Source organism: Bos taurus, chromosome 15 (assembly GCF_002263795.3).
Source record: "Bos taurus isolate L1 Dominette 01449 registration number 42190680 breed Hereford chromosome 15, ARS-UCD2.0, whole genome shotgun sequence".
Lineage (NCBI taxonomy): Eukaryota > Metazoa > Chordata > Mammalia > Artiodactyla > Bovidae > Bos > Bos taurus.
Genome location: NC_037342.1, coordinates 39208347 through 39496704, shown reverse-complemented (window position 1 = coordinate 39496704; position 288358 = coordinate 39208347). Strand labels below are relative to the sequence as shown.

Sequence of the window (288358 nt, the reverse complement as noted above, 5' to 3'; positions counted from 1 at the left end):
CCCATATGCATGCCTGACTCCAAATTTTCCCTTTTTATGAGGACACCAGTCATCTTAAATTAAGGCCTACATTAATGATCTCATTTTAAACTGGATTACCTCTGTAAAGACGCCATCCCCAAATAAGGTCACATTCTGAGGTTATGATGGGGGATACAATTCACCCCATAACGTGGTGTATCACTACACCATTATAATCCTGGCTAACATGAAACACCATAAGAGCCCTTGATTTAAAAAAAAAAGCACCCCATAAAGGTATAAGATGTTATGTAGTTTAAACAAAATAATACACATTAAGATTTGCTATTTAATAAGTTCTTAACACATCTTAATTCCCTTCCCTTCCTACCCTTCCACGTCATCAGCCAGGTCTTTCTCAGAGAAGATGTGTTAAAGGATCATTTTCTTTTAAAAAATAAAATAATGACTCTCATACAAACAGAAACTGAACACATATTAGGATGCAAGAGTTGGACTATAAAGAAAGCTGATTGCTAAAGAATTGATGCTTTTGAACTGTGGTGTTGGAGAAGACTCTTGAGAGTCCCTTGGACTGCAAGGAGATCCAACCAGTCCATCCTAAAGCAGATCAGTCCTGGGTGCTCATTGGAAGGACTGATGTTGAAGCTGAAACTCCAATATTTTGGCCACCTGATGCGAAGAGCTGACTCATTTGGAAAGACACTCATGCTGGGAAAGATTGAGGGCAGGAGGAGAAGGGGACAACAGAGGATGAGATGGTTGGATGGCATCACCAACTCAATGGACATGAGTTTGAGTAAACTCCAGGAGTTGGTGATGGACAGGGAGGCCCGGCGTGCTGCAATTCATGGGGTCACAAAGAGTCGGACACAGCTGAGCGACTGAACTGAACTGAAAAGTTTAATTTAACTCATTAATTAATGAGGGAATGAATAAGATGTTACCAGGGCTCAAAGGAGAATCCAAAGAATCACATGTATATAGGCAATAAGGAATATTGCTGAAATAAATTTACAAAGAGGTCCAAAATGATCTAGACAACTCCTTTGCATTTTAGAGATAGGAATCATTTACATTAGTTTTTCTACAACTTAGAGATTTGTAAATTGGTTCAAATACAATGAAAGGAAAAGATGCACTAGGCAGGACACACAGCAATCTTTTTTTTTTTTTCCAAAACATACAATTTTCCTTGACAGAAGTAAATCCTAAAAAAGTAGAACTTCTTGCTTTCTTATACTTTTCAAACAAAGAAATTGCCAATAAAACTAAACTTGTAAAGTTCCCATTTACGAACATGTTAAAAATAAATATTTTAAAATTGGACCGTCTCAACTTGAAAGAACAAAAGTAAAAGTCTTTCAGTCGTGTCCGACTCTTTGCGATCCCATGGACTATACAGTCCATGGAATTCTCCAGGCCAGAAAACTGGAGTGGGTAGCCTTTCCCTTCTCCAGGGAATCTTCCCAACCCAGGGATCGAACTCAGGACTCCCACATTGCAGGCGGATTCTTTATCAGCTGAGCCACAAGGGAAGCCCTTGTTTTGTTTTGAAGCAACAAAAACAGTCATTAAAAAGGTAGCAACATACGAGAAAAAATTCTCTATAGACACCTGCTATTGTCGGAGTCTATGCTGGTAATAACCTTCCCCAAGGAATGTGACTGAAAAACAGCAAAAAGTCAGCCTATTTCTCATTGTCTTTATAAATCTTTCCTGTTCCTTTGCTCATGAAGCAGAAAGAGCTCTAGGAAAGAGAATCCTAGTATTTTTCCCCTTCAGGATTCCTGCTAGCCTCACTCCTCCCACACTATAAATTGGAGTTTGTGTCTGTTTCCCTCCCGGAGATATGAGTTCTGGGAGGACAGAGGCCCTTATACTCACTTTTTGTATCCTTTGCACCTGGCACAGTGCCCAGTAAATAGCAAAGTTGGGTTTATTGAATCAAGTTGGGTTGAATTGAATTGAGTTGAACTGAATTCCTCTCTTAGGTCCCAGCCTAGAATCAGCAGCACTGCGGTGTGGAACAGCCTTAACCTCATCACAAACTCAGCCTTCTTTCAGTGGCTGCTGCTAAGTCGCTTCAGTCATGTCTGACTCTGTGTGACCCCATAGACGGCAGCCCCCCAGGCTCCCCTGTCCCTGGGATTCTCCAGGCAAGAACACTGGAGTGGGTTCCCATTTCCTTCTCCAACGCATGAAAGTGAAAAGTGGAAGTGAAGTCACTCAGTCGTGTCCGACTCTTCGAGACGCCATGGACTACAGCCTACGAGGTTCCTCTGTCCATGGGATTTTCCAGGCAGGAGTACTGGAGTGGGTTGCCATTGCCTTCTCCACTTTCAGTGTCTAACTACCATTTAACAGGCAACTGTACAACACACCTCACAAAAGAAGGTCAATTGTTTCCCCTTTGTCTGCACTGAAGCATTTGAAGTTTGGAAAGCCACGGAGGTACCATTTAGTGGAACAAAGACTTGCACAATTAATCTTATTTTCAACTAATTACATATTAGTGCTAAATAATAATCTCCCTTTCTTCTTGGGGAGAACTGGGTATTGGATCTTGTGTGTGTGCTAAGTCACTCAGTCTTGTCCAACTCTTTGCGGCCGCATGGACTGTGGCCTACCAGGCTCCTCTGCCCATGAAATTTTCCAGGCAAAAATACTGGAATGGGATGTCATTTCCAGGGGATCTTCCCAACCCAGATATCGAACCTGCATCACCTGCTTCTCCTGAATTGGCAGTGTATTCTTTACAACTAACACCCCCTGGGAAGCCTTTATGGCCTCAGTAAGTGCCACCTTTCCCACTGTGGAGGTTGAAAACTTTCTGGGAAAGGAGTCACACAAATGGATGAGTTAGAGTCCTTCACCTAATAATGTTAATAATTACCACCAACTGCAAAGTACTTTATGATTTGCAAAGTACTATTCACGCACATTATTGTATAATTTCTGCAATCATCCTGTGAAGTGGGGCATCATTCCCATTTTAAATACGAGGATACTGCAGGTCATTGAGAGGAAGCCGAATGGGCAGAGGCAGGGCTTAGACTGAACTCATCTGACTTCAGAACAAATTCAATCCCCTACCTCATTCTATCTGGGGAGAATAAAGCCAGGGGTTGTTCACAGAATCATGGACACTCAAGACAGAAATGAACCTGGTTAGTTCTTTACTTGGTTTACCGTTTTTCTTTTAAATTAATTTATTTATTCGTCAGTTTTGGTCACGCTGAGTCTTCATTGCTGCTCGAGATTTCAGTGGCTGTGGGGAGCAGTCGCCTCTTTGTTGCAGTGCACAGGCTTCTCACTGTGGAGGCTTCTCTTGTTTCAGAGCACAGGTTCTAGGTGCATGGGCTTCAGTAGTTGCTGAAGTGACCTAGCTAAGTAACGAGCAAATGATCACAGGTCCCCTTTCAATCTTAAAGCATTGACTCCATATCACCTAGACCTAACCCTCGGGTGTGCAAATGGCATAGAGGGCTGGAGAGGAAACAAGAGCTAAAGATGAACCTCCTATAAAGCTTAATATTTGCCAAGACTTATTCTGAGCACTTTACAAGTATTAACTAATTTAATTCTTATAATAACCCTCTTTTACATAGAAAGGTGGAGAAGGAAGAAAATAAAGATTAGGGTGTCAGCAAGTTATGATCAGAGAACTAAATTGGTTCACTGCCTGTTTTTTTTTTTTTTTTCACTTTTTCAATTAAAGTACAGTTGCTATACAATATTATATGTTACAGGTGTACAATATACCGATTCATAATTTTTAAGGATTATACTCCATTCATAATTATTATAAAATATTGGCTATATTCCTCATGTTGTACAATATATCCTTGAAGCTTGCTTTATACCAAATAGTTCATGCCTCTTCATTGCCTTTTTCCGAAATGAAAGTTTTATTGGAGTAGGCCACATCCATTCATTTATGTACGTCTGTGGTTGCTTTTGGGCTTTCCTGGTGGCTCAGATGGTAAAGAATCCCCCTGTAATGTGGGAGACATGGACTCTATTCCTGGGTTGGGAAGATCCCCAGAGAAGGGTATGGCAACCTACTCTAGTATTCTTGCTTGGGCAATTCCACAGACAGAGAAGCCTGGCAGTCTACAGTCCGTGGGGTCGCAAAGAGTTGGACATGACTGAGTGACTAAGAAACAGAAGAATGGGGCCTTTTATGTTAGAATGGCAGAATTGAATAGTTGTAACAACACCATTTGAACCATGAAGTCCAAAATATCAATATTTACTATCCGGTCCTTTAGAAAGTTTGCCGACTCCTGGTTTAGAGGGATGCCATTATTTAGCATATACCAAATAAGGACATTTTGTTTATGTGTTTGATCCTCCTATGAGGGTAATGCAAAGAATGCATCTTACTAATCTTTGCAACTCAGAACCTCACTGAGGGGTTCCATACAGTGGGCCCAATTAAAAAAAAAGTTTGTTAAAATAAACTGTCTGGCCATAGAAAATGGACTTGTAGACACAGAGGGTAAGGAGATGAGGAGATGACTTGAAAGAGTAGTATTGACATATTTATACTCTACCATGTATAAAATAGATAGTTAATGGGCAGCTTCTGTATAGCACAAGGAGCTCAGTTTAGTGCTCTGATGTGATGACTTAGACGGGTGAAATGGGAAGGGTGGGAGGGAGGCTCAAAAGGGAGGGGATATATACATATGGCTGATTCACAATGTCGTAAAGCAGACAGGAACACAGCACTGTGATGCAGTTATATTCCAATAAGGAAATAAAACTAGATAAAGTCTATGGTAAAAATAAATAAATAAATAAATTATTCAGAACTGATTCAGTTCAGTTCAGCCACTCAGTCATGTCTGACTCTTTGTGACCCCATGAATCGCAGCACGCCAGGCCTCCCTGTCCATCACCAACTCCCGGAGTCCACCAAAACCCATGTCCGTTGAGTCAGTGATGCCACTCAACCATCTTATCTGCTGTCATTCCCTTCTCCTCCTGCCCTCAATCATTCCCAGCATCAGGGTCTTTTCAAATGAGTCAGCTCTTCACATCAGGTGGCCCAAGTATTGGAGTTTCAGTTTCAGCATCAGTCCTTCCAATGAACACTCAGGACTGATCTGCTTTAGGATGGACTGATTGGATCTCCTTGCAGTCCAAGGGACTCTCAAGAGTCTTCTCCAACACCACAGTTCAAAAGCATCAATTCTTCGGCACTCAGCTTTCTTCACAGTCCAACTCTCACATTCATACATGACCACTGGAAAAACCATAGCCTTGACTAGACGGACCTTTGTTGACAAAGTAATGTCTCTGCTTTTGAATATGCTATGTAGGTTGGTCATAACTTTCCTTCCAAGGAGTAAGCATTTTTTAATTTCATGACTACAATCACCATCTGCAGTGATTTTGGAGCCCAGAAAAATAAAGTCAGCCACTGTTTCTACTGTTTCCCCATCTATTTGCCATGAAGTGATGGGACCAGATGCCATGATTTTCGTTTTCTGAATGTTGAGCTTTAAGCCAACTTTTTCACTCTCCTCTTTCACTTTCATCAAGAGGCTCTTTAGTTCTTCTTCACTTTCTGGCATAGGGGTGATGTCATTTGCATATCTGAGGTTATTGATATTTTTCCCAGCAATCTTGATTCCCTCTTGTGCTTCTTCCAGCCCAGCATTTCTCATGATGTACTCTGCATAGAAGTTAAATAAGCAGAGTGACAATATATAGCCTTGATGTACTCCTTTTCCTATTTGGAACCAGTCTGTTGTTCCATGTCCAGTTCTAACTGTTGCTTCCTGACCTGCATACACGTTTCTCAAGAGGCAGGTCAGGTGGTCTGGTATTCCCATCTCTTTCAGAATTTTCCACAGTTGATTGTGATCCACACAGTCAAAGGCTTTGGCATAGTCAGTAAAGCAGAAATAGATGTTTTTCTAGAACTCTCTTGCTTTTTCCATGATCCAGCAGATGTTGGCAATTTGATCTCTGGTTCCTCTGCCTTTTCTAAAACCAGCTTGAACATCCTGAAGTTCACAGTTCACGTATTGCTGAAGCCTGGCATGGAGAATTTTGAGCATTACTTTACTAGTGTGTGAGATGAGTGCAATTGTGCAGTAGTTTGAGCATTCTTTGGCATTGCCTTTCTTTAGGATTGGAATGAAAACTGACATTTTCTAGTCCTGTGGCCACTGCTGAGTTTTCCAAATATGCTGGCATACTGAGTGCAGCACTTTCACAGCATCATCTTTCAGGATTTGAAATAGCTCAACTGGAATTCCATCACCTCCATTAGCTTTATTCGTAGTGATGCTTCCTAAGGCCCACTTGACTTCACATTCCAAGATGTCTGGCTCTAGGCAAGTGATCACACCATCGTGATTATCTGGGTCATGAAGATCTTTTTTGTACAGTTCTTCTGTGTATTCTTGCCACCTCTTAATATCTTCTGCTTCTTATAGGTCCCTACCATTTCTGTCCTTTATTGAGCCCATCTTTGCATGAAATGTTCCCTTGGTATCTCTAATTTTCTGGAAGAGATCTCTAGTCTTTCCCATTCTGTTGTTTCCCTCTATTTCTTTGCATTGATCGATGAGGAAGGCTTTCTTATCTCTCCTTGCTAGTCTTTGGAACTCTGCATTCAGATGCTTATATCTTTCCTTTTCTCCTATGCTTTTTGCTTCCCTTCTTTTCACAGCTATTTGTAAGGCCTCCCCAGACAGCCATTTTGCTTTTTTGCATTTCTTTTTCTTGGGAATGGTCTTGATTCCTGTCCCCTGTACAATGTCACGAACCTCCATCCATAGTTCATCAGGCACTCTGTCTATCAGATCTAGACAGAACTGACTACGTGGTTAATATTCTAGATTTAAGGAAAATCAGCAAATTGGCTGCCTCACATTTACCCAAAACAATGGCTAAAGGAAATCCCCTCAACAGAAAGGAAACAATAATAAAAGGAATCTTAGAACATCAGGAAGGACAAAAGAATAAAAAATTCTATGTATCTGGGGTAAATACAGGAGCAAAATATGGGCAAATACAATAAGCTTTCCATCACCTCTTTGGTTTTCTAACTTATGTTTGATTTGAAGCAAAATTATGGCACCATCTGATATGGTCCTGAATGTATCAGAGGAAATAATTAAAGGAATTATGAACTAGAGACAGTAAAGGCATATAAAAAGAAGCAAGTTTTCTATATTTTGCTCAAACTTGTAAAATAATAACATAGACTGTTTTAAGTTATATATGTATAATGTACTACCTAAGTAGCCACTAAAAGCTATCAAAGAGGTACTCTCAAAAAACAGTATAGATCAATCAAAGTGGAATTCTAAGAAGTGTTCAAGTAACCCACAAGAAGGCAAGAAAAGAGAAAGTAGAAAAACAGAGGGAACAAACAGTAAACAAAAAATAAAAAGGCAGACGTAAGCCCTAACATATCAATAATGACTTTAAATATAGTCTAAATACAACAATTAAAAGACAACCTTTCAGGGTGAATTAAAGATCATGAATCAACTGTATAATTTTCAATCACTCCAAAAAAGGCATAGGTGTAAATCTAAGAAAATATGCACAGAACTGTATGCTGCAAACTAAACACCACTGATGAAAGAAATGTTTAAAATCTAATTAGAGAGACATACTCTGTTCATAGCTAGAAAACTCAACATAGTAAAGATTTCAATTCTCCCCAAACTGATATACAGGTTTAATGTAATTCCTGTCAAAAATCTCAATAAGATGTTTTGTAGACAAGATTAATTTAAAATGTATGTGGAAAGGTAAATGAACTCAAAGAGCTGAAACAATTTTGATAAAGAATAATGTGAGAGGAATCAGTCTACTCAATTTGAAGACATTTTATAGCTACATTAATTAAGACTGTGTGGTGCGTACTAGCAGGATAGATAAAAACATCAGCGGAACAGAATAGTGAATCTAGAAATAGAATCACGCAAATATGCCCAAGTGATTTTTAACAGAGATGCAAAAGCAATTCAGTGGAGGAAAGAGGTTTTTCACCAAACGGTACTGGAGAAATGGGACAGTGTGGGCAATAACAACAATCAAATAAACCTTGACTTAAGTCTCAATCTTATGCAAAAAGTAATTTAAAATGGATCATAGTCTTAAATATAAAACTGTGACACTTTTAGAAAAAGCATCAGAGAACGTATTTAGGGTTAAGCAAATAATTCTTATATGTGACATTAAAAGCATGATCCAAAAAGGAATAACTAGTACATTTAACTTCATTTAAATAACAAATTGTCATTCGATGAAAGGATGAAAAGACAAGTTACAGACTGAGGGAAAATATTTGCAAACCTCATATCTGACAGAGGGCTAGTATCTAGAATATGCAGAACTCTCAAATTCAACAGGTTTGGTTTTTTTTTAATCCATTTAGAAAATGAGGGAAAGACATGAACAGAAATTTTACTAAACAGGATATACAGATGGAAAATAAGCACATGAAAAGATATTCAACATCATTAGCTATTAGGAAATTCGGATGAAAGCCACAAAAGAGATCATTACAGTATTGGTCTGCTAGGGCTGATGTAACCAAATACCACAGACTTGGTGACTTAGACAATAGAAATTTATCTTCTAACAGTTCTGGAGGCTTCAAGTTCAGGATCAAGGTGCTGTCACGGTTGGTTTCTGGTGAGACTTCTCTTCCCAGCTCGCGGACCCCTGCCTTCTTGCTGTGCCCTCACATGACCTCATCTCTGTGCTCATTCCTCAGAGAATGAGCTCTCTGGTGGCTCTTCATCTCTTTACAAGGACCCCAGTCCTATATGATTATGGCCCCATTCCTATGTCCTCATTTAAACTTAATTACCTCCCTAAAGGCCCTAATTCTTGGGCTCCAAAATCACTGTGGATGGTGCCTGAAGCCATGAAATTAAAAGACACTTGCTCCTTGGAAGGAAAGCTATGACAAACCTAGACAGCGTATTAAAAAGCAGAAAGATCACTTTGCCAACAAAGGTCTATATAGTCAAAGCTGTGGTTTTTCCAGTAATGACGTATGGATGTGAGAGTCGAACCATAAAGAGGCTGAGCGCTGAAGAATTGTTGCTCTCGACTGTGGTGCTAGAGAAGATTTTTGAGAGTCCCTTGGACTACAAGGAGATTGAGAGGGTAACAGGCAGGAAAGGCCATTGGTCCCCAAGTGGCAGACATTTTTTTCCTTCTCTACACAAAATTAAGAGGCTTCTTTTAATGCCTTGAGGTAACCGATGTGTTTTCTTATGGAAATGTTTTTCTTAAGCTATGTTAATAACACAATGTATTTGCTTTGGAATTTGCCTTTCTTCAAAATGGTTCCACCTAAAACTAACTTTTTTCTTTTCTCAAACCTTGGGTTGATAATGGCTCAACAAACCAGTATTCCTGTCAATTGTTTTATGGCTGGGGGATGATACACCTCATGCCATCCTATCTCAAAAGTGCATATTGTGGGAGAGGGGCCTGGTGAAACTCCCACAGCCTTGAGGTGTCTCTCTTATCTGATTAACAGCTTTCTAACAAACATAAAAAACCTTGCTAAAAACTAGCAAGGGGGCACTCTTTCTGTCCCCTTCTGGTGTCTATGTCAGAAGCTTTCCCTATCTCTAGCTTTCCCTATCCCTATCTCGACTTGGGTTTGATCCCTGGATTGGGAAGATCCCCTAGAGAAGGGAATTGCTTCCCACTCCAGTATTCTTGCCTGAAGAATCCCACAGACAGAAGAGCCTGGGGTCACAGAGTCAGACACAACTGAGCAGCTAACACTTTCACTTCACTTCAGGCATACAGCAAAATGATTCAGTTTTATATATATATATGTAATGTGTCTGACTCTTTGCAACTCCATGGACTATAGCCTAACAGGCTCTTCTGTCCATGGGATTCTCCAGGCAAGAATAATACTGGAGTGGGTTGCTGTGCTATCTTCCAGGGGATCTTCCCAACCCAGGGATTGAACCCTGGTCTCCCACTGCAGGCAGATTCTTTATTGCCTGAGCCACCACAGTATAGCTGAATCACCTTGCTGTATGCCTGAAACTAACAAAGTATTAACAATAGTTGATAATTAAACAACTATACTTCAATTTTTTTTGTAAAAGAGGGCCAATGAAGGGTTGTGTGTCTAACCCAAAGTCATACAGTCAGTCACCATGGGGCTGGCAGGGGACATGGAGTCTTCTGGTTTTACGGTCTTTCCATTTTACCTAGAGCAAAGAAAATGGTGAAAGCAAAGGCTCTAGAATGAGTCCCACAGGCTCAGTGCCACCATTTTTCAGCTGTGACCTTGATGAGACCTTCAATCCCACTCAGTTTCTTCCTCTGTAAAATAGGGATGGTAGTTCCTATCTTGTAGGATTTTGTAAGATTTCGATTAGTTAACACATGCAGTGCACCCACAATGCCTAACACATGGTAATATCCCACTACATGTCAGTTGACATTAGATTCTGCCCTTATATGTGATAGAAATTACAATAATACAGTAATTATTGTTCATACAAATATATGACCTTTCTTCCACAAATCTCCCAAGTGTCCATCTTGTATTGGCCACAGAAGGAAGCTGTGGTATCTGTTTATCATTTGTATCTTGTAATCCTCTCCCTTCTTTCCAACTAGTGACCATATGTCAAAGTGTGCATGTGTTTTAATGCAGCCAGATGGGTGTGGCATCAAGACAGTCATCAGTTCCCTCTCTTGACAATGGCCCCATTTTTTCACCTCTTCGGTAATCATGGAATTATGAGTCTTGTCTCCCCAACAGGTGGTACCTGTGATCACTTGACCATATCAGATCTACCTCCAAAAACAGACAGATAAACAGTCTATCCAGTGTTTCTACTATAAATGTCCATCACCTGGGTGTGCAAGGAGATAGGACAGGTGTGGTCTTTACCAGATGCGCTTTGACTTGGTACTTCAGTGTCTGGTATCTGTTGACAGAGTTGATGAGGCAGGTCTAAGCAGCCCTGTAATGGAATGTCAATTTAAATTAGATCATGCCAAGCCTGACATTCAATGATTTGCCTAAACATCTCCAAATGGGACATAGACATGCTTCCATTTCTCCCCATTACCTTTCTGGAGGCACTTGGCACTCACCAAATAGCTTAGTTTCATTAGTGGCTTATGTTAGAGATTTTTAAGATGGTTCCAATTTCAAGCATTCTCATGGTCAGTCTTACAAAATATCAAAGCCATTGAAACATCTGCTTTTCAGCCTGCCTCTTATACCTCAAACTGGCATAAAAGTCCTTTTGCAAACCGTGTGTTTTGAAGGAATGTGTGTGTGTGTTTAGTTGCTCAGTCATGTCCGACCCTTTGTGACCCCATGGATTGCAGCCTTCCAGGCTCCTTTGTCCATGGGGATTCTCCAGGCAAGAATACTGAAACAGGTTGCCATGCCCTTCTCCAGGGGATCTTCCCAACACAGGGATCGAACCCAGGTCTCCCACATTGCTGGCTGATTCTTTACTGTCTGAGCCACTACTGGAAGCTCAAATAGTTGAAGCTAAATGTAGAGAGAAAGCAAATTATTTCTTAGCCATGACACTACCAAAAAGACACATAGAATGCTTTATGCCAAGGAAAACCACATGTCCAGTGGCCTCACATAGGAGCTAAAGCAGTGACAAGTTTCATGGAGAACCACTTTTATTTGCGGTATTGATAAACTCTGAACATTCAGAGTTGAGTATTTGGCAGGTATTTTCTTCAGGATGAATGAGGTATGCCTGTCACTTTAAGGAAAACAATGGACTTTTTAAAAATCATTATCAAAATGTGAGCCATCAAATTAAAATTAGAATTTTGGAAAACTCGTATCTGCAGCTATGCAACTTAGATGTGAGAAATGAGCATTGAGACCTGTGAATTTAATGAGATCCCCCAGGAGATAGAAAAGAAGAGGATGAGAAATATCTTCTCAGTGAGAAGAGAGAAAAGATGCAGAGAATAAAGGGGAGGAAAAGATGAGGAGTAAGAAATGGGAGAAAAGCAGAGAAAGCCACTGAGGTACTTCATTGATAATCGTTGCCTTACTATGGGGCATGCCTAACAATCTGTAGAAACTCAGTTCTTCCAAGCTTCTATTTTTTTTTTTTTTTTGCCTTTAGATCTTCTTTGCCATTGAAAACAACATACTGTGCTACCTCCTTGCATGGAATAGTATGATGATTTAAATTATCAAAATACCAAATGAATAAGCAAGTCTGGTTATCCAATTCATATCTTCTAAAAGTTGATCAAAATGGCTTCTAATCTTACAGAAACATCAAGACATCACCTTTATAATCTTACATTGTCTCAACTGTTTATAAGCTTTTGAGTTACAGTTGATGAAATAACTTAAAACACCGCAGGCTATGACGTGGTCCTTTCTCACAAGGTTCCTGTGCAGCTTACCCACACTCTGTTCAACAAGACAAGTTTGCTTGAATATTGCAGCCACATCAGATTTCTGTACATGCTTGCTCTCGATTTTTGCAATTAGATTATCACAGGCAGATAAACAGTTCATAGCCCAGCATGGGTAGTGCTGGTTTAGACATCAAAACTTTCTTAAAATCCTCTTTAATCATTTCTGTTGATCTTTCCAAGGCTCAGCTCCCTCATCTTCTTTATTTCACAACCTACCTCACTGATACTTTTTCTCTCTGAGTAACTCCAGCTACCTTCTTAGTAAACTACTCCTCCTGCCTGCAGCCATTCCTGTCTTCTACTTTCCCCCAGCTCAGCAAAGTAAAAATGCCTTCCTCTAAACTTGCTGCTCTGGTTGGGTAGACGAGGAGAGAGTCAGTGTATGTGTATATGGAGGGGATGGGTTACTTGGCCTGAGGGGAATAGAACTGTAAATATGAGTACTTACAATCTGGCATTTCAGTCCCTTTAACAGCATTATTTATTATAGAACAAAAATGAAAACAAACTGATGGTTAAAACATAGGTAAATGAGAATATAACTTGATCAAACAGTATTTAACCATGAAAAGGGTGTTAGTCACTCAGTCATGTCTGACTCTTTGGGATCCCATGGACTGTAGCCCATCAGGCTCCTCCATCCATGGGATTTCCCAGGCAAGAATACTGGGGTGGGTTGCCATTCCCTTCTCCAGGGGAATCTTCCTAGCCCAAGAATTGAGCCCAGGGCTCCCACATCACAGGTGGATTCTTTACCACCTGAGCCACCAGGGAAGCCTAGGTGGCTTTAACCATGAAAAAGTGCCTAGCAAAACTACAATCTTTGCCTTTGGGAGTGATCTTTCTACTTTGCTTACCTGTTCAATACTTTTAAAAATAATGAGTATATATATTCTTTATATTTAAAAAATATATTTTAAAATATAAAATAATTTTGGGACTTCCCTGGTAGGCCAGTGGCTAAGATTCCACACTCCTAATGCAGGGGGCCCAGGTTGGGTCCTTGGTCAGGGAACTAGACCCCACACGCCACAACTAAAGGCCCTGCACGCCGCATCAGATTGAAGATCTCAAGTGCCGCAACTAAGACCCAAAGCAGCCAAATAAACAGTTTTTAAAACATATATATATATAATAGAAGAGCACAATTTAGTAAACATTTCTGAGTGCCAATTGTGTGCTATGTTATATGCTAGGAAAATTACAGACTGATAGAACTGGGTCACTCATATTTTCCAAGGATATCAATGATTTACAATGAATTCTTTGCAGAAGAAAAAAAAATGATCAGAACTCAAACAGAAGAATGGCCAAAGATATGATCAGACCATTCATAAAAGATGAAACAAAAATGTTCAGATCCACAAGGGGAAAGATGTTCATTGTCGGTAACAAAAGCAATAAGAGTTTGAAGCAATTTGAGGCACCATTTTTTCCTCTCTAAATTATTGAGGATGCCAAGCGGTAGTATCACTTAATGTTATGGAGACTGGATGAAGCTGGCTCCCCCAGAGACTGAGGGTGGCAGTGAAAACTGGAACAAACGTTTACCCTTCAGAACCTCGTCAGATTTTCATAAATATTTATTAAATGCCCATTTGTTCTTTCACTATGGAATGGAATTCACACCCCAATCCCGATCATTACCTAAGTGTAATCTGATCTCCAGTCAGCTGTAGGCTGACTTCGTATTCTATAATGCTTCTAGTCACGAACTTTGTGCCATTTTGACATGATGCAATTTGAAATGATGTCAAGAAAGCTTGGCACCTTTTATTTCCTCTATGTATCATTAAATCTATGACAGGCATAAATATGGCCAGAGAAATCTGTCAGAAACCCTCAACCATAATCTGGGGACCAGCCATACACATCATGGTGATGAACGTTGTGGGTTAAATATTGCCCAACATCCTCCTTTGGAATTCTTGCAAAACAGGAAAGCCCCAGTTTCTGTGATGAAATTAAAGGTAGCGATAGAAGCATCTTTCAGCCAAAGTATTTAAGAAAGTCATTTCTGGAATTCTGGCTTTCATCTTAGATGATGACTTGAAAGACTGTATTTCATAAATAATTTTGTGAAGTCTGCCCTCTACTGTTATTTGTAGGAAATGTAGCCTGTATCCGCAAATTTATTTTATGATTGAAATGAGATCCTGAATATTTAATCTACTGTTTAAGAACAATTTCAAATGTGCCAGGCAATGAATAGATGCTTTATACGTTTGGCCCATTTAATCCTATAGCCCCATGGCTATTATTCCTACTTCACATTGGAGAAGGTAAGTAACCTTGCTAAGGACACCGGGCCGATAAGTCAAAGTTCCTATATTGTAACCCCTGCCTGTCTAATGCTAAAGCTCACAGTTTTTCTTGTATGTCACATTACCTCTAACTTGCATATAATATGACAATTTATTACACAAATACATCTTTGTATTTTTTTATATTCACTATCATTTCAGAGGACTTCCCAGGTGGCGCCAGTAGTAAAGAATCTACCTGCCAAAGCAGGAGACACAAGAGACATGGGTTCGATCCCCAGGTCCGGAAGATCCCCTGGAGTAGGGAATGGCACCCCACTCCAGTATTCTTATCTGGAGAGTCACATGGACAGAGGAGCCTGGCGGGCTACAGTCCATGGGGTCACAAAAGATGGGATACAACGTAGTGACTGAACAATAACATTTCAAATGCACGTTTAAACACAAAATTGATCACCACATATTCTAAAGACAACCTTTCAAAGGAAGCATTTAGACTTTAATCATGCTTTCTAGTCATGCATAATTCACCCTGTCAAGTGGGCAATCGGGCTACAGAATCTGAGTGCTCCCAATGAGATGTATCCTAGAGCTAATGCCATTTCTGAAGATGACCTGGTTCCACAGGGCATGAAAGTTTAATTACAGTTGTCCCCCAATACCCTTAAGGAGCTGGTTCCAGGACCCCTATGGATACCTAAATATGTCAGTGCTCAAGTCCCTTGTATAAAATGGCACAGTATTTGCATGTAACCTTGCATATCCTCTGTATGCTATAGATCATCCCTGGATTACTTATTTATAATACCTAGTACAATGTAAATGTTATGTAAATAGTGGCTAGTATGTGGCAAACTCAGGTTTTGCTTTTTGGAAATTTCAGGAATTTTTTCTAAATATTTTCAGTTCAGATTTGGTTGAATCTGTGGATGTGGAACTTGCAGATGTAGAGGGCCACCTTACTGGGGGCAGGCATTCCTGGAGGAATTTTGAAGAGCCGCAGAAGGCTGAAACCAGGCAATCTCACCTGCAGGCAATGTGTCTCCAGCCCCCCTGCTAGATCATCAGAGGAGAACCAAGGAGGCTGACAGAATAACTTCCAGGGTGCCAGTCTACACAGAGAGCTAATCATTTGACTGATGCCTCCGGGAGCCCAGTGGTTCCCCAAACACTTCACTTCCACCTGGCTGGGGTGCCAAACAGGGCAGGTGAGAGGTCTCCTGGGAAGGGAGTGAGAGGGAGAAGGGTAAGGGCAGCTTTTGTTTGATTTAGGAATTTTGAGGATCCTGCTCTGCTTTGGTGTAAATGACAGGAGTGTGTTTTGTCTTCACCTAGTAAATGAGGTCATTTTATTGTCTTGGGTACTCAATTTGCAAATATTTGAAGCATGTCACCAGAGAAACCTCACAGCCTAGTCAACCATACAATTTGTTTGTCATTGAATGTTATTGTTCATTTAATGTATCAGAAAACGAAGATCATGGCATCTGGTCCCATCACTTCATGGGAAATAGATGGGGAAACAGTGGAAACAGTGTCAGACTTTATTTTTGGGGGCTCCAAAATCACCACAGACGGTGACTGCAGCCATGAAATTAAAAGACGCTTACTCCTTGGAAGGAAAGTTATGACCAACCTACATAGCATATTCAAAAGCAGAGACATTACTTTGCCAACAAAGGTTCGTCTAGTCAAGGCTATGGTTTTTCCAGTGGTCATGTATGGATGTGAGAGTTGGACTGTGAAGAAGGCTGAGTGCCAAAGAATTGATGCCTTTGAACTGTGGTGTTGGAGAAGACTCTTGAGAGTCCCTTGGACTGCAAGGAGATCCAACCAGTCCATTCTGAAGGAGATCAGCCCTGGGATTTCTTTGGAAGAAATGATGCTAAAGCTGAAACTCCAATACTTTGGCCACCTCATGTGAAGAGTTGACTCATCGGAAAAGACTCTGATGCTGGGAGGGATTGGGGGCAGGAGGAGAAGGGGACGATAGAGGATGAGATGGCTGGATGGCATCACTGACCCGATGGACGTGAGTCTGAGTGAACTCCAGGAGTTGGTGATGGACAAGGAGGCCTGGCGTGCTGCGATTCATGGGGTCGCAAAGAGTCGGACACGACTGAGCGACTGAAGTGAACTGAAAATATCACACTGTGTGACAGTGTGATATGCAAAAAGTTTCTGGAGAAAACCCGCTCAGGATTCCAACCCCAACTATAGGGCTCCCATCCACAGTCTTTAATGTGGTGGAACCAGGGGATCTTGTGTTGTCTGTCTCCCATGTCTGCCCAGCAGGGACACCGGAGTCTCTCCCAGCTCCAAGCTGCTGCTCAGTGTTGGCGGGGGCTGCCGAAGGAGCAGGAAGGGAGGAGGGGGACCTGCTGGGAATGGGGGCTGGACACCCACTGAGCTGCTGTGGACCAGCGCTTTCAGCAATGTTGTCCCCAGGAGGGCAAATTCTGTGTCCTGAGCTGGTATCTGACCCTCCCTTTCTTTTCTTCCTCCAGTTCTCAATCTAGTCCAATTCCAGAGTCCAGCCAAATCTAACGAGCAAGGAGGCTGTGAGTTGGATGGTTCAGCATCCCAGCAGAGAGCTAACGTTACCCTCCACCAAACAGGTAAGTAAAGAGAATTTAAGGAAGGTATTATATCAAAGGGCTAAGGGAAACTACAAGCATGGTGAAGTACCCTAGGGTAAGAAGAGAAAGCTGAAGGGACGGGGAGGGGAGAGGGAACCCAGAAGGAAAAGCTGCAGGAAAGGGACATTGGAGCAGACTGTGCTGTCAGCCAAGGGACACAGCCAGTCCATGAGTGGCGAAAATGAATAGCACACCTTCTCTTTTCCTGCTCTCCGGCTTTCTGCGTATGCTTCCCATTGGCCAAATCTAGCTGCAACTCAGAAGGCAAAAGAACCTCTGGATGGAGTCCACAAAGGTCAGCCTCAAAGAGCAGGGGCTCCCCTCGTGGTCCAGTGGTTAAGGGTTCACCTTCCAATGCAGGGGATGTGGGTTCGATCCCTGGTTGGAAACTAAGATCCCACATGCCACGGAGCAACTAAGCTGGCACACTCTAGAGCCTGCCAGTGCTCCACAATGAGAGAAGCCCACACACCACAACAAAGACCCAGGGCAACAACAACAAAGAGCACAAAGCAGAGTGGAGATGGATTTAAAGTAGGTCTGCACTTGGGCGCGTGAAAAAGTTAAAGTATGGGCCGTTCTCCACCTGTAGCAATAACTTGGGAGGTGGAATGGTAGTGGCTAAAGACAAAGGGTTTATTCTTAAAACGACCAGTCCAATTACTGGCTCCATAGCCATTTACATTTATGGTTTTGAACAAATCACTTAACCCCCTCTAAGCCTTGGTTTCCTCATCTATATAATGGGAATATGACTCCCTACTGTCCAAACTCCTGTCCCCCAAGTATTTGTGTAGGGTTTTTCTTTTTTTAAGCCACAAGCACCCTTCAGCCTGTTAAGAAGCACATCCTGTTTTAAAAGGGCCTGCCAGTGTCCTGGGAGTGTCCACATGGGACCCTTCAGATGCAGGTCAGCAAGGTTGCAGCATTCTCTTGGTCATTCTAAATGTGACATTCAAGAAGGTCCTTGCTTGGCTGCACGGAGGGCCTCTACCATGGCTTCATTGCACAGTTGATGGTATAAGGTTATGTCAATGATGAGAGACAGGGGGATCTCTGGAGGCATTGGCTTGGCTTCTACCCAGCACTCTTATGGGAGATCCAAGCTTGACCATTTTTCACTGAAGAAGCCACAGCTTCCTGTGTGGTTCTAAGGCTAATCCTGGAAGTGCCCCTAGCCCATCTTTTCCAAGGACACTCTGTTTGCTGGTCCCTGGCCACAGGTGTGAACGTGTTCAGGGAGGGGTAGTTTTTCTCTCCCCTGTTATTTTTCCAAATTATTGTTTTGGAACAAACGGACTTGCGAGGTCTTCTCATCTCCATCTGTAAGTAGGGACAGGTGGTTGTTGTGAGGTATGATCTAAGTTGTTACGCAGTGTTTCCCTGTTGATATACATAGATCACTAGCACCCTTCTGGGCTTCCCTGGTGGCTCAGCGGTAAAGAAACTGCCTGCCAGTGCAGGAGATGCAGGAGACACAGTTTCGATCCCAGGGCCGGGAAGATCCCCTGGAGGAAATGACAATCCACTCCAGTATTCTTGCCTGGGAAATCCCATGAACAGAGGAGCCTGGTAGGCTACAGTCCATGGGGTCACAAAGAATCAGAGCAACTTAGCAATTAGCACCCTTCTGGGAATAGCTTTTCATTAACAAGCAGAGGAATGAACTGTGTGTCTAACATACAGGAGGCCACAGTCCTCCCCTGACACTTCCAGGGCCCCTTAATGCTGCTCCCCAGCTCAGCCTCCTCACTTTGAGGCTGGAACCCTGAGCCAGCCACTTTTATTCCTTCTTCCCCAGACAACCACCAACTGAAGGCTTATGTGTATATGAGTGTCTTTTACTAAAGAAGGGGAAATAGCAAAGAGTAACTAACTGCAGCCCAGGCAGAAAATGGAATGTCAAGAGTCATTATCCCTCACAATTCCTCACAGATTTGGGGAATGCCCAAATAGCACTTCTTCTCCTGGTCTAAGTTCAAAACCACTTGAGAATTAGATTCAGTAGTCAGACTGAAGGAAATCAGTCCATATCCTTTTGTTTGGTTGGCTTTTTGCTTTGTTTTGTTTTATTAATAAAGGTAGGTGGGCAAACCTTTGTTATATCAGCTAAAAGGGCCTCCTAACATTTCATCTGTGAAATGGACTTATCCACCCAGACCGTGCTGGAAACCCATAGGCCTCCTTTGCAGAGGGAGGTGGGGGAGTCCTGTGAAACCAGGACACAGAGAGGCAAGTAGAGTGAGTGTTTGTCGTCGTTGTTGTTGTTTTAGTAAGCCATATTCCAAAAGGAAAGGGGAGGGAGGTATGGAAACTTGCTGGGTTGTGCATGACCTGTCCTTCTCTCTAATTCAAGAAGCTAAAATTTATCTAGAAATGCCAAAGACCAAGATGAATCAGTATACCTTAAGAGAAACAACATACGATGACTTGCACTCTCCAATTACAATATTTTTTTTTTATAAAACTGCAGCATTTAATGTAGAATTGGTGCAAGACTCGGGGCAAGTATATGCAAATAGATCCGTGGAGCAGAATTAAGACAAACCCACACATACGTGGACAGTTGAATTACAACAGTGCATAGTGGAGAAAAGATGAATTGTGTTATTATTTGAATCTTAATATGGAAAAGCAGATAAATTGATCCCTACCACATGCCATATACAAAAAATCAAAACAAGGTAGGTTTTAAATCTAAATGAAATTAATGTAAGCAATACAGTTTTAAGACAATGACATAGGAGAATATCTTTGTGACCTTGAAGTAGACAAATATATTTTAGTAATTAATTATTTTGTGTTCTTAAATGGACCACAGAAAGCAGTAATCATAAAGAAAGAGACTGACAAATTAGACTAGCTTAAAATTAAGAACTTTTGTTTATTAAAAGACCCTATTAGATGACCATATGACCCCGCAATCCCACTACTGGGCATATACCCAGAAAAAGCCTTAATTCAAAAAGATATGTGCACCACAGTGTTCACTGCAGCACTATTTACAATAGTCAGGCCGTGGGTGTAGCCTAAATGTCCATCAACAGGTGGATGGATAAAGAAGATGTGGTACACGTTTACAATGGAATATTACTCAGCCATAAAAAGAACAAAATTATGCCATTCCAGAGATGTGGATGAACCGAGAGAGAGACTGTTCATACAGAATGAAGTAAGTCAGACACAGAAAAACAAGTATTGTATATCAACATATATACATGGCATAGAGAAAAATGGAATAGATGAATTGTTTGCAAACCAGAAATAGACACAGATGTAGACAACAAGCACATAGGTACCAAGCGGGTAAGGGGGAATGGGATGGACTGGGAGACGGGGGTTGACGTGCACACCCTAATGTGCATGAAACAGGTAACCAGTGAGAACCTGGGGTACAGCGCGCGCTCCAGTCTGTGCTCTGCGGCGACCTTACAGGGAAGGAGATCCCAGGAAGAGGGGGTATATTTATACATGTGACTGATTCACTTTGCTGCACAGCAGAAGCACAACATTGTAAAGTAACCATATTTAAATTTTTAAAAAAGAAGGCAGTAGCATTCTGCAAAGTACAATTAACCAAAAAAAAAAAAAAAGAAAGTTTTTTAAGACCCTATTAGGTGAGAGAAAAGGCAAACCAGAGTTGGAGGGAAAAAAACATACATACATATATATGTATTTCAGGTATATGTATATCAGAAAAGGCTTTCTGTCTAGAATCTGTAAAAAAAAAAAAAAAAAGCTGTGGTAAATTGTTGAATGGTCACAAATTCCCTCTATTCCAATCAGCCAGCCTTCAACCTGAATATAGTAACATGAGTAAGCTCAGGTGAAACTAGCAGAGGAAATACCAGTCGGTTCATAAACCACACACAAAAAAGTGATAAATTATTGTTTTATCCAATTTTGTCACTATCAGAAATCAATGATAAATCATTGCTATTAATACCAAAGATTTGGAGGTGTTCTGTTACCTGGCATTAGAGAACTAAAACAGAACTTCTACAATGAGAAAAAATTAGGCAAAATACTTGAAAAGGCATTTCACAAAAGAAGTGTCCCAAAGGCAAAAACATGTGAAACATGAATATGTTTTTAATTTCATTAGTCCTCAAAGGAATGCATAAGAAAACCACAACACAATACTAGTAAACATTACTAGAAAAGTTGAAATGAAAAAGACACAAGTGTTGGCAAGGATATAGCAACAAAGCTCTCATACGCTGTGAATCAGATGATAAATTGGTACAACCACTTTGAAAAACTGTTTTACAAGATTGTAGCTGAGCATACAACCTCACTGCGTCCCAGTGATTCCATTCTATGTATACACCCAAAGAAATGCGTACATATATTCACTAAAAGTCACAAACAAGAATATTCAGGGAAAAAAATGGATCAAATTTCAAAATATAAGAACTAAAATGATAAACTTTCAGAAGAAAACTAAAGCATAATCTTTGTAAACAATAGATTTTGGGGGTTGGACAGATTTTTAGATATGACACCTAAAGCACAAAAACAAAAGAGAAAAAAAGATAAATTGTACGTCGTCAACATTTAAAACTTTAGTACTTCAAACGATTACCTCAAGAAAGTGAAAAGACAGTCTACAAGATGGGAGAAACTATTTGTGAATCATATATCTGATAAGGAATTCCTATCTAGAATGTAGAAAGAACTCTTGCAACTCAATAATAAAAACAAATAAGACAACGTATCTGAATAGACATTTCTCCAAAGAAGATATACAAATGGCCAATAATCACACGGAAAAATGCTCAGTATCATTGACATCAGGAAAATGCAAATAAAAACAGGATGAGATACCATTTCATACTTACTATAATGGCTATCATCAAAAGATGACAATTACAAGCATTAGTGAGTATGTAAAGCAATTAGGACCTTCACATTACTGGTAGTACCATGACCGATTTGAGCCCACTTTGGAAAACAGTCAGGAAGTTCCTGAAAATGTTAAATGTAGAGTTACCATATGACCCAGAAATTCCACTCCTTGGTATGTATACCCAAGAGAAATGAAAACATAAGTTCAGAGAAACAGCTGTACACAAATGTTTATAGCAACACTATTCATCAGCCAAAAACTGGAAACAATTCAAATGTCCATCAGCTGTTGAATGGGAGAAATAAAATGTTTATACTCACACAATGGAATGTGATTCAGTGATAAAGAGAAATGAAATACTGGTGCAGGCTATATAACATGTTTAAAAATGTTATGCCAAGTGAAAGAGCCTGTCACAAAGACCTTTTCTGATTCTATCTACATGAAATGTCCAGAATGGGGACATTTATATACCTGCAGATAAAGAAAGTTGATTAGTGGTTGCCTAGGGCTGGCTGGTGAGAGTAGGGTGACTGTTAATGGGTATGGCATTTCTGATTGGGGTGATAAAAATTCTAAAACTGATTGTAACAATGGTTGCATAATTCTGTGAGTATCCTAAAAACCATTGACTTTTATACTTTAAATAGATGAATTGTATGGTACGTGAATCAAATCTCAATAAAGTTGTTATTTTAAAAAAAGTCTTGCAAGTAGATAGCAGATAGTGAATTAACGCAGCCAAATTATACACTTAAAAATGGTTAAAATTTTGTTAAAGATATTTACCATAATTTTAAACGTTTTAAAAGAATACAAATAATACCAAATACCAATAATAAAAATAAGGAAAACACTAAAAGCAAGACTAATATACATTAGTGGTGGACAAAAATACAGAGATATATCCTTATACATTTTTGCTATAGTTATGCTATGCATGAATGAAAAGGACCAAATTCCTGCTACTTGTATCAACAAAGCTGAATCTCACAAAATAATGTTTAAAAGAGAAGCTCAACAAAAAAGTATACATACTACTTCATTTTTATAAAATTCAGGCACAGGCAAAACTAATCCATGGCATAAGAAGTCAGGCTGCTTCTACCTAAGCTGCTACCTAGGTGGAGCAGGGGAAGGGCAGGAAGAGGACCTCTGGATGCTGGTGATATTTCCTTCATGTGAGTGATGACTGCACAAGTGTGCTTACTTGTGAAAACCCACCAGGTGTACACATATGATGTGTGTAATTTTCTGTAAGCAAGCTAGAATTTCTTTTTTTTCCAATTTTTAAAAAATTCATTAAAGTCACAGTCCCCCATGTAATTGTAATGCACAGAGTTAGACTATATCTCTTTTTCCAAGTCACCAGTACCTTCTTAAGAACCCAGCAGAAGACAGCTCTAGAATTATCCAAGACTTACCTTTTCACTCTGTCATAGAGAGCAATACCCCTTTCCCCTGCCCCTCACTGATTTTGTTTGTTTGTTTGTTTGCTTAACTTATTCCTGTTTGATTCTGTTCAGAGATGTTCCTACTTTTATAGCCAACAAGTCTATTGAGATGTATCCCTAACAAAAACACAGGATTTTTTTTTAACCCCTTAATAGATTTCTGCCACCTTTCTAAATTCAAACTGCAACAATTCTTTCTTTCCATTACATATATAAAATTCTTAACACAATGACTAGCATTATCAATAAGCACCAGCAAACAAGGAACGAAGACTGAGACCAGAAAACTGGAAAAATGGGATTCACAGACTGGCTCTGTGAAATGATGTGTGTGTGTGTGTGTGTGTGCGCGCGCGCGCGCGCGTGCGCTCCGTCACTCAATTGTGTCTGACACTTTGCGACCCCTCTGGACTGTAACCCGTTCGGCTCTTCCGTCAATGGAATTCTCCAGGCAAGAATACTGAAGTAGGTTGTCATTTCCTCCTCCAGGGGATCTTCCCAGGAATCGAACCCTCGTCTCTTGTATTTCCTGTTTGGCAGGCAGATTCTTTACAGCTGAGCCACCTAGAAAGCCCCTCCAAGTAACTAATCAGGCATGAAACCATGGGGGCTAGGTGAGACAAGAGTGGAAATCATTCCAGAGGTGCCAGCTAGACTTCCTGCCCTAGAAAGTCCACTCGTGGGAATTTATCCCAAGGAGGTTAATCAGCAGAAGAAAAAGATGTGCACTGGAGCATTAAGCATACTGACAAAATAATTTGAATCTGCCTAAATATTCAAACATGGGGGAAATGTTAGTAAATAATGATCAATTCACTCAACTAAATATTATGAAGTAATTGAACATGACAATTAGGACATCTACATGATAAGATGGAACTTTTATTAAAGTACTATTAAATACAAAAAAGCAAATCATAGAATTGTGTTTTCACAATGGTTAGCATTATGAAATTTTACATAATGTAAAATTATGTATTTATGTAAATTTTATGTAAAAATTATGTATCTTTACATAATGTAAAATTACATATGCATGTAGGTAAGAGAAGCGGCATTGAAAGAATCAAAACAAGTTGACTCGTCAAGATGCTTAAAATACGGGGGTTTTTTTTCTTTTACTCTGATGACTGGTAATGCATTTATAATACTCTTCATGCATAAAATTAAATTAAGCTTTTTTCCTGAAATGGTATTAGTTATGAGTTAGATGATGTGATTATCAAATCAAAGTAATTTATGGGGCATTCAGCTCCCAGTAGGTATTTGTGTTTTTAAAAGATGTTTCAAATGGATAGAGAACGTGGCTTATCTTTGTGCAGGGAAACCTTTCTTTTCTGTCTTTATTTCCCCGGAAAAAAAAAAAAAAGAAGAGTTTTGGGTCATTGGGGCAGAGATAAGACATGAAAATTATTAATTTGCCTGGACTACTTCAGTAAAGATTCAATAATGCAGGAAGAAAACTAGCCAAAAATGCAGCCAATAAGATGTTTCAAGCCAGGCACCTTCTATGGGTCAGGAAAACAGAAGTAACCATTCTAGGTATTTTCAGCAGAAGAGGATTTAGACCAGGGAATTCAATGCTTGCTGAACAGTTGGAAGGGGCTGAGGAATGGAAGTGAGGGGAAGTCACGTCTGGCTCTGAGGGTCACTTCCAGGACTCAGAAGCAGGAAGTCGCAGCAGCCAGAGGAAACTAGAAGTGATCACTGCTGGCTGCAGCCCCAGCACTGGCGACTTGCAGAGGAGTGCCTCTGAAGCACCTCACATCTGCTAGAGCCACATGTCTATTCATCGCTGCCCGAGGAGCAATACAATGTCTGCACCAATTTTTCACATCCCAAATCCTATGCAGGCACCTAGAGTAGAACAATCTAGCCCAGAACCATGGCAAGGAACTGGGAATACCCTAGTACTCAGGCTTCCATTCACCACAGTACAGGGCAGAGTAGATAAGATGGGGAGTAGTGCTGAGCTGCCAATACGCAATACAGCATTACTACCCTGACAGTAGGGAGAACTCAGCTCCACTTTGTCCAGTCCAAGAGTAGTTCAAAGAAAGCTTGCTTGGCACGCAAGACCTTAAAACAAAAGCCCTTTCCTTAGATCCAGCTCAAGGGCAAGAGATGTAGCATACCTTCCCGTTCTCTTCTCTTCCCGTTCTCTTCCCCTCCTGGTTGTTCAAGGACAAACTTATGATTAGGACTCCTGAGACTGTGAGGTTTTCTCATGCAGAAAAGAGTGGATGTGAAGGCTGATATTCTTCTCTGGATCTGTCCTGGCTGACTAGTCACAGTGGGGTCACTTACGTAAGTGACTCAGGACTTGAATGGAAAAGCAGGGTTCCATCGGAACCATTATCTCTCGGGCAGGTGGAAAGTGCCAACCACAGTGCCCCCACTTCTGGCTTAATTAGAGCAATCGGCTGTTCCTTGGAACCTGCACTTTTTATATCAGTGATGAGGCTGAGAGCATGTCAGGTTAGTACAGGCCAGGCTGTGCTCAGTGATGAAAGTCACTGCCCTAAATTGTCAGCTTAGCTTTGATCCTGTCTTAGAAGCACTCAGATGATTTATCAATAAAAAAAAAATAGAACAATACCGTCATAGCTCATATTCCTGAGCACTTACCTGTATCAGAGGCAGTGCTAAGAATTTTATATATGTGCATCACGTTAATTTTGGAAACAATCTCAAGATAAATACTACTGACCTATTTGAGAAAACGGAGATTTTAGTAATTTGCCCAAGATTCTGCAGCAGGTAGTGGAAGAACCAGTTTGAAATGTCATTGATCTTCTTCTATTTGTGCAATAGGACTTCTGGCCCTCCTCTTTTCACTTCCCCACACACATTTGCCAGACAGGGGTGCATTTCAAAGCATGATACAATAGGAGCTAAGCGTTTCTAGTGATATACTCAGGACAAAGTTAATAATAGGTTAGCAGCGGTGAAATGCATTTCTGTGTGTTGTGAGGGAATATTAGTTACTCAGCTATGTTTCACTCTTTGTGACCCCCTAGACTGTAGACTGCCAGGCTCCTCTGTCCATGGAATTCTCCAGGCAAGAATACTTCCCCGGGGAATCTTCCAAACCCAGGGATCGAACCCAAGTCTCCTGCATTGCAGGCAGATTCTTTACGATCTGAGCTACCAGGGAAGCCCATTGTGAGGGAAGGGTGATCCCTAAGTTCACTATGTCTTATTCTAGACTAGGAGCTCTGGAAAGTAGACAAGAACCTAGCCTCCATTCAGCCAAAGTTAAGTTCAAGAATGACTGTGTTAAACTTCATGCCCTTGGGTCCATCTCATCTCAACATAATTTGAGAGGGATCCCCAGTGAGCTAGAAATGGAGGTGTTGGATCTTGGAGTCTGATCAGCACAGTCCTTATGTCCCCAAAGCCCTCCATTGCCCATTTGGCACCGTCAGGAGGGTGTGTGTGGTGCTGCTGTGTTCCCATCCTCCTACCTCATTCCACCCAGATACACACACACTTGTAGCGCCCAGCCTTGAAGGGGGCAGCCCCAGAGCTTGTAGTGGAGAGCCTTGCACTATGCAACTCCAGGAGGTGGCAGCCCCACGAGGCGTGCAGTCCACAGCTGCTGGGATGGATTGGTTCAGGCAGGCACCCAGCTGGCCAGCCAGACCGGCAGCCACACACACTGACCTATGCCTCTCAGCTGTCTGAGACAGTTCACTGTCTGCAATAATCCTTCTTGGAATTGCACCCACAGAGCAGGCAATGCCATTCCAAGAAAGAGCCCTGGGTTAGCAAGGAGCACTCTGGAGGAATCGCTGGCTGATTCATGTCCCAGGAGAAATGCTCAAAGGCAACTTGCTATTCTCCCAGTAATGGAAGGGGAAGAACAAAAAATTCATGTCCTCACCGTCAGGCACAGCTGGGACCCCATGGAGGCCACATGTGTAGGTCGGCTTGCGTCTTTTCCTCCAAGGTCAATGACACATCAGCGTTTGCTCTGCCTCACTTGAGACCGCGAGGCAGTTCATGTATCAGGTCTAGGAGCTGAGCCGTGTCCCCAGGACACAGCCTGGAAAGGTAATCAGGGCTGTTCACGATGGCAACAACTGCATCTGGCTGCCCTGAGGTGAGATTCATATTCTGGATTCTGAGCCTACTAAGGGTTGCACCAAAGACCAGACCAAGCGGAGTTATTTATCTAGAGGCAGTAGAACATCTCTGCAAGAAAAGCAAAAGATGAGGGTGTGTCGGGTGTGGCAGAGGAAGGTAAATCATGAGGTAAAGGAGACAGGGAATTAGGGGCCGGGTAGGGAGCAGAGACAGGGTCGACAGGAGTCGCGGGTCTGAAGCTGTGAGCACTGTGAGAAGGGGAGTGGATGGTGTGAGCTCCACGGTGTGGGGCCAGGCTGCTGGAGAGGCATCTGGGGTGGACACCCGCCTCCTTGCCCCATTCCCCACCCCTGCCTGCACCCAGCCTGCGCACACCGGGCTTTCTCCCGTCCTCCTCTCTACCTCAGTGCCTTGGCCCCTGTCTGTCTGCTCAGCTGGTCCCAGCGCTGTGAAGTGCTTGCTGACCCTCCTCTCCCACGGCTCCAGCCCAGTTAAGCGCTTCCTGCCCTGTGTCCCCACTAGTACCATCCACCGACTTCATTATTGCGGCTATCACATTGCTGTAATTATTATAAATGCCTCTCTCCCCTGCTAATCTGTGAGCTCCCTGGGGCAAGGGCCACCTTCTATTCATCTGTTCACCCCTTGGATGGGGCCTAACATACCATAGGCGTTGGAAAACTCAAGTGAATGAGTTTTTTTTTAATTTTCTTGGATTCAGCTGAGAAGGCAATTGCAGTCATTTGAATTGTGCAATTTCTATTGTCGTCTTTGAAAAACAGTTTTTCACTTTTCCTCCTACTACAGATGACTCATTGCTGGGGCAGATAATGCATTTCTGAGGTTCAGAATTTCACTACAGCCGATCTTTTGAAAATCTAAGTATTCTTGTCTAAAGACAAAAACATGACTAGCTTTCTTAATCCCTCAACTCAGTGTTGAGTGATGGAATACTAGAGAGGTCTTGGAACCCTTTTGATTACTGCAAAACATCCAAAGACGAACGGGAGGGTGAATAATGAAAGTGACTGTGCAAATATTGGCCTCACGTACTGAGTGCCTAGTAGATGGCAGTGAGTTTTGGGCATCTCGCTAAGTGATTTGCATCCCTTATCTCACTCGGTTCACAGACAGAACCTTAAGAGGTGAGCATGTTTGTCTCCATTCAGATGAAGAAAACTGAGAATCAGAAAATGTAGGTGACTTGCAGGAAAGTGGCAGGCATAGGATTTGAACTCAGTCTATCTGATTCTGGAGTGGTGTCATTTACAATGATACCCTGTTTCTTCTAGACCAAGTAAAGAAGGCATACACCAAAGATGGATTCTGGGTTTTGACAAGACAGCGTGAAGGTAAGGCATTCTTGGGCAGTGATTTTAAGTAGACAGAGGTGAAAACAGACATCTGTCCCACATGAAACTCACATGATACCCAGCCATTCCACCCAGCTGTCCCTGTCCAATCGCATATAAGGGCATAAAGACCCTTTTCTGCGAGGAGCAAAGATTCTAGCTCACTGCTTAATTACAACTTACTGCTCCTTGTTCCAGCACTACCATGGCAACAAGTAGCACTGGCACAGGAATCAAAAGGGAGAAGTGTTGCCTAGCAACAGAGTAGTAGAAAGAGCTTTAGGATTCTGGATGCTGAGTTCCAGTTCTGGTTCTGACTACCTGGAGCACTGTGGATAAACCCAGCTGCTCTGAGCTCCAGTGTCTTGTCATCTGTAAAATGTGGATATACCAACACCCTTAGAGTGTGTTGCCATGACTACATATGAAGCAATTTCATTCCATGCATGTAGCATTACCGTCAGGATCATTATTTTAGGGAGAAAAACATTATGCACATGGATTACATCATAAAGGGAAAATTTCAAAGGTCTCATCACTAGCTCATTTGACTTATTTTAGCTGCTCTGTCATAAGGAATGTAAATTGATAGAAACTTTCTGGAAGGTCTTTAAGACCTATCAGTCAAAATTTAAATATGGATACCCTTTGATTCAGCAACTTCCCTTCTAGGAAATCCCTGCACATGTTCACAAAGATAGACATACAAGGCGAAAAACCGGATACCACCTAAATTGTGCACTAAAGACGGACTGTGAGAGATCAACACGATGGAACATTGTGCGTAACTAAAAAGAACAGGGCAGGTCTTAATTCATCAACACAGAGAGATTTCTAAAATGTAACGTTTAGCAAAGTGAATCTAAGTCACAGATGCACATCCATTCACACATATACTCATGAACACGCAGCTTGAAAACCTGAAAGACCCTGTAGTAAACTGTTAACAGAAGTTACCGACTTCTTGCCGTTCCCAGAGTAGGCTATGAATGTTTGGGCTACTTTGGCATATGCCATTCTGTCTGCCTAAAATGATAATCCTCCTTTCTTCCTGTGAGCTCCTGCTGGTCCCCAGAGTGTAGGGAAATATCACCTCCTCTCTGAAGCCCTCTGGATCACGCTGGTAGACTTCATATGTCCCTCCAGGTCTCTATTGCTTATATCATGACACTGGCATTGTAACTATTTGCTTGCACGTCTGATTGCTAATCTCCTGCACTGTGAGATCCTGGGGGGAAGAATCACATCTCATTGTCTTGGTTACTCCAGGGCCTACTCAGGAGAGCTCATTGAATTGAAACAAGTAGCTAAAACATTAACAGAAGTAAGAATGGCAGGTGGAGGCTTTGAGCCGTAGTTTTCCCAAACGCGCCCTCCCAAGCCATGCCTTTGTGTCCATTTATAGTTCAGGAGGTGTGCTGTAGCAGAAAAGGAGAAGAAAGTTGTGAATAGGGAATGAGCTAGGTAGAAATTGCTTGAAATAAAAATCCCGAGGCACTGGCGTTCGCAAGCCATTCCCCAATATGAACAGCAGGTGGCGTAAGTGGTCTAGATTTCTCTGACCAACACCAAAGGAAGCCATAAAGCAAGGTTTTGGAAAAACTGGGACCATGGGAGCAAGATCATGAGCCCCTCTTCCTTGCCCTATTGTGGCACAAGACATGAAGCAAATTCATTGTTCTCCCCTAGGATTTCAGCTCCTAGACATCCGGCTTTCCCACCTCTGTTCTCCACCGTCTTCAATCCACCTTCACTCAGTTTTGTTCTTTGAAAATGCATAGACTCTGTTGGGGAAATGAGCATTTCCATGTTCACCAGCGGCTGTAATAGCAAAACCCATTTGAAGGGCATTTCAACGATGCCTATGAAAAGGAGAATATTTAGCTTGCTGCTGCTACTGCTGCTAAGTCGCTTCAGTCGTGTCTGACTCTGTGCGACCCCATAGACAGCAGCCCACCAGGCTTCCCCGTCCCTGGGAGTCTCCTGGCAAGAACACTGGAGTGGGTTGCCATTTCCTTCTCCAATGCATGAAAGTGAAAAGTGAAAGTGACGTCGCTCAGTCGTGTCCGACTTTCCAGACCCCATGGACTGCAGCCTACCAGGCTCCTCTGTCCATGGGATTTTCCAGGCAAGAGTACTGGAGTGGGGTGCCATTGCCTTCTCCGAACATTTAGCTTAACAGGGGACAAACAAGGACTCAAGGTTTACTTAAATATTGCACTGCATTTATGGATGGGATATTTGTCACTTTGAATTTCTTCTTCTGGGAGCAATTGATTAGTCAATTCGGAGAAGGCAATGGCACCCCACTCCAGTACTCTTGCCTGGAAAATCCCAGGGACTGGGGAGCCTGGTGGGCTGCCGTCTCTCGGGTCGCACAGAGTCAGACACGACTGAAGTGACTTAGCAACAGCAGCAGCAGCAGATTAGTCAATTATTTAAATGGAAGATAAGCAAACAAGTTTCTGCTGACTGTAATTAATGTTCAATTTTATGTATTAATTAGGGTAAGGTAGATATTTTAGTAAATTTTGTACTTATTGTTATAACTGTATGTAATGGACTTATTTATGGCAAATGCAGGCATGCAAGTACATAATAGCTAGATGGGCTAATTAAATACCACACTGTTGCTGGGGAGGGTTGTTGTTTATGTTTTGTGAAAAATACATTTATTATTTCAATAAATATTTATTAAACACTTGCTATTTATGCAAAAACTACTTATGGAGTGACTGCCACAGCTAGGCATTATTTTAGGTGCTAGGAATAAAATGCATTGTGGTAAACAAATTCTCTGTCCTTGTGGAAGTTTCAATCTAGCGAAGGAGATAATCAAATAAACAAGTACATATATGGCAAGTGATTATAACTATGATGAAAAAGGATAAAGCTACCCAAAATAAGAGTGATGGAAGCTGTTATTTTAACTTGGGTGTTCAAGTTCTGTATTTTGCGCTGGAGATTCAATGTTGATCAAAATCGAATATGATTCCTACCCCACATGGAACTCTAATGTAAGGGGAGAGAAAGCCGTTACTCAAATAATGACGCACATGATTGTCTATTGCTATTAGTGCCGTGAAGAAGTACATGCATGGTGTTATGAAACCTCGTTAAAGGGAAAGTTGACCTCTTTGGGGAGGTCAGGACAGATCTCTCTGAGAAAGTAAGGCTCACACTGTAGAAAATGCTTACACTGTTCGATGTGAAGCATAAGTAGAAGTTAACTAAGCCAGGGGTACGGAGACTGTTCCAGGCAGAGGAAATAACCATTCAAAATCCCTGGGGCAAGAGGGAATGGGGAAGGGAAAGAAAACTGGAGAGGGGAGAATAGGATGAAGGGATAGATAAAAAGCCTGTAGGCCATGATAAGGGTTTTGTAATTGTTCTAAAAAGATGAAAATTCATCTGTGTTATAAGCATAGGGCAGCATTAGTTGACTACTTCAAACAGACGCCTACAGATGTTCTTGTAGGGCCTAGACTGGAAGGACTCAGATTATATGTGGCAGAGCCTAAACCATAGCAACTGTCCTTGCAATCAATAATGTTGACTTGGACTAGGGCAGTAAGCTGGAGATCAAGAGCAGTAGATGGATTTGAGAAACTTTTAGGAGGGAAAAGAAATACTCCTTGGCAATGAATTGGAGATAAGATGTGTAAGATGAAGAGCTACCAAAAATACCTCTGAGGTTTCTGGCTTGTGTGACGAGATGAAGAGTGGTGCTATCCGCAAAGATAGAAAACACTGAAAGAGGACCACGTGTGGCATTGGGTGGGGAGGAGGGTGATCAGGGTTTGGGGCCTGTTGATTTGCCTTTGAGACTTCCACTTGGAAATACCAAGTCAAAGTTGAGGCTACGGGCCTGGAACTCAGAAGAAGAGGTGAAGTCTGGAAGAAGAGGTGAAGTCGGAAGATATATATTTCCGTGTTCTCTACGGAAAACTGAAGCTGTGGGTGAGGATGTGCTCACCTAGAAAGAGGAACATGAGTATTTGATGGTGAGAATGAGAAGCACAGACCTGCAAAATACACAGGGCAACTAGGGAAGAAACTAGGAGAATATTTTGTCTTTAAAGCCAAGGGGAGAGCGTCCAGAAGGAAGAAATGGTCTGCAGTGCCAGCTGCTGCTGAGAGGGCAGGCAGGATGGGGTGAGCAAACAACGCTTGGACTTGATGACAAGGAGGTCATCGGTGACCTAAATGGGAGCTGCTGTGGTGGTATATGCAGTACCAGCATCTTGCTTGGAGTGGCTGAAGGAGGAATAGCGGAGTAAGGACAATGGAGACAGTAAGTAGAGAGAATTCTTTGGAGGAGTTTAACTGGGAAGGAAAAGGATGAAATGAATGGGGCCTTGGAGTTGGACGAGCTAACCCATGCAGATTTGAGGTCAGTCAGGTAGAAATCAGCAATGGGAATGTAAAGGAAGATGATAAACCAGGGACTCAAGTCTTCAGGGATGAAAACTTGTGATGGTGGGCTGGATGGTGAATGCAACAGGAAAGGGTGAGAGCTATGGGCATGAACAGCGTGGATCTCAAGGGTAGAAAAATAATACTATGGAAGCAGTGTTTGGGAACAAAGACAGCAGCAAACCTTCCAACCTAAAACTGGTGCAGACTGGAGAGGGGCATGGGGTGTGTGGTGTCCTTGGGGTGGGCTGGCCTTCATTACTCAGAAGGAGTGGGAAGGAACACATAGGGGAGAAGTTGAAGAGCTCCGGTGGTTTGGTGGTTGTGGAACAGGCAATTCCTGAGGGCTCAGTCACTGGAGTTTGGGAGGTCAGGGGCTCAGTCAAAGGCAAGGAGGTCGGGGGCATTCTGGAAAGGACAGAATGAACATTAGCAAAGTGATGGCTAAATAACTTATTCTGATGTTGATGACTGATTCAAACAGGGATGGCCAATAGGGAGGATTTTGTATCAGCTCTCCCTTTGGTGGGGTGCATCAGGTCACTGAGCTGCAGTCGGGATGGGCTGTTATTCCCTGAAGCTCTAAAACAGATGGGCTGGTAACAGCTACAGGATTGGTGACCATGCACTGTCCAGCTTGGGATGGAAGACCCAGGAAAATGGTCTATAAGATAACATACTGCTTGGTGCATTAGAGAGAAAACACCCTAAAACCTCACCAGGTCTCAAATCAGAGCTTTTTTGTTTCTCAGCTTGTCTTCCTTCCAGATTTGCATTGACTCTTTATGTAGTTTCAAGTGTTGCCTTTTTTCCCTCTCAACATAGCATCAAGTATTTTCCACACTCTTCCATCTTTATCACAGTTAACCTTCAATATGGTAAAAGATAATTGTTCTGATCCAGGAGCATTTTGTTGATCATGAATATATAAACCAACTCCCTCCCCCCACACACACACTAATGATAAATTCTCCATGCAGACACGCATCCCTGCCTTCGTTGTGGATTATCCACGGCCCACTTATGCATCTCAAGATCTGTTGATCCCTTCTTAATCTTTTTTCTTTAATACTCGGAACAATGATCAGCAAGCTAGCTGTGGCCCCACCCCTTTCTCGCCTACTCAGAAAAACATGCAAGTGAGTGAAAATGACATTATTATAAGAATAACCTTGAATCCACTCCAATTTATAACAAAAGCAGCTCATTCGAAAACTTGGGTGTTTTTACTATCAGCAGTGCAAATCGCTTACTACCCAGTTCAGACCCAAGTGTAACATGCGAGTGAATCCTGCCGCTGTTGCTGAGCGCTGCTGGCCTACTGGGGAAGGCAGACACTAACTCAGGGAGACAGGAGCAAGGTTGGCACCCCACAGCGGGTCAGGAGAGTGCCGTCTTCTCTGAGCAAGGGGTATTTGAATTGCCTCTTGAAAGAAGTTGCCAGTTAGAACAGGAGGGAGGGCTGTTTCAGGTAGAAGTATAAAGTCTTAGAGCCCCAAGTACGTGCTGCCCAGTGAAGACTGGTGCACACTCTGCAGTGGCTTTAACCTGTTGAACCGAGGGACCATTGAGATGAGAAGGACATGCATGGTTCACTGAGGGATTTTAGCCTTTTCCCATAGGTTTTCAGGCCCTGGAAGTTTTTTTGTTTGTTTCAGCTCTGTTGAGGTATTGTTTTTGTTCAGTCACTCAGTCGTGTCCGACTCTTTGTGACCCCACGGACTGCAGCACACCAGGCTTCGCTGTCCTTCACCAACTCCCAGAGTTTGCTCAAACTCATGTCCATTGAATCAGTGATGCCATCCAACCATCTCATCCTGTGTCACCTCCTTCTCCTCCTGCCCTCAATCTTCCCCAGCATCAAGGTCTTTTCCACTGAGTCGGCTTTTCACATCAGGGGGCCAAAGTATTGGAGCTTCAGCTTCAGCATCAGTCCTTCCAGTGAGTATTCAGAGCTGATTTCCTTTAGGACTGACTGGTTGGATCTCCTTGCAGTCCAAGGGACTCTCAAGAGTCTTCTCCAACACCACAACTTGAAAGCATCAGTTCTTCAGAACTCAGCCTTCTTTATGGTTCAACTGCCACATCCAAACTTTGACTACATGGACCTTTGTCAGCAAAATTATGTCCCTGCTTTTTAATATTGAGGTATAATTCACAAATAAAAATTGTGTATACTTAAGGCATACAGTACAGGGTTTTGATATCATGTCCCTTGTGAAATGATCACCACAGTCGAGTTAGATAACATAGCTGTCACCACATAGAGTTACCTTTTTAACAATTAACATCTACCTCTTAGCGAATGTCAAGTACAATCAATAGGTTAACCATAGTCGCCATACTGTGCATTAGATCTCAAGAACTTATTCATCCTATTGAGCTAAGTTTTATACCCTTTAGCCAATGTTTTCCCACTTTTCCCACCTCCACCCCTCCACTCCCATCAAACCACTGGCAACCCCATTCTACCCTGAGAGTTCAACTAGTTCAGATCCCACATGTAAGTGAGATCATTCATTTTTTGTCTTTCTGTGTCTGGTTTATTCACTTTGCCTACCATCCTCCAGGTTCATCCATGTTGTTGCAAATGGCAGGATTTCCTTCTTTCTTAAGACTGAATAATATTTCTTTATATAAATATACTGGAGAAGAGAATGGTGACCCACTCCAGTATTCTTGCCTGGAAAATCCCACGGACAGAGGAGCCTGGTGAGCTACCTACCGGCCATGGGGGTCACAAAGAGTCAGAAATGACTTAGTGACTGAGCACATGAGCACATATAAATATACATCCCATTTCTTCATCCATTCATCCATCAGTGGACGCCGAGGTTTTTCCATGTCTCAGCTATTGTGAATAATGTTGTAATAAATATGGGAGAGCAGATATCTTTTCAAGATCCTGGTTTCATTTTTTTTGGATATCTACCCAGCATTAGATTGCTGATAGTTTTTAAACAGAAGATGATATTGTGTGAATGCACCTGGTTTAGAAAAGTACAGGGGAAAGGAAAGTAGGAAAAGAGCAGAGAACCAATGTTATCTGGGAGCCAGAGCTGGAGAGTGAGGTGGGACAGTGGAATGTCGGGGAGCAGGTGGACGGACAGATTTGGCAAGTGATGATCCTCTGAGCTCAAAGAATTGAACAACAGGCAATTGTCTGAGCTCTGTGTTATCCAGCTGGTGTGTAGTCTGGTCAAGTGGATGACTGACACCATGTCTGTAGCTTGCAACACTGCATCATCACATTGTCAAAAATCATGCCGTGACTGAGGACATGGTCATTCAGTCAACAAGGTTTCCCACAGTAAAGATCTGTGGAGGAAATCTTTTCTGTTGCCAAAAAATAAACAAAAACACTGTAAGGAATAGCAGTTCCCCCAGATAACACTCCTGCTGTGCTGGTTAATAGAATTAACAAGTGTCAAGGAATCAGATGGACTCCAATTTGAATCCCTGCTCTGCCCCTCACCAGCTTTGTGACCTTGAGCAAATGACATGTAATTTGCTCAATTTCTTCATCTAGATGGACAAAAATCCCTACCTTGAAGGACCATGGTGAAGATTCAACAGGATAATTATATAAAGGGCTCCTGGCCTATAACTTCAATGCAGATTCCTTCCCTCCCCCGTCCTCATCCAGTACACTGTGCAAGGGTTAATAGGCTGAATGACTACCAACCAGGAGCTGAAAAACAAAGGGTTTGGAGGGAGAGGCTAGTGGATGTACTTCCAGGCAGAAAGGGAAGTAGGGTGAGATGCTACCCATTAAAGCTGACTAATTCCACTGGAATTATGTGCAGGACAAAGGAGATTAACTGAGTGAAATCTCTGGAGTGCTTCAAAGAGCCCTGTGTGTGTGCAGGAGTCCCCTTCCAGGGCTGGCCTGCTTCCTCTGGCCGGGCTGGGATGTCTGTGGGTGTGACAGGGGGCCTCTTAACAATGCCCTGAATTCTAAGCAAGACAAGCTGCTTCCCCACCAGGCACCAGGGAAGGGAAGCTGGCGGCAACCTGGCAGGGCAGGCTTCCCCGGACTCCAGCTGCAGGCGGCCGTGCTGGGCTTGGGAAGCCTCAGGAGGCTCCATGGCCCAGCTGGATCGAGTGACAGCCCACGGCTGACTCACAGCCCAAGAGGAGAGGCTGGCAGCTAGCTAGCGGCAGACCAGCCGGCGGCCCGAGGGTGAGCTCATTAACCACAGGGACGGTGAGCAATGCCATGTCACCAAGGCCCTCTCCATCTGGGGCGCAGAGAGACCCCATCCCAGATCTTCTTAAAGACCCCTGGCTCTGGATGTGCAAGGACCCCTTGTCCCTGCATCCCTGCTGTCCCTGGCATCCTGCCGTTTTACCTTCTATAAAGGCAATTCATTACGTGGCGAGTGGAGGATGATGTCATTTTTATACCTTGGTGGGAAGGTCACATGACCACACTCATAAAGCAGAATTCAGTGCTCCACCAGATGCTGTGCCCCTCTTTGGGGTTTGGAAAATACGGTTACTGTTAATGTGCTAAACTGAGGCCTTCCTGTCTGTGGTAGAAAAATCCACCAGGCTTTGCCTGGATAACCTAAGAAAATTACCTCCTGCCTAGCCTGCAGAAATTGCATCCCTTCCTGAGGCGGACAGCAAGAGAGAAATACAGAACACATGTACTCACATGGTATCTATAAAACCAGAAAACATCCTCCTGAAGAAAAGGAAACCATTTCAGTCTTCATTCATCTTGACGGTCGAATTAGGTCACAGAATAATAGAGATTAATGGTATCTCTTAAGAACAACCAAACCCTGAGAAGCATTTCAGAAAAGGTACCTCTTGAGTATGGGTGACTTTTAAGTAACAAGTACTCATTATAATTTGCTATTCCAAGGAAGTGTGTCAAGACTGGTGAGTTAAATCCATTGCTGGCTTATATACCTGGGCTCTAAGAAGCTCTTACTACTCCCAAGAATTTCCCTACCAGTTTGTGATGTCCTGGAATTTTCTTTGATTTAAAGGTTTTACTTCCAGAGTCCTCTTTCACAATATTTACATGATGGAATGTTTATTACATTACAAACATTGATTAAGTTTGAGAGGTAGCCAATCACTATAGCCTGTTGGATGTCTTTTCCTCTATTTCCTTCTTTTTTTCCTTTTTCCTCCCTCTATCCTTCCCTCCCTTCACTCTTTCCCTCCTCCATTTTATTCATTTATTTGTCCCTTAAATATCTACTGAGCACATACTATGCTGGAAGGAAGTGTAGACCAACATCTAAGAGTCTGGGGCCATGGAGCCAAGCCCTTTGCTTTCATCCTCAATGACTCAGACATGGCTTAAGATTCAGTTTTCTTATCAGCCAGAAGAGAACAATAACAGACCTCCCTCCTAGGATTGTTGAGGGATTGTATCACCTATTACACATAAAATATTTTGCTCTGCCCCTGGCCCTTCCCAAATGTTCCCCCAAATGTTATCACTGTTATTAAAATAATGCAGGATGTAGGCTCTGTAGCTAAACAGTTCAGTTCAGTTCATTTCAGTTCAGTCGCTCAGTCATGTCCGACTCTTTGCGACCCCATGAATTGCAGCACGCCAGGCCTCCCTGTCCATCACCAACTCCCGGAGTTCACTCAGACACACGTCCATCAAGTCAGTGATGCCATCCAGCCATCTCATCCTCTGTCGTCCCCTTCTCCTCCTGCCCCCAATCCCTCCCAGCATCAGAGTCTTTTCCAATGAGTCAACTCTTCACATGGGGTGACCAAAGTACTGGAGGTTCAGCTTTAGCATCATTCCTTCCAAAGAAATCCCAGGGCTGATCTCCTTCAGAATGGACTGATTGGATCTCCTTGCAGTCCAAGGGACTCTCAAGAGTCTTCTCCAACACCACAGTTCAAAAGCATCAATTCTTTGGTGTTCAGCTTTCTTCACAGTCCAACTCTCACATTCATACATGACCACTGGAAAAACCATAGCCTTGACTAGACAGACCTTTGTTGGCAAAGTAATGTCTCTGCTTTTCAATATGCTGTCTAGGTTGGTCATAACTTTTCTTCCAAGAAGTAAGCGTCTTTTAATTTCATGGCTGCAGTCACCATCTAAACAGCTCAGATTCAAATCCTGGCTTCTACTTACCAGCAATGTGACCCTGGGCAAGTAAATTCTCTGTGCCTCAGTCTCTTCATCTGTAAAATGGGGTTAATAACAGGTATTTGTTTTATAGGATTTTGCTGAAAGGATTTCAACAACAGGTATTTGTTGAAAGGATTTATTAATATATAATTAAGTATTTGTAAGGCACATAAAGCAGTGCCTGGCACATGGTAAGCTCTCAATAAATCAAGATATTATAATTGCAAAGAGTCGGACATGACTGAGCGACTGAACTGAACTGAACTGATTATTATTGGTGGCTCCAGAATTATGAAAATGGGAAATAAGAAAGACACTCTAGTAGGGAAGCCAGGCATGTACGTGAATAATGACATGTGAGTGAGTAGAAAAGCAGAAGTAGATACAAAGCACAGGAGGAAGTCTTAGCTTTTGGAAAGAAGGACAAAGAAGCTTCAGCAAAGAGGTGTCCAAACAAGACGTTAATAGGATATATGTAAAACATCATTAGGGCTTCCCTGGTGGCAGTTGGTAAAGAATCTGCCTGCCAAGCAGGAGTTGCAGGTTTGATTCCTGGGCTGGGAAGCTCTCCTGGAGAAGGAAATGGCAACCTACTCCATCATTCTTGCCTGGGAAATCCTGTGGACAGAGGAGCCTGGCAGGCTACAGTCCTTGGGGTCACAAGAGTCAGATATGACTTAGTGACTAAACCACCACCACCAAAACCTCATTGGGAAACACTTTATTTTCTTCATCTTTCCAAATCTATTCTTGAGTCTCAAGTCCAAATACTTCTGGCCAGTTCTCTAAGTTGTCTGTAATCTGGCCCAACTCGATTTTCAAGCACACTCACGTACGTCAGCCTGCCTTGCAGCTAAACTTCTCCATCATCATCCCTCAGCCTCGCCTTCTGACCGTTGGCCCTGCAGGTCCCATGTGCTAGGATGCCCTCCCTGTCATGGCCACCTGTGTACTACGTGGTCTTCAAAGCCCAGCAAAGCTTCACCTGCTCTTTGCAAACCAAATTCCACGTGGCTGTGCCCTCTTCTGTCTACTTTGCGTTTTTTCAGGATCCTGCAATTGATGCTGTCCCGTGGTCCACTGGGACTTGTCCTTTTCAACCCAGCTCCTTATTTGCCTTCCGTAACTGATTCTCTATTCACCTGGCCCCCATTTCTGACATTTTACAAGCTCTCCTCCCCCATCCCCGCTCCTCATTTCCAATCAACCTCCTCCATAGTTATGGTCACAGTAGCTCCCTCAGCTCCCCACTCCTCGCAGCCTCCCAGGCTCTTAACACTGGCCTTTGAGCTGAGCATCTGCATCCTGTCTCCTATTCCCAATCCCTCCCACATACTGTTGTCTCCACAGAGATTAGTTGGGGCAAGAAAAGGTTAAAAAAAAAGACTTTTCATTGTCTGCTCTTGGGAATCTTTCCAGTTTTGCATCATGTGCATGGAAATGCTGCTGCTGCTAAGTCGCTTCAGTCGTGTCCAACTCTGTGCGACCCCATAGATGGCAGCCCATCAGGCTTCCCCGTCCATGGGATTCTCCAGGCAAGAACACTGGAGTGGGTTGCCATTTCCTTCTCCAATGCGTGAAAGTGAAGTCGCTCAGCTGTGTCCGACTCTTCGTGACCCCATGGACTATAGCCTACCAGGCTCCTCCGTCCATGAGATTTTCTAGGCAAAAGTGTGTGCTCATAAAAAATGAAAGAAAGTTGGAAACAAATGAATAAATTGAAACACAACCTATATGCCTTATCCATTTTGTCCCATCTGAGTTGGCGCCTCTCAGGAATCTCCCCAGCAGAGGATGCAGAGCCTCCTGACTCTGCCACATCACATTTTCCTTCTCATGGGACACAGACAGGATGGCTTCTTCACCATCATGAGCGGGTCTAGCCCTCTCCCCAGAGAAGGGCTTCAGATGTGCTTTGAGAGAAGAGAACCAGCAATGACAGCAAATACTCTGTTTGAAGTCCAGTTTTGTTTAGACATTTTATTTGCTGAACTATCAAATTTTTGAGAAACTGAAAGAAATTTGTTTATCGCTAATCAGATAAGGCAAGAGAAAGTTGTGTCCCTAGAGCTGGTGTCTCTATAAACTGGTCCCTATCAACTCTCTATTAAAGGAGACTGGGGTCAGGCTGGGGTCCAAGTCAGGAGCAGGAAGCAGTGGAGAGAAGGCTGGGCAGTAGTTGGTATTGATCTTGAGAGTGAGACCCTTTAACTATGTGCTCCTTGATGTTCACAGTTTCTGTTTCTTTATGATCCAAAGGCCCCTAAGAGTAAGGAGGCAGCCACAGATTTCACCGATCTTAACATAACTGATAAAGAAAAAGCATAACTGCCAGACTTTTAGAAAACCTGCACAGTAGTAGCACAGACTGAGTAGGCAGCAGTGCCTCTGGGTTAGCACTGCCGAGTGCTGAAATGGTCAGTGGCTTCCCACAGGCATTGCCCTGCTGCTGGCGTGGTGATAAGGGACCCCTTGCTGCTGCAAGCTGAGGTCCAGCTCTTCTAGGCCCCACTTTCCCACCTCCAGCCACAGCAGAGCCCAGGTACACTCCTGCCAAACCACAGCCAAGAGGCAAAGGAGGGCACTGCATCCAGTAATTGGAGACGACAGAAACAGGTCAGAGGTGGAATGCCAGTCTAGGAAAAGATCATAAAATCCACAAGTGAGCTCTCTGAGCTGCAGTCAGCGGAAGAATGTTCTTGCAACCACCCTCCCCACTTCCCCCCAGTCCTTTGCCTTTGCCAGTTTATCTCCAATCTTCTCCCTGAGTTGCCAACTGACGTTTGTCAATCCAATTCCAGGCCACAGAATTCAGCCAGTTACAAGCAGTTACCCCTGTGTGGAGGGAAGCTTTGATCCAATTAACAGGTTATTTAAAAGGACTCTTCAGCTTCTAAACAGAGCTTTCTTTTTCCCACTGCTAAATGCTGAAAATAAATTTTTTAAACAAATCAAAGTAGTAGTTTGGTGGAAGACACTGGTTGACTTGAAGAGAGTGGGCGGGGAGGCAGTGAGGGGTTGTGTGTATCCGTGGGGGGAATGCCCTCTGTCTTGAGACCTCAGATCTCATCACACATCCCAGAACTCAGGGGTCAAAAGTCAGGAGCAGGGCTCAAGGCATCTACTTTTCATTTCTTTCCTAAAGCAAAACATTCCAAATCAGAGTTTATTTTCTTTCACAAATCAAGGGCTTTGCATTTTCAATGAAGTGCCTTCTACCAAGAGGAATTTTATAATCCAATTCAAGGGGATTTCAGCTCATGAAAGAGGATTAGGAGCCATTGGGTAGATGACAAAGTTCTAAGGTATTTCCTAACAAGAGCCTCTTAAGGTGCTTTTCCCTGTCTGGGAGTTGTGTTCTCTTTACCATGAGAAGCTCAGGAGACACATATTAGAGACTCGGGTAGTTTTCTCTCCCAAGGTGCCCCCACCTCCTCCTCTTGCTCTTTGCTGTATGTCGTTTTTAAAGTCCGTGTTGCCTTTTTAAATTCTGAGGCAAAACAAAAAATGCCTAGAAAATGAAAACCAAAATTGTAACCAATCCTCGGGCCCCTGGGCACAGGTAGTAAAATGAACAAGAGCTGAATTTAATCTGTTGTGATTGCTATGTCTCCACCGGGCCAGCCGCCTCATCCCGGAAAGGGCAAGCCGAGAACATTCTTTCTCTCTAAAGAGGAGCTGTGTTCCAGGCTGGCTTTCTCCAGCAGGAGCTATCAAACAAGGTCCAAAGAGTTCCCACCACCAGGACTCAGGCATCTGGAACCCAGCTCCCTAGCAGCCGCCTGCCAGGCCTGGCTGTGCACCAGGGCTCCGGCTCCTGTGGCCTTCTCCTGAGAGATGCGTAAGCAGGGAGGAAGGTTGAGAGCACAGCCCTTTCCAACCTCCCTCTGACTCACAGGACAAAGAGCGTTAATTGTTTTTCTCTTGAATGAGCACGTAGGCATTAAAAAATGCTGCCTTACTTTGAGGGGAAAAAAAAAATGCTGCCTTGTGAATGGGAGACCTTGAACTTGGAGTCAGCCATGTCTGGGTCCAAGTTTTTGTTCTGCAACTTTCTAGCCTGTGCATACATCTCTAAGCCTCCCATCCATAATCCTTCACCTGTGAAAGGGCAAAGGAAGAATACCACTTTAACAGGGCATTGTCAGGATTAAAGGGAATATGCTACAGAACAGGGCCGGTCTTCATAAATGGCTACTAAATTGGAACCATCAGTATGTTCGACAGGCAGATTCTGAAACAACAAGCCTAATCTGCACAATTCAGAGCTGCTCTTATTTATTTTTATGGTTTCTAACTCCTTTGTTAGAAGGAGATGGAAACTTCCTCCTAGATTTCTTCACCTTCTAAATAAGGCTGCTGTTAAACTCACAAGGAGAAAGGCCATTGTCTAAGCAATATCCTCTTGGCACCCCCGAGAGGGCCACCGGTTCTGTGTGATCAGTCTGTCCTCGCAACTCATCTTCAGGCTCCTGAGAGCCTGGGTGATCATTTCCGATCGCCCAAATTCTGCATTTACGTGACATCTTGGTGCTTAGGCCCCTGACCCCATCAGGGCTTTCTCCATCAGCACTACCCCCACTCCAGGTGGCCTCTGGGCTTCCAGTGATGCTCAGAACAAGTGCATTTTCCCTCCCTCCCTCCTAGTGCCTGGCCTGAGGCTTGGCTGCAGCCAGGATCCCAGAATCTCCCTCTTGTGCAGAAATCCTGAAGCAATCCTCTCCCTCTGCCTGCAGCTCAGGTGGAAAACGTCCCAATGTTACCAGTAGGATGATTACATTTTTACTCACACGGCTTCCTCCCTTGGGTATCTCCACCAACGCTTTTTTGAAAGGAACATTTTTTGAAAATGCTCCTCTGCTGTAATTCCCTTGCTTCTGTGTAACTTCTCGCCTCTCCCCAGCTTTGTTGTTTGAGTTTGGTTATTCACATATTGGAATAATCTGGAGAAGGGAATGACAATCCATTCCAGTATCCTTGCCTGGAAAATCCCATGGACAGAGGAGCCTTGTGGGCTATAGTCTAGGGGATTGCAAAGAGTCGGACAGGACTGAGTGCACACACACACACACACACACACACACATGTGTTGGAATAATACCCCTAGTTATCAGTAAAAGTGTAAATGGGGCATGCTTCCTTAACCTAAAGAGTTAAAGAAGCAGCTGTTTGTCACTCCCTCATTCCGGCATGTTTCCTGGGCAGTGCCTGTTTTCAGGTTACTTTGCTCAGGAAATGAAGGGAATAACACAGCCAGGCTGCTCTAAGGAGCTCAGAGGTTTGGGCAGGGACTGACCTCAGGCTTCATGGGTATGATTCAGAGGGCCCACCACCCTCTGAAATGATAGGCATAGCTTATGTATATGCACCCGGTGAATTTTTCAGGGAAAAAAATCTGTTACTCTTAATCAGATTCTCAAAGGCATCCAGAACTTAAGAAAAGTGGGGTTGGGGAGGGGTGGTCTAGAGCCCTGATCTAGAAGGAGAGACTGACATGCAAACAAACGGCAAAGATGCAGTGTCTTGCAGTCAGCTTTGAAGGACTGCTCCTCTCTCTGCTGTGCTCAATCTGTCAGGAAGCCCTCCTGGCTCCTCCCTGAAAATACAGCACAAATCCGTCCTCTCCGCATCCCTGCCACCACCACCGCCCAGGTCCAGCCCTCAGTCCTGCCTGGAGAACTGCTTCCACCTTCGTCCCTACAGTGTATTTTTACCACAGAAGCCAGGCTAACGCTTTTAAAGAACAAAGCAGATTATATCATTCCTCTGCTTAAAATGCATCAGACGCTTCCCCGTTCCTACAGAATAACTTCCAAGTCCTTCTTCTGTTCTGGAAGGGCCGACATGCCCTCACCTCTGTTGCTTCTCTGACCTTGACTCTAGCGTGTGCTCTCTCACTCACTCCTCTCCAGCCCCATTCACTCCCAGGTGGACCTCGTACATCCCTGGTAAAGGCAGCAGGGCGTTTGCACGCCCTTTCCTCTCCCGCACCTCTCCTCCCCCAGGCACCCAGGCATCAGCTTGGCTTCCTCCTCTACGTGATTCAAAATCCCTGCTCAAAGATCACTTGACCAAAAATGTCTATTATGACCAACCTAGCTAGAGCAGCACCCCACTTTCTCTCAACCTTTGTTTTCACCTTCATATAACATTAAATGATGTATTTGTTGATTTGCACATTGTACACCACACACACAAGAATGTAAGTTCCTTAAAAGCAGGGACTTCAGCTGTTAGTTTCAGCACTCTATTTCCAGTCCCTAGAACAATGCCTGGTTTATAGATCTTCTCATTAAACATTTGCTGAGTGAATGAATGAACAAACTGCACATAACAGCAAGTGCAGTGAGGTGAGTAATAATAGCTTTCAATAGCCCCATAGCCTGTAAGCCCTGTGAATGCAGGAGCCATGTGTCTCATGTTTCTGGTTATAGACCAGTAGTCTCCATACTACCGGTTGCCTCCTCCACATTCCTAGATGAGTTCTAAGCCCAAAATTGAAGCCTTGAACCTCTCAACACACAACTGTAGGTGTGTTCCCAACAGCCTGTCTCCCCACGAGGCACCCTGGGGTCCCTCCTGTCCCAGCCTGAATTGAGGTAGAATGAAGATGGAGAGTGGGTATTTGGGGAGGGTCTCAAACAGCTTCTGAGTCTCCAGACTTGAGGGAGCTGACACTCACGGCTGCCTCTGACATCCCAAGGGGAATGAGAGCTTATTGGAAGCTGTTAGGTCTCTCAGATATTAATTCCATAAACTGGATTGATCCTTCATTCTTCGGCTGAGCAGAATTCAGGGAGTCTAAAGTATGAAGCAGAGTTTGGATTCCAGTTGGTTCCTTGGGTGATGTGTATTTCTTAAGTTGGCCTTTCCAGACCTGAGTTGATAGCATCTTCCATTGTATTCTTCCCAAGTGTATGCCTAAGGGTGCCTATTGAGAGGATAGACGACTAAGAACACAGTTTCTAGAATCTACAAAGAACATTCTTCACTGATTCCTGTAGGAGGCCTTTCTCTAAGAAAGGCTTGTGGGGGGGGGCGGCAGGGAAGACCTTAGGGCACCTAGGGATACCAGCACCCTGTGCCTCGGGCACTCATTTTTGTAGAAAATAGCCACAGAAGAGGATGCTGTTTTGGGCTGGGGAGACTATTTGGGGAGAGTAGAAGGGTACATAGGGACGATGACACAGAAAACAAAAAGGAACTGGCTGGGAGCTTAGGAGTCACTGTAATTAAAGGGGGTCTTCAGACTCTTGAGAGTCCCTTGGACTACAAGGAGAACCAACCAGTCAATCCTAAAGGAAATCAGTCCTGAATATTCATTGGAAGGACTGATGCTGAAGCTGAAACTCCAATGCTTTGGCCACCTGATGAGAAGAACTGACTAACTGGAAAAGACCCTGATGCTGAGAAAGATTGAAGACAGGAGGAGAAGGAGACGACAGAGGATGAGATGGTTGGATGGCATCACTGACTCAATGGACATGAGTTTTAGTAAGCTCCGGGAGCTGGTGATGGACAGGGAAGCCTGGCTTGCTACAGTCCATGGGGTTGCAAAGAGTTGGACACGACTGAGCGACTGAACTGAACTGAACTCAGACTCTAGCTGCTGTTCACCTTTTGTATGGCTATCTTGGGTGAGACATCGATTCAACAAATATGGTAATGAACACAGTGAACCTACATTGTGCTATGCACTGTGCCAGGTGTTAACAAGAGGCAGCAGCCGCATCCGTGGCTAGAGATGACTAAATACTGGCTGAGAACTGGGCTTCCTGCTCTGCTTCAAGAGCATGGGTGTTGCAGTCTGACAAGAGTTCAAATCACAGCTCTGCCACTTACTGGCTATGTCATTTTGAACCAATTAGCAAGACCCAGTTTCTAATTTATAAAATGGAGATATTATTACTGATCTCAAAATGTTGCTGAGGCAACACAGGAGCCCTCCTGCAAATGCATGCTTTGATTTTTCATTTAATAAATACTTACTGCTATTATTCTGGCCCACATGCTGCCCTCTGAGCTCCATCACCTTTTGTTTCCATTATTTCAACATCTCTGAAGACAGGAAGAGACAGAGGAACTTCAGCCAATGTAGAATAAGAGCTTTTACTGACTTGTCTAAATAGGCATTTTACCTGCCAAATAGTTTGGATTCCCACCCCCCGCCTCAACCCAAAGGATAAAATCTCTCTCATTAAATCAGTGGGCAGAATGCCTTCTTCCTCAAGCGGCAGCTGATGTTGCTGGCAGCACTTCTGTGTGAACGTCTGGCAGGTGACCACTGACAGCGGCCACAGGGGTGGTTACTGCGGCCCTGTGAATGGCCAGGCAGGTCTGGCAGGCACCACCTGCTTGGAACGCTCTGCTGCGCTGACAGAGGTGGCCAGATAAGAGCACACATCCAGACAAGTCTCAGGTTTGTCCCATCGTCATCCAAAGCCCAGAGAGCCTGACTCCAGTGAGAAAGAACGTTCAGGGCAACGTAGGATATTCTGCAGGTTTGCACACACTTGCACACACACATAGACACACAGAATCAGAGCCAGGATGGTGTTTCTAAGCCAAGTCATTCTGTAATGAACTTACAGTGGATCCTGGCTAAAAAATAAATAAGCTATAAAAGACATTCCAGGCATTATTGGAAATTTGAGTCTAGGTAGAATGTTAGAAATGATGTTATAAATTAAGGCCAGTTTACTTAAGTGTGAGAAGGGTGTTGTGCATGGGGGAGATTGGCCTGCTTGGGAAATGTGTATTGAAGGACTTAGGGGCAGGGACTTCCCTGGTGGTCCAGTGGCTAAGACTCCATGCTCCCAATGCAGGGGGCCTGGTTTCGATTCCTGGTCAGGGAAATAGATCTCACATGCCACAATTAAGAGTTCGCATGCTTAACTCTTAGGGGCAAAGTGTCATGGTGTCTAGAAAATAATTTCAAATAGTATAGCAAAGAAAGAAAGAAAGGGAAAGTGAAGTCTCTCAGTCATGTCCGACTCTTTGTGACCCCATGGACTGTAGCCTACCAGGCTCCTCTGTCCATGGGCAAAATAGAGATATAAATAGGCCAAGAGATAATACAAGTATGGCAAAAGGTTTACAGTTGTTGAATCCAAGTCAAGGGCTTATTGGGTTATTATTTCAACTTAAAAAAAAAATATTTATTTATTATTTGGACATGAGTCTCAGTGAACTCCGGGAGTTGGTGATGGACAGGGAGGCCTGGCGTGCTGCGATTCATGGAGTCGCAAAGAGTCAGACACGACTGAGCGACTGATCTGATCTGATCTGATTTATGGCTATACTGGGTCTTCATTGCTTTTGTGCGGGTTTTCTCTAGTTGCGGTGAGCGGGGCTACTCTTCGTTGCTGGCTTCTCACTGCTGTGGCATTTCTTGTTGCAGAGCATGGGCTCTAGGCACTCAGGCCTCAGGAGTTGCAGGGCACAGACTTAGTGGTTGTAGAGCACGGGCTTAGTTGCTCTGCAGCAAGTAGAATATTCCTGGACCAGGGATCAAACTCATGTCCCCTGCATTGGCAGGCAGATTCCTATCCACTGCACCACCAGGGAAGTCCTCTTTCAACTTTTATTTATGTTTGAAGTTTCTCATAATAAAAATAGGGATGGAGAGAATTATAAAGTAAGAATTAGACACAAAAATACCAAAAAGCTGAAGTTTTTCATGATCATCCTGATTCACCTGAGTTATACATGGGATATTCATGTGAATAAGGATGAGAAGAGTGTAGAGGATACTTAGGGGGGCTTCCTGCAGACAATAGGGGAAGGGGCAGAGCCACATAGAACAATATGATGGACATCTCTAAAGACCTTTGTCTTCTTCAGCTCCTTCTCTTACGTATTCTCACTCGGGTTTTACAAACGACCCAATATATTAAGCTCCGGTTTTTGTAAATATGGGAATTGTACCTCAGAGAGGCTGAAGTCAGTTACCTACAGTCATGTGACTGAGTCAGGACTAAGCCCAGGTCTTCTACACTAAGTCATGTGCTCTTTTTTTCTGAAGGTCATGTATCTTACTGTGGGTTCTCCCAGAAGCAGAACTAGAGACAGGAACTCAGGTGTATTGGGGAGGTTCTGGGGCCTCTAGTGGGGAGTGGGAAAGTTGAAAGTGCATATTGAGCCAGTTACCACAGTCAGCCATTGGGGTTGAATCCCACACGGAAAATATAAAACACATGCCTCGTAATGGTCACACCCAGGGATGAAGAAGCTGGGATATTTATTCCCCAGTTACCAAGAATCCTTGCTTGAGGGCTTCTCCTAAGAGTGTTAATTCCCCAGCACTTCCAGCCTGCTGAAGTTCTGGGGGAAAACGTCCTTGGGCATGGAGACACAGATAGAAACAAGGTTGACCCATGCACCCCAGCCCACTCAGATTCAAGGGATGTAAAGACTATACTGACAGTCTGGCTTCAAGGAAGCCTGAGCTCCGCTGCTGCCTTCCTCTCCTCACCAGCCACGCACAAGAAGTAGAGACCACCTCAGACTCCAACACCAGCCTAGGAAATCCAGCCCCTGTGCAGGACAAAGTAAGGTTTAAGGCTCCCCACTCATCCAGGTGGAGCCACACCCGGGAATCACAGCCTAAAAGCATCGGCAGCAGCTCTTAATCTGAGGGTGTGGCCATGCAGACACACGCATATGCAGCATTGCTGGTTTTGAAGATATTTCAATCCACATAAGCCTAAGGATGAACCACTCAGAGGGAGCAGTTCATCAGCTGTGTACCAGAGTGTAAGAGCAAATGAATGGGGCTCATCACACATTCGGACACTGCAAGTCCCTCGTTACAGCTCAGAGATGGGTTACAAGCTGGAATGAACATGGGACCCAGTGGCCTGCTCCAGCCTCCTCTTCACATCTCATTATTCATGCTGCATGCAGTGCTCTGAACAGTCAGACGCATCCAGCTGAAAATCGCTTACAAATAGGAAAATACCAGGCAACAATGATTTATTTTAAAACTGTTTTTAAAATTTTATAGCCACTATAGCATGGGCTTCCTTCATAGCTCAGATAGTAAAGAATCTGCCTGAAATGCTGGAGACCTGGGTTCAATCCCTGGGCTGGGAAGATCCCCTGGAGAAGGGAACAGCTACCCACTCCAGTATTCTGGCCTGGAGAATTCCATGGACTGTACAGTCCATGGGGTCGCAGAGAGTCAGACACGACTGAGCGACTTTCACTTTCACATAGCCCCAGCAACAGAACTCCAAATATTTCACTCACAGTTTTGTAACTACCAATAGATCAGTCTGCTGTTTTTTCTCTTTTCTTACGTATCCTTCCAGAGAAATGCAAGTCTCTCAAGGAAGTAAACTGTAGAGACAACGCATGTTAGAATGGAGCAGAAAGAGGCAGGCCATCCCAAGGAGTTGTCATGTTCACGTGCTTGGAAAGGAGCCAGTCAATCTTGGAAGTGCTGACAAAGGACAGTGACCAAAGCAAGCCCCAGACACTCTGCCCCACACCCTCTTGGGAAATACAGAGCTTTAGTCAATGGGTTTTGAGTGTTTTCAATGTTGCTGGCAGATCAATCCCTATGATAAAATCAGACTGTCTTAGCTGGGAACTATTAGATACACAATTTCTCTATCTCCTTTCTTCTGGTTCCTTGTTTATCAAGTAACCTTATGACTCCCTGTAGATCTGCTGCACAAAGATAGTACTCCAGTTCCACTGACTTTGTATTTCTGATCCTCATTGTATTGATCTCACACGAAAAACTAAGAAAGTTACTTTTTTTGGCTAGCAATTATATAGGACACTGTGTGCCCAGGATTGTTCCAGCACTAAGTGTTTATGTAGAGAGCTTCCCTGATGGTTCTGCTGCTGCTGCTGCTGCTAAGTCGCTTCAGTCGTGTCCGACTCTGTGCAACCCCATAGACGGCCGCCCACCAGGCTGCCCCATCCCTGGGATTCTCCAGGCAAGAACACTGAAGTGGGTTGCCATTTCCTTCTCCAATGCATGAAAGTGGAAAGTGAAAGTGAAGTCGTTCAGTCGTTTCTGACTCTTAGCGACCCCATGGTCTGCAGCCTACCAGGCTCCTCCGTCCATGGGATTTTCCAGGCAAGAGTACTGGAGTGGGGTGCCATTGCCTTCTCCGTCCCTGATGGTTCAGTGGTAAAGAATCCCCCTGCAATGCAGGAGATGCAGCAGACTCAAGTTCAATCCCTGGGTTGGGAAGATCCCCTGGAGGAGGAAATGGCAACCCACTCCCAGTATTCTTGCCTGGGGAATCCCATGGACAGAGGAGAGTGGCTCGCTACAGTCCGTGGGGTTGCAAAGAGTCGGACGTGACTGAGCAACTAAGCATGCACACACTTTATATAGACCTACTCACTTTAATCCTCATGACAACTCTGGGAGGTGGATATTATTATGGTCCCCATTTGGCAAATGAATAATGAAAAATGTAAGTAATTTGTCCAATGACACATAGCTAGTAAAAAGGTAGAACCAGACCATGAATCCGGACAGCCTGGCATCAGAACCCATGCTATTAAACACCATGCTACATGATCTCTCATTAAATCTGGGGGATTTTTTTCATGATAAAATATACATAGTATATAACTTTAAGTTTTAACCCCTTGTAAGTGTACGATTCAGTGGCATTAAGTACATTCACAGTGTTGTGCCGCCATCTCTACCGTCTGTTTCCAGAAGTTTACCAGCATCCCAGACAGAAAGTCCATATCTGTAAAACAGCAAGTCCTTTCCCATCCCCTCCCCCACCCAGCCCCTGGTAACTTCCAGTTTACTTTCTGTCTCTAAGAATTTGCCTCTTCCAGATGCCTCATATACTTGGAATCCTACAGTATTTGTGCTTTGGTCTGTTTTGCTTCACTTTGCATAAAAGGTTCATCCGTGTTGGGGCAGTCATCAGAATTCTATTCCTTTTGAGCACTGGGTAGTAGTCTATCTCATGTATACACCACATTTTGTCGAGCTATTTTTCCATCGATGGACATTTGGGTTACTTCTCTCATTAGGGTTTGTTGCTCCCTGTAATTTCATCCCACATTGCGGCTTCGCCTTCTGCTTTGACTTCCTCTGCTCCTTGCCTCTGGGCAGAGAAAGCATCATAGTCTGGGACAGATGTCTCTGTTCTACAAATATTTCTATTTCTCTCAGTAACTGTCACCTTAGTATCTACCCCAGGTTTTCATTAATTTCATTTAAAGTAAAGATAGAATCTAAGTTTTGACACCTCTGGGCACTGACATAACTGAGTCTCGTGGTCTTGAAACTGGAAAGCCACAAAGTCTATCCTGAGACAAAAAAGATATTCAGTTCCAGATGCAGGAATTCTCCAAGACTGACAGGTAGTTATATGCTTTTGGAGGAAACTTTTTATTAGCTCACACTAATTTCCATAAATGCACTATATACTTTGTATACACACCTGCTATTTATTCATATCTTATAATGTATCAGACATCATGCTGGGTACTCTTCAAATATTATCTCAATCCTGATGACAAGCCTACAATAACAAATATTATTACCCCCATTTAATAGATTGCTGTTGTTGTTCAGTCACCAAGTCGTGTCCAACTCTTTGCAACCCCATGGACTGCAGTACACAAAACTTCCCTGACCTTCATTATCTCCCAGAGTTAGTTCAAACTCAAGTTCATTAGAATCAGTGATGCTATCCAACCATCTCATCCTCTGTTGCCCCCTTCTCCTCCTGCCCTCAATCTTTCCCAGCATCAGGGTCTTTTCCATTTAACAGATAAGAAAGGTTAAATAATTTGCCCAAGGTTACATAGCTAGTGAGTATCAGATGGCTATCTGCTACTCTGGCAGGTAGCTGTATCATAATCTACTTAACTGTGACTATTTTCATTGAGTAAAAGTTTTTTACTTTTAGTACGTCTGTAAAGAATGTCTTTTTTATCTTTTCAAAATATTTTTTTATTTATTCGACTGCACTGCGTGTTAGTTGCAGCATGTGGTTTCTGGTTCCCCAGCCAGGGATTGAACCCAGGCTCCCTGCGTTGCGAGCATGGAGTCTTAGCCACTGGACCACCAGGGAAGTCCCTGTAAGGAACATCTTTATGCACATAGCTTTATCGTTCCTTGAAGTTAGGATGTATTTCCAGAAGTACTATTACTGAATCAAATAGTGGAAATATTTTTGTGGCTCTTTAACTGCTAAGATATTTTCCAAAAGGTCAACAATGATGGTCACGCTACGATTTCAGGCCAAAGGTCCAAAATTGGCAAAACGGCAATTCAGGGAGGAAAAGGGTGAAGGCTTTGCATCTCTGCTGTCTGTTTTGTGTGTGTGTGTGTGTGTGTGTGTGTGTGTGTGTGTGTGTGTGGAGGAAGAGGTGGTGTTGTTTTTCTTTTATTTGATCCAATATCCTTAGTCTGATCCTACAACTGTGAGTTAGTGGAATGACACCAAGTCCCACCTTTCTCTAGTGATGTTTTTACACCCCTAAGATATTCTTCCTTCTGTCCCCTCTTCTCCCAAACACCCAACCACCCTCACCCCAACAAGCCTCCTTTTTTTTTGATCAGAGCTCATAACTGTTATTAAAAAAAAAAAAAGGAGCCTCTGAACAAGTTCACAGCGATCTATTAAATAGTGATTACAACACCCAGTGGTAATTTGTCATTCGTTTTTAAGATAGGGTGCCTGGGGAATTTAAGAAGTAATAAGACAGGTGCTCAGAGTGGAGTAAATGAGGATGTTCCTGGAGGTGTTAATGACAACAGCAGCTGGTTAGACAACCTAAATGTCCAACCACACTGGATTGTTAAATAAATTGTGATAAGCCATTCATCTGAAGACCACGGAGCTATTAAAAATGATGATGTAAATGTATACTATTGACTTGAAATGGTAGTATTAAATGGGGGGGCAAATTATAAAACATTTAATATAATCACAATTGGTAAAGGAAATAAATACAAATATATATATACACACACACGTATATCTATGTGTATATATATTATATCACATATGTAACATTGTATACATATTATATCAGTATACATCTAATTAATAACAAAAATAACTAGAAGGATAGACATCAAAATGTTTTCTTTTAAAAAGTGAGAATAAGGATGATTTTTCCCCTTTAAACCTATTTTCTAATTAGCATGTATTACTTATGTCATCCTTTTAAAAACCTTTTCTGGGAATGGTTGCTTAGAGTTGGCACTGTCTTGGAGAGAATGAGCATGCAAGGGCATATTTCAAACGATGTGGCAGGTGGGTGGGAGAGACATGGGGGCTGGGAACCTGTCAGAGGGTAGGGGCTGGGGGCTTGGGACCCTCCAACCCACAGCACTGATACTGGCCGCTCCAGCCCAGCTCCTCAGCCTGGCCTCTCCTTCCGTACCCTGAAGGAGAAAAGGGCTTGCACTCATTTGCCCCTTTCCAGAGGGCTATAAAAAGCAAGTTGATTTAGGATTCCATGAATCCCTACCTACTCTAACATATGTTGAACATTTCTGTTGTGTGCTTTTGTTAAAAATGCTTTTTAAATGAGCTGGTGCCCATATGCCCCAGGAACCTAAAATGTGGCTAGGTAGGCTGGCACAAGCCATGTTTCTTTAATTCACTTCCGTGGGTTTCTAATGAGCTCAGTCCCAACCATGCTGCAAACCGGAGAAGGAGGCTCTTCCCCAGGGCAAAAAACAGGAGGAAAGGTGGAGATTCTTACAGTGCCTATCCATTTACTAAGCACTGATTTTAAACATTGCTTTGTTTTGTGGTTTTGCTTTTCGGGATTTGTTTGCTTTAGCATATTCAGGAACTTGGTTCAGGGAGTGTTGAGCTTGGCATTGAGAACATGGGCCCCCAGTTAGTCCAAGGTGGATTTGAATCCCAGTCCTGACACTAACTGGGTGATCTTGAACAATTTATTGAATCTAGTCTATCCTGTTTCTTCCCCTGTAAAATGGAAAACCTTACTTCATAGGGTCATAATAGAGACTGAATAAGATACCATGAAAAACACCCAGTATGGACCCTGGCACACAGTAAGAGTTCAATAAAAATTATTGTTCTTGCCCTAGTTACCGGTGTATCTATAAGGAATGACCTCACAGTGAGATGAGAGAGTGACGGGGGAAAGCCAGGGTCTTGTTGAGAAGACACACCAGGGGCACTTCCCACAGATGTGGGGAGGGTGGGAGCACTTGGTGAAAAGGTGACCTCAGAGTTGGGACCTGAAGAGTGTGTAGGAGAAGTCTGGTGGGAGGGACGGGGCCTGGGGAGGAGAAAGTGTAAAGGTCACCGAACTGTAAACGTTCAGACAGCAAGAACTGCCTGTTCCTGCACTTACGTCATCCTTGCAATAACCCTGTAAAGCAGACGTCATCACTACCTCCATTTTACCACGGATAATACAGGCTCAGAGAGGTTAATTCATCTTTCCTTTATCACACAACTGGTGTCTGTCTTGGTATGAAGAGACCCTCCAGTACTTCTTTATACTAAGTGTGTAGATTCTTATAGCCTGCCAAGAGCAGTGGCCCTTGCTCAGGAGTGTTCTTCAATTTAAAGGCATGGACTGGGTTAGCCTCCAAGGACATAAAGTTAAGGCTACTATGCTCTGGGATCCCACAGCCTGACAAAGGAAAAAAAGATTTTGATCAATCATAATGTGGGACAGACTCAGAAAGGTTATAAGCTGAAAATAAGGAAAGTGTTCCTAGGTCTTCATGGAGACCAAGTCTCCATGACTTCAAGTGTAAACCTACACAAGGTAGAAGGAAGATTCTGAGAGTTGAGGAGTGGATCTGAAGGTGCAGTCTAAGGAGAATGAAACAGTTAGTACAAAGGTGTGGAGGTGGATATACACATGGTATATATGGACATGATGATCATACCTACATGGCTGGAGCTTGGGAAGAGACAGACAGAGTAAAACTAGAAAGACTGTGAGGCCAAGTCACAGAGAACCCCGAATGCCAGGCTAAGGCAGTGGGACTTGCAAAGCTGATGAGGAGTCATTAAATGTTGCTGAGGACGCAAGGGACCTGATCTGTCCTGGATCAGGAAGGTCTAAAGACAGAGGGCTCAAGCTAATGAATGTAATGTGGAGGGCAGGGAGACAAGAAATCACTCAGGTCATTGGTTAGGACCAGTGGGACTGAGTGGAGAAGGGAGAGAAGGGCTAAGGGACTCCAAGCCCTTACTCTCTCTGCCTTCATAGTGTGGCGCCTGACCTCCATCTGAGTTCCAGGGTGGATGCTCAACAGGCCTTGGAATACTCTGCTCTGGATGTTAGGCAAGAAGGGTGAGGCCGGGAGCCAACAGGAAAAGAAACGCAGTCCTCTCCCAGCCACCCACCTAATCCCCTGTGCCCAGGTCCTGTCGTCACAGCATCTTTGCGCTCATCGCTCTGCTTAGTGTTTTTGGAGCAGTGAGCAGACTGAAAGTGATTCATAATTACTGCTGTCTGCCCCCAGGAGTATTCCTCCTTTTGTACTCCAAGCACACGGCAACTTTCCAATAAATTCTTTTTAATGGCTTGATTGATTGGGTTATTGCTTGATGAAAGGGACCAACAATTTAGACTGCTCGTATGAATTTCTGAGGTTCCAGAATACTAACCTACTTAATGTTCCTGCCTTTAAAACTGGTTTCCCTTTTTATCCTTATAATAGCATAAAAACACTCCCACGTTGTGCTGAAGTTCCCAGGCCAAGACCACCAGGTAGAGAGCTTTTGATGACTTGCCCAAGACTATAAAGTGAATTTGTGGACAAATTTGGGATAAAAGCTCAAACCTACCACATTTTATCCTATATCCAGGTTAATGAGCTGCACCCCACACCCTATTCATTCTCCAAACTGCTGTCGTATGATCTGAAATTCCCACTATATGATCTTAATTCTCGTAAAGATAAGTCATTAACGATGACCCCTTTCCTAGAAAGCCTAGAAAAACATCCTTTAAACAGAAAATTTCCCTCTATATTTCAGGTAACTTCTTAGATCACTCAGTGTTCCTCCATTTCCATTTTATTTAACAGATGCCCAGATAAGTTTTTAAAACGTCCACTTCTTGATTAAATTTAACAATAGCCATCAGTTCAATTCTAGAAATGATCATTTTTGGAGGCAGAGAGAAATATGTGCCCACCATCTTCTGGAGTCTTTATGTCATATCTTTGGGCAGAGATACAGAGCAGCGCATCTGAAACTGCAGTCTGCCCAGGAGTCTCAGCAGAAAGCAAATTCTAATTCATAGGTCTGGGTTGGGGCCTGAGACCCTGCATTTCTGACAAGATCTCAATGCTGCTGGTCCACAGACCACACTTTGAGATGCAGGAATAAGAAGACACAGAGCAAATCACAAATTAATTCTAATTCTCCTTAAAGCTTTCTGGGGAACTAAGGCAGCTCAGTGTAAGGTGGCAGAGATTCAGGGTTGAATCTCAGTTTCTCCATTCACTAGCTTCTCTGAGTCTCGATTTCATTTTTTTCTTTTGGAGTTAAATGAGACAGTGCACACAGAGTATGTAGCACACTGCCTGACACAGAGACATGGCTGCATCAACGATAGTTAGCAGTCCTACTTTTGAAAATAGCAGGAAGATAAGTTGTTCTTTTCCCATTTACTCCACTGCAGAATTTTGAGGAAAGGAGCGCTTGTGGCCACAGTGTGCCGCTAGTGTTTACTGAGCACCTCCTCGATGCATCCTGAAACTCCCACTCCTCCAACCTCACTGCCCTGACAATGCCTCGCCCCATGGCTTGCTGCTCAGTGTGTGTGTGTGTGTGTGTGTGTGTGTGTGTGTGTGTGTATGCGCATGCTTAGTCACTTAGTCATGTCTGACTTTTTGCAACTCCATGGACTGTTGCCCGCCAGGCTCCTCTGTCCATGGGATTCTCCAGGCAAGAATACTGCAGTGGGTAGCCATTCCCTTCTCCAGGGGATCTTCCTGACCCAGGGATGGAACCCGGGTCTCCTGCATTGTAGGCAGATTCTTTATTGTCTGAGCCACCAGGGATGCCAATAGCCCACTTTATCTCTACTTGCGCTAGAGGAACAATAGTGTGTGTTAGTCGCTCAGTAGTGTCTGACTCTTTGTGACCCCATGGACAGTAGCCCACCACTCTCCTCTGTCCTTGGGATTTCCCAGGCAAGAATACTGGAGTGGGTTGCCACCCTTCTCCAGATCTTCCCAACCCAGGAATCGAACCCAGGTCTCCTGCATTTCAGGCAGATTCTTTACCATCTGAACCCTGAGCAATCTAAATGTGGCAGGGGAGAGAACAGAGAGTTGGTTGGAACTGTCACAGCTCAATGCAACATCACTCTTTTCAAACTTTTGTCAAAGGCCTACCCTGAACATGTCTCATTCTGGTGCGATCTGGGAATGAACAGAAACCACGCTCTCAGCCATCCTTGTATGCTGCCTGTTCTTCCATCTCATCCTATCCAGAGAAGGTGAACTTTTCATCACGTCCCAGAATGTATTGTTTGTCCACTAGAGTATAAGTTCCTTGAAGGCAGGAATTGCTGCTTGTTTTTTTCCACTGCTGTGTCACCAGATACTTGCAGGGTGCTTGGCATCTGGTAAGGTGCTCTGTAAATAGTTTACTCTGCTGAAGAAGCTATGATAAAATGGTAGAAAGAGAAAATATAAAATCAAAGTGGTTTGTCCCACACTCATCACCCTCAACTAGTATGATTTTCATGTGTGTGTATGTGTGACTTTAACAAGTAGCTCATCTCATTCAGCCTCAGTTTCCCCTTATATAGACCAAAAACAATGCATATGCATCCCACAGTTAAATACAATATTGCATAAAAAGTGCCTGGCACGTGGCATGTGATCAGTTGCTGGAAGCTGAATATTCAGTCCTCCCCTGTACCATTTGATATTACCATACTTTTAAATTGCACAAACATTTAAAAATAGATGAAATGCAAAGATCTTTTGGAATATCTCCAAGCTAGAAAAATAGCCTTTGTTCGCCTGCCATTTAAATTATGCCTGTATATGTATAGAGACCTAAGAACGCATACGAATCTGACACTGACAAATGCAGAGCATGTGGAAATGCCAACCACTCCGTAATAAATCTGCTCTGGAGGAGGAGAGCGACGTTGCCTGGAGATTTTTATCCATTTGAAAATGTTACCATTCACCCAGGGAAAGCCAGGAGACCAGCAGTGGGACAGTTGGATCCAAGCGCTCTGACATTTCATCACCGACTGATACCATCAATGAATTTAGAAGCTGGAAGAGATAGCCACATTGCTTCACACGGTGTTGAAGTAAAAAATGGCATATTACAAAGACAGCGAGAGAGCTGTCAAAGCCTAGGTTTCTGAGAGTTTCCTTTTGTCACAGACTGTTCCAGTATAAAGGTTAAGTATGGAAATGTCAGCAGCTGGGAACTTTAGCCGAGAAGAACCCAAGAGCCCACTTTATAATAACAATGTAATACCCACTGAGTACTTTTCATCTGCCAATTGGGCTAAACAACTGTACTCAGAACATTTTATTGAATTCCCATGAAATTCCTATGAAATATACCATTCTCCACTTCAAAGATGAGCAAAAGGAGTTGTGGGGGAAGTGAATTGCCCAGATTACACAGCTAAGACTCCTTTCCAGGTCCAAGTGATGGCAGAGCCCATCTTGGCATCATTGGAAGGTGGAGAGGCAGGGCTGAGTGCAAGGAGGAGGATGGAAGACTCTACTTGCCTTGGGCACTCTATATAGTTTAGAGCCTCACAGTCAGAAAACAAGTGGTTTCTGCCACCTAGTAGCTCCATGCTTTGTGTTACTAAGCATTCCTCATCTGAAACATGAAGGATTTAATAATAATAGTAACAACTGACTTTATATTGTATATCAGGCACTCACTGTTCAAATATTTGACACAGGCTGTTGCTGTTGTTGTTCAGTTACTAAGACAAGTCTGACTCTTCACAACCTCATGGACTGTAGCACACTAGGCTCCTCTGTCCTCCAGTGTCTCCCAGAGTTTGCTCAGACTCATGTCCATTGTGTCAGTGATGTTATCTAACCATCTTATCCTCTACTACCTCTTTCTCCTTTTGCTTTCAATCTTTTCCAACATCAGATTCTTTTCCAATGAGTCGGCTCTTCACATCAGGTGGCCAAAGTATTGGAGCTTCAGTTTCATCAACAGTCCTTCCAATGAATATTCCGGGTTGATTTCCTTTAGGGTTGACCAGTTTGATCTCCTCACAGTCCAAGGGGCTCTCAATAGTCTTCTCTAGCACCAAAAGCATCGGTTCTTTGGTGCTCAGCCTCAGTTGGACCTCACGTCCGTACATGACTTCTGGAGAAAGCATTCTTTGACTATACAGACCTTTGTTGGCAAACTTAAATCTCTGCTAGACAGGTTTGTTGTATCTTTTCTTCCAAGGAGAGAGCCTCTTTTAGTTGCATGGTTGCAGTCACCATCCACAGTGATTTTGGAGCCCAAGAAAATAAACAGTGCCACTGTTTCCACTTTTTCCCTTCTATTTGCCATGAAGTGATGGGACCAAATGCCATGATCTTAGTTTTTTGAATGTTCAGTTTTAAGCCAGCTTTTTCACTGTCCTTTTTCACCCTCATCAAGAGGCTTTTTAGTTCTTCTTCACTTTCTGCCATTAGAGTGGTATCATCTGCTTGTCTGAGGTTGCTGATATTTTTCCTAGCAATCTTGATTTCAGCTTGTGATTCATCCAGCCCAGTATTTTGCATGATGTACTCTGCATAGTAGTTAAATAAGTGTGTGTGTATTAGTCGCTCAGTTGTGTCCGACTCTATGCAACCCCATGGATTATAGCCTGCCAGACTCCTCTGTCTATGGGATATTCCAAGCAGGAATACTGGAGTGGGTTGCCATTTCCTTCTCCAGACGTTAAATAAGTAGGGTGACAATATATAGCCTTGTTGTACTATTTTCCCAATTTTGAACCAGTTTGTTGTTCTATGTAAGATTCTAGCTGTTGCTTCTTGACCTGCTTACAAGTTTCTCGGGAGACAGGTAAGGTGTTCTGGTACTCCTAGCTCTTTAAGAATTGTCCAGTTTGTTGTGATCCACACAATCAAAGGCTTTAGTGGAGAAAGTGAAGCAGAAGTAGATATTTCTCTGGAACTCCCTTGTTTTTTCTATGATCCAATGGAGGTTGGCAATTTGATCTCTAGCTCCTCTGCCTTTTTGAAACCTACCTTGTACATCTGGAAGTTCTTGGTTCATGTACTGCTAAAGCTTGAAAGAGCATAACCTTGCTAGCATGTGAAATGAGTGCAATTGTGCAGTAGTTTGAACATTCTTTGGCATTGCCCTTCTTTAGGATTGGAATGAAAACTAACCTTTTCCAGTCCTGTGGCCACTGCTGAGTTTTCCAAATTTGCTGACATGTTGCGTGCAGCACTTTAACAGCATCATCTTTTAGGATTTTAAATAGCTTAGTATCTGTGTAGTTGAGAGTTTTCTTGTATAGTTCTTCTGTGCATTCTTGCCACCTCTTTTTAATCTCTTCTGCTTCTGTTAGGTCCTTACCATTTCTTTCCTTTATCATGCCTATCCTTGCATGAAATGTTTCCTTGATATCTCTAATTTTCTTGAAGAGATCTCTTGTTTTTTCCATTCTATTATTTTCCTATGTTTCTTTGCACTGTTCATTTAAGAAGGCCTTCTTATCTCTCCTTGCTGTTCTCTGGAACTCTGCATTCAGTTGGGTATATCTTTCCCTTTCTCCCTTGCTTTTGCTTCCCTTCTTTCCTCAGCTATTTGCAAAGCAATCTCAGACAACCACTTTGCCTTCGTGCATTTCTTTTTCTTTGGGATGGTTTTGGTCACTGCCTCCTGTACACTGTTACAAACCTCCATCCATAGTTCTTTAGGCCCTTGTCTCCCATTCTAGAACTGGCAGTACTTTGACACATAGCATCACACAAAGTACTCACAACAACTCTTATAAAAGAAGTATAATTATTACTCCCATTTTTCAGAGGCAGAATATAATAATGATGAGGCACAGAGCCTAGCATACAAGAAGTACTCAACAAATGATGCTGTTACCAGGGTGTTGCACTGCCTTCATGCTCACTTTTTGCCAGTCTCCTCCATCAGAACCACACCTCCATGCCCAGCTTTTTCCTGAACCCCCATCTCCTCTTTCTCTTCCTTTTAAGCCCTCCCCCACTGCAGAAATTCCCTGCTCCAAAATGTCTGAGATACAATTTTCCAATCCTCCCTCTAGTGATGGGCCAAGTGTAAAAATTTACTGAGTGTCAAATAAAGACAATCATAAGAATTGGTTTGGGGACCACTGCTTATAATAGGGAACAATTACTGAGAGCTTGCAATGTGCCAGATACTACCCTTAGTTTGACTTTTTAATTACCATACTTGATCTTGAATTAGACAGTTACCATCCCCACTCTACAGGTATGGAAACTGAGACAGAGAATGTATGCAATTTGCTCAAGGTCATGGTGTCAGAGGCTGGCAGAACCAAAACTGTAACAGCCCTCCGACTCCAGAACCCCGGTTCCCAGCTTTTGTGCTTGAAGAATACTGACTCAAGCAAGACATGTGGGTCCATGTCCATTTTCACCATGCTGGACTTACATTCCTCAACTGTAAAATAAGAGGGTGCAATGAATGATGAAGCAGGTGCTCTTACTTAATCCTCTTTACCTATGAGTTTGAGATTATGCCTTTCAGTTCTACAGACATGGATGCAGAGATGCAATTCCCCAAAGTAGAAGGTAAACTGTTTTCTCTGACCCCACACTCATGACCTTTCCTCTGAACTGGCTGCTTCTCCAAGTTCAGGATCCAGTCATTAATTTTACCTAATCCATCCATTTCTAGAATCAATTTGAATTATGGATGGAATATGGTTTCCATTCTAGAATCACTTTTATGATTTCAGCCATTCTTCTTTTTCAGACTCATCCATTTATCTTTTTATTTCTGAACTAGATATATTAATGAAAACTGAAAGCAAATTTTCTACATTTTTTTCTGAAATAGAATTTTATTCATTAGTTTCTGATTCTAGAAATCCACAGGCATCTTTGGGTCAGCTTTCAGTATAGCTCATAGGCCAAAGAAAAGAAATACATTTTATAAAATATATATTAAATATATTACAACATATGAGCCATGGTCCTAACATCACATTGTCCAAAATACATATTATTATTCAATATATGAATGAATGATTTTTTAAGTAAGTCAACTCTTTAACAACATTAACAAAAGCAAACAAAAAAGATCAGTTATCTAAAATTCCAAATTCTCTATCAGGAGAATACCAAAGTGTGGGTAAACCCATATGATAAGTAGTATGGGAAATTTATTAGGGTATAAAGCTTTTAAAACATGGAAAATGGAATCTCCAAATACTTGTGTATTATATGAAATATTCCTTCTTTGTCCTTTTTATTTTTAGAAAATTCTCTTAATAGAAATAAATGTTGAATGTCTAAATGAAAAAAAATTTTTTGACAAAGAAATCAATTTTAAATCCCAGTTTGCTAATGCAACTATTTGAATGTTTGCACATTCTTGTTCGTCCATGGTTTGCAATAGACACATTTTAAATATCTACTAAACTAATAGTTAATATTATTAAATTTTTTATTTAAGAAAGAATAAACATGTAATATATTTTTATGGATTTTAGTTATTACTATTGGTAACGACTTTATATAACTCCAGAGGCTAATATGCATTAATTTTCTAAACCATTCTCCTCACTTTTTGGTATCATGGTCCATTTACATCTGATCAGCTTACACCTGCCAACCCCAAATTCCCAGTCCATCCTTCTCCCTCCCCCAACCCTTGGCAACCACAAATCTGTTCTCTATGTCTGTAAGACTGTTTCTGTTTTGTACGTAGATTTATTTGTGCCATATTTTAATTCTATATGTACGTGATATCATATAACACGTGTCTTTCTTTCTGACTTCACTTAGTATGATAATCTGGTTGTGTCCATGATGTGGCCAATGACAGTATTCCATTCTTTTTCATGGCTGAGGAGTATTCCATTGTATAGATGTACCACATCTTCCTTATCCATTCAACTGTTGATGGACATTTAGGTTGTTTCCATAATGAAACATGTGTTTTTATGGCTACTGCTACCTATTGCTATGTTGCTTTTCAAAAGAGTTGTACCAGTTTATAAAGAAACCAGCCCTGATTCTCTCAAGAACTTTACTGGCACCGAATATTTTAAAAAGTAAAAGTACTTTTAAGTATTTTTATTTTTGTTAATTTGCTAAGTGTAACCTGGATGTAAGAACCAAAGTGTCTGGGTTTAAACCTCAGTTATACCCTAACTAGTTATCTGATTGGAGCAAGTAACTGAACATCACTTGGCCTCAGTTTCTGCATCTATGAAATGGAAATAGCACTATCTCCTAAGAAGTTTTTGAGATTAAGAAAATTTATATATATTAAGCACTTAGTAAATGTTAAGAACTATAAAATATGTTATTATGATGATCAAAATTATTTAATCTGTAATTCTTTGATTATTATTCAGGAAAAATTGTTTCTCAGGATAAGTGTTTAACATTTGTATTCTGTGCTCTGTAAACTTTTTCATCATGTCTTTAGGTCACTGACCTATTGCTGCTGCTGCTGCTGGGTTTTATTTTTCTTTTCAAATTTGAATTGCTCCTTCATATGCATGTATGGGGCTTTCCTGGTGGCTCAGTGAGACTCCCCAGTGCAGGAGACATGGGTTCAATCCCAGGATTGGGAAGATCCCCTGGAGAAGAAAATGGCAACCTACTCAACTATTCTTGCCTGGAAAACCCCATGGACAGAGGAGCCTGGTGGGCTATAGTCCCCAGGATCACAAATGAGTCAGACATGACTTAAGGACCAAGCAGCAACAACAATATGCATGCATCATGTAGTTGAAGGTTCAGCCATTTTTGGTTGAATTATTTTCTCAGTTTGTTGTTTACATGCTCATTTCATGTCATTGTTTTGTTTTGAATGCTTCACACTCAATATAGTTTATCATCTTTTTAAATGTAATTCTTCCTTGACCTCAAAGCTATGAAAGCTGTTTTTGTTGTTCAGTTGCCAAGTCATGTCTGACTCTGTGATCCCATGGACTGCAGCTGGCCAAGCCTCCCTGTCTCTCTCCATCTCTTGGATGAAAGTTATCCCTCAGCAAATGATACCTATGTCTTCTGTTTCTGTTGGATCCTCTATGATTTAGAGCTGGTTAGTTTATTTAGCAGAGGCTGGATTTTGCTAAACATTTAGACCTTGACATGCAGAGGATAAAACAGAAACTCTTCCATTTGGGCGCCTGGAGAAATGAGGTGCCTTCCCAGGCATGTTACAGTGACTTCATTTGAAACAGTGGGGCTCTATGAAGACAGACTTGTTCACTTCTATAAGCAAATTGAATGAATCTGGTCTAAGTCCTTGCTGAATGCAAAAGCTCCTAGAGGTAAAACCAGGTAGTCCTGGGTTCAAATCCTCACTACTTATTAGCTTTGTGGTTGAAGACAATCACTTCACCATCTGGGAGCCTCATTTTGTTTTACTGGAGATTAAATGCATATGAAAAGACTTAGCGTATAACAGCCAAAAATTAAACCCAACTTTTAAATTATTTATTTTAATGCAATATTCAAGATTATCTCATTTTCTTAGTGAGTCAGAAAAGGGAGTGGTTCTATATTAAATTTTTCCTTGTTAATCACATTTGGCTAGATGTACCAGAAAGTAGCTACTCCACCAAAGATGACTAGAATATGCTTGCTGTCTGTTTAAGACAAAGTGGTAACTTTCATCCTGTTCCACTCCGTATGCTGCTGCTGCTGTTAAGTCACTTCAGTCGTCTCCGACTCTGTGTGACCCCATAGACAGCAGCCCACCAGGCTCCCCCGTCCCTGGGATTCTCCAGGCAAGAACACTGGAGTGGGTTGCCATTTCCTTCTCCAATGCGTGAAAGTGAAAAGTGAAAGTGAAGTCGCTCAGTAGTATCCAACTCTTAGCGGCCCCATGGACTGTAGCCGACCAGGCTCCTCCGTCCATGGGATTTTTCCAGGCAAGGCCTTAAGCCTACGAGGTAAACAGAACGTGAACTCTTCTCTTCCCTACTTTTGGAAAAGAAAACTGGAGCTGAGGAATGTTCTGTGACTTGCCCAGTGTCACACAGAAGTGCCTTCAACAGAACAAAAATGATCTCCTGGTCCCATGTACTTTCCAACTATGAGTTTCTCCCTCTAGATTTACAGTCAATTGAACTGGATAATCTCTGATCCCTCCCAAACCAGTTATCATAGTTATTAAGTTTTCTGGCTCTGGATTCCAAGAGACCTGGTAGAGTACAGACTTTAGCTCTACTACTTTCAAGCTGTGTGACCCTGTACGGGTCAATTAGGCTTTCTCAACCTCAGTTTTCTTAGTAGTAGTGCATGCATGCATGCTCAGTCACGTCCAACTCTTTATGATGCTATGGACTGTAGCCCTCCAAGCTCTTCTGTCCATGGAATTTTCCAGGCAAGAATACTGGAGTGGGTTGCCATTTCCTCCTCCACAGGGTCTTCCTGACCCAGGGATCAAACCCACATCTCCTGCATTGCAGACAGATTCTTTACTGCTGAGCCATCAGGGAAGCTCTAATCTGTAGCAGAGAGCTAATAATTTTACCAAACTTAAGTTTCAGGGAGGATGAAAAGAAAGGATTCAAGTAAAGCACTTAGCACAGCATCTGGCAGGTAGTAAGTACCTAAAGTTAGATATCTGGAAGTGAAAAAACTAAACCATGTCTAGGAATAGTTGGGTCTGAACTTAAATTTGAGTTAGGGCATCCAAGTGCTTGACCCATTAACTAGTCTACACTATCATGGAGGCTTCTGGAGGTTTTCCAGTGCTGTGTCTTTTGGTCCCATCTGGCGTTTCAGGCACACAGAGCCATCACATCAAGTCTTTGGGCGGGTGCCATGTTCCTTACCTGCCCCAGCTGGAAACCGCCTGATCAGATACAACGTGAGGGATGTTCCCAGAGATGCCCAGTGATTCATGTTAGTTTCTCTACTGCCAGCACTCCTGAAGGGCATTCACAAGATACTCGAACTTGACCCTATTGTACTGTTTCACTCTACATTTAGCAATGGCAAGATCTTCATCCTCTGCAGCTGCAACCAAGGCTGCCTTTGCCTCTCTGGCCTCTGTGAACCCAATGTGCCTTTCTCATTGAACCTCTCATTGGGGTTGACACTATCTGTAGCCCAGATGTGGCTAGCCTCCTGGGGACGTCACTACTCTCACCAACCACCTGGAGCCCAGACTTCACATTCCTCCCCCATGTTGTTCAGTCATGTCTGACTCTTTGTGACCCCATGAACTGCAGCACACCAGGCTTACCTGTCCTTCCCTATTTCCCTGAGTTTATGCAAACTCACGTCCATTGAGTTGGTGATGCCATCCAACCATCTCGTTCTCTGTCATCCCATTCTTTTCTTGCCCTCAATCTTTCTCAGCATCAGGGTCTGTTCAAATGAGTCAGCTCTTCACATCTGGTGGCCAAAGTATTGGAGCTTTAGCTTTAGCATCAGTCCTTCTAATGAATATCCAGTGTTAATTTCCTTGAGGATTGACTGGTTTGATCTCCTTGCAGTCCTAGGGACTCTCAAGAGTCTTCTCCAGCACCACAGTTTGAAGGCATCAATTCTTCAGTGCTCAACTTTTTTATTCACCAGCTCTCATGTCCATACATGACTGGAAAAATCATAGCTTTGGCTACATGGACCATTGTCAGCAAAGTAATATCTCTGCTTTTTAATACCTATCTAGGTTTGTCATAGCTTTTCTTCCAAAGAGTAAGCATCTTTTAATTTCATGGTTGTTGTCACCGTCCACAGTGATTTTGGAACCCAAGAAAATAAAATTTATCACTGTTTCCATTGTTTCCCCATCTATTTGTCATGCAGTGATGGGACCAGGTGCCATGATCTTCATTTTTTGAATGTTGAGTTTTAAGGCAACTTTTCCACTCTCCCCTTTCATCTTCATCAAGAGGCTCTTTAGTTCCTCTTTGCTTTCTGCCATTAGGGTGATATCTTCTGCATATCTGAGGTTATTGATATTACTCAGGGAAATCTTGATTCCAGCTTGTGCTTCATCCAGCCTGACACTTCACATGATGGACTCTGCACATAAGTTCCAACAGCAATGAGAGTGAAGGGAACTCCACTGAGGACCTCTTAGGAAGGTCAAAGAGAGTGCTGTATCACACACTATACAGAAAAGTAGATCAGAAGTTCAGCTTTGAAAACTCACTTTCCTTGCCAAAGCCCTCCACCCGGATACTGATAGGCTGACCTCCTCTCTTTCCCACAGACCCATCCCTTTTTGTGTTTCCAGTAATGCGGATCTAGCCATAACCTTGAATATCCTACAAAGACTTGAGAGCTAGCTAATCCTAGAACATTTCCACCACCACACCTACTGCCCAATCATGCCTCTGGTATCAAAGCCACATCCTTGAGCATCTCATCAAAAACTTTACCCAACAAATCTAAAGTCTTCCTGTGGATGTCTGTGCACATTCCACCAAGACCATAGTATTATTTCAATAATGATGCTCTTGATTGTCCCGTGACCAAGTTTGCTTGATAGTGAGCTCTGTAATAATAGCTGAACTTTGTCCCATGCTCATCATGCCAGCCACTAGGCCAAGTGCTCCACAAGGACTTTTTCATTCAATCTCATGACAAACCTTTATATTTAGGGATCATCGCTGCCCTAGTTTTACAGATAAAACCCCAAGGTATGGAAAGTTAAGTCGCTTGCCTCCAATCACGCAGAAAGTCTCAGGCCTGGCATTACAGCCTGTTTGGCTCCAAAGCCCACAGTCTAAAGCAATAGGCGACAAGGGCAAAGACTGGGTGGTTATCAGGGCCCAGTTCCTACCCCCTTGTACAGAGAAGCCCCCATAATAGAGAGGTATTGACTGTTTGCTGAGGAGTCAGATTTGGTCGGTCTTATTTCCTGTCTTCTATTTTAGAATACCTGTTCCCCTCCCTTCCGTTTCATCATTTAATTCAACTCAAAAAAAAAAAAAAAAAAACCACGTCACATATGGAGTTGTCTATCATGTGCTGGGCACTGTGCCTGGCAGTGGAGAAACAAGGAACTAGAAGGCAGAGTCCGCGTCCTTATGTGTGAAGGTCGCTGCAGGTAAGAAAGACACAGTATCCAGTAAAGTAGAACACAACGTTAAAAATGCCACATGAGAGGCGTTAGAGTACAGAGGTGACCCTGCAGGTGAGGGCACTCCGTCTGGCGGGAGAGGCAGAGAAAGGTGCTAGGAAGAACTGGTAACTGGTCTGGACTTTAAGGAAATGGGGATGGAAAAGAAAATAACTCTCAGCTAGAGAGTCCCAGCACTGTGTCCCAGTTTCATCCCGCTGTGTAATAAAGATGGGAAGGAGGAAGCAGAGCAGTCAGAGGAGGAGTTCACGGGAGGCCAGCTTGGAGCAGCCTGAACCCCAGGAGGGAGACTGGGAGTCAGAGAGGCACCTGAACAGAGAGGTGCCGGGGTTCTCTCTGTCTTCAGAGAGCACTCTGAGGACACCATGGAGAAGGGACGGCAAGGTGTCTGCACCAAAGCTACAGACCTGTGAGGAGGCTTGTGGAATGGCCCGCAAGAGGAGGAGACGATGGTCTGGATTTGGGAGGAAACGGAAGTGTTTGAGGAGTTCTTAATGAGATGTGGAAGCTTTAATATTGTAGATTTCACTCTTTAAATTTGGTGATAGCATGATTGTTTAACTACATCCATATAGTTTTTCTTGGGTAATTCTCTAAATTTTCATGACTTGAGATAAGATTCCCTGATTTATCAAACTGAGAAATCCACTTTATTCTCTGGGTATATTCACTCAACTGTAGTTAGGAGTAAGAAGCCTGCACTGCCCACCAGCTATTTGTTTTCATCTATCTTTTTCTGACCTCTTTCTCAGAAAGAGTTCAGGATATCTCATCTCAGATTTACAATTTCTTGCTGAGATTTTAGAAAACTGGGAGTTTGAAAGAGTGTGGCACAGAGCAGTAATTTTCCAGCTAGGGCTGTTTTCACTGGGCCATGTTCTCTGTCCAGCTAATTATCTTCCAAAAAGGCCCACCTGACCCAAGGGTAGCCTCAGTGATGTGTGGGCCCTGGGAGGGGATGCCATTACTGTTTCTTCAAATTCTGATCTAAGAAACCAGATCGGAGAGTGGACAATTGTGTCTCCAAACCCTCACAACCCAGGTATTGGCTGACATGCAATAAATGCTTGCCTGATGAATGAATGAGCAAACAAATAAATTGGTGAATGAACAAGTGAATTGAATGAATGAAATGGAGAGCAGGAGTGAGACAATTTGCACGTGACCAAATAAATCTCAACTTGTTTAAACTGTATACCTTCAACCTTAGAAAAACTAAAGAAGCTCAGACAGTTCATTATCCAGTCTTCTCAGAGGGGTCCAAATGGTGGAACCACAGGCGATAGCCCAGGATCTGGTTCCTGGTAATGAGAATGTAAAGCCCTGAAACTGAAGCTATTAAAATCCAACATGAATAGCTCAAGACCAGCAAAGCAACCTCCTGAGTGGAGTCTTCTTTCTGCCTCTAGTCTATCTCTATAACATCTATTGGAATTACTGTTCTAAGAGAGAAATCAGATGAAATCTCTGTGGTGGGAAACAACTACCCCCTGCCACCTATCCAAAAAAGGGGGGTTAATATTGATGAGAGCCTACAATATGCTGTGACTCTGCCAGGAATTTATACTTCATTTTGTTTCATCCTATCAACAGCCCTCTGAGGTGGGTATTATTTTCTCATCTTATAAACATGGATGCTGATACTCAGGGAGGTAGACTAACTTGTCCTTAGTCATAGAGACAACAAGTAATGGAGCTCAGAGTCAGTTCACGCCAAACCCCAGGACGTTTCTACTCACACTGCCAGAAATCCTTTCCACTGTGCCACGCTCCCCAGAAGCCTACTGCGGCCCTTTATGAGGTGCTTTCAGCCCACATTTCCAACCTCATCGGCCTCACTCCACAGCCTTCTCTTCCTGAGCTCCTGCCACAACCAGCCATGGAATATATTAGGAATGGCCATGAGTTCCCAGGTCACAAACCTTTGGCAGTGCTGTCATTCTCTGCTCTGTATACCTTCCCCCCTTCTCCACCTGACAAACTCCTATTTATCCCTCAAGACCCAACTCAAATAGCCCCTCCCTGTGAAGGATCACTCTGATCATTCTCCCCTACCTAGGCAGTTGATGGTCTCCTGCCCAGGGCTCCCATTGCCCTTGGTACCTACCTCCATCACGGCAAGCAGCTCTCAGTCTCATCCTGTTTGACATCCCACTAGCCACAATTCTATGTTTCAGAATCCACTGCAGGCAGATTCAGTGTGCTGCCAGCCCTCCAGCTAGGCAGATGCCACCCTCGCTCTGTGGGAAACACTCACACAGCATTCCCTACAATGAAATCAGGCAATTGTTTTAAAACAAAATCCTTTCCCGGTGGAATTAACCATCAGGTGAGCTGTAGTTTTATTCACAGTGCTGTATGTGAGTATGTGGTGACTTTTCCCATTTTGCATAAGGCGCTGCATTCCTGTTTTTTTTTTTTTTATGACTGTGAAATGTATGGGCTATGAAACCTTGACATTAAATTAGCCTCACACTGTCCCCACTCCTCCCACTCCTGTGCTATGAATAGTAGGCTGTGCTGAGAGCAGGACAAATGAATCAATCGTGACACCGCTTTACCGCGGAGGCTGAAGCTCAGGATTATGGAATAGCTGGCGGAGGGTTTGTGATCCGCACACAAGCCACTACATCATTCATTTTCTGCTGATCTCGTTCTTTTGTCTAGAATACTGTGCTGCCTTCTGCACACCTGGTTGAGCAGGTCACAAGGATAATAACTATGATTTCTAATATAATCATAAATAGCTATCGTTGATTGCTTAATATGTTCCAGGAAATTTTGTATGTTTCGCCATGCTCCCTTCACAACAAGCTTGCAAATGTAATGGCTTTGTGGTTAAAAACAGGTTCTGAAGTCAGACAAATGTCGATTTAAATCCTGACACCACTTCCTGGCTGTGTGGCCCTGGGCATGTCACTCAAGCTCTCTAAGCCACAAAATCCTCGTGTGTATAAAATAAGAGCAATAACTATATCTGTCCTTGAGTTGCAGTTAGAACTACATTCATCACTCTTTGAAAGAACCAGTAAGTATTTGTCACCTTACTATCCCTGTTCTGCAGGATGAAGAAACTGGCTCAGAGAGGTGAAGTAGCAGGCCAACCGTTACACTGCTGCTGCTGCGTAGTCGCTTCAGTCGTGTCCGACTCTGTGCGACCCCAGAGACGGCAGCCCACCAGGCTCCCCCGTCCCTGGGATTCTCCAGGCAAGGACACTGGAGTGGGTTGCCATTTCCTTCTCCAATGCAGGAAAGTGAAAAGTGAAAGTGAAGTCGCTCAGTCATGTCTGACTCTTAGCGACCCCATGGACTGCAGCCCACCAGGCTCCTCTGCCCGTGGGATTTTCCAGGCAAGAGTACTGGAGTGGGGTGCCATTTCCGGTAAAGTTGGGATTGAGCCCAGATCTGTCTCTTTCCAATGCAACATAGCAATAGTATACAGTGTTTAACACCTGCTGCTCGCTAAGCTTGGTGATCTTAAGCAAGTCACTTACCCTTTTCTCTGTGCCTCAGTCTCTCCATTTATAAAATAGGCACAATGGGTTTGTTATAACAAATAAATGTGTTGGTATATGTACAACTCTTAGAAGAGTGCCTGAGATACAGTAAACAGTATGTAAGTGTTTGTGATTACAATATTTTTTCTGATTTTCCAAATTTTCCAGCATTGGGTCTGGTTGGACTCTCATTACAATAGTTAGGGTCAGTGATGGTGGAAATTCAGACAGTTGGTCTGGACAGTTCAGCGCTTCCCACTTCTCTAAGTTATTTCCCAGGTCTCTAAATCGTCTCCAGGATAAACATTCCTACTTTCTTCAACTGCTCCTAATGACACTGCTGTAAAGACTGTCACCACCACTAACCATGCCCTGGTCGCCTCACCCTCTAGAGCAGGGTTTCTCAGGCTTGACAGTATTGATACTTTGTTGATAATCTGGAATTTGTTGTGAGAGGCAGGGGCAGAGGCAGGAGCAGTCCTGTGCTGTGTAGGATGTTTAACAACCCTGGATTCTACCCACTAGATGTCAGTAGCATTTCCTCCCTGTGTGACAACCAAAAATCTCCCCAGACTTTGCCAAATGTCCCCTTTTGACCAAATGCAAGTCAAAATCACCCCCAGTTGTGAAGTGCTAGGTGTAGAGCTTGGCCTCCAAATAGACAAATTCTCAGGCTAGAGTCTGGAGCTGGATCTGCAACACTTCTAAGTTACTGCACCTTTTAAGGCACTTACCTTAGTTTCTTAGACTGTGAAGCAGCTCTGTTCTGTCATTGAACTTGATGACAGCTAAGACCCCCAAGTCTTTTTCACGGTGCTACTCCCTGTGCAGATGGATTTTTGACCTACGGTGCTTCTCTTCCTCTGAAATGTGTTAGGGACTGCTTAATGGTCCAGCCTGTATGTAATGCTCTTTCAAAACCACCTTCCCCCGGTCCTGGGAGTGGCCACACTCTTCTCTTCTTCTATCCCCAGTAGTCTGTAAGCCTTGTTCCAAACACCGTGGCCTTAGAAATTACCTTGGATCTTTCATGAAAACTCTTCTGAGAGACTTCCCTCATGGTCCAGTGATTAAGAATCTGCCTTTCAATGCAGGAGACGCTGGTTCAATCCCTGGTTGGGGAATTAAGATCCCACGTGTCATAGAGCAATTAAGCCTGTGCACCTCAATTACTCAGTACACCCATTCTGGAGCCCATGTGCTACAACTAGACAGCCCACGTGCCTCAACCCCTGGGCCTGTGAGCCCGAACTACTGAGCCCATGTACCACAGTTAGAGTCCATGCATCACAACAAAAGATCCTGCGTGCTGCAACTGAGACCTGATGCAGCCAAATAAATAAATAAACATGAAAAACAACAACAGTAAACTCTTCTTTTCCAACTTGGTCTCCATTGTGTTTTGTTTGTATCCGATGGACTGTTTGTCCCAGAGGATTGTCAGCTGTTTGAGAGGTACCAGGGCAGGCAGGGAGAAATCCTACAGTTCCATTCATCTGCTTAGTGCTAAATCTGTCCCCATGAATGTTCTTTTAATCAGGTTATGTCCTGACCAGTTCATAAACCCTTCAACCTCTCCTTGTGTTCTAGCACATCGACACTCAACAATTCTCCCTGGCACTGAACGCCCTCCACACATTGTATCCACTTACCCATCTAACCCATCTCCAGATCCATCCACCAATTTAGTCAGCTCACTGCTTCTGCCCAGGAACAAGTCTGCCTTACAGTCCACAAATAGCTGCTTTCCTAACCTGAAACACCTACCTCATCCTTAAATCCTAGTCATCTTCTCAGGCATAGCTTAGCTCATATTTAGCAGCTATAGATTCATTTTGGAATGAGACAGGAAATAAAATGCAAACCCTATTTTCACAGCTAAGTCTCTCCTTTGTTCTCTAAGGCGGGATGGTGGGGTGATTGCTGTAGGCTGGCCAATCAGAGAGGCATGGGTTCAAATTACAAGTCTGTAGATTTTATAACACTGTGACTGCAAGGAAATTACTTCACCTCCCTACCTCAGTTTCCTTATTTGTAGATGAGGCATTTACTTATATGTTGGTGCCTATAGGACAGGGTAGATAAGAACAGTAACGTAATGCATGTAAAGAATTCAACCCGGAGCCCAGCATAGAATAAGTGCTCCAGAACTATCAGCTGGTATCAGGTCTTCCCTGAGCAGTCCACTTCTTACTCATCTTCCTTCTGAATTCCTATGGGCCATAGACTATATGCCACCTGATATTGTTGTTGTTCAGTTCCTCAGTCGTGTGTGACTCTTTGCGACCCCATGGACTGCAGCACACCAGGCTTCCCTATCCTTCACTGTCTCCTGGAGCTTGCTCAAACTCATGTCCACTGAGTTGGTAAGGCCATCCAATCATCTCATCCTCTGTCGTCCCCTTCTCCTGCCTTCAATCTTTCCCAGCATCAGGGTCTTTTCCAACACATCAACTCTTCGCATCAGGTGGCAAAAGTATTAGAATTTCAGCTTCAGCATCAGTCCTTCCAATGAATATTCAGGCTTGATTTCCTTTAGGATGGACTGGTTTGATCTCCTTGTGGTCCAAGGAACTCTCAAGAGCCTTCTCTAGCACCACAATTCAAAAGCATCAATTCTTTGGTGTTCAGTCTTCTTTATGGTCCAACTCTCACATCCATACCTAACTACTGGAAAAATCATAGCTTTTACTATATGGACCTTTGTCAGCAAACTGATATCTCTGCTTTTTAATATGCTCTCTAGGTTTGCCAAAGCTTTTCTTCCGAAGAGCAAACGTCTTTTAATTTCATAGCTGTAGTCACCATCTGCAGTGATTTTGGAGCCCAAGAAAATAAAGTCTGTCACTGTTTCCATCGTTTCCCCATCTATACGACATGAAGCAATGGGACTGGATGCCATAATCTTAGTTTTCTGAATGCTAAGTTTCAGGCCAGCATTTTCACTCTCCTCTTTCACCTTCATCAAGAGGCTCTTTAGTTCCTCTTTGCTTTCTACCATAAGGGTGGTGTCACCTGCATATCTGAGGTTATTGATATTTCACCTGGCAATCTTGATTCCAGCTTGTGCTTCATCCAGCCTGGCATTTCACATAATGTACTCTGCATATAAGTTAAATAAGCAAGGTGACAATATATAGCCTTTCCCAATTTGGAACCAGTCTGTTGTTTTATCCCTCCTTTATATACTGTCTTTTATTATTCACTTGTATGGATTTAAGGCTTGGTTGTGTCTCTCCAAATAGACTGTTTAAATACCCTGGTGCCAGGAACTCATTCACTGGACAAATATCTGTAGTGTACTCACTATGAGCCCTGGGCAAGGCCTTGTAGATGGTATGTGCACAGATATATCAAGTTTGGACCCTGACCTCTAGAAATTTACGATTTAGGAAGATAAGATGTGTACAATAAAGAGTCATAACAACGTAGAGAATGACTAGGGTCATTGGAAAGATGTAAGAGTCCAAAGGCAGGAAGAATCCTGTTGCCTGGGAGGATTGGGAGAGAATCTGGAATCAGGATCAGGAAATCTGGAACTTACAGAGACAGAGGATGGTGAAAGAATACTTCATGGGAAGATGGGATGGGTTAGGCAAAAACTTGGAGGTGGAAAGGCAAGAAGCTTACATGGGAAGCTGAGTAGTTCTATGTGACTTTAGCATGGAATCTGTGAAAGGCGGCAGTGGGTGATAAGTTTGGGAGACAAGAGGGGTCTTGAATATGAGATTAAAGAAGTTGTACTTCATATATGTGGGGCGGGGAACACTGAAGGCCTGAAAACCAGGGAAAGGCATGCTCTGGGAGGATGGGAAGATCATTTATGAGACCACAACAGCAATTCACATTGAGATGGAGGGGGTTAAGTTAGGTCAGTGGCTATGAAGATGGGAGAGAGGGATAGATGTGGGCAAGACCCTGTGATGTGGCAAGGACATGGATTCCTCTGTGGTCTTCACTTTACCCCCTGTAATTGATTCTTCTCACGACAGCCAGAGGGACCCTATGGTGTTTGTATACCAGAACACATCACTTTCCTGATCAAAACCTTCTAAAGGCTCTCATTACACTTAGAACTAAACCCAGCCCCCATTCCAGCACAGTCTGTATGTACCGCTTCTCTGACCTCGTCTCTCTACTTTCAGCCTGTCACTTGATGCTTTCCAGCCTCTGAGCTGGAATATGCTCAGAGGCATATGCTGGAATATGCTCCCTCTCTGGACCATTTCAAGGGCTGTTCCCTCTGCCTGATACATTCTTTCCCCAATACCCACATGGTTCGGTCCTTCACCCCATTCTGGCCTTTGCTCAAATCTACTTCCTCAAAGACTCCTTCTATAATGAAAACAAGCAGCATCTCCACCCCTCACTTATCTGCTTTATGTTTATTGATAGCACTTATCATTTACTAACTGACATTATAACACATGTTGATGTGTTTACCATTGGGCATCCCACTAGGATGCTAGTTCCTTCAGTTTGAGTCCCTGCTATATCCTCAGCATCAGCGTACAAGTAAATAAAGGGGGAAGTCAAGGAGACACCAGTATTTCCAGTCTGGGTTAATAGTAGGAGCACCACTGACCAAGATAGGAAATACAGGAGAAGGAAGGAGTCTGAAAAGAAAAATGAATTCAGTTTCCAAAATTTAACCTGCAGTATCAGAAAGAGACCCCAGTATATAATCTAAGATTATGTGGGAAAAGGACTGGGATTCAGGAGGATATTAGGATTCAGGAATTAACCACAGAGAAGTCATTACTCAGCTATGAGTCTGAATGTGCCAAGAGCAGAGCACCAAAGACACATCTGTGAGGCACACCCAAAATGAGGAAACAGGCAGAGGAAGAGAGGTTTTCATTAGCTGTCCCTTGTTCTTGGGAGTAAATCCCAAACCCTCTTCATGTCCTGCAAGACCTTGCTCAATATGTCCCTCTCTTTACAGCTCCTACCTCATCTCCCCACCACCTTCAGCCACACTGACCTGCTTTCAGTTTCTTGAATTTGCCAAGCCCCTTCTCACCAAACCTTCACAGCTTTCCGTCTTTTTCCTGGAAGCTACCCCTCCAAGTTCTCCACTCCTCACCCAGCTAACACTTATTCATCCTGCAGATCTCAGCTTAAATATCACTTCCTCAAACTGTCCTTCCTTGGCTTCCCTTCTCTGTCTTCCTCCCTGTTATTCTTTTGTAAGACTCTGGCAAGTAGTCTTCCACACACACACAGAGACACAACAGGTAACTGATACAAAGAAAATAGATGATTGTCTGATGTCTGTGCTCTTAGACCATACATTTTCAGGGGCCAGCGGGCTAGTGATGATGCCTGTCACCACCGTGTCCCCATCACCTAGCACAGTTGTGGTTCATAATAAATCCTCAATTGAAACACGCTGAATGAATGAACTGAAAGAGGAGCAAGAGAGATAGGAGGAGAATCAAAATTGTACAGTGCAGTCAGGGCAGATCTCTCCAGCAGAACAGGGTGCTGGCACTGTCCAGTGCTGCAGCTGAGCATGGCAGACTGAAGATAAAGGAAAACCAAGAATCCAAGGGCCTAGATTGTCATGGCTTTAGGAACCCAATTTAAGTACAGTGATGAGGGAGACAGACAAGGTGGTGAGGCCTGACAGCAAGGGGTGAAGGAGCACATGGGGAGGAGAGAAACAGAATCAGCTAGTGTAGACTACTCTCCGGGGAGACAATGGAGACTGGAATTCTTAGCAGAGTCATAAGAAGGAATCTGGGGGTAAAGCAACTTCATGTTTTTGTCTCAGTAGAAAATAGTCAAAGGGAAAGATAAAATATCAGAAAACAAGTAGGAGATAACTGAAGGGACAAAGCACCCAAAGAGAAAAGGAACAGGACTGGGGACTCAGTCCTGAAGGTGGGAGTTGGGGGAGAAGACTCAGAAAATCTAGGCAGGTGTCACACGCTGCACGTGCCCCCATCCATTCAGGGCTTTCTGTAAGTCCCTTTGAAGCAGATACTATCAGGCTCACCTGGGGTGAGGAAAGAAAGAATTCATTAAATAGACTATTCCAGGACACAAAACTACTTGATACCTGAGCTAGAATTCAAGTCCAAGGTGGTCAGTTTTCAATGCCCATATTTTCCCATTTTTCTCCATAAGCACCCCAAAGGGTGAAGGGGAAGAGAAAGATTTTCCCCTCTAAGATGAAGAAGGGAACATGGAGGAGGAGAGGGGAGTGGACAGAGCTCCAGCAAGATGGCCTGTCCTCCACAGTCAAGAAGGAGACACAGGCAAATTTGGAAAGTGGAGCTCAGCTCTAGGAGTTGGAAAGGTTTAGAAGATTTGCTAGCAAGGGAAGGAGGAAGCGAGTTGCAGGTGATGAGAGGCTGGCCAAGCAGCAGAGAGGGTCCTTCTGAAGTTGCACCAAAGGAATTTGGAGTGGATCCAAACAGCCTGCTTTCCTGAACTTTCTCAGCAACGAGGAGAAGTAGATGCAATGGGAAGTGTTTGTCCAGGCCTAGAAGTTGGCACGGAGAAGGCAATGAAGTCGTGAAGAGTCGGGCACGACTGAGCGGCTTTACTTTCACTTTTCACTTTCATGCATTGGAGAAGGAAATGGCAACCCACTCCAGTGTTCTTGCCTGGAGAATCCCAGGGACGGTGGAGCCTGGTGGGCTGCCGTCTATGGGGTCGCACAGAGTTGGACACAACTGACGCAACTTAGCAGCAGCAGCAGCAGCAGCAATAAAGATGCAGACAGAGAAAACAGACTTGTGGACACAGTGGGGGATAGAGAGGGTGGGACAAATTGAGAGAGTAGCATTGAAATATACATTACCATATGTAAGATAGATAGCTAGTGGGAATTTTCTATATGACACAGGGAACTCAAACCCAGTGCTCTGTGACAACCTAGAGGAGTAGGATAGGGTTAGAGGTGAGAGGGAGGTTCAAGAAGGAGGGGACATATGTATACCTGTTGCTGATTCATGTTGATGTATGGCAGAAACCAACACAATATTGTAAATCCATTATTCTCCAATTAAAAATAAATAAATTTTAAAAAGAAAGACATAAATTATGTTGAAAATGGTTAAGATGGCAAATTTTATGTTGTGTGTTTTTTACCACAGTTTTTAAAAAAGCCATTACAAATGAGTAAAAAGTGAAATTGAACACTTTAATGGGAAAATGAATAATGGATGTAAATAATCACTTACAGACAAAGGACATGAATGGTCATTAAGTATGAAAACCTATTCAATTTCAACAACAATCAAAGGCAGAAAAGTTCTGACCAATTAGATAACAAAGACGAAACACTGATAACAACCAGTCATGGCTGTGAAGATTCAGACATTCTTACCAGCCATGGTGGGAGGGTAACTGGGCATTGCTTTTTAAGAAGACAATCAGACAGTCTATCAAAGTACAAACTGGGATGCCATTTGGTACAATAACAGAGAAAGAGCCACTCAAATGTATAAAGGGATTTATCTCAGTATTGCTTGTAATTTAGAAAAACTAGGAGCTTCCTAAGGAGAAGGCAATGGCACCCCACTCCAGTACTCTTGCCTGGAAAGTCCCATGGACAGAGGAGCCTGGTGGGCTGCAATCCATGGGGTCGCTAAGAGTCGGACAAGACTGAGTAACTTCACTTTCACTTTTCAGTTTCATGCACTGGAGAAGGAAATGGCAACCCACTCCAGTGTTCTTGCCTGGAGAATCCCAGGGATGGTGGAGCCTGATGGGCTGCCGTTTATGGGGTCACACAGAGTCGGACACGACTGAAGCAACTTAGCAGCAGCAGCAGCAGCAGGAGCTTCCTAAACAGCCATCAAGAAACTGATGTTTTAAATGATGGTACAAGCATATAATGGACCACTAACCAGCCATAGAAAGATCAAGGTTGTTCTCTTCCAACATGAAAAGAAAAATGAGCGTAATTGAAAAGTGTCACTCCCTAGCATTATTGTATGATCCATTTTTTACTTTCCTTTCTCTATTTAAATGAAAAGATGTTGATGTATTGTTGTAAATGAAGAGAAAAGAACTCAGTGGTACCAATGGCAGTCTGGGAATGGGAAGGGAGGATTTTGCTTTGGACTTCATACACCTCTGGAACGCTTGCTTGAGTTTTCTAGGAGCATTTTCTAATTTTGCAGTGAAAGAAACAAATATGGGAAAATGTGGAAGAAATCAAAGTATTTTAGGAGCCCAGACACAGGAGTGACTAACAGCTTGGGGAAAGTGTCACAACGGAGATGGTGGCTGACAAGGTGCTGTGAGGTGAACAGGACCGTGTTAAAAGGAGAAGGTGAAGAAAGACACTCCCAGGATGAGGAAGTGAACCCCTGGGAGACTAGGGGGAGTAGGCCAGGGAGCTGGCCAGGCAAGAAAAGGCACTGGATTGATTAAAGCAACTACCCTAAATTACAAGTGGAATGTTGACTTAAAAGACTACAGTTGGCCCTTCGTATCTGAGAGTTCCGCATCCTCGGATTCAGCCGACCACGGATTGTGTGCTGTGTTTATTTTCCTTGTTTGGTTGAATCTCAGATGCAGAACCAGGGATGAACAAGGCGACTATAGGACTTGAGCATCCGTGGCTTTGGGTATCCAGAGTGGTATTCCCCATAGATGCTGAGGGTTGACTGTACCTTCATTCACCCAAAAGTATTTATTGAGCGCCTACCAAGTGTTCTGGATACAATAATAAATAAAACCCATATGAACCCTCTCTTTCAAGCTGCTCTCAGTCTAATGGGAGAAGACATCAAACACATTTAAATAAAATAATAAAATAAAAATAGTTTGCAAGGGCTTTGAAGAAAATGTCAACAGTACTAAAATGGTGACCATGAGGAGGCTGGGTCTAGGCAGACCCTTCAGAGGCAGGTGCGTTTAATCTGAATCCTGAAGGAGGAGAGCACTCACTTAATAAAGGGGCTACGAGGGGAGGGGCCGAGGCCTTTTAGGCAAGAACAGCATGTACAACACTAAGCAGAGAAAAGGCTTATTTGAAAATGGAAGATAAGTCAGTGTGACTATTTTTTCAAAATAACACTGTGAACTGAGCTCACTGAACACCTGGAAATATCTGTGAACTTATTAGCTTTTCGTATTAAGTGGCACTTAAAATCCTTATTAATGCTGAGTTTTGTACTATAAGCTTCCCCCCCATTTAATTAAATTAATTAATTTATTTTTGGCTGCACTGGGTCTCCATTGCTGCACTCAGGCTTTCTCGAGTTGTGGTGAGCAAGGGCTTCTGCTCCTTGTGGTGCTCGGGCTTCTCATTGGAATGGCTTCTCTTGTTGCAGAGTACGGGTTCTAGGCATTCGGGCACAGTAGTTGTGGCACACAGGCTTAGTTACCCCGTGACATGTGGGATCTTCCCAGACCAGGAATCGACACCATGTCCCCTGCATTGGCAGGCAGATTCTTAACCACTGGACCACCGGGGAAGTCCCTGTAACCTTTATTCACATATCAATAGGAATTTCTATATTTGTGGTATGTGTGTGAGACAAAGACAGACGGAGAGAGAGAGAGTGAGAAGTTTGGAATATAAGTATGCTATCTGTCTCTATTTTAAACAATTAAACACAGAAATCAGTGCTCTCTGAAACCATTACTCTTTGAAATTGATTACTATAAGTTTCATTATGCAAGCCAATTGTTACTGAAAGTCAGATTGAAATTGCAAAAAGCTTCAAGGAAGGAGAGCATGGAGCTGGGGTATAGCATTTTTAAACTTCTGGCTATTATCTGAATAGCAAAGAGTACAATAATTGATATGCAAAACTCTCATTCAATTAAACATTGTTGATTTTTAAGAGTCTCAGAGCAAACACAGTGCCTGTCCTCAGGGAGCTCACAGACAAGTGGGAAAGACTGACCCACAGGACAATCTCATGCAGATAGTAACTGTTAGAAGAGAGCCTGTCTGTGGTGCAATGGAAACACACATCAGGGGGCAAAGCACTCAGTGAAGGGTAGGACTAGGAGCCTCCAGCAATAAGAGGTGATGTTGGGGGCTGGGCAGAAGTAGGGGAATCTCATTCCACATAGAAGGAGCAGCGTGAATAAAGAAAGCAGAGCTGAGAGTACACAGTATTTTCAGGAAATAACTAGCAGGCAGTTGTGGTGAGAAGGTCAGGGAGTGGCTGGTGATGAAGCTGAAAGTTAGGCAGAGAATCAAGGAATGAAGGGCCTTGAATGGCCTACGAAGAGCTTTAGAATTTCTCCTGTAGGTGGAGGGACAGGGTGGAAGACCTCAACGATTTTGAGGAGGAGAGAAATGATCAGAGCAGTGTTTAGATATCACTCTGACTGTGTGGAGGACAGACACCCCACCCTCACCCCAGCCTGACCTCTGTACACCCATGGTTTTAACAGGGGATGGAGAAAAGCATCGGCCAGTCCTAGCTCTTCCTCCCTGGTCGGGTGGACCATGTAGCCCCACCCAGCCATTTTCCCTGGGGATGGCAGGAAACAAGCAGGTGGGGCAGCATCCTCGGGAGGCTCGGGAGGCTCAGAGCACACCGCTGCACCCCTGCAGAGGAGAGGCCTGCAGGCCCTTGACAGGCTCAGACAGAGCTGAGGCCTGGCTTCGGACTGCTTCCTAGAGGGAGCGGAGAGGAAGCTCATCCTTTATGTGCCCAAGAGACGGTCCAGCATGATGCTGGTTATTTCCTAAGCGGAGCTTTCGCGATGACTCTATATTTCAATTTGGGAAAGCCTTTGTCATTTAGGAGTTATTTTTCTGGCTGCAGATCAACAATGGCAAATACGGACACTGGGAACAGGCCCAGAGTCCCAAAATGATTAATGTCTTGTGCTGTGAGATGTCAAAACGCACTGATAGCCAAAGCCTTTGGAGAGCCAGCAGTGCAGCGCGGTGGCAGTCAGCCCCTGGAGTCATGTAGGGGGAAAGATGCTATAATTCCATGATACTGAGTCAATGAAATTGAAAAAAGGATCCAAAAGCAAACCTCTGGGTGGATGTTCATTTTCAGGAAATGCTCTGAGTTGGTTCGCCGAGGTCTGGTTGTCCACAGATTCTCCAGGGAAGCTCAGGCATCCTAGGCTGACTGTCCTCTTGCTCTGGACTCTCACTTGCTTTGGTCAGTTGCAGTCCTGCCCCTCCAGACTGTCACATATCAATTGCTCTGTTTATCTTATTGTCGGCCTGTTTTGGAAACGCTCTCCTAGACTCCTGTGTGACTCATAGGTTAAGGAGCATGAGTAATTCTTCTGGAACTCACTTGGAACAGGAGGGAACCCTTCCCATTTGATTTCCGGTCCTAAAAAAAGACAAGATAATTCACATAGGATGCTAATTACTTTTCCTCTTCAACAATTAGTGTGGCCTACCCCTGCTTGGAAAACCGCCTTTTATTCCGTAGGGTTTAGAAATGTGAACACCTCCAGGCTTTTACTGGAATTATAAATGACACCAGAATATCATTTTGTTGTGATTAATTTTCCTGCTGAAGTTATAGTTGTTGTTACAAAGGAAACCTAAATGATCTCTCTTAATGAGACGTGAAAATGTGGAGAAGTAAACAACTCGATTTCACCTCTGAATTCTTCTTGTTGGGTTTTGGTGTAGGGAATCGCTCATTGTCCTCCTCTGCTGTTTTTGGCCTGTCCTTCTAAGCAGTGATGTAAACTCGCTGAAGTTCTTTCACCCCAAATGGGTGTGGTTCCTTCTGGAACCAGAACAGTTTGGCGTCCACTTCCTGCAGCAGAGATGGTAAGAAAGTGGATCTATGTCCCTTGGTTTCTAAACCAGCTTGAGAGAGAAAGAGCCACTTCCGAAGACCTGGGGTTTATATTGGAGAGCTTCTCAGCATTGCCAACATAAAGGATTAGCACTGCTGGGGCAAAACCTTGGTGATAGACCCACCTCATACCTTAGAGGCTGGATTATAGGGAACCCTAACTTTGTATTCGGAGAAGGCAATGGCACCCCACTCCAGTACTCTTGCTTGGAAAATCCCATGGACAGAGGAGCCTGGAAGGCTGCAGTCCATGGGGTCTCGAAGAATCAGACATGTCTGAGCAACTTCACTTTCACTTTTCACTTTCATGCATTGGAGGAGGAACTGGCAACCCACTCCAGTGTTCTTGCCTGGAGAATTCCAGGGACGGGGGAGCCTGGTGGGCTGCCATCCATGGGGTCACACAGAGTCGGACACGACCGAAGCGACTACGCAGCAGCAGCAACTTTGTATTTTGATAGTTTTGTACAATTTGAATTTTCTACAGTGAGTGTGGAAAACAGCAAGAAACAAACAAAGACTGACCATGTTTATTTGGAAATGGTCTCTTTATTCTTTTTTGCCTTGGCAGCTGTGTGACTTTGGGAAAATTAATTAACCTCTCTGTCCTTATCTGTGAAATGAAGATAATCATATACTCCTTATAGCATTAAACATTAAAACATGTGTGTAAATATTCATATCACAGGCACATGGTAACATTCAGTAAGCTTTTCTATTATTGTTGCTGATGTGGCCTATTATCAATGCCCAAGAACCTCTCTCTCTGAAACATAACTATTGAGTGGTGCAGAACGTAACTCTCATCCTTTTGATGGAAGGGAGAGTATCAGTCCTAATTAGAATGGCATTCTATTCGGAAGACAGTGAAAAATAAAAGTCAGTTCCCAGGTTTCTGTATTTCTCCAACTCTTTCCTCCAGAGAGCAGCTCAAAAGACTGCAACCCATTCCACACTTCCTCTAAGTGTAAGTTAGATTAGGCCACTTGGCTTGTGAATCTCTCTGAAGGCTCCCTTTGAATGAAGTCATACTCCTTCTTATTCTCTTGCTCCCCCATGACCTGCCCCCACCCACTGTCCTGGCTCCTCCACTCTCCCGCCAGTTCATTAAGCTCTGGCTCCCAACAGGGCCTTGCATCAGCAGTGGCCTTACCCAGCCTCCCTGTTCACTGTTCCTCAAGGTCTCAGCTTAAACGAAAGAGACTCTTCCTGGACACTCTTCCCCCTGTTCTCTACCTAGCCTCCTGTGTATTTATTTCATTGTACATATCACAAACTACAGTGTTTATTTTCTTGCTTGTTGGTTTTTTCTCTTTTCTGGAATGTAGGCTTCAGAAAGGCAAAGACAACGCTTGGGTTAGCACATTGTAAGTACTTGATAGATATTTGTGGAAAGAGGTATAGGAGAGAAAGGGGAGGAGGGAAGAAAGGGAGAAGAAGGAAGGAAGAGAGATGGAGAAGAAACCATAATGGAAGGGAAAGGCTAAGAACTCAAATGGGTAGGTTTTAAAAGCCTGATGACTGGGAGAAGGTGGTGCCTATGGCAAAAACAGTAATAATTCGGGAGAGAGATTAAAGTTGGAGGATAAATTGACAAGTTCAGGGTTAGGGTCAAATATGGTGCATTTAAACTGAAGGCAGGATACCTAAGTGAAACATCCAGCAGGTAGATGGATGTTATAGTGAGACTCGGGGCCCTGGCTGGAGTTGCCAGTTGGAGAGTCATGAAAATATCAGCAAATCTCACAGAATGGAAGAAACCTTTGAAGGGTAGAGAAGGAAGAAAACAAGAGACACCACTTCTGGGAACCCAAATCTTTAGGTTCCAGGGGTAATGTGATTGCAAAACTGAAATGTAAAGGAATTCATGAAAAGCAGCATCAGGAGTGGCGCCAGAAGCCTAATTTGACCCAGCCTGGGAAATCTCAGCCAGCCCAGATGTGGACAGATCAGCAAATTGATGTCTCCAGGGTGTGACATCAGGGCCAAGGGTGAGAAGGCTTCTGAAGAAGAGACCAACTACAGTATAACGTGTCTAAGAACACACTGCTGATAGGGAAAGACTCTGCTTAGCTCTGTGGCTTGAACAATGTGGAGGTGACAGTGATGATGACCAGCAATATTGTGGTTAATGAAGTTTGTCTTTCCCTTCGGGGCTTTCTGTTTCCATTTGTCCCCTCACGGGTTGCTAGTGGTCATTAGAGGTGCCACAGAGAGAACACAAGGGTAAGGTCTCTGGAACAAGAGGACCCTGGGTTTGTGTCACCACCAGCATCTGTGACTCTGGGAACAGTTCCTCTCTGAGCCACAGCTTTCTCATCTTTTGGGTGAGGACGACACCTGCCTCCCAGGGTTGTTGTGAGGATATTAGAGAACAGCTGAAAAAGTCCCTCCCTGGGCAGATGTGAATTCTCTTTCCTTCCCAAGGCCTCTCATTTTCTGCCCTTGCTCATTCTCACCAGACGTTGAGATTGTGGTACAATTAAGTTAGCTCTTCTAAGGACATTGGGAGTTGTGGGATTCATTTTTAAATTATTCATCCATTTTTTCCACAAACATTTATTGAATATCTACTATGGTTTCAGCGCTGGCCTGGGTGATGGATGTACAGGGGTGAACAAAACAGAGGCACCACACTTCAGAGTTTGTTAGGGAAATCAGCTTTACTGTGCTAAAGTACACACAGAGGGGAAGACATATAAAACTGCAGCACCTATGAGAATCACCTGGAGGGCTCATTAAACCACTGATGGCAGGAGAGCTTGGGGGAGAATGGATATAAGGGTTTGGATGGCTGAGTCGCTGCTGTGCATCTGAAACAATCTAAACATTGTTAAGACTTCCCTGGTGGCTCAGATGGTAAAGCGTCTGTCTACAATGCGGGAGACCTGGGTTCGATCCCTGGGTTGGGAAGATCCCCTGGAGAAGGAAATGGCAATCCACTCCAGGACTACTGCCTGGAAAATCCCATAGACAGAGGAGCCTGGTAGGCTACAGTCCATGGGGTCGCAAAGAGTCGGACACGACTGAGCAACTTCACTATATCACTATAAACATTATTAATCGGCTATACTCCAATATAAAATAAAAAGTTAAAAAAAGAAAAGCCCTGTTGGGCTCCACTTGCAGAGGTTCTGATTCCATAAACCTGGAGTGGAGTCTAGGAATTTACATTTCAATCAAGTTCCCAGGTGATGCTGCTGCTGCTGGTGGCATAACAAGCCTCTTTGAGAACCACTGGAATAAGATATTAGAGAGGAAGGAAAACAGAGGATTAATAGAGCATTAAGCCAGAAGAACTGGATACCTCTTATCCCTAAGATATGTTGTTCTCCTTGATGAACAAGCTGGCTAGTATTCCAGGTAAGTGCACACATTCCAGAAGAATCTGAAAGCATGGAAAACACAGCTCCCAGCTTTTGGAGCCAAGCTGCCTTGGACCCCAGTCCACCTCTTCTCTGCCCACAAACCTCTCCGTGTCCTTCAAATCGATCTTCAAATCAAGGCTGTTTTCTGACAGCTTTCTCATTTCCCCAGGCAGATTTTGGCCATTCCTCACTCTCATAGCACTTAATCCATCTCTCTATTATGGTAACTGTCTTATAGGACTATGAATTTTTTATTGACCCATATTCCCTACAAGACCATAAATTCCTAGATAGGTGGGACTGTGTCTTGTTTTGGTATCTCACTTAACACTTAAATATTTATTGTCTGCCAGACCAACTGGATAAATGGATGTGTTTAAAAGAGTTATTAAAATGAATGTGGTGCCAGGAAAAAAACTATCACAATTAATATTGTGTGTAGATACTGAGAACTGGGAGCAGGTACTCTCATGTCTCACAAAGATGGGCTCAGATCTTTGCTCCATCATTAGCCACATCATCTGGGATAAATCGATCATTCCGAGTCTCTGTTTTAACACTGGTAAAATAAAGGCAATAATGTTAGCATGTGAGGATTAAGTGAAATAATATGCATAAAATGTTTAGCATGGTGTTTGCACATAGAAAATATTAAATAAAATAAAATTCAGTATTTGATAAAATAAAGCAAAAAGAACAATTGAAAAATCAAACTTGATTGATCTGGGTAAAACTACCACTGTCAATTAAAGTCATTTACAATATTTGCTTAAAATCTCTATTTATTTCCAATTACTAAGCAGCAAAATACTGTTTTACTTATCACTTAATATATGTCAAATTAACTGTGATAATTATTTTTCTAACATTAAACTCTGTCCATTTGTGTTACTCTCAAGTCCAGGAGACTGAAGACTAAGGAAAAACCATTTGACAAGTCCAGTTAGGAGATGCAGCGTCGATCCCTGGGTTGGGAAAATCCCCTAGAGAAGAAAATGGCTACCCACTCCAGTATTCTTGCCTGGAAAATTCCATGGACAGAGGAGCCTGGCAGGCTATAGTGTGCATAGGGTCGACAAAGAGTCGGACATGGCTAAGCATGCACACATGATATATCTACCAAATTCAAAATGATTTTAACACAAAATACCAGGAATTCTTAAATTTAAAGTCCTACAATTTTTTCCTCTACGTTCTGTGAAGCAAATGTTCAAATATACACATAACGCATTTTAGTATTTCCTTCCAAGGACATTTCCTTTACCAATGGATTCCCAAGCCTATTCTTTCAAACAAGTTGTTGCTGCTTTAAAGGATAAATATTTAAAAATGGGCTGCACCTTGTGAGAAGAAGAATACTGTTCAATAAATCAGGTTCTGCATACCAAGGCAGGAGAGAGCAAGCAGCAGGACTCATTGGCTGAGCCGGTCTCAAAAACAATAATACACAGGAAACAGATGACAGCAAATTTCAAAGCACAGCAAAAGCCTAATAAATGCTGAACATGGAAGTCACACTTCAGCTTAAAATTTGCTGAAATAGAAATAAAAACATACATTAGGCCCTTTGGGTCTTCATATTTACAAGAAAATATAAATGATGGGGGTTCTATGACAGTCAGTTTTGACTCCTTTTTTCCAGGGAGCTTTTATCTTAAGATTCAGGCAAGCTCATCTACTGTACTCCCCTCAGTGTGTTTGAATGTGCACCAAGGACTTTTTTGCAAATAGGAACTTGGAGAGGGAAGCTTAAAAAGAGAGAACTTTTTGCTTTGCAGTTAATGGCCTCTTATTGCTTGCTTTGCAGAGAATAAGCAATCTAGAAGCATAATAGTAACTAATCAAGAAAAAAAAGTACTACTTATATATTTTTTGTTTTTCTATTCATTGTTTTGTTTTAGAGAAAATGTATTTTTCTTGTGCAACCAACTTGATAGACCCTTTGTAGATTAAGAAACAAAATGGAATGTTTGTCTAACTTTTCAAAAGACTGCGTGTGGCACCTAATGTTTTAGAATTTTATTTCCTAATCTCAATCCATAATTTTCAGATGTAATGAATTCAGGTAGTCAATTATAAGGTGAGCTTTTGGAAGTCTGAAATTACTTTCTAATAGGGAAAAAGTTCTTTACAATGGCTAGATTTTCACCCTAGTCCACACAAATCTAGTTAAGCCAGATATACTTAAAAGGACAGTAGGAATAAAAAGCACTGTGAAAGTGAAGTGTTATTCACTCAGTTGTGTCCAACTCTTTGTGACCCTATGGACTATAGCCCACCAGCCTCCTCTGTCCACAGAATTCTCCAGGCAAGAATACTGGAGTGGGCTGCTGTGCCCTTCTCCAGGAGATCTTCCCTGACCCAGGGATCAAACCCAGGTCTCCTATATTGTAGGCAGATTCTTTAGTGTCTGAGCCAGCAGGAAAGCCCAAAAGGTACTGCTGCTGCTAAGCTGCTTCAGTCGTGTCCAACTCTGTGACCCCATAGACAGCAGCCCACCAGGCTCCCCCGTCCCTGGGATTCCCCAGGCAAGAACACTGGAGTGGGTTGCCAGTTCCTTCTCCAATGCATGAAAGTGAAAAGTGAAAATGAAGTTGCTCAGTCGTGTCTGACTCTTCATGACCCCATGGACTGCAGCCTAGGTAGTGCAATTCAAGGGATGGAAAGAACACAGACATTGGAACCAAAGAGGCTTGAGCCCAGGTTGAATCCTAGGTCAGCTGCTTACCAGTTTTGCAATGTTGGGCAAGTAACTTCACCCATCCTGGCCTCAGTGGCCTCACCCATAAAATGAGGATAATGCTCAGATTCCTGGGTTGCTGCTGTGAGGACAGCACATGGATTGGGAGCAGAGATTCTCAAGCCAAATACCAGTTTTGTGTTCTGGCTCCACTATTGACCTGCAGGAAACCTAGGACTTAACTCTCCATGCATCAATTTCCTGATTTTATAAAATGAGAAAAAGGGACTTCCCTGGTGGCCCAGTGGTGAGGAATTTGCAATGCAAGGGATGTGGGTTCCTATCCCTGGTTGGGAAGTAAAATTCCACATGCCTACATGCTGAGCCCGGGTGCCACAACTAGAGAGCCCATGTGCAGCAAATAGAGAATCCCTGCCCACAAGGAAAAATCCTGCGTGATGCAATGAAGATCTGACACAGCCAAATAAATAAAATTGTTTAAAATGTCACCTCTAGAGTTGTTTTGTGGAATGTGTTGGGTTGAGTCACTATACAGAAAGTGTTTAGAATAACACTTGGCATATGATACCCACTATGGAAGTGTTATTATTATTATGTGTGCTTTCTGCTTCTTAAATAATCAAAACAAATCATCTCAAGCTAAGGAAAAAAAGCTATAGGTAGATAATAGGGTTACTTTCCTAAGAAACTAATTTGGCTTATGGTAATTTATCACTATGTATGGAAAGAAAATTTAATCCCCCAGAATGTGCAAATGGAGAAACGGAGAAAAGAGGATTGTGTCTAGCCAAAAACCACAATTTCGCTTGGTTTAGAAAGAATGTCGTGTTACCTATTCTTCACCAGAAGAGAAACAAGCAACAAGTCTCTGCAGTCAGACCTGGAAAGTATTGTTTTGAGAAAATGGAAAGGAGATCTCAGACATGCTTGGGCAAGATTATCATTCCACTGCCTTTTAATTACAATTATTATACTAAAAATAGTTGCATTGTATTTCATTCATTCATCATTGTTCAATAGCCCCATTTGTGGAATATGAAAATATGTCATGCCTTGCAAATGAAGACAGCTGGATGCCCAAAACCTGGTCTGAAGTATTAAGTAGACTGAAAGTCTTAACATATTCTTTTTTTCTAGTATAGCAAAATTGTTGTTTATTAGATATATCCTTAGTTCCTAGGACTAGGCAGGGATGCTGGTGGGAATGTGATTTTAAAAGGTAGGTTGCCTCTTTACCCCATGGGGGCCTGGTATGCAATGGCTGCAGACAGTATGTAGTGTGTATGCAATAGTGTAATGCAAGCAGCCTATTGCTTGTATGAGTTGCCCTAAGGAACCTTGGAGACAGCCCTTTCCAGTGGATATTCATGTCTGGCATGCTGTCCCTAGTCTAGGCTCCAGACAGATATGCGCAGTACATTTGGAAAGCCCCAGGGCACAGTGGCCAGGGTCCACATTGGCAGAGTCGTAATGTCCATTGGCACCAAGTTGCAGAACAAGGAGCAGGTGACTGAGGCCCTGTGCAGGCCAAGTTCAAGTTCCCTGGCTGCCAGAAATCCACATTTCCAAGAAGTGTGGTTTTACTAAGTTTAACGTGGATGAATTTGAAAACTTGGGGGCAGAAAAGTAGCTTATGCCAGATGGAGAGCTGTAGGGTCAAATACATCCCCAGTTGTGCCCTGCATTCATAAAAGCCTTAATGCCATCCCCTGCTTACTCCCATCCACCAATAAATACTACTTTCCTGTCTACAATAAAATGAAAGTCTACTTTTTCTTACATTAAAGCTTTATTGGGAGGAAGACTTTGAAGTTTTTATTTTAACACTGAATTTCCATTTGGTAGGTGGAAAGAAAAAAAAGGGGGAGGTTGCCAACTATTTAAGCCTCACCTACTTGGAAAGGTTAACTCATAAACACTGTAATGAACCAGGATTTGAGGCCAACCATCCAAGGTGCCAATATGGCATTCTGTGACGGGAGAAAAGGATAGAGGAGTAAAAGAGGCAGGGATCATATGAGAACACCTAGCAATCTAGTCACCTAATCACCTTCATTTTCTCAAACCTGCTGTTCCCAAGAAGCAGGAAGTCAGTGAGAAAAAAATATACTTCCCTCATCTGGGTCCATACTGGGACCCCCAGTTAAGGCAGTGACATGGTGTGGGATACGGGGTTCTGTTATTACACTGTGGTGGTTCCTTAGCTCCGAATGTTCTTGGGCAGCAAAGTGTCTTCCCCAGAAGCAGGGCTTTAAGTTGGAGAATATCTGAAAATAAAAACAGCACTAAGCACTACTAGTACACTGTTTAAGTTGTTTTGAATTCATCTTGGAACTAGAAATTCACAACGCGGCTCTTGGTATTTCTCAGCTAATTTATGTTGAGACAAAAAGGGGTTTCAAGGCCAAGGAGCAGAGCACCTTGGAATTTTCCAGGGATCCCAGCCCAGTACGGCAAGTTATCTCAAAGGCTGTCCAATTTGAAGGTGGATAACTGGTGACTTTAACTAAGGAGACAAAACCAGAATAACATGAAGTGGTGCCAGAGAACACATAAAGTGTTCTGGGGCATTTGGCTCTCCTAGTTTCATATTAAAATTATTTTGATTATTATAAACAACTTTGCAGAAAATTTACCCATAGCCTCTGCAATAAAATTAGATTTATCTCTATGAATATTTACAACTTTGTCCATATGTATACATAACTTTACTAACTTTTATTCACTCTATATGATGGGGTTTTATTTTGGATGTGGCATTATTTTATATTTTTCTTTGACTTTTTCTGTATAGTTCTGCTCTAATATTTTATTTAACATATTAAAGGATGACATAATATCATAACCAGTTGATAAAACAAATTATTTTTCTCAAAGGTGAATCAAACTTCTTACTCCTTATTGTCAGACTCTCTGACCATAAAACTCCAAAGCAAACCCCTCCCCTAAAAAAACCTGTTTCTACTATAGCTTTTGGAAAAGCTTGTTGTTTGTTTCTATTTATATCCAATGAAATACTTTATGAGAACATATTGTCAACTCACTCTTAGGTAATAAACCATAAAAATTTGATAGTGGCACATCTGAAAATGACAAATAATAGGAACAACGCAAATGATTAAAGGGAAAATTAAAGATAATTTATTTGTTTATAATGCAGTGGATTTTGCTGAAGTCTGATATAACCACGCTAAAAGCAAAACGGCCCGATTGCTCTGCTCTCTGGAATCTCATTCATTCATTCACTCATTCAACTGATATTTATACACCTACTATATGCTAGAGTTTCTTTTAAGTGTGGGAGCCACAGCAGTAAAAATACCCCTTCTCTCACATATCATTGAGGTAGCATGCAATATATAAATGAATACATAACAAAACGTCAGATAGTAAAAAGTATTTGAAGAAAAGCCAAGAAGGGAAGAGGCCTGGAAAGTGATGAGATTGGGAGAAATGAGGAGGGTGGTCTGGGGAGTTTTTGGATGAGGGAGGAATTGAAGGGAACAATTGAATCCCACGTGTTTCTGTGGGAGGAGGTGTTGTATACCCGTGGAGGAAGAGCAGTACTCTTTCACGTCTCTTCATTGTTTTTTATTTACTCATCCAAACAATATTTAATTTTGTGAAGGTACTATTTTGATAACTGTGGGAGATAGGAGAGAACCACAGAGGTGTGGTATCTGCCTCACAGAGTTTATGGGAAGACAAGACATCACAAGTGCACTAATGTTTTGAGAGAGGAAGCACAGGGGGTGCTTTTTATTCCTTGGAGGTCAGAGAAGGCTTTCCCGAGGAAGTGACCTTCAAACTGGAGCAGCAGGCATGAGCCAGCTTAGCATGAACAGAGGCACCGAGAGTGAGGGAAATTTACAAGCAGAGAAGTCAGTGTACAACCTTGTTTTGCCAATCTCTCAAAGTCTAAGAAATAACATCATTTTTATTTCCATATTTCCTTGCCTCCCTCTGGCAGATGTACAAATGCACAAAGAAACGATTTGGCAGCAGATAAAGAAAAAGACTCAGCATGGGGGCAAAAATAATAATACAACTGAAACTAAATGACTCTATTGATATTCAAGATTTGAATATCTTTATTTACAGTATGTTTTATTGTCAATCAATCCTTTTGATAGCTGGAGTGCCCTTTGAAACATAGGATTGGGGTAATAAATTTTCCAAAGACTTCTTATCAAGCTATCATCATTTCCTGTTTTGTTTTAATTGGACTGTATATAAATTTTCTTGTATCTTTAACATAAGACTTATGACAGAGAGAGAAATAGTCACAGGAGGGGAAAAAAAAAACCCAAAACCTGACAAGAAAATATATGTGGTGCTCATTGTCTATACCAACTGATTCTTTGAACCCCGTGGGGTAATGATGTAGGGTAGGGAAGCTGTGGGCCCATTCCATAAACCTATACTCTACAAAAACTATTAATAATAGAAGAAATTGGGGACAATGTGACGGTTTTGCCTGTTGGTGTATGGTGACTCCATACCATGAAATAGCCCGTAGCCATTAGGTGTCATGTTGTAGAATAAGGCTTAATGACATGGCTGAATGTTCACAATAGGTTCCTTTTATTTTTTAATGTTTTTGGCCGCACCATGAGGCTTGTGGGATCTTAGTTCCCTGACCAGGGATGGAACCAGCGCCCCCTACATTGGAAGTGCGAGTCTTAACCACTGGACTGCCAGGGAAGTCCCACAACAGGTTAATTTTAAAAAGAAGGATACCAAACAAAATTTCAGTGTGATAAAAGTTAGATTATAACATAACATAGTTATAAAGAAAACTCAACAAGGAAAATACATCAATATTTTAATGGGGGTTATATATGCTTAGTGAGATTATACATTTTTTTCTTCTTAATGTTTATTAATTTTTTTGTCACAAAAACGTATTAGTTTTATAATCAGGGGGAGAAAAGCAATGGATATTCTTTTTCTTTGTTCTTGTTTCTTTCTTTGTTTTTTAATTGTAAAGAGAAAGGAAAGATTTGAGTGGCAATCATTCATTTAATGCACACACATCTGTGTGCAAAATCAAACTTTTCCTTAGGCAGGTTTAGAATCAGTAGCTTTCCTATGAATGGAGTAAAGGACCCAAAGTTACTGCATAGAATCCAAATAGGCTTTGTTGCCTGGGATAGTGCTTGGTGATTATTTTTTTTCCCACATTTTTTTCATTGAAGTATAGTTGATTTACAACGTTGAGCCAATCTCCACTGTATAGCAAAGTGATTCAGTTATACACATACACACATTCTAAGGAGATTACTGACTTTTAAAGAAACAAAAAGAGAGGGTGAGCCAAAAAAAATGACAGCTTTATAAGCAATAATGCTTTAAAAAGAGTATTTTTTCTATTACAAATGACAGGTTTAAATAATACCCCCAGAAGTATCACTTACGACTCACTGTCCTAACTTCTGACCTTTTAACTGGAATATGTACGGTGCACTATTTATTTATTTGCTGTTGGCCACGCTGAGTCTTGTTGCTTTGTGCGGGCTCTCTGTAGTTCCCAGCAATCAGGGGCTGCTTTCTAGTTGTGGTGTATGGGCTTCTCATCGCTGTGGCTGCTCTTGCTGTGGAACACAGGCTCTAGGCACTTGGGCTTCAGTGATTTCGGCACACAGACTCAGTAGATGTAACCCGTGGGCTCTAAAATGTAGGCTCAGTAGTTGTGGTGCATGGGCTTAGTTGCTCCTCAGCATGTGGAAGCTTCCCAGGCCGGGGATCGAACCCATGTCGCCTGCATTGGCAGATTCTTATCCACCATGCCACCAGGGAAATCCTGATGTATTCTTAATAGTGTGTTCTTGGCTTGTTTGCTGGTTGTCCCATTTCTTTTGCCCATGATGTATGTGGGTGTGTATGGGGGTCTACAGGTGTGCACATACATTTATATAATCAGCCTTTATTTTTATGGTCTCTGAATTTTGTGTAAAGCTTAGAAAGGCCTTTCAAGTTTAAAAATTTTACTCACATTTTCTTCTAATGTTTTTTAATAGATTTCACTTCTTACATTCAAATCCTAAATAATGGTTGGTTATATTTTGTTGTAAAGATTAGGGTAGAGAACAAGCTTTATGTGTTTCAACATGGCTAGCTAGTTGTTTTAATAGCATTTATTGAAAAATCCATCTTTTTTTCCTGATAATTTAAAAGTCACCTTTAAATTATACTCAGTTTTCACGTCCATTGGGTCTACTTCTGGATGCCTTTTCATTCACTTCTTGGTTTGTTTCTAAACCAATTCCAGGTTACTCTAATCGGCACACTTTGCAGTGTGCTTTGATAATGTGTTAAGTCAAATTCCTCCCAATCTATCCCCTCTTTTCTTTCTCAAAAGCATATTGTAATCTCGTTTAAGTTAATGTACTACTTAAAAGGCTTGACTTAACACTTCACGTTGCTTTACTAACTAGAAACTTTCTTTTTCTTTTTTTTAATTTGGAGCACTAATTTTAGTGATGCTCACTTTAGCAAAGCAGGGCAAAACCTATGCCAGTTTTATAAAGACAGTGTCTATTTGTTCTTCAGGGCTTCTGTTGGAGAAGCAGTATGGTTACTGGTGCTTTAGCTCCCTCTAGCAAACACCCCTCAGCCAAATGGAAAAGCCCCTTGACATCTGATCACCAACATCTCTGAAATCTTGGCCATGTCTGCAAACAAGATCTAATCTAAAGCCTAATTACACAGTCTAGGACACATTCCAAATAAGGTATTACTGCTTTCCCATTCTGAGCTGCTAGGGCTATCTTATTCAAAAAAGAGTCAAGGAAGGTCATTAAAGAAAATTAGCTGAAATTATTATAAACACTGGTTAACTCATCAATGCCTGATCGTTTCAAGTTCCCATTTTTGTACACCCAGATATGTCCACCTTGGTTTAAAAAAATCAAAGTGCACCTACACGTATCATCATAAACCACTCTCAACTGGATCAGCTGCTGTGATAGATGATTCTTTTCCTAATTTCCCCTTAAATGACAAATGTCTTCAAAAAGTGATCTGTACTCACTGGTGACATGTTGTCTTCACTGATTTTTTCTATGCTCGATTTTCCCAATATCCTACATTGATCTGGCTCTAGAAGCAGTTTCAGGAAAACAGCTTTTTTTACAGTCAAATTTCTTTGTTGTTGTAACAAAACCTTTTGCTCAAGTATAAATTCCCCTTATCTTGTTTCTACACCTGTTGAGATTTTCTTCCAGTTTTTCAAATCCAGCTTTTCACTTTCTTGCTTCTCCTTCTTTTTCTGTTATTACTCTGTATTTTCTCCTGTTCTGATTCTTCTCTCACTTCAGTAGGCATCTTTGGGGACTGTTGCTCAGCCCATGCCCCACTTTGACAATCTCTCCTATTTCTTTCTCTCTCTCTCTCAGGGGTTGAGAGCATCCATGAAGGACCATGTACAAATGGGGTGCAGTAAAGAGCTACAGAAAAAGAGAATCATCAGGCAGATAGAGCAAAAGACCAGTCCAGGGGCCACATGACCCCAGAGGAGAAAAGGGGAACTGCTTCACGCCTAACTGCTACATCCTAGTTCTAATCCTCTATAAGGATATGCTGTGCTTCTTACTCTAGGATTTTATGAGCTACCATTTTCTCCTCCAGAGAAATCTCCCTCTTTGGACTAAGTTAACTGAGAGGCTTCTGTTTCTTGCATTCCCTAAGTCTGAGATGACATCCCCATCTCTAAGGCATACTCCTGTGCATTCTCCTTTCTTCTACATGAAACCCTAATCATTTGGAAATTAAAAAAAAATGCTCACCGCCTTTGAATTGGTGACTCTTGAACTTATGTCTCTAAAGTATGAAGTTTCTTTGTTTTCCAAAGGAATCATCAAAAGGAAGAGGTAATTTACTGAAGTACTTAAGAGTGTGAGCTCTGGAGTCAGACTGTCTAAATAGCCTGATATCTTCAGTTTCCCCATCTGTAAAATGGGAATAATAGAAGTAAGTGCCTTATAGGAATTTGTGAAAATTGAGGTAATGCAATAAGGCTCTTAGAAGAGTACTGGACTCACTGCAAACCTGCAGTAAATATTGTTGTCATGCTACCATTTATAGCAACACATTTCTGCTGGGCTTTCCACAAGAATTTTAACATGTCCATCTCAGGATTTCTCAACTTCTTTCCAAAGACAGCAGACTGCATAACTTCCTGGTCCTGTCATTAGCGTCTCCATTCAATCCAACAGTACTGGAATTTGACCTCAGGTCTGTTTGACTTCAGAGCCTGTGCTTACTCCATTAAATCAGTCATTCCCAAATTTGACTACATCTCCAATCCCAAAGATATTTAACAGAATCTTCTAGATTGGGGCTTGAGATTTTGTATTAAAAAAAAAAAACAACTTCAGTTAATTCTAGTGGATCTGATCATTGAATCAGAGTTTGGGGGATTATTTTGGATTGTGCTACTTTGTTTTCACCATCTATAAAATGGATGCAGTAAATATCTATTTCATAGAATTTTAATTTAATACACATTGACTCTTTACTGCGTTCCAGGCATTGAGCCAGGGGCTTTCTGTCCATTATCTCACTTATCTCTCACAATGATCTTGTGAAGTAGATATGGGGCTTCTCTGCTGGTTTAGATGATAAAGAATACCTGCTATGTGGGAGACCTGGGTTTAATCCCTGGGTTGGGAAGATCCGCTGGAGAAGGGAATGGCTACCCACTCCAGTATTCTTGCCTGGAAAATTCCATGGACAGAGGAGCCTGGTGGGCTGTAGTCCATGGGGTCACAAAGAGTTGGACACAACTGAGTGACTAATATTTCTACTATTCCTATATGGGATACAAAAGAGGTTTAAGTTACTGGATAGAAGTTGTCTACCTAGCAAGTGTGGAGAGCTAGCATATTAATCGCTGGGGCCAATGTGATATGAAGATTATATTAAATAATGTGTGGATCCAGTTCTTACTTGGACACTTTCTGTGACAAGAAACTCAACTTATTGGGGCAGAAGAAGCTCTAGTTGTTAGAAAATTGAGTCATTCTAGAATTTCCACCCATAGGTCCCCCTTTGACCTTGTGGGGTCCTTAAAATTAAGTCCAATTTCTCTTCCATTTGACAGCTCTTCAAATGTGTGAAGACAGTTATCTTGTATCCCTGGGGCAAAACCTTCTGCTTCCTTTAATCCTTCCTCCTATGACAGAGTTCCCAGCCTTGTTACATCCTGGTCCCTCTCCTGGGCATGTAGAGGGTTTTTATTTGCCAGGCCTTCGTTGGAGATGATACTCTACATGTATAATGACCACCCCTGGGCAGCACTGTAACCCCATCTTGCTTTAAATGTCAGGCTTCTATGGATCCACCTACTGTATGACCTTGGGTCAGCTGGTTAAACTCTGAGTTTCAGTTTCCTCATTAGTAAAGTGGGATTGTCCGGATTAAGAGGGAGGATACAGGGAAAGTGCTTAGCATACAGTAGATGCTGCACAAATGTCTATACCTCCGCTCTTCCTTCAGGCAGACAGGGGTTCATTAATCAGCATCTTTAGGTAACGGTTACTTAACAAGTTTCTTATCCAACTAATTACATTAGAATCTAGATTTATAGTTCCTCATCTTGTCCACAATATCTTGTTAAGTACGTTGCTAAAATCCCACTTACATAGTGTGGTCACCTCATGAAATCAGGGCAGAGACAAAGTAAACAGCAATCAAATTCCACGTGCAGGTAAACTTCAGAATAGTAAGCTAGTGATGAAATTGGTTAACCTTGCAAATGGTCACCATTCAGGCCACAAGCATGTACTGGACAACCACTATGTACCTGGTAGTGAACTGAGGACAGGCTACCGTTTTACAATATTTAAAATGCAGTTTCTGTGTTCAATGAACAAGGCTAGAAATCTAGTGTCTTGGAGAGTAGTCTGGGTCACAAGATTGAGCTAAGTGATTAGATCAATTTGTTCCCATATCCAGTCAACAAACATGCTAGGAATCAGGCACTGCCCCTATCCCTCCATCTCACTCCCAGCTAGGTGCTAAAGGTGAGGGGGTGAGTATAACAACAAAAAAGACGAGGTCCTTTCATTTAGGGAGTTTAACATCTAAAAGGGTAGGGAGCTCTTTGTGTTAAAGGCCCTCTGTTAAGTGCTTGAGATGCAAAAATAAGATTCTTCCTCCTCTCAGTACTCAAGTTGTATCTTGTTATGAAACGTTTATTTTCTGCAAGTATTTGTTTCCTTCCGTCTCACTCCTTGGACAGCTTTTCTACGGTAGAAACAGAGCCACTGGGAAGTTGTATGCCACACAGTAGTGCGGCCACTGAAAGGAAAAGCACTGGAATCGCTCCAGGCTAGAGTTTTCTCTTTTGAACAGGAAAGACAGCTCCAATCGGATGCTTGGAGGTCAGGACGAACGAAAAGAACGTAAGAACACTTGAATTGAAAAACCTTCTAGAAATACCAAGTATTTCTTCTCTCGTTTGGACTTTGGCAAACCAGGATGTTTTGGGAAGGATCTGGCACTCTGTGTTCCTAAAACTGGTTTCCTAGATGGAGTTGGAGGTAGGGGAACGAGGAAATGTTTCTTTAGTCAGGATACCCCGAGTGAAAAAAGGGTAAGGAGGAGGAGTGAGAGCCGTGACCCAGAAGCAAGTCAGGAACCTAGAGAAGGACATCTCAAGCGACTGCAAAGAGTGCGGCGTCTGGACCCGCAGTGGCCAAGGCTAACGGGAGACCAGGCGAAAGAGAGAGGACAGGGGCGAGGAAATCCAGGGAAAACGCATCGATTGGTCCTCTCCTTGGGGCGTGTGCTTCTGTGCGCCAAGCGATTGGTGGCGGGAAAGTAGCAGGTAAACCGGCCCTCGCCGCCTCGCCATTGGTCAGCGGCCTCTCTTGCTGCCACACAACTGGCTATCAGGCCGCCAAGCCGCGCGGGGATTGGCCGGGGGCGGTCGCCGAGACCGGCTCTCTTCGGGCTCTAGGATTGGCTGGAGGGAAGAGGCAGGTATCCGGGCTCCGCGACTCCTCCATTGGTGGGCGGGGAAGGGGGGTTGGGCACAGCGATTGGTGGGCGGGGGGCCGGGCCTGGGCCGGCGGGGAGCGGATTGGTCGGAAAGTAGGTTAGTGGTGCGACATTTAGGGAAGGCAGAAAGTAGGTCAGGGACGGAGGTGCCTGTTTACCCGCGCCGGACTCACCGCCGCCGCCGCCGCGGGATCCGAGTGGGGGCGCGGGCGCGGGCGCTCCCGGCGAGCCACGGTGAGTGTCGGGCTGGCCGCAGCCAGCGGTGCGGCCGCGGGCACCCCGTCGGGGCCGTTAGCACCCTGGCAGGCTCAAAGCCCCCGCCGCCGCCCGGGGCGCAGCCCGGCCGCCGGGGAGCCCTGCCCGACGTGCCCGCTGCCGGCCTTAAAGGGCCCGTGCCCGCTCCCTGCCCCCACCCGGGCCGCGGGGAGGCTGCGCCCCTTAAAGGCGCCGCACTCGTCCGCCCCCATCCTCCCTCGCGGGGGCTGGCGCTGAGGACTAGAACGGACAGAGGTGCCGCAGGCACCCTTAAAGGGACCGGGAAAGAGTCCGCGGAAATACCCATCTCCCCTCCGCGGGCATAGCTACCTGAAGTCGGGGTGGGGGGGCGGTGGTGGTGGTGGTGGCAGGAGCAGCCAGCTGCCTCTTAAAGGGACAGCTCCACCCTTTGGGATCAGTGACCCGACTAAGGGCTAGTCCTAGGATGTATCCCCGGAAGGTTCAGGGACCCCCGAGGGGACCATCCTTGACGGCTGCACTCCAAGGGCGTTGGGTTAGAGATGAGGCTTCTGCCCTTCCTCCCTCTCCCCTCTACTTTCCTTTCGGGAGCCTGCAGGGCTGGATAGAGGCGGGGAGGGCGTCTCCGCCGGGCTTGGGGAGTCCGAGCCACCCCCTACCCCTTTGGCCCTTTCGCGGGTGCTGGGGCTGCACCTGGGTATTCCCGGCCCGGGGATGCGGCCGACCCCAGCATGCGAACTTCGGTCCGGCCTGCGCCGTCTGGGTCCTGGGCAGCCCGGGGAGGATCCCCGTGGGTCTGCGAGCAGGTGCTCCACGACAGGGGGAATGTCACCCGGCGCCCAGGTGTGGGCCCGCCGGCCGCCCTGGAGTCCTGGAGACCCGCGGAGGGCGCAGCGAGGCTGGCTTTAGCACCGGATTTGACAGATGTCAAAGAAAAAGCTTCCCGCTCGAGATTGTCGGGCGTTGAAAGCCTAGAGAGCTCTCGTTTGCTCGGAGGAATAAGTGGAAGAATAGAAATTAATGCCGATCTTGTGGGGCTCGAGTCAGTCACCCCGAGGGGTCGTGGGACCCGGCTGCAGAGCCGAGGGCAGACGCGGGGAAAGGGAAGGCTCTACTGGCCATAGGCGTCTGTTGTTAAGTTGGTGCTGGCCGGTGGAGTACCAGGCTGTGCCCCTCACCTCACGTTTCTCAATCCCCTGTTCCCTCCCCTGCTTTGGCCCATTCCGATCACCTAGCTCTGTTTTGTCTCTTTTCGCGGTTGTGGTCTCCTCTCCCTGCTTGCGTAGCTACTCCTCGGCAAGGAATTATTAGCCAAGTTTTATCACTTAGCTTCCAGAAACAAGATTCAAAGAAGCATTTCTTGACTGTACGTGTATTTCCAGGATCTTCGTTTTATTAAAAAAAAAAAAAAATCTATAAAAGCTGCCCATTAGCTGCATCTAGTTTCCCACAACGCTTGCTTGTCATTTGTCCTTGTGACATTCGCCGCTGTTCCCTCTTTTAATCTATTTTTATGTGACAACTATTATTTTAATTCTTCTTGTCCCATTGATATCAGGATCTGTCGATTTGGGTTGGTAGAGTTTTTAATTAATGTGCTGGTTGAATCATGAGCTTAAAATAATCTTTGCTGCTCCAGAGCAGTTTTGAATAATCTCATGCTCTCCGTGCTTGCAAGACTTAAAAAAAGAAAAAAAAAATCACTGCTGTTAATTTCGATTTCCATATCAATGAAACTCCAAAATGTTTTCTTAATGCAAAGTTCAGCCTTTCACTCCATGATCTATTACTGAGTTCACTTTATTGCTAAGTCTTTAAAACATTTTGTTGAACATACCTGGAAGGCTTTAAAATTTCCCGGGCAGGATTTGAAATTGCCTGTATATCTAAAGCTGAATCTGTAGATGTATTTTTTGTTTTGATTGTAGATGTAGCTGGTGAATAATATAAATAGGTTAAAACTATAGTTAAATGTATACCTTATTCCAACCCCTAAGGTTTAGAAAGAGGGAGAGAGAAAAGAACAGGGGTGGTGGAAGTGTGCTAGCCTGAGAGTTAGAATCACCTGGTTCCAGCCCAGACTTGGGTTTTCATGGCTGTGCCACTTGGGGCAAGTCACAGAACCCTTCTGGGTTCTACTTGCCTCAGATGGAAAGTAAGGCAGGAGAACGAGGTGATCTCAACAGTTCCTTCTGCTCTAAAGTTCTGTGCTTCTCTAAATATTTAATATGGCTGAATTTCAGGTTGGTATTTACCTGCTGGAACCTCCAGAATATCTGAGCTGACATCCTATTTTCATAGGAAACTTAAACAGATCAACAGATGGTGTTTTAAAGAATCCATTTCAAATGATTTATAAAATGATGACTATTCAGGAGTTTGTCAGCTATTTGCAGAAGAGGTTTGCCTACCAAAGAGAGGAAAAGGAAGTGGCCCTACTTTCAGATTTATCACTTCATACCAATGATCTATATGCCATTTATATATACTAAACAAGGGACACGCACTGTAGAAAGACTCGTTAACAAAATGCATATGAATATGTAAAAGCTAAATATTCAGTATCTCTCTTTGGTATAAGGGCTGCCTTCCTTTTGTGGGCTTTCTTCTATTTGTGATTCTATCGTCGACTCTCATGGTGGTTGGAGAAAGTCAAATATTAAGGGAACATTTTCTGTCCCAAATGATATTACAATCACAGGCAGTGATTTGAATTAACATCATGGTAGCAAATGAAGGGAAGTAATTGTTTACTTCCTTTTTAAACCTTGAGGTTTAATCGAAAGCCTGGAAATGCAGGCATGTCACTCTTCTCCAGTCTTTTCTCTCCTCATTACCGCTTCATCATAACACTCAGATTTACTCCTAACATCCACCCTGGCTTTCCTCCTCCTCTCTCTAAACAAGACCTGCTCTGACTTAAGCTCCCTCAGCTTCTCTTCCTTTCTGCTCAAAATGTCTTGTCTCTTTCCCTCATCTTTCCTCCTCACCTCTTAGTTTGGCAAAAGCAAGTGAATTTCTTTCCTGTTCCCTCTTGGAGCCTCTGGCAGGACCTAGGACTTGGGTTGGGTGGTGTGTCTTGGACAAGTGCTGGATTCCTCTGACCGCAGGCTCCGCCTCGGTGGTGTAGTGACGGTGCCTGCCCCTTGGAGTCCCTAGATCAGGGGAGATGATAACGTGTAAGATGCCAGGGACGCAGGAAGCCCTCCCTCAGTGCCTGCTGCACTCCCTTCCCAGCACTGCCAGGGTGCTGTCACTAGAATTTCCTTCGTGCTTCTTTCTCTCAGCCTCCTCACCAACCCCAGAAAAGCCCTTGTCTTGACTGATGAGGGAAGGATGGAAGAGGAAGAAACAGGCCTACTGTGGGCCGCTGTGCAGCAGGCAGCTTTCACAGGTGTGCATTTGTGCTCCTGGGTCCCTCTGTCTCTCTCTCCCCTCCCTGCCCAGCAGCTGCTCCCAGGGCTGTGAACATTGACCCCCTCAACTTTCTCATCTGCTCCATCCTCAGCTCCTGCCCTCTGGCTTCTTTCTCTACTATCCTTCTTATTTATTCTCAAATATCTCCAAAAACTTTTAAGTCTGGAATCCAGGCGCCCATTCTTAGTCCTCAGTTGTTGATCTTGGCCCTTTTGCAGCTTTTACCCACATGTCTTTTCTTCCTTCCTGAAATCCCCTTCTCAGCCTCTGGGTTTTCTTCTTACACACCCTAAAGGTAGGTGTCTGTCCAGGTCTCTGCTCTTCACACTGTCTTTGTTGGCTTGGGTCCTGTTTCTTGTCCTGATGTGTCTCTCCTGCTTCAGCTGCTAGCAGGTCCATCGTGGATATTAATTGCAGCCTGTTGCCAGCATTGGTGGCCTTGGCATAACAGGTTGCAAACAACTTGCAAACATGGTCTCATTCATCCTCAGGATAGCTGTACTCCTTCACCATCAGGCTGTCCTGAAAGGGACTTTGGTTGGGTGGCTAAAAGTGCAGACTTTGGAGCCAGATTTTATATCCTTTCTGGTTTTATGACTTGTGGTCAAGTTGCTTTGCTCTCTGTTTTGGTGTCCTCATCAGTAAGATGGGAATTACTGTAGTCCTTGGGCTTCCCTGGTGGCTCAGCTGATAGAGAGTCTGCCTGCAGTGCTGAAGACCCAGGTCCAATCCCTGGGTCAGGAAGATCCCCTCCTGAAGGAAATGGTCACCCATTCCAGTATTCCTGCCTGGAAAATCCCATGGACAGAGGAGCCTGGCAGTCCATGGGGTCGCAAAGAGTCGGACACTACTGAGACTTCACTTTCACTTTCTAGTCCTTACCTCAGAGTGCAGTATGGATTCAATGAGTTAAAGAATGAAAAATACATAAAGCACTTCCTGAATCATAGTGAGCATTCATGGATATTAGCTATCAGTTTTGCTGCTCCTTCTTCCCTTTCCATACCCAGCCCACCTGGCCGTGAGCACGGGACTGTCAGCTCCCTGGACCAGCCTTTGGCCTGTTCTGTGCCTCAACCTTCCTTCATCCAAATCCTCCTCCTTTTTAAGCTCCAGCTCAGATGCTTAGTCCTCCTGGAGCTATGCTTCATTTTGTTTTTCCTCCTCTCTTGCTGGGCAGCAGTGTCTCCCCAGCCCTTGACCTAGCTAGCACTAATTATTTTAGGTACTGCTGCATCCCATATCGTGTTGGGCTGCCTCTGGGAATATCTTACCTGCAGGTTCCAGGCCAGTCACTTTTGGGGCACTAATCTTGGTTTCCCCAAATTAGAGGCACAGGGAGCTTCAGGACATATTTGTCCAATCCCAGTGAATGATCTTGAGGAGGAGGAGGAGATGGGGTGGGGTAGGCACTCCGGGACTACGCACAGGAGGGAAGGAGGTCCACCTGTGGAGAGGTGGGCTGTGAGATGAGGGAGTGAAACGGGCACGAGTAGACGTGGCCATGAGTAATTAAGTCCAAGTGGAAGGAAGGATTGAGTTGGGGACCTACAGTTGTGGAGATGAAATTGAATAAGCTTTAGTCATCTTTGCTTCAGGAGAACGTGGAGTGCTGGCATATGATGGGAAATGATTTTTACATTAGTACATGCTGTCCTTTTAAATAGGATAAACTCATGTTTAGCCAGCCTGGTTAAAGAAGGGGATGGATGGTCTGTCTAATTTAATATTCTGGTTAATACTCTACCCATTAGATTTTGTACATATGCTAAGTAAAACATTTACAAGTGTTTATGTGTTCAACTGCTGTTTGAAATGTGTGACCTGGGCAAATTAGTTAGCTTCTTTGAGTCTGATTTACCTCATTTGCAAAATAGAAATAATAATAAGGATGATAACGGCAGCTAATGTTTATTGAACATTCTCTGAGTGCCAGCAGATATGTTAGTCACCTTATGTTTATTAACTTGTTCAATCCTCGTAATAACCCCATGAGGTAGGTAGAGCAATTATCCTTATTTTACAAGTGAGGTGGTTTTGTGCACTGCCCAGCTGGGATGGGGCCGGGCTGGATTTGTGGCAGGGGGAGGGGGAGGGACAGTCTGCTCTCTAAACGCGGTGGTGGATGCCTTCTGGGACGAACCTTAGGATTTGATCAGTGTCAAGCCAAGCAGGCCCTCGATGATTGGTAACCGGTCTTATTGTTGATGGTCTTTCTTGGTGGCTCACATGGTAAAGAATCTGCTGGCAAGGTAGGAGACCTGGGTTTGATCCCTGGGTCGGGAAGATCCCCTAGAGGAGAGTATGGCAACCCACTCCAGTATTCTTGCCTGGGAAATCCCATGGACAGAAGAGCCCAGCAGGCTACAGTCTGTGGGACTGTAAAGAGTCAAACATGACAGAGCAACTAACACTTTCACTTTTCACTTTCACTTCTTGTTGACAAACGTGGCACGTGCCTCCTTTTAAACAGGACTGGAGTCCTCTGAGGTAGGGCACAAGGGGTGCACATTTGGATATTACCCGAGGGGCACTTACAGGGGCTTGTGGGCGTGCTCCTTACGTTCTGTTGTGCATTTCTGTGTCTCCTGCTTCCCCCCTGCCTCTCTGTGGCATTGCCCTGACATGGGCCTTACGTGGTTCAGTCAGCCCCTCCTCAGGCAGCTTGTGAGAGATGAACAGAACTCATTACCCACTGCCCCCTGACGTGGCCATCACTGGGAGGAGAACTTTTGTAAAGTCTCTCACCTTCCCCTCCTCTTCCCAGCGCCTTACCCCAAAGACAGATGTCCACAGCCTTAATGTGTACGTATATATAGATAGATTTCTTTAATGCCAGTTGTTCCCCGAATACATTTAGATAGTAAGGAAAATGTTGTTTTATGTCAAGAACCTGTTACATAAAAATGTGTTATATAATGTTCAAATATATACTGCACAGTGAAGTTATATACTACTTTTTTCCCCAAAGAATAAAAAGACAGTAAACACAGGCTTACTGAAGGTAATTAATCTCAGATGTGAAAGGCATGGAAAGACATGCCCTGCCCTCAGAGTTATCATTTTGAACCTCTGTTCCCCTTCTTGAATGCTCCAAGTATAGACAGGACGTTTGGGAACTTGACCCAAATCTGCCATGGAATGCTACTGGGAAATACTCTGGAAGTTGTCTGTTTTTTTTTTTTTTTTTTTAAACTGGGGGAGTGCTCCTTGCTCACTTGCATCTCTCTGATGTCTAAGCAGAGGGGAGGGGTTCTTTTTGTCCCCCTCCTGTTCAGACCATCAAGGTCATCCTCTAACCAATTTTCTGCTCTACTCTCTGCTTCCTTCAGTTCCTCCCACATGATGTATCCAACTTTGCCTCCCAAGAGCAGCCCTGCTGCCAGTGGCCTGTGGTCGACACCCCTGTGTCCGGTTCTCCAGGCTCTGCAGAGTCTGCCCGTGCTCCCCCTCACCAGCCCCGCCCCTCATCCTCCACCTCCACTCCCGCCCGAGCAGGTTGCCAATTCAGTTCTGCTTGTCCCTGCCCAGGCCACCCTGTGCCCTACTCTCTCCTGCTGTCTGTCTTCTCTTGGATTCTCCCTTGACTAGAGAGGCCTCTCTTCTCTACCCCAGCTTGCCTTGACTCTCTCTTCTTTGTGAAGCCTCCTCTGATGATATTTGTCGCATTTGCTCTTTCTTTCTTTTTTACTTTTGATTGCCAGCCATTCATTCAGAAGCATTAGTACTACATAATTAGCATATTGATCATATCACTTTCAATCAGGATGGCCAGTGCTCTCATTTTTTAGTTGTTTCATGAATAATCATCTTGTCCTTACTTCCCCACCCTGCACCTATACTCACTCATGCAGTGAAGTTTCTTGGATGCCTACCATGTGCATAGCAATGTTTCAGGCATAGAAGATAAAGCAGTGAACAAAACAGAATCCTAGGGGGAGGAGACAGATCGAAAATACCTAAGCATGTTACCTCCTTGTAGTGATAGATGCTGGGTAAGCAACCACAGAGGGTAAAACAGCAGTGATGATGAAGAAGCTTGCTGTAGCTGGGTCCTTGGGTGAAGAGGTGACGTTAGAGCTCAGCTGAAGGAAGATATGGGTAAAGTATCTCAAGAAGAGGGAACAACCAGTACCAAGGCCCTGAGATTAGAAGCAGCTTGATTGTTTTTGAGGAAAGTACAGGCCAGTGAGACTGGATGATGAATTCCTTGAGGATAGATGTTTTGTCCTCCCTCTAATCCTCAGCCCAGGCTTCCCTGGTGGTTCAGTGGTAAAGAATCCGTCTGCCAATGCAGGAGGTGCAGGTTCGATCCCTGGGTTGGAAAGATCCCCTGGAGAAGAAAATGGCAGCCCGCTCCAGTATTTTTGCCTGGAGAATTCCATAGACAGAAGAGCCTGGTGGGCTGCAACCCATGGGGTAGCAAAGAGCTGGACACGACTTATTAACTAAACAACAACCACAGCAGTCCTTAGCCCAGTGCTAAAAGGCCCTGTAAATACTTGCATTCACAATGGGAGCATTTGCCCTTGGTTATACATTGTATAAATAGCAGTTGACCGTATTCTGTTCAGAGGCTTTTAATAAAACATTATATTGCATGCATGTAAACAAATTAAGGGTTTGATGAATTTTCTCATAAATATACTCTTAGCATTTATCACTGTTAACTGTTTTAATTACATCTAGTGCAGAGCTTCAGACTTCAGAACTCTGTTTTACATGCATAGCCATCTTAAAAACAGGTTTTATTCCAAAAGTTCATTTATAAGGCAGTTGATGGAAACTTGGGATAAATTTTTCTGTGGAAAAAAGTGAACTAAATGGTGGTTTAGTTCCCAAGCAAGCCCATAAAAGCCTTTTAATGCTGATTCTATAATAACTGAAACCATACTATTTAGTGCTAAAGCATTATCAGCATTAATTAAGCCTTCCAAAGCCAGACCCCCATTTATATAGCATTAAAGGTCATTTACTCTTAGCATTCATGCGACTCATTGAACTCAGTCACTTCTCCTACAATTTTTCTAGTCTGAAAAGCTTTATAAAAGGGCTTTTTTTGTGTTTTTTTTTTTTGTTTGTTTTTTTACTTTTGTGCCTTTAGGATTTCATTTCTTGTGTTATAAATGAGACAGTGGTGTGAGAAATGGGAAACTGTGGGCTGGAAGTTGGGAGAGACCTGGGCTCCAGTCTCGGCCCAACAACTGGCTTCCTGAGTGAAGTTGCCCTCAGTGAACTTTGATTTCTCAGGTCTTGGCTATAAAATCCTGTTTTCTCAATGTAACAGGAAAACATACATACACTGCATTGTTCACACCTGCCCTCGAATAGCGACCTCCAGTTTCTTATTGAAGAATCAAGTGGAATACAAAATAATGAGGAACTCAATAAGTTCCCATGCGTAGTGCTCAACAGTTATTGCCTTCAGTATGAACCTTGACTTTGATCTGCTCTCTCTCCTGACCAGTTGAAAGAAATTCTGTCCTAGAACTTTCAGTCCAGATAAGATTCCTGTGTTCCTGGTCGACTTATCTTCCCTATAATTATGTAAATCGTTTTTTCTTTTTAACTCTTAGGGATAAAAATGGTGACTCTGGTTTGTTGCTTTTGAAATAGACTTACAAGTGCCCTTAGGGAATGGAACGAGTTTGCAGGAGAGAGCAGAGCTGAAGGAGTGTGGGATCAAAAACAATTTTAAATGTTAAATGCAAAGCTATTTTCAGTATCTTGCTGGAAGAAAAAAAATTTTTTTCAAGGCTTCGGATGATAGAAGAGGTTTCTGCTCTGAAGGAGAAGAGCCTCAGGTTTTACCATGGTGAAAACTACCCAGTTCTTTACCTGCCACCCCTCCCTTCCTCCTCTCCCACCTCTAAGTCTTGTTTTTGGCCTCAAGAGCGGTATTTGCTATTTGAGAGGTTTGATATTTAAGCATATGCTAGTGTGAGGGCTCATCTGGGACCTAGGGTATAAGAGGCTTAGAGTTCAGCTATCTTAGGGTGCAGAGGGCTATATGATGAGCTTCCCCAGTAGATTCTGGAACGAGGGGAGCCTCATTGGCAGTGACAGTGCACTTTGAGCACTGCGTCTGCTTGGTTACTTATGAATGGTATGTTCCATTTTTTTCTTTTTCCCTTGCTTGAAGGCATAGCAAGAGGAGTTGGTGCAAGAAGTTATTGCTCTGTGTGGATTTCACTTAGGAGCTAGAGGGTAGTGTTATACCCAGCCTTCCTCCTTGAATCCTGGAATACTGGCAGGAATTTTGTCTGTTTTGTTCTCTGCTGTATCCCCAAGCCTCTAAGAAAGTGTCTGCATAGAGTAACCACTCGATAAATAGCTGCTGTTTGAGTGAGTTCAGCTTGGGAAAACCTCAACTTTCCCACCTTGTCTGATAGTATAGGCTTATGTGCTTGGTCTTGCCAGGTACTTTGGATTTTAGATTTCCCTTTCCTTTTGCCATCTGTATTTTTCTTATTCTTCAGGGTGGCCAGATATCAGTATCTTTTATTGATGATCAGGACTTACCTGGCCGTGGTTGTCCCTGCCCTGCTGATGTTCATCTTTATGTTATCTTTAATTGGCTCCAAAGTACAGAAAATCAATAGCTGAGCCACATCAACTAAAGAAAACTTCCTGTGTATTTCTTTGGGTGTAGTACTATACATTTCTTTATTCAATTGAGAGATATCTGAAGGGCCATATACCAGGCACAATGCTAGACCCAGAGGAAGAACAGAAATAGTTATGGCCAAGGAGCCTGCAGTTTTATCTGCATATAGAGGATAATCCAAGGCCACATACAATGCCAATATAGATGATCTGTAATTGCTACAGGATTTCAGAGACTAGAAAGCTCTTTTTGAGTTACTGTGGTAGGGAGGAAGCTTTGTGGAAGTGATCAAATCCAGACTTTTAAGGATGTGTAGAATTGAGATTCACAGAAAAGCGTAGCACAGGTGTTTCCAGGGACTAGGTAGGTGGGAACATAGCATATCAAAAGCACCGAGGTGGGGATGACCAGTTTGTATTCACGGACACAGACTTGCGTGGAATGGAGGGTTTTTCATTTCAGACGACAATAATTACTAACACATCGAGAGTACTTATGATGTCCTTCATACTTCATATATATTATCTGATCTAATGCCTACAAGAGCCCATGAAGGAGATACTATTATTAGCATCATTTCAGAGATGAGGAAAGTGAGGCACAGAGTGATCTAGTAACCGTCCTAAGGTCACATAGCTAAGAAGCAGCGGATCCAGGATTAAAAACTAGACCATAGAGACGTGTGACCAGTGGAAGCCTCTGTCTCCCATTGTCCTCCAGATGCAGGATTTGGGTTTGGTTGGGAGTTTTAGAGTCACGAGCTGTAAGTGGACAAGACTGTAGTCTACTCCTTCATTTTGTAGAAGAAACTCAGCAACCTTAAATGGCAAGTCACCATTTACCTAGTGAGGTAGAGACTGGTAGAGAACCAGTGAGGTGGTTTCATTATGATTAGGGTTTTTAGTGATGTGAAATTATTCTTCTCAGGTGGCGCTATGGTAAAAAGCCCACCTGCCAACGCAGGAGATGTAAGAGATGTGGGTTCGATCCCTGGGTCGGGAAGATCCCCTGGAGGAGGAGATGGCAACCCACTCCAGTATTCTTGCCTGGAGGATACCACGGACAGAAGCACCTGGTGGGCTACAGTCCATAGGGTCACAAAGCATCGGACACGACTGAAGCAACGTACGCATAAACATGAATCCAGTGTGAGTGTTCCAGTTGGATTGGAGCAGAGGGACTGACTGCAGCAGAGACGGGATGGGAGGCTACTAGCTGAATCCAGACAGAGATTCAGCTGAGTGGAGCCAGAACTGGGAATTAATTGTCAATTATGTTAATCGGCATGGCTGTTTTCAGCCGCCCTTTAGAATTTAGAGTGTGGGGAACATCTGCCTGTGTGAGTGGCTTTCAAGTATGTGAATCTGCAGTGTATTGTGACCGTGACACCTTGGTTAATGACTTCTCGAGAAGCAAAGCACCATTATGGAAGTCAGATGTTTAAAAACAAATACCCACATTTGCCAGGAAGGTTCCCTGATTAGAAATGGGATAACCTGCATTCTAGGCTGCTTCCAACACCTAAGCATCAGATTGTTGTTATTTAGTCACTAAGTCGTGTCCGACTCTTTTGCAACCCCATGGACTATATCTCTCCAGGCTCCTCTATGGGATTTCCCAGGCAAGAATACTGCAGAGAGTTGTCATTTCCTTCTCCAGGGGATCTTTCTGACTCAGGTATCAAACCTGCATCTCCTGCATTGGCAGGCGGGTTCTTTACCCCTGAGCCACCAGGGAAGCACCGGATAGCCTAAGCCAGAAACTTAACGTCTCTAGCTGTGACTAATTCCTTATCTGTGGAACAGGTATAAATTCATATCCAGCCCCTTACAGTGTGGTTCTAATGCTGGAGTAAGATAAGAGCTGTAAACTTGCTCCCTGGTTGTAGGGAGCAGAAGTTGTGGTTTTAACAGTGAAGGTGTACCAGCCTTTCAGGCAGAGCCTGAAGGGCACAGAAGTTCTCCTGCCTCCAGGGTGTGTTTAGGGATGCGGCGCTGTCCACCAGATGGGTGCTGACTAGCCTCACTTTGCTGGGTAGGGCCATATTTCAAAGATAATGGTATATTTCACCCTTAGAAACAGGGGAACTAGCCTGGGCGTGGATAGAAAAGTTAGGCCAGACATGCTAGTTAATCTGTACTCCTCTGTGCACACCACTCAGGTTAGTGATGGGCTGCTGTGAACTGGAAAAACCAGTGTCAGGATCCAGCCAGCTGGCCAGTTGGGCATTCTTAGATATTTCACCTGTCCTGGGTCAATAGGCAGAAATCCAGAAGAACCTTGATTACTTTGGAAACTTAATGAGTGAGCCAGCATGCTGCCCTGATGATACTTGGTTACAAAGCTTGTGGCAGTCTTGACATGAAGGATTGGAGATTTGCCGAATCTTAATTTTTGTTAGTATTGCATGATGTATTTATTATTCATAATAATAATTATAGCATACTTAACCTCTGAGTATTTACCCTCTGCCGAGAACTACGCTAAGGGCTCACGTGACTTTTCTCATTGAATACTCACAATAGCCCTGTCAGGTGGATTCCCGCTTTCTAGTTAGGGAGACTGAGATCCAGTGCCTCTGATGGTCCAGTGAGTGGAAAAGCCAAGATTCAAACTCAGAACAATCTCCCTCTTACCTGCTGCAGTCTTCTTCCTCTCTTTTCCTGGGACCCTAAAATGCTTCCTAAATCTGGTTTTGAGGTTTCTGACAGCACAGTGGGTCTTTGGAAGGCATTTTTGGTTGATAGTGACTCTGGCTCACCACGGCTCTCCCTCCTTCACAGCCCATGGCTGGCATCTGGCAGCTCTTGCCGACTGCCCTGTGGCTCGTGAGCAAAGGATGCCAAAGATGAATGCGTCGGATTGACTAACTATTGCTGGCTAGTGCAAGTGGTGGTGGTGGGGGCGGGGGGTTTGGGGGAAGAGAAGAATGATGAAACAATTGCTCTGGGTCAGTTTCTCAGAAAGTGACAGGGTGGTTGGTAGCCTGCTGCATTTTCATGTTGATGCCCATCAAGATCTCCTTATGAAAGCCTGTCTTGAAGTCATGGTCCTGATAACAATGCCATGCACCTCTCATGTGTGATTTACAAAGCAGTTTTTACCTCTGTTGTCTTGTCTAGTCTTAACCACAACCTTACAAGGAGAGGTGTTACAAAGTCTCGTTTTGCATACTGGAAATATATAAAGAACTTAAACTACTGTCCAGGGTCCCGAAGTTAGTCAATGGCAGAGTCAGGCTTAAACACCACTTTTCTGACAACTTCTACTCTCTTCCCAAGTTCCTCTTCACTTACTCTGTTGGAGACATTCTTAAATGTTCTGATTTACTATATTCAGAGGCCAGCAGGAATTATTAGGGTGAAGTATGTTGTGTTGCGGAGAAGGCAATGGCACCTCACTCCAGTACTCTTGCCTGGAAAATCCCATGGATGGAGGAGCCTGGAAGGCTGCAGTCCGTGGGGTTGCTGAGGGTCAGACATGACTGAGCGACTTGACTTTCACTTTTCACTTTCATACATTGGAGAAGAAAATGGCAACCCACTCCAGTGTTCTGGCCTGGAGAATCCCAGGGATGGGGGAGCCTGATGGGCTGCCGTCTATGGGGTCACACAGAGTCAGACACGACTGAAGTGACTTAGCATAGCATAGCATGTTGTGTTGCACACTATGCTGTTACTGAATCCAAATAAGTAGATAGTCATGTGATTGGTTGTTGTGTTTGGTTTAATTGATTTGCACCTACTTTCAGTGGTACGGAACACACATAGATCTTCTGTGGTGTATCTTCTGTGGTGTATTACTGGACCATCAGCTCTTCTAGCTTTAGAAGTCCCAAGGCTTTAAGAGATGATAAAATGTGGAGTTTACATAATTTCTTTACAAAGTTGACCAGTGAGTTCTTGGTTGGGAACACACGCTCTCATTATCACATTGTTTCCATGGAGAAATGAGTCTTGATTCACGTGATTCCAGCTCTCTGTGCCTTTTCTAGGAATGGAGTGAACTGCTTTAGGAGAGAGGACTGGTTGTGTTATCACTTAGAGATCTCTCCCCTCCTGTTACTACAGGAGGCAGGTTTGTTTTTCTGGGCCCTCTCGATTTTCCTGTGACCTGAACATAAGTCATCTTTGAGATAATTTCATTTGAAGTAATTTCCTTTTTGAAAGGTTTTCCATGAAATAAACCTGAATGCAATACTTACCACACAGTTTTGAACATCCCCTTTAAGGTATTTCATCAGAGACAAAGGGCTTTGCCAAGAGAATGTAGAACTGATTTCACTTAAGCTTTTTGTGTCGATTGGGACACAGAGCACATTCCTGTCTTAGGGAGATCCACAGGCACGTTGGCTGAATTTGGGTGGAAGCTGGCTTCTTTTCACATACGCCAGTTTAGAGTAGATAGTGATCCAGTCCCACTGCCTTCAGTGCGTGCCTTCCACTTGGTCGCTGACGGTGGAAGCCTTGCTTTGTACCATCTCCCAGGGGAAGAGGATCAAGGAGTCATACATGCAGTCATCTTAAGGGCAAGACCTGGAAGTCGCTTATTCTTTTATCCCAGTGGCCAGAACTTAGTCATATGGCTACATTTACCTGCAAAGGAAGCTGAGGAAGCTCTCAGGAATACAGCAAAATCTACTTTTCGGGTGGAAAGGAGACTGAACAATGGAGGAGGCTAGCAGTGTGCTACAGGGTGGGAAGGAGTGAATGGGGTCTGCAGCTCGTACCAGGAAAGCTGGAAAGGTACCCGAGTCCAGAGTCAGAATATAAGAAGACCCCCAGAAACCAGGATACACACAGCCATTTAGTGATCAGGGGAACACATTGCTCAGAAACTGGGCAGCCAGGTAGAACCCAGGTGCTGCAGGGAATATGAATAATTTAGAAGACTTCAGTTGACAGTAAAGAAATTCACCAGCAGAAAGAGCCCTGGATGAGGAGTCAGAAACCCTGGATTTGAGTCTAGCTCTTCCGTGTCATAACCTGGGATAAAATAATCCAGTGAATGTTCAGTTTATCCGTCTAGAATATGGGAACAGTGGTGGTGACCTTTCTATCTCCCAGGCTTAGGGTGAGGATGATGGACGCGGAAGTGCTCTGCAAACTGCAGCTCCATGGCAGTGAGCACAGCATCTGTGTTATTCACCTTTGTGTCCCTAGCATCCAGCCCAGTGCCTGGCATGGACACATTTGTTCAATGAGGTGTGAACTAGTATGAGAGGTGGAAAAAAATACGTTGTGCTACAGAGCTCCTGAGCTTGGACGGTCTTCTCTGCTAGGTGGAACAGTTCTTCTACTCTCCACTGGCCAAGACCTTGGACCTACATGTAAAACCAGGAACCTCACCAGGATGCAGGCAGACAGTAGGACAGCTCCCAACCGGGAGGCGTATGACACATAATATGTCCTTTGCAGGGTGATTTGTTTACTCTACAGTTTAGGTCACAGAATACGGCAAAACTGGAGATAAGACTTTCATTTGATGTCACGGTCCATGAATGTGCACTGATCATTTTTAAATGGTTTAGTTCATCTGCAGATTGGAAGATAAAACTTTACCAACACCACTAAAACTTGATTTTTTGCTTCATAATAATAAGATCCAGTTATAAAATTCTTCTGTTGATTTGAAAAAATGTGCGGCTTTAAAAAAATATTTCTTGAAAATATGGTATAGGTAAGAGGATATAAAGATGAATTTAATGTTTCTGTCTTATGGGCCATTGTTAAAATCACGATCTTAACAATCGTGATTATTTTTTTTCCTTTGCTAGTAAGGAAATGGGGACTCAATGAAATAATCAGTTTTGCTTTTTTTTTTTAACTTCACAAATGAATAACTTTTATTCATTGTGTTATTTAATTTGTATATTCACTAAGGGTGGACTTCTTTCTTGGAACCCAATGAAGTGTTTTTAATGAACTTTACTGGCAAAAGTCAGGAATTGAAATTGTATTCACAGTATGCCCTCAACTGTGTTAAAATTTCATTCATAGAAGAAGGGAAATACACCAGAGTGTTAACAGTGGCTCTCATCTTGTGGAATTATAGGTAATTTTTATTCTCATCATCTTCTCTGCAGTTTCCTATTTTTCAACAATGAGCATGTATTACTTTTATAGTCATAAAGGGCCAGTTAAAAATTAGTCCCACAAATTAATACTCTCCAGCCAAATCAAATTAACGCAGACCTATCCAGCTTATTTTCTGACTGAGGCATTTAGGAACTTGTTATAAAGAGGATGTTTTGCTTCTGGAAATTAACATACAAAGTTAAGTGTTTATAATATGTTAGGCAAGATGTCCTGAGTAAAGTGGTCATGATTCCAGCTTGTAACTCATCCAGCCCGGCATTTTTCATGATGTGCCTTGAATTAGCTGGCCTTTATTATGGTCATCAAAGGAGATGAATTTTGCAGGTTTCCCACTCGCTGTGTGTTTTGTTTTTTTTTCCTGTCCTATACTCCTGTGTGCCTCAGGTACCTCTGAGGCTATTGCTCTGGGATTGAGCAGCCCTGTCCTGTGTTCTCTCAGGACCCTTCCGTTTCTAGTGTCCCCTCCATCTGCTCGTGACTTTGTAGATTTGGTTGTGGCTTCTTTCCACCACCATTTTTAAAGAGTGATTGTTATCCTTTTCCCTGTAGCAGCTTCCTCTTTCTCCTCGTGGCTCAGGTGCATGGTCTGAGCCATGCTCCTGGAGTGCAGTGGGGAGGATGAGTCAGGACGGCCAGGGCGGAGTAGGGGCCCTGAGCTAGCTGAGAGCTTTGGGGGAGGCACTAAGTGGTCCATCCAGCACTTAGCTCACTCCTGGCAGGACAGGTTCAGCCTCAGCTCTTCGAGATGAGTGCTTGGTGTTTGAAGCCAGGCAGTCCCCAAGCCGTGTATTCAGCTACGGTCCTGCAGTGTGGTAGCCACTGCTGTAGATGCTGGCTGGGGGCACAGTGATGAGCAAGGCATTCCTGGCCTCTGGTCCCTGAAGCTTTCATTCGGGTGGGAGAAACAGTTCACAGAGAAATAAGTGATAAAGATAATTACAGATTGTAAGTACAGCCCCAGAGGTGCCCCCATTTGTAGTAGAGCAGGAAGGTCCGGTGTTGGGATGCTTCCAAGGCCTGCCTCTTTCTGCATCCTCAGTTCTTACTGGTGCAGAAGGAGGAGATGACAGAGACCTCTGAGCTGCTTCTCCCATTCTGTCAGCCTGGGCCAGCCAGCGTCCACAGGTGGAGGAAGCAAAAGTTGAAGGCGTGAACTAGGGGCTGGCTCTTTTGCCCCTCCCCTTTCCATTGTCTGGATTACCCAAGTGCATGTCCATCCTTTCTGAACAGTGATGAGCCAGTTTGCACACAGGAGTCTAGATTTATGCATGCCCGAACTTTTGTCTAAAGACAGGCTTACATTTTCTCCATAACTCTCAACTTGGAATGAGGACCAGCTTCTCGTTGTCCCTTCAGTGGGACATTGGGCTATTACCTTCAGGAAACTGGTTTCAATTAACTTCACTGGGTTTCCCCATCATCCAGCCACCCCCAGTCCTTTTGCTAACAGCTGAGTCTGACCTTTGCATGCATTTGGAAGAATTCACTGAGCCGTTGTTACCCTTTCTGAAACTCTTGATGACCAGCTCTCGCAGGACCTTTCCGCCTCACTACACGCTTGGTCTTAGGCTGCCCAGAAATGCTTGGAGGTGGGCAAGTGAAAACAGTTTTCCTGAACATCCTTGTTGAGTCGTCTTTTGTATTTGATTTCTCTGTCAGGGTAGGACTCAGCCATTCGTCCTGCTCTTTGTGTCCCCTCCTTTTGAAAACTGGGACACACAGGTCCCTCACCCCCGTGGAGACTCAGCCTCGTTCCTCCACAGACGTTAGGACTGCTTTTCTGACCCTACTTCTCCCATCTTCCTGCACAAAGAACAAAGCCTTTGAAGCTTTTCTCATGCCTGTTTGATGCAGTACAGAAAACCAGGAGGTTATCTGCCTTCTGAAGGGGTCTGGGGACTCACTTGGCTTCCAGTGCACCCCCCACCCTCTCCCACCCACAGTGGTGCCGTTTAACCAGAGAAACAAGTCATTCATGCAGTGCTCAGCTAACACTCCTACCAGGGCCTCCTTGGGAGGCTCTTGGTTGCTAAATTCAGTTTTCCTGGGTGGGTGGGTGGGTGGGGGAGAGCTTGTTACTATTCTCATTCTTTTGGTGTTGTTACCATTCCTTTAAAAATAGACCCACATACATGCATGTGTGTATGTTTATGTATCTCCTTCTACTCATCACAAAGGGCTTTGCAGTGAGTTGAGCCTCAGGAGGCCTGGCTGGCTCACATTTTGTAAAGTTTTGTTTAAGCCTTAGCTTCATAATTTTCCCTAGTTTCTGAGATAGCGCTGGATCCACTGTATTAGGCCTCCAGGAAAGAATACAGTCATTGGCTCCACCCCTTGAGTTCACAGTCTTGGGGAGGAAAGCCTTTCACTACCTGCCTAGTGCCTGCGGTTCTGTCCTGCTCACACAGCTCTTAGACATCATCCACACGGAGAATGTTGTCCAGAGCGCTGGGGACTCAGGGACAAGGCACCTCTTATAGTCTTTCCAGCCCGGGCATATCTGCAGACCTCTTTCTCCTTGGCCACAGTGTGGTAAAGTGCCTCCAGTTTGCTCTGAAGTAAGCAATATTATTTTAAAAAGTTGAATCTCAAAGCTGCCCCCAGGTGGTCCGAATGGCTGCCATCTCCTCTTGCATTTTGATGGATTAATAGGGTCTCACTGGCCACACCTGCTGAAGAGGGAGGAGGAAGGGGTCCTCCACCTTCCAGGGCCAGGCCTGGATGAGGCTGCAGGGATGAGGGAGTCATCCCTTCATTCGACATCAACTGAGGGTCTACTGGTCGCCTGGCACAATGGGAAGCCGCTGGAGTGCTGAGAGCAAGAAACTAGTATCTAATCTCTGTTGTTCAAGGACTCTTCTGATTGTCTGTAGACTGAGGTAGGGATGACAGGCGTGGAGAGGGAGATGGGTTGGGAGGTGGTGGTTCTGGTTTGGGCAACGGTGCTGGCTTGGACACTGCTGGTAGGCAGCCGTGTGGGAGTGGCCAGGGCACAGACAGGCCTCACTAGCTGCCCTGGCTATTTGCCCCCATGTGCCAGCCCTGCCTCAACCTTCCCCAGACCATGAGCCTGTCCTTCCCCAAGTATGCCAGCCCTGCCAGTCTCCTGTTCCATGGCTGATGCTATTCACTCCCCCTGGAATGTTCTCATCCCCCACTTCCCACTCCTGGCCAGTCTGCCACTGCCCAGGCCAGAACCTTGGGCTAGTGACCAGATCTCTCTGGAGCCTAATCTCTTCATCTGTGAAAGAGTGAGCATTGCACCGGCCTCACGGGATTGTGAGGATGTGAGATACATAATTGAGTGTGTTTATTACAAGTAGCCTCCCAAGCAGTCTCCTGCTTCCAGCCTGCCTCCTGACTGTACTCTTGGCCCATGATCCCAAGAAGAGGAGATCAGCTCAGGTCATGCCTCAGGCTCAGAACCCTCTTGACAGCGGCTTCCTATCTCACTCAGAGGAAAAGCCTTCTCCTGGCCCACAGGGCTTCCTAGTACTTCTCTCACCTCATCTCCCACCCCAGGGCCCGGTGAGGATTTGAGCAGACTGGGTTCTGCATGACGCACTGTGGTGCATGTGTGTTGCGCCTTCTTGAGTCGTGCAGTGCACAACATGTGTAGCTGTCCACCTCGATCCTGCCTGCCCCTCTCTCGCTTCTCTCCAGCCATTCTGGAGCCCTTGCTATTCTTCAGACACACCAAACATGCTTCCTGTCCAAGCTCTTGCCAGTGAGCACCCCTGTGACCCAAATGCTCTTCCCTAGATACCCCTTTGGCTGTTCATTCAGCTTCTCCAGGTCTTTTCTCTAATGACACCCTGTGTAAAGTTGTACCACCCAGCATACTGCCCCACCCCCATGTTTCCCTTTTCCCTTTTTTGCTTTCTTTTTCCTCTTAGCTCTTATCACCATCTAACATATAATACATTTTACTTATCTGGTTTATTGTCTGTCTTTTTTCAACAGGATCTAGGTTCTGAGGGCTGCAAATTGTGTTTATTTTGTATTTATCTGGAGTGCCTAAATTAGAGCCTGACAGGTAGTCCGGTCCTAAATGAACGAGTGAGTTTGCGACAGAGCAAGTGAAGTGTCTGGCGCAGCGCTCAGCTTACAGTCAGCACCCAGTACGTGGGGACGGCTGTTGTGTTTCTTGTTGATTACCCCTCAGGGACCAGCTCACGTTCGGCTCTCTGTGAGCCCTTCCCCACCCCTTTCTCGGCTGAACTGAATCTTGCTGCCTCTCTTCCTTGCTTTTCTTCCCTCTGTGCCTTCTCTCTCTGGGTGGCATTTGTCATGCTGCATTAGTGAGGCTTATCTCACTCCTTTCCTTGTTTGACTTTGAATTCCTGCAACGCTAGTGTGTCTGAATTTGTGTCTTTGTGCCCTTTGCCTGCCATTTGGCACAGAATAGGAGCTCAGGAAGTGCTTACTGCAAGTGGGATGCTCTTGAATATGCCAAGATCCTTACCAGCTGTCCTGGCTCCAGCATCACTGCCTAACGATCTGTTCCCAAGGAGAGAGGTCAAGGGAGAATTTGACAATTGCTTAAATGACGGACTCTCTGATGGTGTGTTGCAAGTAGATTTGGGGAGAGAAGGCCCTCCTGTGCATAGCCCTTTGGATAACAGTGTCAGGATGAGCTGCTTGTTCCATATTTGAGATCCTGGCTCTTTGGCTACTTAGACCCCAAAGGGTTGGGTTCTTTCAGTGGAGATCAGTGTATTTGGAAGAAAAAAATGAGAAAAAGCTTCAGCTGGTGCTTAAGGGCATTTGGGTGGTGAGGGGAGCATGCCTTCTGAAGGTGGCGTAAGGAACGAGCCCCTGCTTAACCTGGGGAAGGGAGTGGGTGCCTTAGGAGCCCTGGTCAGGTAGGTGGTTTGGGCTCCACGAGGGAGACCTTACATGCTAGGCAGGGAGTTTGGTCTCTTGTATTGGCAGGAGATGTTCAGATTGGGGATTCTAGTGGAGGTAGGGGTAGGAGTCAAGGGGGATGGGAGCTGTGGAGAGGAGCTCTGGAGTCTTTCTCGTGTCCAGAGATGGTCCTGTGGGACCCACAAGGTGGCACAGCAGTGCTGGAGGTCATGGCTTCAGGGACCAGCAGTGATACCCACAGGGCAGTGAGCTTCAGCTGAACCAACAAAGTGCAGGAGGCTGAGAGGTTAGAGGCAGGGGTTTGGCATGGGCTGGGGTACAGGAGGGGGCAAAGTAAGAAAATCTCAATTAACAGGGCCAGAGGGGCTGGTGGTAGGAAGATGAGAAGCCTGGGCACGGGGCAGGGGCCTGCTGAGGAGTAGAGAATGGAAGATGGGAAAGGCACCCCAAAGCCAAGGTGTCACTTCAGGAATTCCATCCCAAAGCGGGCAAGGGGAATCGAACCCTTCCATTGCAGAATGAATCAATCCCTGCCTGAGAGAACAACTTTGAAACCCCTGAAGCCTTGGCCTTTCCACAGTGTGGCCCCTGAGGGCCTCTTCATATCCCTCTTTGGGGGCTGTTGTTGGTGTCCTGGGGCCTTCCTGCCCTGATCTGGTTGGCTCACCTGGTCATAGTCCATTGCTTCTTTGTCATCGTGCAGGGCCAGTTGGTCTGACTTGTCAGTTGTCTGGCACCAAGTTGCTCTGCGGAAGAGCTATAAACCCAGAGACAGGCAGGCTTAGATTCAAGTGTCAGCTCAGCCCCTAACTCTCTGTGTGGCCTTGGCTAAGATACTTGTTCTCAGGGGGCTCAATTTCTTTATCTGCCAGGCTATCAGCAAACAAGCTAAATCCCTGGGTTCTAGGCTAGAGCCCCTTAAATCCCTCCTGCCTTGGGGCAGGATTAGCCTCAGAGGATTGGAAAGGGCTGAGCCTTCTGGTGGGAGCCCCGTGGAAAGGCCAAGGCTTGACTTTAAGCATCTTAGGGCTTTGAAACTTGTTCTCTCACCCAGGGATTGATTCATTCTGCAATGGAGGGGTTCCCGTTCCCATTCCCCTCGTGTGCTTTGGGATGGAATCCTGAAATAACTTTGGCTTTGGGGCACCTTTCCCCTCGTCTGTTCTCTACTCCTTAGCAGGGATCCTGCCCCATGCACAAGCTTCTCATCTTCTTACCACCAGCCCCACTGGCCCTGTTAACTGAGATTTTCTCTTAGCCTTCCCTTAACTTTCCTTGCTTCTGACTTCAAACTCTGGGCCTTGTCTGCCCAGCTGGGGCAACCTTAGTGGCAAGAACACACATCCTACACTTAGCATCCCATTTCCTCTTAAGACAATACTTTCAGCCTTTTTCCACATGGCTCCCTCATTCCAACATGCTTCTTTAAGATGGCTGTGTAATATTCTATTAAGGGAATGCCTTCATTAAGCCATGAGTTTGTTATGGGGCATTTTGATTACTTCTAATTTTTGCTCTTTCCGCTAATGCTGCATTAAGCCATCTTTGTATATTACAGAATCGTTTCATTAGGTTGGCATTTATCTAGCTAATGGCGATGGCCCAAGATTAGATAAAGAATCAGATTTTTTTTTTCCAAGAAGAATATCCTGAGAATATATTCAAATTTTACTTTAAATGCTAGGAAGGTCTTTGTCGTGTTTTCCATGATTGAAGAAGCAGGGTAACGGTAATGTGAGATTGGACGTAAGGAAAAGGCTGTGTATTTACAAGTAATACATGGCTTGTTTGTTCTTATGGAGGTGAGCCCCATATATCCTCTTAAGGAGTAATCTGCCTGTAGAAAATTGAGGAATTATGTGTCCGTGTATCTTTGGCATTTTGTTTAAAACAATAACAAAATAAACAATGATCTCTTCTTGAGGATGTTTTAGAGAAATAGCCTAAAACAAGAAAAAGTGAATAGGATTTTTGAGGGAGAAACCATGTCTGCCTAAGACAGAGTGAGCCTGTCTTCTTTGCAGTGGAAGCAGATTGCCAACTTCCTGAAAAGGTTTTGGCTTTTTGTTGGCCACTCTTGCCTGGAAAATCCCATGGATGGAGGAGCCTGGTAGGCTGTAGTCCATGGAGTCGCTAAGAGTTGGACACGGCTGAGCGACTTCACTTTCACTTTTCACTTTCATGCATTGGAGAAGGAAATGGCAACCCACTCCAGTGTTCCTGCCTGGAGAATCCCAGGGATGGTGGAGCCTGGTGGGCTTCCCTCTGTGGGGTCGCACAGAGTCGGACACGACTCAAGCGACTTAGCAGCAGCAGCAGTAAATGGCTAGAATGAAACAGAGAAACAGATGTCACTCACTTGGTCCCTCGTATTCTTTGTAACTTGACATCTGTATTGGGGTGATGGGGAAGGCTTCCTCCGTCCTGCTGATCTGTTGTTGATTTGGTCTCTGTTGATTGTTATATAGACCCAGGCTCCAGACTTTGCATTTCAACATAATCCAGCAAATGTTGACTGAGTCTTTACAGTGAATAAAGTTACAGGGGATAAAAACTTGGGAAGAAAAAAACCCAATGCACCCCTGTTTCTGAGGAGCTTATGAACTGGGAGTGGGATGGTAAGACAAGTCTAAAATTAATGACTGCTCAGACTTCCCTGGTGGTTCAAGTGTTAAGAATCCACCTGCTGATGCAGGAGACACAGGTTCGATCCCTGGCTGGGGAAGATTCCACATGCCTCAGGGCAACTAAGCCCGTGTGCCACAACTACCCACCCTGTGCTCTAGGGCCCATGCTTTGCAACAGGAAAAGCCACTGCAATGAGAAGCCTGCTCACCGCAACTGGAGAGTAGTAGCCCCTGGTTGCCACAACTAGAGAAAACCCACGTGCCAGCAAGAGACCCATCTCAGCCAGAAATAAATAAAAATTTTAAAAAACTAAAATAAAATTAATGATTACTCAAGAGAGATTAAGAAGAGGGCTCTGGGAGAAGTCAGCCCGACCCTGTTAGAGAAAGGAGGTATTCCATCTCATTGGAAAGCTGGGGTGGGGGGTTACAGAAAGGTGTTTAAGAGTGGTTACTCCTGCCAGCACCCTAAGGACTGGCTGAAATAGTGCCTGGACATATCCAGCGAAGATAAAAGGCCTGAGTAGAGGAAACTGAGGCAGAAGGACAGGGTATATGTTTGGGGTTTGGCTTAAACAGTGGCTCGTGTAATAGCAGTCATTGCCAGCACATTATGGAGTGTATCAGGTGTGAGGCATTGTTCTAAGAACTTTATCTCTCTATTAGCTCATTTAATCCCTGCAGTGACCCAAATGAGGTCTTTTATAATCATCTCCATTTTACAGATGAATGGATAGACATAAAACAGTTTATTAACTTCCTAAGACCATAGTGTTATACAACTGAGACCAGACCCAGTTGGTCTGGCTCCAGAATATCTGCTTCTAACCAGAAGGCTGTCCTGCCTCCCATATAGAGGAAGAACATACATGAATTAGACAGGTGGGTAGACACCATATTTTAGAGGCTTGGGGTACCAATGTTTAGAGATGCAGACGTGGGAGAGGGGCCAGAGATGGACATGAAAGGGATCATGGTGGTGGGTTCGGGGGAGTTTGGTGAGAGCTGTGGACGGAGCCTCAGGAAGAAGGAGCTTCAAGGAGGGGTTTGTCAACAAGGCAGAGAGTTCCAGGAGGTGAGATCTGAGGGCATGTCTGAGCCAACCAGAAAGCCTAGAGGGCCTGTGTGGAGGGGTCGGCCAGGCTGCAGACACAGGAGTGTCAGCCCGGGCTCTCCTGACACAGTGCTGTTCGCTCCAAGGAGGCTCTGTATTCTGAAGATGGCGAAGCAAGTGCAGGCACTGGGTATCATTGCCTGTATCTTCTTATTGGTAGAGAGAGGCAGTCATGACAGAGAGGGCAGGTGAGAGCTGGCACGGCTAATTTGGCAAACCCAGTGGCTTTTCTGCAGCCTAATGATTTCTGAAAGCTATTTGCTATGCTCACGCATAAGTGTGACTGCCTCATCTGAATGCTGCAGCAATCGCTGTTTTTCCTGGAAAATTGGGCCCATGTGGGCTCTGTGTGTGGTTTATTTGAGTTCCATTTTTATAGCCTTATTACCTTGTCCTCATGATGCAAGAGGCCTCTCTCTTCTCAAGCTTTGCTGTGAAAATTGTTTCTTAAAAGGCACAGAGTGATCTCTCATCACTGGGGTAGTGCTCTCTCCAGAGCAATGCTTTTCTGCAGACTCGACACACATTTTTCATCACCCCTGACACCAGTTGTCATGTTTTTCTGATCGTTTGCAGTTTACTGAGAACTTTCAGGCAGCTCTTGAATCTCACTACCTAGGTGTTTGCCACAATTTCTTCTAGAAGACTTTGTGCATGTAAATATCTGTTCAGTTCCTTCCTCTCAGGGCCTGACACCCAGTCTTGTCCTCTGGCCTTGAGTTGACAATGTTGGTAATTAGCATTTATGGAGCCTGAGCTATTTCTAGGCACTGCACTAAAAGATTTATATTCATGATCTTAATTATTTCCAGTCTCTATAAAGAAAGTACTGTTACTTCCTCCCATTTTACAGATGAAGAAAATGAGTCTTGCAGAGGGAGAGTAACTTGCCCCAGGTCACACAGTAAATGGCAGAGCAGGCCTCCACCCAGGTCTTTCTGACCTTGGAGCCCATGTAGTCCCATTCATTCATTTATTCATTCATTCAACCACACAGGATTGTTGTTACAACTTGCCAAGCACTATTCTAGACCCAGGGAATACAACAAGGGGAAAAGAAAAGCAAAAATTCCTGCCTTTAGCTTACATTCGTATTTGGAGAGATAGGGGAACAAAAAACAAAATATACAGTATGTTGTATGGTAATAAGGACTCTGGGGAAAAACAAAGTAAGGTGGTCAGCTAAGAAGCGTTGGGAGGATTTTAAATAGAGTAATCGAAGGCCTCATTGAGAAGGAGACAGTTAGTTCAGATAGCAAACAGACATCCCGAATCTCAGTGTGTCAACTCAAGAAAACTTTTATTTCTCATAGAGAAAAGTTCCAGTGGGGCTGCTCCTGGTTAGCAGGCATCCTTCCTGATGGTTGTTGAGGGACCCATACTCCTTCTATCTTGTGTCTCTGTCAAGGCCCTCAGATTCCTTTCCATTCAGCTGAAAAAGAGAGAGGACTTTGGGGACGTTTTTACAGGCCAGTGTGGAAGACGCCTTGCATCCCTCATACTCAGAACTCAGTCACATGTGTACTCCTGACTGCAAGGGAAGCTGGGAAATGTAGTCCAGCCATGTGCTTACAAGTAAAAGGAAATGGATTTTGGTGAACTCATAGAATGTGGGCTTCTCTGATGGCTCAGCAGGTAAAGAATCCACCTGTAATGCAGGAGACACAGAAGATGTGGGTTTGATCCCTGGCTTGGGAAGATCCCTGGAGGAGGAAAATGGCAACCCACTCCAATATTCTTTCCTGAAAAATCCCATGAACAGAGAAGCCTAGAGGGCTGAAAAATCTTGTGAACAGAGGAGTCTGACAGGCTCGCAAAGATGGATAAGCTCCTAGTATAGTGTATAGTGAATGGGGTGAAGAAGTTGGTCATGGGTTTAGCTGGGGAAGACAGTCAGGCTTGGGAACAGCGGGTAAAGGTGGACAGAGTGGCTGGGGTGGAGTGAGGAGAAGGTGAAGACGTGGTGGAAAGTGAGGGCAGAGAAGTAAGGGGGCCAGGCCACCAAGGTCATTGTCAGGACCTGGTTGCTTTGTGAGTGACAGGGACTTCAGCGTTTTGAAAGAGGAATGGCATGATCTGAGTCATATCTTGAAAGGCTCACTGTGCTGTGTTGAAGGAGGACTCAGGGAGAGAAGTTGAGTCTGTTGGCATTATCCAGTGAGTGATGAGAGCAGCTAGGTCCCGAGTGGAGGAGGTGGTGGTGGAGATGCTGGGAAGTGGTTGGATTTGAGCTCTGTTCTGAAGGTAGAACAGGTTTTGCTGTAGAATGGGTGGTGGGGTGGGACCGAAAGAGAGGACTCAGGATGGTTCTGAGATTGTGGCTTTTGCTTTATGACTATTAGACTCAACTTTCAACCCTTAGAAGTAAAAAGAGGGGAAGAGTTTTTGGAAAAAGGTATCCAGACACCCTCTGGGCCTGACCTATCTCTCATAGCCTCTTCTCCTCCACAGTACTTCCTTCAGCACAGATAGGCAGTTCTTTTTCACAATGAGCTTTTAGACAGCGCGACTGGGGGAACATCTGTGGTTCCTCTCAGCACAGAGTCCGGAGGGGACAGCACTGTCAGGGGTCTCATGTCATTACCGGGGGTCTTCAGGCTGAGCCTCAGGGCCCCTCCCTCAGGCTGATGTGGAAGGCGCCCAATTTCCCTCTGCGTGATAGAGAGGAGCCTGCAGAGGCCATTTCCAATCCATGCTGTGTAATGTAAGAATATAACTGTTTTGGAGTGGGAGCAGAAACAGCTTCCCTGGTTCTTGGCAATCATGACCTGCCAAGGCAGAAATGAGAGAGGGAATTTTTTAGTGGACGATGCTCCCACTAGGAGCATAAAGGGAAAGAAAGTCTATCTTAAACAGAGCAGAGTATGAGCTGTGGCAACAAATATTGCCTGTCTTCTAGGTGCTGGGCACTGGCTCAGTATTTTGGTTTCATTGGAGAGGGAAACAAATATATACTGTTCCTGCCCTCCCGGCAGAGTAGACTAGAATGATTTGCTGCAAGAAATTATATTTACACCCAAGTATTCCTTTCTTTTTTTTTTTTAGTGATTGTAAATGATACTATATTTTTAATTTCAGTGTGCACATGTTCATTGCTAGTATACAGGAAAACAGTTGAATTTTTGTTTTTATTTTGTATCCTTCATCGTTGCTAAACTCACTCATTGGTCGTAGGCATTTTTTTTTTTTTTTTTTTTTCTTTTTGGTTATATTCCTCAGGATTTTCTATCTGGACAGTCATATCATCTTCAAATAGAGATGACAGTTTTATTTCTTCCTTTCCGGTCTGTTTTATTTGCTTTTGTGGCCTCTGGTGCTGGCTGGGACTTGGAGCACTTGGTTGAGTGAGAGTGCTAAGAGTGGGCAGCATCGTCTGTTCCTGATCTTGGGGGCAGCATTCAGTCTTTTCACCAGTAAGCGCGTGGTTAGCTGTAAATGTTTTTTTCAGATGTCATTTGCCCTTCGTTGTATGGGCATGGGTGGGACCATGGGCTATTCTGTGGTGTTGGCTGATATAGCGCAGTTATTATCTAAAAGTTGTCTGTCTTGCTGCAGGCAGCAAGCTTTCGTTGGAGCCTTTTTGGTCTGTGCTTGTTGGCATCTCCAGGCTCTTCCATTCCAACTGCCACTGCCACAGTGTCCTTCCTCCGGGCCTGAGGCCCCTCGCTGGACTGCCTTCTTCACTCTGCCTTCAGAGTCTTCTCGCATTCGCTTTGTGTGTCCCGTGCAGGAGTTTTCGTTGTACACAGAAGGATGGGGAAAGTGTGTCTTCTTCATCCTCCTGAAGTGGAAGTGGTTGGAGAAACTAGAGGATTGGGTGGAAGCCAGTATGTGAAGGGCCTTTACATCAGGGTTTTGACTCTGTAGGTGGTAGAAGGGCTCTTGGAAGTTCATCTCTGCCACAGTGTGGAGGGATAGGGAAGGGGAGGGGCAGAGAGACCAGGAGGCTGGTACCTGAGCTCAGGGAGGAGAGGATGAGGTTCTGGACTGTGACAGCAGACATGGGGCAGAAAGAAGAAGGGGGAGTCCACGTGGGCCTTGAGGAAGTCTGAGAAGACCAGGTGAGTCTGAGATTTCTAGCTTGGGCAACTAGCTAGGAGATTGGGAAGGCAGGGGAGGGGTGTGAGTGTAACCCAGTGGGTATATGCTAGGTCTTTTAGAGCATGTCAGTAAGACTGGACTTGCCGTGCTTGCCTTCAGGGCTGACTTCACAGAGGAAGCCTGGCTGCTGTGTAAAAACCCAGGGAGCTCACGTTCTGGGCAGAGGAACCAATGTGGAGAAAGGCACAGATAGAGGAAACATCCTAGGGGGCCTGTTGGGACTCTAGCTCGTAGAGGCATGAGTGGGTAGTTACTGGTTCCATAACTGGGAAGGATGCTGGATGCTGTAGGAGTTCACAAAAGCAGGAGGTTCTGGAATAGGAGCTGACACTGCTGGTGATCCATCTGGCGCCTCCGGTTCATTGTGCGTTAGCATCAGCCTTTCCTACTGCAGACAGGCCTCCCTCCCTGGGGAGGCACCGCTGCTGATAGCCTCAGTATAGCAATTCCAGTGAAGGGAGAACTCCTTTCTCTGCGTTCATATATCAGTTCTAGAGAACGGCTCTGGATGGCCCAGCTTGGGTGATGTGCTTGGCCTTTGGGAGCGCTACAGCACAACTGGCTGTTGGGGGGCGAAGCCTGCTCTAATCTGAGCTGGATAGATCACCCTGCCCGCCCCCCGCCCCCACTGGGTCAAGCAAGACCTTTTTAAGAAGAAAGCAGAATAAAAGTATCTAGGGAAGATAAAAAAAAGAGTATTTACTATGGTTTGTTGTAATATATTTTGAAGAATTTATCACATGGCAATGTAGGAACTCTGTGTGTGTGCTTAGACGTTCAGTCATGTCCTACTCTTGGTGACCCCGTGGACTGTAACTCCTCTGTCCATGGGATTCTTCTAGCAAGAATACTGGAGTGGGTTGCCATTTCCTCCTCCAGGGGTTCTTTCCAACCCAGGGATTGAACCCGTGGCTCCTATGTCTCCTGCATTGGCAAGTGAATTCTTTACCACTAGTGTTACCTGGGAAGCCCAGGAGCTCTTTGGAAAGTTATAAAGCAGGGGATTTGATCAAATTTAGGTTTTCTTAAAATTATCACTATATGAGGTTGTGGTTGAAAATCAGCCAGTGGGGTCCCCAAAGAGCTGGACCCGACTTGTGGCTAAACCATCAATGGGTAGATCTGGGGAGACTGGTTGAGAGGCTGCTGCTGTTGTTCTGAGGAGAACAGATAGGACCTGAGCTACTTCCAGTCCTTCAATTCTTATTTCATTTGGACTTCACCTCCAGCCACAGCATCAGGTACGCCAAGGAGAGAGAGAGAGTCTGGAGGAGACAATCAGGCAGACAGGGCATGGTGAGTGAAGGGGGCTTCAGGAGGACTCACCACCAGCACCGAGCGGGTAACAGCTGTTCTCCAGAAGGCTAACTTTCTCTTTGGAAACGAGTTATGAATTGGTGACAGACTCAACATGTCTTTCTTATGAATTCTTAAGAAATGTGAATGTTAATGGCTTCTTGTGGTATCCTAACTGGGAAAGTAAGTTGATTAATTATATTTTTCTCCTTTTAAGAAGTATCTTTTCTTTAAGGACTCAGATAATAGGAGATATATCAGGACTGCCAGTCATGAAATAGATGGTCGGGAGGGGACACTGGCTGGAAGACGCCCCCCTTGCCCATCAGCCTACCCCGGGGCCTGCCAGTCTACTTTGGAAACACTTGTCCCTTGGGCATTGTCCTTGCTGGGAAAGCTTATAAGACTTTTAACCAAAGAAGTGACATAATCTGTCTTACATCATAACAGACTCTCTCCTGTATTGAGACTAGGCTATGGGTGGAGGTGGCAGTGACACCAAACGCAGAAGCAGAGAGCAGGAGTACCAGTTAGAGGCTCTGGCAATAACCTAGGGTGGTGATGGTGGAGGAAGTGAGGAATGGCCACATTCTGAATATATTGAGTTGGCAAAAAAGTTCATTTGGGTTTTAACTAAGATGTTATGGAAAAACCCGAGCGAAGTTTTTGACCAACCCATTATTTTGAAGGTAAAAACCAGTTTTGGTGAGGATTGGAGAGAGAGAGAGAGATGAGAATGACTCCAAACCTCTGACCCTGGCAACTAGAAGATCAGGAGACCATGCCCTTACACTGAGATTGGTAAGATTCTGGGAAGAGCAGGTCTGGGGGAAGGTCAGGGGTCTATGTGAGGCGTGTCAAGTTTGATACATCAAACATCTCACAGAGACCTCCTCTCCACTTGACATCTTCCCTAAAGCAGGCAGTAGAATACACTAGCCAGGAGTCCAAACGAGAGACCTGCGCTTGGAGAGAAATCTGGGCATCCTTGATGTATAGGTGATAGGAGACTAGGTGAGATCACCCAGGGGGCGATTGAAGGAATACAGAAAGGAGAACTATGATTCGAGCCCTGGGGCTTTCTGACATTAAGACGTGGAGAGATGAGGAAGAATCAGCAAAGGGAACGAGCAGCCAGCGAGTGAGGTGGGTGGAAAGCCTAGAACGCTAGCCTGGAAGCCAAGTGAAGAGAGATGTCAACAAGAGGGAGTGATTCACTGACTGCAAGAGCTATATGGGGAAGACATAGACTTGCCCGTCAGATCTAATAACACGGAGGACAAGCTAAATGCATGCTTCTGGACCCAAGTGCAGCCTTGCCAATAAGTAGTAGTTCCCGCCTTGAAGGAGAATACAAGTGTGCAAAAAGGGTCATTTAAGATTGGGGGAAATAGGTCTGAGAAAGATGTGAAGATAGTACCATGGGAGTCCAGCAGAAAGAGACAGTACTTCTGGCTTTTGTAGGGAGGATTGAGGTCAGATTTATTCAAGTCTTCATTCATTCATTCCACAGAAACGTTTTGGGTGCCATGGACAGGGAGGAAAGGAGAAAATAGAGCTGTTATTGCAGTTTTGTGGACAATAAAAAAGAGTCTGGAAGCTGGATGGTAGTGTTTGCATAACAGTGTGAATGTATGTAATGCCACCAAGCTGCACACTTATTCATGGTTAAGCTTGTAAATTTTGTTATGTGTTTTTTACCACCACCACCACCACACACACACACACACAATTCTAAAGGAGAAAAAAAAAAACGCCTTCTTGGGCCCCACCATGACCTTGGTCTGGAACAAGATGTTGAAATGGAGGTCACTGTAGTATAGAAGGAGATAATGTGGCAAGAAGGGGAGGAAGAATGCTCAGAGAAGGGACTGGCCACCAGTCCTTCCTGTCTGGAGTGAGGGGTCCACTGGGGGAGACCACACGAGCTGAGGCTGCAGACTCAGGCTGGGCCAGTTGTTGTAGGCCTGGCAGCCTGCCTGTGGAGTCCGGCTTGCCTTCTTAGGTTCTGGGAACCTCTGAAGGTTTCTGCTCAGGGAAATGGCATTCCAAAGGTGTGCATTTAGAAGATTAATCTCATTAATCCTGCCTGTTAAACCATTGCCTATTAAAAGCAGTGGGATTGAAGCATGCATTTCTAGGATGACAACTGTGGCCCAGCAGAATTTTAGATACCTGGGCATGTCTTTATGAATTGAGTGGGTTAACTTTTCCACCCATTTTACAAATATTTATTGAGAACTATCTAAATGCCCATAGTATTCTACGCAGTGGGGATAAGGGATGGGGTGAATTTATCAGATCTCTCCTCTTGACAAGTGTACAGTCTAAGGAGAACCCTATTCCCAAATAAGAAGTTATGCTACATTGTACCCCGTGTTACCATAAATGTCTCACCAGAGTTCCACCGGGAGCTGACAGGAGGGGTGCTTGGCCTGTCTGGGACACTGGGGTGGCTTCCAGGGAGAGATTGTCCAGTGGATTTGAAGGATAAGCAGTATTTTCTAGGCAGAGAAGGCCAGCCTGGGAGGACAGTGAATCAAAACTCACTGGGAGTTGTAAATTTAAAGAAAATGTAGAAATGTTCTCTTTTAAAGCTAAACTCTTATTTCATTGGCTTTTAGGTGGTGCTGTCTAACGTGCATGTTTTTGGACCCAAGCTTAACTTTTCAAATGTGGAATGCTAGGCCTTCATTGGTAAGTTTGTTTGATGCCTTCTTACTGAATTATGCTATCAAGGATTGGTATTTGGAATGAAGGGCAAGGTTGTTATCACTGGTACTGCTCTGTGAAGGGTACTGCACCTGTACTCTGGAGAAGCCCACAGCGTAGGTGGAAAAGATCTGCAGGAGAAGGGGATCTCAATTTATGTTTCTGTGGTAGATTCAGAGAGAGAGGCCAGAGGGGAAGTACCCCAGGGGCAGGGGATGGATAAAGCTGGCCTCACAGAGAGGCAGAGCTTGACTGTGTTCTGAAGGATCGACAAGTCCAGTTGGGGGATGAAATATGCTTTTCTGGCTTGAGAAGGTGGGTATAAGATGTAAAGAAAGTGGACTCAGCAAAAGACCCATGAGAACAAAAATTTCATCCAAAGGAGTGGTGAGTAAGAAGTTTGGCAGGATCTGCTGGTGGCTGATTATTCTAAACCAGGGTCAGCAAACTTTTTCTGTAAAGGATCAGATGGTAAATATTTTCGGCTTCCTAGGCCATATGGTCTCTATCATGGCTCCTCAACTCTGCCATTGTAGCGGGAAAGCAGCCATAGATAATATGTAATGGTGTGGCTGTGTTCCAATTATACTTTATTTACAGAAACAGATAGTGGACCGAATTTGGCCTGTGGGCTATAGTTTGCCCACCCCTTTTTAGACCCTGAATGCTAGGCTGAGGCACTTGGAGACAGCAAGAAGCCAGTGAAGGTATTTGGAGCAAAGAAGTAAAATGGCTGAAGTAACATGTTAGGGGCATTCAGGACAAGAAGCGTAGACTCTGTTCCAAGGCAGCAGCAGCAGTCCAGGCATGAAGTCACATGGCTAGCGGCGGTTAAGATGGAGCAAAGGACCAAAAGAAGAGATAGTGCAAAGGGAGAAACGTAGGGTTTGTGGTATTCTTAGACTTTAAAGACAGGAGCCAAAGAAGATGAATCTTTAAACTTGATAGTTCATAACCATTGACCAAAATGTGGCAGTTCGGGGTGGAGAAGGATAGTTGGTGCATCCAGTTTTAGATATACTGAATTCGAGGTGGCAGTGGTTCATCCACAGGACATGTCTAATAGATGATTGGAAATGCATGGCCAGCACCTGGGCTGGGAAGGGTAGGCCTGGAGATGTAGAACAGAAGCATAGGATTAATAAGTTCTCTCCATGATGTGCTGAGGGCTGAGCCTTAGTGAGTGAGCATAACTCTGGGATGGGAAAAACAGAAGCTGGAAGAGAACCAGAAGCCAAAGGGGAGAGAGTCTTAGGAAGCAGAGAGGATGGGGCAGCAGAGACCAGGGAGAAAGGGACCTGAGGGAAGGCTGCTGTATTAGCGATAAGGTGGTTACAGCTGGCCTTGAGAACATGCTGCGGGGAGGCAGAAGGGGGAAGGCAGCGAGGTTGCACAGGGTCCATCATAAACGAGGGATTAAAAATCAGAGACATTAGTAAAAAGAGACCAGTTATGGAGAGTTTGAGTGGTAAAAGAAAGGAGATACAAAGATTTCAGCATCTGAATGCCAAAATAAGCTTTTTAGCTTTGAGGCAAGCAAAGCATGCTGTGACCGGTCTCCTGTCCTTCTCTGGAGCCAAGTGTGTTTGAGAGTTTGTGTGTACCTTGGGCTTGCGATTGTGTTCTTACGCTTTGTTTGAGGTGTGGTGTTCCGAGCTCTGCTACAACTTGCACCAGTGGAATCCAGTCCGTGTCTGGACCCCTGCCATGAGACAAGATGTGATCTGTTGGGGAAATAGTTGCATTTGCCTGAATTGGAGGAGAAAATAGGATAGAGCAAGAAATGGAAATGAAACTCCTTACTGCAGAGTCTGCCCAAGTATGGGAATTTGAGACAATTCCTCAAGTCACTCAACTAGATAGCAATTTATGTTTCAAACACTTTCAGTGTATGGCCTTGGGTTTGAATTCTGAGTAGTTTTTGGCTCACTTTTCACAAATATATCAGTTAGAGATGGAGTCATTAAAGCAACAGGTGGAACAGGTTTGCAGCCTCCGTTTCGTGAAATCTCACTGAGTTCCAGGCACAGTGCTGAGTGCTCTGTAGGTATCATTTTAATTTCATCTTTGCAACAACCTACGACAGAGGCATTAGTGTTTCCACTTCAGCAATAGGAAATCAAATCACAAGAGAGTGAGTAACCTGCCCGAGGTTAGAAGGGATTTGAACCCAGAGTATCTGACCCCTGGTTTGCACTGCTTTCTGAATGTTTCCCACCTAATTCCCACCTAAATCCGGAATTGCTCCTCTGTCTTACGTAGAAGGATTGGAGCCAGCATGAGCTCTTAAGGTTAAATACTTAGAGCCTACAACGGGTGTTCCTGCTTCTTAGGAGTCTATTAAAAGGGTGGCAGGAGTGTGGGACCCCTGGAAGAGACTAAGGCCAAACTTCAAACACTTACTTGACTGTTTCCCCAGCTGAAATGTCCCTTTAGTTGGAGAAGGCAGCACCCTTGGGCTTGGAAAGGAAATCTCACTAGAAGGCGTGACAGATTCCAGTGCTAGCTCTGCGGCAGTGATAATCTGCTTTTTGTTGAAATACTTGAGTTTCTCTCTGCTCACCTCCAACTTCAGGTTCCAAGGGCAGGGTCCTGTTTTGTCTTGCTCCCCACCAGCATCCAGCCTGGTATCGGGTGTGTGGCATATGCCCACTGGATTTTGTTGTTTTTAGCGAACCAGGCAGCCTGGGACAAGGTGCGTAACCTCCGTGTGTCAGGCACTGGGCTCGGCACTGTGGTCATAGAGGAGACACCGGACAAGTTCTGTCCTCATGAGGCAGATGCATGAGCAGGACAGACAGAGTAGAGGGGGTGAGATCTAGGGTCAGACAGGCAGGATAAGGCTCTGAAGAAAGCCGTAATAATGCTCTTTGGGACGGCTGCGAATACCTCCACACTGTTCTCTGCTAGGCTTGGTGCGGTTGCTGATACCAGCTACCTGCTCCCCTCCGCGAGAGCGCCCCCTGGGTGTCAGAGGGGCCTCCTGCCTCTGGCGGGGCTGAGCGCGCCCCTCTCGCGCCCCTCCTCTGCTTACTGTCTGCCCTGCCACCCCCCGGTTCTCTGCAGTTCTGTAGACTTGGCCTCCGCAGCCTGCTGTGCCGGTTCTCTTTTTTTCAGTCTTTAGCTTAATAAGGTTTTGCTTGATCCCGTTCGGGTCAGCCCCAGTATTCCTCCCCGCTGAGCTCATCACTGCTCACCTGTATCCTGAAGTTGCCGGAAAAGGCCCAGAGCCTCTCCCAGCCACCCTCCGAGCTATCGTCCCGCGGGGACTTCCGGTCAGCCCTCTCCTGGTACCCAGTGCGTCTGTCTTCCTGTGGTGCCTGCCTTGGGTGGAACTTAAACCCCCTCAGGCGTGTCAGCTGCAGGAGTCATCCTTGGCTTTGTCCTTTCCCTCCACTGTCATCGTCCACCCGTTACCTCATCTGGAAAAGCCCATCTGCTCCTTCATCCCTCCGTCCTTCCTTCTCCCTCCCCAGCTCTTCACTTAGGACTCTTCCTTTGGGTTGTTTTAATAGCCTCTTCATTGGCCTTCCTGGGGCCACTTTTGTCTTCCTAATTGCACCCCCATCTCCTCGCAGCATGAAGTTTCTCACTCACACTTCTATCGAGGCTTTCTTCTGCTGAAAGCTCTCTTTAGGGGCAAGACCTCCCTGGTGTTCCGGTGGTTAAGGCTCCAGGCTTCCAGTGCAAAGGGTTCAAACCCCTGATTAGGGAACTAAGATCCCACATTCCTCACCGCATGGCCAAAAAACCCCCAAACTCTCCAGGGGCTCCTCATTGCTTGTAGAATAGAACCACAGCCCCCTCTGCAGGTCTGCAGTCTTTTTCGTAACTGGCCTTCAGCCACCTTCCTCGTTTCACTCTTTCCATAGCCCATATTTCTAACCTCAGCCTATCTTCTCAACGGCCGTCACCCCTTGGTGCCTTGGCCAGAGCTGGGCTCTTTCCCTGGAATGACCCTTCCCCTGCTCCCCATTTCAGTAACTCAGCTCAGGTTTCTGCTCTTCTGGACACCTTCTCCCCACCCTGCACTTCTCTATGCCCTGGACATGACCTTCGTCCTGGCTCCCAGAACACCCTGCATTGCTCTCTCTCCCAAAGCACTTATTGATGTAACTGTTGATTTACTATCTGTTAAGCTCAGAAAACTGAGCTCCTTAAGGGTGGAGACCACACACACACACACACACGCACACACACGCACGCACACACGCACACACCCACAAAATCTCTGGGTTCTTGGTGCCAGCACAGAACACCTGGCTCAGGAAGTCTTTGTTGAAAGAGTGAGGATAGCAGAGTCTGTTTGTGCAGCCAAACAGCACATTTATAACATGATCAAATGTATTTGAAATTGGAGTTCCATTGGTTATTGAGTTGGGTGGGCCCCCCTGCTTCTCAGTTTTGATGGCAGGATAGGTTGGTGTGGGCTGGGGTTTGTGGTTGCCTATTGCATCTCCCCACCTGTGGAGGCTTTGGGAACATAACTTCTCTATATTTTTTGCCCCTGACTTTTGTATTTTTAACTCCTGTTGTTGATGGGCTAGGAAAGCAATTCAAAATGAAAAATAGTCCATCACGGAATGCTGAAGAATGAGGTCCACCCAGCTTTCTGGACAGATCCCAAATTTCCTAAATTAGCCAAAGTAATGACTCTTGCTAACCACTGACAGCTTTTCCCTTGTGCAGTCCAGCGGAGAGTGCTTTTCTGGCTGGGGGATGAGGAAAGCTAGTGGTCCTTTCTAGAGGGGCCCAATGGCATCTTTATCTTCATTTGGAACCTTGTAAAGTCCTCAGTGAATACTGTGTGTGCGCGCACGTGCACACCCAGTCACTTAGCCGTGTCCAGCTCTTTGCAACCCCATGGACTGTAGCCTACCAGGCTCCTCTGTCCATTGGATTTCCCAGGCAAGAACACTGGAGGGGGTTGCCATTTCCTTTTCCAGGGGATCTTGCCAACCCAGGGATTGAACTCGCGGCTCCTGCTGCATCTCCTGCATTGCAGGTGAATTCTTTACCACTGAGCCACCAGGGACCTTTCCCAGTGAATACTGAGGAGTAGCAAAGGAAACAGCCATGAGCCCAGGGATGCCAGGTCCACGTCTGTGTCCCCCCACCCTGGGAGCTCCTGCAGTACACCTCAGTGCTAGCTGCTACCTTCTCATGTTCTCCTTTGGGGCTTTCAACTTCATGCTCTTGCCTCTCCTTCACTTCTAGTTCTGCCACAGAACCAGGAAATTATGCTGAGAATGCAGTTTCTCTTTGGGAACATAAAGTAATCTGGGAAGGCTTCCTTGAAGAAGCAGTCTTCCTCCACCCAGAGGTGTCCTGCTGACCAGAGTGCTCCAGCAGGCGCTTGGGCTGCTTTCCTCTCCTGGAAACGCTGATGCTGCTGCTGCTTTCCCTTTCAGGGACTTCCCAGAAGCTGTTCCCTCAGCATGGAATGCATTTTCCTTCTGCCTTGCCTGGTTCATGCCCATTTACCCGTCTTATATCAGCTGATTCATTTCTTCTTAGGAAACCTTCCCTGCCATCCTCGATAAGGAACCTGGGTCTTATCATCACCATTACTGTGATCCCTTTATGCTGCTCGTTGATTGCTCACCACAGGGCAGGCACTATCAAAGTGCCAAGAGGGTAACCACTTAATATTAGAGCCTCAGTAGTGTGTGCTGAGGTCAGGGTTAGCATTATTATTGCAGATACCTTTCAGAGGACCAGAGGTCCAGATCAGTTGGAGGCATGAGAGCAGGGTTTGCACCCAGGAGCCTGACTGGGTCTTCGCTCCCGCCCGTTCTTCTCCAAGCGTTCGGCAGCCCATCCTCCTACTCATTCTCAGCCCTCATCCCAGAGACCATTTCACATGTATGTGTTTGGTTATAGATGAATAAAAGTTGTGTTCACTCACTGGGCAGCCTGTTAAGCCCCGACTTCCAGGCAGGAGCTCAGCACAGAGTTGACCAACAGCCTGCCTGCCCAGGTAGCCACTCACCTGCTGGATCTCCTTGCCCCTTGCATCCCAGGAGTCTGGGCTGTGAGCGTGAACTCCCTGGGGTCCTACAGTTTAGCCCACACTGTCCCTCCTGTTTCCATGTCCTAGTCAGTGGTGCTAAGGAGGCATCTGTTCCTGGCAGGGTCTGTCCCTTCATCTTTCTTCCACCTTGTGAACCCACCTTCATCCTTGTATAAGAAAGTGGACCCTCTTCTACCCCTAGGACAGAACCCTCGCCCTTCCTTTGCTCCTCTGGACCTACCTGCACACACTTGGGATGGCGCTGACCGCCATGGGCCATCCTGACCTGTGCGCCTGCCTCCTCGCCCTTCTGCAGCCACTTGGGACCATCCCTGGTGCGGCCTCTGTGGCAGGTAGCATCTTGTACAGTCAGGACGGAGGGGGCCACAGAGGGGATAAGAGGACAAGAGTTACTGCCCTACAAGCAGCTGCTCCGTGATTCCAAGTGTGTGTGGGTGCCTATGCTGGTGACTATGTGTGTGTGTGTGTGTTTCTTGCTTGATGCTTTTGCTTGTATAATTTATCTTTGTGCACATTAGAGACCATGCCTCACTGTCTCAGGGGTCTGATGTGGGGCTCTGAATAACAGATACAACAGAGCTTTTGGCTAAATAGATTTTCTCCTCCTCCCTCTAGCCAAAGTCACCTCCCCTTTCCCTCATGGGGTTGTTATGACTATCAGGACCCCCTTCCCAGACCCCACTCAGGTGACAGGGATGTGAAAGCCCCACCTAGACCCCAGCAGGCTAGCAAGGCACCAGGCATTGGCTGGCAGCAGGGAAGGCTGGTCTCCCAGGGCACCTCACCAGGCCTCCAGGGCTCTCCAGGAGCAGGCTGGCTGAGCTCCTTGTGTCTCATGCTGGTTTTGAGTGGGAGACATAAAAATTAAAAATGGCTTCTGACCAAGTTGGGAAAGTGGGCATGGGTAGGGTGGGGATGGACCCCACAGGAGGACTTGGCTGAGGCTTCCAGATGTACTGGCAACAAACAGAAGTCAGCTCACAGGGAAATGGCCTCTGGGGCACTCAGCATGCTGGTGTGAGGCAGACGTGCCTCACAGTGTTGACTCTGTGCCTGTTAGTGGTGGGGACCCGTGCTCTTTAAACCTCAGTTTTCTCACCTGTAAAATGGGACAATGACCATACTAATCACCTCTGTGAGGTTCTTGTGAGGGTGAGATGAAAACATGCTTAGCACGGTACACGGTATGTAGAAAATGCTGAGTATCTGTTATCATTTTACTGTTGTTTTAAAAAAGTAACTTTGGACAACATACGGAGTCTAAAATGCACCATTAAAGGTTGTGAGGAGTAAATGAAGTGGTAGTGTAGGAAAAGCACTTTGTGAATTGCAAACTGTGTGCAGATATTATTATTAGCATGTTATTATTATTACTGGATGTTATTATTAACACAAATATCTCTTTTATCATTTTGACTTTGGAAAAAAATGGCTGAGCACAGTTTTATGATGTTGACTCTAAGTTCTTTGTTGTTTTTGGTTTTTTTGTTTTGTTTTGGAGGGAGATTTGTCAGACAGGCTTTCACTGGAATCTTGCCCAGAGGCTGTGTGACCTACATTGGTGATGCCAGGTGCCAAATGTCTGAATAGCACCTGGCACAGAGGAGTGATTCTGTGGTTGCTCATCTGATTTTAAATCTTTATGGTAAGCATTTAATATGTAGTGGTACAGTTAAGTTTTTGTAAAATTCATTGACAGTAAATTGTGGGCATTTGCTTAGGACAAATTCCTGAGAAGTTGCTTGAGAAATACGCACTCATTGAGCTTTGTACCTAATATAGCTGAAGAAATGGAAGCAATTTATTCAGCATTAGGTGTAGAAAGCTACCATTGTTTTCTCAAGTGTGTTAGGAATATTTTCTTAACAGGTTTGCCTCTCTGGTGTTTATCTCCATCCCATACCATTTCACTGCCTCCACTCATCCTTCCAAAAATAAAATTGATCAAAAATTAAACATGTAGACAGAGGTTGAAAATTTTCTACTCACTGGCTGCTTTTGGCCTGCAGATGTATTTTGTTAAGTGCTCACAATGTTTTAAAACCTTTATATTAGTGAGTAACATTTAAAAATTGAGAGGTGTTATCTAGAAATCTGGATTTCTAGATCTTCGTGAAAATCCGAAGATCTAGCAGCACTGGGTCCATCTACCCTCATGGCATTGATGAAGAAGGCCGTCCCTCTTACAAGGACCTGTTTCTCCAGCTGCCCAGCCCCGCCCAGCCCCTGCTCCTATACATGGCCTGTAGGTAACTGAATCTGTAGTCTGCGCTAAATGTAACCAACACCTCTTAGACATGGTGCATCAACTGAGAATTATTTTCACCAGCAACTTTGACCATAGAGAGGAAGATTGTTTCACTTGCTAAGCTGTCATTTTTGTGATAAGCCAAGTAGCTTCAGTGTTTTATTTAGACTCTTTTGGGTTTAGTACAGTCACCTCTCTCCTCCTGTGGATTTCCATCCTTAATAATTTTTAAGAAGTCTTTAGCAAGACTTATAAGTCAATGTAAAATGTTGGCTAAGGCCGGATATAAATTTTGATTGCTTCTATTTAAGGGAGGTTGAACACAAGTTACCTGCTTTAATTCAGTAACTTATGATGTTGCAAATTTGAACAATTAAAGATACTTAGTCCTTTTTATTGGTCATCTCATTGTTGTTGTTCATTTGCTCAGTCATATCCAACTCTTTGCAATCCCATGGATGGCAGCATGCCAGGTTTCTCTGTCCTTCACCATTTCCTGGAGTTTTCTCAAACTCATGTCCATTGAGTTGGTGATGCCATCCAAATCTCATCCTCTGTCGTCCCCTTCTCCTGCCTTCAGTCTTTCCCAGCATCAGGGTCTTTTCCAATGAGTCAGCTCTTTGCCTCAAGTGGCCAAAGTATTGGATCTTCAGCTTCAGCCTTTCCAATGAATATTCAGGGTTGATTTCTCTTAGGATGGACTGATTTGATCTCCTTGCACTTCAAGGGACTCTCAAGAGTCTTCTCCAACACCACAGTTTGAAGGCATCAATTCTTCATCACTCAGCTTTCTTTATGGTCCAATTCTCACATTTGTACACAACTACTGGAAAAACCATAGCTTTGATTATATGGACCTTTGTTGGCAAAGTGATGTCTCTGCTTTTTAATATGTGGCCTAGGTTTATCATAACTTTTCTTCCAAGGAGCAAGCATTTTTTAATTTCATGGCTGCAGTCACTGTCTGCAGTGATTTTGGAGCCCAAGAAAATAAAGTCTGTCACTGTTTCCATCGCTTCCTCATCTATTTGCCATGAAGTGATGGGACCAGATGCCATGGTCTTTGTTTTTTGAATGTTAAGTTCATCTCATTGAAATAGTTGTAATTTAGCAGAATCCTTATTGAAAGATGTGAGAAGCTGGAGATTCTTAGTTGTGGAGATCATCCTTATCCGTCAGTTTTTCTCAGGTAGGCCCTCACCCTCTTCCAGCTAGTGAGCGCGCACAGATCTGGGGGCCACATGCAGGAGGGGGGTGCTGGACCCCAGAGTGTTTACTTAATGGGAGTCCTTGCAAGCAATTTTAAAGTTATTATTATTCTATGAGCATCAACATTCTTTGGTTTTTGTTATCATGAGAAAGCATACATTTATAAGAAATTTGGACAACCCTGAAGTGTATAACATACAGGACATAAGTCTTCCGCGACACCTGCCCTCCCCACCTTCCCTCAGGATTGGCACTCTTGAGGCTTTGTTGGATATAGTCCTGGACTTCTTCATTTGCTTGTATCCCCTTAACCCTTTTATATCCCCTTAACCCCTTTGTATCCCCTTGTATTCCCTTTGCCCTCATGCCCAATATACATGTTTTTACTTTCATAGAAATGGACTCTGTCTATGCCTACAGTTTTCCTTTTTTTTTTTTTTTTAGCCAACTGTCAGTTATTATGGTTTTCTTTTCAAGTTGACATGTACAGATAAATGTACCTTACTGTGTATAATAGTTGTAATCCATGATATGGGTACCTTTGAAACTTTTTCAATCACCCTTGTATGGGTAGACACTCAGTTTGCTGCTGATTTTTTACCATTACAATCACTGCTGATGTGGAAATTGTTACGCCCACCTGTGAACTTCTGCGTGAGATTCTCCTGCACATAGACACCTGAAAGTAGGACATTTGGCTTAAGTAGTTTGCCATTTACAAACTGAATCAGTAGTGTCTAATTGCCCTCCAAAAAAGCTGTACTAAGTCACAGTCCTTTCAAGAGTATCCAATTTTGGCTCCAGTAATCCAGTTTTTGCTTCACCATGCCTGAGCAAAGTAAACTTTAAAAACTCACAAATATGCCATCAAAATTACACATTTGTCTTAGAAAAGCATTCAAAATATACATCTATAGATTTAATGAAATGATTTACATGCCTTGATTTTGGTCACAGTTATCATCCTACAAGATGACAAAAATGTCCCCCAACTGTTGTTATCAGTTTAATTATTAAATACTTGCATGAGGATTTTAGTTGTCCCAGGGAGCCTTTGGGAGAAAAGTCGCGGCCTCCTTTTCTGCTGCTCCACTAGGCCTGCCTTGTCTTTTCTATTAGGGTCTGAGCCCTCAGGGCAAAGGTCATGTCAGCATTTAAACAGGAGTGCCAGGCCTTGGCATGGGGAGATGGCAGGTGATGTCTTGAGGTATCCAAGGTGTTCCAGCCACCCTCTCCTGAAATATAGCGCCATTTCACATGGATAGGTCCTTCCCGCCTGTTTTTTCTCATGGTGTCCACATGACCTCCCTGCGAAGCAGACACTCCCCTCACCCCTCATTTACATCTGGAGACACTTAGCCTCAGAGGTTTGGCTTAGTGAGTGTCACACAGCCACTGAGGGTCAATACCTTGGACCAGGTCTTCTGACTCCAACTATGGTTGGAGCCTGTGAGGCTGATAGGCAGCTTTTTGCCTGTAGGACACCATGGAAGTTTCCTTTACTGAGCTGGGGGTGGAGACAAGAAAGGGAAGTGACATTCCCCAACTTCCTGTGGTCACTTTTGGGCATGTGAAATTTTAAATTCCATCTTCTCCAGAGGCCTCCTCTCTGCCTGTCTGACCTGTTGTCTGGCTCTTGCTAACAGGTTACCCTGTATTGGCCAAAGTTCCTTAGCCCTAACCTCAGTTGTGAACCTGAAGGTAAATTTGATGAAAGTATTTGATGAAAGTTGCTCAGTCATGTCCAACCCTTTGTGACCCCATGAACTGTAGTGACCCTGTGGACTGTAGCATGCCAGGCTTATCTGTCCATGGAATTCTCCAGGCAAGAATACTGGTGTGGGTTGCCATTTCCTCCTACAGGGTATCTTCCTAACCTAGGGATCAAACCCTCCAGATTCTTTACCATCTGAACCACCAGGGAAGCCCCCACCCTGCATATCCTTCCAGGATGCTGTCAGACGCATGAAATCCATGCCAGGTCATCTGGTCTAGTGGAAACAGGGATCTGGAGTTGGTTCAAATCCTGGCCCCATTACGTTTATTACTAGCAGTGAGAACCTTTGACTGCTGATCTTACCTCTCTGAGCCTCAGTATCCTCTTCTACAAGATACGGAAAATGATTCTCATAAGGACATTTTGAGAAATACATGAATTAAGATTTGAAATGTACCTCTAAGATGTTCAACACTTTATAAATGTGAGTCCTCTATCAAATTTTCCTGCTATAGAAAGAAGGTTCTTCTCAGGAGATTCTCCGTACTGGTAGCTGCTAGCTGGGGATCCTGGGGCCAGGACAAGGCCACCACATGAGCCCCAAGATGAATCATGAAGAGTGTATACCCTCAGAAGCTCACTATTTGGTAGGGGAGCCCAGTGAGCAGAGATGGTGTAATTTGTGCAGTGATAAGAATCAATTAACAGAGGAAAGAGTAATTAAACTCCAGGTGGAAGTGGGTAGAAGGGGGTCAAAGAAGTCATCAAGCAACTGGGGTACTGAAGGTTTTATAGGAGTTTGAAAGAACATACAAAATTAATAGGCAGTTTTATTCATTAGTAATAAAGTTGCATTTTTAAATGTATATATGTTAACTTCTTTTGACTCTTACTAATACACTGAAATATTCAAATTCATCCACTCTCTTTTCCATTTCTTTCCTTTCTCCTCCCATTCTGCCTCTTCTTCCTACCATATGTTAAGGTCCTCAGTTCAGTTCAGTCCCTCGGTCGTGTCCGGCTCTTTGTGACCCCATGAATCGCAGCACGCCAGGCCTCCATGTCCATCACCAACTCCCAGAGTTCACTCACACTCATGTCCATCGAGTCGGTGATGCCATCCAGCCATCTCATCCTCTGTCGTCCCCTTCTCCTCCAGCCCCCAATCCCTCCCAGCATCAGAGTCTTTTCCAATGAGTCAACTCTTCTCATGAGGTGGCCAAAGTACTGGAGTTTCAGCTTTAGCATCATTCCTTCCAAAGAACACCCAGGACTGATCTCCTTTAGGATGGATTAGTTGGATCTCCTTGCAGTCCAAGGGACTCTCAAGAGTCTTCTCCAACACCACAGCTCCGGACAATTAAGGCCCTCAGCTGCTAACAATTTCTTAACAAGTTTTTGTATGCTTTAGTAGATCCTCAGAGATGCCATTTAGTAGATGCCATTTCACTCTGCTAAGTTTTTTTTCCCTGTTAAGTTTTTATAAGAGCTTTGGTATAGTTTTTTTTTCCATTTTTTCTATACTATAAGCAGATTCTTTTGCTTTCTCAGCAGTGAACAAACTACCAGTTATTCGATATGTTCTGCATCACACCTGTACACAGGGGCTTGTGCCATCCCATCTAGTAGCCAGAACGACGTAGTGGAACAAGGACTGTTGGATCTTTTTCGTAGATGAGGAAGCCGAGGCTTAGAGAGGTTAATATACTGACATCTCGCAAGTATGAAGCCATATTTCTGCTCTGGAGTCTTTCCCATCATTCTCTGCTGCCTGGCCCAGGGTCTTGCCCTGATTTTGTGCTGCTGGTTTTGTAACCCACTTGGTGTGGTGCCAAGTCTCCTCACACAGCTTCCTACCTACTACCGGACTCTCAGAATCACGCAACAGCAGTAATTGACGAAAACCACAATTTCCCACTTCTCTCGCTTTTATTTCTGAGCTGCTTATAAGAAGCTAGGTTTGGCTTAAACTTTCTTTCTTGCTCTGTCTCTTCCGGTTAAGGAATGATAACAGGGTGCATGCACAGTGCTCCCAGGGCCCGGCCTGCATGTCTGAGGATGAGGCTCCAGCTTCGTCCTGCTGGGGACTCCCTGGTAACCATGGGTACCCCTCATCCTCTCTCTACAGCTGTATTTCCCCAGCGTGATCCAGGGCTCAGGTGCTCCCCAGCTATCCTGCCCACTGCCATAGGAGCTCCTGTTATGCAGTGGGCCTGTGTAATGTGCCAGAAGGGACCCAGGTCTCGGTTTCAGGAAGGGAGTGTGAATCTGCCCAGCTGTGTGACCTTAGGCCCACCCACTAACCCCTCTGACTCTCAGTTGTCTGCATCTGTAAAGGAATGCAAGTAGAACCCACTTCCAGGCTCACTGTCTGGATGATGGGAGTCCATGGGAAAGGGGGCAGTTTCCTTCCCTCTGGCTCCGCCTCCCAAGTGCTTTGGGGACTTGGCAGTGTTTCTGCAGCGGAAACCCAAAACACCTTCCCTAGGTGCAGTGCTTATCGCACCTCCAGCACCCTGAGATTCTCACCTCCCGGATTTCTTGAAGCTCATTTGTGTGGCTGAGAAACTCCTCAAAGGAAGGGAACAGCCCATTGAGCTCTGCTGCTGTTTCCGTGGCGGCGCCTTCCTTTCTTGCCCGTCTGCCCTGCAGACAGCAGCTGCAGCGTGAGTCAGTTGCCTGTATGTATTATCATTTCTTTTGCATCTCTCTGCAGAGAGGAGGATGCCATTCATTTAGCCAGTGTTCGCTGTGCCCAGGCTTCAGATGAGGGGTGGGACATGGAGAGGGACCGACTCACAGATGCTGCCCTTGAGCTCCCAGGGGAAAGGTGCAGAGAGTATGACACACGAGCTGTGCTGTCACCTAGGCATGTCCTAGGGTGCTGTGGGAGAAGAGGACCCAGTGGCCTCTCCTGGGCACCCAGCAGACAAGAGCAGATCTTTAGAAGTGAGGGGGAGTCCACGCTGCACAAGTCCAGACAGAGCCCTGGGGGAGGCGACACTGGGTGTCTGTCTGGAGCCAGGGCCAAGGGGTGCAGGACCTGAGTGGCCACGTCCTGCGAGTCATCTGCACGCTGACAACCTTTCGGGACCTTTCCCCCAAGCCCAAAACCCACACACTCACTGCCCACGCAGCATCCACCCTTTGACGTGTGATGGGCACCCCAGAAGCAATAGAACTAAACAGAAGTCTTATGCAGAAACCTAACCCAGCTCCTCCCCAGTCTTCCCCATGTTATGTGGCCCCACCATTTACCTGGTTACTTGGGCCCCACACGTGGGTGTCATCTTTGACTCTGCTCCTTCCCTCACCCCTCACTTTGTCTGCAGAATTGCCAGCTGTTCCATCACAGTATATCTTGAAAACCACCACACCTCCCTACCCAAGTCCAGAGGGCTCCCATCTCCCAGCTGGTCTCCCAGCTGGTCTCCCAGCTTCTACTCTGTCCCTACTGCCACCAGCCTTCCACACAATCAGGCAGAATGACCTTTTAAAAAGTAAATAATATTGTATCACTTCCTTGCTCAAAACACTCTGTGGCTTCTTAGCATCTTGAAATAGAATCTGAACTCCCTGCCCTGTCCTGCCTGCCCCTCCTACTTCCCTGGTTTCATCTCTTAGCACTCTCAGCCTTGCTCACTTCATTCCAGCCCCTATCTCCTTTCTGTCATCCTTTCTTGCCTCAAGGCCCTTGCACAGCTCTTCTCTGCCTGGATTACCCCCAGCGTTGCATGGTCTTTCCTCTGTTTAAAAGGCCCTGTCCTGTCCTACCCTTTACACCGTCATTTTTTTCCTCTTACTCTGCTTTCTTTTTCTTCAGTAGCACTGGCTTTACATTATATATTTTTCTGTCTTCTTTATCATTTGTCTTATACCTTTGGGCTTCCCAGGTGGCACAGTGGTTAAAAAAAAAAAAATCCACCTGCCAATGTAGGAGATGCAGGTTCGATCCCTAGGTTGGGAAGATCCCTTGGAGTAGGAAATGGCAACCCACTCCAGTATTCTTGCCTGGAGAATTCCATGGACAGAGGAGCCTGACAGGTTACAGTCCATGGGGTCGCAAAGAGTCGAACCTGACTGAGCATGCGTGCGCACACACACACACACACACACACACACACAGAAATGTACATCCATGAGGATGAGCCCTTGTCTTATTTCTCTCATTCACCACCCTATCTCCAGGCTCTCAAACAGAGCCTGGCACACAGTAGGTGATCATCACACATTAGGTCGGTAATCCAAAAAAATGAATGAATGAACAAATGCAAGTTAAGACTTTGGCGTTTATTCCGTGGGCAGTGTGAATCTAGTAGACGTCTTTCAGGAGGTGAGTGACGTGGTCAGCGCTTTTATTTAGAAAGCCAGCTGGTGGCAGTGTGGAGGCTGGACTGGAGGAGGAGGCAGCAGAACTAGTGAGAGGCAGTTAAAATGGTCCAGGAAATTGATGCTGAGGCCTACGGAGTGCTCTGGAGAGGGAAAGAGGGGACCGAGGACAGGTGGTGAAGACCTTTGAGTATCTTTGGTTCTTACCAGAATAACTTGGTATAGCAATCCTTTTAAAAGACAAATGGGAGGGCACGAGCTGGCCTGGGCGGGAGGCTGGTGACACTCCATAAAGTTTTCCTCCCTAGGTAGATGTCAGTCCCCGGGTGCATGTCCCCTGCCGTGCAGTTATCTCTCGGAGGAGAGACTCTGCTGCTCCAAACTCCCTGTTGAGTCTTTCACTAAGAAAGTTGTCAGTAAGTCAGTGACGGTGTCAGTAAGTCTAATACTTCTTTCTGCTGATGGGTTGATGTTACACATTACAAGCCACAATAAGTGGTTGATTCTTTCTTGCAATGGGTACATTTCTTTATATTTAACTCCAAAGGAGGCTCACACTAACAAATTCTCTTTTTCATTAAGAATGCCTAGGCTCTGCTCAAGTTCCAGGTGGGGGTTACTGATAACTTAGGGGCTCAGCATCTCCCTTATGACAAACACGCCCAGGAACTCTTGTCCTCTCTTGGGTGTCCAGGTTATCAGGGAGTCAGATAAACAGTGGACCCACATTCCTAGACCAGGCAGAGCCGTCCTCTCTGGCACTGTCTTTTGAGACTGTCTTTTTAAGCTTGAATTATTTCTTTCTCCCCAAATCCCCAGTCCACCGCAAGTTTCAATGCAAAGCCTTTCATCTCTGAGTGCACAGATCCTTACCCATCTTGCTGAGGTGTCCCCTCTCTGTCCCTAAGGGGGACTAGGTCATCCCAGGCTCTTAACCTTTGGTCCAGAGTTCCTAATCCTGTGAAGTGAAATGCTGTCCCATCTGTGTGGCCAGATGCCACCTCCCACGTCTTCTCCTCTCTTCCAAAGGTCCGGGAATGACTTTAATAGCTGCACTATAGAGCTTCCTGCATGCCAGGTACTGTGTTAAGCCTTTCACGTGCATTCTGTCTAATCTTTATCCTGCAGTGAAGTGTTAGTTGCTCAGTTGTGTCCAACTCTTTGTGACCCCATGGACTGTAGCCCGCCAGGCTCCTCTGTCCATGGAATTCTCCAGACAAGAATACTGGAGTGGGTAGCCATTCCCTTCTCCAAGGGATCTTCCCAACCCAGGGATCAAACCTGGGTCTCCTGCATTGCAGCAGATTCTTACCTTGCAGGGGTGAGTATTATTGTACTTTTCACAGATGTGGAAGCTGAGGCTTGGCTGTGCAGTGAAGTTTAGTTGTTAAGAGTCTGGGCTGAGAGTCAAATAGACCCGGGTTTGAATCCCACTTAGCTGTGGACCTTCGGAATGCTACTTAATCTTTTTAACCTTCTTTTTCCCAAATCTAGAAACACATTCTTAGCCATCTTGCTGAGGTGTCCCTACTCTGTCCCTTAAGGGGGAGTAAATCATTCCAGGCTCTTAAGCCTTGGTCCAAAGTTCCTAATCCTGTTTGCTGTCCCTGTGAAGTGAAGGTAATATGGAAATTGTTCACAGTGTTGCTAAGATTACATATATTATTTCAGAAGATATAAGTACTTGCTTACTAAATGCTGGACTTTGTGCTGTCAGTAAATAACAGCTCATTGTAGATACTGCTTTCAGCATCAGTACCATCGTTGCCTTCATCCCCATCCCAAAGCTACAGGACTAGTATGTAGATGGAGCCAGGATTTGAACCTAACCCTGCCTGGCTCTAGAGCCCACGTTCTTCCCCATGTCACACACTCTCAAGTTCATTTTGCCTGAGACTCTCTGGTCTGTAAGTTTGCTCTCTTGGTCTTCTTGATTGTCCCATTTGTTCCCATCTGGACAGTAGGCTCCGGAGAAGGCAATGGCAACCCACTCCAGTACTCTTGCCTGGAAAATCCCATGGACGGAGGAGCCTGGTAGGCTGCAGTCCTTGGGGTTGCAAAGAGTCGGACATGACTGAAGCGACTTAGCAGCAGCAGCAGCAGGACAGTAGGCTCAACCCAGGGCTCAGCAGACCCTCAGTCTCTTCCAGCCAGTGACCTCTTTTCAGTCATTGACTGGGCATCCCCAGTGGCTGTACTGTTCAGCAAAGAGCTTAGATGGTTTTCCTTGACCGTCAGTGTCGTGTTGTCTGCTGTGAAAGCTGGGAAGTTGAGGGGGGTTCTTGTGTGGTTGTTTATATCAGTAGGACTATCCAGAGAAAACAGGTGTGGCAGCAGAAAAGGCTGGTGGGTGTCCTTATCTTTTGGGGTCACTGATTACTTTGTGAATCTGGTGACATTTATGAAGCCTCTCTCCAGAAAAAATGCCATGATAAGGCCAACATTTTCCCCACAGCCCACCCAGGGATCCTGGCTGAGAAATTCAGACTCAGAAGGTTAATGCACATACTCGTAGGCTGTTCTGTGTCTCTAGGCTATTTGTACTCAAAGGCTGTTGGGCCATCCTGGTAGCACTTGGAAATACCTGTTTTACTGATATGGTTTGCCATTTTCACTTCTTTCCCATATTTGAGAAATGTATCCACGCCTTAGAACTGACCTAGTCATTTTGGTGAGACTGACCTGCTGGTTTGCGCATAAATTCAAGCCATAACCTGCACCTAGCAGACCAACTGGAGAGGTTTTTTTTGGCCCCCAAAATCAGACTAATGGGCTTCCCAGGTGGTGCTAGCGGTAAAGAACCTGCTTGCCAATGCAGGAGACGTGGGTTCAATTCCTGGGTCGGCAAGATTACCTGGAGAAGAGAATGGCAACCCACTCCAGTATTCTTGCCTGAAGAATTCCATGGACAGAGGAGCCTGTGAGCTACAATCTGTGGAGTCGCAGAGTCGGACACAACTGAAGGGACTTAGCACATGCACACATCAGACTAATAGGAATTTAATGGTAATTTTGTTGTTGTTTAGTTGCTAAGTCATGTCCAACTCTTTTGCGACCCCGAGGTCTGTAGCCCACCAGGCTCCTCTGTCCATGGGATTTCCCAGGCAAGAATACTGAAGCGGGTTGCTGTTTCCTTCTCCATTTATCATGATATATAGATGATAATGGTGCATAAGCCTAGCTTCAGTAGGGGTTAGTGGTCTAGATTCAGGTAAATGTAAATCTCTACTTTTAAACTTCATTTTTAAAATTTCAGTCTTAAAAAGTATGCTTCTTCCCCTTTCTTCATTCCAGTTTTCAAGGTGGGGGTCTGATTTACCTTACCAAGCACCTTAAATCTTCAGTCTTTTGACTTGCTTGTCGGCCTGTCCTTGGAGCCTTTCCAGAGAAGCGTGGAACAGGCCTGCCATTTCTAGCAGTAGTGGAGACTGTAGGTGTGGCTCCTGGTGGCTGCTCCCCTCCCTGATCATTCTTCGGGTCCTCCGGAAAAACAGGAACAAACCTTCCTTAATGGAAGCCCCAGAATCTTTCCTCCTGCTCAGGCCACAACGCCAGTGCCCTCTGCAGTTAGAAGTGGGACTTGGATTTCGGGCGCAGGAACTGAATTCATCATATATTAGATCATTTGCCAGAAAGCTTTTTCTGATGCGTAGTTTTTTTCTTTAAAGTATTTCTTCTTTGCTTCTTTTAAATTATAAAAGCAACAGATGCTCACTTCAAAGCCAGGATTAGAACTCTTCACGCCTGGCTTGGAATTCCAGCTCCATCAGCTCATTAGATGCGCAGGCCTGGGAAAATGCACACGCTCTCTGCAGCCTTGGTTTTCTCCTGGTGCCGGAGAAAGAAGAGTTCCACCTCCTAACACTGCGGCAAGAATTCAGGGAGATCGGTCCATAGGATGCTTTGCAGAGGTTTGGCGTGGATTCTTTGACTCAGTGACTGTTTTATTCAGCACCCGCTCCAAACCAGTCAGCATTCTAGTTGCTCTGGAAACACTTAATAACGAGACAGAGGGGGCCTCAGCTCCAGTGAAGCACACATTCTAATCAGAGGCGACACAAAGACTCAAGGCCATTTCAGAAATTAAGAAGCTAGAACCCCCCACCCCGGGTGATTTGCGAGCCCTAGGAAGGATGCCTGGGGCCATCTCTGGAGGAGAGGCTCAGTGCTTTGACCCACGGGCCCCAAGTTTTCCAGGACACCCAGTGTGAACAGTTCTGCCCTCTACGGGTAGGTCCTGATTTTAAGTTTGGAAGATCTGACCAGTGATCACATGCAGGTTCTCCTTTACCTGGCTCCCCATTCCTGAGCTTGGGGCTCTGTTGCAGGGCCTTTAGAAGGCCTTTTGGCGAGCTTGAGAAGTGCCGCTCTCCACTCACCCAGCGGAGCTGACACTGAATGAAGAGCCTCTGCTGTGTTGGGAGGGAGGGTGATCTGTTTCTAGCTAGAGCCCACTTTGTTCCAGTGCTGCTGGTTGCAGATTCTCTCTCTGGGAGGCTCTCATGCTGCAGTCTCCCGATTCTCTGCATGCAGTTTTTAAATGGCTTGTGGAGGCCATGTGAAAGCTGGGCCACCCCAACTTGTATGTTGGACCACAGGGCCATCAGCCCAACCTCCTATGCCCACCGCATCGCCCCTCTCGCGTATAGTATGCCTTTTTAAAAAACATTACTGATTTTTAAAAATATATTTAATTTACTTTTTGGCTTCACTGCATAGTATGTGGAATCTTAGTTCCCTGACCAGAGGCTGAACCCACTCCCCCTGTGGTGGAAGCACAGAGTCCCAGCCTCTGGAGCACCAGGGAAGTGCTGTAGTATGCATTTTTAAATGACTGTTCAGCCTCTATCTTGGGCAACAGTGACCCAAACTGTCGAGGGAAGCTGTTGAGCAGAAGGGCAGGCTGCCTCTGACTCACCTGTCACATTCATTGCTAACCTACTTTTGTTTGACCTTGATTTGCTCAGTACAATTAAAGACACCGTTGTAAACACACTTCTGCTGATGATTTAAGTCTAACATGTGATAGCCCAGGATCTTAACCACATGCAGGACCCAGGCAGATGGATGGACGGATGGGTAGTTAGTTTTTCCCTTACCTCTGAATGGTAATTCGATCACAAGGAAAAGGTTTAATTTCAAGAACACTGAGCAATTCTTTGCGACCAGATATGATGCCAAGGCAGCAGGCCTTGATGCCTTGCTCCTGGGCAGCTTAATCAGGAAATGGCCTAGATGGCCGCCTTTCAAGTGGGTCCTTGCAGTAGCCTGGCAACTGGCACAGGGTCATAATTGGAAGAATTTGGCTCCGCGTGTCTGTGGGTGTTTACAGTGCACTATAGGGCAGGGCTTCGTTTATTTATAGAGTATTGTGAGCAACAAGCAGCAGACGGCTCAAAAGCCACTAAATCTCAATTTATTTTTAACAAATTCCATTTTTCCCCTCATCCCAGAAGGAGAACTGAGTTATTAAAAAACAGTAAAAAAATACATCATCGCAGAGTATGCCATATCTAATTATGGGGTTGCCAGCATCGGCCTGCAGCCACATTTTAAGGGCTTTGTAAATCAACCATCCATTCAATCTGTGAACTTATATGACTCCTATTCTTCATTTAGATGTAGAGGGAAGTTATTGGCAAGTGAGTGCTGATCAGAAGTTCTACGCTGTCTAAATTAGGAGATGGAGGATATAAATATAGGATAGTGTACTTATGTTCTCAAAGGGAAATAAAAATCAGTCTTCATTGTCCATCATACTTAGCCATCCAAGCCTGTACTCCACCACACTAAATATCCACGGTAGGGCTGTTCACTCATTGTGATGGTGGATCCATGCTCAGAGGAGCTATATCATGGTATCTCGCTGAGGCTGACCCTGAGTAATTATTACCCATGTATGTCATGAAACGATGTGACTCCAGTGCTTTTTGGCCTCCTGGAGCATCAGAACTGGATGAGACTTCAGAGACCCTCTAGTTCAAGTACATCTTATTGTAGTTGGGGAAGCTGAGGCTCAGACAGCAGTGACTTGGGCCCCATGGCGAGTCTCAGCAGAACTGCCCTGAGGCCACAGTCTCTACCCTTTTCTCTGACGGTCTCTGCTCTACTGAGCTTGAAGCTAATGAGTTAAACAGATCTGATTTCTGCCCTTCAGGGTTCACAGTCTCAGACAGACAGACAATTTGGTCGAATAATCATCATATGCGTGAGTGAACCAAGTTATATGTACAATAAACCAGCTAGTGAGTGGAGGAGATGATGGTTAAGAATGGGGTAGTTTTGGAATCTGTGTGTTTGGATACCAAGGCGAAGGTAAAATCAGTTGCTCTCTGACCTACTTGGGCAGAGCTTTATAGATGCTATGAAGTTTCTGATGCAAAAAGGTGCAGCACACTTGCTGTGTGTTGCAGGAGGGGAAGTTTGGTGCATCCGTGGGTGCTAGTGAGGGGATATAAATATTGCAGTTTTGGAGTGCCTGGGAGTGGATCACTGGAGAGATTTCAAGGGAACTCCAAAGGGAATGGTCTGAGTTCTGTGGGATGCTCTGCCCTATCCTGGGACAGTGGAGGGAAGGGGTGTGAGTGCTGCTGTTCTCAGCCCTCCAACCTCTAGGTTGAAGGGTGACAGCAGATCATGGTGGTCTTTTTCTCTGACCCTCAGGATCCTTCTTTGTGTAGCCCTCTGGGCGGCCGGTATCTATGGACGAGGGCTGGCATGGGAGCTGGAACATGTGTCTCTTTCTTGCCCTGGACCGATGCCCGGGGCATGCCTGGGCTGAGTGGGCTCTGGGTGTTAGTTCTTTCTGAGGCTGGGAGGGGAAAGAGGAAGGCTTTCTGAGGAAGGAGGGGCTGTGGAAGCTTCTGGGGTAGACTCCTCTTGCAGCGCTGCAGGGCAGTGATTTTCAGTTGAGGTTGTAGCGGGCAGCACAGAGAGGAGTGAGTGGGAGGGAAGAGATCACAGGCCAGAAGAAGCAGTGGGAGTTACTTACAGACAGACAAAAAGCCAAATGGAGAGGGAAGGACAGTGACGTGCTGGGACTGAGGAGTCCATGGTGGGAAGGGAGGAGTTGGGGCCACTGCAGGCCAGGCCCCGAGTTACTCAGGCTGGGCCTTCGGGTTACTGAGCACACTCTTCTCTAAGCAGAGAGTCTGTCTTCCTGCCCAGTGAGTGCCTTGCCACTCTGGACAGTGGTTCTCAAACATGTTGCCAGGTGTTTCCATGTGGCAAAGAATAAAGTCAGTACATGGAATATCCTTGGTGTCACCTCCATAATTTGTTGGGTTTTTTTGTTATTCTTTTGATACCTACAGCCACTCACATGCTTTTGAGTTAAGAATGTATAAATTAGCAGTTTCCACTGCCTGGAACATAGCTGATAAGCTTTTGTTGTTGTTGTTTAGTTGCTAAGTCATGTCCGACTCTTTGTGACCCCATGGACTGCAGCACGCCACTCTCCCCTGTCCTTCACTACCTCCCTGAGTTTGCCGAAGCTCATATCCATTGTCGATGATGCCATCCAACTGTCTCATCCTCTGTCACCCCGTTCTCCTCCAGCCCTCAATCTTTCCCAGTGTCAGAGTCTTTTCCAATGAGTCAGTTCTTTGCATCAGGTGCCAAAGTATTGGAGCTTCAGCTTCAGCGTTAGTCCTTCCAATGGACATTCGGGATTGATTTCCTTTAGGATTGACTGTTTTGATCTCCTTGCTGTCCAAGGAATTCTCAAGAGTCTTCTCCAGCACCACTGTTCGAAAGCATCAATTCTTCAAAACTTAGCCTTCTTTATGGTCCAACTCTCACATCAGTACATGACTGACTACTGGAAAAACCATAGTTTTGATTGTATGGACCTTTGTCGGCAAAGTGATGTCTCTGCTTTTTAATATGCTGTCTAGGTTTTTCTTCCAAGGGGCAAGCATTTTAGTTTGAGAAGTTCATGCTTTTTCTCAAATGCGTGTTGTAGTTTTAATGCAACCTAGCAATATTTTGGTTGATAAAATAAAAATTTTCATTTTTATAGTTTATAAAGGTAACACGATTTCAATGTGGTAGATTCCTCCTGTGTGTCCCACCTCTGAACCAATCTTCAAGGAGCAAATTCTCCTCTTTCTGTCTTGCGTCCTGCTCCTGGCATTTAACTGTGTCCCAGCATCTTTCTCTGTGTGCAGCTCAACCCAGGAGACCAAGGAAACCCGGGTCAAGGGCTGTGTCAGTAAAAGGTTCCGGGATAAAGAACCCTGAAACCTTCGCCTGAGAAGAGGTTGGGAAGTTGCCTGTGGCCTTCCTGTCCCAGTCCCAGCCCATGGAGTTATTAGCAGGCCTGGTTGCTTCATATTATGTGTCCCTATGTAGCAATAGCATTCATAGTTGATGCCAGCTTTAAATTCTCCAAAGTAAGGCAGTGTTCATGGTTCATGGCCACAGCTCTGTCATTTCACTTTCTCTGAATCACTGTGCCAGCCACCCAGCTGGCATTCAAGAAACACTTTTGGTTCATTGAGCCACTGCTGGTCAGAGCCCCTGCTGCCTCTGCCACCACCACCTGGAGTACTGAGAGCTTCAAGTGAAAGTCCTGAGGGTTGTGAATGTTCAGACCTGTCCAAAGTCCAGCCTCCATCCCTCAGGCTGGATAAGCCACACCCTGGCTATCAGCACAGACTTGCTCCTTATCAGAGTAACAGAATGGCCCAGGGGAAGGGCGTCCAGGGGTCACTCCCTGTGGCCACCCTCCCGTGTAGGAAGACCCCATCTGTGCTGATCAGGACAGTCAGGCCCTGGGCCCCTCGGGGGCGCACACGCCCAGCCTCCTGCTCCCCCTGTTATGGGCATATTCCTCTGTTAGGAAATCCTTCTTTATTCTAATCCAGATCTGCCTCTTGGCACTGTTTTCCTCGTTGACCTAGTTCTGCCCTTTGTACCAACACAGAACAAAGGTCCATAGGCGGGCCTTGGTAGAGTTTGGAATTCGTGCTCACAGGCCCCCTTCCTTTCTCCTCCCAGCCTCCCATCTCCCTCCCCAGTGTCTGTGTTCTCCAGCGCCTTCCGCTGCCCTTGTGCAACATGGCAGTCCATATTAATAGTAACAATTGGCAACATTCATTGAGTGCTTTTCACAGGCCAGGGGCTGTCCTAAGCTCCTTACGTGAATTTTCTTACCGTTTACAATCAGCTGTGAGGTGGGTACTGTCAATAGCTGCATTTTGCCAATGAGGACCTGAGGAGCAGAGGTCAAATGTTGTCCAGAATCACACAAGGAAGTGGTAGGGTGAAGACTGGAGCTGGGTGGTCTGGCTCTAGTGCCCATGCCCTTAGCTGTGGGCGAAACTATCTTACAGCCATAGGGCTGTACTACCTTATAGCCACAGCACTGGAAGTAAGCCCATGGTGCATTAGATTGGGGCTGGCCCCTACTTTGACTGATTTTGCAAGGAATCATTTGGAGGGAGCCTGAGTTGAACCATTTCCTATGAAACATCCTCAGAATTTGTTTTGACAGAACAACTGCAGTCCAGAGGCCTTTGCCTTGTCACCAACAAATGGGTTCATCCAAACTTTGCCAGGCCCTGCAGGGTTCATTGTGCGGTGGATTTTGATCAGGGTGACAAACGTGGGCTCTTAGTATTTTCTTTTCCTGCACATGAAGTCCAGTGCAATAGGTTTCGTGTTCAGAATGCTTCATCATGATTTTGGTGGCCATAAAGCAGAGAGGGAAAAGTGCCTAAGACTTCTAAGACTGGACCATAGCTTCAAGTTCCTAATTCAGTATTCAGTCTCCCAGAACAGCCCCAGCGGTTGTGGAAGGGAGAGATGCAATACCGCCTACCCTCCAAAGCTGGGATGGCAGGTGCCAAATATACATTTTCCTGAAATGAAGGGTTTTGGAAGCACAGGTGAGGGAGATGAGAAAGGGCGTGTCAAGGCCAGTCCGAACTGGACTTGGGTGCTGTGTCCCCGAGCTGTGCGACTAGGTACAGGTCACTTGTGGTCTCTGTTTCCTCTTCTGTAAGATAGAAGTAACAGTGTCTTTTCCTAAGGATGCTTCTTTTAGGGTTAAATGAGCAAAGGCAGATGTGCGTGAAGCTGCAGTGGTTGTTTCAGACCGTTTCCCACACCTGATAGCTCAAGGTTTGGTGACCAAGCTCTCGTTCACTGTCTGCCCTTCCTACTTGGGTAGCATGGGCCCAGCCCTTCAGCTGCCTACTGCCTTGAGGCATGGAGTGGGATTGTGGGGGTGTGGGGTCTTCTGGGGCAGTAGCCATCCCCAAGACCCAGCCTGCAGCCACATCAGTCACCCTGCCCTGACCCCAACGCTCAGGCCAGGTTGCCCCAAGAGTCCAGGAAAAGGTGATTCATCAAGAGTCTGCTTCCTGTGCTCACGCGTCCCTGGGCTTTCCTGCTCCAGGCGGTGGTCACACACGGGCTGAGCCAGAAGTGCTGGGAAACGGGGTTTGAACCATCTTTCTCTTCATCAGTTGTTTTTTTAGATTGCATGCATCCTGGTTACTATGTTTTAGAGGTAAGCAGCCAAGTGAGGGACCTGATTTCTGAGGTCTGGACCCAGAAATCTGGAAGGAGAGCAGCTTGGAGCAATATAAATAGGACTCGATAAAATATGGTTCTGTAATTACCAAAAACGGGGCCCTGACCAGTGGCCTAGCTTCCCTGAAACGTAGTGTCTCTGTCAGAAAACTGGGGGCAATAATAGAACTGACCCCACAGGGTGGGAGGAGGATCAGATGAGATCCTCGATGGCGTAACATTATAACAATCCCCTTTCTTCTCCACCATCTACTCTGCTGTTGATTTCTTATATGGCTTTGAGTAACTATCTTACCCCGCCTCTTTGACCCTTTGCAGAAGAGTTGAAACATACTGGTTCTGAATGGGTGCGTAGTGCCCCCTATAGGACATCTTGGGAATGTGTGGGGTGGTTGGGCTGTCACTGTGGGGGTCAGGGCTTTTTCCGGGTGGGGCAGGGCAGCAGAGATTCTGGATTAATACATGGAGAACAAAGAACTGTCCAGCATCCTACCCAGTTTCCTAAAGTTCAGAGGGAACTCGTATAGGTGAAACTGTGTATGTAATGACCTGGGCCTGGAATCTGACTTCATTTTACATATAAACAAAAACGAATTTTGCATGTTTTTAATATATACTGAATTTTCCAGAAACACAAGCACTGAAGTATATGAGGTTTACCTATTTGTTACAAATAGCTACAGGCATCTCATTAAATCTTTCACTATGTCTGCAGAGTAGCTGTGCCCAACCTCTGCATATTGATGGATGTATTATTTTATTTTAACTAACTTTATTTTCTTTCTTCTTTCTATTACAGCCATGTTGATTGTCTTGAAATTGTAAGTGTTGGCAGGTTATATGATTTACAAATTTTATTTCAAGTGAATGAAAAGAATATTAAAAATATCTGTATTGAGTCTTTGAAAGTATGAGAGAGAGGGGGAGGGAGAGTTTGTGTGTGTTAGCTTATAAATCAGCTGGAGAAACCTTAGGATAGACTTGAAATAAAAAGAAATGGTTTCACTTAGAAATGTCCTTTTACGTGAGGATATGTAATAGAAGTCAGAATTTAACTGCATCCCTTGTCAGAGAAATAAAGTGTTTTGATGTCTCCCCTGGCCCTTTTAGAAAATATATAATCTTAAGAGTCTAAAACACAGTTTTTATCATCATCTTTTTTCAACTTGGCCATCTCTGTTTTTTTCATCCCTCCCATCTGTGTGTGTGTGTGTGTATTACCATCTATGTGTAGATTTTTCAGAAAGGAAAACCAGGCAGGCCTCCTTGCTTTTTACTAAGTTTGTTTTTGTGACCTCTGCCTGAACAAATGGACTGTACAAATTTTGCAAATTACCTATTCCCGTGCTTTATTTTTCCACTGAGGTGATTGCCTTTTCATGGATTTACAGCAGGTTTTATTTTTGTTTTGTTTCACTTAATTCAGAAAGGGTAATATTTCTTTACCTGCCACAGAGCTCTGGAGTCAGATGACCCTGAGTTTGAATCCCGGCTTTCCCGCTCGTGTGCTAAGCAGTGACAGGCAGTTTACTTGACCTCTTTGAGAATTCGTTACTTCTAATTGAGAACTAGATGAAAAAACACTGCATGGTACAGAATAAAAGCCCAGTGCGTGGTTTCTGCTGCTAGTTTTTGTGTCATTTTTGTTGTGATTCTTGCACTGAATATTTTTCTCAGAAAAAGTATCTTGAGCTCTACAACTCACGTTGTTTGAGATTCTTAGACATGTAACTCTCACTTGCTGTTACTAAGGCTCAGAAAAATGAAACTGAAATCACTGAAATTTTGTTTATTCCTTGAGTAGGAAAGAGACCAATGAAAGAAAACAAGCAGATTCCATTTTAGTTAAAGGAGGAACTTGCAGGGTTATTCCTGGGGTCAGGAAACACTCAGATGAACATCTGAGATCTGGGGCACTGGCAGGAGGCCTTGGCACTCATCATACAATTAAATCGTCACCCTCAAACCGTGTTTGCCAGGGCAGGCAAGTGGACAAGTACATTTCAGAAAGGTTCCCAGGCATTCCAAACTGGAACAGGGAGGACCATCTGATTTACTGTTTAACCAGTTAAACGCACGAGCCATGCGCCTCCAGCACTGTGGTAGATTGACAACCTTGTGACCCGTTTGGGCATCCTTGAACCGGAGGCGGGAGGCGGGTGGGTGAGAGCCAGCCCTGCCCTCTTCCTCCTATGTGGGACATCACTTTAGCTTTTCTTTGCTGAGTCTCTGCTGCAACCAAGCGTATGCAGAGTTCCAGCTCTGGGAGTTGGGCACATCGGGGTTCTGTCTTTGATCCCTCATTCTGGCTGTGTGATTTTGGACAAGTTGCTACACCTCTCTGAGCCTCAGTGCCATCTTTTTACATGATGGTGATCATAATACCTTCCCTAAAACGTCGTGGTGAGGACCAAATGAGCTGGGTAAGGGCTAGCACCATCCTCAGCATGTGTCAATAGGAGGTGGGCGCTGCTCCAGGAAGGCAGGCGGCAGCTGCTCCAGGAAGGCAGGCGGCAGCTGCTCCAGGAAGGCAGGCGGCAGCTGCTCCAGGAAGGCAGGCGGCAGGTACATGGATCACAGTGGAGTCTGTGATGCAGACCTCCCACTCAACATGTCCCCGACCGTCTGCTCTGCCCTGCTAGGTGGACCACAGGAAGGCTGCTCTTCCTCCAGCCATCACACGGGGCATGCTGCCCAGCAGGGGGAGTTCAGGGGGGATCTTCTCTCCCACTGGCCCCCTGGGCTGGGGGCCTTTGTTCTGTTCATGGAAAGGGCTACAGCCCTCCCGCCAGAAAACATGTGGAATCCCACCGGCTGTTCCCTCACAGTATATTCAACACTCAGCAGCTTCTCACCACCCCACCGTGGCCACCCAGCCCCAGCTCCTCTTAGACCTCACATCCCATTCATCTGCACAGCCTGCCTGAAAATATACCTCGAGTTCTTTCAGTCACTCCTCAAACTGGGCCTGAGTTGTGTCATCTTTTCCTGACTGTTCACGGGTCTAGATGTTTCCTCACTGGCCTTCACTGGTGATGCTGCTACCTTTATCACACACACACCACCTGCCATATACACTCACAGATGCACACACACACACAGCTCCTCCATCACTGTGCATGGCTTTATGCACAGCACCTCCCCCACAGGGTCCCCCATCCCCACCTCGCTTCTCAGTACTGCAGCCAGACTTAAATCCCAAGTGGGTCATGCCATCCCATTTCACTCAGAGTCAAAGCCAAGGTCCTTACAGGGGTCTGCCCAGCACCCTGTGGCCTCCACCACAGCCCTCTGCACCGGTTCCTCTCTCGCCTGGAACACTCCTCGCTTCTCCTCCAGCTCCCCACATCTCCTCCTTCCTCCCCAGTGCTCCTCCTGCCCCGTGGCTGACTTTCCTCCCCAGCACTTCCCACCTCCCAGCATTGTTTACTTCTTTATCCCTCTGCTGGCCTCGGTCACCAGAATGTATATGAGAGGAGGACAAGGGTCTGTGTCCCCTGCCCCAGCCCTGCCGTGGAGAGCAGTGCCTGGCACCTGGATGCTTTCAGTGAATATCTGTTGAAAGATTCACGGAGGATTGTGGGACCGCACACGCATAGTGTCTTCATCATTACAGAACTGTCCCGAATTGAAATTTGACTGCCACGGGCAATCTGTGGTGGAAATTTACTCCAATTACCAGTTCTTTCACTGTAGAAGTTACCTGGCCTACAGGGGTGCCTAGTAAGTTCTGTTGGATGCATTACTTTGGGGCTTTGGGGCCGTGGTAGCCATCTGAGGCCTCCTTCCCCATCAGCCCAACCCTGCAGTGGGTGGGACGGTGTCCCCTGACCCCTCTGAGCCAGGTGTCCCCCTGCTTCCCCACCATGCATCCTGGTTCTGGCAGCACTGTCAGCTGCTGGCCCCCCTTCCCCTGTATCTCCATCTCTGCAGGGAGGTCATCGTCCTTTGCTTTCACCGTCTCGTCTTCCTAGGAACTCTGCTGCTGCTGCTGCTAAGTCACTTCAGTCGTGTCCGACTCTGTGCGACCCCATAGACGGCAGCCCACCAGGCTCCCCCGTCCCTGGGATTCTGCGGGCAAGAACACTGGAGTGGGTTGTCATTTCCTTCTCCAGTGCGTGAAAGTGAAAAGTGAAAGTGAAGTCGCTCAGTCGTGTCCGACTCTTAGCGACCCCATTGACTACAGCGCACCAGGCTCCTCTGTCCATGGGATTTTCCAGGCAAGAGTACTGGAGTGGGTTGCCGTTGCCTTCTCTGGTAACTCTACAGTTTTGTTATTATTACCTGTTGATCTGGCTTTCTCGTTATTGTCTTCCCAGCTTCCCATGGCAGTTATTTCTCTGATTTTAGTTTAATTGGCGGTAGGACAAAAGGGGCGGACTCTCAAAGCAGCATCCTCGGTTTCAGATTTAGAGGCACTCTCCACGCTGCCCACTGTAGCACACGGGCCTCCGGAGTGTTCTCCAGCCCCACTCCCAGGTCCCTCTTCAGGCCTTTCCCCATCACCCTCATCCTCTCCCTCCTACTCCCAGAGCTTATCCACTGGCCAGGCCCTCCCCTCTCCCCCAGCGGCTTCTCCTCCCACTGTTTCTGCGCCCCTTCACCCCAGATTTGTAGCCCAAGCTTGCTTTCTGTGACCTCCATACTTATGCCCAGCCCCCGGCCTTCTGCTCCTGGTCTCACCTCGCAGCTCAGCACTTTGGTAACCACAGTTAACCCAAGAGGCATCCTAAGTGCTTTTTGTGCATTGGCCTCATTCAGTCTGGGAAGAGAAATCCTCCTCTTACAGGCGAGACCGCAGCTCCCAGAGGTCATGGAACTGGCCCAGGACACAGCTAGTCACCAGCAGGACTGGGATTTGAACCCAGGCTGTCTGGCTTCAGAGGACTGACCACTGCCCCGTCCTCTCTTCCTGTCCCCATCATGCCCTCCCCTGTTTGTCCACCCCCCTGCCTGATGCTCGGCAGGAGGGGAACCCTCGCTCTTCCTTGGTTCCAGCTTGGGGAGTCGGGGTAGGCCACAGGCCTGGTTGACCATCTCTGGATAAACGCGCACCGCATGGCCTTGCCCACCAGGGAGCTCTGCGGCTCCTCAGGTCCTTCCCCACTTTGCAGTTGGCCTTGCTCTCTGCCAAGGCACAAAGTGAAGGCTGTTCCATATAATATTGCTCAGTGCCCCATCTTTGCTTCTGCTTCCCCTCAACACCAGCATCCTTCTCTTTGTGTGTGTGCTAAGTCACTTCAGTCGTGTCCGACTCTTTGTGACCCCACGGACTGTAGCCTACCAGGCTCCTCTGTCCATGGGATTCTCCAGCAAGAATACTGGAGTGGGTTGCCATGACCTCCTCCAGGAGATCTTCCCAACCCAGGGATCAAACCCCCACCTCCTGCATTGGGAGGGGAGAGTTCTTTACCACTAGCGCCCCCTGAGAAACCCCTCCTCGTTATCACCAAATAACAGCAGTACATCCTTTTGTTTCCTTTAGAACAAGAGGCAGATGTTTTCCACAATTTTTTTTTCAACATCAGGTAGCAGGCTCTTTGGTGGAAAGAGGGTTCATTCCCTGAGTCTTTAGGGCCAAGCTCTATTCTCTTAGTCTGTAGCATGTTTTTTAAAAAAGGTGGGGGAGAATAGAAAGAAAAGAAACAGCAACAACATGAAGCCACGCTGATGTGTCTTTGGTTAATGATCCTTCTTGGTGCGCGGCAGGAGGGGTCATCCCTGTGTCATCATTAAATGCAGGGGTGTGTCAGGGTTAAAGGTCAGGAGGAGAGCTTTGCCCTCAGGAGGCTGCCTCCCAGAGCTGACAGGACAGAGCAGCCAGGATGTACAGACCCAGAGCATGCCCTGCCTCCCCAGACATCGAGCATCTCCCCCAGGCCCTACACTGGGCATCTGGGTGCAGAGGAGAACGAGGCCTGGATCTTTCTGAGGCAGGCAGCCCCCCTTCCCCTGCCCCCAGCAACTTCAGATTCCATTGCCATCCTCCAGGGAGTGCGGAGAAATCCTGGGTCTCAGCCGGCGGGTGGGCTGAATGCACGTGAATGCAAGAGGCAGAGGGTGCAACGGAGAAGAGGGTGTGCCCTGGGTGGAGGAGGCATCCAGGGACAGGTGGGACAGAGACCTCAGACATCGGGCTTTTCTCAGAGGATCCGAGAAGCTTACAAAGCCATGCCAAGCACCTTCTGGCATGGAAGTGGGCAGGGAAGGAGGGGAAAGCAGGATTGCTGCATCCTGAGTGATCCTGCAGAGCAAGTGTCCCTTTAGCGTGCCCCACCCAAGTTCTGTCCACTAGATGTTGGGTGCAGGAAAGCGTGGGGACCAGTCCCTGTGAGCAGATGGAGACCCTGCTGCTCCCCGACCGTCGCCCTCTGCAGGGCCCTGTTTAAGGTTCCTAGAAGCCCTGCAGAGGAGAAACACAGCCTTTAACCAGAATTCCCCACACTTCTTTGACCATGGGTTCCCCGCCCCCATGTCTTTGCATTTAAGTCTCATAGAGTCGGTGTTCTGTGACAGCTCTTTGGGAAGTGCTGCTGTGGAGAATTTTTCAATCTCTGCATACTCTGGAATGTGCCCACTTCTTATTTTGCATGGAGGCCATGCTACATAGAGGAAAGACTATGGGCTTTAGATAGGACTGACCTGGGTTTACATCTACCTTCCTGTGAAATCTCTGACTTTGCTCAGGTTACCTAACCACCTCTCTGAAACTTAGCTTCCTCATTTTTAAAATAGGAGAACATTAGCCACCTAACAGGGCTGCTGTGATGGTTAAATGAAAAAATAATGATAGTTTTCCACGTGGAGGGCTCGTCATGTGTCAGATACAATGGAATCTGAAGCCACCAGGGGACTCACATGTGCTGCCTCCCCCAGAAAGATCCAGGCCTCGTTCTCCTCTGCACCCAAGTGCCCAGGGTAGGGCCTGGGGGAGATGCTCGATGTCTGGGGAGGCAAGGCTCGCTCTGGGTCCGCACATCTGACTAAGCATGTTTTGCCTCTCTTTTCATCTTCGCCACAGCTCTGAGGCAGGATATATTGTCATCCCTATCTCCCAGGTCAGGAGGCCATGACACACCAAGTTAAGGGTTGTGCGTATGTTGGAACTGAGATTTGCACCCCAGGCACTAATGCCTGGTAGGGTCAGGCTTTGGAGCCTCACCGTCACCCCCAGCAGAGAGCATGCTCCAAACCACCATGTCATAAAGGGCCTGGTGCACTGAAGGCACTAAGGAATATCCGTTCCCTTTTCAGGAGATTCATGGGTATTTACTGGGAGATTGGTCATTCCTGGACTCCAAGTCACTCTGCAGTCTTTCTTATTAAACCTGTTAAAGGAGTAATCTGGATCTGCCTGTCTATTCATTGTTTTCTGCACATAAAAATTCTCCTTCAACCAGTTTCCAAAAACGTTATGACTCTTCTCTTACGACCTGATCCACCTCAGTTTGGTCAGCGGCTCGACTGTCTACCCGTATTGGGCCAGTCTCCAAACTGGTCCCGCCGGTGGTCTGTGCATCCCCATCCAGGACCAAGGGTCCTTCCAGAAAGCACTGTGGATCTGTAGCTTGTTCCTCTGGCTTTTCTCCTTCCTATACTTCAGTGATAGACTTGGCAAAGGTCTAAGAAGGCATCCCTTTCTCACTCATTCAGCAAACATGTACTTAGCACCATTGCTAGGCTAGGAGTATGCCCTGTATTGTGCCTCTTAATTAGATCGCAGAATCTCACAGCCCTCAGTAGGCCTCCAAGACTGGAATGCTGTAGACTCTCCTCTGTCCATGGTGTTGGGGATCTTTTCTGCATCGACCAGCCTTGTTCACAATCTAATCCAGAATTCACAGTCCCTGCCCCTTGTGCTACCCTCTCAACAGGCCCTTCAAGTCCTGTAGTTCCAAGTGCAAGCTCCTTGATTTTTGTTTGATTTCAGGATTCCCAAGCATCTAAAGCTTCCAGCAGGACTGGGTACACAAGCGCCACAAGCGGGATTCTCCGCAGGCCCCTGACAGCCGCTGCACGTACACTGTCCTCTGCGCAGAACATCATTCCAACTATCCAACCTGCCAGGCAAGCATCTACAACACCTGGTTCAAGACTCACCTCTTCCCTGGTCCCTCCTCCTTCCATTTCCCTGCACACACCATCAAATAAGCTAATCATTTTCTCCTCTGTTCTGCTCCTATACTTCAGCTACGTTGCGGCCCACAGCTAGAAAAAAAGGCACTCCTTCCTCAAGACACTTGACCACCACCTGCTGGAAATTTAGGGTAAATGCTCTACAAATCTCTGCCACTTACAGAAGTGAAGGTGCATACTGGCATTGGGTAGGGTGCTGCTCGCATGACTGCAGGCAGGGCGCTGCCTTTTGCAGTGATCACGATTGAGGGGATTTAAACATTCCCCTCTGTGTCCTGGGTGCCCTGGCTTCCACTTGGGCTGAAGAAATGCTTGCTTAATGATACTGGGGCAAGCCCTTGTTACCTTAGACTTGAGGCACCTGGTTTTGTGGGTGAATGATCGCTAAATCCATCTGTTTTAAAGGAAGGCAACCAAACTCCCCACAAGCTGTCAGAATAACCAGAGGGTCTCAGGGGGATTTGCAGTGGGGCCAGCGACCCTTCAGTCTGTTATCTCTGCTCAAAGGCCACCACCATAGGAACAGACCAGAGCAACTCCACATTCCTCCCCATAGTAAACCTCAAGTTGAGAATATGATGGAGAATTGGAGCAGGTGCTGTGTCTAGGGCCAGCTCCTTGTATGTTGTGGGGAGGCAGAGGTGGCCACACAGGGGTCCTTACAGGGAGCTGGGGGTTTTGTGGGAAGTCCATCAGTGAGCACGCAGCTGACTAGACAGGGTAAGCAAGGATGTTGATTCACTATCATCCATATTTTCCTAAGCCATGCCCTTTTATTAAGCCACATCACCAAAAACCAGTACCCCAGTGACATCTGGGACTTCATAAAGTGGTCTCAATAGAGCTCCATCTAGCTGTTACACTTGCAGGTGGGGGCAGGAAGGGGGACATGCTTTTACTAGGGTCCTTATTTTCCCAGAGCCATCTGGCATAGCGTTGTTCATGTCCCACAGTCTCCCAAACAGGTACCCCTCTTTGGTAACCTTAATGAAGGAAGAGGGCTGATCCTTTCCCTCTCTGCCCTGGCTGCCAGGAAGCCCAGAGACAGTTTCTGTAGCTTTCCTGAACCAGGATTGCTTCTTATCGCTTCCCTGATTCCTTCTCCAGGAGTGCTTGTTTTGGGCTGTTTGTCTTTTCCACTGTGGGGATGGCTTTGGGGGCTGGATGGGCAGTGATGTGGCAGAAGAAAGAAGAACCACCAGTGAGCCAGACACACATGGGTTTCAGTCCCCACCTGTTAACCGTGTCATCTTAAGCAAGATTTCTTTACTTCTTCAATGCTGAGTTCCTTACCTGGAAAACTGGGGTAATGACCACGAGGAACAGATAGGTTACTGTGAAGATTAGACTCTGCCAGTGTGACCTGCACTGTTCCCTCTCCCTCCTCCCAGGTCAGGCTTGGCCTGTGGCTCCAGGATCGGAGTTGGTTTTTCCTTCTTTCTGCCTCTGTCAGTCGGCTTAGGATGAGTGATACAGCAGAGAAAAGCAGGGGACCTGCCCTCCTGGTTTGTCTGGGACAAAGGGGTTTCCTGGCATGCAGGATTTCCAGTGCTCAAACAGGAAGGTCAGAGGCAAAGAGAAGAGCTGGTCACCCTAGTAGAAACCTCAGCATCTCAGGAGCTTACAGTGGCCTAGGTTTGCTTCTTGCTGGTACTACCATCCATCCGAGACCTTGGCTAAAGGGGGAGTCTCTGTCTGGCAGTCGCTGGTCTCTTGGTAAGGGGGTAGTTGGTCAGGGCCAGTTCAAAGGCTGCTGCTGTCCCCTCCACTCATGTTCATCTGTCTGGGAGAGTCACTTGGCTGGGCCTGACATGGGGCAGCCTGCCGACTCCCCACACAGAGGGGCATCTATAGGTTTGAACCTTAGTATAATCCGCACACTTCGCTTTCTCTTCTTGTCATTCTAGGGTGCTGGGGCAAGGAGAGGGAAAGCTGAGAGATGCCTGGTCTGTGATTGGAGGGCTCCCTGTGGCCATCTTCCTGTGGACGGTGTGTGTGTGGGCTTCTTAAGGGGCAGTTAGCCTCGCCCTGCTGTGCTTGAAGGAGCAGTGGTCTCCTTTGGGTGTCTAACAGTGGCTAAAATGCCCACCTCTTCCAGCCCCCTTGTTCCTTTGTGTGGAGCCACAGAGAATCTTCTTCCTGGGCTCTGAGGAGGGACTGGGTGGGACGGGGGGCCCCCAAGCTCTTCCAAGGCATAATTCCCAGGCCCCTTCATGCCTTACTTTCTCTGGCCACCCAGAGAGCCTCCCTCCCACCCTCAGAAATCTCCAGCTCAGAAGTGGGCTCACATGTGATACCCACTCTAGGACCAGGGCTGGGCTGTCCCCAGAGCATCCTCACTATGTGTCACTTGGATGGCAGCACCAGGGCTGGCCCAACCCCCGCTCAGCTGGGGTCCCCCCTCCCAGGTACCTTTGGTCTCTTGGGGCCCCCTTCCTTCCTTGGCTCAAACTCTATTAAGAGGTAATTAGCACTTTCATGCATTGGAGAAGGAAATGGCAACCCACTCCAGTGTTCTTGCCTGGAGAATCCCAGGGACGGGGGAGCCTGGTGGGCTGCCGTCTATGGGGTCGCACAGAGTCAGACACGACTGAAGTGACTTAGCAGCAGCAGCAGCAGCAGCACAGAAAAGGTTTTTGTCTCTTCTGTTGTTTCATTTATTGTCTTGTATCTAAGAACACCTTCCTGGAGAGAAAACAGTTTTCCAAAAAATATTTGTCACAACTGATTCAGCTTTCTTGTCCAAGCATACAAGAAATACAGCTTAGATTTTGCAAAATAGAGTGCTAAAATGTTTGTTAGCATTTATGATTTCTATAAAGGAAATCTGAGCATTGGAAAAAAATGATCAAAATGAGAATTCGTGGGGCGTTTGGTCCTGAGGACCTCTATCTAAATTTCAGGGATGTGGGGAAAAGAGAAAACGAGAGGCATGGTATTGGGAGATGAGGAACCCTGAGATTCAGGTGCAGGGGGCGGGGCGGACGGCGGGGGCGGGGCGGGGAGGGGCGGGGCTGGCGGGACGGCGGGGGCGGGGCCGCAGCGGCTAACGGGAAGGGTCGGCAGCTGGGGAGAGCCGAAGGCTTCCCTGAGGAGACACGTGAGGGCAGTTGAAAGGCACGCAGGAGTTCACCAGGTGACCGAGTGGGCAAAGGAGCCACGCCTACTCCCTGCAAAACGAAGTGGACGCAGCTGAGGCCTCGTGCTCTTGGGAACTGAAGTACTTCAGTGGCCTGGCGCCTCAGGCAGCGGATGCGCACTCCTGGGCTGGGGAATGAGCAAGCCCACTGTGGAGGCCTGGTGTTGCCTGCTAGGTGTTTGGGGTATTTTTGGAGGGCCTAGGCGAGCAGCGAAGCCGTTGAAATGTTTTAAGCAAGGGGGCGTCCTGCCTCTGAGCACAGTGAGGAGAGGGCAAGACTAGCAGGGAAGTGGCTGGACCCTCCTATCCAAGGGCCAGGCAGCGGCTCTGGGGTGTTGGAAGAAGAGGGGCTTATGCCCAGGGTGGATCCTGAGTTGCCCGTTTGGGGTTGGGAGGATAGTATGGGACCTGGATGCTGGTCTGATTTAGGTGGGGTTCTGTGTGGTAAGCACCCCCCGCCCCCAGCAGCCTTACCCTGGGGACTTTGCATCCTTGTGCCGCTACTGTATCCATAAGGCTTAGAGACTGAAGCCCGGAATTCCTGGACACATCTTTGTAGGGGCTGGGACGGGGTTACCAGCATCAGACAGGAAGGGGTTCTGAACCAGACTGCAAAGAAGAGTAAATGGGAAGGACACGGTCTTTTCTATTCCCTGGATACTCATTTGAAGACCTTTGTAATGATCTAGGCAAGTTAGGTTATCCAAGAGGCCAGAATTAGCCCGCGGAATATGAAGCGCCAAAATTTGTGCTTCAGAAAGGTCAGGAAAACCCCATTTAAAGCCCCTGTCTTTTCATCTCAAGACGGAGCAGGGAAGAAGTAAGGGGGCTTCTTAAGAGCCTGTTCCCCTTTCAGGGTTCACAGGGACAGGGAGGAGACCCTGTATCCTGCCAGCAGCAGGTGGGCAGGGCAGCACCACCCGCCCCCCTTTGACGTCAGCAGCTTTTCAGAACTGATTTCTCTACCAGACGTACTTAAATTCAGGGACATTTTCTTTAAACATCTTAGCTCATTCCCAGCCATTTCAGGCATTGGCCCTGCTGGCATTTCGTCTTGGCTTAATGTTTCCTGAAGACTTGCTTTCTATTGTTCCACGTTGTGTGCGTTTAGATAACTCACTTGGCTGGAGCAAGTTAAGTGGTGTCCTCAGGGGCAGGTGTAGCTCCCGGAGCCCCACTGCTCTCCCCCGCTGAGTGACCTTGGCTGGTTTCTTCACCTCTCTCTGCTTCAGTCTTCTCCTTGGTCAAATGTGGAAACAGTAGTATTAATACTTACCTCAGAGTTATCGTCGGGTCTAAGTGAGTTAATCTACATGGTGCAGTAAGAACAGCGCCCGATGCCAAGTACACACTCAGTCAGCGTTCACTGTTGTTACTGCTTGACCCAGTGGGAGAAATGAAAAATATAATTATCTTCTTCCTCTTAAGGCCGTGTCCAAGAATCTACGTTTAATAATTTTAAAGGCATTGTTTTTCACAGAAAATATCTCCCGGCATATTTCCTCATGTGTTTGCAGTTGAGTTGAACAGGCAGCTGAAGGATGGGATGGTGAGCTCAGCATTGCTCCCTGTAATTGGGAGTCATGATTGAGCTCCTCATCTCCTTCAGCCGCTGTGAGACTTTCAACTGTGTCTACTTCAAAGTGACCTGTCTGGGTTTTTTTTTCCTGTGGGCCCCACTGCAGGTTTCTGGAAGAACTTGACTGCTTGAAAGGAAGCGACAAAACATGAAAATCGCTTTGAGGTGACCAACAAGTCCAGCGGCCCCTTGCTTCTCCCAAGGTGGATCTGAGGTTTAAGAACCGTAACTTCAGGTAACAATCTTGTCCTACCCACCCCCACCTAAATACACTATCATTGCAGCCCCGACGGTCGTTCTTCGTTTAGGAAGTGTGGTTTCTCCCAAAATCCCTGAAACCTGGAATACTCCACCTCATGCAAATGTCTGGCTGTTCAGAAAGAGCGGTGGGGGCAGAGGTAGCATCCCAGGTCTGACATGTGGCCCAGATGGTCACCGGGACCCTAAGTGTAGGGCTCTGCTCACAGCTGACCTGGTTTCTCTTAATGTCAGTAGTACTGGTAATAATAACAGCAGCAGCAGCCACAGCAGGGCCTTTAGTGTGATTAAATGATTATAAAGTACTCTTTGAAGAATACATCAGACTAGCCCGGAAATTTCTGAAAACAGAAAGTACAAAGAGGGAAAGGAATTGTTCTATCAGATATTAAAATGTATTTTACAGCCATAGTCATCAACAGTGTGGTGCCAGACTGGAAAAAAACCGGTCAAGGGAACAGAATAGAAAGTTCAGACTGAAAAATGAGTCAAGAAAAGTGGCATTTCTAGTGACTGGTAACAGGATATGTAGACCTAGTAAGTGTTGGAATAACTGTATTTTTTGGAGGGAAATTAGAAATTCTCAACCTTAAGTACTGCACCAAAAATAATTTCCAAGTGGATTAAAACTGAATTTTTAAAGTTACAAAAATTGTTAGCAAAGAAGAGGATATTTTAATTTTTATTTTTTTATAAAATTATTTTGGGGATGAGAAAAGAGTTTTTAAAACCTGCCACTTTTAGTATCATGTGCAAACACCATAAGCAAAGATAAAAGACAAAAAGGGGAGAAAATTATTTACAGCATCTATGATCAGCAAAGATTAATATTCCTAACATACAAGTTTATTTATTTTTCAATATGTATTTATTGAGTGCTTACTATGTGCTGAAATGTGATCTGGGCACTAAGGGTACAGACAGTAAACCAAAGTCTGTGCTCTTCTGATGCTTATGATCTAATGGAGAGGACAGCCGGTAAATTAAGTAGGTTATTGCTGGCCAGATGTGGATAAAGGCAGTGGAAAAAAAATTAAGCAGGACTGATGGAAATGGCAACCCACTCCAGTGTTCTTGCCTGGAGAATCCCAGGGACGGCGGAGCCTGCTGGGCTGCCGTCTATGGGGTCGCACAGAGTCGGACACAACTGAAGCGACTTAGCAGCAGCAGCAGAGGTGGTTAGAAAGAGTTGTGGGGGTGTGTATTATATGGTTATCCTGGCAAACTTCACTGATAAAGGGACATTTGAACAGAAATATGAAGGAAAAAGGGGAGAAGTGGTTGAATTTTGGATTTTTTTTTGACTGTTTAGCTAATAGGATTTATTGATGGATTAGATACAGGCCATGGAAGAAAAGGAGTCAGGGGTGACTTCTAGGTTTGGGGCCTAAGCAGCAAGCAGGATTGAAGTACCACTTACTGACCTGGGCATGACCAAGAGGCTGGACTTGCGGGCAACCAGGGATTGGTTATGGATGTTTCATGTTTCTATTGTATGTTCAAGGGGAGATGTCAAGTTGATGCTTTGGAACTCAGGAAGGGGTCTGGGCTGGAGATGTAAATATGAGAGTTGTCATAGTATAGGTAGTTATTTAAAACAGTGAAACTAGGCAGATCTCCCAGGGAGGGAGTGTAGGCAGAGAGGGGGGCTAGGAACATCCATGGATCGGTCACCTAGAGGTGAGGGAGACGAGAGGAAACAGCTGTAGAGACAAAAGAGGAGTGACCACTGAAGTAGGAGAACCATGAAGCTGAGAGCCGGGAGGGAGAGATCAGCTCTATCAGATGTGTTGATGCCAAGCAGGGAGGGGATGGAGAACTGGCCGTTGGATTTAGCAATGAGGAGGTCATTAATGAACCCAGCAGGGGCTGATATATTGGAATGATGGGGACAAAAGCCTGATTTGAGTTGATTTGTCTTGAGGAAGAGAAAAGCAATTGAAAACAAAGAAATGGGGCAGTAACTGGAAGGAAATAGAGTTCAAAAGAGTTTATTCCCTGCCCAGCCCCCGCAAGATGAGTGTTGTTGCAATGTGTTCTTGTCCTTGTAGAAGCGATGCAAGATAATGCGGAATGTGGATGATGCAGGGTTGGGGTGGATGGTCCACACTCATGAGAGAGGAGGGTGCATCATGCTTTGGTGTGGGGTCCTAGCCAGTAGTGTCTAGGTTGCTGGTAGAAGTGGTCACTGGCTGCTTTTCTCAGTGGCGTAGAAAGCTGACTTATCGGCTAAGGGTGAAAATCAAGGTGTTGGAGGTTGGAGGAGGAAAGCGCAAATGTGGTCTCAGAGCAGGGGAGTCAGGGATTGCTATGTGCTTTTCTCCCCAGGCTCAGGTGCCCAGGTGAGCATGAGTTAGGAGGCCCATCGATGCTAAAGGTAGTATGGTAAGAAAACAGGACACAAGTGGGCACCAGGAGTAATCAAGAAATACCTATAGGGACTTCCCTGGTGGTCCAGTGGTTAAGTCATTGCTTTCCGATGCAGGTTCAATCCCTGGCTGGGGGGCTAAGATCATACATGCCTCATGGCCAAAATACCAGAACATAAACAGCAGAAGCAGTATTGTAACAAATTCAACAAAGACTTAAAAAAAATAAATGGTCCACATCAAAGAAAGAAAGACATGCCTATAAACAGAAACACCATTCATAATCATTTTAAGATACAAGTAAAAATAGTGAGGTTTTGTATTTTCCTTCAGATTGACAAGAGCTTTCATTGGGGATGAAAGTTACTGTGCTCTTCTGGAGCACAGTGTTTCTGTATTTAGCAAAACATACAATGTGTGTCCCCTTTAGACCTGTCAGTCCTCCTAGAAGTTTATACTAAGAGATAATAGCTCAAATGCACAGAGCTATGTGCACAGTCAGTGTTCACTCTAGCAACGACAGTGAGAGTGACCAGGAGGGCTCCGGTGACTAATCTGTGGATACAGTGGAAACAAAAGCTCACCCTCACCTTTCACTTTGCAGATGAGGAAACTCAGGCCCAGAGAGAGGGAGTGACAGCCCCTGTCACGTTGCCTGGAGCTCAGACCCCAACAGTTGGCAGTGCACAGCCCCCTTCACCTGGGTTTGGAGTTGGAGTCTCTTGCAAGGTACTTGCCAGTCTCTCTTTTGAGCTGACTTGCTTTGCACTTTTAAGATATGAATTCTCAAAATACTTTGCAAAGGTTTGCAGTGCTTTCACTTCATTGTGCAAGGTTTTCCTTGCAATGGAATCACAAGTGCAGAAGGACAGGCAGAGAAGACTAGACAGACTTTGCCTGGGCCAGTGACGGGGAGGGACTGCTTTTTTGACTCCCAAGTGGGACTTACAGGCTGAGAAAGGATATTTTATGCTTTCCTACAACTTTGATAAAAGCTATAATAAAAATACAGAGATAACAAGCAGATCATATTTATTTCATCGATTAGATTTGATTGAAAGAAAATTAAGTTAGGATTGTGAGAACATCTGGGACACTAGGTTACCTCCATGGCTGGAACATGGGGCTGTACCTACTAGAGCCTTGGGTTCTGGTTTAGTTCTTCATGCCCTGGTGCAGGGACCTAAGAGAAGCCACCTAGTTTCTCTGAGCTTTGTATCTTTGTCAGAAAAAACAAGCAGATGAGCCTAAATTACCTATAATAACTCCTAGAGTGAATATGATGCTCCTTCTGGCAGTGCCTGTCCTCGTCCCAGCTGGCTGGGGGAGATGTCGGCACTGTCATGAAGTCCCTGTCCTCCCACAGTGCCACCCTAGTCCTCCACCACCTTAGAAAAGCTTGTGGAAATAATTGCACCTCTGTCCCCTTGTACCTATTTCAGACCTCCAATGGCCGACCAGAGAATGGACATTTCTTCAACAATCAGTGACTTCATGTCCCCAGGTGCCACCGACCTCCTCTCCAGCCCTCTGGGCACCGGTGGCGTGGATTGCAACCGGAAACGCAAGGGCAGCTCCACAGACTACCAGTAAGGCCTTTGGGCTTGTCTTCCTCTGGCTAAACTTGGTGTCAGCTTACGGGCATGAACGTCCAGGGGCCCTACTGTTCCTTCTGGAAGAAGGGATCTTGTCTATGAAAAGGGATGGGGATGAAAGATCTGACTTGACTTTTCCCTTTATCTTCCCTTGGATTGCAAGCAGGAGGGAGCCTCCAGTGCAGCTGAGCCATTTACTCTCCTTTTGTGCACCCCGCTCAGGTTCCCAGATTTTCGAGGGAAAAAGAATAGCCTTAAAGCCAAGTTCCACCTCTTACCACTTTCTTCATTTTCCTTTGCTCCTTTGAGCAACATGGCTAAGTCCATGGATATAACCTCAGTGGTTCCAAAGAGAGCTTTGCCTAAGGACCTGTCTAGAGGAAGACATCAATGGCTTACTTAATGTTTGTAGAATGAGAAAGTAGAGGTCATCTCTGGAAATGGTATAGGAGCAGTGACATTGTCCTTAACACATTATTTGAATTAGTGTTCCTCTTACATTAAATAGCACCTTTTTTTTTTTTTTTTTTAAAGACTTGTTGGCTTTTCTTTGGAGTAAGTACATTTTCACACTTACAGTCAACTCTTTTGTATCTATACAGACATCTCGGGAATATGTCAGCATAGAACATTCAAAAGGCACATTTTGTTTTGTAGAGGCAACTGCATGGAATCTTGCCCAAATGTCCATTGAAGAGTTTTCTTCTGCTTAATGAGAGAAAATCTCCAAGGAGAGGTGTGCCCCCTTACAGCAGAAGTCCCTTCTGCTGAAGTTCACGGGTCAGATTTGGGGAGCATAGTGGCTGGAGGTCAGATGCCCACTAGGAGATGCTATGAATAATATGTAAGTGATCCCAGATGATTAAGAGAGCGGCCACCCAGGGGCTGGAGAATGGATGTGAGGACCGAGAGGGTGTTTTTCCAGGGCACTAACTCCACAACAGGGAAACAGACGCTCTCTGTGGACCTTTTGTCTGGTGGAGCCCTTGACATGTTCTGAGACCTCCGCTGTCTAGATCTGTGGTTTCCACCCTGGTCACCACTCTGGACTTCCAGGTTTCCCACATGGACCCCAGTCTGCAAGTCTTCTGTGATTCATGGACACCCTATGAATTAAGCACCTGTCATCCCTTAACAGCTTAATATACCAAACTCCTACCTTAGGGCAGAGCTTCTTTCCACCTGCGATGATCACCTGCCTCAGTGAGCAGACATGAGTCTAGACAGAGGGGGAGGAGGACTTTTCATTTTCCCCTGTGGCCTGTAGAATTTCTTCTGAACTTCAGATCAGGTAGAGAAAGTCTCCGCCTATGAGGAGATGGCGGGCTCCTGGTTGGGAACCACTGTTCTGAGTGCCTGCAGCATACCTCAGTGCTCCTGAGAAAGTTGCTTTTTCTCTTAATGGTGGTGATGTTTGTAGGGCCATGATTGGAGAAGGGAGACAGGCCCAGAGGGTAGTCTGTCCTCCTGAGTGATTTAGGGATTGGAGGAAGGTATGAGCTCACCTGGAGGATTTAGAACTCCTTCCTCAGAGGATTTCAGTCTGTTTTCTACTGAACCCATAATGTGCTGTGAAAACTGGATTCCAGAGTCCATGAAGGGAAGGCAGATCCTTCTGTGACCCCAGGACTCTGTGGTCTCCAACCCATGCCTCCATCTGTCCCAGCTCCCCGGGGCTCAGGGTTTCCCCCAAGCTGAGAAGTAGAGCGCTGGCAGCAGTGGTGGGAGCTGGCTTGGGTTCTGCTCAGTGCTCCTTCGTGCGCACTTTGATGCTCCCTCCCCACCTTACCCACCACCAGACAGATATTCAGTATATATGCCCACATATGTTTGATGCTTGATACATTTTACAAATGAATAAACTCCATTTATCCAGAGTGATGGGGGTTGGGGGGCTTGGGGGAATGAGATATTATGGTTACTTGGATACTCTGGTTAACTCAGAGTTTCCATGAATGCTGTGTATTCCCAATTTTCTCAAGCAATCAATATAGTAAAATGCATGAACACACAAACTTTATTGAAGTGGTATATATAACATTTGATAAACTGGAAAGTGAGTCTGGTTTTATATTAGGTTCAAGTTGGTTTTACTTTTATACATCAGGAGTCAATGCTGTGGCTCTTTGAGCTTTCTAATTGCTTGGTTTCTGGATAAATGATGGCCTTCTGTATTGTGGTGAGAAGCGATTTTGTATGTCTTAACAGTTATATTCTCTTTTGTTTTCTCAGAGAAAGCATGGACACAGACAAAGATGACCCTCACGGAAGGTACCGTGAATTAGTCATTTGAACTTCAGCATCCTTAGAGCCATTTTCCTTGCATAATTAAACGTGCAGGTTCCACCTATCTCCTTGATTAGGGATAAGCAAGGAGGCTGTAAGCTTGTGGGCTCAGAACTGTCTCCCCTCTATGCCCCACCCTGTAACCCAAACCGTAGAGTATCTGCCTGTGATGCAGGAGACCAGGGTTTGATCCCTGGGTCAGAAAGATCCTCTGGAGAAGGGAATGGCAATCCACTCCAGTATTCTTGCCTGGAGAATTTCGTGGACAGAGAAACATAGTGGGCTCCAGTTCATGGGGTCGCAAAAAGTCAGACACAACTGAGCAGCTCACACACAACACACCCCACCCTGTGTAGCTAACAAGCAGAGCCCTCGTGTGTCACGTAGAGAGGACGGGATCAGGCAGGGAAGAAAATGGATGTGTAACTCTACTGTTAATCTCCAGGGGATTATGTTTCTTTTTATTTGTTTTCCAGGTTAGAATACACAGAGCACCAAGGAAGAATAAAAAATGCAAGGTGAGCTTGGACCTTCTCTCTGTATATAAGCCATCCTGGTTTGGTTGCTTAGTGTGCAGTCAAGGAGGCTCTGAATATCTGTTCCCGGTCTGTCGAACAGTCTTTGATACTGTCGTGTCCTTAGGGAGTGAGAGGGAGGGGAGCCCTGGCTTGATGTGGCCTCTGTCCCTCACTGCCTCCAGGCTGAGCTGCCTTCACTCTTTGCTGTCTAAGCATGTTTAATCTGAAGGGAACTCTGGAGAGAGCCAAAGATAAATCAAGGCTAAAGGTTTTCCCTGTCTTCAGCAGGTTCCTCCTTCCTGCCTCAGGGCCCTCTGGGGAGACCTGGCTCAGGGAGTCAGTTCCCCGGCTTTGCCTGGCCTCAGAAAGGGCCCTTATTGCTCTGCAAGGTGTGGCTGAAGGCCAGGCCTGGGGAGGCCCTGCTCCCTCAAGTAGATTCTCTGACTCCCTCCTTCCTGCCTCCAGCAACACTTGCTGACTCCCCTCCATGGGGGTCCTCCACTCTCCTGCCATTAACCCCAGGGCCATCTGACGCTGTGTCCTGCCACAGAACTAGGGCTGTAGAATTCAAAGGACCTGAAACTGCTGGCTTTTCCCTGATGGACCAGCTTTGGCGAGAGATCACACGGTTCTGTTGCTATGGCAGTGGCACTGTTGACACGCCTCTTTGGGGGACAGTCACAAACAGCAGGTGCACACCAGTCAGGAAAAGAGTGTGCCGTGGGACGTGTCATGCTCCTCGGCGGGCAGCAACTCTTAGGGACAGATGTAGCATCTGCTGCATCTGGGTGGGGTCACGGCTGATCCAAGGACAGCAGCATTAGTTACCTGGTGTCTCAGTCAGTCTGTCTCCCACAGACCACATGGCAGACTGCCCTCAGACCTCAGAGACAGCTCAGCCTGGGGCCCTCACTGATGTCTGTTCCTGGGTGCTTTGCCCTTCAAGTCCTCCACCTCCCTTCTTTCTTTCTCCCCCATCTTAAAATCCAACTTTATTGGGGCTGAGAAGAATAGAAATGAGGAGAAATTAAAAGCACAGTTGACTGTGAAAAGACAATTTTTGTAACATTTCTCAATTCTAAGGATAAGGTAAGCATTAAAAAAAAAAATACTAATACGGACTTGGCAGTGAGCCCCACTTTTTTGGGTGACTTTAGTAGAAAAGCCCAGTTTGAAACATTCTTCAGATTCTAAATTTGCCTTGTCAGATGAATATTGAAAACAGTTATTTTCATCATTGTTTCTTTGATGCTCTGTTACATTTTACAGAAATCATTTTTCATATTGTTGTTCAGGGAAGCTCACAGTCAGATTGAAAAGAGGCGTCGGGATAAAATGAACAGTTTTATTGATGAACTGGCTTCTTTGGTACCAACGTGCAACGCGATGTCTAGGAAATTAGATAAACTTACTGTGCTGAGGATGGCTGTTCAGCACATGAAAACGTTACGAGGTGAGATCCCGGCTTTATTGTCTATTTTGCCCTTGCTCACAAATGTTACCACCCTTAGAGTATTCCTGACTCCCTAAGGCCAGTGTTTATTACTTGCAAATGTGTAGCCTTGAGGAGTATACCAGTCATTTTCAGCAGCAGACATTATGCCAAATGAAATCGGCGTTAGCAAGCTTCTGTGGGTATCAAGATGCAGTTTTGCTGTCCTGCATCCCCAGAGGGTAGAGGCTGTGTGCCATGCACGTGTGTGTGTATGAACCCAGGCTACATACATATGAGAGGCACACATCCCATCTTGCATATATGTGGTGCCTGGACCTTGCCCATACAATGATAAACATCAGAAATGTAGCTGCCCTTTATGACACAGCAAACTCTGTTCCAGTTTTTAAGAGGAAAAATTCATCCTGGTTTCTTTTGAAGAGTGAGTCACTGGTTGACGGCACTTGCTACATTTTATTGTTGAGTGAACACTGATGATATTTTCATCTTCCTGGAATTTTCCCAAACCAGATCAACTCTTTATAAGGGAGGCAGTGTTTTCCTTCTTTTCCGAGTGTGGGGAGGGTGAGAAAACAGAGGCAGAAACGTGGAAGTGACTTATCCAAACCACAGGAGAAATCTGAACTGTGGCAGGCATTTTAGGGAAGGCCGTCCCTGGAATTTTCCACAGCTAGACTTGGACTATTTGAGGAAATCGGAAAGTAGGCGCTCACTCAGATCTCTGACCTGCGTGGTAAAAAGAATTACGTCTTTTATATTTCTACAAAGCCACCAGAAATAAGAAGTAGCTGGTTTTGTCTTTTGACCTTGATTCAAAAATATAAATGTTGTATCCTGGGCTTGGAGAATGGCATTTTAAAATTCATGTTAGCGAAGATAGAGATTAAATCATTACAACTAATTTCTGTTACATTGGAAAGAAAAGAGTGGCACAACTCAAGTGATCCTAAAAAGCAGGGGTGTGGATCAGTGATAGGCACCTTGTTAGTTGATTTGAAAGTCACAAACAGGTTGTGTTTCCCTCCTTCCTGGTGGTCTTTGGAATTGTCGTAAGCTGTTTTAGTTTATTTCTTCACTGTGCTACTAACCATTTTGCAGATTCCAAGTCGTTTACTGCTGGCATTCTTCTCTAAGTTATTCTCCCGAAAGATGCCAGATTGACTTTTAAACATGTCTTATGCCCTTTCAGTCCTGAGAGCTCGAGTTGCATTTACTGAAGTAATGCATTTCTCTGGGTTGCCAAGCTCATTTAACTCAACCCTGATGAAGAGGAACTCACAGCAAATGCCTTTCACAGCGTATTTACTCAGGGCCTGGCAGGCTGGATGACTTCCCAAGAACATTTAGAGTGGTGATTTGAGCACCCGCTAGACAACCCATTTAATATAGATGTTGCGGGGAGAGAGCATCCCAGGAGTCTCGACCAGTTTGCTTCTAGAGCTTCCTCTCTATTAGAAGCAGTTTCTAAACTTCTATTAGCTCCTGAATTTTCCCTGTGGTGACAAAAACAAGCTTGCTAAGTCTCCTGTGGTCAACAGTGTTCACTTTTCGATGACATTCTCTTTGGCTTCTGTCCAAAGCCAGAGCTCACCTTATCTCCGCCAAGGAGAGAGAAGATAAAATGTAGCTCCCGGTGGGTAGGTACGAGGCTGCATCTGGAAGGTTTGAGGCAGTCGAGTGGAACAAGACATTATCTGACTAAAATAAAGTGTTCAACTCTTTCTCTTTTTCTCCCCCGGAAGGTGCCACCAATCCATATACAGAGGCAAACTACAAGCCGACTTTTCTGTCAGATGATGAATTGAAACACCTTATTCTCAGGGTATGTTGCAATTACGGGATTGTTTTTATACAACATTTATTTTCACAGATCTCAGAGTTAAGTGCCAGTGTGTGGGAATTTGATGTCTCAACACTGAACTTGTTTAGGCTCACTTCCTCTGTCAGGGTCTCCACCTTGTTCTTACTGTTTGAAGAGGCCTCACCTCTCTTCCCTGGGACCGTCCTCTTCTACCCTCACTCAAAGAAAAATGGAAGGTCTAGGGACTTTAAATCAGAAGAGCAGGATTTTATTAAAAATAGGAGGTAATCAAGAATCCCCTTCCTGCATGTGAAGGTTTTAGAAAGGGACTGAAACTAATAACCATTGAGAATTTCTCTCATCCTCATTTGACCACTAACACAGAAACAGCCACCTACACCTTTCTACTAAAATTCCATCAAAACAACAAAGCTTCCGAAGACGTCTCAGCCCTGGGTAGGAAGATGAGTGGAGGAGGCAGGTGCTTCCGCCTGCCTGACCGTAGCACTCGCTTCTCCGGCTGATCTCTGCAGGAAGGCCGCTGGGCTGGCACCGCAGGAACCTAGCTTCTATGCAGAATCAGGTCTGCTCTGGGCCGAGCAAGATTTCGCTTGGAAACTGAAGAGAGAGACACTAAATTCAGAGACATGTCCTCTTGCAAATAGTAGAAAGAAAACCAGAGAAACCTAACTTAAGGGAGGAATACCTGCCCCATCTCCCCCCAGCCAGGGCTGCCCTCGCGTCTCTGAGCAAAAAGTTTGCAAGGCCCCAGCATAGAGGGTGGTCCCTCTGGTTTTCTCCATCTTCACTACCCATTTTCAGCTCATCCTGGCTTCAAGCCCCCTGTTAACCTGGCCTGCCTGCTCATTGCAGTAGTGTCTGCCCACCCCCTTGTGATATGCTCTATTAAATGCAAGGAACAAGACGTTATGAGTCAACAGGGCTTTGTTTCTCAAGCATAGCCAGTCCTGATTAGGCAGTGAGGGGCTGCTGTGGAGGTTCAGGGAGGTCAGCAGGAGCCAGGCCCTCTCTGTCTTCTTGTACCACCCTGCTGAGCCAGATTTTCACCTTGGAGGGGGATGGCTATGCCAGGTTTCAATAGCTCACCAGCCAGAAAGAGGGCAGGGGAGACTCCAGGCCAGCTGTCCTTTGTATCAGGAAAAGGCATGCCTTCCTGGAAGCACAGGAGTAGACTTCAGCTTATCTTGAAAATGTCACCTGGTCCCCTAGAGGTGCAAAGCAGGTTGCAGCACAGGTATCTAGATCTTCCAGCCTCCAGAGGAGAAGCAGGCACAAGAAGGGTGGGGAACAGCAGATGGCACACGTTCTTTCCAGAGCCACATCCGTCTGCTGGATTTCCTTCCAGTGGTGGCTGATTGAAAGTCATGACCTGGTGTGGGACTGCAGCTGTGGTCTGGTTGGCCTGGGGTCGAGTGGGGCTGGTGCCTCCTTGCAGGAGAAGCCATCTCATTAGTGCCACATCTGGGACAGCTGTCACAGCACCCTCCCTGGCTCTCTTGTACATGAATTATTGTTAGGCAAGGGTTTTTACATCTTGTGTAGGTACAGTTGGTCTTTTTGAACTTCTCTGTCAATCTGTTTATTGGATAGTCCCACATTTCAGCTTATCACTAGCGATCCTTCAAAGCTTTGTGTGACTTGTAGACTGGATAGGCATAGCCTCTGTCTTCCATTTTCATTTGTTCACTAATTCAACAGACGTTTTAGTACTTAATGGGTTTTGCATGGCACTGTCCTACAAACATCCAATCACTGATTAACACCTAAGGGTGGGGGCGAGTCTTCTCAGCAAGTCAGTGATGGTCATTTGGTTACCTGTCAAGGCAGACTTGGAGGACTCAGTGCTGCCCTCACCTTTCCATCCTTTTCATAAAAATGTCCTTGTTCTCAGGGAGAACATACTAGGATTAAGATATGAACTGTATCTGCAGCATCTCCAGAGAAACCATCAGGGCTGGCTTCACAGGCGTGCAACCCTTGCAGCTACATAGGACCCGGTACTTGGTTTAATGCTCTGCTGTCACCACCCTGAAGACTGTATTTTGAAAACAAGGGTTCCTGCATTTTCGTTCTGTCCTGGACCCTACTAATTATGTAACTGGTCCTGATCACCATACTGGTAATTTGGTGTTTTTTAAAGAAATACATGTATGTATGTACACATATAAAACAAGTTCCTTTTACAACAACAAGTGTTTAGTAATTGTTGCTGCTTTTCTGAATGATTCTCTGTTAGATGCTCATACTTATCAGGGTCTGGGATAAGGGTTTTAATGCTGTTCAAGTGAAGGACTTCATCTTGGGCCTGCCTTTTCTGCTTCTCTCTCTCACACAACGTCAGTGGTGATCTGTCTTCTCTCATGGAACTTTTCTCATTTCTCTGCCCCATCTCAGTGGCTGGGAAGCACTGTCTAATTCCTCGCCACTTCTGGATGCTGAGTCCCTGGGAATTTGCTTCCGCAGACAGCAGGGTCCACTCAGATGATGTCTGAACAGTTTGGCAGCAGAAACTGGACTTTCAGTCTCCCTTACCAGTGCAAATCTGACTAATTGCTTTCCTTACCAAGTGCTTTCAAAAATACCTTTAATGACTGGAATGTCAAGGAGCAGTGAGCCTGACCGGTTTATAGCGTCTAGAACCTGTCCCTGCCAAGCTTTGAAAGTGAGGCAGCCCGTCGGGCGCCGTGTCACTTGTTAACTCAACGCCGTTTTCCCTGAGGGCGAGCCTGCCTTCGTTTTCCCGGCCCCATGGTGCTCGTGTTCTCATTCCTCTGCTCTCTGGCTGGCCCTCAGCCTGGCTCCTTCACCTGCTGGTGCTCATCTTCCCGAGCGAAGCAGAGTCGGAATGTTTTGTGCCTCCCCTACATTGACCATATTCACCGGCCTCTGGAACCTTCTCTCTCTCTCCCCTGAATGTGTTGAAATCCACTCCGCTTGCCATCAGCTTGGGCCTGAGTCTGCTCAGCATCTCTTCCAGAATGTCCCAGGCACCTTCTTCCCAAGAACCTTTTGAGCCACATCACTTCATTAATGAAAAGCCTCAAAATACTCTCTTCTCTAGTTGAGATATAAGGTTGTCTGCAAGGCAAATGAGGAAGTTATTAATACCCTCTTTTTCTTGACAGAATGAGGCTTCTAGCAGATGGTGCTTGGGAAGTGGCTTCCCCCTCACTGTCATCCTTTGCCCCCAGGCCAGCACAGAGGCCTAACTTAGGAAGGGATCAGCCCCAGCTTCCTTCTGGCAGGTGGCCTGCCAGGCCCTCTCACAGCAGTAGTGAGTCTTTTCCCCTCTCACTCATGTCTTTTATCCCAGCACAAGCGCACATACCATTCTGTTACCTTCTGGCGCATGAATTCATTTCCTTAGTTCTTTGAGTTTAACTGCATCCCAAAGGCCCTTCTGTGGAAAAGGGAGTAGGTTCTTTATTAGCGTGTGTATGTGTGCTCAGTCGCATCCGACATTTGCAACCCCATGGACTGTAGCCCGCCAGGCTCCTCTGTCCATGGGATTTCCCAGGCATGAATACTGGAGTGGGTTGTCATTTCCTTCTCCAGGGGATCTTCCCAACCCAGGGATCTCCTGCATGAGCAGGCAGATCTGAGCCATTGGGAAAGCCCTAGGTTCTTTAGTAGTCTATTCCAAAGAACAGACCAAGGACCAGCGAATAACAAAGATAATGATGCATGTGATTTAGTCTGTGGTAGCTGAGTATACTCAATGAACATGAGTTTGCGCAAACTCCGGGAGATAGTGAAGGACAGGGAAGCCTGGCATGCTGCTGTTCGTGGGGGTCGCAAAGAGTCGGACATGACTGAGCGACTGAACAACAGCAACCTGAGTATGGAGCAAGTGCGTGGGCGAGCAGGGAGCACCCTCCGGTGCCTGAAAGGCCCCAGCAGGGGTTCTTAGGGGTTGCTCATCTGGAGAGTCCTGGGTGGGATTCAGTCACATTTGCACAAAACATCCTAAGCTCTCATGTTCCATAGCTTCAGTATATATCTGCCTTAGTCTGTCCAACAAATACTGTCCTGTCTCCACACCTATCTTTGTCGACACTTTGGATTTTTGCCTGTATTTAAAGTGAAGAAGAGGTGAAAGAATGTCAGGAGAAATTTTTGCTTGGCTTTTCTTGTCTCATTTAGGATACAAACAGCTCATCTCTGCATCAGGGAATAAAACTTGAGAATAGTTGTTCTTAACCTGTGAACATTAGAATCGCTTTGGGGAGGGGGTAAAAACCATACCAGTGATCCAGCCCCACTTCGTACCATCAGCATAAAAAAACAAAAGCAGACCACACTTCAGATGCTGCACCCACTGTTCCAGAGAGCTTCCTGGAAATGGAGGTGTTCAAGTCTTGGACAGATGCTGGCTTCAATATTTGAGAGGGAATTTTGACCCTAAAGTTTCCTTCCAGTCTCAGATTCTATGATATTATAGTGTTGTTATACTTAGAGCAATGAAATGGATTTCTCTGGACCTTCATGCAGTCAAAGGAAAAATCTTAAACTGAGTTCTCCTTCGAAACAAAACTCTCTGTAATTGGACTTTCCCCGGTAATCACTAGTGATACATGTGTATATGTCTGCCTTGAAGAGAATCTTATCATTTTCAGGTATTTGTTCTAAGCATCCTGTTCTCAGGACACCTGCGAAATTGTCAGTGACTGCAGTCCCGTGCTTTGGACGCTTAGAAAATAAATCCTTATTTGCTATCAGAGTGATTATAAATCATGTTTCCTGAAGTGTGATAAATTGATTATCCATTTCTCCTGATTAGGCAGCAGATGGATTTTTGTTTGTCGTAGGATGTGACCGAGGGAAGATCCTCTTTGTGTCAGAGTCTGTCTTCAAGATCCTCAACTACAGCCAGGTACTGCCCCTGTTCCCACTGGTGGTGGGCAGCCTTACAGCGGCCAAAAAGGTTACCCCACTTCTCAGAATAATTAATTGACAAGTGATATGTGAAATGCTTCTATTGTTCCCCAACACCATCCTTCTTCCAGAAAATTCTTAACACAGAAATGAATATAAACTTAGAAAACTTCCTTTAATATGCTTCCATTGGGAAGTTTGACCTTATCAGCCTTGTAACTTTCTCACTTCCGCAAGTGTAGGGGTAGCGGGGCAAGGGGATATTTGACAGGGAAGACAGGCAGACAGTACAATGCCAGGGAATAAGAAAAATGGGAATCCACCCATACTGTATCTACAGTGATGTATCACTTATTAGCTCTATTGAACCTCAGCATCCTCTGTAAAATGATTGTAACAATCCACACATTCTATGACTGTTTGTAGAATCATATAACTATTTATATAAAAGCTTCTAGAAAAGAGCTTATCACCTGTTTTGTCCCTAGAGTTTTTACTTATTTTTTTCATTCATTCACTCACGCTTATACTGGTATTTGCATGGAAATTTGGTAAAGCAGAAGAATTGCAGTATCAAAATAACATTTATATAAATTAATGTAAATTTCATGTTTCCAAAGTGTTTTGCTCTTTTCAGTCTTAGAGCAAAGCTGTGGAGGAAGTTATTTATAACTCTGCTAACAATTAGGCTAGTGAGGCATGTAGTATGACACAACTTGTTTAAGAACAGAGGTCTAATGGAGCTAGAGTCAGAGCCCACGCCCTGATTCCTCGCGCTGAGGTCTTAGAAGGGAATCTGTGGGCATGGGAAGTAAATGGTAAAGGGATACATGCCTTGAAAGACTTTGGCCTTAGAGGAGCGGGAGCTGTTTATGTGGTTGAGCCCTTGTCCCTTCTTGCCTTCTCAGTGCCTCATTCATGGTGTCCTTATCTAGGCCAAGTGCCTGGACGTGTGTCCATGTTAACATGTGAAATACTTGAGATTCTCACGCTTAAACGTGCAGAGTAAAGGCAAAGCCCTTGTTGGTTAATTTATATTCCGCATGCCGTTGACTTGTCCTTCTTGGTGATGCATTCCCACAGAATGACCTGATTGGTCAGAGTTTATTTGACTACCTGCATCCTAAAGATATCGCCAAAGTCAAGGAGCAGCTCTCCTCCTCCGACACGGCACCCCGGGAGCGGCTCATAGATGCAAAAAGTGAGTTCGGGAGCTACCGAGCGCTGGGCTGCATGGTGTGTGCTCTGCCGGCCTCAGCGGCTGGGTTCCTACCTCTCTGCCCTTTATCTGGGTCACAAGTGCTCTTTGGCTAAATGGAATTATTATATTACTTCATGTTTGTTTCTCTTCTGGTTTACATAAAGAAGAAAAAACTTCAATGTCCAAATTCGTGAGGGGAAAAACAACCATTTTAATTTGATTCTTTCTGATTTTTAGTCAATTTTTTTTTTCAGGATCTAGAATCCCCAGTTGTATGTTCCTGAGTTAAAAGGGTTCACATCAGTTTGATTTGTTCCCCCGAAAAAATCACTTCTGTGTGTCTGAGTTGTACTCATGCAGCCTCGTAAGATGAAAAAGTATAAATATGACATCTCTCTGACCAGAGTGGTTTCTCTTGAGGTCCCTCCCCCCACCTGCCTCCCTGCTTCCTCGTGGCAGCAGTGGAGCACCACTCACGTCTTCCCCGGCTTCCTGCTCCTGCTCCTGCCCCCCTGCCTGCCAGGAGCTCTCTCCCCCTTCAGTCCCACGGGGAGCTCTGCACTCCAGCAGTTAAGAGCATGGACTCCACAGTCAGAGGCAGGGCTCGAATCGTGTCTCCACCATTTACTAGCTGCGTGACCCTGAGCAAGTTACTTAACCTGTCTGTGCCTCAGCTTCCTTACCTGCACAGTGTCACCGACTTCATCAGGTTGCTGTGAGGATTTAATATTCTAAAAACATACAGCACGTTGTTTCCAGCACATAGTAAGCACAACGTATTTACCTTGGCCCAGTGCCGTCATAGCCTAACTAGCTTCCTGCTCCCAGGCTCTCCATTATAGTCTCTGGAAGGAAATAACCGCCAGTGGAATCTCCTTTAAGTCATCCTTTCACCAAGGCACCCCTCATCTTCCTATAAGTACAGTGCCACCCGTTGCCCTTTATAGTCTGGTCCTGCAGTTGTCTTAGTGACCTCAGGAGGAAGAGGTGAATGCTGTTTGGTCCTTGCCTCTAAGGCTGTTACCCATGTAGTCAGGGTGACGAGGAGACAGCACCGTGTATAATAAGTGCAGCCATAGACATAGTACCAGCCACAGAGAGCGATGATTCATCCTCATGTGGGTGTGGGCACACGCATCATGGAGTAGGTGACAGCTCCAGGTGGGTTTGAAAAGATGAATTAATATTTGCAGGTGATGAAGGGAGGAAAGTAGCAGAAGAAATGATTGGTGGATGGGGGCAGAAGGGTGGTGCTGGGGTTTGCTGGTGCTGCTGGAGAAAAACATTCAGGGGACGGGGAGGGCTGGACGGTACAGACCTTCTCATCCGTGAGGATGCAGTGCAGGACTGCGGGGCGGAGAGGTTGGGGGGCAGGCTCAGATCCCGGTGAGGATGCAATGAAGGACTGCGGGGTGGAGAGGTGGGGGGGCAGGCTCAGATCCCCGTGAGGATGCAGTGCAGGACTGCGGGGCGGAGAGGTGGGGGGGCAGGCTCAGATCCCCGTGAGGATGCAGTGCAGGACTGCGGGGTGGAGGGGCGGGGGGCAGGCTCAGATCCCCGTGAGGATGCAGTGCAGGACTTCGGGGTGGAGAGGTGGGGAGCAGGCTCAGATCCCCGGCTTCTGTGCTGACAAGTATCCCATGTTTCTATCAGGATAACAGTCAGGCTTTTCTCCAGAGATTGTAATTCAGTTGGTCCAAAACTAGAATTCAAACCACAAATATGAACCACATAAATAATTTTAAATTTCCTGATAGCTACATTTTAAAAAGTAAAAATAAATGCAAAACTATACTATCTTTTATTTAACACTAAATACAAAAGGAAGTCTTTCCGATTTTTTTTTTTCCACTAAGTCTTTGAAATCTTGGGTATGTTCACATGTACTGCACACCTCCAATTTGAAGATCCCAGCGGCTGCATATAGCTAGTGGCTCCCGCACTGGGCAGCACAGATCTAGAATTGGGCTCAAGCATCTTCAGGTCGATACAGAGTCTGGGGGTTCTGGTGTCCAGCCAGGCTTGAGAACACGAGCCAACCCTGCTGCCTCCGTTCCATCCCAGTGTCCAGATCCTGCCCACTCTCCAGGTCCCAGCCCACTTTCTGCCCCCTCTGGGAAACACCGGCTGTTTCTGCCCTTTATTTGGCACTTTTCAGTCATACACCATGTGTGGCATGAGCACAGTCCTTCCGGTGAACTTCCATTTCCACCTCTCAGCTCCCGCTGAGAAGAGGGTCCCGTGTATATTTCTTTGTTCCCTGGAGCGCCTAGTCCGTTCGTCAGTAGCTGCATTCTGCATGGTCTAGAAGCACTGCAGGCTCACAGCGTAGAATGCAGGCCTGTGAGGAGGCCCCTGTTACAGAACAGAGAGGCAGGAAGGAAAAGGCTTTCTTCAAGGGCATGCTCCCCTGCCTGACAGACGACACGACCCTCAGTTTATCACGTTTTGTGTATTGATTTGCAGCTGGACTTCCAGTTAAAACAGATATAACCCCTGGGCCATCTCGATTATGTTCTGGAGCACGGCGTTCTTTCTTCTGTAGGATGAAGTGTAACAGGCCTTCAGTAAAAGTGGAAGACAAGGATTTCCCCTCTACCTGCTCCAAGAAAAAAGGTAACCACTTAAGAGCTCATTAAATCCTTTCACAGGTGAGGCTGGCTTTTCCACAGAGGGGCGCTCAGTAGAGTGTGGGCTCAGAGCAGGCAGATTGCAGGTTTGCAGCCAGGACCTCTGTGGCCCTGCTTCTGTGAGGGCATTTGGGGAGCAGCGGGGAGGTAGGAAGTCCTGACAGATTCGTGGAGAGGCCTCCTCTGTTTCAATTCTGTTTGTTTTTGTGTGGTTGGGAAAGAGTATTCTCAGTCACAGTTCCCTGCGTCCCCAGCGCCCGCCAGACTTACCCTAGGTTCACCAGTGCCTACAGGTGGCTAGGAGCAGCGGACATGCCATTTCTCTTCCACGGTGAAGTGTTTCTTCTCGCCTTCCTGCCCCCTCCACTCTGAACTCTCCTCTGAGTTCTTTCTGTTGGTTCCTTTCCAGCCCTCTTCTCTTAGGAGGAGTAGATACAAACACAGTCCATAGGTAGTGTCACCCACCCACGTAGCTGTCAATGACATTTATATGCCAGTAATTTCCAGGTTCATATTTCTAGCCCACACTGCTCTTTTGAACTCCAGATTTGTAAATTAACTGCTTATTTAATCTACCTGCTTGGACATCTCAAGGGCATCTCATAGGTGATAGGCATAGAAGTAACCACCCAGGCTTCCTCTGGAATGTTAATGGCAGCCCCTTGCATCTAGCTGTGTGTGCTAAGAGCCTGGGAGACACCTTCTCCCCGTTGCCCTCCCCCCGACCTAGGGTTCTTGCTGCTATGAATCACCCCTGCAGAAGTGTGTGTGTTACTGCTGTCACTCGATCGAGGCTGCCCTGGGTCTCATAAGTCTGTTGAAGTACCTTCCTCACGCTCTCCAGCCCTTCACATGGCCAGAGTGACCTTTCTAAAAGCAAATCTTTGTATCAGTCCCCTGTTTCAAACCCTTCATTGGTTCCCATTGCTCTTGAAGAAGAGTTTAAAATCTTTAATGTGATCCTGCAGCGCCCTCCCCTGACACTCCTCCATAGGTTTGAGCCGTGCAGACCTCCCTTTGATGCCTCCAACCCCTTTTCACTCAGTATCTGCACACATGGTGTCACCTCTGAAGGAAGTGCCTCCCTCGCCACCGGCTCCCCTCCCTGGCTCTCTGCAGACCCTCCTTCAGAGTGGCCCTCGATGTCTGTCACTCAGTCCCTCAGACTGCCTTCTGTCTGCATGTCACACCCTGCAGGTTTTCTTTGTAACACTTGCTTCCCATTGCAGTTACGTAGTCATTTGTGTGATTATTTGTTTAAAGTACCTCTCCCCCGTTAGGCTTCCACAGAGGCATGCCTGACTTGTTTTCCACTCTTGCCCAGTAACTAGCACAGACCCGATGCTCGGTAAACATTCCATAAGAATGTGTCGACTGGGACTTTCCTGGCGGTCCTCCACGGCAGCGGGGGCACAGGTTTGAGCCCTGGTTGGGGAACTAAGATCCCACGTGCTGCAACACGAGGCACCCCTACACACACACAAAATGTGTACTGTTGAAATTCACGGATGCTTCACACTTAACGTGTCTCACACTGAAATCTTTTCTCCCTCTCCTCTAAAACACACTCTGTATTCTCTCCCCTGAGTCAACAAATGGTACCTGTAACCACTCAATCCGAAAAAGTTGGACTCATCTGTGTTTTCTTTTTTCATACCAAATATTTGATACTCAGACCAGATCCCAAAAGTTCAGCTCAGAAATTCCCCCGCGTCCTTTCTGCCTCCTCCTCATCTCCACAACACTGCCATCGTGAGTCCCCGGCATTTCTTGCTGTATTATTATCCTCCTCCTGGCTTTTACTGTCTTCCAGTGACCCGAGTCACTAAAGCATCCAAATCGCGATGTGATTTTGCTGCTTCCCCACCATAAGTGCCCTTGGAAACTCTCCATTTCCAATCTGGGAAAGGTTAACACCTTTGTGAGCAAATGATCCAAGGCTGCGACAGTGTGCTGCCAACATGCCTTCCCAGCACTTAGCCCAGCACCTCCCTTTTCACTTCACCTGCATGGAGCGCTCTGCTGTTTGCTGTACAGGATGCCCCTCTGGGTCTTTGTACCTTCTCAGCCTTTATACATTCTGGTCCTTCAGCCAGTGCTCATCCCTCCCAGCCCTCCTCCTACACAGTTCTTCTGGGCAGCCTTCCTTGCCAGGGAGATCGTGTTGCTTCTTCCTTGGTGTACGTGATGCCCATTTGGTATCATCATTGCTACGAAACACACATGACGCTGGATCATGCCTGATCTTTCTATCTTTCTCTTTCATTTGATGCCAACTTCTGGACAGTAGGCTTTGATTTTTATGTTTTCAGTCCTTTCCTACATCCCAGCGCATGATAGGCTGCCTGTGCTTCCAGGTCCCAAAGCCCCACTGACATCGCACTTTGCTTTCCAGCAGATCGAAAAAGCTTCTGCACAATCCACAGCACAGGCTATTTGAAAAGCTGGCCGCCCACAAAGATGGGGCTGGATGAAGACAACGAACCAGACAACGAGGGGTGTAATCTTAGCTGCCTTGTCGCCATTGGACGGCTGCACTCTCACATGGTTCCACAACCGGCAAACGGGGAAATCAGGGTGAAGTCAATGGAATATGTCTCCCGGCACGCGATAGATGGGAAGTTTGTTTTTGTAGACCAGAGGTAAGAGTCTGGACGTTACCCTTGGACAGTCTTGGCAGCGGAGTTTCAACCTTGAGTAAAGCAGAGCAGACTGGGCCGTTGGCTGCCTTTCTTAAGGATAGAGAGGAGGAAGTGATGGGTGGATCTGCTGAAAAATGAGACCTAATGGGTTATCCGGAGAAGGCAATGGCACCCCACTCCAGTACTCTTGCCTGGAAAATCCCATGGACGGAGGAGCCCAGAAGGCTGCAGTCCATGGAGTTGCTGAGGGTCGGACACAACTGAGCGACTTCACTTTCACTTTTCACTTTCATGCATTGGAGAAGGACATGGCAACCCACTCCAGTGTTCTTGCCTGGAGAATCCCAGGGACAGGGGAGACTGGTGGGCTGCCATCTATGGGGTCGCACGGAGTTGGACACGACTGAAGCGACTTAGCAGTAGCAGTGGGTTATCATCATAAATACAGAAATTTTCTCCATGTCATTCTTTGGCAGGTAGAGACAGTGAAGTGGGGTGGCTTGATGTCCGTGGCTAAAAGAGAAATAATAGGCATAGCATGCTCTCTGAATCTATGGAGTGTTCCATTAATTACTGTAATGTGAATTCTGGGATGTGGGACTTTGAAAAGATTATCTAGTCTTGAGCTATCAATACAGTAGTCATTGGCTATAGTAATCCCATATGGCAATTTAATTTAATCAATTAAAGTTAAATAAAATGTGAAATTAAATTCCCCCAGCTCACTAACCACATTTCAAGTATCAGTAGTCACATGTGGCTTTCCTGGTGGCTCAGCTATAAAGAATCTGCCTGCCAGTGCAGGAGATGCAGGTTCACTCCGTGGGTCAGGAAAATCCCCTGGAGAGGGAAATAGCCCACCCACCCAGTATTCTTGCCTGAGGAATCCCATGGACAGAGGAGCCTGGTAGGCTGCAGGCCGTGGGGTCACAAAGGATTGGATACAACTTAGCGATTAAACAGCAGCAACAGTGGCGAATGGTACCTGAATGGAACATTTCTGTCTCCACAGAAGTTCTGCTGGACACACTGATCTAGTCCAGTCTCGTGCTTTATGGTTGATGAACCGAGGCTCAGCCTGAAGACCAGCCCCCTCCCAGATTCGTAACCTGGGCTAAGAACCCAGATTTCCACTTCTCTCTGCTGCTTCCTTACAAGTATCCACAGGCTAGCAATTTTTCTGGGTACTGGAAATAGCCAGCCACTAAATACTAGAAAAGGAAGCAGTCACTTCTCAAGGTCCCTGTGGGCCCCATGATGGGCTTCTGGTCACCCTGATAAAGAGCAGGCAATAAATTGGAGAAGCTTTGACCTGGAGTTTAGAGTCCTACCACTTTTTTTTTTTTAATCTAAAACAGTTACTACTTTTAAACCTAAAATTTGATGTCTTGAGCTAACAGCCCCTTTGAAAGTCTTTTTCTCTCTCTGTTTTTATAACCCCGATTAAAGTCAGCTTCACGAGAAAGAACAAAACCCATGTAATAAGCCCTCTGAACCCACCCAGCTTTGACCTTGTTTTCATTGGCTGTAGTGGGAGTCATCCACTGCAGAGATCTGTTAATTATCTGAATGTTATTTTCTTTAAAAAAAAAAAAAAAAATTTTTTTTTCCCTTTTAGGGCAACAGCTATTTTGGCATATTTACCACAAGAACTTCTAGGCACGTCGTGTTATGAGTATTTCCACCAAGACGACATAGGACATCTCGCAGAATGTCATAGGCAAGGTAAGCTGCTGGGCTGTACACCAGGTCTGAAGTTTCAAGTGTCCCTCTCCTTCTAGACATGTCCATGGACCCTTGCAGAGAAATCTGCCCCCGTGAGGTGGGAGTCAGCCAGCCCAGGGACCTACAGGCCAGAATGTCTGGGAGGTGGGGACGCTGCTCCTTCCCCCAGCCCCATCTACCCCCTTCCAGATAACCCCCCACCCCGACTGCCTAGCAGATCTTTACGCTGGCCAGGGAAATTTCTGGAAGGCATCTCTGGTTCAGAGGGTTTCCCTGGACTATGTAAAGATGTAGTGTGGCCCAAGCGGATCTAATTTTCTACAAATCCCTGCACTGCCTCCTGCATTTTCCTCTTGGTTAATGGCGCAGCCACATACATAGCTTCCTGAGACAGTAGCCAACATTGACTCCCTTCTTTACTCTTTCCTCCATCAGAACTGTTCATTCATCTCAGCCTTGCATCTCCAAAGAGGCCCCTTTCTGCCAAGCCCCTGATGCAGCCCTCGTACCCACCTGATAATTGTGATGGACTTGCCTCTGACCCGCCAATCCACCTTCCATTGCTGTCCTGCTTATGCTCTGACAGACTGAGCCTGCCAATCACATCTGTGCTCAAAACCCCCTGCCCAGTCACCTTTGACAGATGCTCAAGACCCTCCATGTCCCGGCCCTGAGCCACCTCCCCAGCTTCACCTCCCCACCCGATCCCTGTGTGCAGAGGCCTTGTCCTCCAGACACACTGACATCTCACTGTTCCCACCCCGACCCCAGGCCCTGCCACTCCTCGGGTAAGCACTGGGTTCTTCCCTCCTCCCTTTTGGCAAACTTGTGTTCACCTCTGAAGGCTCTGATCGCCTCTGCGTACCTGTCCCTCATTCCTCTTCTGAGGGTGCAAGTCATATCCTGTCTCTCTTATCTCCAGTACTTGACACGTGAAGCATACTTGCTACATGTTTGTTACATGAAAGAATGAGGTTTCCATGGGTGAGATGCTGCCTGAATCCGGATGTCCTCAGGCTTTGTGATGGGGAGATTACGTGGTCCCTGTGGACTGAACCTTCTTGTGTGGCATTCACTTCATAGATGAATCCACTTAGATGTCTAGAATGCACTGTTATTCCCTTCATTTCATACACTCTGAAGAATAGTGACAGGTTCACAACCAGATTGGAAGGCTCAGAAATCAGGTCCTCAGAAACACCCTCTTCTCTGAGGTGCCACCTCCCATGGCTTATTAAAGAGGGGATGGCCTTGAAGCCTGAGCGCATTTAGGATTTGGTTAGTTTAATACATTGTTCTGAGGAAACAATAATGTTCATGGTTTCTTTATATTTTCAGTTTTACAGTCAAGAGAAAAGATTACCACTAATTGCTACAAGTTTAAAATCAAAGATGGTTCTTTCATCACACTACGGAGTCGGTGGTTCAGTTTCATGAACCCTTGGACCAAGGAAGTGGAATACATTGTCTCCACGAACACCGTTGTTTTGTAAGTGTCTTTCCTATTTCAGAAGCTCCCTTGCTTCAAGGAGGAATGCCTTGGGGCCCTTACCTGGGAAAGGGGGTACAGGCAACAGCCAGTATCCCATCCTTTACTGTCATCCTGCTAATATCCTGTGAAGCCTCAGGACTGGCAGAAGCCAGAAGGTGGCTAACAAAGGACACGCTTCAGTACTCAGAACTCTCAGGCCCCCGGCTGCTGGAAAGGCTCTCGGAGACAGCAGCCTTTCCTTCCCGACAAAGCAGCCAGCCTTTGAGTTCAAAGGCTCACCAGCCCATACGGGCCTTGGCGGAGGAGGGATGGGGATCTGTGCCCCCAGGCTGGTGGCCTGAGCACTCAGCGCCGCGGAATGCCGCCTCAAAGGCTGCCACCTGCTGGGCGAGCAGGGAAGGGAAGGCCCCCCTCTGCCGCCTGCTCCCCACATCTCCTTCCTGGTGATGTGCAACCCCCACCCGTAGGTAGAGCTGACTGAGGGGCTGGGGTCGGTGCCCTGCCGGCCGCCTGGAGAGGAGCCTCGTGGCAGCGGCGGTGGCTGCTGCATCACCACCCCCGCTGGACCGCACCCCGCATGTGCTAGGAAGGCCAGAGCCCCGGACGCTGTCTGCCGTGTCCTCTGACAGCGAGGAGACCCACTGAGCCACTCAGACACTTCATTTTCTGGCCTGTCCAGGTCCAGAGTGGACACCGGACACCTTGGCCAAGGTGAAAGGTGCACAGTTCTGGGCGGGCCTGACTCACGTTTCCTTGTTGCTGGGATGTTCACAGAGCCAACGTCCTGGAAGGCGGGGACCCCAGCTTCCCGCAGCTCACAGCGTCCCCCCACAGCATGGACAGCATGCTGCCCTCTGGAGAAGGTAACTATGTGCCACCGGGGCGCTGGGCTTGCCTGGAGGAGCTGCTTGTGGCCACCCCCCCTGCCCCCAGTGTTTGGGGTCCCCGGCCACCATGTTCTGTGGAACAAGGGGGGGGCCTCGCGGGAGTGATCACTAAGGACGCTGTCATCTCACTTTCTCTGTTGAGCTTGAAATGCTGGGAACTTGGTTTTGCCTTTCCTGAGGCTGCCTGGACGCTGGAAGCCCATGAAACGGCCAGCTCCTTGCTGCGTGTGCTTTCCTCCACTGTGTTGCCCAGCAGCTGTGATGTGAAGGGCTCTTCGGTCACGGCCACTGGCTCCTGAGGTGGGAGGAGGGTGTCTGCCAGCACCGAGGTGTGAACTGTGCCAGGCCCCCTCCCCCAGCCCGGCCTTGGCCGCTGCCCGTGCACCTGACTCCTTCCTGGGCCTGCTTGCATGGCTTCAGTCCCCTTCTCTTCATCGATGAATCCTACATCCGGTCCCTCCAGGTCTGTTCCTCCAGCTGCCTCCTGGACTCCCACAGGAGGCACCTATAACTCAGTATGTCCACGTTGGTTTTCGGCACAACAGCAGCCCCCTACCCCCAACCTGGTTGGTTAAGCCAGAAGCCATGACTCCTGCCTCTCTCCCATTATATGGAAACACGAAATCCTGCCCCTTCTATCTTTAAACCTCCCCATCACCGCCTTCCCCATCTGTTGCCTGGATTATTGCAGGTAATTTCCCAGCCCTAGTCTCACGTTCTCCACTCTGCGCCCCCGTCCTCCACTACAGTTCGCTCCTGTGCAGCAGTTGACTTTTCAGTAACCCCCATCTGAGTCAGTCCTTTGGTTATCCCCCGTGGGTACGGCTCAGATCTGTTAGGGTGGCGTCCAGGACCCTTCCTGGTCTGACTGGTACCTGCTTCTCCGTGTCATCACTTGCTCACTCCATCATCATCGCACTGAGTTTCTTGGCGTCGTCTCCCAAGCTGTGCGCTCTTCAGGGCTCTTGTGTACACTGGTGGCTGTGCCTGGAATGCTTTCCCTTCCTTTCCTCTCTGCCACCCTGATTCGTGCTCCTCTCACAAGACTCAGCTCAGTTAATCTCTTCCAGGAAATTGCACCTGGCCCCCCTGAATGCCTGGTGCCGCCCTGTCAAACGTATCACAGTGTGCTCCAGCCCTTGTCTGTCTTATGTGTCTCCCCCTTAGACTGTGAGCTCCTTGAGGGCAGGGATGCCGACTTAATCTCTGTGCCCCTGGCCTGCAGCACAGTGGTGTTCAGTAAATGTATGTGGCGTGCATGAGTAAGTAGAGGCTATATATCAACATGTCTGATCCTGGAAGGAAACGTGAGCTTTTTCCTGCTGGAATGCCCTTTCCTGAAAAGCCATGGCTCTAATGTCCTTCGGGCACAACCCTAAGGTTGAACTTCAAGTGGATCATGGGAAGAACTGGTTTTAATTCAACACGTAATAGGGTCTTCTCCCTCGGTTTTCCCCTTTCCCACTCTCAGATTCCTCTGTTGTAGGTGGCCCGAAGAGGACCCACCCCACTGTTCCAGGGATTCCAGGGGGAACCAGGGCTGGGGCAGGAAAAATAGGTCGAATGATTGCTGAGGAAATCATGGAAATCCACAGGCAAGTAACACCTAGCTGTTCCCTTAAACCAGTGTCCTCCATGCTGCAGCAATTTTGCCCCCCCCCCGGGGATGATTTGTTGATGTCCGGAGACAGTTTTTGGTTGTCACACTTGAGTGGGAGGTTGCTGCTAAACATCCAGGGGAGAGAGGACAGGGATGCTGCTTGCTAAACGTTCTACAGGACGCAGGACAGCCCTCCCAATCCCTGACCCCTGAGAGAGAATTTTTCAGTCCAAAATGTCAGTAGTGTCAGGATTAAGATGTAGTGCCTTTAAATAAAGAAGCTAAACCTAAACAGGTCAGAGCTAAAGGGAACTCTGGGAGGCTCAACTTTATTACTTTGTGTACGACCCAGGGAGCTTCCCAGCAGATAGATGAGCACTAACATCACAGAGCTGCAGAAGCAGAGCCGTGAACTGCCGTGATCTGGGCCTGACACTTCCAGTCAAAAAGCTGCCTAGGATTAGTAGTAGAGGCCAAGCTAATCAGCTGGTAATAGAAACTTGTGTGGGTGGGCCTTCTTTTCCATATGAAAGAGGAGAACCTCAAGTAGTTTACCTGAGTTTGAGTCCTGGGCCTCTGTTTAGAAGAGTCACTCAAATTCTTGGACTCTGTTGACTTAAACCATAAAAGGAAGGCAATTATCTGTCTCCCCCAGATTGCTCTAGGACTGTGAGAGAACTCAGGAAAGTTCCTAGAACTGACATGTGGTGTCATGTAGCGACAGAAACTGACATGTGGTGAGTGCTCAAAAATTGTTAATTAAATCTAAGTCTTTAAGAGCAGTCATTGAGTGGGAAGCAGTAATTATAAGTCCATTTGAATTTAGAGAATGGAGAGGGTGGAAACCAGGTCCTTGGGAATGCAAACTTAATGGGACATAATCAGAGGATCCCTGCTGCCACTGGATTGATTCTCTGAGAACTAGAAGCTGGCCTTGTTTTCTAATTGGCCGCAGAGGGGCTCTTATCCCAGTGGGTAGCACAGTTCTGTTCCAGCCCTTCAGGAAGGACGGATGTGGCTGCTTCAGTCTGTTTCAGGAAGGAGAGGTGGGTGGGGTGGGGTGCAGTGATAATGTGGTGCTGATCAGCCACTGTGTGCACACCCAGTGCTTTGCTGGAAACCATCCAAGAATAGTATAAGACTATTGAATCTTTGTGAAGCCTATTTTCTTCATGATAAAAGCAAAAACGACGATTCCTTGGGCAGAAGCAAACGAGGAAGGGTTTGAACTTGGCTTTAGCTGAGTTTTGTGATGAAGGTGTGCGTTCCTTCTAGAAAAGACAGCCATGCACTCGAGTGCGCATGTGAGTGGCATATTCAGGATGAAAAAAAAAAAGGCAGGCCACATGCCTGGGCAGCTTCTTTGTAGGAAAGAACCACAGAGTTGTGATGGGAGATTGCTAAGAATTCTAAGAAATGATGCTGAGAAGTTGAAACTGGAAGAAAATGTGAAGACCCTGAGCATTGTAGAGTGATGAGCAATGTGTGTAAATAAGCCTCAAAGTTGGATTGGAATAGGAATAGATGAAGGTGAGCATGCTTAATGACTCAAAATGAGGCCCACTCTAGAGTGATAATTGTGTCCAAAAGAGAAGTCAGTAATTTAAGGACTAGATATTGAAGATGAAATAAGTAATGATGAAAAGGCAATTCCAAGATAGGGAAACTGGGGCAATAGTGGTTCCACAGATGTAGGTAGGGAAAAGTAGGAGACATTCAATAATTTTTTCAATATGCAATTAGTAGTCATCTGTGTGAGTGAAGAATACCTGGTATGTAGTTGTATCCTGCCTTTGAGGAGCTTATGGTCCGGGGGGGGGGGGGGGGGGAGGGGGAGAGAGATCTTGTTTACTCAGAAATTACAGAACTAGGCAGAACAACCAAGAGCCAAAAGTCTCCTGGGCAGTGGAGGGGTCCCAGGGTCACCAGCAGCTGCATTCATCCATCCATGCAGGTGCCAAGAGCCTGGTGGTCATACAGCTGCCATTCAGGTCTCCCTTAGACTCTAGCTGTGGTGCCAGGTCCTGCTCTCCCTTCCTGAGGTTCTTCAGCTTGACAAGAGTTTATATGGATTTATAGTTCTAAGGCTTTCCCTCTGTAAACCTACTATGCTGAGAAATAAGCTAGCTGAGAAGGGCTTGAACCCGTTTTTCATCACCTGTTTCCTTAGACGATGATGACTGGGACTGTAAGACTAGTTTCTAGGCGTGGCTGAGCTGCCCCAGCACCCTCCATCTCCTGAGTATTCACTAGCTAAGCAGTGTTTGTGGGTTAGAGGATAAATCATTTGCTGTGGAGTCTAGTTCATCTATCAGAGATAGAGGTTGGACTTCTAAAGTTCTGCCAATCTACTCTGAGATCTGGCTGTGAGGAAATTGGCCACCTACTTGAAATCCACAAACCTGAAATCCAGACCTTAATCCAAGGGCTTTGTCAGTGAGAAGCTTGCCTCCAGGATTTTCTAGATCAGGTGCTGATGGGATAAATCCAGCTTATCACTTGTAAATAAAGTTTTATTGGAACACGGCTACACCCATTCATTTGCATATGGTCTTGGCTTTTTTTTTTTTTTTCCAGCTATAGTGGCAGAGTTCAGTAGTTGTGACAGAGGCCATATAGCCTACAGAGCCTAAAATAATTACTCTCCTATCCTTTACTGAAGGCTTACCAATCCCTATTCTAGATCTTCTCACCTCCATCCCTCATCAACACACACACACTGCACTGAAAAAAAAAGGAAAGGCAATGTAACTAACTCCTCTTTTCTCTGACAGGATAAGAGGGTCATCGCCTTCCAGCTGTGGCTCCAGCCCATTGAACATCACAAGTACACCTCCCCCTGATGCCTCTTCTCCAGGAGGCAAGAAGGTAGGGCTGACGACTCTTAGACTAAGGCCCTTCTTCATGTAGAGAGCTCTTGCCCAAGCTGTGAAATACTGGAAGTGGGAGTACGTAATTGTGGTTGCTGAAACAAGTAGGACCCTTTTTTCCTCCTTGAAGTAAATGCATCTATTAGGTGAGGCACAAAACCCACCAGTGGATCAGGGAGGCTTGCTGACATCCTTAGAGGGTTTATCCCATGTGAGCAGAGGCAAGCAGAAAGAGATCGTTGTAAGGTTTGGAGAGCTGCTAGTCCATTGCATGGAAGGAGGAATTCAAGAGCTCCCATGAAGGAAGGATTCGCGGGTATGTAAACCTACCTATTTCTCTGCCAGGAGTCTTCAAGGGAGAAAGTGTCTAGTGCAGGCCCTGGAAGCAGTGCTGCCAGTGGTGCTTTGGAGGGCAAGTCATGCCTGTGCAGCTGCAGGATACTTAGGGATCTGCCTGGTTTTCTCTGATGGGACAGCGTTAAGTACAAGTAGTTCATCTGTTGCCAGCCCTAAGGAAGAACTGACCAGAAGACTACATTATAAATAGTCTCAGAAACCAACAATCTGTTTTCATTTTTGGAGCTGAGAGTTTGTGAGCCTAGGCCAATGTTACTTGTAAATCATAAATCTATTTATAGTGTCTGATGTTAACATAGGTTAGGATAACCCAGAGGCCAGCATCTTGAGACATAAGGTCTTCCTTCCCCTATCTCCCAAAACATAGACACAGAGAAAGAATTTACCCAGATTGGACTCCTAAGGCACAAATTGTATCAAAAGCAGGGCATGGGTTTTCAAAACTTGGCTTCTCAGAGGCTCAGGTTACCAGGAGCTGTGGTGCGGCCAGGTAGGGTGGGGCTTGTAAGGGGGCCAGCTGATGAGAAAGATAAGGTCAGGACTCCTGCTTCTACCAGGGTAGCTTTATTTCTGTTTTATGATGTGTGAGTCTTCCATAAAAATTTTTATTTGGAAGAAGATTTGAAAGCCATTAATGGGGAAGAGCACATTTGGAAGAGAGACCTGGGTTTGAAGCCTACCTTTGCCATGCACTGGTGTGTGCCCTTATATAATTTTTTAAGCCCCTGATTTCTCTATAATGAGGCTAATAATAGGCTAGGGCAGCCAGCATCTTTGCACATGATGTCCTGTTATGAGAGAATATACGTGGAAGTGCCTGGTTGGTAATGACTTGAGTATTGCATCCACAGATGAAGTCTGGCCTGGGCACAGCCCCCGCCACTGCTCACAGGTGAGCTCTTAGCCATGTTTTGTTACACTGCTAGGTCCTTCTTTCATACTGGATCTACCATCTTAGTGAAGTATCCTTTTCTCTGGGTCTCAACTCAACTTTTAGGCACTTGACTTTCTGGTATTACCAAGAATCCCACTATTCTATTTTGGAAGGTCATCACTTCAGTGCTTAAATATTACTCAGAGAACTTTTATATACAATATCTTATTTTATCCTCACAACCTCATAGGTGGAAAAATCCAGGCTACCAAATGGTATATGACTAGCCCAGAATTTAGTAAGTATGGCCCCAAACTAAATTCAGGTCTCTTGACTTCTGATTCTTTTCATACCAACAACTGCCAGAGATCTGAAAGTATACTGTACAACCCAGAGCGCAAGTATTTTTGAGGCATTTACGGAAAATGTTTCTTTGTCTTTGGACTTATAAAAATGGATCTGAGAAGAAATTCTGAATGTATTCTGAGTCAGCAGCAGCGAAGGGCATCTAAACAAGACAGAGTTTAAAAAGACAGCGTTAACTATGTACCAAAGCCACGAGACTAAAGGTGGCCCCGGGCTTCCAACATTTCCCAGTCACTTTCAAACTGGGCAGGTCCAAAAATGAGACATTTGGCCTGCCAGTTGGCTTAATTAGGGTCAAGTTAAAAGGGGTAAGGTTAGCAAGCCTCAGATTCCAGGAGATTCTGGACATCTAGAGGCACCAAGGCAGGGTCAGATAAGGCCAAAGTTCCCTAAACATCATCTGTGGTCTTCTGGTGGGGGTTAAGGGAGGGGGGAATCTTTTCAGGGGTCTGTGTGGTCAAAAGTATTTTCATAACAATGCTAAAAGTTTTTCTGATTGTGCTGTTATGTGAACTGACAGTGCAAAAGCAATGTTGGATAAAACTGCTGGTGCTTTTGCAAAAAATCAGGCCTGTGGCACCAAACTGTACGGACAGTCACTGTATTTCACCACCATATACCCGCAATAAAAAACCAATAAATTTAAAAGCCAGTTTCATTTAAGAATGTCCTTAATAAAGCAGTAAAATAATTTTATAAAATCCTTGAGTAAATCTTTTTAATAGTTACAGAATGAGACGTGCTTAAAGCACTTACGCTGCACACTAAGTATGATGGTTGTCTCAAGAAAAAGCACTTGTGCGACGGTTTAAGTTTTAAACTGAACCAATCACTTTTTTCATAGGACACCATTTTTACTATTGCAAACTATGGTTTTTCAGACTTGGGTATTTAGCATACATTTTCTTGAAAATGAGTGAACCTGCAACTTCAAGGAAAAACAACTGACAAGTGATAACATTTTAGCTTTCAAGCAAAAGTTAGAATTTGGGGGAAAACTTGTATCTACTGCATTGAGCTTGACTGCTTGCCAAAACTTAAGATATTTCTGATCACAGGTAATATTAACAGTGATGATGTTTTAACCTTATACAATGAGGTGTGTCAACATTTGGAAGATCTGCATAACTCAGTAAACCAGTATTTTCCAAATGACCAATATAAGATATTTCAGAATCATGTGAAGGTAAAAAAGATCCATCCTAAATACCAATATACACCAATGGATTTTTACAGAGTACCAAAATTTCATTGATATGGTTTCAGATTCCACATTGTGCCTTATCTTTTAAGAAACCTCCACCTGCTGAGTTCTGATGTAATATCAAAGAATACCATGGTTATTTGAAAAGGCCATTAAAGTACCTCCCTTTTCCAACTGCCTGTTTATGAGAGGTCAGATTTTCTTCAGATATGTACTTCAGACAGCATATCTAAACAGACTGAATGGAGAAGCAAGTGAGAATCCAATTAAATTCTGTTAAGCTAGACATTCAACTTGCAAAATATGTGTGTGTGTATATATATATATATATATATGAAATGATACTTGCAACTTTTATTTTGGAAAATTGTTTTTTTCATTAAAATGCTATTCATGTTCATGTGTAATAAGTTTATTATACTTTTAGTGGTTTTAACTTTAGATATAGTAATACTGATAAATATAGCCTATATAAACAAAAGTTCTTTGGAGTCCTTAATCATTTTTTAGAGTGTAAAGTTCTTCAGCACTTTTTCAGAAAGTTGAACTGTGGAGATAAAGTTGTAATGCCATCTACTGGCAAGGCTTGAAATCACTGCTTCTCCTGAAATCTAGCTGCTACCAGTTTCCTCACCCACATCCAGATACCCCTGAGGTGCTTTTCTGTGAGATTCGGTCATGGGAGGGTGAAGAGGGTAGACAGCTGAGGGAAGACAGAGTTCTTCTACTGAGGAGTGGTAATAGTATTCAGTATTTCTCAGTAGCCTCTCTCAGAGCTTAAACCACTGGTTACTAATGTTGGCCCCTGTGGGGCAACTAATGATGATCTACTTCTAGTGTGGTGGTGTTCATTTGTGACTCCTCAAGCTGTGTCTCTTCCCAGTATAACAACCCTTTCTTACTGATTCTTCAGCAGCATCTGTTGCTGTAAGGAATCTTACTCCCTAACAGGGGAGGGGCCCTGCCCACCTGAGTTCATTGAGATTTAGTCCTTGGCCTTAGAGAAACATGTCAACAGCATGATCCAAGGTAATGAGTGCTCTAGGGATTTTATTCAGCCTTTAAATTGCTTGTGTGGGCTGACTCGAGTAAAGAGAATACTAGTTTGGGGGAGAGGTTTTCTCCTTACTGTGACCATTCCTAACAGTGTCTGGTATGAAATCATCCAATAAGAAACCGAAGCCACCTGAAACTTTTTCTCCTCACCTTCCTCTTTTCAACCCAATTCATTTTTCTTGGTGACACTGCGTAAAATACCGATTGAAACTGTTGATGACATGAAAACTTCACTTTTGTTTGTAGATTTTAAATGGAGGGACTCCAGACATTCCTTCCAGTGGCCTACTACCAGGGCAGGCTCAGGAGAACCCAGGTTATCCATATTCTGATAGCTCTTCTATTCTTGGTAAGTAGCATTATTATTTCTATTGCAGTGAGCTTGCAAAAAACATCTGGCATGATGTCAGTTTTAAGAACTGAATGTACAAATCAGTTCTAGGTAAACTTGTTAAGAACAAAGTAAAGGTTTAAAATTTATTTAAATCTTTACTTCAAAGTTAAGTTTAATGGTTGGGTGCTGGTGGGGATGTCTGGAATTCAAGAGGGGTTTCTGGCAGCCTGGACACAGGCTTTCTCCCAATGTGTGGAACATAATCTCTTCAGAGGGAGAGCTCATGGAGGTTCAGACAGAACCTAAAAGGGTGATCAAAAAGCATTTCAGAGGGTATTGAAAGTCACTAAGCAATGAAGAGTTTGCTTCTCCCACACTACCCATCTTTTTCTCTACTTCTCTTTCTAGATCTTTTTCCTCTAATCTCTGAAAGTGAAAGTTGCTCAGTTGTGTCCAACTCTTTGCTGCCCCATGGACTATACAGTCCATGGAATTCTCTAGGCCAGAATACTGGAGTGGGTAGCCTTTCCCTTCTCCAGGGGATCTTCCCAACCCAGGGATCGAACTCAGGTCTCCTGCATTGCAGGTGGATTCTTTACCCGCACAGTCACAAGGGAAGCCCAGGAATACTGGAGTGGGCAGCCTATCCCTTCTGCAGTGGATCTTCCTGACCCAGGAATCGAACTGGGGTCTCCTGCATGGTTTCCTTCTATAATTCCCTCCTTATAACTGGTTATATCAGAATAGTAAAATGAGGTCAACTCATACTTTTAATCTTTATTGAATTTAAGTAGTTCCTTCTTAAAAAGTTGGGTCTTCCAGCTGAAAAACACAAATATTAAAAAAAAAAAAAAGGCAAACCAGCCTTCTTGCCCTACTGTTAAGTTTAACTTTCTTATTAAAAGTGTACTTAGGAACTGCTTACTAAAGTTAACCACTTACTAAAAGAATCACTCACCAGTCTTTATCTCCTCCCACAGGTGAAAACCCTCACATAGGCATAGACATGATAGACAACGATCAAGGCTCAAGTAGTCCCAGTAATGATGAAGCAGCAATGGCTGTCATAATGAGCCTCTTGGAAGCGGATGCTGGGCTTGGTGGCCCTGTTGACTTTAGCGACTTGCCATGGCCGCTGTAAACACTATATGTTGCTTTGGCGACAGCTACAGTATCAAAGTGCATTACTGATGGAGTTATACAGTCTGTGAAGCTTACTGGATAAGGAGAGAACAGCTTTTATGTACTGTCTTCATAAAAGCCATCTCAGAGCCATTGATACAAGTCAATCTTAACAATGTGTAACTTCAGAAAAAGTGGAACTAAAGCCTGCTCCAGTGTTTCCTCATCATTGATTATTGGGCTAGCTGTGGATAGCTTGCATTAATTGTATATTTTGGATTCTGTTTGTGTTGAATTTTTTAATCATTGTGCACAGAAGCATCATTGGTAGCTTTTATATGCAAATGGTCATTTCAGATGTATGGTGTTTTTACACTACAAAGAAGTTCCCCATGTGGATATTTCTTATACTAATTGTATCATAAAACTGTTTATTCTTCCTTGTAAGAATCCTTTACTATAAATATGGGTTAAAGTATAATGTATTAGTTAAATATTTTTAATAAATGTTTCCCTTGTTCTATAAATATTGTTCAAATTTCAAATAATTAAGGAAAAAATGCTATAGGGCTAGATCATTGATTTTCCATGGTGGGTGTTTATGGACGATCCACACCAAAAACATTTACAGTGCCTTTCTGGTCTTCATAAAAATTCTAGGACATACATAATTTTCCTGTGTCACGTGTTTAGCTGTACTGTAATTTTAGTTTCTGTGAGAACAAAGATATTACTGCTTAAACACAAACTTCATTCAAGTCCTCTGAAATTACAAACTCAAGATTAGACAGAACAAACTGGCTTCTCTAATACAACTCCTCTCTACTACCAGTTGTATGGCTTCAGACATTAAGTGACCCCAGACTGAAAGCATCTAAATACTTCTGATTTCTTCTTGAACTGAGTCACAAAATATTAAGAAACAAAACAAAAACATATGCATGAACAATTTGCTTGGCAGAACAGCATACTATAGTGAAGAAAGCACTGAACTAGTATCAGAATTTGGCTCTGAAACTTAAGGTTACTATAGAACCTAGTAAAAGTATTTTATCTTCGTATCAGGTTGTACTACAAAATATTCCCTTTTCAGCTCTAATGATTTGGATTTATAGTGTATTTTATAGTTAGTGGAGAATATAAGTGCCTCATCACACATATATCAAACAGGAGTTCCTTGAGCTACTTCCTGGTTTCTAATTATACTGACACCAATAAAACAGGAAATCTGCAAAATACAAGACTCAAAATCTGGTCAAGATGGTTATAAAGATCAGAAACATTAAAACAATGGAATTTTATTTTGATGAAAAACGAGTTTACAATCATTTAGTAAATGAAGAGCAAACACTTCATTTTCCTATCCCATAACTTTCAAAAAAATCATTAGTAAATAAATATCTGTGAACAGATTAAGGGTAAGGCAGACCGGATAATAACCCACCTCTGATGTTCACACTCCCTGCATGTGACACTTGAAAAGGATGAAAACGGCACTGAGATAACTGATAAGATATGGTTGAATCTCATCCTCATCATTCAAATAAGCCCAGTGATACTCATTTTTGCTCATCATGGGCAGCAAACTATATACATTTTACTGAAGGAATACTTTGATAGAAGCACTTATTTAAATTATATTGTGCATCACAACTATAAAAATGGCTTGAACAGTTCCACTTAACCACCATTTATAAAGTGCAACTATATATAATGTTCTACATTTTATCTGGGGTGTGATGAATATCAATCTAGACAAAGTACCCCAGCTGCCAATTTCCACCACTTCTGGGAAGATCTAGATGTGTGAAAAAGGACTGTCCCCCATACAAAGAACCAATTTCACAAACCTACTGGTAAACAAATACATTTATATAACTGGAACCTCAAGATGCTAGAGTTGTACTCATTTAAAAAACCATTCAGCTACCTTTGGTCTTTAAAAAAAGCCTACACTGCAATATCCTAAACATCGTTCTGTGCATCTCACAATGAAGAGAGTGGCCTTGCAGTGCAGGATGAGGAGAGTACAGCGTCACTGTGAAGAGTAGCATGCTATGGTTTCAAGAAACATCACCGTCACAGCATCGGATTCTGTGCGTCAGGATCGAGGTCATTGTTGCCAGAAGGGGGATGGATGGGTAGAATATCCAGCTCATCCACTTGCGGAGTCGGATGCATGACTACCAGCTGGTCCTGGGGAATGTCTGCGGCAGCGGCGGCAAGGTTGGTGATAGATTTACTCTTCACACACTGAAAGTCTACATGCCGGCTCTTTCCTTCTTCCTTCTCCCAAGACATTCGAATAAAGGGTCTTTGGACATAGTTGTAAATCACTTCGGGGCGGCCCCCAGGCCTTTTCTTTACTTTTTCTTTGTAGGTAGGATAACCTGAAGGAGAGAAGTTTTTAAAAACAGGATGTGCATACACACACCTATGTGCACGTGTGCACGCACGCGCGCACACACACACACACACACACACACACACAGGTCCCCACATTCCTCATTCTATTTAACCTAAAGAGGGTTACTATAGTTCTTGAACAAAACATAGATTAAAATAAAGAAGGAAACCAATATTCTCTTTGGTCATTAGTTCAACAGCAAGAAATTGAAATCCTACTAATATAATTCACAAAACCTCCCACTAACCACCAGAAAAACTTTCAGAGAGCATGGTGGGGCTGGGTCCCTAATACAATGGGAAGTAATCCAGTGTATCATGGGCTCTGGTTGTGCACCCTTGATATCCCTGATCCCTTCCCCACACAATTATTTGGCCTCAGGGCCTGCAATTTACTGCCATATAGGCCTTCTACTTTCTTTAAACCTAAATCTCATCTTTACATCATTTTGGGTTTTTTCTTTCCTTTTTACTGTTCAAGTGGAAAGGAGCTGTAGCGATCTCCAGCTTCACTGATTCCAGGTATTTCTGTGTCTAGGTTAACAAAGCCAATATTTTAACCTCTATATCATTTAAATGTTACTACTCTGAACAATCAAGTTCATTCAGACTGGCAATTCCAAAGTAGCATGGACCAAAAAAAAAGTTGCCTACCATTTCAGTAAATAGAAATGTTGTGGCCATCAAGTCATCTGCCCCTGCAGCCCACCCCCGACCCAAGGGTGCCCCTGAGGGGAATTCAGGTGGAAAAATAGCCATAGATAGTTAAGATGTGTATCAAAGGAATAATTTCAACAAGCCCAGACTCCTGCATTGCCCCAAAGGTAGAGAGAGGCACTAAATCCAATACTTGAGGTGTCTGCTTTTTGTGATTAGCAGTAATCTTTTGATCATTTTTTTCTCTTCTCCCAGTAAAAACTCCTACATATCCCAGCTCCTCCCTTACCTCCTTGGAAGTTTCTCAGGGCTATCTGAGAGGCTATATCCAAGGCTACAATTGACAGTAAGGCCACTAAATAAAACATAATTCTGAACTTCCAAGTTGTGCAACACTTTTTTTTCAGGAGACACAGCTTTCCCCAGTAATTATACATCTTCCTTCTCTTAGATCATAGTCAGTGAAGAGTAACAACTGGTAACAACCATCCCAGTCTTGGGAACATTTCAGTCATTTACCAGTACGGCAGTTTGTCTAAAGATATACTTTCCTTAGATGCTATCACAAGTTCCTTCTCTTTCCTACTAGCATGAATTGCTAGTTTAGACCAAGTACTGGCAAACATGTTCTGTAAAGGGCCAGACAGGTGTGTGGGCCATATGGTCTTTATCACACCTATTCAACTATGCCATAATAAAATGAAATCAGCCACAGACAATGCATAAATTAATGAGTATGTCTATGTTACAAGAAAACTTGATTTATAAAAAATAGGTAGTGGGTTGGATTTGGCCTATGGGCCACTGTTAAAATCAGAAAAAAAATCCACATAGGCCTCACACAGTCAGGGTTCAATTAAGGATTCCTGCATAGGAGTTTGTTATGCAGGCATCACTGGCAGCTAGTATATTTAGCCATGTGTGGAGTGTGTGTGTGTGTGTGTGTGGGGGGTGGGGGGGCGGGGTGTGGGTGTGGGTGTGTGGTTGAGGTGAGGGAGGCACAGGGGCAAGCAGGACTAAACATCTTCTAAAGACCTATAGAATGTCTTCTTTGTTTCATATTTCCAATTACCATCTGAAGGGCAGCTCTAGAGGTCAGAAAGGTTTCCCTTTCTCTATTCCTTTGTCCCTGATTGCTCCAGGACTATTAGAACATCCTTAAATTCCCATCTCATTGTATTCCAATCTCTTCTCCACACTGAATCACCACTTTTTTTTTTTCTTAACACAAGTATAATAATAATATTACATCTTTGCTTTAGAACTACCAATGGTTTCCTCATGCTTAATGGGGAAGGTCCATACTCCTTAGCACAGTGTATCAGGCTTTTTTAAACACAGTTCCAGCCCACTTGTTATCAGTTCAAATACCTGCTAGGGGCCTGCTAAAGTAATTCCCCCTCCAGTTACAGTCTCTTTAACTTTGAAACCAAGCAGCTAAAACTCACTGTTTGCAAAATGACAGAAGAGGACATATACTGGTGAAGCTAATATGCCCTCTTTTTAAACCCCAAATTTCCTCCCCTCCCCTTCCTGCAAAGACCTCATTTCTGGTAATTCTTCCCTGTATGTCTCAAGAGTCCCTCATCTTCATCTCCAACAGCTCATCTGATCACTGATCTGAATACCGTAATCTTTGGTGTCACCATCACAGACACAGAAAGTACTATGTGCTAGGCCCTATTTAAAGTGTTCTTCATGGATTAACTCATTCTACACTCACAGTGACCCTATAAAGTATGTATTAATACTCTCATTTTAGATGAGAAAACAAAGACAAAAAGAAGTAAAGTGCCTTGTCCAAGGTCATACAGCTATTAAATCACAGGCTTTGAACTCAAGCAATCTGGCTCCAGAACATTTACTCATTACTCTAGGCCAAGGAAGATATTTTGTTTTTAGTAAGGACATTTTAAAATAAAAGAAGGATCTGAGGGTAGCATCTGTAAAAGTTCATTTAAATCACAAGGTAAAAAGCAGGCTAAAAAGTTTGCATTTAAGTAAGATGAAGTACATGGACATTCAATTCAATTTGAAAATAAGCTATTATCATACCTTAAGACACCTTAAGACATATAGTAATTGTGATCACAGCCCAACAGAACTAAAATCTAATACTTTTTGAAAATTCATGTAAGAGTGGTGCTGGTGGTTTAGTTGCTAAGTCGTGTCCAACTCTTGCAACCCATGGACTGTAGCCCGCCGGGCTCCTCTGACCATAGGATTTTCCAGATAAAATCTTGGAAAATTAGTGGCTAAACCACCACCACCAGTTTTTACATGAATTTTCAAAAAAGTACTAGATTTTAGTTCTGTTGGGCTATGATCAAAATTACCATTAGGCAAAGAGTCCTGTCATCTCTTACAGGAGTACACATACGTGTGCCAAACACACTACATGGGCTTAGTAAAAATGCATTAAGTAGAGTGATGGCAGAAAAGACAAATTCATATCTCTATATTGCTAGAGAATCTTATAGAATAAATACTAATTTTTAAGGGCCTTCTATTTCTCTTCTCAGATAAAAAAAAGCTGACTTTTGTTATTTATGTGTTTACTGCATGAGCATTCTGTAATCATTTGTCTGAAATTTTCTCAAAATATTCAAAATATAATCTCAATGGGATCCAGCTTTTAAACCTTGCTGGTTCCAAAAGATAATTAATAAAAAAAAAAAAAAGTGAAAATGTCTTACCTTCTATTCCCAGTCTAATCTTCTTAAGACCCCTCTCCTTCAAAACTGATTTGGCCACATCTCTGTTTTCAATGTACTTGAAAAATCTATATAATTTTGTGCTATAAATAACTGGAAACAAAGAGACAAAAATATTTTATTAAAATCAAAGTACTTAGAGATGACTCAAGGTTATTTATCTTGACCATCATAGGGGCCTGACAACCCTAAAAGCCCAAATAATGGATGCAGTGATGCCAAAGGATGACTAGCCAACATGACAGGACAATTCAGTACAGTTAATATAGAAGCAAATGTCTACATAAGATGAAACAAGAAAAGCTTTAATAACCAATCAGGTAACCCAATCCATAGGAAGACTCTCCTTCTGAAAGATATATCATACACAGACTTACTAAGATGGGGTCTGCCCCAATTTCTTCATATAAAGAGAATCAAAAAAAGGTATCAGTATCACATCATTATCAAGCAGGCAAAGTAAAAGACTTTGCTAGGATACCTACAAGGCCTCATCTGGAGGGGAAAAAAACTGCCTTGTCAGAAAGTACAAAATGGATACATCTTACATTTCATGGATTGAGCAACTATTAATAATTCCCCCAAAAGGCAAAGACCCTCCCCACAAATTGTTTTCCATTCAGGCGAACAGCCCCATTTAATACTGATGTTAAAAATGGCAGATTCGAGCATGTTCTGCCTAGGTTAGTCTGTTTAGAGCAAACTGGTTTTGCAAAGGACAGACACTCCACTGACAACATGTTGAGTCTTCCAAATGTGCTGGGCACTTCAGGGAGTTAGACTGATGGACCTTCCTCGCCTTCTCTCTTTCAGGTGGAGTTATCTCCCTTAAAAGGTGAACTGCAAAGGTTTTTTCAAAAAAAGAAAAACACACTCACAAACCAAACATGCTGGTTTAAGAGCCAATAAAAGGAAAAAAAGTATACAGAAGCTATTCATGGGGTAAAAGTTGTGATTATTACTACATCCTTAAGATTACTGATATTTTAAGATAAAGATTTTTTGACATTTCAGAATGGGTGGTGTATGTCACTCTTAGGAAAATCAGCCTGAAGAGATAGGCTATCTCTTGTCTCCTCAAATGTTATCTTCTTTAGGTTGGAACATCTTGGCATAAAATGAAACATATTTAGACAAATTAAATAAAAATGTTTCCAGTCCTTTTAAACTTCAAAGTTCAAGAAAAGAAACAAACAAAAAAACAAACCAAAAAACACTGAAATGAAAAGCTCAATAACTAAAAAGGAAAAGCCAGGTCTAATATTATTCCTCTATCACTATAGTGTCATTTCTGTGCTCTATGGTTGGCCCTCTTCTCTTGAAGTCAAACTTTCTGAAAACTAAAGCTCAACTTTTTATTCCACATATTATAGAAAACCATGGTCAGCAAAAAGCCTAGGAATGAGGAAACAGCAACATTTTATTACTGCAACTGTCCACAAAAGAATCACAGTACTCATTCAAGTGTTATCATGCAAAGGAAACGTCTCAAATGTAAATTCTGAAAGCTACTACCATACTCTGTGTTGAAATAATCATCTGAAAATCTTTAGAATTAAAATTAAAAAAGCATACCACTTGGAAGTCTGCTTATTTTTAGAAAAGGGTAAATAAAATGGAAAAACCAGAGCTTAAAGGGTTCTAATACTCCATATAAATCCTGTTCTCGAATCATTCTTTTACCTGTAATTTTTTCTCAATCTATGGAACTGTTCAAAAATGCTATATTGGGCTCACCAAAAAAACAAACATTCAAACAAACAAAATCAATATGAGATACACTTTCTAACAGGAAAAAAAAAAAAATCAAATGTTCTAATTAGAAGTTTAGAAGTACAGTAAGAAAAAAGTCACTGCTGCTCAAGATGTGCTGTTTTGACCAAAAATACCTAAAGTTCCACAAAGCTTTCAGAAGGGTCATGTATTCTCCAAGAAAGCATGTGACATTAAAAAAGGAATGTCTTAGAACTTAGTCATCTTTGTAATCAGTGAGTTGAAGCTTCTCATTTTATATACAAATAAAAATTCATCTCTATAAGAAACAGTTTTATTTTTCATTATCTACTATTCCAGGATCTATTTCTCTTGGATGCTTCTAAATGCCAAAAAAAAAAAAAAAAAAAAAACCAACTAAGGTCTGGATACGCAACAAAGAGCAAACCATTTCTATGCATGATATGGGTGAATACATTTTTTCTGTAAAGGGCCATATAGTAAATACTTTGGGCTTTGCTAGCCATGCGGTCTTCATTCCAACTACTCATCTCAGCTATTGTAGCGCGAAAGCAGCCATAGACAATACATGAAACTTAATTTATAAAAACAGGCAAAAGGCTGGATTTGGCCCACAGGCTGTAGTTTGTCCACTCCTGGTATAAGAAAGAGTTCAGAAAACTTTCTTTATAAAAATTGTCCTTTAATCAATATTATAAACAATAAAGAGGAAATCTGTGGTGATTTAAGAGAGAGAAAATATGCCACAGCACATACTTTGTGAATACTCTTCTCCCATCTGTGGTGGGTACTCTTCATCCCAATCAACAACGTCGTCGTCCGTAAGCACCACTATGTGGCACTCGCGCTCCCCACTCTGGGCACTGGCTACCATGAGAGGCAGGATCATTTCTTCCAAGTAAAACTCGAACTGTCTGCGGGCACCATCATTTGACAACTCATGCATTAGGGCACCTGAAATAAAACCCACAGAAGTAACTTCGCTTTAGGGGTGACTGATAAGTAAAAGAAGAGCAGAAATAACAAACACATAAACAAAACACCACATTAGTTCAGCATCTACTTCGGGACCCTGTAGATAATACAAGGGTTATTCTTTAGTCACTAAAACTTTTCTCAGAAAGAGTTCTTATGGAAATGCAGAATGTTATAGCAAGAAGGGCCAATTAAAGTCATCCAACGAAAGCCTCTTCACTTTACACATCATGAAGCAATCTGCCTAAGGTTACAAAACTAATTTTCAAAATCAGAATTAAATCCACCCTCTGTGACTCTATTCGCAGTCCAGGTTATTTTTCACTACATCATTTGTCTTCAATCAATGTATGCGGTTATATTTTAAAGTATATTCTAAGGGTATTTTTGCAGATTATCCATATGAAATAAAATAGTCCCCATAGTCTACTTCCCACATTTTCTTTCTCAGAAAATTATTTACAAACAACATTAATATTACTGTGTAGGAAGCAGAGTGAGATGAAAAGGGTCACTTGACTTGGGAATAAGGATGGCAAAAGATCAAGCAAAATACAGCACGGTACAGGAATTACCACTGGAGAAGGAAATGGCAACCCACTACAGTATTCTTGCCTGGAAAATCCCATGGACAGAGGAGTCTGGCGGGCTACAGTTCATGGGGTCGCAAAGAGTCAGACACGACTGACTGAGCACACAGGAATCACATAGCTTATGTGACCCTAGAACTGAGAGGAATGAAAGATATATTTCACCTGACCCTTCTTCTGACATAACAAACAACTTTAACTTCCCAAATACACAGTCACAAACTCACCTGCACCAATCTAATCATTTTTATTTTATTCCTATTTCATTGGCAACGTCCAATTTCTTATCTAAGGATCTATTACCTCAGGAACTACCAGGAGAGTGAGAGAAGACACTAAAGCTCAAATCTATAGTTTCCCAAATCAGAGCTTTTTTCCTCTCTACAACATGTTACTTAGTAACTGTTAATATAATAATTAAATAATCAACTATGTTACTATTATTTATCCATGTCTCTCTCTAGGCTGCATATTTCCATTATGATTTTTTTTAATTCCTTTTATAGGTAAATTCTTATACATAAAAATACATTATCTTATATAGTCTCCAAATGACCTCTGGATTGTTAAAGAAAATGAACATCTTTTAAAAAAAAATTTTACTGACTTACAATGCTAATTTCTGCTGTACAGCAAAATGATTTAGTTATGCATACAATGTTTTTCATATTCTTTTCCATTATGTCACAGAATATTGAATATAGTTGCCTGTGCTATACAGTGAGTGAGTGAAGTCGCTCAGTCGTGTCTGACTCTTTGCAACCCCGTGGACTGTAGCCTACCAGGCTTCTCCGTCCATGGGATTCTCCAGGCAAGACTGGAGTGGGTTACCATTTCCTTCTCCAGGGGATCTTCCCGACCCAGGGATCGAATCCGGGTGTCCCGCATTGGAGGCAGACGCTTAAACCTCTGAGCCACCAGGAAAGCCCGTGCTATACAATAGTTCCTTTTTATTTATCTATCCTGTATGTATATGTGTGTGTGTGTGTGTGTGTGTGTGTGTGTATTAGTTTGTACTGCTAATATCAAATTCCCAATCCTTCCTTCCCTATTTTAGATTAGTTTGTATCTGCTAATCCCAAATTCCCAATCCCTTCCCCTGTGACAACCACAAGTCTGTTCTCTACGTCTTGAGTCTGCTTCTGTTTCATAGGTATGTTTGTGTCCTATTTCAGATTCTACAAATAAGTGATATCATATGGTATTTGTCTTTATCTTACTTACTTCACTTAGTATGATAATCTGTAGGTTCATCCTTGTTGCTGTAAATGGCATTATTTCATTCTTTTTATGGCTAATATTCCATTATGTGTTTATATACACACAAGAACACACAAACCATATCTTCTTTATCCGTTGTTTGTCTATTGATAGACATTTAGGTTGTTTCCATGTCTTGGCTATCATAAACAGTGCTGCTATGAACATGGGGTACCTGGATCTTTTCAAATTACAGTTCTGTCTGGATATATGCCCTGGAGTGGGATTTCTGGATCATATGGCAACTCTACTTTCAGTTTTTTGAGGAACCTCCATACTGCTCTCCGTACTAACTTATACCAATTTACATTCCCACCAACAGTGTTAAGAGGGTCGGTCCCCTTTTCTCTATAGCCTCTCCAGCATTTATTATTTATAGACTTTAAAGATGGCCATTCTGACCAGTGTGAAGTCATTATAGTTTGATTTGCATTTCTCTAATAAACACTCTCATCACTAAGATTTGGTATCATTATCCCTGGTTTTCTTTCTCCTTTCTGGCTGCTGTTCTTCGGTCACCTTTTTCAATTTTTTCTCCTCTAGCTGGCCATTCAGTTCAGTTGCTCAGTCTTGTCCAATTCTGTGACCCCATGGACTGCAGCACACCAGGCTTCCCTGTCCATCACCAACTCCCAGACCTTGCTCAAACCCATGTCCATCAAGTCGGTGATGCCATCCAACCATCTCCTCCTCTGTCATCCCCTTCACCTCTTGCCTTTGATCCTTCCCAGCATCGGGGTCTTTTCCAGTAAGTCAGTTCTTCGCATCAGGCGGCCAAAGTATTGGAGCTTCAGCATCAGTCCTTCCAATGAATAATCAGGACTGATTTCCTTTAGGAAATTATCTAAATATTTTCTAAATATTTAGGTTAAATATTTCCTAAATATTCAGCTGGCCATTACGTATTGATATTTTGCAGGGAAGTTCTAAGTTCTTTATTTTCTCTCACCTTAAGCTTACAATTCTCAAATTTATTCTACTAATTCTGCCCGCTATATTTCAGATGCATCATATTCAACTGCCTCCTGAAATCTCCACTAGGATGCCCTTTCACAGGCATCTCAAACTCAATATATTCCAATTGAACTTAATCATTTCAGTCTCTCTCTCTGCAGTTTTTCAAATGAGTAAATGGCATCACCATGCACTCAAGTTCTCAGAACCATCTCAGAAGAGTATTAGTCATATGACAGTCTCTTAAATATTTGTAAAATAAATGAATATTTGATTCCTCTTTCATCTCTTAACCATTCCTCAAGCCCTATTAAGTCCACCTCTTAAATACATCTTGAACTGTGCTATTTCTTTCTCTGAAAGATGCCATTTTCCAAAGATAGCTAAAAAGTTTCTCACACCATATACTTTTCTACAATGGGAGTTTGATATTTCCTCCAAGTAGGAGAAGCCCAATTCCTCTCCCCTTCAATTTAGGCTGGTTATACTGACTTGCTTGTAACCAGGGGAGCACAGCAGAGGTGATGGGTACATGACTTGTGGTTCTGCCTTGGTCTTGGGAATGCTTGCTCTTCAGATGCTTCCTCTCTGATTCAGTCTCCAGGCATGAGGAAGCCCAACCCTCATGAAGAGGTCACGTGTAGATACTCTGTTTGACAATCCTCACTGAACCCAGCCTTACAGTTGTCCCATTGTAAAACTCACCAGCTGCTTTTGCCTTCATTTTCTCCACAGTAGCCCAAAAAATACAAACAGATATCTCTAGTTTAAACCTTTCATGGCTTGTGCTATCTCAAAATAAAAGTCCCAAATCCTCAACCTGGTCCTTAAGCCTGTTATGTGAAAAAGGAGGTTATAGATCAGTGTCTACAGTACTTTAAAAAGAGGTTTTTCTTTAAATACTATCGATAGTATTTAAAGAAAAATACTTTACATTCTGATGACTCCCACATATAACTATCTAGTCCATATTTCTCTCTTTAGACATGTATACCCAATGTCCTGCTTCGCATTTCCACTTGAATGTCTAACAGGTATTTCAAACTTATGTCCAAAGCCAAGCTTTGGACAAGTATTTGCCCCCCATGAAGTCTTCCCCCATTTCAATCAATGGTTAACTCCACACTTCTAGATAGTTTAAGTACTATTCTCTCTTTTCAGCCTCATATTCAAATCAACAAGTAAATCCTTACAAATCCTTACAACAAGTAAATCCAACAACATCCAATATATTCAGAATTTGATCATTTCACATTACTTCCACCTTAATTTAAGCCACCATCATCTCTTACCTAAATTATGATAAGTTTCCTAATTACCTCTTTGTATCTACCTTAGTTCCCCCTGCAGTCCATCTCCAACCCAACAGCCAAGAGTGATTCTTTTAAAATACACATCAGATCAGGATTACACCACTGCATGACTCTAAAGTGAATCCTGTGTGAACAGTGTGCCCATGAAATGGTAAAACATGGCATCCTTACAGATCATATCACTTCTCTGTTAAAGCCCTCTGATGGCTTCCTATTTCACTTAGTAAAGTCAGAAGATAAAGGCCCTACACCACCTCATTTCCCACTACTGACACCCTCACACACTCTACTCCAACTCCTCTTTGCTGCTCTCGAACTTATCAGACTAATGCTTCAACACTTGCTCTCACTGTTAACCTCTGCTTGAAATTTACTTCAGTTCTCCTCTGCATTGAAGGCCTCTCAAACTACTCTTTATCCCTTTACCTTTCTTGTCCCTCCTCAGCACATACCACTATCTAACATATCATATGTTATTTGTTCATGTTACTTGCTTACCTCGTCTGTTGTCTGTGTCCCCCGAAAGAGTGAAAGTTCCATTAGAACAGGAAGTTTTGCCTGGTTTGTTCCTGCTGCATCCCCCAAACTTAGCACAGGACTTGGTACAGAATGAACAGTTAATAAACATTAACCAGTTTTGTTTTCTCCCTGTCCTCTGGCCTTATGTCTCGTCACTCAAACACTATCTCTTCCAATATAGCCATACTTCCCTTCTTCCAGGACCTTAAGCATGTCATATTCCTTCAAACCTGAAAGCCTCTGTAAATACCATTTCTGCTGCCTGGAGACTTTCTCACTCTCTTTTCCATTCCCTTAGGTCTCAGCTTTAATGTCACTGATTCAGATAATGATCTTCCATAGCCCCTTTAGTATAGTATTCTGTGGTAATTCTGTCATAGTATCTCATTTCTTCACTCTATTTTCACAGCTTTTCATTACTTCTTGAATGCCTGTCTTCCCCACTAGACTGTAAACTCCATAAATACAGGGACAAAGTCTTTCTTGTTCATCACTATATGTCCTATATGCATGGAACTCATTGAAAGCCTGATTAAGAAGGGAAAAAAGTTATACAAGTTAAACAGTACACTAGAAACATAAAACTGGTAATAGGAATTAGAGATAAAGAGCTGGAAACCTATGGTGTATAGGTAATATTTGAAGTCCCAGTGATGAATGGCATTACTTAGATTAAGTGTATAGATTCTGTAAGAGCGAAGGTAGCTGAAGACAAAACTGTTGGCAAGGAACACATTCAAGGTATAAATGATCAGAAGGCAGGTGAGAAAAAAAATTAGCAGAAGATCTAAAGAAGGATGTCAAAGAGCCAGAGTATTGAAAAAAGAGTCAAGGAAAAAAACAAAACAAAACAGTGAAACCTAAAGGAAATGCCTTTAAAGATAGATTCGAGATTTACCACTAAATTTAACATTGTTATAGTCAATTCAGCAAGACAAAAAGATATAAAAAGTTTTACTTACAAAAGGGTCAATTATCTACCAAGAATATGTAAGAAACAACTGAAAAACTACTAGAAATAAGCAGAGTTCAGTTAGGTGAAAGTGAAAGTGAAGTCACTCAGTCATGGCTGACTTTTTGCAACCCCATGGACTGTAGCCTACCAGGCTCCTCAGTCCATGGAATTTTCCAGGCAAGAGTACTGGAATGGGTTGCCATTTCCTTCTCAGTTAGGTAGCTAAACACAAATATAGAAAATTCAGTAATTTTATTTTTGCTAGCTGTTAGAAAATCTGAACATATTCTACACACAACAGTAACAAAAATACAAATTATCAAAGAATAAACTTAGACCATTGCAGAAGACACAAAAGAAAACTGAATAAATGGAAAGACACAGTAGTTGGAATAGGAGGCAGTATAATAAATGTATTAATTCTTGTTGTCATTGTTCAGTCATTCAGTAGCGTCTGACTCTTTGCAACCCCATGGACTGCAGCACACCAGGCCTCCCTGTCCTTCACCATCTCCCTGAGCTTGCTCAAATTCATGTCTACTGAGCCGGTGATGCCATCCAACCATCTCATCCTCTGTTGCCCCCTACTCCCCCTACCCTCAATCTTTCCCAGCATCAGTGTATTTTCCAATGAGTTGGTTCTTCCCATCAGGTGGGCAAAGTATTGGAACTTCAGCTTCAGCATCAATCCTTCCAATGAATATTCACGGTTGATTTCCTTTAGGACTGATTGATCTCCTTGCAGCTCCAGGGACTCTCAAGAGTCTTCTCCAACAACACAGTTCAAAAGCAACATTTTTCGGCACTCAGCCTTCTTTACGGCCCAGCTCTCACACCTGTACGTGACTACTGGAAAAACCATAGCTTTGACTATATGGACCTTTGTTGGCAAAGTAATGTCTCTGCTTTTTAATATGGTATCTAGGTTTGTCATGGTTTTTCTTCCAAAGAGCAAGATACAGTACAAAAGAATATGAAATGCAGCACTTGGGTGCAGTCACAAAAATAACAGAATGATCTCAGTTCGTTTCCAAGGCAAACCATTCAATATCACAGTAATCCAAGTCTATGCCCCAGCCACTAATGCCAAAGAAGCTGAAGTTGAACAGTTCTATGAAGACCTTCTAGAACTAACACCAAAACAAGATGTCCTTTTCATCTTAGAGGACTGGAATGCAAAAGTAGGAAGTCAAGACATATCTGGAGTAACAGGCAAGTTTGGCCTTAGACAGCAAAATGAAGCAGGGCAAAGGCTAATAAAGTTCTGCTAATTCTTACAAAAAAATAACTTCAAACAATCACTGAAAAGCTCAAAAATTTTCAAATGATGTATTTTTGAATGCCTACAACAGACACAGGTTAGATTGGAGTATGTTTAAGCCTGAGGATTACTCTATAAAGAGGGAAAGACTAATGATACTAGAGAAGACAATAAGTGGAAAAGTGTCTTATAAATGTATGAGGCTATAAAAGAGTTTATTCATTCAACAAATGTTTATTGAGTCCTCACTAGGTGCCTGACACTAGACACGGAGTGAAAAGGTACAGTCCCCAGCCTCAAATTCAACTGATTTAATGCTATAAACTGAAAAAAAGGGCAAGACAGAGAAAGACAAAGAGAAAACATACAAGTGTCTATTGTTTCAGTGTCTCTATTTCTGTGACTCCAAAAGTAGTCTCCGCCTCTTAATATCCTTTCTTAAACTAAATTAAATGTAACTTCAGTTTTTGATCTTCATTTGTAATCCCACTGTCTCCCATGAGGGTGGTGCCTTTCTTCCTAGGCCTTCTGAACTTATCCTTTTGCAAACTTTAAATTTCATTTTCCACACTACTTTCAAAAAGCTAAGATCATGGCATCCAGTCCCATTACTTTATGGCAAATAGGTGGGGAAAAAGTAGAAACAGTGACAGGTGTTCTTGGGGACCAAAAATCACTGTGGATGGTGACTGCAGCCATGAAATTAAAAGATGCTTGCTCCTTGGAAGGAAAGCTATTACAAACCTAGACAGTGTATTAAAAAGCAGAGACATCATCGTGCCAACAAATGTCCGATTAGTCAAAGCTAAGGTTTTCCAGTAGCTGTGTTTGGATGTGACAATTGATCATAAAGAAGGCTAAGCACCAAGAATCCATGCTTTGGAATTGTGGTGCTGGAGAAGACTCTTGAGAGTCCCTTGGACAGCAAGGAGATCAAACTAGTCAATCCTAAAGGAAATCAACCCTGAATATTCACTGGAAGGACTTATGCTGAAGCTCCAATACTTTGGCCACCTGATGTGATGAGACAACTCATTAGAAAATTCCCTGAGGCTAAGAAGGACTGAGGGCAGTAGGAAAAGGGGGTGAGAGAGAATGAGATAGTTGGATGGCATCATCAATGAAATAGCTAAGAATTTGAGCAAAATCCAGCAGATAGTGGAGGACAGGGAAGCCTGGCATGTTGCAGTCCATGGGGTCACAAAGAGTAGGACACAACTTAGAGACTGAACAAATACCAGTTTCACCTGGGACATTGTATTTTCATTTCTCTTAGCCCCAGGCCTTCATTCCTGAGTTTATCCCTGGTTCTCAAAACCTCTTCTGGATTACAGTGCTTGCCTGGGAAGATAATGAGGACAATGAAGAAATTAAAGCCTGCTGCTGCTGCTAAGTCACTTCAGTCATGTCCGACTCTGTGCGACCCCATAGACGGCAGCCCACCAGGCTCCCCGTCCCTGGGATTCTCCAGGCAAGAACACTGGAGTGGGTTGCCATTTCCTTCTCCAATGCATGAAAGTGAAAAGTCAAAGAGAAGTCGCTCAGTCGTGTCTGACTCTTAGCGACCCCATGGACTGCAGCCCACCAGGCTCCTCTGTCCATGGGATTATCCTGGCAAGAGTACTGGAGTGGGGTGCCGTTGCCTTCTCCAAAACATAGCATTCCTTCTGCCTGAAACACACTTCCTCTTCCCTCTCCTCCAGAAAGCTTCCTCAAGCCCCAACACCTAAGTTAGATACAGCTCATACATGCTCATCTAGTACCCCATTCTTCCTCTAACACAATATAATTTACTCATCTGCTTTTTCCACTACATTGCAAGCATCACAAGAGAAGGGATCTTGTCTTTTGTTGTTGCCTTTTACATACCTAGTATTTGGTATAAAATGAGCATTCAATAAAAATGTAGAAAATGAGCAATAACTATGTAAACCATTGAACAAGTTGTTACTAAAGGATATCTTCTAATATAGTTATTCACAATATATTTTCATGTGGAAATATAAACAGAATGTATAACATGATCCTTTATTATTTTTATTTTACTTTACCTTATCCCCTAATTTTGCTTTTTTTTTTTTTAAAGCAAACACTTATTTAACACTATGGGTCAAGCGTGAATGCACACTTAGTCGCTAAGTCATGTCCAACTCTGCAATCCCATGGACTGTAGCCCACCAGGCTCCTCTGTCCCTAGGATTTACCAGGCAAGAATACTAGAGTGGGTTGCCATTTCCTCCTCCAGGAGATCTTCCTGACCCAGGGATTAAATCCGCATCTCCTCCTTCTCCTGCAATGGCAGGCAAATTTTTTTTTTACCACTGAACCACCTGGAAAGCTCTTATGTATCAAGCACTATCCATTTAATCTTTACAACAACCCTGTGAGGTAAGTAATATTAGTCTCCCATTTTAAAGAAAAGGCAACTAAGAAATAAGGTTTTAAGTAACTTGCCTAAGAAATCCAGGATGGTGTATTCAATATATTCAATACACTGAGTACTTTTATAATTTTAAGTAAGAGATAAACAGACATTTTAGTGTAAAGTACCATTACAATATTCAGTAAAAGCACATATTTGCAGGATAAAAATCATTTTTGGACTCAAGTCTACACCTACAGGACACTTTCATATTTTACAAGACCATTTCTATCTCTTCAGATGCTATATAGTTTTCTTTTAATAAAGTCTATGAGAATTGCTAATTTTGTAACAAATAAATGATATTTAATTGTGATGACAAGGTAAACAATGTTCAAAGGATTACAGAACTAAAATCCATTTATCTTTAAGGAATTCTAGTGTACTCTTGCCTGGAAAATCCCATGGACGGAGGAGCCTGGTAGGCTGCAGTCCGCGGGGTCGATACGAGTCGGATAAGACTGAGCGACTTCGCTTTCACTTTTCACTTTCATGCACTGGAGAAGGAAATGGCAACCCACTCCAGTGTTCTTGCCTGGAGAATCCCAGGGGCGGGGAAGCCTGGTGGGCTGCCGTCTCTGGGGTCGCACAGAGTCGGACATGACTGAAGCGCCTTAGCAGCAGTAGCAGCAGCAGTGTCTTTTTAATCTGACAGTCACCAAAATTCAACATTTAGTCATATGCAATTAAATTAAAATATTTCCATGAATTAAAAACACAAAACCTTTACAGAAGGTTTTATGAAATCAAGAATTTATAAGTTAGAATAATGCTCATGATTTCAACAAAAAACATTTTTTAAGATGTGAAAAGACAGCAAATTTATTCAACTTTACAGCTGTATGCTTCAGCTCTCCAACTATTTGGTTTTAAACTTTTAAATATCATTTATATAGAAATGGACTCAGAGGTGGACCACCTAATCTTCTTTGTCTCACCTACTGATATTTTTAGGGAGACTTTAAAAGAATATTTGGCCAAACAAATAAAGACAAAAAAAAACTGGTACTTGACAGACCTAATAAGGACCACTCATTTCCAAGAAGTTAGACCATAATTAAGCATGAAGGATAGCTATATTTAAATATGTAATAGATGCCCTACAAGTTTCCCATTCCCAATTTCTCACACACCAATGTTTCAGAAAGTATGGCCCCACTTTGCTAAGCCAGTGTTACATTTAGGTAATGAAGTAAACATAACCATATACTTGGGACTAACATACATCTATAACCACAGGTAGCAAAGTTTTACAATGGCTTCCCACATTATACAGCATAAATGTAAGAATATTAATTTTAAGACCTTCACAATCTGGCCCCCATATTTATTCTCATCTCCTTCTGGTCCCAATATAGTCTCTTATATAGGTTATTTCCAAAGTATACCACTCATGTCTGTAATCCCCTAACCTTCCTACTCTACTCTTGCTAAATCATTCCTGTTCACCCTTTACAACCTGTCTCCTCGAACTCTTCTCTAATCCTACTAGCCCACAATGACATCTCCTTCTTCTGGGCTTTTCCAACCACTTAATAACCAAGTCAACATTTGATAATTTTCATATACATTTTGAATTTTCTGTGTATAATCACCTTTTTTCTTAGGCATAATATAACAGTAAAGGGGATGGGCATGGGGGTAGCATGACAGGAAAATATCAATCAAAGAGTTAGGATTTCCGAAGTTCTAGACTTGCTCTGAGACTATATTTGAAGTTCCTGAATAAAGCCATTTAATTCTTTGTATAAATGAGGGCTGGTATTTGGTATTCAATCTAAGATCTTTAATGACAAACACTCTTTTTGAGAATGATTTATATCTTCCATAGTTGCTTAGGATGTTATATTACATGGCAAATACAAAAAGAAATGATAAATTCTTGGTTGATGTGACCTGAGGAGTGAAGCCAAATACCATACTTGGACAAAGTCAGGGCTACCAAGCTGAGAGATACATACTGGCAAAAAATGACAGAGGAAGAACAAATAGAAGCATAAATATGGGAGACTCTACAAACAAAAAAATTAAGTTGAAAGAAAGTTTTGGAAAATTGCACCAAACAATGATCTCTGTGGACTTTCATAAATAATCTTCACAGTATTTGTGTTTTAGAATTCAATTAAACAAATACTTGAAGTCTAGGTAAATAGCACTATTTCAGGTATTTCATTCCAATACATTGTTAACTCTACAAACCACTCACATATAAAACATCGTACTTACTGAGATCTCGACATTTAATAGTACTATATTCGAAAGAGATACAAAGATAGTCACAAGCTTCTCTCAATTCAGGAATAGATATGCCATCAGGACAACGGATTATTCCTGTTTTATAATAATCCTGAAAAAAAAATAAAGAATGCATAAATGAATGCACAAGGTAGACAAAATGTATTTTTAAGATTGGGCTGATACAATTTTTTAAAATTGTGATACTCTTGAGATTTCTGAATTGTGGAATTTTAAAGTTAGGTAGGACCTCAGTTTACCTAACCACTTTTTCACTTTACTGACAGGAAAAATTTATGTCCAAATGGATTTCCTGACTCATCCAGTTATGAAATTATTTAACAAGAGAGATAAAGTTAGAACCCATGTCGCCTCATTATTTATGCATCTCTTCTCTCTACTGTACCATGCTAATTCACATGTATTCCCCCCTTACAAGTTATTTGTCTACATACCTACCATATATTTCTTAAAGAAATTTTAAGGAAGTTAAATGATGTACTTTACATTACCTTAAATATTACCTAGAGAATTGAGTAAAACTTAAGGTTTTTAGTAAAGAACTTCAAAATCATTTCTAAGTATTCAAATATATGGAAACAGAACACACAATTATTCTTCTTCCAAATACTTTTCTTTGGTGTTTCCCACATAAGTAGAAATAATAATAGCTATTATTTCCAAAATCTACTTGAAACGCTGTTAGGGGCTGGCCCAGAGCTATAGATAAGTTACTTCATAGCTGAGTTGTGGAGTTAACTGGTCAATACCATTAGGGGACAAATGAAAGTATGGGCAACTGAAAAAGCACTTCCCCAAAAATTAAGATCTGCCTCAACCTTCTTGATGTTCAGAGCCACAGTTAACACCATTTCTGAAATTGCTACATGAATCAAGCAAGACATCTTCTGGTACTTTTCCAAGTACTTGTTAGTACTGATCACGATCAACTACTTTTCCTGTCTTGTACCTCAGGATCCTCCCTCTCCTCTTCCCACAAAACTATTTAAGGAAACCGTATTTTCAAACTGTGGAATAAACTGTCATGCTATAAATCAAACTTTTATCACTGATTAAAATTACAAGTAGTGACTGTAGTGCTAATTCAAATATTTCTCAAAAGGTTAAAAAAATTAAGTTTTAATACAAAAATGATAGGAAATACATTTTAGAGATGACTTTCAAATGTTCCTAAGTGTCCACCACTAGTTATATGCAACAAAATATTAGAATTCCAGTAGCCACATTTATTATGACAGCAAAAAATTATCAACTTCTTATACTTAATAGAATTAGGGAAAGTGGAGTAGTCTGACTATAGAAATGTTACCACTAAACCCTTGAAAGAGCTGCCTATGCAGACCTAAGAGATGAATTATGCCCTATCTTATTTTTGCAAAGGTTATAAAATTCCTTTATTTTTATCATGCTATATTTACATGCCAAAAGAAAATGAATTAAACGATATTAAAAAATACACTGGATACTTCCATAGCGATATCCAAATGCAATTCTGCTTTCAGTCCACGTACCTACTGAGAAAGGGTCAACTGACTCAATCAATACACACAAGCAACAGCACTTACCAGAATTGCTCGAAATACTGTAGAGCCAATTCCTTCTGCCACCTCATACTCTCCCTTCTCATTAGGACGTGTAAAGTTATGTTCTCTGCCAGATCCAAACATCCTATGGTAGCAAGTAATTGAGAAATAAATCAATAGGCTATCCATGTTTTCATGTACAAAAGTAAAAAGAAATTATAATTTTAGCATTAAATTAGCCCACGAATATTTATCAGACATTTATTCTGGCAAATGTGATAAATGAAGGATTATAAAAAAATTTTTTTGTGGGAGGAGACAGTAGTAAAGATTCCCCATAAGAAAATAAAATCAATTAATAAGATTCAAAAGCTAAAAAAACTTTCCAGTCCCTTTTCTTCAGGGGTGGAAAAAAAAAACAAACAAATCAATCTAGGAGAGATTCTTACACTAGTTTTGTCCAGAGAAAGACAAAAATGAAAGAGAGAGAAGAGGGAGAGAGGGAGGAAGGGGAAACTGCTATCTTCAATGCAAAGTTAGTCTATTAAGTAGCATGTATGGTAATCTAAACTAGAAAAAAGTAAAATAAGTATAGGCAGATCAGGTTATTTTACTTTTCACAAAACTATAAACGTAACAAATCCTGCACAAAACTTTTACACTGGCATCCTAGAACTGAAAAATAAGCAATCAAATACTGGGGTAGAGAGGAATGAAGAAAAGAATGAAAATTCTAAATAAGTAACAAGCTCATAATATTAATTTTTACAAAAAGAAGATGCAGATGAATTTCTATTTTTTCAAGTCATGTTGTTGGCCCTTTAACAGTAAATATTTAGAAAAGAGGCAATCTGCTAAATATGTCCTTCAAAACAAAAAGTTGAATGCCTAACTTCCAAGCAAATTTTTAAAGTGTGATTAAAAGAATCTGAACTTCTAAATTCAATGACAACATCATCCCTAAAGTCAATATAGCTGAACTAAGTTGCCTATTCAACAATTTCCCAATTTAAATAGTTCCCTCTTTTCTTGTAACACAGAACCTATAAAGAACAAAGCTTTCTTATTTCAAAGTTTCCAAAAGAATGCCAACTGCTTTTTACAGTTCCCATGAATATTAATTTTCATCCCCAAAAACATGCTTTCGTCAACTGACATGAAAAGAAGCCTTCACTGATTTGGAAAAAAAGAAGTGAGTCTTTCAGGAATCAAATGTCATGCAATTTTCTCAAATACTTGAACTTTTTACAAAAAAGGAAAGTTACTTTTCAGATCAATATGGATCACAAACACAAAAAAATCTTCTGGATTTATTTTTAAAAGAAAATGTAGCCTATCAGTTGAAAAATTTCAAATACCTACTTCTGCCTTTCAACTGTTTAAGTTTAGGTAAAAATATAAAATATGATCAGTGTTGAGTTATCCTCTTAAAAATCTCCCATGAACGATCTTTCCTTCAAGTTTTAGTTTGTTGTAATGTCTTAGAAATAAATAAACATGCTTTGATTTTTAAAAAAGAGTCCTTCCTATGCTTCTAATAATGCCTATAGAGTACATGTATTTTTTTCCTTACAGATGTAAAGTCTAGAGCTAATGTTAAAAGGAAATATTTGTCTACCCAAAATGTAAACAGTGTTACATGCTGGCATTTTTTTCTGGATTCTGAGACACTTACAAATCATACACACACACATACACAGGTACCCCGAACAGTTACTCATATGCAACCAAGCAAAAAATTCAAGTTTTCCTTTTTAACCTCATGCAAACTTCCATTTCATTTATGTGTTTCCTTCATTTTATATTAGAATGAATAGAAAAAAGGCACTAATTTTATAATTAATAGGTGTTTGATCCTACTTTTGAACACTTTGAAAAATCAATTCTATACTGAAGTTCCCATAACTGCAGCCCATATTGTCTCTACCAATTCTAGAATGTGGTTCCCTTAACTACAAATTTTATACTAATTTATTACTCCAGACCAGTACAGATTAAGAGACAATTATTTCTCCTTCATTCTACTGACTAATTGTTAACATTATTTCTTTAAAGTAAATACATCAAATTGATAACTCATGCTGACTTTCCAGCTAACCAAATGCTGATACCTGCTGTATCTGAAGATTTAATTTGGAAGCCGCAAGTGAAGGAAACATTATCACTGTTAAATTCATCTTGTCAAATACAATCTATGTTTTCAGATCTTTATGTATCCTGTCTTCATTTAAATACTGCATTTGCTATTTCTAGGTACAGCAAACATTATTCAAAATCAAATCAAGCTCAAGATCTGGCTCTACAATTTCAGCTGGATTAACTTAAACAAGTTATTTAAATTTCATAGCTCAACAGCAATACTGTATTCCACTAGACAATTACTATAAAACTTTAAATTAAAAAAAAAAGGCAATGGAAAAGTGCTTATTATTAATAATACAAAGAATCACAATAATACAAACCTGCCCAACATTGTATTTGGCTGTGCAGTAAAAATGGATGGGTCTACAACAAATCTAGTGTTATCCACTATAAGTGTCACTCGTTCTGATGTTCTTACATTCCGAGCTCCTTCTTTTGCATTTTCATACACAAATACCATTTCCCCAGACGTCTTACAGCTACTATCTGAACTTGATTGACTACTGTTTCTGCTGCTGTTCCCAGCACTGCTACTGGATCCATCTGGAGACGCTTTCTGGGGACGAGGACTGCTTGGACGAGAGGAACTGTGATCTTTTTCACGTTCTGAAATAAAGAGGTTAAACAAATTTATGCAAATTTTCTTTTAAAAAATACAAGAGATACATATCTTTTGAAAATAGTGATTTAGAAAAGTAGTTTTATATCATAGCAATTCTGCTTTTTTTATTTCAAATAACATTTTCACAAAACATCATCAACGTTCATTTATTTTCTAGAAATAAAACCTAAAACATTACATTGTTTTCTAAAACAATTAATTTTGTAGACTTTTTAAAAAAGATGTTTACCTAACCAATGTTGACCCAGACTAAGATTAAAATTAAACTGAATTATATTACTGCTCTACTTAAAAATATACAGAAACAAAAGGAGTACAATATTCTAAGTCAAATAAGCAAGCATTGAAAGTCAGTAAAAGATTAATAACAATTTTAACCGTCCTAAATACTGAAAGTATTAATACTATTCTGAAAACACAAAGTACAAACTTTGGACTCTTAACTACATTAATAAGGAAACCCCCAAACCAGCAATGTATCTCACAAAAGGAAGGTACCAAAGGAAGAAAATATTTTTACCACAGACACTAAGAAGTATTTATGTTTTCAAATGACTTTTAATGTTTTACCAAATTAGTTTAATAGCTGATGATATACTGCTTTCTTCTCACTCTCATTTTTGAAAAAAGCACTGCTAAAAATTTTATAGGATCATATTATTATTATCTACAATTTTAATATAAAGAAACACTGTTAAAATTCAGAAAATTTTCTTCAGCTGTTCCAACAGTTTACAAAAGAGAAATTAAAACTAAGATTTTGCGATGTTTCCTTTAGAGATTAGATTACTAAACTTTAAAGGTGACCTAAAAATGTACCTCCATCTCATCAGTTTCATCAGCTTTTGCCAAATTCCTTCATGACTCAGGCTACTCAGAACACTCTGTGCAGCTTCACTGGTTATATAATTAGGCTTGCTGCATCTCCAGAGGTACCCCACACCTCCCTTGTAGTGCCTATTTCTACAACGTTGGTAGCTCCCTAAAAGTAAAATTTGCTAAAGCAATAAAATAACTTATTATATTTCCTGTTCTCTTCCCAGATACTAAAATTTGCATATAATAAACTGTCAGCTCTTATTTATACTTTTGTTGGTTTTTAGCTTATTAGTATTATTCTGATTTTAAAGACCTACTTAGATACTGACAACCTCTCCACATAATAAGACTTAATATACATGATTTTTATTTATATGAGGTAATCAGAAACTGCCTCAAATAGTAAGTCAAAATATTTAATTTGCCACTTCTGAGGGAAAAATAAAAATCAGCAAGCTCACATTGTTTATGTACATCTACTTGAGAGTGGTGCTTTATAGCCACACAATGTATTTACCTGGAGGAATAGCATTCATTTATAGTAAAGAGTAGGAAGGAATAAAGATCTGAGCTGTCAAGGGGGAAAAAAAACCTACTTCCACCCTCCTTTTCCTTCTCTGTTTTTTAATTAAATTTAAAATATTGTCAAAAATCAAGGTAAATAACTCCATGATGGTTACTCTTTCATCTCCTTTTTTAGTATGATTAACAAGGATTCTTATCAATAATTTACTACAGATTATTTTAAATAAACCATTGCTATATATCTCACAAGATAAAAATTACTTGAAAAAAAATTTAAATCTACATATTACAGCTGTAAAGGCTGTTCAAATTATTTCTAAGACTGTCCCAAACTCTGAAAAAAAATTCACTTTAAAGTTTCATTTAATAAGTTTTTTTTTTTAACAGTAAGAATCAAGCTAAGTTAAAACAGAAGCAACTGAAAAGAAGTAAGATGTTAATTTTACTGTAAAGTATTAGGCATAATTCACTGTTATTACTACTTTAAAAAGGTAAATGCATTGGGAATTTCCTGGCAGTCCAGTGGTTAGGTCTCAGCGCTTTCAGTGCCAGGGCCCAGGTTTGATCCATGGTCAGGAAACTAAGATCCCACAGGTTGTGCAGCATAGCCAAATTAAAAAAAAGAGAAAAAAGGTAGATGCATGCTTTTGAAACCTGTTGGGAAGTTTAGTTGATTTTACATACCAATATGGTGCTGCCGTGTTGGAGAAGTAACATTTCTAATACAAGGAGTGAGCTGTGATTCTGTTCTTTCATGGGATGAGTCTCGTGATCTGTCACTTGACCTTCGTCTATCTCTTGATCTCTCATGTCCCCCACTAGCACCATGTAGACTCATTTTGGTGTGGTCGACAGCTCCTTTAGCAACACGTGAGGGAGTGCTGATAAATTAGAAAAGAAAATTAACCATAAAAGTAGAACATGAAATTGCAAACGCTTTCTGAAAAAACTCCCAATTAATATAAAACTACTAATATTCTGAAGTGCAACAGTCAAATGCTATTATACTTAACAATTCTGAAACCTAATTTATTTTAAACTTTCAGGTTTTATAAATTCTGGAACACTATGTCTTTAAAGATCACATACTCCAATTCAGTTTTTTTAAGGATGAGAAAAAAGCCCAGAAAGGTTAACTGACTGTTGAGTTAGCAGCATAGTAGAAGAGGTAGCAGTAGTAGTACTAGCAGTAGAGACCATCCAAATCTCTTAAATATAACTCAAGTGTTCTCCTGGTTTTTCTGATTTTAAGGGAAAAGGAAAGGGTGAGCATCAGCTTCTGGAACTCTTTTTTTTTTTTTTTTTTTTAAGCTTCTGGAACTCTTAAACACTGAGGTATGGGACAAAGTAATTGGTCTTGCTGCCAAATAAAATAAGAATACATGCTAGGGACTTCCCTGGTAGTCCAGTGGTTAAGACTCCCCCCAAGTCCAATGCATGGGGCATGGGACTAAGATTCTACATGCCATGAAACATTGTCCAAAAGTAATTAAAAAAAAAAAAAAAGAATACATGCTAACTCCAATCAATTCATTTTGATTGAACTCTCGAAAAATTTTGAAAAGCATTTTTCAAAAAAGCTAATAGCACTGACTTTACACTTTATTTAAAGACATTTAAACATCTTACATAGAACAAATTTGCCCATGGGAAGTGAATAACTGAGGATGATTAAGATATTCTAGTTGACAGCATTCATTCACACAATTATTTATTAAGTTATACGTACTATGTACACAATGCTACTACATGCCAGGATGGAAGCAGCTTCCTTAGAATGCTTATGATTTAAGTGCAGCAGTTATACATGAATTATTCTAGTTAAACAATGTAAACAATTCAAATGTTATCCCAAATTTAAAATATGAAATAATTAAATGTATCTCAAATAAAATTAATAAATGAATGACAGATAATAAATGCTCTAAGATCTCACAAGAAGAAGATGTTACTGTAAATCGCTGGTGAACCTGGCACAAACAAATAGCTAAGATTTTAATAATCAAGTACACTGCAAGTAAGAAAACTGATAGGAACAAAAATGAAAGAGCCTAACCTAAGGCAGGTGAAAATTTACCATCTTATTAGCAAACAACATAGTTCATCATTTAAAAATATTAAAGTGCTTTTCAAAAACAGGAAAAAGATAGGAATCAAAGGAACTTCATGGCTTCAGAGTCATAAAGACTTAAAATCAAATTGTCTTTTAATACTTAATTGCTCAACATGTTGAATGCTAACTTAACATTTTGGAACCTTAGTTTCCTCATCTGTAAACTGCAGATTCTATTGACTTTCTAAATTTAATATGAGGATTAAATGAAGAATAATCAATAAACTGACCAATAATGTGCCTGGCACAACAGAATCACCCACTAAATGTTACTTTATTTAGTTTTAACAGGTGATGACATTAAAGTTCAAAATTACAAGATTTTGCTCAGAGTCGCATGGAATTTTAGTAGATATGCTCGTAACACTGTAAGCTAATCCTTCCAATTTATTCCAGTAGCCTCTTCTATGATGTTACCCTATTGTCCTTCACCAAAACCACATTATTTAAAAATTTAATCTTGATGAGTCAGTTTTAAATCCAACAATGCTCAGGGATCATCTCCTCTGATTTATTAGCTGTAACACCGTTATTTTAGTGGTTTCTTTCATTATGAAGATCGTTATCATCTCACTGCTGCTAAGTCACTTCAGTCGTGTCCGACTCTGTGCGACCCCATAGACGGCAGCCCACCAGGCTCCCCCGTCCCTGGGATTCTGCAGGCAAGAACAATGGAGTGGGTTGCCATTTCCTTCTCCAATGCATGAAAGTGAAAAGTGAAAGTGAAGTTGCTCAGTCATGTCCGACTCTTTGTGACCCCATGGACTGCAGCCCACCAGGCTCCTCCATCCATGGGATTTTCCAGGCAAGAGTACTGGAGTGGGGTGCCATTGCCTTCTCCATATCATCTCACTATAACAGACTAAAAAGACAATAAATAAGGCTGACTCTGTATCTACCCTAAGAGTGACTTCTAAGGAAATAAAGGCAACTGACCAGTTTTTATCAGTCATCTGTCTCTCAAAAATCTACAGAAAGAAAAAAAGAACAAAACAACCCTCTATTCCCACCTTCCTTCCAGTGAAAAAGATCAGAGTAGGATCACATCATTGGAACATAATTTTTTTCTTTAAATAGAACAAATCAAAAGATCATACTTTTAAGCTAAAAACCTTACAATAGGAACAATGGAATTTCTGACTCATCTCCTAAAGTAGGAAAAAGAAAGGAATCCACAATAATAGAATAAGCATTTATACTGGAAAAAACCCTCAAATTATTCTAGCTAAGTTTTAAATGTACTAATAAACACATTTTCTAAATATGAATCTAATTGATAACAGATAAGATACAAGCACAATTACAACTAAGGCAAATGAAGGATAAATGTTCAGTAAGGGCCGAACCAACTGATTTACTGAAAAAGGATTTCAACTAGACATCTTTATAGCTGAAAGATTAAATACCACTAAGTATTTTGCTTAAATACTGGCTTCATTTCTAAACTGTTTAGACATTAAACAAATGCAAAAGGTGTCATAATATATTCCTGTTCTTTTTTTTCATTCTCAAATGGAATGCACTCTGAATGAGACCTTCAAAATCAGATGTCATGGAAGACTAATTATGTCCTACTCTATTTAATTAAATAATTTTAGATCAGGAAAGCACTCTAAGGGCAAACATAATTAACAAGTGCAAATGAAAATGAGGACAAGCAAGTTCATAGAGGATAACTCTGTTTCATGTTGCATCTAAGAGTTTGGGACACATGAATTGAGAACAGGAAAGGAGATGAAAAGTGTATCAGCCCCAACACCTGCTTCTAGCCAAGACAGAGAAACAAGGACTAAATTTACCTTCCTGTCTGAAACTACCCAAAAGCAAAATATATGAAACAATGACAAGACACAGGACATTTGGAAAAGAGAGTAATCCCTGGAAGATGAAAAAACAAATCAGATAAGGCTAACCATGGGCTTCTTTGGTGGCTCAGTGGTAAAGAATCTGCCTGCCAATGCAGAAGACATGGGTTCAATCCCTGGGTTGGGAAGGTCCACTGGAGAAGGAAATGGCAACTCACTCCAGTATTCTAGCCTGGGAAATCCCACGGACAGAGGCGTCTGGAGGGCTACAGTCTATCGGGTGGCAAAGAGTCGGACACGACTTAGCGACTGAACAACAACAACAACAAAGGCCAACCACTGCCCCAAATGACTACCTTGAGAAGAGTTCTCGAGTAAAACCCAGAGAGGCAAAACCCAGGCAGAAGCTGATGGACTCTGAGTTAAGGATGAGGAGCTGAGAGGTTGGGGACAATAGGTGGCAGAGTCCTAAGGAAAGAGTATACCAGAGAGGGAAGAGCAGCACAGAGAAAACCTCAGCAATCTGCAGTCTAGCGCCAATCAACAAACACATGAGGAAACCTCATTAATGAAGCTGGAGAAACAACTGACTCAGAGAGCTAGAGAAAACACTGCCCAGGACTCGTGTAGAGCCAGGAAAAGGGCCTGTCTCTCTCTCCCCACAGTGAGGCTGAAGAACCTCATAAAAGGGCACTAGAGGGGGAATCTAAAGGGTCTTGGCTATGAAGTGGGAAATAATTAAACCTAAACTGAGTACTGTCCTAGTCACATCCAACGAATGCTAATAGCAAGATGTAAAAGAATCAAATCGTTTCCAAGTAAGTAAACTAAATCCTAAAACAAAGCTCAGGAAAATTTATAGGAGTATAAAAATATCCATCAGCCAAACAAGGTAAATTCACAATATACGGTTAAAAATTACCAGGCAAGCAAAAAGGCAGGAAAAAACCTCAACTAAAACCAACCCCAAATATCTTAAAATAAGAAAACTTTAAAATTAGATACACATCTTAAAATTAGAAACAAAAACATTAAGAGTCATTATAACCATATTCCTTCAAAAAGTTATGTAGAAATATAGAATATTAAAAAGATACAAATCAGACTTCTAGAGACAAAAATGTTATCTGAGATGAAAAATACATTCATCTGGAATTAATGGAAGATTATACATTACAGAAGATTCATGAATTTGAAGACTGCAGTAGGAAATACCCAAATGAATACACTATTCATTATAGAAGGATAAATTAAGCATAAGTGAGCTATGGGTCAACTTTAAGAGCCCTAATATAGGTATAAATGGAGTCCATAAAGGAAGAAAGGTGAGGAAAAGAAAAACATTTGAAGAAATGTCTTGAATGTAATTAAAACCACAAACCCACAGATGCAACATGTACAACAAATCCCAAACACATTTTAATAAAAAATAAAACCCAAAATGATAACTGCTGGCAACCTAAGATTGTTATATCCTGTAAAAATATCTCTCAAAAATAAAAGGGAAATGCATTTTTAGACAAACACGCAGAAAAAGATGAATGAATTAATCATGAACAAATCTGCACTTTAAGAAAATTTAAAGAACAAATTTAAAGAAAAAAATAACACCAGGTGAAAATATGGAAGTGTTAATCGTTCCATCATGTCCAACTCTTTGCAACCCCATGGACGGCAGCCAATGGACGGACAGGCTTCTCTGCTCATGGGATTCTCCAGGCAAGAATACTGGAGTGGGTTGCTGTGCCCTCCTCCAGGGGATCTTCCCAACCCAGGGATTGAACCTCCAGGGGATCTTCCCAACCCAGGGATTGCTAGCAGATTCTTTACCATCTGAGCATACACAAAGGAATTAAGAATACTGGAAATAGCACAAAGTTTGGGAGGAGAGAAACAGAAGTACAATATTATAAGGCTCTCATATGACACGAGAATTATTTAATATAATGAAGGTAAATAGTGATAAACTAAAGATGCATATTAAAAGCTTTAAAGCAACCACTGAAGTACAGAAACAAAGAATTATAGTCAATAAGCCAATAAAGGAGATAAAATGAAATCATAAAAAAAGACACAATCCAAAAGACGGCAAAAGGTGAGGGGAGGATAGGGAAACAGGAACAAATGGGACAAACAGAAAATAAACAGCAAGATGACAGACTTAACCTTAACCACATCTATAATCACATTAAACGGTCTAAGCCATAAAAGGTAGAGATTATCACACTGGATATAAAAACCAGACCCAACAAACAGTATGCCCCATCTACAAGAAGCACACTTTAAATATAAAGGTACAAAGAGGTTCAATATAAAAGGATAAGGAAAGACAAATTATGCTAACACTAGTTAAAAGAAAACAAGAGTGGTATAGTAATATCAAACCAAGTAGACCTCAATACAAAGAATATTACCAAGGCAGTTTATAAGAATAAAGGGGTAAATTCACTGGGGTCTCCTGCACTGCAGGCAGATTCCTTACCAGCTGAGCCACCAGGGAAGCCCCTAAGAGCACTTAACAATCCCCAAAGTTCTTCTGCCTTGTAACAGAGCTTCGAAACACATGAAGCAAAAAAGGACTAAAATTACAAGGAGAACTCCACAATTATTGTCATGGATTTCAACATCCCTCTTAGAATATTTAATAGAAAAAGCAGACAGAAAATCAGTAAAGAGGAGTAAGATTTGAACACCACTATCAACTGGCTTAACCTAACTGACATTTATTGAACATTTCATCCAACAAGAGCAGAAAACTCATTCTTTTGATATGCACATAGAACATTTATCAAGACAGAACATATTCTGGGCAATAAAACAAGTCTTAATATATTTCAAAAAAATTCATACAAAATGTGTTCTCTGATTACAAGTGAATTAAAATTTAGTAACAGAAAGATACCTGGAAAATTCCCAAATATTGGCAATTATATAACATCTTTATAAACAACCCATGGAGCAAAAAAGAAATCAGAAAGGAAAAGAGAAAATTTTGAAGGGAAAAAGCCCAGTGAATCAAAATTTGTGGAATGGCATGATATTATAGCAGTAGTTAGAAAGCAAATTATATCTTTAAATGCCTATAATAGAAAAGAAGAAAGGTCTAAGAAAAATTACCTCAGTTTCTACCTTAAGGAACTAGACAGGGATTTCCCTGGTGGTCCAGTGGTTGAGAATTCACCTTGCAGTGCAGGGGACACAGGTTTGATCCCTGGTCAGGGAACTAAGATCCCACATGCTGCGGAGCAACTAGGCCCTCGAGCCACAATTAGAAAGGCAACCTGCTGCAACTACCGAGCCTACAAGCCGCAGCCAGACAAGCCATAGCTAAGACCCAGACCCAAGGCAGCTGAATAAATAGTTTTTTTAAAAAAGAAACTACACAAAGAACAAAATAAACCTAAAGAAAGTAGAAAAAATTATTAAAGAACAGAGTGGAAATCAAAATAATAGAAAAAGAATTGGGAAAAAAAATCAATGAAAACAAAGGCTAGTTCTTTGAAAAGGTCAATAAAATTGATAAAATATCTAGCCAAACTGGGCTTCCTTGGTGGCTCAGAGGGTAAAGAATCTGTCTGCAATACAGGAAACCTGGGTTCGATCCCTGAGGCAGGAAGATTCCCTGGAGTAGGGAATGGCTACCTACTCCAGTATTCTTGCCTGGAGAATTCCATGGACAGAGAAGCTGGTGGGCTACAGTTCATAGGGTTGCACTCCAGAAGAAACAGATGGAATGAACAATTCAATGTCTATTAGAGAATTTGAATTTGTAGTTAAGAACTTTCCTTCTAAGAAAACTCCAGGCTGAAATGGCTTCATTGATAATTCTACCAAGCATTTAAGATAGAAATAATAGCAATCTTACACAAAATCCCCTAGAAACTAAAGAAAAGATAGTATTTCTTAACTCATCTTATGAGGCCAGCATTACCCAGATACCAAAACCAGAGAAAGATATTACAGATAATATCTGTAAGATAAAACTACAAACCTACAACCTTCAGAACATAGATTCAAATATGTTCAACAAAATTTTAGTAATTTGAATACAATATACAAAACTGTCAATACATCATGATCTATAGATTTTTGTATCAAAAATGCAAGATTGGTTAAATATTCAAACATCAATCAATATAATTCACCATATTAACACATTAATGAAAAACTTGTATCTCAATATGCAAAGAAAATACATTTAACAAAATCCAAAATCCATTCCTGATTTAAAAAAACAAACGGTGGGAATGCAAACTAGTATAGCCACTATGGAGAACAGTGTGGAGATTCCTTAAAAAACTGGAAATAGAACTGCCTTATGATCCAGCAATCCCACTGCTGGGCATACACACTGAGGAAACCAGAAGGGAAAGAGACACGTGTACCCCAATGTTCATCGCAGCACTGTTTATAATAGCCAGGACATGGAAGCAACCTAGATGCCCATCAGCAGATGAATGGATAAGAAAGCTGTGGTACATATACACAATGGAGTATTACTCAGCCATTAAAAAGAATACATTTGAATCAGTTCTAATGAGATGGATGAAACTGGAACCTATTATACAGAGTGAAGTAAGCCAGAAAGAAAAACACCAATACAGTATACTAACGCATATATATGGAATTTAGAAAGATGGTAACAATAACCCTGTGTACGAGACTGCAAAAGAGACACCGATGTATAGATCAGTCTTATGGACTCTGTGGGAGAGGGAGAGGGTGGGGAGATTTGGGAGAATAGCATTGAAACATGTATAATATCATGTATGAAACGAGTCGGCAGTCCAGGTTCGATGCACGGTACTGGATGCTTGGGGCTGGTGCACTGGGACGACCCAGAGGGAGGGTAGGGGAGGGAGGAGGGTTCAGGATGGGGAACGCGGGTATACCTGTGGCGGATTCATTTCGATATTTGGCAAAACTAATACAATATTGTAAAGTTTAAAAATAAAATAAAATTTAAAACCTGTTTTAAAAAACAAACAAACAAACAACAAAAACCCTCAATAAAATAGGAATACAATGGAATTTCATCAGCTGGATAAAAGATATTCATGGAAAACCTACAACCAGCATTATACTTAGTGGTCAAAGACCAAATGCTCTCCACCTAAGACCAGGAACAAGACCAGGATGTCCACTTGTACCATTTCTCTTCACCCGCGTACTCAAGAGTCTAGCCAGAGCAATATGGCAAGAAAAAGATATAGAAGGCGTCCAGATTATAAAAAGAAGCAAAACTGTCCTAATCTACAGAGAAGATAATCATCTTTTATAGACTCTAGTACAAAAAAGTTACTAGAACTAAAGAGTGAGTTTACTATGGTCACAGAAGATCAATATTCAAAAGTAAACAATATTCCTATATACTAGCAACAACAATCAGAAATCTAAATTTTAAAAACAATATCATTTAAAAAAGCAAAACCTAAAATGACCTAAATGTTTATGAACAGGTGACTGGATAAACAATTTGTGGTATACCATACAACGGAATACTACTTAACAACAGTAAGTATGAACTACTGATGCAAGTTATAACATGGATCAAGTACAAAATTATTAAGCTCAGTGAAAGAAGAGAAATACCATTCCTTCCCCAAATATGACACATTTGTATCAAATTCTAGGCAATACAAACTAATGTCTTGTGTCAGAAAACAGATTGGTGGTTTGTCCAGGCATGGAGTGTGGGAGTTCGAAGAAGAAGGAGGAAAAAAAAGCTTACAAGGAAATTTGCATGTGAATGATTTGTTCACTACCCTGATTGTGATGAGGTTTCATAAGTGCATACATACATCAAAACTTACCAAACTATACACCAAAACTGGCCTCTTGTCCAAACACAGCCCAATTAAGACTACTCTTCCAGGAAACTGCTACTTAATCATTTCAATTACACACAAGTAAAAAAAAGTCATGCCTTTCTTCTCCTATTAAATTATAAATTATCTTTCACTAAACTACATAGATTCTTGCATCCCCCTCTTAAAATGGTTCATGTTCTCATGAAACCAGAAGTTTTTCTACTATCAGACTAAAAAACAACTACCATCTCCAACTGATCACCACTTGAAAATCTCACAGATCAAATTTATTATCCAATAATGTTAATACAGAACTCAAATAAGAATCCTTAACCATGAATCCTCTAAGATCACAATTTTTATTAACTAAGAAATAATGCTTCCAGCCGAGAGCCCATGCTCCACAATGAGTGACGGCAATGAGAAGACCATGCACAACTAGACACTAACCCCTCATCACAACTAGAGATGGCCTACGTGCAGCAACGAAGACCCAGTGCGTCCATAAGAATAAATAAAATTTTTAAAAAAAAGAATGATTCCAGCACCTCTAGATATGTAAACAAACCCATCTTAAATACAAACCCTAATATTTTTTTGCAAAAAAAAAGTTTCATTTTTAAAATTTACAACTTTATGAGCTTCTGACTTCATCTTATACCAACCTTCACTTAACATCAAAATCAATAGGCAGTAAGTCTCTCCAAAGTTTTTAAATCTTACTAAAATAGTCACCCTCGGAAGCAAGTATCTATTTATATCAAGCTTTGGAAAATTAATTTCATATGAATTTCCACATGTGACTTTGCCACCTAATTTGTTAAAAAATTCTCTCTATATATAAAACTCCAATGATAGGCAGGTTCCTAACAAAGAGAAATTTTAGGGTCTCTATCATTTTGTACAGTGAAATGGTGGATTCCTACAGGGGTTGGAGGTAATAAAACTAAAGTAATATATAGAGAGAAATTTTTAAATACAACAATATTGCAAAGTTTATAACAAAACCCATGCCACTCTCAGAATGGATAATGTGTGGCACATACATACAATGGAATACTACTCAAAAATTTAAAAAAAAAAAATGAACTCTGACACGTTCAACAAAGTGGTACATATCTCAAAGGCATTATGCTGAATGAAAAAACCCAAACCCCAGAGTTTACATACTATCTGATTTCATTTACATATTATTCTCAAAATAGCAAAATTACAGTGATGGGAAACAAATCAGAGGTTGCCAGAAGTTAGGGAAGGGGAAAGGGTAAGACTCTAAAGGGGCAGCATGAAAGTTTCTTCATGGTGATACAAAAGTTCTGCATCCTGATTGTGGTGGTAGTTACACAAATCTGTATGTGATAAAAACATCACACAGAATATATACCAGAAAAAGAGTACATATAAAAACCGATGTCTGTAGTCAGTTACAGAATTGTATCAATGTCATTTTCCTAGTTTGATACACTTAAGTGAGATGTTATCATAGAGGAAAGCTGGATGAAGAGTACCCAGGAACTCACAGTACAATTTTTTTAACTTCTTATAAAATAAAAATTTTTCACAATAAGTTTAATAAACATAAACAAAAAGGCAAAACACAATGTAGAGACAGAAAAAAAAAAACCTATAATCAATAAACTCAGTGCTATTAACAAACGTATCCATAAAACAAGGACAGGAATTATTTAATTAAGAGAATAAAAAAGAGTTCTTAGCTATTTTTGAAAGTTAGAAGAAGGCCGAAAGAAAAAACTGGTAATAAAAGAAATAAAAAATGAAAGTGAAAGGATGAGACTAGAGGAAGGCACTCAATATTCAAATAATATATGTTCCACACAGAACAGACAAAAGAGGGGGGTTATCAAAGAAATAATACATGAAAAATTTCCAAAAATAAATATTATCAGCACTGCTGCTAGAAAATTATTGCAACAAATACACAAAACTAAAATATCTACAAAGTGAATGGTACTCACTTATGTATGAACCCCTTATGTAGTACACACATGGGATATACAACCTTACATGATATCACTGGAATTATCTTTAATTATCTTTAAATACTTCCAGCAACACCATATCCTGGTGCATCTTATTAATGTTTGCTGAATTTAGCTGAAATTTCAGGATATATAACATCTAAGCATTTCCCATGTCAACTGTTTTTTCCTTGTCAAATACTTCCATGTGTATGTATTTGTGTCTGTAGAGATACAGATACGAAGCTTTACAGTTTATGAGATGTTTTAAACATCTTTTAAAAATGCATCATTTTTCTTAAAAACAAGATAAGCATCTTTGTAAATTTCATATTAGATGTTCCCATCCATTTTTTAATTAGTTTGTCCATATTAAAGAAGCAATATTATTTTGAGGGAAAAAAAGGTGTTTCTATTACTATGTTCTATATTATGTTTTAGATTTATTAACTAAACCATTTAAATGATCTTATATTAATATATTTTAAGCAATCAATTTGCATATGATTTTTACAAGCATTTTTAATGTTAGGTGAAGAGTTTGCAAAGCCAAATTCAACCCATTATCTCATTTTATAAATAAAGTTTTATTAGAACACAACCATGTACATTAATTTACATATTGCTTATGGCTGCTCTCATTCCATAATGGCAAAACTGAGTGATTTTGACAGTCTCTGTAGCCTACATGGCCAAAAACATTCACTATCCAGCCTTTTGCAGAAAACTCTTTGCTGATCCTCACATTAAGTGTCAGCAACTGTGATGACATAAGAAATGCAATTAAACTTTTAAACCTATTTTCAACAAGTTTAATGCAAATTTCTCTCCCTTCTTTTCCCTTTTTTTTCCGTTTGCCTTTTCTATAAGCTTTTTGTTCTTCTTAATTTATGGTCAGTTTCCCAAGAAACAAAAACTAATCACTGAAAAGGCAGTTCTCAACTGAAGAAGGCGTTATGCTCTAAAAGGCTATCTGTTAGTATGTTGTTTGATGCATACTGTCCATAAATATTTTAAACCATACTTAAGTCCCAGATTCTCCCCTCCTCCCCTGCCGCCAAAAGACAAGAAATACAGCTCAAGAATAGTTTTAATACTAGTCTTTCTCTTCTTAAAATCTCACTGTCAGACACGTCAGCAACTCTAGTGAGACAGAAGCAGCAGCAATAGCAAGGGAGCCTTATATACTGTTGTATGACCACTCTAAGAGTATGTTTTCTTTGAAGTGAAATGAAGACCTAGATCCTAAGAATTCTGACAGAAAAGGAACTCTTTTTTTTTCCGTATGAAAAGATATTTATTGATATTTCAAGCCAATTTTATAGCTTGAAAAGTTCCAGATACTCATTTCCCCCACCCCCCAGCTTTTTCTAGATTCTATAGATCCCTCTGTCCAGAATGTATTAACTGATTTTTTTTAAAGCACTGTCACTGGAAAAGGAACTCTCACTGGTCAAACATTTAACACTTTACTATCAAGGTGACTGTCAGCTTTCCTAACTGACAAAAATTATTTTCATGCAGACAGTGACAGAGGTTTCTTTTGACTTTAAAATAAAGGTTTCTTTTGACAGAGGTTTCTCAGATTTTGAACTTTTTTTAATAAAGGAAGATGTTGCTAGGAAAGAACCTCTCCAAAATGATGAGTCTCTGAAAAGAAGTTATCTAATTGTTATATTGCTAATTTTTTTACTTCTAAAAAATAATCATGGTTTTAATTCATCAATAAAGCATTAGGTACTTGCAACATACAATAATTATACCCCATAATAACTAAAATTATTCTTACTCTCTCCTCTAGCAATGCTTTTAAGTTTTATCATGCAGTCATTCTACCAAATATTCACTGAATATCTGTTATATGCTACTTATTATTCTAGCCATGGTGGATATAAATCAAAGTCTCTGCCCTTAAAATTTAAACATTTAAGTGTACAAAAACACAGAACATATATAATAAATATATTAAATATCATATGCTGGTAAATGCTATGAGGAAAAATAAAGCAGAGTTAACAGGACAGAGTCGTCATTTTCAGGTGAGAGGTTCTAGTTCACACAGTGGCCAAAGCAGGACTCTCAGAGGAGAAGATGTCTGAGCAAAGACGAAGTAAAACATAAAACTATGAGACTGAGGGAAGGGTAGATGAAAAAGATCCTGTGCCAAAAGCACTCCTTGGCTTTTTAAAGGCATTCAAGAAGGCTAGGACAGTTGGAGCACAGATAGCAAGAAGGACAGTGTTAAAAGATGAGCTCAGAGATAAGACTAGGACCAGATTATGAAAGACCTTCAAAGAATGTTCAAAGCTTTTTTGTTTTTGATCTGAGTGAAATAGGTACCAATAAAATTTGAATTACATGATCTAACTTTTGTTAGATGAAGCAGACAGTGAAAGAAAGAAGGTAACAGTAGGGTCAGTGGCCATTCTGGAGGCTACCACAAACAATCTAGGCGACAGCCAAAGTGACTTGGACCAGGGCTGTAGCAGTGTACATGGCAAACACTGGACTAGACTATGTATTCTAAAGAACACGACTTTGGAATTTGATAGATTAAAAGTAAGAGGTGAGACAGAGGAATCAAGGATAACTCTGATTTTGGCCTGAAAAACTGAAACATTTCAGATTTTGAGTTATCATTCTCCCACATTAGAATAACAGTGGGAGGATTAGGTGTGAAAAGTATAAATGCTTTTTACACACATTAACACTGAAATGTTTATTAGACATCCAAGTGGATGTCTAATACATCCAAATATGGAGTTAGATACACAAGTCTAAAGTACAGGGAAAAGTCCAGGTTAGAGATAAAAATTGGGGAATTAAAAACCATTATATACTTTGTATTCTCAAGCCCTACCATAGAAAATTATAAAATATTTCTGAAAAATTGATAATCACTATGATCACAGATCACACACAGATCATGATCACAGACTTGTCATGCAAACAGGCTTGCATAACTCTATGAAGCTATAAGCCATGCCATGCAGGGCCACCCAAGAGGGACAGGTCATACTGAAGGGTTCTGACAAAATACGGTCCACTGGAGGAGGGAATGGCAAACCACTTCAGTATTCTTGCCGTGAGAACCCCATGAACAGTATGAAAAAGCAAAAGACATGACACCAGAAGATGAGCCCCCCAGGTTGGAAGGTATCCAATATGCTACTGGGGAAGAGCAGAGGGCAATTACTAACAGCTCCAGAAAGATTGAAGAGGCTGGGCCAAAGTGGAAACGACACTCAGCTGTGGATACGTCTGGTGGTGAAAGTCTGGCCTTGGAGTAAAAATGAAGTAGGGCAAAGGCTAACAAGAGTTTTGTCAAGAGAACATGCTGGTCATAGCAAACATTCTTTTCCAACAACACAAGAGATGACTCTACACATGGACATCACCAGATGATCAATACTGAAATCAGATGGATTATATTCTTTGCAGCTGAAGATGGAGAAGCCCAATACAGTCAACAAAAACAAGACCTGGAGCTGACTGGTTCAGATCATGAGTTCCTTTTTGAAAAATTCAGGCTTAAATTGGAAAAAGTAGCAAAAACCACTAGGCTATTGAGGTATGACCTAAATCAAATCCCTATGATTATACAGTGGAGGTGAAGAAACAATAGATTCAAGGGATTAGATCTGGTAGACAGAGTGCCTGAAAAACTATGGAAGGAGGTTCCCAATATTGTACAGGAGGCAGTGACCAAAACCATCCCAAAGATAAAGAAATGCAACAAGGCAAAGTGGCTGTTTGAGGCGCCTTTACAAATAGATGAGAAAAGAAGAGAAGCAAAACGTAAAGGAGAAAGGAAAAGATATACTCAACTGAATGCAGAGTTCTAGAGAATAGCAAGGAGAGATAAGAAGGCCTTCTTAAATGAACAATGCAAAGAAATAGAAGAAAACAATAGAAAGGAAAAGACTAGAGATCTCTTCAAGAAAACTGGAGATATCAAGGGGACATTTCATGCAAGAATGGGCACGGTAAAGGACAGAAACAGCAAGGACCAAGCAGAAGAGATAAAGAAGAGATGGCAAGAATACACAGAAGAACTGTACAAAAAAAGGTCTTAATGACCCACACAACCATGATGGTGTGGTCACTCACCTAGAGCCAGACATCCTGGAGTGTGAAGTCAAAGCTAGTTGAGGTGATGGAATTCCAACTAAGCTATTTAAAATCCTAAAAGATGATGCTGTTAAAGTGCTGCATTCAATATGCCAGTAAATTTGGAAAACTCAGCAGTGGCCACAGAAATGGAAATGGTCAGTTTTCATTCCAATCCCAAAGAAGGGTTATGCCCAAAAATGTTCAAACTATTATACAACTGTGCTCATTTCACATGCAAGTAAGGATAATGCTCAAAATCCTTCAAGGCAGGCTTCAGTAGTATGTTAACCAAGAACTTCTAGATGTACAAGCTGAATTCAGAAAATGCACAGGTACCAGAGATCAAATTACCAACATTCGTTAGACTGTAGAGAAAGCAAGGGAATTCCAGAAAAAAAAAAGTCTGCTTTATTGACTATGCTAAAGCCTTTGACTGTTGTGGATCACAACAAACTGGAAAATTCTTCAAGAGATGGGAATACCAGACCACCTTACCCATCTCCTGAGAAGCCTGTATGCAAGTCAAGAAGCAACAGTTAAAACTGGATATGGAACTGAACTGGTTCAAAATTGGGAAAGGAGTACAACAAGGCTGTGTATTGTCACCCAATTTATTTAACTTCTATGCAGAGTACATCATTTGAAATGCCGGGCTGGATGAACCACAAGCTGGAGTCAAGACTGCAGGGAGAAATATCAACAACCTCAGATACGCAGATGATACCACTCTAATGACTGAAAATGAAGAGGAACTAAAGAGCCTCTTGATGAGGGTAAAAGAGGAGAGTGAAAAGCTGGCTTGAAACTCAACATTCAAAATACTAACATCATAGCATCTGGTCCCATCACTTCATGGCAAATAAAAGGGGACACAGGTCAGATCTCTGATTGTGGAACTAAGATCCTGCATGTCTTTCAGTTGCAGAAAAGAGGAGGGGAAGAGTTCCTTTTTTAAGACCTTGGGAGCATCTTTTTCTACTAAAAAGTAAAACCAATAGAAAAAATATATGAAGTACAAATACAATACTTAGTTTTAGAAATATTTATCATATGACCATGAATATTTTAACAAAGCTTACTTTCACAAACCAAGATTCTAGAGAGAAATCAAAGCAATCCCACACTCACTCATTTTCAAATGGCCTTTTTTGGGGGGATGGGGGCTGTACAGCATGTGAGATCTTAGTTCCTTGACCAGGGATCAAACTCGCACCCCCTGCACTAGAAGCATGGAGTCTTAACCACTGGATCACCAGGGAAGTCCCCCAAATGGCCTTTTGAAAACACAAACTAACTTGTTCCATTAAATTCCCTCCTCCTATGCTTCATACTAAAATTTTAAGTATTAAAAGAATTAAAATTTAAAATCTGAACTACACTGCAATTAGATTGATAAAATTAAAGACTAAAACCAAATGCTCAATGAAGGGCAAACCATTAACCCTCTGGTTGAGAACCATTGTCTTTATTCTATATTCTAGGACCAAATAACAACAACAATGCTAACATTTGAGCATTTAGAATATGTCAGGCACAACAGTGAGCACTTTACACATATTTTCATTTAATCCACAAAACCATCCTCTTTTCACAGTTGAGAAAATGACGGTTTAGAGGCTAAATAACTTACCTAAAGTCATGTAGCTAAGCAAGTGGCAGGTCTGAGATGTGACCTAAGAAGCACAACTTTAGGGTTCATGCTTTTAACCTTAACCAAGTCTGACTCAAACGTGAGTATAGTTTCTTTTCCAAATGACAGTTCTTCACATATTTGAAGACAACTTCACATATTGAAGACACAACTCTTATTGTGAGATTCCTTAACATCTATCACAGTTGCCCCCAAGACCTCTGAATTTTCAGTTTCCTAAGCTGATAAGGCATCCAATTTACTCACATCCTTCCTTCTGAATTTACACAGAACTAAAGACAATACTTTGGTGTAATGAAGTGGCTCTAACCTTCTTTCCCATTCATTACGATGGTTTCTAAGGGGGGTGGTGGTAGGGGAAAAGATGGGATGATGGCAGCCATACTGTACTTTTGTTTTATATCAAGTTTATTGCCAACAACTACCCCTCAAGTCTTTTCCAAATGTGATGCTATAAAGTCCTGCTAACAATATATATTTGCTTTTCAGTTCTTACTTAGATTCTTCAAAAGTTCATTTTAATTTAGTTCAACAAATCAGATTTGGAAATCACTTTGGATCATTAGCTTTTTATTTACTATCCTTTCTTCACTGTTACCTATAAATTTAAGAATTTTCCTTCTCCATAAGCAATAAGACAAACCAATGAACACAGCCACCTTCTAAGATCAATAACCTCTGAACATTGACCTTCAAAATGAAAACTGTGTTGATTAACACAATCCACTAATGGTTAACTCATTTTTCTTCACCCAAGGGGAGATATATATATAAAGACTTCACCAAAAACTAAGTTATAATGAAGTTGAAGTACAAATACATTTTGCTACTAAACTACCAACTGCATCAGAGAAAAATTAAAGTTGTTTTGACAATCTATTTTTAGCAAACCCATTCTGGATAATTTTTAACCTGTTCTTTCCTTCAAGTTAGTCATAAACTATCTTCTGTTTTTTACTCTAAAATCTACTATCTTTTTCAAAATCAGGCCTAGGATCTCCCATCTTTTAGTACTTCTTGTATTCTCCTGAAACTCTTTAAAGACTACAAATAATATCAATAATTTTAAGATTTTACAGTCAGGTTCTTTTTTAACTATAAGATGTTCCAAAAGACAATTCATTGAACCAGATGCATTACCTATCTCTATATTAATGGTGGTTTCATTCTTTACTAGAAATGTCTTTGCTATTATTATTGATGATGGTGGTAGTTTGCTCTTCCTTTCTGCCAAAGAAGCTCCTAAATAAGAGTTGATGGATTTTTTCTTGTCTCATTCCCATTCACTATTATTACACTTTCATTGATAACCTTTTGCAAGTGTAACATAAGAAACTCTTTTGGCTGGCCATAGCATTTTTAAAAAGTCTCAGCTCATCTGAGCTCTCGTTTCCTTGATGTTTAAAAAATATTTTCTATACTTTATTATGGCAATCTTATTTGCTCTGTTTTAAAAAATGTGCATATCTTTAAAGAATTCATTGTATAATCACATTAAGGATCTTTTTCCTTCTGAAAAGTATCAAAATTGTATTTTTACTGAACTCCTTAAGATATTCTTCTTTTTTAGAGAAATTTACGCTGTGAAATCAAACTGATCTTTTATCAAGAACCAGAAAAACTCAAATTCAATAAATTACAAAACATGTATACAGAAAACACTATGTAATTCTTAAGAATTATGCTATAGAAGACTACCCCGTGACACAGGGAATGTTCCTGATTAAGTTTGCTTTTCATTAAAAAAAAAAAAAGGGGAGGGGGGTTATATAACAGTACATGTAGTAATATCCCTAAATCATTTTTAAGTGTATACATGTGAATTTACATTTTTATATATACACAGGAAAAAAAGGTTATATACAAAAATATTTAAAGTTTTTCTTTTGATAACATTTGTATTTTATTCTATGTGCTTTTCTTTATCTATCAAATTTATGTAATAAATATGTATTACTCTTATAATAACACAGGCATTATCTTTTTAAAAATCAGCCAAACTAGAGAAAAAAATATTCTATAAAGTGTATGACAAAAAACTCTAACATGAGACTTCTGCCTTTATAACTTTATACTTAAGCAAGCTTAGAAAAACATTTCTGGACACCAAACCAGAGAGGAAAAAAAAAAAAAGGCCGAAACAAGGTACCTCCAGTTAGTCTAACTAAACAAACAAGTTGTAACAATCGTTCACACTTTCAGAAATTAAATGGGGAAAGTCACAAGAAGGTCCTCACATTTCAAGTAAAAGAATGTTACAAACTACTTAATAACATTTAAAATAATTTTAAAATGTTGTATATCCCCCCAAATCCCTACAAAATGAAGACTCAGTAGGATAGGGATAATGAAGACAAAAGGAAAAATACCATTAATCAAATTATTTTAAATTGTGCCAAAATTTCCTAATAAAGTAAGCAATGTCACCTGTAAAGACTTAAAATCTTATAGGAAGAATAATTGTCTTTATTTAGGAATGTTTTTCTCATTGAAAATCAAATTGCATTATTCTGAAAACTTATCTGATTTACTCTTTCAATGGCAGTATCTAGATCATCTACTCAGAGTCCGTGTTCTAAAAGACTAGAGAAAAAAGTCATCTTCACCAGTTAAAACTTTATCATTCAAATACATTCAGTTCTGTAAAATATATATAAAATGGATCAACTAATCCTTAATTCACCCAAAAGTAAAACTACATTCATCTTCTTCTTTAGGAAATTATTTCAATTATTTCATTTATCTTGAATTTCATTTTCAAATATATAAAAAATATTATTTTAAAATTAGCTTTTCCTTAAATAAAATTTTGTATGACATTCATAAGAAACAAGATCAAACATAATGCATTCTCAAGTTAAATGATGATTCTACTAAGACTTTAAATGAAATAGGAAACAAAGCCTCAAATCCATGAAAATAATAAAAACACACACTATTTTAAATAACGTGCCATTAAACTGACAATCAAGACATATGATCTTTAACATTCAAAAACATAAATGATCATAATGAAACAAAAGCCAAACATATCTCTCTCCACCTCTCTCATATTTATAAGTCTATAGAATTATAACCCAGCATATTATCATGTAATAAATGAATACACACCTTACTTTAGTATATGCCAAGGCAGACACACAAAAACAAGAAAAAAATTTTGAAATCAGAGTATAAAGGGACTCTGCTTTTTCAAACAATGCAGCACTGAAAGCCAGGTCAGCATCCTTGGGCATTACTAGGAAACTTTAGCACATCTGATATTTCCATCATCTTCAGAATTCCTCTGAACAATGAAAAAATTTCCCAGTCCCCTACCTCACCTATCTACAGACTTCCTTTAGCTTTCCTCCCTCTACTGTGTAATAATGCTATTGCAGTTATTTTGGCCTTAAATATTCAGAGATACAACCCCCGCTTTGTATTAATTCAGTTCATTTTCTCACAGACACTGACTCAGCCGTGGGTTGTGCAGCACTGACGTTTCTAACCAAACAGCATCGTGTGAGCTGTGATCATCCCATTTCTCCCATCTCTGTGCAGTGATTGGATATTGTAATTGATAGACAGGATGAAGAAAACTCAGGAGATGAGGGTTAGTGATATGTAGATATGTTGCCAAATACCATCTGTAAAGCTAATTCTAGCTCTGCCAGCTTGCCAGGTTTTAAAAAACTAGGATGCAGCTAACTTTCTTTTTTCCTTTCAATATTTTATTGTGTACCTTTTCTGGGCAATAAAGCTTCTCTTTGAAACCAGAGAGAAAATATTATCTGTACTTAAAGGACTCACTAAAAGAACTACTCTTTAAAGCAACCCAACTTTTCCATTTCTAAACTGCTGCTAGGACTAAAGAGCAACTTAAAAAGGAAACTGGAAAGCTCAGTCTTCATGCAGAAGAAAGGAGCATGCGTACTTCTATGTGGGAATGAACCCTTGCGGCAAAGTCTGATATTGAATGTATGATGCATTTATCTTTAGTAACCTGAGCAGACTGCAGATCTGAGTTTTAAATAGCTGTATTCGACCCAATTCAAATATGCAAGAGCTTTTAGCATGTTGTCACTCTAGGGCATTTTAACATTAGTTATATAGAAAAGGTGCTCTTTCTTTTTCCTTTTTAAATAGCAAAAACTCTTCTAATTTATAATTTAAAGAAAGGTGTCACAATTCAGGCCAAATAAACTTCAACTGAAATAATCTTTAACTTCTCAGCAAGCTACCAAACTCCTCAATATAAGTAATAACTATACAACTACTAGTCAGAAAGAAAAGTTGAGTAATTTTTCAACTAATTTATTTGTATGCACCTGCAGAGGAATCATAGGGACCCTGAATTTCATCCATGTCCAGATCAGCTTCCCTGTCTTGTCTTTTATATCAGTGTTATACCTATGAAATCTACATTCAAAGAAACTTCACAAAAGAAAAGTATTATGTAGTTAGTTAGTTCAGTCGCTCAGTCGTGTCCGACTCTTTGCGACCCCATGAATCGCAGCACACCAGGCCTCCCTGTCCATCACCAACTCCTGGAGTTCACTCAGACTCACGTCCATGGAGTCAGTGATGCCATCCAGCCATCTCATCCTCTGTCGTCCCCTTCTCCTCCTGCCCCCAATCTCTCCCAGCATAAGAGTCTTTTCCAATGAGTCAACTCTTTGTATGAGGTGGCCAAAGTACAGGAGTATTGTTAGGTATTATTAATTGTATTAGGTAAAAGAGAAATCATAATTCGATATTCACCAAACCCTCAAACCTCCAACATAAGCATATGAATATAGTAATTACTATTGCTACTTCTATAATTCAAGAAATGTATTTTTATCCTTGCCAGTTAGGAAAAGAAGAGGAAAAAAAAAAAATCAAAGGAAAAGGATTTCAGAAAGCAGGCTATTCCAATATGTGAAAAGATAACTTTTTAGAAAAACTGCAAAAACTGAATCAATAAATATGCTTATTTCTTTATTGTTAAAGTCTAAGTGTTTTTAGTTCCAAAATTCACATACTGATACGATATTTGTAGGTGAGGTAATTAGCTCATGAGGGAAGAGCACTCATGAATGGGACTAATACCTTTACAAAAGAGATCCCAGAAAGATCCCTAGTCCCTTCTACACCATGTGAGAACACAGGGGGAAAAAAAAAGTCTGTCTGAAGCAGAGGCAAGCCCTTACCAGACACCAAATGTGCCAGCGTTTTGATTTTGGACGTCCTAGCCTCCAGAACTATGTGAAACAAATTTCTGCTGTTTATAATATAGCCACCCAGTTTATGGTATTCTGTTACAGCAGCCCTAACACACTGAGCCATTTAGTTTTTGTAGATTTAAATCCCCAATTCTGTTTGAGGTGGCAATGTGAGCACTTATATTTCTCAGTCTCCATGATCTAGAGATGACCATATGACATAGTTCTAGCCAATAATTTATAAGCAGATGCCTGCTAGAAATTTTTGAGAAATTTAATTTCCTGATATAAATGAAACCTCTTTCCCATTATCCCTGTCTCCATTCCTCCTTGTCTGGAGGCTGGACATGATGGCTGGAACTGTATAGTAAGCCATTTTGTGATCATGAGGAAACAACAAGAGAAAAATCAAAGATCTTTGACCTTAATATCCTTAAGGATACTAGGTCACTAAGTCTACATCAGGTGATGCCTCCCTGTGGACTTTTGTGTACAAAAAAAAAACACCCTAACTTAAGCCAGTGTTTACTCTGGCTTTTACTCAAATATCCCTAAATAAAATACACAAGATTCAAAAAAAAAAGGATGCAAAAATATGTAGGACAGATGAAACAAAATTAGCCATGAAATGATAACTTGAAGCTGGGGAATGAGTACATAGGGGTTCATTATAACTGTTTTCTCTTATATGTATTTTAAATGCACCAAAATAAGTTACTGAAAATTTTTAAAAATAAAAAGAATAAGCAGCTTGTTCATAAATTCCAGCTTTGTAATCTACAAGTTGGGTAGTCTTAGACAAGTTTGTTAACCTCATTTTTTCTATCTGTTAATTGGAGACAATAATACTATTCATAGAGTTCAACCTTCAGATTTAGTCAAGGTAATTTCCAGAAGGTCCTTGGCAGGAATGCCCTCTATGTATCCAATTATCCAAGGGTTAGTTCAAGTCTCATTTTTACCTGCTCAGGTTGGTACTGATTTCTTCTCTGAACTCTTATTTTACTACAACTTATTACCACAATTTATTGCCCTCTTGTCCTCTAATTGTTCCATAACTGGATATTAAAGTCTTCCATGATGGTACTGTGATAAACTGCTGAATCTTTCCAGAACTGAGCACAGGTTCTCAACAATACTTGTACTATTAGTTTTTAATACTGCTTAATGAATTTACAATTAATTTTTAAAAACTACCACTTTAAAAAAGTCAAACTGAATTATTTTTTAAAGCATCCTAAGTTATATGTTTATAAGTACATAGGAACAAAAGCTCCCAAAAAGTAAACTGTTTTCCCATGGGCAGATTTTCCATGAATGAAGTTAAAATAAGATCAAGGATTTCCTCATCTTTCCATTAAAAAAAAATCAATAAATTTGTATTCACGTAAGCAACCAATATTATTGCAATCATATTTAAGAGCACTAGAAAGGTACTGATGTTATAGAAATCAGGAAGAGCTATATCTGTTACTGAAGTTAAATAACAGTAATTTTAAAACTACTGTTTTTAATAAGTCTTTCCCACTGTTTTCACATTTGTTTTTTATAAAGCTAACAATAGCTTATTTTTACCTTGTCACCACTTAATATACAATACAGTCTTGTACATCAGAAAAATATTAAGAACTAGCAAGGATAAGTTGAAAATCACCTGAAAAACTGTATATAATATATCAGCTATAAATACAGCCCCACATTTAATGAGATAAAACAAGTATCTCTTTACCTCAAAGACAAAATAAATATCCATGTAAACAGGCTGCAGAAAGAAAACTAGAGCACCAACTGAAGGACACACACACAAAAAAAACAAACCAAAAAACACTCACACCATTGGTGTGAACTTTATAATTAAAATCAACTAAACATCTTCAACATCTTCATTTTAGACCTCACGACATTAGAAGCCCACAATAAAAAATACATCTTGTCAGGAAACTTGAATAGTACTCATCACTCATATTTTCTAGCCATGTATATGGTTTAAAAGTAGCTGAATCATTTCTTTAAAATTACAAAAAGGATTTCAATATCACTGCATGTTTTATTCTTTAAGAAAGGTGGTATTAGTTACCCTAATCAAGAGAATTTTACATTCAAGTAAGTTAAATGCTCAATAATATCCCTCAAGTAAATATTCATAAAGCACAACTCTCTATGAAAACAATGTTTACATACCTGCATTATGTGAGGTTTATGATCCATTAACACCTTAAAATATCAGATCATAAAGTGTTCTAAATGAACTGTTTCTCATTAAGTCACACAGCACAAAAAGAAAGCTTTAAAAATAATATATAAAAGGGCTGAAACTTTTGAACTGAGTTTCACTTAATGCATCAAACTTTAATTGAACCAGGTGAGTTGCAGCAGATAGACTGATTTTACCACTAGGATCAGGATGATAACCCAAACACACACAGTTAAATATGTACAGAGGCAAAGACTGACAAAAGCCCATAAATTATCATATACAATATACTTAGAGCATAAAATAAATTCCTATTAGAGAGTTTTAAATACAAAGAATTAATCTATCTTGCCAGAGTTCCCAATTAAATTAACTATAGCATTGATTCATGGGGTCAACTAAGGATATTTTAACATTATTTAGAAACAGAAACAAAAATTCATAAAAATACAAATGAGAATTAAATAAACACAAATAAGAAAATTAAAAGGAAGATGTTTCCCTAAAAGCTATTTAAAGAGAAATGCAAATATTCATAGTATTTTGTAAATTGGTCCCCATCCTCTGACAGGCTTTGCCACAACCAAACACAGCTTGGTTCTTCATAAAAATCAATTTTAGCAGAGTTCTGATATGTGAAATACATATTTTCTACCTACCTTGAATGTTTATAAAGTTTACGAGGTCTACTATGCAATTTCCGATCCCAGTTCTCTGGATCACTGGAGTTACTGTCATAGGGATGAGGCCGTCCTGCCATCCCACTGCAAGCTTCCTCACACTACTGCTCTGAAAGCACACATGTAGACCCACAACCTACATAAGAGAGTAGTGTTGGCCTTTAAATCTATTCCATGCAGAATCAATAGTCACAGAATTGCATATATTTTCTGATATTATTGTGATTTTTTTAAGTGATTAACAGGATTATTAAACATCAGACACACAAAATGTCACAAATCAGATTCAAATAAACCTTACATCTCTTTAGGTACTTTTCATTTGATTATCTGATTAAATGTGTTATTCCTGTACAACATTTTAACAATATGCCATTTGTATTTAGCAAATATACTTAACTGCAATTTTAGTACCTTATGCCTCATGTTTCCAAACATTAATATAGAACCAAAAAGACAAAAACAGTCCCACAAAAGAATAATTCTTTTAGACAAAATTTCATTTGGAATACACTTCTTAATTACTTAAAGTTTACGATGCTTAACAAAACACCTAGTAAGCTGACAATGTTGTTATTTCTTAAACCAAGTTAAAGACCATGAATAAAAATTTAATATTTGTTCAAAACTAAAAGTATGTAAACATCCTAATGTTTCCTTACAGTGCAATTATCAAAAAACATTTTATCAATGATTCATGTATTTTATGCCTTTTCATATGTAAGGCTTATGACTGTTAGTGCTACTACAGTCATCTGAAATTATAAGAAAACTCATTTAACAATAGCTTTACAAAATACCTGAACTAAGTATATTCACTATCCAATTTAATCTTCACAATCAACTTACAAAAGTGGCATTATACGCCCCAAAACAGAAGAGAAAAGAGTTTAGTAACTTTGCCAAAGGTCACAATGCTGGTAAACGGCAAGATTCTAAAGAACAATGAGAATGTATAACTATACAGAATAAAGTCTTGATACTGAAAGATGGAAAAACGCTCAGACTGGAGTATTTTGTTTAAAAATAGTAGGTCAGATTTGACTCAAAGACTGCACAAATACCAAAAGAAAAAACAAATAAGGTTAAATAATTTGAAAAAAAGTCATATAAACTGGATTAGAATCCAGGTTTCCAGACACCCATTCCTGTATGCTTTGTATATACTTTTCTAAGTTGGATTTGACAGAGGAAGTGAGGAGGGAGTTATCCATAAAAGACAAAGGGATGAGAGGTAGTGGGATGGATGCCCACATTCTCCATCAAACAAAGGCAAAGGGAATCCAGAACTGGGGAAATACCGTACCTCACTGAATTGTATAGGTTATTCCAGTACAATTTCACCAAAAATGCCAAAGATAAACTCATGAAAAGTGTTAAGTCTATCGCTGCTGCTGCTGCTGCTGCTGCTGCGTCACTTCAGTTGTGTCCGACTCTGTGTGACCCCAGAGACGGCAGCCCACCAGGCTCCCCCGTCCCTGGGATTCTCCAGGCAAGAACACTGGAGTGGGTTGCCATTTCCTTCTCCAATGCATGAAAATGAAAAGTCTATCTCAGAGCTAAATTAACTATTTTGCTATGTTTTAATTTTCTTCTGCATAGTTACCTAGTACTTTCTTTCTAAAACAATTGAAAAAACCTAATAATACATGAACATATTAATATAATAAATATGTAAATAAAAAGCTCAAACAGTGAAATAAAAATAGTAAAGGGGGAAGGAAGAAAATTATACAACAGCTAATTCAAATTCCTCAGCAAATGACACACAATTTGCTTAATACTTCTGGAAAAGAAAATGTTTCCTGAAAGATTGCTGAATGATTAAAAATCAGTCATATATTATATGAATATAAAAACCACAAAATTGTTATGAAAACAAAAAAGACTCATTTGATTTTTTAATCAGAAAAATTAAAATGTATTCATTAAATAAACTTTTTTAAACTTCAATTTGGTATTACAGTTAGGTATCTGTACTGAAAAGATGAAGCAAAAGAGAAATGTAAAAAAGAACAAATCAGATAAAAGAGAAATTCAGATAGGAAACAATGGCCACAGATCAAAAGAGACCCAAAAGGTAGAAAAGAATAGTAGGGAAAACTGATAAAGGGGGGAAAGAAAGATGTAGAGGCTTAGCACGATCTGTAGAATGAGATTTAGAGTTTTTTCTCCTTACTGGATGGATAGGTTTTCCTGGAAGCTATCTCAGCTATTAGCATTTCCTTCAAGGGGCACATTAGCTTCTAACCCTTAACTATCGAAGACACACCCTTCTGGAAACCCACTGAGTAAAGTAACAATAAGCCTGGATGTCTCTGGGGGGCCAGTGGTTAAGACTCCATGCTCCCAGTGCAGGGGAAAACTAAGATCCTACATCCCACATGGCAGAGCAAACAAACAAACAAAAAGAATAATCCTAAGCGGCTAGTCGAGGCTATGGTTTTTCCTGTGGTCATGTATGGATGTGAGAGTTGGACTGTAAAGAAGGCTGAGTGCCAAAGAATTGATGCTTTTGAACTGTGGTGTTGGAGAAGACTCTTGAGAGTCCCTTGGACTGCAAGGAGATCCAACCAGTCCATTCTGAAGGAGATCAGCCCTGGGATTTCTTTGGAAGGAATGATGCTGAAGCTGAAACTCCAGTACTTTGGTCACCTCATGCGAAGAGTTGACTCATTGGAAAAGACTCTGATGCTGGGAGGGATTGGGGGCAGGAGGAGAAGGGGACGACAGAGGATGAGATGGCTGGATGGCATCACCGACTCGATGGACGTGAGTCTGAGCGAACTCCGGGAGTTGGTGATGGACAAGGAGGCCTGGTGTGCTGCGAATCATGGGGTCGCAAAGAGGAGGACACGACTGAGCGACTGAAGTGAAGCCATGGGAGACACTGATTAAAAAATACAACCCCAAGGAATGAATAAGGTAAATTTTGACTCATATTTTCCACTATTTTATAGTGGGTAGCACGTATCTAGTAGCAAGAAAATATCAGTATGTATTCCTAATCAAGCCTACTGAAATTAACAACATGTATATTGCAGCCAGCCACAAGAAAGTAAAGAATGTTCAGATGAAGACTACTGAAAAAGTCAATTGAAAAATCATATTTACATTTCATTTGTTAATAAAACTTGAGTATTAGCATGTGAAGGATTTCACCCCCACTTCTCATTCCCAATAGTAAGGGTACAAACATATAAATGAAGATGGAAAAAAATATACCTGTGTTTGCCTACACATGTTAGCATATTTTTAAATACTACAGATTTAACTAGAAATAGATAAAAAAGCAAATGACATATTAATATTTTCAAATGCTAATCTTTTATATTTTAACCAATCTCTGTGCCATACTCAGTGAAGTTATATTTATCTTATTTCATTTATTCATTCATGCACTTACTGAACACCTAATATGCTAAGAAATTTACAGATGCTAAAGCAAGTTGGATATTGTTGTTGTTGTTTTCTTTTTTTTAATTTTATTTACTTTTGGCTCAGTAGTTGTGGTGCACAGGCCCATCTGCTTCGCCACATATGGGATCTTCCCAGACCAGGGACTGAACCCAAGGTCCCTGCATTGGCAGGAACACTCCCAACCACTGGACCACCAGGGAAGTCCTTTGGACGTTGTTCTTGTGCTCAAAAAGTTCACTGTAGTATGGGAAAAAAATACTCCACTAACAGCTCTATACCACTTACTCCTGTATCTCTCCTACCTGAGTAGTCTTGTGCCATCACCCCAATTCTTCAACCTCATTAAATCTTGGATGTTCTTTGGGATTCCATCTTCATCTGCTAGGTCCAGGAAGACAGCAGACAAAGAAATAAGAATCAAACCCTTGAAAACACCATGTTTTACACACAACATATACTGAATCAAAAATCCGGAAGTCATCCTTGACCTCTCCTTTCCTACCATCAAATCTAACGTTAAATTCTTCTTTTGACTCCTTCTTTCTCTTATGAATCATAAGGCTGTTGCCTTCATTTAAATCTTTAACATCTATCAATAAACCTCTTAGTTGACTTCTTTATCTCATTCAATTCCACATTTGCTCTGCTGTAATCACAATTATCTTTCTAAAAACTTTAAATGGCTCTTTATTTCCTGATCTAAATTCTTTACCATAAAAAGTTCTTTAAAATCTGACATTTGCATCCCCAATGTCTACTTCATATTAGGCAAAATAAAGATCTTGTTGGGATCTTGTAATCATCAAAAAATAATTACTAGGTTATTGGAAACAAATAGACAAAACAAATAGACAAAATGTAACAATTCGTTACTATTTTTAGGTATGACAGAAATAATGTAAACTCTAAATAATCTAGAAATAAACTGTACAGAGGATGGATCAACTGGGCCTATTGGTGAAGACATGCATTCAGGACACTGCCAAAAGTCAATTGTGGAAAAAAGTGATTCAATTGCTTCTCCTCTTGGATATTACTATCTTTAAAAAAAAAGGTTGTGGAGGGAACCAGAATCTTTACAACTACAGTATCATAAGTACTCCCTGGACACCACTTCCAGGCATTACTTGATGGCAATGACCCAGAGAAGAGTTTTAAAAAAAAAAATCATGATAGTATATGGATACAATTTATTCTGTCCTTACTATTATCAATGTGCTAGGAAGTTTATATACTTTCTCCTATTTAAAGCTCAAAACAACCCAATATTACTACCCTGTTTCATAGGTGAGGAAACGTTAGGGCTAAGATGTGAATCCCAGCCTAACTGAAAGCCCATGTTCTTTCCAACATAATAAGCGAAGTACACAGAAGTTCGTATATTTGCTCCTTATTGCTAACAGATGTAGCTTTTTAACGGCAGCCATCTTGTGGCTTTTCCCAAACTACTGAGATCTCACTCTAAATAGGGCACTACACAAGAGCTTTTCTGTTAAGTGAAATTGTTTTTATCTCTCAAATTTTGCAAACAAAGTAATTCAAGTGAGGTGTTTATTGGAGAGGAAGACCTTATAGAGAAAGAAACCAGTGAAGAGAACAAATCACACCGTGATACCAGAGGCAGTTACCAAGGACTGTCTTCAGCTGCACAGAAAGCCAAATATCCAGAGGTATAGTGGGAAAGACTGACCAAAAGGCAGTCAAGAAGGGACCTGAGCTAGTAAAATGTCCTAAGGTAACCTTTCCTATGGTGGAAAAGATCAAAAGGAGTGATACCCCACAGGGCAAATGAGTCATTTGAGATTGGCAGACTGAAAGAGCAAACACCTAAACACTGACATATTCAGAGGGGTCTAGAAGTAGGAACAATTTCGGAAGGGCCAGAAACTTGAGGGATCATTTGATGAGATTCCCTCTTATAGGCATAAAAGAGAGACTGTACCATCTTAAAGGCACAAAATACATAATATAGATGTAACTGTGAAAGAAAAAGAACAGGTGGAAAAACTTTTAAAAGAAAAGGAAACAGAGGGATGAAAAGGAACTTCCTGCAAACACAGCTGAGAGAAATGATCATGTAAGTCTCCTGCAAATAATTATTTAAACCTGGATAAAATTTTAATTGTTTTAAAGCATTTTTTGGAAAGTGTCCCAAAATACACAGTAGAAAAAGAAGAGTTTACTCATGAAAAACTCCAACTAGAAGGGAACAGAATCATGATATCAACTTTTAGTTTTTCTATTGAGGGCCCTTCCTATTTGCCAACAGATAAGGTGAAAGGGAAAGGGAAGTCGCTCAGTCGTGTCCAACTCTTCGTGACCCCATGGACTGCAGCCTACCAGGCTCCTCCGTCCATGGGATTTTCCAGGCAAGAGTACTGGAGTGGGGTGCCATCGCCTTCTCCAATAAGGTGAAGGCAGTCACAAAGCTCAAAGTGGTAGACAAAATAGTTCAGGGCTCGAAGTGCAGCTAGAAATTTAAGGTAGACTTACCAGGAATGGAAGAACCACAAGAGCATAAAAATCTGAGCATAAACTCTGCTCAGTTAAATTACACATGAATGGGAGGGTGGGGAGGAGACCCCAGGTAGTCTCTACGGTAGACCATAGAAGAATTGAAAGCTGCATGGCTTAAGATCTATATAAGTTTGACGCTTTTTAACCAAATGCATTCCCCAACCATACACAGCCCAAGCAGCAGGAAAGCTGAAGCCCTTACTGGCTTGGAGGTGTCAGAGGACAGAGATTACTACTGGCAGACAAAATAGGTATTAGGAGGAAATCCCCAGAAGTAGGGAACCACAGGGCAGGTGAGCTCCAAAATTTGACTATAAACTCTGCCCAAATTTTTGGCTGACCACCAAATTACACAGGTACAGAGAACCCTACCTTACCCTACTCCCCAGGAGACCAAACTGAAAAAACAAGTAGTTGAAAGAAAAGAACTGAGCACAGGTATCAGCTGCCTCACACAATGTGAGCTTCCCCAACGGTTCATCCGTAAAGAGTCTGCCTGCAGTGCAGGAGACATGGGTTCAGTCCCTGGGTTAGGAAGATCCCCTGGAGAAGGAAATGGAAACCCACACTCCAGTATTCTTGCCTGGAGAATCCAATGGACAGAGGAGCCTGGTGGGCTACAGTCCATGGGGTCACAAACAGTCAGGACACGACTGAGCCACTAACACTTTCCCTTTCACACTGCGTAGGAAACTAAGTTTGCAGATTGACTCCAGGCAAGTTAATGGTCCGCTAGAACCAAAAAACCCAACAATTTTCACAAAACACCAAAAATTTCAACCCAAAATTATGAGATTCAAAGAAACAAGACAGCAAAAAGGCAGTCAATAGAAACTGACTCCAAGTGTGTCTGAGGCAGGAGATAGTTGGGCCCCAGAGTAGGCATTTACAACTGACCTCTTGTTTACATTTCTAAGGGCAAGAGAAAGAAGGGCTTCAGGCTGGACACATACAACTAGCCTCCTGTTTACATTTTCTGAGACAGGAGACAGGTGGGCTCCAAGTTAGGCATTTATAATCAGCCTCCTGTTTGCCCTCCGAAATGAAAGCAACAACAGAAACAGGGTAAATAGCCAGGCTTTGTCTCCTGTGGATGACGCAAGATAACAATCATGGCAGGAATACAGAGGGCCTAAACCTTGTTTGAGTAAAGGATCAAAATGCCATATACTTCTGGAACACTCTTGGGTAAGGGAGACACTGCACATGCAGAAAGGCTCCTTGGGGGTCAAAAAGCGGGGAGGGGGCACCACCCCATAAAATCCATAATATGTGATGCTAAGACTGTCCCATAGGCCTTTGGGCTAGAATTCATTTGGAAAAAAGTTGCACGCGCGCATTGGGGAGGGTCCTAGGGCAAAGGCAGGTGTGAAAAAAGAAACCAGATAATTGGCCAAAGGCAAAGACCCAGAAGAATTGCCCTATATAAATGATGTAACCTCCTCTGTACTGCACTCATTAGGAAAGCGAGCACACTTTTTCTTTCCGGATGTGTCTCTCTGCCTTGTTTCTATCTTAACAGTTTCTGTGTGCTCTGCCATTTGTTGTTATGCTGTGTTTCTAATAATAAACCTTGTACCTGCAATTATGGTTTTGGCCTCTGTGAGAAATGTATTTTTCACTGGGAGCAAGAGCCAGGGAAAAATAGTTTCTAGCCTCTAGCCCTTGCGGGTGTGGTGGCTAGGACTCCTGGTTTTTATCCAGGCTACCCAGGTTCAATTTCTGGCCAGGAAATTAAGATCTTACTTCATGCCACTGCTCACTGCTGCCTCTCCAAGATCAGGTCTAGATGTAGGATTTAGCAAATAAAGAGTTTTCAAAGCATATATTATGAATAAATTTAAACAATTTAAGGAAAGTATATTCAAAGTACAGAATAAGAAAATGGCCTTGAGTGGCAGAAAGGTAAGCTTAATAGAGAAGTGAAAACAAAAAAGAAAAAAAAAAATTCAGCTCTAGCTGAAAAGAACTAAAATGAAAAAATCTAATAGATGGACACAACAGCAGATGGAACTACAAAAAATTCAGGTAACCTGAAAACAGAGCATCAGAAGTCACTCCACCCACAGAATAGAAAGATTAAATAAAAACAGCTCTGCAAACACATATGAGACAGCATCTAATGATATAGCACAGAAGTAACTGGAGTCTCTACTAAGATACTCAACAAAATGGAATCTCAAAAGCACTATGGTAAGTGAAAAAAGCAAGACTTACAGCTTCTATACCATATGATTTCATTTATATAACACAGAAAGACAAAACTGTAGGGATTACAGATAAAACAGCCCGAGGTTAGAGTTGAGGGAACTACAGAGGGATAGCACAAAGTAATTCTGGGGGTGATGGAACTATTCTGTATCTGAATTGTGGTGGTGGCAGTTACACAATTGTATGCCTTTGTCAAAACTCCTAAGAACTGCACACCAGAATTTTATTGTATGTAAATTTAAAAAGAAAAAAACAGCAGGAGAGATGTTTAACTAATGCAAGTATCAAATATATTAGCATGACATAATTAAGCTGCTTTCTGATCAAAACCCCCACATCATACTGCCTCTCTTACCATCCTCCCACTGCCATGGAAGACACATACAAATTTTCGATCATAAACACTGGTGAGAATTTTTCTACTTCTGCCACAATAATAAATGACTTACAGAAAAGGTTTTAGAATCAGATAAAACTAAGTTATATGACTTGGTACCAGCTTCTTAACCTCTAAGACCTCAACTTCTTTAAATGTGAAATGATGAAAATACAATTTTCATTACCATCATTTTATCTATTACTAACGTAACTGCCAATCAAATTATTATAAAGAATAAATGAGACAGGACACCTTATATAGTAACACAGTCCTGGGTACCTTGCTGAATTTCTCTTGTAGACTACCTATTACAAATTTTGCATAATATTTCATTAGTTCATTCATGACTTTCTATTTGCCTTTTGAGATCACTGGAAACGAGAATTCCCAGACAGCTGCTAAGCATTTATTGAGCATCTGTAATGTGCTAGATGGTTGGAATAAAAAGAGGAATATGATATCATAGTTGGTAACAGTTTAGGAGCTAAATCAAAACCTTACATTGTTCCTATAGTAACTCTGATGTAAAACAAATATTTCACTCTTAGCTTAAAAAAGCACATTGCAATCTCTGGAAGAATAGACCAATTACCCTAGTTTCTAACCTCTGTGAAAACTCCTTCAGTTATTTTTAATCAGAATATTCTTGCTGTATCCAAGAAGCTTAAAATTTTTTAATTTTTTCTCTCAATGAGATGTAACAGCCTCCTTGCTACATAACAAATTATCACAAATCCAGTGGCTTACAACACCATCTTAGCTTCTGTGGATTAGGAATCCAGTATAGTTTAGCGGGGTCTCCTACAAGGCTACAACCCAAGGTGTCAACTATAACTAAATTTTTATTAGGAGGTTCAACGGGGGAATGATCCACTTCCAAGGTTACTGAGATTGTAAAAAATTGATTTCCTTATGGCATGAAGATTCAAAGCCAGTGATGCAGAGATAGGAAGTCTGCTAGTAAAATGGAGTCTTATGTAACAATTAGGGAAGTAACTTTACATTCAGTTCAGTCTCTCAGTCACGTCCAACTCTTTGCAAACCCAGGGACTGCAGCACACCAGGCTTCCCTGTCCATCACCAACTCCCAGAGCTTACTCAAACTCATGTCCATTGAGTCAGTGATTAGATTACCTTTAGCATATTCTTTTGGTTCAGTTCAGTTCAGTTCAGCCACTCAGTCATGTATGACTCTCTGCGACCCCATGAGCCGCAGCACACCAGGCCTCCCTGTCTATGACCAACTCCCAGAGTTCACCCAAACTCACGTCCATTGAGTCGGTGATGCCATCCAGCCATCTCATCCTCTGTCATCCCCTTCTCCTCCTGCCCCCAATCCCTCCCAGCATCAGAGTCTTTTCCAATGAGTCAAACTCTTCACATGAGGTGGCCAAAGTACTGGAGTTTCAGCTTTAGCATCATTCCTTCCAGAGAACACCCAGGACTGATCTCCTTTAGAATGAATGGACTGGTTGGGTCTCCTTGCAGTCCAAGGGACTCTCAAGAGTCTTCTCCAACAGCACAGTTCAAATTCATCAATTCTTCGGCGCTCAGCTTTCTTCACAGTCCAACTCTCACATCCATACATGACCACAGGAAAAACCATAGCCTTGACTAGACAGACCTTTGTTGGCAAAGTAATGTCTCTGGTTTTTAATATGTTGTCTAGGTTGGTCATAACTTTCCTTCCAAGGAGTAAGCATCTTTTAATTTCATGGCTGCAATCACCATCTGCAGTGATTTTGGAGCCCCCAAAAATAAAGTCTGACACTGTTTCCACTGTTTCCCCATCTATTCTGCTCTCTCTTTAGGGAAGAGGATTATACAAAGGCACAAACACCAGGAGACAGGGTTCATGGAACTACCTTAGGGTCTGTCACCATATTGTCCAACACATTCTACCTTAATATAACACTAAAAGTGTGCTCAGCACTTGTTCTAATTACACATGTGTGTGTGCAAAGTTGTGTCCAACTCTTTGTGACCTCCAGGGAATTTTCCAGGCAAGAATACTGGAGTGGCTTGCCAATGCCCATGCCAAGGGATGTTCCAAACCCAGGGATTGAACCCATGTCTCTGGAGCCTCCTGCATTGGCAAGCAGATTCTTTACCACTGAGCCACCTGGGAAGCCCTCTAATTATACATACCTACCACTTTTGGCTGTGACAAATAGTGCTGTGAGGTCAAGGAGATAAAAGAAATGTATGTGCTTTGTCTGTACGTGTGTTAGTATAGTGCTAACTATAATACTTTTCAGTCCTGAATATTCATTGGAAGAACTAATGCTGAAGCTGAAGCTCCAATACTCTGGCTACCTGATGCAAAGAACTGACTCACTGGAAAAGACCATGATGCTGGGACTGATTGAAGGCAGGAGGAGAAGGTGACAACAGAGGATGAGATGGTTGGATGGCATCACCAACGTGATGGACATGAGTTTGAGCAAGCTCCAGGAGTGGGTGATGGACAGGGAGGCCTGGCATGCTGCAGTCCATGGGGTCACAAAGAGTTGGACACAACTGAGCAACTGAACTGACTGAACTATAATATCACTATACTAACACAAAACACATTTTTTTATCTCCTTGACTTCACAGCATTATTTATCATAACAAAAACCTAGAATTGATCTAAATGTCCATCAGAAATGAACTAGTTAAAAATCTGCACAATATCATGAAGCCAGTAAAAATGAGATAGGTACTGATAAGAAAAATACTCCAAGATATAATGGTATACTAAAAGGCACAGAACAGTGCTTCCCTGGTGGCTCAGTGGTAAAGAATCCATCTGCAGTTATAAAGGACACGGGTTCAATCCGTGGACCCCATGGTCCAGGAAGATTCCACATGCCACGGGACAACTAAGCCAGTGCACCACGACTATTGAGCCTGTACTCTATAGAGTCCATGAGCCATAATTACTGAGCTCAAGTGTCCTAGAGCCCATGTTCTGCAACAAGAGAAACCACTGGAATAAGAAGTCCATGCAGCACAACTAGAGAAAGCCCACGTGCAACAATGAAGACCCAACGTAGTCATAAATAAAATAAATATTTAAAAAAGTCCTTTTAAAAATAAATAAAATAAAAAGCATGGTACAGCTACATATTGTGTACTCCAATACAGCCTTAAAATATGTATACAAACACTCACTCATGTTTTTATATTTTTTAAATGTCTAGCAGTATCACATAAAACTTATGATCAGTTGCCTCTGAGGAAAGGAGAAGTGAGACTTAGTGACTCGCATGGTAGAGATCTGTCTGCAATGCAGGAGACCCAGGTTTAATCCCTGGGTCGGGATGTTCCCTGGAAAAGGAAATGGCTACCCATTCCAGTATTCCTGGAGAATTCCATGGACAGAGGGGCCTGACAGGCTACGCTTCATGGGGTCACAAAGCGTCAGACACGACTGAGCAACTAACACTTTGCTTTTCATTGTACTTCTTAACACTATTTGACAATACCACACATTGTTTTCAAAACTGGGGAAGGGGGGATTAAGTATTTGGAGATGGCTTTGTTACAGAAATTTTCTTGTTTAATTTTACTGTTTCCTTATAATTCTGTTTTTGTTTCTGACTGCTTAAAAATGGTTGATACATATTGCAGGGGAGGAAAAATCTTTTTCCCCTACCCTTCCTAAGTTTTCTGGGAGCCCTGTAACAAGACAAATTAACAAGAGAAAAGCATACAAATTTATTTAATATAAGTTTTACTGGGTTGGCCAGAAGGTTCATCTGTTTGTTTTCTGTACGATCTTACAAAAAACCCAAACAAACTTTTTGGCCAACCCAATACTTGACACCGAAGCCTTCATAAGGAAATGAACACCTGGAGAAACAATTAAACCTGAGTGTTCTCATGTCAAGTTTAATGAAAAGCAGAAAATCGTGGAAAGATACAACAGGACAAAGAGGATGAGCTGAGTACAGTGAACTTACTAGTATTAGCTGTTGTTCAGATTTCTATGTTCCTTCACCTTTGGAGCTAAAGATGCTCCTTTCCTCTGGGCATAGGCAAGAAACTTCTCATAAGGACTTTATAACCTGCTTTAGAGGCAGGTCGGAAAGCTCCTCCAGCATATGCTGTTGTTCTAATTCCTTCTGCTTAAAATATTCCACATACAAAGGTTCCATACTTTGGGGTAGTATGTTCTAAACCCCATCATTATGCATTGGTAGAATATATTTCTGCCACGTCTTCCCTTAAACTGTAAGACTCCTTGAAGGCAAGAACAAAGTATGACTCATATTTGTGTTCCCACAGCTTAGTACATGTTGTATGTAAGCTTTTACAAAATATTTTAATGAATAAAATTGAGATAAAAGGAAACTAAAGGGCTTTTCATTTAACACAATCCACTACTATGAAGATTTACAGGGAGTCTTTAACTTAGTTTGGGCTTCCCTGAGAGCTCAGTTGGTAAATAATCCGCCTGCAATGCAGGAGACCCCGGTCTGATTCCTGGGTCGGGAAGATCTGCTGGGGAAGCAATAGGCTACAATATTCTTGGGCTCTGGAGAAGGAAATGACAACCCACTCTAGTATCCTTGCCTGGAAAATCTCATGGACTGAGGACGGAGGAGCCTGGTGGGCTGCAGTCCATTGGGTCACAAAGAGTCGGGCACAACTGAGTGACTAACACTTACTTACTTATTCTTGGGCTTCCCTTGTGGCTCAGCTGGTAAAGAATCCGCCTGCAATGCGGGAGACCTGGGTTCAATCCCTGGGTTGGGAAGATCCCCTGGAGAAGGGGAAGGCTACCCACTCCAGTATTCTGGCCTGGAGAATTCCATGGACTGTATGGAATTCCATGGGGTCGCAAAGAGTCAGACATGACTGAGTGACTTTAACTTAGTTTAACTTAGTTGCTTATCTTTGAAAAGAACTGTATTGTACAATCATACCCACCAATCATGCAAATCATACCCACCACTCTTGCCAATTTTACCCTCAAATGAGCAAAAACTACCTGATGCCAATACTCACTTTTAGGAACTATACACTAAGAAAGTGGTGTTAGAGGACGGAACATAACAAACATTCCTGTAAACATTTTTAAAGATATTATTAAATGACCCCTAATATTCCCCAAATGATTCCTCAAAGCTGCCTGTCTAAATCTTACAGAAGCACTTTCAATTGTCAAGACTTGCATTCTTTTTTAATTTGATACAATTAAAATAAAGCAAGTAAATAAAACTGAGAATTTTATTTGGGTACTTTTACACTAGATTATATCTGACTAAATTTTATGTAAATAGTTTCAGGACATCAAATTCAATTGACTTACGTTTTCATTCAAAATCTATTCATTGAGTACTCAGTATCTTTCCTGGCATTTGCTAACCGCTAGGGATACCCTAACAAACAGATTTAATAAAATTGCATGAATTTTCCATTAAAAGTAGGGTACTTTGTCTATTTGAAAGACTTCTTTATCAAATCCACCAAAATGTAAGACTTCCAAAGTCAGCTCATATTCACTCCTTGAACTTCCAGAGGGGACCTGCAGATTAAAATCTCTGAGTTAATTGATTTTATCACTTTTATAGAATTTCTATTGAAATTTTGCTCATTTCTTGTTTAAGACATTAACACTTCAAGAACCATTTATTATCCCATCTTTAACAGCTCAATCAATGGTTGAAAAATCTTTCTCTTATTAACATTATAATGAACTAGATGCTGTTTACAGTGCTAAATTCTTAAAACTCACTGAAAGGCATATATGATTTTTTTAAATTTTCTAAAAAAAGTATCAATGTTTTATTTTCTATGTGTATGTCCCTATTTTTCCTTTTCTTCTATGACTAAATAGCATTGCCTTCAAAACCAGAAACATCTCAGTTGAAGCAAATCACCTTGACATAAAATTTAATATAGGCAAATCTCCAATAAGCTGATGAAGTGCCTAAATCAAAAGAGATTATATTCAACTCCTTAAGAACCCTTTAAACAAAGGCAGACTCCAGCAATGTTCTATTTTTTCCTCCATGATCCTTTAAACAAAGTCAAACTTTTAAACAAGGTCTTCTTTTTCCCCTCTGAGAAGTTTTAAAAATAAGTTACATGATATTTTTCATATAACTTTTACTATGCTGTTGCATTTTGACCCATTCATTATCCCATTACCTTCCATTCCTTTCAGATGTTTGCTTATTTAACTGCCCTCAATTGAACAAGACAGAAAAGGCCTTAAGCATGATTCAAGCTCTCGACTGCAGTGTTGCCCAACAGAACTTTGTGTGATAATGAAAATGTTCTGTCTGCACTGTCCAAAAAGTAGCCACTAGCCACATGTGGCTATAAAACACTTGAAATGTACAACCAATGAAATTAACTTTTAATTTTCATTTTAATTCATTTAAATTTGAATAGCAATATGTGGCTGAGCTAAGAACCAAAGAATTGATGCTTTTGAACTGTGGTGTTGGAGAAGACTCTTGAGAGTCCCTTGGACTGCAAGGAGATCCAACCAGTCAATCCTAAAGGAAATCAGTCCTGAATATTCATTGGAAGGACTGATGCTGAAGCTGAAACTCCAATACTTTGGCCACCTGGTGCAAAGAACTGACTCATTGGAAGACTGATGCTGGGAAAGACTGAAGGCAGGAGGAGAAGGGGAAGACAGAGGATGAGATGGTTGGATGGCATCACCGACTCAATGGACATGAGTTTGAATAAGCTCCAGGAGTTGGTGATGGACAGGGAAGCCTGGCGTGCTGCAGTCCATGGGGTCACAAACAGTTGGACACGAATGAGCAACTGAACTAAACTAATGTGGCTGTAACTACCATCTATGCTAGAATAATAAGCAATGACCAGTAAGTACCAGAATGGGTTCCTGAATAATATGATCAGTTATGCACCTGAAATACTTCCTTAGGTATCTGAGCTTTAAAATTTACTTTTAATGTAGTCAACAGAGATGATTTTTAAAATGTCATGCCATTTTTCTCTATAGTATATTCTCTTTACCCTTTTCTCTACTCTTCCATCTGGCATTCACATTACAGAAAATAGAGGAGATGGCCAAGATGATGGAGTAAGAAGACCTTGAACTCATCTCCATCCACAGACACATCAAAACTACTATTTACAGAGAACTATCTAAAGGAACAACTTGAAGATTAGATTGCTGCAGGAAACTTGCTGCAGAAAAGATTTTCCTCAGCTAAAGACATAAAGGAACCACATGAGAAAGGTAGGAAGGGTGGAAACACTGTATTGTCAGGACCCTCATCACTTGCTTAGCAACCCACAAATAGGAAAAATATCACAACTGGTCATCCCCAGGGAAAAGGGTTCAAGCCCCACATTAGGCTTCCCAATCCATGGGGTCGTGCACCAGGAAACAAGTCCCCAGAATGTCTAGCTTTGAAAACAGGAAAGCTTATGTTTGGGAGCCTGAGAGGCGGGGAGGGGGCGTTAGGAAACTGAGATTCTGCTCTTCAAGGGAGCACACAAAATCTCAACATGCTCCAAGTCCCAAGCAGAGGCAACAGTGTGAAAGGAACTTGGACAAGACCCATTTGCTGATCTTAGTGAGCCTCCCAGAGAGACAGGAGGCAAACGGGACACTCCTTGGGGGAGAAAATGATGGCAACAGCCATTTGGGGGAGCTTGTCCTACCATGCTAATGCTAGTATGGGCAATCTCCATTCTGGAATGTTCCCTCTAGTCTATTAGTGCCAGGGACCCAATATAACCCTCCAATGAGCCAGCAGCAGCCCTGTGCCCACTAGGCCCTGCAAAGAGCCATACAAGAAGCCTATTCTGCCCTCCAGGAGGCTTGCAGTCACCACATAAGGCACAGCTAACTGGACAGAGGACAGTACTGCCTAGGAGCACACTCACAGTACTCAGCCCCAGAACAATATAACGGTTCACGCAACTCACATAAAAGGCACCTTTAGAGCACACAGCTCTGGTAACCAGAGTGGAGTGTGCTGCTGGACCCCAAAGGACATCTCCTACATGAGGCCACTTCAAGATAAGGAAACATAAATAACCCACCTAAGATATTGAAAGAAATACAAAGATTTGGCCAAATAAGGAGATAGAGGACCATATTCCAAATGAATGAATGAGACATAATCTGAGAAAAATAACTAAATGAAGAAACGTAATCTACCTGCAAAAAAAGTTCGAGGTAGTGATACTCAACAAACTCAGAAGAATGAATAAACACGGTGAGAAGTTTAACAGCTAGAAATACAAAGAACAACAAAGGATATGGAATAAGTGAAATAAAAAATACAGTGAAACCAATCAGCAATCTGGAAGACAGAGTACTGTAAATCACCTGAGCTGAACAGAAAAAAGAATGGAAAATTTTCAAATGAGGATATAGTTTAAGAAACCTCTGGGACAACATCAAGCATACTAACATTATAGGGGTCCCAGAAGGAGAAGACAGAGTGAGAAAGCGAACAGAGAACTTACTTGAAGACATCATAGCTGAAAACTTCCCTAACCCAGGAAAAGAAAAAACATTCAGGTTCAGGAAGCATGGAACGTCCACTCCAGGTAAGAACACTGGAGTGGGTTGCCATTTCCTTCTCCATGGGATCTTCCTAACCCAAAGATCAAACGCAGGTCTCCCACATTGCAGGCAGAGTTTTTATGGTCTGAACCACCAGGAAGAGCACAGGAGCATATATATGGGTCTTTTTTTTTTTTAATCACACCAAAACAAATTATAATTAAAATGGCAAAAGTTAAAGATAAGAGAATCTTAAAAGCAGTGAAAGAAAAGCTAACTAGTACACACAAGGAACTCCCGAAAGACCATCAGCTGACTTTTCTGAAGAAGCTGCAGACCACAGGGGAGTGGCATGACATATTCAAAGTGAAGAAAGAAAAAAACCTACAACCAAGAATACTCTACCCAACAAGGTTATTGTTCAGATTTGAAGGGGAAACAGACTTTCAGCAAAACCTAAAAGAGGTCAGCATCACTCACTAAATCAGCTTTACAAGAATGTTGAAAGAACTTCTATAAGTAGAAAAGAAAGGTCCACTGCTAGAAATATGAAAATTATGAAAGAAAAAAACAACTTGTAAAGGTAAACATACAGTAAAGGTAATAGATCAACCATTATAACCCACTCCAGTACTCTTGCCTGGAAAATCCCATGGACGGAGGAGCCTGGTAGGCTGCAGTCCATGGAGTCACTAAGAGTCAGACATGACTGAGTGACTCACTTTCACTTTTCACTTTCATGCACTGGAGAAGGAAATGGCAACCCACTCCGGTGTTCCTGCCTGGAGAATCCCAGGGACAGAGGAGCCTGGTAGGCTGCCGTCTCTGGGGTCGCACAGAGTCAGACACAACTGAAGTGACTTAGCAGCAGCAACCATTATAAAGTAGCAGGAAGGCTAAAGACAAAGGCAATAAAATAATGCGTGGCCACAATAAATACAAAGAGATTTTAAATATGATGTCAAAAATAATAAATATGTATGGATAAAAATGTAGAGTGGTTAGAATTTGTTCAAAATTAAGAGATCTATCAATTTAAAACAACCATATATGTGTGTATACATATATTTATTAACCTCATCATAACCACAAATCAAAACTCTGTAATAGATACATACACAAAAAAAGAGAAAGAAATTCAAGTATAACACTAAAGACAGTCATCATATCACAAGGGAAGATAACAAAAGAACTACAAATAACTACAAAAGCAATCAGCAAATAATTTAAATGGCAAAGTATAAACCTATCAATAATTAATGTAAATGGACTAAATGCTCCAATGAAAAGAGAGTGGCTGAATAGATTAAAAAAAAAAAAAGACCCATATATATGCTCCTATGCTCTTTCCTGGTGGCTCAGACTGTAAAGAGTCTGCCTGCAATGCGGGAGACCTGGGTTAGATCCCTGAATCAGAAAGATCCCATGAAGAAGGAAATAGCAACCCATTCCAGTACTCTTACCTGGAGAATCCCCATGGATGGAGGAGCCTGGCAGGCTACAGTCCATGGGGTCGCAAAGATTCAGACACAACTGAGAGACTAACACTTTCACTTTATAAGCTCACATAAGAAAGTCACTTCAGATTTAAAGATATACACAAAATGAAATGAGGGGGTAGGAAAAGGTATTCCATGTAAGTGGAAATGAAAAGAAAGCTGGTATACCAATACTTATATCAGACAAAACAGACTTTAGAACAAAGACTGTGACAAAAGAAGGCCATTACATAATGATAAAGGAATCAATCCAATAAGAAGATATAAACAATTATAAATATACATGCATTCAACGTAGGAGCACCTAAATATATAAGACATATTAACAATCATAAAGGGAGAAACTGATAGTAATACAGTAACCGCAGCAAACTTTAAAACCCAACTTATGTCAATGGACAGATCATCCAGATGGAAAATCAATAACGAAACACTGGCCTTATATAATACATTAGAGCAGATGATTTAATAGATATATACAGAACATTTCACCCAAAACCAGCAGAATACACATCCTTTTCAGTGCAAATCAGTAGATCAAAAGTTCAGCCACAGAAGTGAAGCGAAGTGAAGTGAAGTGAAGTGACTCAGTCATGTCCGACTCTTTGCAATCCCATGGACTGTAGCCTACCAGGCTCCTCTGTCCATGGAATTCTCCAGGCAAGAATACTGGAGTGGGTTGCCATTTCCTTCTCCAGGGGATCTTCCCAACCCAGGGATTGAACCCAGGTCTCCTGCATTGCAGGCAGACGCTTTGCCGTCTGAGCTACCAGTGAAGCCCTTCAGCCACAGAACAATTCTCAATAAATTTAAGAATACTGAAATTACAAGTATCTTTTCTTAGTAAAAGTATATATATATATATCTTTTCTGAAAATAGCATGAGACTAGAAATGAACTACAAGGAAAAAAGCTATAAAAGACAAAAATGTGAAGGATTAAAAAAATGCTACTAAACAATCAATGGTTTATTGGAGAAATCAGAGATGAAATAAAAAAATACCTGAAAACAAATGAAAATGGAAATACAACAATCCAAATCTAATGGGGCACATCAAAAGCAGTTCTCTCCCTATGAGGGAAGTTTACAGTGATACAGGCCTACCTCAGGAAACAAGGAAAATCTAAAACAACCTAACCTTGTACTGAAAGGAACTAGAAAAAGAAAAAACAAACCCAAAATTAGTAGAAGGAAAGAAATAATAAAGATTAGAGCAGAAGTAAATGAAAAAGACTTAAAAAAAATAATAAAGACCAATAAAATTAGTAATTCTTTGAAAAGATAAACAAAATTAATAAACCTTTAATCAGACTCATCAAGAAAAAATGAGAGCCCAAATAACTAAAATCAGAAATGAAAGGAAATAAAATAGAAACAACACCACAGAAACACAAAGGATCCTATTACTAAGAACAAATATATTCCAATAAAATGGACAACCTAGAAGAAATGGATAAATTCCTAGAAACATGCAATCTTCAAAAACTGAATCAGGAAGAAGTAAAAAAATCTGAGTAGACCAATTACCAATAATAAAATTGAATCAATTAAAAAAAAAATTCCCAACAAACTAAAGTCCAGGACCAGATTTTACAGGTAGATTTTAGACTTTACAGAATTTACAGATAGATTCTTCAAAACATTTAAAGAAGAGCTAACACTCATCCTTCTTAAACTACTACAAAATATTGAAGAGACAGGAATGCCTCAACTCATTCTACAAGGCCTGCCATTACCTTGATACCAAAACCAGACAGATACCACAAAAAGAGAAAATTACAGGCCAATATCACTGATGAACACAGATTCAAAATCTTCAACAAAACATGAGCAAACCAAATTCAACAATACATAAAAAGGATCACACACTGTTATCAAGAGGGATTTATCCCAGGTATGCAAGGATTTTTCAGAATCTGCAAATCAAAGTGATATACCACATTGGCAAGCTGAAGAATAAATAAGGCCACATATTACAAAACCACAACCAACACCATACTCAACAGTGAAAATCTGAAAGCATTTCCTCCAAAATCAGAAATAAGACAAGGATGCCCACTCTTGCACTTTTATTCAACATAATGTTGGGCAGTCCTAGCCCTAGTAACCAGACAAAAAAAAGAAATAAAAGAAATCCAAATTAGAAAGGAAGAAGTAAAACTGTCCCAGTTTACAGATGATATGATACTAAGTACAGAAAATCCTAAACACACTACTAAAACCCACTAAACAAATAATCTCAGTAAAGTTACATTGTTGGTAGGAATGTAAACTGGTGCAACCACTATGGACAACAGTATAGAAGCTTCTCAAAAAATTAAAAACAGAACTGCCATATTATCCCTACAAATGAGACAGCTAGATGTAAATGTAAATTTCCCTGATGTCTTAAGATTACCAGAAGGTATGTTATTTTCTGAGCATAAACACACTATAAAGTGTTAACAAGTTATATTCCCTTTACTATTTACACAGCACTTTTACATAATTTATTTCATTATTAAACTCCTGACAATTATGTTCAACCTCCATTTTTCATGTGAGCCAACAAAGTCTCAGAGTAATTAAGTAACTTTTATGTCATAGACCTAACAGTTAGCTTTAAACACAGATCTAAATGATCCCAAATAAGGTATTCCAAGTAGAAAAGTATGATTACAATGTTAAATGAGCTTAGAAAAGTGTTATTAATAGTTTCTAATCAAGTATTTCAGTTAGTGATTTCACTATGACAGACTATCACCCTCAACCAAGTATCAAAAATGTTAATTTCAGTTCATGACCAAAAGTACTAATAGGTCATTCATTTCAACTACAAAAAAATAAAAACAAGTACCATGTAATCAGATATCTTACATTTTTTAAACAGAAATATATAATTAAACTATTAGGATAAATAAAGATGCTTTCTTTTATTGGCATACTTTTAGCATTTTACAAATCTTCAAAAATCTGTGACATAAGGTCACATATTCCACATAAAATCTTTCCCCTTTAATGTCAAGTTTCTATTATTTCTACATGGAACATTTACTAACTTCTTAATCCTCTCCCAAAGAGCATCTCTTTGAATTCTGATTGCTTACCTTCCATAGCTGAGCTCTAGATTTCTGCTTCCTTAACAAGCCACGACTCAGTTTATGACAAAGTAAACAAGAGCAAGCCATAGTAGGGAAACACAACATTAGCTTAAGCCCTAATAAACATTCTATCCAAGAGGAGAAAACATTTCAAAGTAGTTCTTCCTCCATTAATGAGCATCTTTCTCCCTTATTGTAGGTTCATAACCAACAAAAAACAAACAAAAAAGAGAGTCAAAGATAAAAATACAGCTGAAATGAGTGGCTAAAAAAGCGTCCTATTACTTCATTGTAAATTAAACTTAGAACTGTAGATGTTTCGTTTCCTTCTCCCTCATAGGGTCCAGCCTGCTCAGATGCATCTACCATACAGAGGAGTAGAGAATGTTATGTCCTAAGAATTGAAGGCTCTAAAAATAGAACCAGAAGGCACTGAGCAAAAGCATATTCAGTTGCTTCACAGGCCTCATCTAATCTTCCCTTGGGAAGGCATCTCACTCAAGGAATTGAAAGACAGGAGAAAAATACTTCCAAGAGAGAACTTCCTTACTTTACAAGTCATGTAGATACACGGGGAGAGGAAAATGATGGTTCCTCCTTCAACAAACATAATCTCCAAAAATACGTAACAGGTTCTTCAGGATGTTTTTTAAACTCTCAAAGAGGAAGACCTCATAGAAAACATACCATCTTCTCCTGTTTCACTTCCCACACCAGAGAGAGGCAGGGATTGGGTGAAGAGGTATTAGACTAACTTGACCTAAAAAGACTGGGCTAAAGAAAGAAAACTAAGTCTGCCAATTCCCAAAGTAGACCTGATTGAAAACCAATATTCTATGCAGTCTTTGCATAAGTTATGATAAATAACTCTGTCTTGTAAAAGGCAGAGCTCTTTGTAAAGCTGCACAGAAGATAAAGTAGTACTTAACCATTTCATCTTCCTTTTAAAAACTCTTTCCCTCACCTAGCCTTTCTCAACCTTACTCCCTCGGAAGACCTTCACCTTGCCCTCTATATTTCTAAGGCTCACTTCTTTCTTAGAACTGACCTCTAAACTCCCATTCCCCACAGTCCAACTAAGTATGAATCAGATTATGTGATTAAAGTATTTCCCTCTAGTGGGTAAATGTGGTTTAATCCACAGGGTTCAATTCCACAAATATCATTAAGCTCTACTACATACAAGGCACCACGTGTTTAATCAAAGTACCTATTCTTCTGACAAGAAAACTAGTTAAATCAATCCTGTAATGGACAGTGTAAAAGAAAAGCACGTGAGTGCCTGCTTCACCTCACACTCTTCTCTTCCCATTTCTTCACATCTTAATGCCCCTTCTCCCTACCCCATCCTCCAGGAATCAATATTGCTTCCAATAAAAGTCAGTGACTGGGAAGACAAGTGATGGTAGAAACAATAAACATTCAAAACTACAGATGAGTAGAGGGTCTCCTAGATTTTATGTATTAATCACAAGTACAATAAAAAGCTTCTCAATGTATCAATTCAAGAAACCTACAAATCAGCTTTGCTCAGAACTCTGAGTTATTAAACCATATATAGGGAGAGTTTTTCCCTTGTCTTATTTCCATACAAGGAAATATCTTTTTAAATATTTAAAAATTTAAATTATTTAAAATATTACTAAGCATCAGTTCAATTTGCCCAACCACATTTAAAGGCTATTAAACTTAACTGCTTTCAGTTAGAACTGGTATTTTCCCAAGTACTCCTAGTTCTGAAGCTGCAAACTAATTGGCATACTTGCTTTAAAATCTTTTTTAGTTGTACAATTATTAATTTTTACTTAGAGCTCCAAACCTACAGAGGAGGATACAATAACTGACAGGTTTGGTTTGGTTGAGCCACATGAAGTTATTTTTAACTGTTTCAAGTAGTTGTCAATATTTTTAAAAGTCAGGAGAATGGCAAGCAAAAGTCTAGATTTCCTGTGTTCTCTTGAGAAGGTTGAAGACTGGGGCCAAATTACTGCACTAATCAAGTGAACCTGAGAACTGGATATTCCTCTTTACATGAGGCATAAACTCTCTAGTGTATTTCACTCATTTTTATTTTCTAGTATCTGAAGCATGTAAGTTTGCTGAAAGGTGCATATTTTCCAGATCACTTCAACAAGTCATCTAATGTATAAAGCCACAAAGCAGGACATATTGGTTTGCAACTTCATAGTTAATAATAAAATAACTTTTTACAAGACTTAGAAGAAAGGTTGAGGAAGAAAAAAATTCAGACTGGTGGAATGGTAACATACAGAATGTAAAAAGCCCACCTGAAAGTTTTTCTAGGAGAAAAAAAAAAAGGTAAAAATTCAAAAACATTCCAAAAAATTCAAAAAAAACTGAAAGCTTTCCTAATTGAACCTATGTTACTCCAGTTCCTTGTCACACTCCAAGCTTCAGAACCTCCCTTCCCACTTTCTCCTTATGTATAACAATAGCAGTTAGCCCATAAACTCTGAGAAATGTCAGAGAAATTTATGAAAACACATATACATCTTCAAAAACAATTCTCCTCACACACTTTTTAATAGTCTTTATCCACCATCAAATCCTCTCCCGAGTTATTTCTACGGCTTTCTGCTTCGTATTCTAATGACTATAGTCCTCACTTTCAAAGCCTGGGCTTCAGTCCTAGATGGGTTTTCCAGTATAGAAACTTTTTTGGCCCTTACAGTTGCACTCCTTATTACATCTCTTATTCTAATTTCTACATCTACTTCATTCAAAATTTATCTATAACCCCCTCTCTAAAAAGTCTTGATCAAATTTGTGTAAGGGGGGTGGGGATACCAGTTGTACAAAGAAAATCAATATACTGTTAGTTTTCTCTGATATTAATTTAAATAAAAAGCATGAAGATTCTTAAAGAGTAAAAAAAAAGTTTAAATAAACTGTATATGTTAAATGCATAATGTGACAAGAGACTGATGTTCTAGCATGTCTGGACGAGTGACTTCTCATCACGGGCACAAAGTACTAACGAGAAAAATTAGCAGGAAATCTGTGCGGCCCAATGATGGTCACACTGTCCCCACACTAACAAGTTACTACGTGATGTCTACCTTCCTGCACACCATTCAAGAGGATAAAGGACTTGTATCTGAAGAAGAAAAAAATAAGCAGCTTTTCTGTGAGAATTTTGGGAAAACAAAGCTTTACCGCACGTCATATGGTTACAGCATAAAACCACGCAACACCTTATTGGGGTCTCATTCCTCTTCACCCAAAGCGAGACTGGGGCCAACTTAGCCCCTATTGTGATGCGCCCTCCTCAGGATGTCGCGGCGTTAACCCAGAATGACAGAAAAGGGGCGGGGCACAGGGTTCCCCTGCCCTGGGAAAGAGGGTTGAGGGTATCGCCTTCATCTCTGGGGAAAGGCCTCAGAACTTCCAACCCAAAAACAGCACCCCTGAAACCCAAGTCCCTTCGCTGCCTCTCCGAACTGGGAGCCAGCGGCCGGAGCCCAGAACCCCACCCACGGTCCCCCAGCAGGATCTGGGACGCCCAGACCACCGCCACAGCAGTTGAGCTCTCAAGCCCAGATTCGTCCTCCGCCCCCTTCCTCCTTCGCCCCCACCAAGCCCAGGCTCCGGCGCCACCCCTACTGAGTTCCCCAACTGAGTCCAGTCACCCTCGAACCTGTAGTCCCCTTTGAGTGTCCAGGCACAGGCCAGGGCCAGCGACACCTCCGCTTCCTCCCCAACCAGATCCCTCCAGAGAGGTGTCTGTGGCTGCGGCCGCTCGAGCGGCTGCGGCTACTAAAGCCGCCCCAGCAGGTTACAGGCCGGCTCCAGGCTGCTTCTCGCGAGATCCCTCAGATGGAATAGGCGAGATTAGCTGAGTCGTCGCGAGAATGGAGCCTCACCGCCCAGTAGTTGGGCGGGGCGCAGAGGGTGCCCGCGGTTGAGGGAGTGGCAGCCTGGGGTGGGTGGGCGCTCAGCCTGGGGGCTGGTGCAACAAAATGGGAAGCGCTTGTGTCCACAGACGTCAGCTCAGAATCTACTGCGATCCTCGAGCCTGAGTGGCTGCGAGCTGTCACCTCCAAATCTTTTAATACCACATTTTCCCTTGATTTCTTGTTACCGTTAGAAAAAAGCGGACATCCCAGAGTTGGAGAAATACCTAAGGACTCTGAGTTTACTCAAGGAAAGCGTTTTCCTCAAGGGGGTGAACTCCGAACGCCTTTGCCGGCTCAGCTGGCGGTTATTAACCGGTCTGAGTTCAGGAAAAGGGGTTTTCGTCAGAGCCATTCTCTATTTCCTACCGTCCGCAGCTGTTTGTTTTTAAACACTGGGTAAGCGGGAATCCGTGTACCAGTTGGAACTTGTGCAGCTGGGCCTCTGTGGAACATCGATAGCAACGTGGATGGGATATTGCTCCTTGCGGCAGAAGGTTGCCAGTCATAGGGTTTCTGTCACTCATCTTTACTGTCTGTCACATGCTGGACTACACAAATGGAAAAAATGAAAGGTCTCCGATCTCAAAGCTCACGCCCTGGGAGCGAGACCCACCCTGAAACAGATAATCCTGTTAAACTGTGGTAAAGGCCAAGTTATAAGCTGTGAGAGGAAGGAACCGACTTGGCCTGCCATGTTGAGGAAATCTCCACCAGGGAATGACATTTGAGCGGAATCTTGAAGGATGGGTAAGAGTTCCCCAGTTCTGAGAAGAGTGGGAGGAGCATTCGTTCCCCAGAGGAAGCGAAGAGGGAGAGGACCGGGTTTGAGTAATTTGCTATGAAAACAGATTTTGCGGAAAGAACTTTGTTGAAAACCTGTTAATCACTGTTTAGTTGGGAAGAGAAAACTCCGTGACTCCTACATGTGATAACAAAAATGTTTTTTCAAACGAGTGTTCATGGAGATGAGCAGTTGACCTGTACAGTAGAGGATAGTGCACATCCTTGTCCACATCTCTGGCCACCTACATATGAGAGACCTAAGGGAAACAGGTTATTGTCATAGTTGTCTTAGGCTCCCAGTCGTGTCCCACTCTTTGGACCCCATGAACTGTATAGCCCTCCAAGCTCCTCTGTCCATGGAATTCTCCAGGAAAGAAAACTGGAGTGGGTAGCCATTCCCTACTCCAAGGGATCTTCCCAGCCCAGGGATGGAACCCTGGTCTCCTGCATTGCAGGCAGATTCTTTACCATCTGAGCCACCAGGGAAACAGGTTATTGTCATAGTACACCAAATTATCATTGCCACATTCTGCTAATGTGGAAATCTTCAAAGATTTCTGAGAAAGAAAATCTGATAGTTTTGTAATACGGGAATATCTCATGGAGAAACTTCAAGAAAACCCTCAGGCAACAAAACAACAACAAACACCCCATTGACCTTTATGTATTACTATGGCTTTCTTTTGAAAGACAAAATCAAGAGAAGAAATTCTAAGTCCAAGTTAAGGTTCGTGAGATCTGTCATCCCTGTATCAAAATAACAGCTATCATTGCCTGAAGAGGGGCTTCTTTGGTGGCTCAGATGATAATCAATCTGCCTGCAATGCAGGAGACCTGCATTAGATCTTTGGGTCTGATCCCTGGGTCAGGAAGATACCCTGAAGAACAAAACGGCTGCCCACTCCAGTATTCTTACCTGGAGAATTTCATGGACAGAGGAGCCCGACAGGCTTACAGTTCATGGGGTCACAAAGAGTCAGACATGACTGAACAGTTTTCACTTTTTATTTCCTAAAGAGAGACCCTGATATTCTACTGTAGTATTTCTGCCAATCTCCCTTTAGACATTATTTTCATACTATCCTACCTTCCCAGGTGGTGCAGCAGGTTAAAGAATTTGCCTGCAATGCAGGAGACACGAGTTGGATCCTTGG

General features: G+C 43.0%; 2 protein-coding genes and 1 pseudogene across 16 annotated transcripts; 2 read left to right on the top strand and 1 right to left on the bottom strand.

Moving 5' to 3' along the window:
* The first annotated feature begins 92381 nt into the window (after positions 1-92381).
* LOC112441713 (uncharacterized) lies at positions 92382-92527 on the top strand (annotated as a pseudogene).
* Positions 92528-102274: 9747 nt separating this feature from the next.
* Positions 102275-210252, top strand: ARNTL (aryl hydrocarbon receptor nuclear translocator like). Of its 10 annotated transcripts, NR_110397.1 has the most exons (23): positions 102275-102415; positions 135169-135241; positions 142792-142935; positions 174293-174421; positions 177418-177542; positions 178256-178402; positions 180641-180679; positions 181171-181212; positions 182482-182665; positions 184411-184490; positions 189271-189363; positions 190449-190566; positions 193033-193182; positions 195592-195838; positions 197457-197563; positions 198902-199052; positions 199830-199918; positions 201429-201537; positions 202198-202279; positions 204317-204410; positions 205621-205661; positions 208516-208618; positions 209584-210252. NR_110397.1 is itself a non-coding variant. In XM_059874772.1 (22 exons), exons 7-22 carry the CDS (start codon positions 178263-178265, stop codon positions 209742-209744), a joined length of 1881 nt encoding a protein of 626 aa, XP_059730755.1. In that variant the 5' UTR covers positions 102297-102415; positions 133234-133345; positions 135169-135241; positions 169263-169599; positions 174293-174421; positions 177418-177542; positions 178256-178262; the 3' UTR covers positions 209745-210252. The 10 variants fall into 10 exon arrangements, 9 of the variants coding, with proteins under 9 accessions (XP_059730755.1, XP_059730754.1, XP_010810772.1 ...); XM_059874772.1 differs by lacking the exons at positions 142792-142935; positions 202198-202279; positions 205621-205661 and adding exons at positions 133234-133345; positions 169263-169599 and having other exon boundaries at positions 102297-102415; positions 182508-182665; XM_059874771.1 differs by lacking the exons at positions 142792-142935; positions 202198-202279; positions 205621-205661 and adding an exon at positions 169263-169599 and having other exon boundaries at positions 102297-102415; positions 182508-182665.
* A 749-nt stretch (positions 210253-211001) lies between these two features.
* On the bottom strand, positions 211002-286283 carry BTBD10 (BTB domain containing 10). Of its 6 annotated transcripts, none has more exons than XM_024975080.2 (9): positions 286163-286283; positions 264626-264704; positions 236057-236253; positions 233727-234012; positions 231307-231409; positions 229712-229832; positions 217993-218190; positions 215485-215595; positions 211004-212115 (listed from the first exon to the last, which is right to left on the bottom strand). In XM_024975080.2, the coding sequence occupies exons 2-9, from the start codon at positions 264664-264666 to the stop codon at positions 211805-211807; spliced, it is 1368 nt and encodes a 455-aa protein (XP_024830848.1). In that variant the 5' UTR covers positions 264667-264704; positions 286163-286283; the 3' UTR covers positions 211004-211804. The 6 variants fall into 6 exon arrangements, with proteins under 6 accessions (NP_001068698.1, XP_024830848.1, XP_024830847.1 ...); XM_024975079.2 differs by having other exon boundaries at positions 264626-264701; XM_024975078.2 differs by lacking the exon at positions 264626-264704 and adding an exon at positions 260883-261039.
* Positions 286284-288358: the final 2075 nt, after the last annotated feature.

What these genes read in the sequence shown, in the direction of transcription:
- ARNTL (XM_059874771.1), top strand. Translation starts at nt 178,263, where the DNA reads ATGGCCGACCAGAGAATGGACATTTCTTCAACAATCAGTGACTTCATG. An exon ending in GCACATGAAAACGTTACGAG is followed by an intron (nt 182,666 to 184,410) that starts GTGAGATCCCGG and finishes CTCCCCCGGAAG; the next exon opens with GTGCCACCAATCCATATACA. An exon ending in TTTGTTTTTGTAGACCAGAG is followed by an intron (nt 195,839 to 197,456) that starts GTAAGAGTCTGG and finishes TTTCCCTTTTAG; the next exon opens with GGCAACAGCTATTTTGGCAT.
- BTBD10 (NM_001075230.1), bottom strand. Translation starts at nt 256,079, where the DNA reads ATGCCCAAGGATGCTGACCTGGCTTTCAGTGCTGCATTGTTTGAAAAA. An exon ending in TTGGCATATACTAAAGTAAG is followed by an intron (nt 236,254 to 255,954) that starts GTGTGTATTCAT and finishes CTAATTTATCAG; the next exon opens with CACTCCCTCACGTGTTGCTA. An exon ending in GGGAGAAGAGTATTCACAAA is followed by an intron (nt 215,596 to 217,992) that starts GTATGTGCTGTG and finishes CTTTGTTTCCAG; the next exon opens with TTATTTATAGCACAAAATTA.